Consider the following 278,403-nt stretch of genomic DNA (forward strand, 5'->3'; position numbering starts at 1 on the left):
GAACACAAAAAATATTTTATGTACAAACTTAGACTTCAGGGTGTTTGTGCACACATTCGTATTCAATTCGTATTTGTTTTCAATCAAAGAGTTCCCACGGGATTTCGAGTAGCCTAAATCCACGCAGACGAAGTCGCGGGCATCAGCTCGTAATTTGTACAAATTTTATATATCCTTTGAAGTCCGTAATGCCGATTTCCGCCAGTCGACATAATCCCTCCCTCATCCCGCGCCTGTGTCCCCACAGGAGTGCTCGGTCTAGACTCTGTCGACCGACTGTATGCAGCATATCTTTAAGCTGTGGTAACGACGCACAACCTTCATTAATCATTAACTATAGGTACTTCGCTATACGAATTTGATCCAGCCTCAGGCCCTTTTTAAAGGCAACATGTTGGTACTGATTTGACATTTAAAGGCATAATATTGCGTGCAAGGAGCTTGGAAATGTCTCTGACGTCAGCACTCTTAGCACGAGCTTACCAACATATCTCGTCAACGTTTATAGATTTCAAGTATCGAAATACATTAGGTTTACAGTAAAATGTATCCAGATCCTCCTGTTTTAAGGTGCATTTGTACTACGCCTAAGATTTCGATGCATACTTCCTATAAGTGGCTGTCGATTGCAGTAAAATGAAAGCTACACGGTGATTCTCGCAAATCACATATCAGGTCAAATAAAAAAATAATGAATGAAGTTACAGATGAGAATTGCATTACAAAAGAACTCTTGTATATTCAGCTACGGGTGCCCCAAAAATCAAAATTGTAACTACAAAGGTTACTTCAGAAATAATATTTTTGATATTAAAAACTCACCTCCTTCTGCGGGTAAAACAGGAGTCTCAGGAAAAATCGCTATGATTTTCAAAGAAGACGGTTTTAAACGAGCTCGAGTTTTTTACATATTATTATATACATCCTGAGAAGCAATTAAAATGCATTTTTACACGTACGAAACATTTAATTACGTCATAAAAAAATAACAAATGTTTGGCACAGAAAAAAAGTCATTACCTGCAACTGAGATGGCACCTCCAAAATATCCTTCTAGTATACATATTGCCTTCCGTTCTCCCCTGCCCTGTACTAAGCCATAATCAGTCTATCTAGGCATGTTGCGGAAAGTGGCCGTGCACTTGTAGAAAAAAAAAATTACGCTTTTGGTGCCAAAACTGGTATTTGGCACGACTTTTCACTCTTTACCTTCAACATCATTTTAGGACAAATAATTAGTTTTTCTTAATAATTTTATTTTCTTTCATGTACTAATAACAACATAAGTATGTAGTTTGATGTTCATATATATTGCATTTTAAAATACGACGTTAGAAAATTAAAACTGCCAAAACCTCCCTACCGTTACTATCATTACCGTAATTTACCTTCCGTTTTAAAATTGAAGATAATGATGTTGAATTGAAGGAGGTGATGATTTTTTCAGGAAATATTGTTATACCAAAATTGTGTAATTTTCTTCATATCCTTTGACATTAAATCACGTGACAAAATATTAATCTTCAGTAATTCTTTAACTAATCAGTTGAATTAGTAGCCCATATTGTTCCAAGCAATTTAGAAATAACTATTCAAAATTATTGCACCTCGTGGTATTTCAATATTAAAAATAACCATCATATATCGATTTTAGAAACTACCATAGTGAAAAGAAATAGTCAAAAACGCGCGAAAAAAATTTAGCGCAGGCTAAAAACACAAAAAACGAAGAACTAAAGAAAGATCCAGAAAAATATGCGAAACGTAAAGAAGAATGATGGAGTCCTTTCATTCCTTCTTGGATATTAGGGCTGCAGCAGTTATTTTCTATGTCTCCCTACCTTTGGTTGCTGCTTTGACATGGTTCCACGAGAATTCCACTCTTTTAAGGTCTGCTTCAATGGGCCATGACCAACCAACTCCTAGGAGTTGGTTGGTCGACCAGGTCTTATTTGACCACCAGGCTGTCAGGCAGACAGGTTTCAATAAACGCCGCTTGAGCAGCGTTTTCTTCCTCTCAATCGCATTCAAAGCTATTTCCTTATTAAATGGGAGTTGCTGGCATTTGTACCACAAGTCCTCATTTCTGATCGTGTTAGGCCAGAAAATGCGGGGAATAACACTGAAACACTTATTGTGGAAAACCTGAATTCTGTGGATTAGCGATATAGTTATTTCCACGTTTCACACCTGTATAAGAAGACTGAATTTACAAACGATTCAAACAGAAGAGAGCTTTAGCTTTTATAATCCAGTTATCCTCCTCTAGAGGAGGCCCATTGAAGCAGACCTCTAGACCAACCAACTCCTAGGAGTTGGTTGGTCGACCAGGTCTTATTTGACCGCCAGGCTGTCAGGCAGACAGGTTTCAATAAACGCCGCTTGAGCAGCGTTTTCTTCCTCTCTTCGCAAAATATGCCCGGCCAATCGCAATCGCATTCAAAGCTATTTCTTTGAGTTGCTGGCATTTGTACCACAAGTCCTCATTTCTGATCGTGTTAGGCCAGAAAATGCGGGGAATAACACTGAAACACTTATTGTGGAAAACCTGAATTCTGTGGATTAGCGATATAGTTATTTCCACGTTTCACACCTGTATAAGAAGACTGAATTTACAAACGATTCAAACAGAGAGAGCTTTAGCTTTTATAATCCAGTTATCGACATCAGCCTCGGCACCGCCGCGCCGCTAGGAGAAATGATGCTACTGAGGTTACAGAACTCCTCCACTCGGTTAATTGGTTTGTATTCTAAATAAAACGGTTCTGAAGCAGTAGAACTTATCCTCATCTCCACTGTTTTCTTTGTGGTAATCGGCAGACTAGAAATTAATTCTAGTATCGACTATTCTCACTAATTTGTGAGAATAGTCGATACTAGAATTAATTTCTTAAACTGGACCCTTTCAAGTAAAGATTTTTATATAAACCTGTGAGGATGTTACTGCTATTGTCACAATTAAAATATCATAAGCCTACGTTGTCGTATTAGTTTACAAATTGCGGAAAAACCAAATTAAATTTGAATTTCGCGGGCAGACCCGTCTCATGCCCCTTAATGTATTCAAGTCGATCTGATATGAGAACCAGGTCATCCACATAGTCAAGGTCTTCAAGTTGCCTACTGCTCCATGATATATCCCTCTCGGACTATTGGTGAAACGACGCATAACTTCGTCGATAAGCAAGATAAATAACAGTGGTGAGGAAGACATCCTTGCTTAATTCTACGGATTATTTTTGACTCCAAGACAACAAAGAGTACAGCGAAAAAAGTTACTTGAAAATTAAAAAAAAAACATATAGAAAAATAAAAAGAAGTAAGCTGATTGAGAAATACTGTTTAAGATAACAAGGGATTTAGAAGAAAATCATCCACAGGAAAAAGAATGTGCTCCTTGTGAACTTACTACTCCTATAGTAATAAAAGATGTTATGTATTCGTCAAAACCTCAACAATTGACGTCAAGGGCTAGCTTTGTATAATATACATTGTCAATGAAGTATGTCAATAATTATATTAGGCTTTTGTTTCGACGGTTTGACGTGTCTTCGAATAAAATGGCGTATCGAAATGACCATGGTTATTTACTTCTTGTATATTTCAGTGGCGACGAGGATGGGATTATATGAAGAACTCTTTTGTGCAAACGAGTTCAACATCCTGCAAACGACGAATAAGTACCACTTATTGGACACGGTCAAAGACTTTCTCATAATCAATGAAGGAAATTCATACATCAGTTTGCATGTCTCTATATTTTCGGACTAGTACGTTTATAGCAAATAATGCTTCTCATGTTCCAACACCAAATCTAAATCCAAACTGACTCTCATTGAAGTAGTTGTCACATTTATTTCTAATCCCTTAAGAGCTGATAAGTAGAAACATCTTTGGAACATGACTCATGAGGCTGATAGTGCGGTATTCATTGCATTTCTTAACATTCCCAAGATGTTGCAATGATTCCTTGACATGTGTCTGCGAACATATTGTTTTGTATATATAGTTTTACAAATTCTTTTTGACTTCAGTGTCCAAAATTGGTTTAACTTTATCATCAACTAAACTGTTTATATACGACACTCTTCGCAGGTCTGCCATTTCTATGCAAATTAAAATAATCATGTTTTCGCTCATACAAACATTTGTTTTCGTGATAATATGCTCTCGCAGCACGATTATTTTATACATTTCAAGTAAAATTTATAGGTGATGATATGTCTGGAATAATATTTTTGTTAAAGTTTGCAATATTTCCGTTATTAATTCTGTTTACTTGATTAATGAGATGAAGAAATACGTTCTTTTTTGAAAATGAAATATTGCTTCATTACCATCGCATAAACATCAACGCCTTCTCTACCAAAATCATTACCAGCACACTAGAACTCATTACCTTCAGTAACTGAAAACTTCAAATGCATATATCTCTGAAATTCATGGGTGCAATTTGATATTACTCGGTCATTCTTTGTGATTTCACCTATATTTTAGTTTAGTTCAGCAATTTTCACAATTTAAAAAATTCTCTTATTTTCTCCGATTTGCGCCAAATCAGAGAAGTACCCTACACCTTTACCACCTCTAATTGGCCATCACTATAAAAAACTATTAATAGCTAAAAGGCATTGTTTACGCAAAAATACAATAAAATTGACTGAATAGTCAATATTCTAGGCATCATTGATGTAGTAGTTCCGAACTGCAATGTCAATCACCCAGTCCTCTTATTTATTTATTGTGGTAGATAAGATAATATTTTGTTCAATTCAAAATAAGCATTTTGTATACTAGATTCCCTCTTTGAACTCAGTGACCATTTGTAATATCAGTGATGTCACTTGTCAGTCCGTGTGAGTGACATATTATTATTATTACATAAGACCAGATCAGTCCGATTGGTGTCGTCCTTTAACTTTAAAGCTTGAAATGCTTCCGTAAGCCGCGGTTGACAGTCGCAACTGATAGATGTGCAACTGTGCACAGTCGTTTGAGATGCGACTTGCAAGATATCTTTCGGACGTCCAAGCACTCAAGGTATCGTCGTCGTAAGTACGTCCGATAGTTTGCACAGTTCAGTGTGCATGTAATATCAGATATCTATGCGTGACTTCTAGGTATCGTGACTTAATATATGCGTGACCTATAAGTCGCGGCTGTCAGTCGCATCCGATTTTTTTCCAACTTTAGAGTTATCGTTTTTAGCGCTGGCTATGGATATACTAACGTCTTGTAGCAAACATGATCCTATTATTATTATAGGTTCATTTTCCACAAGATAATGTTTCGATACTCGAAATCTATCAACATTGTCGTGGTGTGCAAACTCATGCTAAGCCTACAGATCCTGCGGGCTGGGCGTCGGTACCTGAGGCGAAGGTGTTTATACATTCAGCCTAACGGTTGCTCCAAATATAAATCATGCAGTAGTTGCGACATTTTCATACAATATAGTAGTGTTAACATAGTAATAGAAAGGTAGGAATAGAAGGTAGACATAGCAATCGGGGTATGAGGCGGGGGACGCCCCGCACGCTTGCACACCACCCGCGCTCACCCGCAACGGGTTAGCACGGGGGCTGTGAGGGTGTGCGGGGCGTCCCCACCCTGGTTGCCATCTCAACCTGTCGCGCACTATACATGACACTCACTGGTTGATAAACTTCCAACAGTTAACTCTTACGATCGGTTAATGGAATGTACTTGCTCAGATGTATGGTTCGTGCTGGTGAAATTGAAAAATTAAAAGCTATTTTTTTAATCAAAAAAAACCAGCAAGTGCGAGGTTAGATTCGTACGACTCGACGGACAGATGGGCTGGGTGAAATTCTTCTTTTTCCCTGCCTTATACCACGCTACGTGGGGTCGGCACAATATTTCTTCTCCAACTCACTTCTGTCATCCGTCAACGCATTACCCACCACTTTTGCACGCATACCTATCCTCTTTCACGCAATCCATTCGCTTTTTCCTTGGTCTTCCTCTCCTCTTATGTTCTATTTAACATTCTTCTAGTGATATGATTTTCTTCCCTCCGCATTACATGCCCATACTATGCCAGCCCCCATCTTTTCTACCACTGGCGCTATATCACACTAATATTATAAAGGCGAAAGTTTGTGTGTATGTGTATGTGTGTGTGTGTGTTTGTTACTCCTTCACGCAAATTTTGAATGGAGATAGATAATATCCAGCATTAGCACATAGGCCACTTTTTATCCGGAAAATCAGAGTTCGGAGGGGATTTAGAAAAACCTAAATCCACGCGGACGAAGTCGCGGGCATTAGCTAGTTTAAACTAAAACACAACCAGAAGGACGGAGGATAGTAATTTTCGGAAGCCCAGCAAAGTATTTCAAAAGCCTAAATTAAATGAACTAACTTTTTCGTGTGACAGGAGTTCGTCAAGCAATATTATTCTGGTTCTGGCCCAATTCAGCGTTGATGTCACGACCCACGCTTGACCGTATAACAACATGTTTTATTTAAGTGTCCTATCAGACGAACCACAACACAAGTGACCCATATTTTTACTATTTTTATGGTAATGTTTTTACATACACTTCATTATCATAAAAATTATAAAAATATAGTAAAAAGCAATATGTCATTTCTCGTTCTCTTATTCCGTATCGTTCCAATTTTCTTATGAGAGTTTCGTGACAAACTACATCAAAAGCTTTTGTCATATCTAGGAACAAACTAACTACTGAAAATTTAGCGTTCAAAGCTTTTTAAGAAAATATTAAAAAGGTTAGTCGACATTACAGGAGACCGAAGAGCTGGCGGCTACCTCGGACAAAGAATTAGTCTAGCTATCCAAAGGGGGAACGCTGTCAGTATCTTTGGAACCTTGCCTAAAGGGACTTCTTTTAATAATTTATTTTAGTTATTGTATTATATTTTTTAAGGTTTTTAATTTTAAGGTTCATTGTTTTAATAATTTAGATTTTAGATGTTCTGAAATTAAATATTTATATTTTTCTTCCAAATTGGCACGATGTATCTGTGAAGTGTGCGGCGTCCGCACGTTTCTGCGTTCAAGCGAACTACGTTTGGAGGACCAGGACAGATGATTGGAGTAGTTACAGAACTGTTCTTTGTTGGTAGATGTTGTTACTATGAAACGTTTATATCGCTGTTAGTGACATTATGTGACTGTGGCGCGTCTGAAAGGTCTCTTAGCGCATAACAGCATGTATTATTTAAGAGTCGGTTACATATTTGAATGTTCGTATTTTCATTTCAGGTTCAATGTTCGTTGTCAAAATATGCCCTATTTGTCCCCATTCGGGGTCTATTCTTGTTTACCATAGCCGGGTTTGACTTGCAAAATGTGAAGGAAAATTTTGGAATTACTTTGTGATGGATGTTTGCACGGAGTTGAAGTTACTCTGCGTGGTCAAATATCAGAAATGAGGAGATCCGTAGGAGAACCTGAGTAACCGACATAGTTTAGCGGGTTGCGAAGCTGAACTGGCAATGGACAGGGCGTATACTTCGAAAAACCGATAGTCGTTGGGGTCCCAAGGTTGGGGTACTGGAATGGTGACCTCGCACCAGAAAGCGCAGTGTTGGAGGATCCCCACTAGGTGAACGGACGCATCAGGCGAGTCGCAGGGAGCCGCTGGATTCAGGCGGCACAAGACCGTGGCGTGTGGAAGCCCATATACAAGTGACCTATGTCCAGTTGTGTTAATCTATCGGTTGATGATGATGATGATGGATCTTTGCAATCGCATTGACAAACTAATACTATTCTCTATGCGTCGTATACCTCCTTGCTAAGAGGTTTTCTTGAGATAATAATACGGCATGCACCCAGATCCTTCTGCTATAATTATAATATAATCAATTCCTTCTGTAACCTGTAAATAAGTACCTACTGTTGATAAAAGACAGGAAGGTGAGATGCGTACTTATGCGTATAACAGCATTGTGACTGACAAAAAATATAGATAACTAGAGGATGCCCGCGACTTCGTCCGCGTGGATTTCAGTTTTTAAAGATCCCGTGGGACTCCTTTGATTTTCGGGATAAAAAGTAGCCTATGTCACTCTCCAGGTCTTTAACTATACCCAATACCGGTACTCCGTTGCGACGTGATTGAAGGACAAACCAATAAACCAACTAACAAACACACTTTCGCATTTATCATACGGGTAGTGATGTTAAGTAAATGTAGGTACGTAAATAGTAGTAATTATAAGCAGTCTGTGGTAGATACAAGTTCATATAAGCTAAAAGAAGTAAGAAATCGAAGCCATCTCAGCGGAAAATTGAAAAACTTCTGGAAGTTTCACAGTTCACACCGCCGCGCCCGCCCACGGTAAAAATGAGTTCGATATCGTCAACCCATAAAAAGTAATAAAAGTTGAGAGGTCTCTCGCAAAGTATCGTGTTTACATTACAAAATATTTCTCCGCGGCCATTGAGTCCGACAGTGGAGTAGCAAACTTTATTCAACCTCAGGAGTAAATAGAGCGGTTCAAAATGATTGCAAATACTAATACATAAATTTTAAAAAGACCTCAGCTGACGCATACGATGGCTTCCGTACCATCGAACAAGAAATCACAAAACAAGAAAACACTCTAGTATAATATTATGTTCGCTCCAGCAGCTGAACAAGTCAATGATGGACAGCGCCATCTATGTTGTGATTTACTAAACATATTGTTTGAATCTTGACACTTTGAATTTTTTAATAATGTAACGGTTTTCGGTTTTTCCCTTTACTTGTCCTTAAAGACATCTACCTGCCCAATTTGATGATTCTAGGTCAACGGGAAGTAAGGTATCCTATAGGTTTTGATTCCTTTGACGGGTCTTGACACACGACAGACGGACAGATAGAAAGACGACGAAGTGATCCTACAAAGGTTCCCTTTTGACCTCAAAAATGTACACACAAACATGACCCCATACATATGGTGGATCCACAAATGCTACGGGCATCAGATGCGAAAGAACTTGTGTGTGTCGAATACTTTTGGAGCGTGATTGTGAGGCGTGAAACACAATATTTGCTGCTCTAGAATCTAGATATATCTGACAACTCTCAGACCACCGCCTATTTATAACTTTTCTAGTTGGAAACTTGTTCAAAACAAATATTTTTGCAGGTAAAACAAATTAACTACCAACTCATACCTATACCGGCAAAGAGCTAAATGAAAATCCACATTTAGTAAAATTTTGCCAAAATTGGAAATGTATCATCGTCATCACCGGCTTGGCTCACTACTGAGCACAGGGCTCCTCTCAGAATGAGAAGGTTTTGTAATGCAGATTTCGTCACGATGTTTTCCTTCACCGTAAGAGCAAGTGATATTGAATTGCTTAAAACGCACATAACTTACTAAAGTTAGAGGTGCGTGCCCGGAATCAAATCCCAAAACCTATAGGAGGCTGACGTCTTAACCACTAAGCTATAAAAGAATAATTAAGTAGGTACACGAACAAGGTAAAGTTGAAAACTAAAACCCGACTGCGATCGTCTTAATAAACGCTAAAAAAAATTGGAGACCTCCACTTTTTTTCATGTAACATCCGTTAGGTTAATTTTCTTCGTATAAAATGTAGCCTGTGTCACCCGGACCTTTACGTCGAATCGATTGACACCTCATTCATCAAAATCGGCCCAGTAGTTTAGGCGCTGCGGTGCAACACACAGAATCTGGATACAAACATACTTATATACAAACATACATAGACTGCTAAAATCATAACCCTTCCTTTTGCCTTTGCCGCAGTCGGGTAAAAAAGAAAAAAGAATGTGTAAGTAAGAAGCTAGTTCTGATTGAAACCTATTTAAATTTCCATAATGTGAGTAAACTCATGTAATAACTACCACGGGCATAGGTTCAAGTTTCAGTCAATGCACTTTTATTTATTATTTTGTACATGCTCACGCGCTTACGTCTACGCATCTTGCACGTGTTTGCATCAACCATGACCCTTATTTCATACAGAATAGAGTTCAAATTGTATTCGTAAACAATATTTTTATCAGCATTGAGTGTTACTTTATTATTGTAAATAATCTATTGATTGTTTTTAGTCGAAAGGTCGATTAAAGCGTGCTATAAAATTAATATGCTATTATTAAACATGATTCCGCATGTTTACTGCTATTTTGTTAGTAAATCGGAAATCTTCGAAAATAGCTTGACAAATAGGATTGCCAGATGCCCCGTAACCTGTAAAATTACGGATACCCCGTATTTCAGGGTATGATAATACCTAGCGAGCTCGTAAACAAAATGAGTTACAAACCTGAAATTTCGGTATTCGGTGTAGAACTTTCAGGGTGTAGAGTTTTCAGAGGGGCTGAAAAAGGAGCCGAAAACCCTAGCACAGTATCTTACCCTAACATGTGGGGTATCATTGTTAAGAACTCATTGCGTAGAGTACCTACGAATATATATTTTTAATCTTAGTAAATAACGAAATGGAGGGCCGTCAAATTGGTCATTGTACACAATTTTTGTGACGGGGGCTATCTCAAAAGCTAAACTAATTAGGAACATGAAATTCTAGTACCTATTTTATGCACCATAATATCATGTAAACAATAAAAACTGAAAACAACGATTTGTAAAATAGTTTGTAAGCCGTGACCAAAACAAACGATCATTTTTTGAGTGTTTTTTTCACGGTTTATTGCGATGTTCTAGCTCGAAAAAGAAATAAGTGTTTCATACGCCCAAAATAATATGATGTTCATAATTATTTACGGAATCCTAAAAGAGCTAGGCGATAAAAAACATAAAGAAGTTCTCAACGGACAATGGAGTTCCAGTACCTACAAAAATCATCATAAGTTACAAATTGTTTTGAATTTTGAGCTAATATTTTTAAATGAATAATCTCGCAGGTTTGTGTACGTAAATTTTGGACGTGAACAGAAAAACAAAAGTGAAATATAACTATTATAACCTAAAAACTTAACAAACGGTCGAATAAATAATTCGTGAATAAGATTACCTCTGACGCCATCTACCCACAAAATATGCAGCAGGCAGTTCCAATGTATGACGTTCGAGGTTTATGATACGAAGCTATTGAAATTATCCAGGTACTTACCGAAATACCGATTTATGATTGCCTAGTTTTATACCTCTGCAGTTCTCGTAGTTTACAACGTTTTTTTATTAAAAATGGAAGAAATTACACAAATACTACGTGAAATACAAGTTCAAATGAACACACAAAAACAAGAATTACATAATATACAACAAAACATAAATGGCATAAATGATAACATCAATGAGAAATTTCTAAACATGGAACTTAAAACTAAAATGCTGGAAGAAAAATTAGAAAAACAGCAACAATCCATTAACTATTTCGAAAAATTCATAAGGAGAAAAAATTTAATATTTTTTGGAGTAGAAGAAAAAGAAAATGGCTACCATGATTTAGAAAACTATGTACTAAATATAATAAACAACAACATGAAAATGAACTACGGCAATGATAGTCTGGAGTATGTGGGAAGACTTGGTAAAAAGACAGGCACTGTAAGACCTGTAATTGTAACCTTAAAAACAGTAGGAATGAAAATCAACTTGTTAAAAAAGAAGAAAATGCTTGACAGTTCAAACTACTATATTATGGAAGATTTTCCAAAAGAGATTCTTAATAAGAGAAAACAACTTAGAGAAAAACTTACTGAAGAAAGAAAAAATGGAAAAAACGCAAAATTAATTTATGATAAAATTATAATATTAGACCAAATTAAAACTGGAATGGAAACAAAAATCACCAACAATAAGATGAATTTTCCCTTGTTTTCCCAAGAGGTAGTAAGTAACCATAATTTCAAAAACAACAATAAAAATAGGAAAACAAACAAAAATAAGACCAAGAATTAAATATTCTTGATATTATACAGATGCACTAACCTAGAATAATAAAACATGCTAGAAAACCATTGTATAGACCCTCTCCACCTCTCAATCCGGCTGGTCCCCGTGAGAGGTTAGACCACTACCCTTCAGTGCAAATAACAAGTTCATAGGTCACTTGACTACCGTCTGTTAAATGAACACAGCAAACATATGAAGGAGGCCTCACACCTTAAGGGTGTACTGAACAGCTAGACAGTTAACTAGGTATCTACTGGAAATTAATTAGCATTTAAGTAATTTGTTCACTGATTAGAGATTATAGTAGGAATTTCCATTTAAAAATATATTTATATAATATTATACTTGCAGTATGTTACTAAAAAGCTTACAATATTATACATTAGGATAAAATAATACAACTACTTAACATACAGTTTTATTGTTAAAAAAGTACTTTCTTGGATTACATATCAAAAATAATATAAGTAAGTAAACCAAATAATTTGTTTAACAGATTTTTCTAGGTGTAATCAATGTAATAAAAAAATAAAAACGAATTGTTTGTGTTGCTTTCCGTTTAGTAGACAAGTACATAAGAATGAATATTACTTATAACTTAACTTGCAATTTGTATATCTACTCATTGTAAAATATAAAAATAATATTTCAGTCAAAAAGAAAGAAAAATAACTTAAGAGTTTTAGCACCTACCTATTATCATATTTTGAGGTAAAACTTTGTTTGAAACAGTAAGCTAGGCCAAACTCTGGAATGTTATAAAGGAAAGCAGGTACTTATACTAAAATTAGAAAAACTGAAGATAAAATAAACAAAACAAAAAATAAAAATGTATATATAGAAAAAATATAATAATAAGTAATTAAGAAAATAAGTGCCTACATTTATGTTAAAATAATAAAATTAAAAAATGTACTAAGTACTTAGATTATACCTAGGTACTATAGTTGTATACAAAACTTCTGTAAAACTTCATTTTGTTGTTCAGTAATAAAGGGCTTTATTATTATTATTATTATTATTATTAAAAGAGCTAGGCCCGACTCGCACTTGACCGGTTTTTTGTAGTTGTAAAACTTACTACACTAGTATTAAGTTGTTATTAAATGTCTATTTGCATATATTTGGTTCGAGGACACAAAATGAGAACAGCTGTTTGTGAAAACGAGCGGCTTAACAGAAAGAAGGTTATCTTTATAATAGGAGAACCGGTCAAGTGCGTATCTGGGCACGCGCACTGTAGAGTTCCGTACCTAGGTATAGTACGCGACGCGACAGGTCGAGATGGCAGTAGGGGCATGAGGCGGGGGGGACGCACCGGGTTAGCGCGGGTGAGTGCGGGTGTGCGGGGCGTCCCCACCCCTATTGCCATCTCGACCTGTCGCGTACTATACATTTTGTAGGTAAGTTGTTCGACCAAGCTTTCCTTTCAACTTCGTTTTATTTTATTTTTTTATTAGAAGAACATACAGCTTAGCTGTTATATACAATAAAGCTAATACCCAAGGTCACTGTTTAGAGCAACGGTGAACAAATTCCAGTTAGCCTTAATGATTGCCAACCTCCGTTAGGAGATGGCACTAGAAGAAGAAGAAGAAGATGTATTTACGTATGTAGGTTTGTATTTATGTGTGTTCCATCGTAGCGCCTAAATTACTGGACCGATTTTAATGAATGAGATGTCAATCGATTCATTATTATAATCCGAGTAACATAGGCTACATTTTATACAAAAAAATCGACCTGACGGATATCACATCCAAAAAGTGGGGGTCTCCAAAAAAATTTTTTTTTGATAATTATATCAAGTGGGATATTAAAATGAAAAAGGAAAAAATACAAAGTTCATAAATAAAAATATAGTACAATGTTAAAATACACCGAGCGACAGAAAAACGATAATACTGTCTAGCGCTATGTACCTGCAGTTCGCGGGTAGTAGTCGGGTTTTAGTGCTGTTTATACTTGTTGACAGACATATCCAACGACACCCACACCATGATATATCTACGAGAAGAAAATCAACCCCATTTTACGAGTAGAGAAGGCAACCTTAAAAAATTTTTTTTCAAGAACTCTACCACTTTTTTCCTTTACATTACAGCTCTCTACAAGAGTGTCAGAGCCAAACCGCGGACGAACGGACGGACTTGACAAAACTATAAAGCGTAATTTACATCACGAAATTAGTTCAACGACATCAGTTTCACTATCAATTGCACATTACGAAATTGGACGTTTACACATGCAAATTTCGTAATGTAAATTCCGGCTTAGGGTTCCTTGTTGACTACGGAACCCTAAAAATAATAATTGCATTACTCTTGCTACATTGGAAACCATCTAAACATCTTGACCTTTGCCAGCGGACGGATTTCTTCACTTTCAAACTAGAGTTCAACTTTTAATTACTTCGGACTTATAAATTTCACAATTTGGACGATCTCCCGACGGAGCGGTGATAGCCTAGTGGTTAGGACGTTGGTTTTCTTTTCGGGAGGAAGGGGTTCGATATGGGCGTTTAAAGCAATCAAAGAACACTCGCTTTTAAAGGTGGAGGAAAACATCGTGAGGAAACCTGCATGCCTGAGAGTTCTCCATATAATGTTCTCAAAGGTGTGTGAAGTTGCCAATCCGCACTGGGTCAGCGTAGCAGATTATGGCTATTAAGTTTAGGCCTAGTTTAGGCCCTAAATCCGTGGTCTTATAATTGGAAAATCCCAAGATCGGAACAGAAGCTGTTTGGGAATTATAATTTCTAAATGTAAATAAATTTAAATGTAATGATAATAATAAACAAATCACAAATCACTTAGAAAAAAAAAATTGATTTTTTGATTTCATAATTTTTTTGCGTCTTTTGAAGTTTTTTATTTCAAAACTTGAACTGATATTTCATTAATATGTGCTTTTTGGCTTTTTGTTAAGTATTTTTGTTTTATTATGTGAATAACTACTATTTCCATTTTGCTCTGCTTATAATTCGATTTTTTGCTCTCATTGCTTTATATTGCCATCATTAAGTACACTACTGCGAAAACAAAATTATTCTATCGGTTTTTCTTATAAAGTTATATTAGGAAAACCATACAACTTAGCAACATCAAATCTACGGTTGCAAAAGGCATTATATTGTTTATATGCCATCTTAGTGCCAAAGAAGGAGACCGCGATAAAACAGATTAGGAGCATGGCGCAGATGGTGGGGCATAGGATTGCGCTCAGTCTGTTGACGCGGTGAGATCTCACGGAGCCTTGCTCGGAGTCCGTGTCGGTATGGTCCGACTTCTTGGTCATTGCTAGCTGGAGTCATGGAATTAAAAAAACATTGCTGCAATCAGACTTGATGATTAAAAACGTTGCTGTACGCAGCATAAAGATTAGGTAGGCCTACTTTATTATTCACTAGCTGATGCCCGTGACTTCGTTCGCGTGGATTTAGGTTTTTTAAAATTCCCGTGGGAACTCTTTGATTTTCCGGGATAAAAAGTACCCTATGTGCTAATCCAGGGCATAGTCTATCTCCAATCTAAACAGCCCAATCCGTCCAGTAGTTGAAGTGTGAAGGAGTAACAAACATACACACACACACACACACACACACACACACACACACACACACACACATACAAACTTTCTCCTTTATAATATTAGTGTGACATACAAATTAGTGAGTGCAGCGATCTAAGATCATGCAGTCGATGGAATCGGAAGGATTAAGTAGGTAAGTACAGCAGATTATATTAAACCCATATCCCAAAAACCTAATTGGTGCCTACGCAACACTAAAAAAAGAGCAAAGTGCTGAGTTTCTTGGCGACGGTAGAATGTGTTTTCCGCGGTAGTAAAATCTTGATAAGTACCTACCTATCATGTAAGTGGTCGGACTAATTTCATAATCTTCATCATGATCAACCTAACGAAGGCACTTTACTGTGAACGGGTCTCTACACAGAATGGCCTTAGACCATAGGCAGCCACGCACGTAGTCGACGCACGAGTGGTGTTGTGTCATACATGCGTACTCCGTGGTTACGTGGTGGTGACTGGTGGTATTGCTTGCTTGGTGGCTGGCTTTTCCTGCATGTTTAGCAGTGGTAGTGGAAGGAGTGCATGTTTCATGCTGCATGTTGCACCATACAGATTTGTCTGTTTCAGCGGATTATAGAAAATTAAGCTTTTGGCCATAGATATGTTTTTGGCTTCTCGTATATTGGACTTCCGCAAAGTAATGCCTGCTTCTATTCTTTAAACGTACATTGAAATGTAAACGAACCTATTTACCTTACCTGTTTTTAGGATTTTTAGTATAGCTTGTATAAATTGTTCAAAACTTCTTTAAAACTAAAATTATATGCAAAACATAATTTTTCTTCTCTTTAAATTGCACAAAAATTTTACATAAATTGACATAAATCATTATTGTATAGATAGATGAGTTCAGTTTAGAAAACATTCTTGTATTTTATACCTATAATTTGAATTAAATATTGAAATAAATACCTACTCGTACCTACCTTATACCGAGATGACCCGTGCCTGGATTTGTAACTAGTCCCTATCATTGATTTGATATATCTTATCAAAGGTTCCTATGGGTTCCTATACCTAATATCTTCTAGGTATTTATTACTGAACGTTACCTTCAGAAAGTTAATAAGACATACTCTTGGATGAATGATTATAGTATAGTACGGGAGGTAGCGTTGCATTTTTTCTAGGAATTTTATACCGAATGAATTTTATTTTAAACAGTTGTATCATGGTCAGAAATCAGAGTGAGCGTCAGTTGCCGCACTAGCGGTGGAGCTAAAGGAAACACCATGCAAAAGTCATTGGAAGAAAATCTGCTCCGATGATTTTTCGACCGATCAAAAATGAAATGAATGAATGAAATTATAGTTTCAATCACATTTTTAACTCACTAAAGCAAAAAGTTTCTTTGAAACGAAATATTTGATACGAACTTTCGAAAAACATACCTACGTAACAAATGTAAACAAATATGTTTTTTTTTAAATTCATATATATATATTTATATATACCTAGTTTTTTTGGTACCAGGAATCATCTCGGGCATCCACAGAACACCCTACCAAAGTTTCATCACAATCTGATCAGTGGTTCAACCGCCTATAGGGTACAAATATACAAACATACGGTACAGCTGTCTCCACCGTTATCGGAGCAGCTGACGTTCGGAGCTGTCATGTGTTGGGGGAAAACTATTATTATTGTGATTTTCAGCCAGTATATAAAATGACTCGCTCAACTATGGCGCTGCCTCCCGTACCATTACCATAAAAATGCCATTTTAAAAGTAAATTCTTATGAAATTCTTCGTGTAAAACTTTCTTCTTTGTTTTAGCTTTGAAAGCTTTGAACTGAAGTGTATTATTATCTACTTTACTGAGCTTGCTCAAAGTACCTAACCCTTAGGAATTTTTGAGCAAAAAATTTAATTACTTTTGTAAGGTTATTTTTAAAAAGTTGATTTGAGTTGTCAAAAATAATATAAAATTATTAATTTAGCTGATGAAGGTAGTTTGATAAAATCGATATTTGGCTCATTCGATGTCATACAATCTGTTGCTAGGAGGCCAACAAGATTGAACTTGCATAAATACGGGTGTTTGGAAGGTTTTAGTTTAGTCTCCTTCCGAGATTCGGGGCGATATCGCATATTTTCGGTATTTGGATTGTGAACTGGATAATTAGATATTGTGATAGCAATCACGCTCTAATTAAATTATTTATTTTGGCATTAGTTTGTTTAGATTAAAACTCTCGGATAACCTTACACATTAAACTTGTGTTTTTTTGTGTTGGTTTTGGAGAGGACATTCCAATAATTCGATAAAAATATTTAAATAATACCTGCTTTTCTGAGTGACGCCAATACTTTTCTACTCATGTCTTTGCTTTTCTATGAACAATAATAAAAACCCAGTAAAAAAAACTATATGGATTAGACCTCTAGTTTAAGGTTATTTGTTAATAATTTTGTCCAAATATTCAATAAACGCCGGGCGGTCACTTAGCCCTGGGACACATTGTATAATGCTCTTATGTGCTGGTAATCCACACAGCACTTGAACTCTGCTCAGTATTATACTAAGTATGGATTTCGTTTTTCCTTTTGAGGTACGGAACCCTAAAAAACATAACATTTCGATTTAAGACCCTTTTTGTGCCTCCTGAATTGTCTTTGACACGTTTTTCTTCTAGATTGACCGATTAAAGTTTTCCTCATAATGGTTGTCTAGGGATAGTAATGCAATGGGGCCCCAGATCCGATTTGCGTATGATTTTGCTATTGTGAGCAGCATTTCGACTGTAGGTTTAACGATTTACTTAGCTATCAGTTATGTAAGTAATAAGTCACATGTCGCGGACAAAGTCGCGAGTGAAACATATAATACATATTATTATATAATCTAAATAATATAACCTCCCGAACTCTACCACGACATTGGGAACCTCATGACTTTAAGAAATTCAAGTAAATACCTACCTAAGTAGTTATGTAAAGTGTTCATTCGTTCTAATTGCGTTTTTATGATAAAACTTTATTGTGCCCTTGTTATTAATTACTTGAATAAAAATAAAACTAGAGTACCTACGAGTACTTACGGAATTTTATTGCGGATATAATTTCAACGATTTAAATAATATAAGGCTACTCAGTATTAAAAGTTAGTACCTTTCTAAGAACCTAATATAAAATGTTTATTTCTTAAATGTTATAAAATAATATCGCTATTCGCCTATTCGCTGGTTACAAATTACACACGTCGTCCTCCAGTTCTGAAAGTAGATTCTACTGAGAGAATCGGAAAGAAACCCAGTGTAGGTGTGCAAACTCTTTGGATTCTTCTAAAACTAATCTGTAATAACGATCTGTAATAATTAAAAAATAGCACTTGATATTAAATGACTTTGACAGAAAAACAATGCTTTTTAAGTTTTTTTAAGCATTTTTGGATTATTTTAATTTTTATTACTACACTTTTGTGGTACTTAGCTTTTCTGATTCCCAACTATGACGAAAGCACGTCTGGTCATTTCGGTATTTTGTTTATGTCTAATAGCATTGTTTGCAACTTTAGTTTACTTGATCAGTAATATTAACCCTACAGCGATGTCGGAATTAAAATATGACGACGCAGTTAGTTTGAATTTCTTCTTTTTAGCTTCTTTTTTATTCGAATTTTAACGCTTAGGTTATACAAGGTGATGGGGAACTCGCAGCGAAAAGCAAAACCTTTCTTCCAGGAGGCCAGAAGACGTTAAACGAGTCGCTGGGTCGCTGTGCCGCACGACCACAATATAATACAAGAAAATGCAAGAGACGTATGTCCAGCTGTGGACAACCCCAACGCTTGACTGCATTCTCAGTTCTCACTTGACGATAAGTAATAATGCAGTCAAAGATGGATGCTATCCTGTAAGAGATCCTGTAATATATTTGCCATTCTACAGGCAAATAAATAGGTGGAAAGCAAGGCTGTCGACAACTTTACTTTCTTTAATTTACACAAGTAGCCATAGACGAAAGCTACCACTAGTCTTTAAACACTACACCATTTAAGGGTCCTGGCCTCCTCTGTAGTCATGATCATGATCTTAACAAGTCAGAAATGATCATATACGTACAGGTCTTCTGATCATTGCATCATATTAAATTGTAGCAAGACTAACAAAATCACAACTTTACAAAGTTAAATAATAATAATAAGTTAATAATAAATGTAAATTTTCAGGATTACTTATTGAGCCCAAATGAGGTAGGTTATGGACTTGAAAAAGTAACTGTTGATTATGATTATGACCAACCAAGCAAAAATATTACAAGAGTTAAAACTGTACCACAATTAAAGAATGAAATCCAAACAAATTATACTCGGAAACAAATGGGTTTTAAAATGATAACTAAACCAATCAAAGCTGTTAAAGTCTTCAGGAGATCGATTAACGAAGAAAATCATTACGAAGAACATAGTACAGAAACACCTTAATCCTTGCTTTTAGAAATAAAAGACTTAGCCGGACAACCGAGAATTGAAATCAAACTCGTTGCAGAAAAACTAAAGAGCAACACAAGTGGGCAGTATGCAAACCCTGGTACTAAAATAAAAAAGAAATCTAAGGTTAATTACGTAGGATTAGACAGCCATAATAGTAACAAAGAAGCATCTATAATTATAGCCAAAAATAGCACGTTTACTCTCAATGTTTTCGTAAATTCAATTGATGTTATTAGAGAAAACGATACTGATGATTATGAACTTGAAAACATCCATAAGGAAAACACCTCCGATATAACACATATTAGTCAAAATGTGGGGACAAGGTTGAATGAAGTCAATGACAATAGTAATCCCACCAAAAATGTAAAGGTTGCCAAGACTCACAAGTTAAACGGCCAAGCTGTACTTTTTTAGCCAAGATTTAGGGTTTGTAGACTCAGAGCTTGTAAGTAGAGTTCTTTGTTATTTATTGTTATAAATGTGATATAATCAAGAGCATTTAAAAGCTATATTATATACTTTGGACTTGGGATAAGTCCCATGGGCAGCACAAATCTAAGCTCAGCTAGGGGCTTGGCTCTACTAGAGATCTCATAACTTTTTAACAGTGAAAACATTATGACTTTGTGTGTCTTGGCAACCTTTACATGAAATGTTTTTGGTGGGATATTTGCTAAAACTCATGTATTTGTCCATTGTTGCCGCGCGACCCGCGGTCTGTTGCGTAGAGCGTCTCGTGCGGTTATCCTACGAGTATGAATGAGGGCCCCTGACGTCTGAAACTATTCACGTAAGAAAAGGTTTTTGAAAACTCAACCCTAAGGAGGTAAAATAGGGGTTAGAAATCCGTACTGTCCACGCAGACGAAGACGCGGGGCTAAGTTAGTTAATTAATATGCGTAAATTACCGTATTATTGCTTATGTGAAATGTCAAAAGTGACCTTTACGATATAGACACAATTGGATATTAATAATTTTCCAATAAAGTTTAGATCAACGAATCCCAAACATCAAATTGGAATGCACTCAGATTAGATAGGACCATACTCGTGCTTACTGCAAATCTCTAGTAGGTATGTACTATGTAATATGCATGTTACGTGTATGTATTTTTCTAGGGCTAATGTTTTATGAATGAAGCAGAAATAATTACGGAGTGGAGATTGTCTGTAACTTAGAATAAGTAATTTAACACACATAGAAAGAGTATATCCAAGTGCGAAGTGAAGCAAGAAAAATAGAACCAGATCTGAATGGTCCATCAATCACTACAGAAAGACTGTAACCAGATTTTTTTTTTCTCCATCGTAGGTAGGTACCTACGATGGAGAAAAAAAAAACTCTGTTTTCATTTTCTCTGTTTTCAGTTTCTGTTTTTGATTTTCTCCTTTATTATTTGACATCCCACTCGATACCTAGGTAGGTATCGAGTGGGATGTCAAATAATAAAGGAGAAAATTCCCTTTATTTCCAGTCTAGGTTCTGTTGATCGGTGCTTTAGAAGTTTAGACAGAACTACTGGATTTTTTTCTTATAAGTTCTGTGAATAATGAACCACACGCTTGCACAGACATTTTTTTGAGTCACTCAATATTTAAAATATACTTAATACTACATTATATAAGTACTAACTGTCAGGAAAAGGAGTAATCGGGTTTTAGGTTTGAACATTATGAGATTTCGATGGAACTATTCAAAATCCTTTGTTAAAGTTATGAAAGAAAAGGTACATGGCTCATATTTACAATATCTCATGTTTCTAGACCCAGCGGCGGCGGTTTAGGCTTTACGTTGATAAGTCAGGCAGTCAATTTCTCCTTTTTAACCTACTTCCTACGTTCTCAGTTTGGTGAGTTTTTCTTTTTTTTCTATGTATTTACACCGATTTCTCTGAGGTTTCTGGAGTCTGGGCCGATTTGAAAATCTTTTTTTAAATCAATAGAGGAAGCTCGCAAAAATATGGACTCATATTTTTTTTGGATCCAACTCCTGTTGCTGGACCCGCCGAATTAAGTAGGAACTACAACGAGTAGATACCTACCTACCTCCGCATTACTATATCTTGTAATATTATTAACAACAAGTGTAAATTAAAAATTTATAACACCCCCGACGATCCAAAGTATTTGAGTTTTCCAAAACATCATTTTCAAATAAATAATTATGTATTTAGGCAACGTCCATCTTGACAGCTTGACATTTGTCTATTGACATAATATTATGAACCTAACGGTTATCTAACCTTCTTTTCTACAAGAAAACTAGAAAAGAGCTGATAACTCTTAAACGGCTGAACCAATTTTTTTAGATTATAGCTAAGAACACTCTCGATCAAGCCACCTTTCAAACAAAAAAAACTAAATTAAAATCGGTTCATTCGTTTAGGCGCTACGATGCCACAGACAGATACACAGATACACAGATACACAGACACACAGATACACACGTTAAACTTATAACACCCCTCTTTTTGGGTCGGGGGTTAAAAAGGAGTCACACACACATACACACACACACAGAGTGAGAGAGATTGTAAAGTACTTAGTTCGATCATTCATATGTGTTTGTTAGTCTGAGGCACTAAGCTCTGAAATAGCGCTAAGGTTCGGCAGTAGAGCGGCTCCCACGTGCGAGCCCGCCTGCCTTGGACGGCCTTGCCGATTTACTTTTGCTCATTGCACTACGCTCGCTCGATACAGGTGCGCCTTATAGTCTGAGCTCTGAAATAGCGCTAAGGTTCGGCAGTAGAGCGGCTCCCACGTGCGAGCCCGCCTGCCTTGGACGGCCTTGCCGATTTACTTTTGCTCATTGCACTACGCTCGCTCGATACAGGTGCGCCTTATAGTCTGAGCTCTGAAATAGCGCTAAGGTTCGGCATTAAGTCGGCTGCCAAGTGCGAGCCCGCCTGCCTTGGCCGGTCCCGCCGATTTATATATGACATAGGCTAGATACTTTATACCCGGAAAATCAAACAGTTCTGACGGAATTTTCAAAATCCTAACTCTACATTGGACAAAGTAGGTTTATTGTAACTTTTTTATGATTTGAATAGAGCAACTGCTGGATTTCTTGCCGGTTTCTCTCAGTTAGAATCTGCTTTCGGAACCGGTGGTGACTACACAAGCGTAGCATAAGAGACAATGTAGTACGCGACAGGTCGAGATAGCAATCGGGGTATGAGGCGGAGGGACGCCCCTCACACCCGCACGTCACCCGCGCTATCCCGCACCGGTCACCACGCTATAGCCCGGTGCAGGTTGGCGCGGGTGACCTGTGCCACCGACCCAGATTGCCATTACGACCTGTCGCATACTATAGTTGTCTTACATGAAATAAATAAATTTTGATTTGGCACTCAGTGTGGTAGAACGTGGTGTAGTGTTGTGGCTAGCATTGGAAACGGCGTGTTGCGAGTTGGTTGGCGACCCCGTTTCTCTTGGTACCGCTTTTTAATCTTGTGCGGCTGTCATTGTTCGTTAAATGCCATTAAATATTATATCGACGCCCTTGCGGCTGTTTTCATTTAGGTACAGTTTCTTGGAAAAGTTTTATGACAATACCTATCTAATTAAGGGTACACGACAGGTTGAGATGACAATTTTGGTATTCCCCCCACACACAGCCCCAGCGCTCATCCGCAGCGGGTTATCGCGAGCGCTGTGTGCGTGTGCGGGGCTTCCCCACCCCGGTTGCCTTCTTAACCTGTCGCGCACTATACCTATTGAACTAGTTTGAAAAAAGTTTCACTAGTTCGACAGTTGAACTAATCAGAACTAATAGGAACGAGCGAGATGAATACCTACTAAAAGTACGTACTGCTGTCTTGAGGACTAGTTGAACATTATAAGCGATAATTGTCATGGGGCATAGCCCCAGGAGTGAAGGTGTGACTTCGTTGGGCGGTTGGTGATGAGTGTTTCATCACCTGTTTGGTGACGGGTGAGGGAGATGTTGAAGATGGAGAATTGCCCTCCCCTCGAACCCTAGCCCTCGAGATGTTGGACACGGGGCGGTCAGTCGTTACAGTGTGGTCCTCAGGTTGTTTGGTGTGCTGTGGTTCCGGAATGCCTTACGTGCCCCAGTGGCGGGTCTGCTGCGGCGGACATCCTTTGCCAGTGTAACGAGGTGTTGTCGGTCCCTTGTGCTCCGACATCAGCGGTGGGATGGAACTTCGTGAGGTTTTAGTCGGTAGGAGTCCGACATAACCACTGTGTCCTCTCTCTGTGTGTGTGGCTCTGGCTGGTGATATCCATGACGGATTTTCATCACCATAAAAAAAAAGAAGTTATGTGCGTTCTAAGCAATTACTGTGAATTTGTGATACTATAATTCATCAACAAAATGTATTTCGGAATTTATTAAAACAATGAACCTAAAACTAAAAACCTTAAAAAATATAAGTAATATTGGCCAGCGTGGTAGACATACACCCGTAGCCACAAACGTCGCGCTCGAACGCACAGTGTAGGTTCCACCAATCAAATTACTGTATCATGTCAATTTACAATGATTTGATTGGTGGAACCCACACTATGCGTTCGAGCGCACTGTGAGACCTCATAGTAATGATTGTGAATACGGGCGATAGTCTTCACATCCCGAAAGGAGAGCCGTGCTCAGTAGTGAGTCAGCGAGAGGTTGATCATGACTCCACCATGGGCGCCTGTCATCGAATAAAAAAGTCTTTGTGATCAAAATATATTGAATTTTGAAACACCTGCTTTATAATTAATAATTATGTAATCATTAAGAATACATTTTTAAAAGAACAAAAGGTATCAATATCTCAGCACTCAAGTTACATAGAGGTGGATATGTTACAGTTAAAACTCTTATTAGTCAAAACGCAAAACTACTTTTAACAGACAATTTTAATTCTTAAAATCTAATGTTAGTAATAACTTTGTGGAAAGAAGAAACAGATTATTACTGCCTCACCAACACTTGAACAAAGTGTTTCTGACCAAAGCTTGAACAATATGTTCAAGCATTGGTGAGTCCATTAATGTCATAAATGGATGGTCATTTAATGTTCTCAAAGGTGTGTAAAGTCTGCCAATTCGCCTTTGGCTAGCGTGATTGGCACTTGACTATGGCCGAATCCTTCTCACTCTGAGAGGAGAGCAGTGGTAGCTAGCCGGCGATGGGTTGATCTTGATGATGATGACAGGTAAGTATTTCACTGATCAGCTAGTAGAATATTTTTTCAGTTGAGACTACTTTTGACCAACGTCGTTTGTCAAAATTAGTTTTGACTGATTTATTCAGTTAATAGAACTGACTGTTAGAATAGACTGGATAAGAGTTTTGAGTAACGGATACACTGTAACGTGTTGCGTCATGCATCTGTAACAACATAAAGGTGAGGGCCGACCACTTGAGTCCTGACACTAGGTATTTAGTGCACAAAGTAGGTATTAGAAAGTCTTCATGCGCCTGCACCTTATACGCTCTAGGCTAGGTTTTAGATTGCTATCAGCATATACATTGTAGCGTTTGAGTTTTTGCAAAAAATACTTTTAGGGTTCCCTGCTTCAGAAATCAGTCAGTCAGTTAGAATCAGTCAGTCAGTCAGAGTCAGTGCTTGAGTCAGAATTAGAATGGAGTTGATATTGGAGATTGATATTGATGATTAGAATGGAGACTGATAAAATATTTTTTATTACTTATAAACTGTATAATTGTTATACTTTGGTACTACATTTTATAAAAGGAAACTAGAACCTGCGAAAGTTTATAAATGTATGTATGGATGGATGTTTGTTACTGTTTCACGCAAAATAGATTATGTAAGGTAGGTACATATATATCAAATAATGAGGGGATAGAGGTTCTATTCTGCCCGGCTAGCATGGGCAGTAGATAAAAATTATATCCCCGATTATATCCACTGTGATTTGTATGACATCAGTGGATATAATCGAGGGATATAATTTTTATCTACTGCCCATGCTAGCCGGGCTGTTCTGAAAATCTGAATTCAGACACATTCAAACATGCCACCTTGTGTCTATATGGTGAACTGCGTGAACAACACAAAGTAGCTCGTCATGTGAGCTGCCACCGATAGGTAGCGCTGACAATTAAATTACATACGTATTTAAGTTTAACAGAGTGTAATGTATTTGGCCACTCTATTAAATAAAGTTAAAATAATAAATATTCTGCCATCGAATACTTACAATGCCGCATGATACTATTCGAGGACAAGAAGCTTTCGACTATGATGCTGAAAGCTCTAAAATGCTCCTCGCCTCGAAAATTTTGAGCTGAGGAGCATTTAAAGCTTCATAGATGGCGCTGTTCATGCCTTTCCAAAGAAATTAAAATAAATTATTAATAATAATAATTATAATATTTAATTAGAAATAGGTAATTATGATTTAGCTACTAACATTATTTTAAATTAATTCAACTACATGATATATAATGCATATAATGTGTATCATTTTTTTTTTAATTTTTCTTTACTATGTTTACTACATTGTCTGCAATATAATGCTTTTTAGTTTTTGGCCTGTGCATGCAATTTTGACTCATGTCATCTAACGTTTTTTTTTCTCTCGTCTGGCTTTACAAAAATTAGCCAATGTCAAGTTTGTAGTTATTTGTAACAAGTTAGTTAAACTATACAAGTGTGGACCCCGTCTGTGCCGGCGCTCGCCGACATACGCACGGCACCCCCTTAAAACGCTTTCTAGTCAGTTTTAACAAAAAAAACACTCCAAAAAGGCAGAGCACGCCCGCCAGCTAACACCAATACAGACGAAGTCATCTAACTTAGTCACGAATGAGGAATAAAATGTCAATGTCAAACACATGTCAAATAAATAGCGGCCGCAAACGTGTGTGGCTCGCGTTTTTTCAATATTTTTCATTTATTTATAACTGTATAAAGTGCATTATAAAAACCAAAACTACCTCAGTGCTAGTGTAAGCTCCTGTTCTTCTTCTCCGTTCTTCTCTGTACCGTGAGTATCTGTTATGTTTTTGTAAAGTTGTATGTTACATTTCGTATTGATTGTGTTGGAATGAAGGCCAATGTCAGGCGGGTGTTAAGGAATCGGGTAAATAGAACAACTTTTGGGCTTTTTCTGTTGATACACATGTAGTTAGTATCTAGACTGCTAGAAATACTTACAGTTGATTGTAAAGATTCCAACAGTTTTAACAAGTCCTGCTTTTCCGTTGCCGGTCGATTTAAATACTTGTGCCATGCTTGTATCATGTAATAGAACTTTACAGTTTACGATGACCTAAATTCCAGAGTGATACACACTAGAATTACACATAACAGGCCAACATGTTACCAAGAGATATTAAGTTGGAAATATTTGCTGATAACTATGCACCTACCTGCTTACATAAGAATATTTTTCACTTCTTAAGAAAGTAAATAACTTGAGAAGAAAAGTTATTAGTATTTATATTTATCACTTAGCAAGGTATTAAGGATTGAGTGAATGTCTATGTCATAGTAGCTATCTGCATGCTAAATTTATCCTGGATCCGTCCAGTAGTTTGAGCAGTGCATTGATATATTAGTCAGTCACTTTTTCTTTCTTTTAGATTAGGTAAATAATGGTGTTGATTCTCATATTTTTCTCTAAATTTAGAATATCTGCATCTCTTCCTTTTTTACATTGCTAAAAACGGATGTAATATGAATTTCAAATTTAAAGACACACAATTTTAGTGTAGGCTAAAAAGACCAATAGGCTGGCAGACTGACTACAAACAACAATAGACTGACAGCTAAAGTTACAACTCACAAGGTTTGACAGTTCTTAATTAAATTTAAAACTGGCAAATTGTGTCTGTCCTTTTCATATTACATTGGTAGGAAGGGGGTGCAAATACTCTAAAATTTAGTTGTGATAAGAAGCCGTACCAATAGGCAATGAATGTTCTGAATGAAGCCCACTAAGTATTTTACCTCCAAATCTTGCACCAGGATGATGAGACTCACCGTATACTGGGCCTTTAATCACAGGGGAGTGGTGGCTGCCTCTTTGTTGGTACTCACAGAAGGAGATTGATTAAATGATAGGAATTGGTCTACAAAACTTTACTTAGCGTGATAGAAATTTTGCAAAATTACATTGTTCTACTCATTTATTTACATACAAGTTATAATATATTATATTATAATATAAATCTTTTACAAAAAAACATGTTGTATTTCTTCCTTACCATAGGGGAATTTATAGTATTTAAATAGTCAGTTTTATATCAAAAAAAAAAGAAAAGTTCTAATGGTTACCAGAGAAATCCACATCTCACTATCTCTGCAGAAAAAGCCCCCACAATAGGCCTTTCTCCAGCTCAAAACCAGGATGTAAGTGGTTTTCATGTGGAGACAACACTATACGGCTAGAAGCAAAGACGCCATGCGCGCGTCAAAACAAATCAATCTGGGGTCATCTGCCCTTAGATCTTAAAAAAAAATAGCCTTAATAAATCCATCACTTGGATTTTTTTTTGTAAAATTTTCCAAATTCCAAAAAATTACGTTTCAATTTCAAGACATGGTGGCGAAAAGTGAAGGCCAGGCCTGTCATCAGACCATGACGTTGACAGATCAAAAAAAAATGTCAGATGTCAATGCCAGGTTAGACACAGATTATGGCAATAGACCATAGAGAAACTACTTCGTGTCAAGGAACCAAAGTTACCTGTTACAACCCGTATTATAACACAGAACCCATACAACAACAAATACATTTTCATTTCTTCACTAGTAGTAACAGCCTTGATTCCAGTAAAAAAAATATTGGTACCTATGTGCCTTTCTTATTGTAATTCAATTCAAGTGTATTTTAACATTGCATATTTATATTTATGAATTTGACCCCCATTTTTTTAGATATACGAGTAACATCTGCATCAATATTTTTCGAGATAAAATATAGCCTATGTCACCCGACCATAATAATGAAACAATAGACTCAGAAGTTTAGGTGCTGCGGTGGAACACACATAAATACAAACCTACATACATACATATAGACTGCTAAACATATTTATTAAAGATTTAAAAAAATTCACAATTTAGGCTATGCACATCCAGCGATGTGACATCCCTTTAATATGAAGTATATTATATGCTGGCCAATCTTGTCCTCTTTAGGCGGAATGTGCTGTTGCTGGCATCCAGAAGTTGGACGGCTAAGCTGTTTTTATGACCCTCAAGTCTCTGTTTGTAGGCCTCAAGTGACCTGTCTATTTCCTCCTTTACTGTGGGGATTCCTATGTATTCATGTACTTCAGAGTTTTTTGTTAACTACTGTGTGTTGCATATGACCTTCAAAACAAAAATGAGTAAGTATCTCAATGTTCGGAAATGGATTTGGATGGATCTGGATTGGATGGATACAGGTTTGATGATACATGTGTATATGAGAAGCTTATTTTCAAAGCTTAGTGAGGAGTGTCTGCCTATCAGCCAATAAAGTTCTTGGAACTTCCATTTGGCCTGATCTCTTTTTGCCTTAATGTGATCTCTTCCTTTTGGCTTTGCTGTAGCCGGGTAAAAAGTGTACCTATTTTGAATAAATTATTTGACTTTGTCTTTGACTTTGTGGCCCTGTCGAGGTCCATTTATCAAGGCTTCCTTCTTTCCCCTCACTATTTGCGTCCTCGCGCTGCTCCACGCTCTACTAGAGGGTCAACAGGAAGTAATATAATAGTCACCTTCCAGACAAGGGCGGGTTATTTGAGACCACACGAGTTGGACACACCCTGCAAGACAAAGGTCTATAGAAAAATGACAAAAACTTAACGTCATCATACCACTTCTTTCGTTTTCTCCCAGGTGCCCTTTTTCTGGCTATCTTGCCTTCGAGGGTGAAACTCGTCGAGGGGTCGTAACTCGTAAGTGGTTGTAGGTGATCGAAAAAACCTTCCTCCCTACAACTCCTTATAGCGTACAACCGTAACCTTTTCAGGGCGCAACCGCTGGACCAATCTTTACTAAAAGCAGAAACAGCTTTGACTCTCGGACACGGACATAGGATAATTTTTTATATTTCGTAAAAAAAACTAAAACATAATTCCACTCGCGCGATATAAGTTGACCGGCCAGACATTAGTCACAAGTTGCTGCTTTACTGCAATCGGATAGGTGTTAAAAAAATTGTATTAATATGAAGTACCTGTTGCCTGGCAACTGCATTCGGCAGCTTCATAACACCTGAATGTAATCCTATAAACAGCGATCGTAAGGATTCATGACCCAGTTAGGTGGAATGCGTTGCTGACGTGAGCGCGACGTCAGCGTGACGTCACGGGCGGCACAGTGACCCATATGCCGGGGGCGGCTCCATTCAGCCCTCGCAACAGCCCCGGGCTATTTATAGATCCACAACTCCATTCATTGCAAGTGCAGCCATGGGGAATGGGTGGAGTGCGTTTTGATCGATTGCCCTTTTGAAACTGATTAGCTAAAAGTGTTCATAATAAATTAGATTTATCGAATGATTCCACTATCTGAATTCGGGAAATGATTCGAGTTAGGGAAAATGTTACGATAGTTCGCCATTTGACAAATCAACTGGCCATAGGTACATTGCAATCGTAGGAAAGGCATTCCCAACCAGTAATAGATGCATTTGACGATTCAAAACTAATTGTAAAAGTTAAATTGAATAAAAAAAATTGTTTGGCGAATTTTAATTAATATTTTACTTTAATAATATTTTTTTTCTTTTTTATCCACTTACTTTTTTACTATTACTTGATGTTTTTAATTTTTGTTGTAAGTATATAGGTACTTACTTGATTTTAGTTGAATAGTGTTTTAATTAATAATATAATTGTATGGAAGTTGTTGGTAATAAATATAAAAATCATTGTAAAATAAAAATAAAATAAAAGTATCCGCCTTGTAGGCGCGATATTCTGGGACAGCGAATTGTCCTTCCTGTGGTGTACAATGTACATCCCCGAAAAACAAATAGTTCCCACGGGATTAAAAAGAATTTATAACTATTCGCGCCAACCCAGCGGGTTAGCGCGAATGTGCGGAACGATACTATTGCCGCCGGCCACATAATTCGCAATATCACTTATCATTTTCCGAATCCCATAGTAAAGCCGTACCTTGAAGGTAACTTTTTTTTATCGTGAGGAAAATCCGTCAAGGACACCACTGGCTCCCCACAGTGGTTATGTCGGACTTCTACTGATTTAAATCCTCACGAAGTTCCATCCCACCGCTGACCACGGAGCACAAAGGACTGACATCGCCTCGTTACTCCGTCAGCGAATGTGCCGCAGCAGACCCACCACTGGGACACTACGCGCCCCCAAACACCGTTAGAGGCATGCCGAAACCACAGCACGCCAACCAACCCGAGACCCCAATCTGTGAACGACGGGCCGCCCCTTGTCCATCATCCACAGGACCTCCCGAGGGCTAGGGTTCGCGGGGAGGGCAATTCCCTCTCCACGTTCCCCATTCTCAACATTGTAAAATGTTGGGTTTTCAAGCCATTAATGCTTAAGCCATTTCAAAGCCTTAAGAGGGCTCTCTCCGTCACTCGTTTCCACTCGTTTCATACAATCGTAGTTCCAATTTCATTTGAATATTAAGCAACCTAAGTCCATGAAATTTTGCAGACATATTCTAGAAGCTAATATCTATGTCTGTGGTTTTCCAGATTTCTGTTAAAATATTCGGTTTCAAAGTTACGCGGTCTTAAAAATTTTCATACAAATCTTTGAGCCCCTGTAATTTTAAAACTACATATTTTTAGAAAAATCTAAAAAACCACAGACACAGATAATATTAGTTTCTAGAATTGGTCTGCAAAATTTCATGGACTTTGGTTGCTTAATATTCAAATGAATACTGGTGGAATTCCGTACGCGGAAAATCGCGCGAATAACATTCGCAATAAAAACCGGCCAAGTGCGAGTCAGACTTGCGATCTTACTTTGAAAAATTGAAAATTGAAAATTATGTTGGCAACAACTCGTTCTCACGTTCGGTGTTGCTTGGTGTTGGTGGTTATGCTGTGGTCGTGACGTCAGAGCCCCTCCATCGAGACGAAAAAGATGGCGCTAGGGCGAGGACGTGGCGTGGAACGACAAGCTTCAGTTGCTGTTTGCGCTCCAACCGATTCACATTGCATTATACGGGTTGATTTTACTATCTGAGACTTTAATTGTTTACATCAGAAGTGTGTAGTAACTTACGCTTTGAGGAAAAATCGGTCGAAACGCAAACGTACTTTTCCACCTAGAGGTCTTCAAGTGCCAGGACACCGTCGGCCGCGATGGAAACGTAATAAGGTATCTCGTAAAGATACCGAAACTGTGAGTACTTTGAATAATTATTAAAGATTAAGTGAATATGGTTTAAATTACTAAATCGTATTCTCAAACTTTTGTATAGTCAGGTGAGATAATTCGTTACTAAACTAAGTTGAAGGTATCAGCTAAAAGTCTGGCACGATTTAATATTGCGTACAGTCTATAAGTGGTCCTCGTGGGAATAGTGATCGGTAAACGAAATTGTCTTTTAGTTCCAAATTCAAAGGAATATGTTTTAAAATGGTTAATTTTTAGTTTGTTCGAATTTTATTTTGGAACTAAATGTTAAATTCACGTTTGTCTCAACTTTTTTTTCGAACAAAATATTATTTAAATTATAGTGGGTCAATTATTATAGTAGAATCAGTAATATACGTCCTTAGAAGATAATAATTTAAAACGTGTGACTATTGAGCTTGTTATTTACATAGAAGTTTTTATAATAAAAATATTAAACATGTGGGTAGTATACGTGACGAACAAGTTAAAATGTTATAGTGGTAGTGGTAAAAGTAATCGAAGAATGTCTTAGGTTAGTCAAACTTCACAAGCGAAATGTTAGCTCAGATATAAATCATGATAACCAATCCCGAACTCGTATACTGAAATGAAATGAAATTTATTTATTTGCTGAATATCAGTTGTTGAGTTCAAAATTATAACTAAGCAGCGACCTTCATATTCTACTTCATAAGCATGCAAATATTTAATACTCATCAGGAATAATCCGTACAAATAATCCTGATGAGACCAAAAAGTGAATTAATTTCTATGGTAACATGTCTCTTAATTAAATGTCAATATTAATATTATAATAATAAGTTATTATATTAATTGTAAGTAAATGTTACATAATATATGGGGTTAAAAGGTGTATATTTTTGATACATGTCACGAGGCGTTTAGAGATACCGGAAGTAGTTGTCCGCGCATATCAAAATCGTCAGTAAAGGGATTTCAGTTTAAAAACATTTATTTATCAATAAAGAGCATAACAGTCCTTTTAAATATCAGGAATTACAGCTATTTACATTTACAATGGTAGGTACTTACGCACATGATATCAAGTATCCATTTTAGTACTTCATATTATCTACATTGAATAATTGTGTGGGTAAGTAATAACATCCATACGTTTATAATACTAGTTTTTAAGGAAGTTTTCGTAATTGTTCTTCTTTTAAAGCATAATTGGGAGTGTATATATCCTGTTATTATTTTCCTGATAGGAATACAAGTTTGAAGCGCGTACGAGTGACTTATATTTAGAATTTTCGTATCTTTATAGAGGTAATTCTTTATTCTTTCTTTATTTGCATTCATGTCTTACATCATAAATAAAAAATATCATAATATTACAACATGAAACCCCGTTGGGGCGTTGCAAAGTAAAACATATGTAAATAATCAAAGGTAATATTACAATTCTTATGAAATATGAAATATGAATAGCAAAAATTATGAATTAATTATATGGTCATTAAATAAAAATAAAATAAAAAGGTCACATATAAATAAAGACTATGGGAGTTTTCAAATTATGTCCTATTATAATTAATCAGACTTTAAAAAAAAAAAAGTACTTACAAATAAAAAGTGGTTAACAAAGTTATTACAATCTTTTTATATCGTATTATCGTATAATTGAGGTATATTCATTCAATAGTTCATGCACACTGTAGTAACATTTTTGGATTAGCCATTTTTTTTTAGTTTTGTTTAAATATTATTTCTTTTGTTTCATCTATTATTATTGCTATACAGGTTATTTAAATCAGTAAATATTTAAAAAAAGAGCCTTTGTTGCAGTTTTAAATAAGTACTGTACAGGTTTACCTTAGTGCTACCTAAGTAAATAATTAATTAGATAGATAATAACTTTAAATTATTACAGTAAAGATTATTTACATATGAAGTTTTAGTTTTATTTTTTTTATATTCTGCGTGATCATCGACATAAGCATCCCCTTTTCGATATAATATTCAATATACAATAGAATAGAATAGAATAGACTAGACTAGAATAGAATATGATATAATATAAAAGAATAGAATATAATATAATAATTCAAGTAAACTTTTACAATATGATGTTTGACTAGAGCGTTATAATATTAGGGCGTACTTTTGGCATACAAGATGAATAATTTTACGTAAGGTTTCTATTTAAAGATAAAGCTGAATTTTTTTTGTTGATACAAGGGTTTTTAGCAAAATTACAAAAAGGTAATAAAAAAAAATGTGTTAACATTCCTTTTGATTCAATTGCGTTAAGCGAATTTATTTTTAGGTTATAGGTATGTACCTATTGGGTACTAGGGAGTAATAACTTGCTTGGACGGAATGTAACAGAGTGATCCGATTTGGTTTATCCCCGAGAAAAGTAATGTAATAGTAGTAGACTCGTATACACATTGACCTCTGAAAGCATTTTAGCTATTTTTTGTACATCCAAACAGAGAACCGTTTTGTATACATGTACAAGTCAATTAGATTGAACTAGAACGAAGGTAAAAGGATTGTACATTATATTTTAATAAAATAGACACAGACAGACTAGTAACGATGAAAGTAATATTTCTCTTCAGAGTTAGAACTAGTGCCTGTAGTTAGTCTGTTCAATTCAAAAGTTTTGTTGCATTTGTTGGGTACCTGCTTCAAAAACAAATAATAATTACGGATTGTGGTGTGTATAATATGATAATGAAGCTTTATTTAGTTTGTAAAGTTATAGTATATCATTAATAATGCAAATTAGAATAATATTTAAAAAATAACTATGATTTATGTTGGTAGTTAATACCTAATACTTATTACAAATTTGGGTAAAAGCTTCACATTTGCGTTGAACAAAAAAATATTCTTGTCCGGATAGCTAAGTGGGTATTATTAACTTGAGAAATTTTCATTAAAAAGATTACAATAAGAGGGTAGACAAATGCAACATTTTTATGCTCTCAGCTGCAATTCTGTGCTATAATCAGGACGGGCCGAAAATAATAAAGAGTGACAGTAAGAGTATATTGTGCGAATAGAAATATTAAATAGCATACAGTGGCAGTAGATGAATTCCCTGCGCGAATGGACAGATGAATGAGTTAAAAAGAAAGTCTTGGTTTTGGCAGTGGCATGCATCGGTGTCGCTCATAATCCATGACTCTCTGTTTATCATTTTTAATTAGCCTAATAATTATTTGAGATAGCGTAATTTGATATTTGCATATATGGAATATGAAATACCAATTATTATTATTGTTTGATACTAGAGTAATTCATGAATTAAAATAGTTTGTGGGTTATAAGATTATATTTGGTGACCAACCCTTGTAATTAATAATGCAGTGAACTAGTGAAATCATTAATATAACTGCAGTTAAGATATTGATTAGTTTAAAAAGTGATAGTTTTAGTATGATAATAATTATTTAAAGTTAACTTTGATAGCACCAGCTTTACAATCAAATGATCCGTTTATAATAATAAAGCATTGATAGTTAAAATAAAATGGATGAGATCAAATATGATTCTTATGAGATCAAATCACTTGTATTATGGTGAACTAGGCACCGGTGATCCCTTGCGTGGATGCGCGGTAGATAAAGATAGTGTGGTGATTGCATACGTGGATGAATAGTGTCGGAGCACTGTGTGGGTGCACGATGCTATGGCATTGAGTATGTGTTCAGAATTTAGTAAAGAATTTTGAGATTTAGTAAAGAGGTATGATCTGATTTTAATCGTGAGTGCTAATGCATTGCTTCCTTAAAGAATATTCATGGAGTATTAAAAACCGTGTTGGCAAGGCTACCCTGTGTATTATGTTGAGTAATCTATTTAAAATTAAGTATGTATAGCAACATAATTGATACAGCGAGCCGTGATAAAATTTTGGAAGATTAATTAATTGGGAATATTGTACCATGAATATAAAATATCACATTGGAATACGATGCTTAAACTTGAAGGCGAACTTGGTACGCTTAAGTGAGTGAAATGCTCTTTAAGTGCAAGTGGTCTTCAAGCGATCTTCTACGATGCTTGACCTTGATGGCGAACTTGGTACGCTTAAGTGAGCGAAATGCTCTTTAAGTGCAAGTGGTCTTCAAGTGGTCTTCTATGATGTTTGGAACTTGAAGGTGAACTTGGTACACTTAAGTGAGCGAAATGTTCTTTAAGTGCAAGTGGTCTTCAAGTGGTCTTCACCAACTTGGTACGCTTAAGTGAGCGAAATGCTCTTTAAGTGCAAGTGGTCTTCAAGTGGTCTTCTATGATGTTTGGAACTTGAAGGTGAACTTGGTACACTTAAGTGAGCGAAATGTTCTTTAAGTGCAAGTGGTCTTCAAGTGGTCTTCACCAACTTGGTACGCTTAAGTGAGCGAAATATTCTTTAAGTGCAAGTGGTCTTGACCAACTTGCTGCATTTAAGTGAGCGAAACGCTCTTTAAGTGCAGTTGGTTTTCAACTACGACAAATCTGGTCCCCTAAGTGTGGCAAAGTCCCTTTAGATGCGGTTGTTTTGTTCTTTAAATTGAAAGCTGTTGTTGTGATGAGTGATAACGAATGGACAATATTCCTGGATCTTACGAGTACATAGTGGAGGTATCTTGTTAAGTTGCGAGCTGTCGTATGATTGTTAAGTGATAAGTGACAATGAATGGGCAATATTCCTTAGGAAGTTAGGAAGGATCCTTACAAGTAGGTAATGTGAATCAGGTGTTAACGGTTGTTTATTTTGCAGTAATTTTATCCCGACTCGTGGGGTGCCCGGGGCGGGCACCATGCAGCATGGCCGTGTTGGCAACAACTCGTTCTCACGTTCGGTGTTGCTTGGTGTTGGTGGTTATGCTGTGGTCGTGACGTCAGAGCCCCTCCATCGAGACGAAAAAGATGGCGCTAGGGCGAGGACGTGGCGTGGAACGACAAGCTTCAGTTGCTGTTTGCGCTCCAACCGATTCACATTGCATTATACGGGTTGATTTTACTATCTGAGACTTTAATTGTTTACAATTATTTGTTCATGAACATATTTTAATTTTGTTTTGTGATGTAACCACAAATTCGCGGTTTCCGGATTTTCCTTTACTTTTGCTATAAGACCTACCTACCTGCCAAACATTATTCTAGATATACAGGAAGTACCCTATAAGGTGTTCTTGACAGACACGACAGACGGACAGATGTACAGACGGACAGATAGACAGACAACAAAGTGATCTTATAAGGGTTCCGTTTTTCCTTTTCAGGTACGGAACCCTAAAAATCCCTGTGCGGGCCTTGTAAACATGTCGATGGTATAATGTCATTGGCAAAGCTCGATATCGCATTTCCTCGTGTTTCGCTTATCTGTGTAAAATAACCGTTTGACGTAAGTCTTGGCTATTTACCTCTCACTCTATAGATAACATAGTGCCACCTATAACAAAAGACGTTACTTCCGGTCTGGAAAAGTTTTGATTGTAGAAGTTACTTCCGTTTACTTTAGAGTTCTTTGCCCTAAGGCCGCCTGGATCAAAGACCGCAAGTTGTATTCATGCCCAGTAATTAAGATTTCTGTATAATGTGCGTCTTTACCGAATAAGTCGCTAAGGGCTTCATAAGAAAGCTTAGGGTCAGTCAGCGGGCGATGTGGAGAACATATGCTTGGAGTTTCTCTACGTGATTAAATCAAGAGTGAGGAGATCCGTAGGAGAACCGGAGTAACCGACATAGCTCAACGGGTTGCGAAGCTGAAGTGGAAATGGATAGGGTACATAGTTCGAAAAATCAATAGACGTGGAGTCCCAAGTTGCTAGAATGGCGACCTCGCACCGGAAGGAGTAGCGTTGGAAGACCTACCGCTAGTCCAAACTTTGCTTCATATTTGCTGATAGCCATACACCGTGAAGTTAACTGAACGCCGCGCCGTCAGTCAAAGCAGCGGATTTGAAGCGGTCCGGTCAATTGATACCATACGCCGTCATGTGCATGACATCATGCCATATACCTACCGTCAACTGTCAATTTTACTGGACGCCGCGGCTTCTAATCCGGAAACTTGACCGGTAAAGTTGACCGTGTACGGCCAGCGTTTGTATGAATTCTACGGGTTAAAGACGAATACTTTGTTACCACAGATCCGGGAAAGAAAAGCCTTTTCCCTTATCTATGTTTCTTTACATACATTAATAATTTATAGTAATTTTATTTCTCTTTTGTTTCTGTTATTTTTTTTTTGTAAATATTTCTTAAAATTAAGGTATTGGCGTCGATTCTGGTATCCATACTTAATATTATAAATGCGAAAGTGTGTCCGTCTGTCTGTCCGGAAAATCAAAGAGTTCCCACGGGATTTCTAAAGACCCATCCGCTCAACCGATTTGTATGAAATGTGGTACCGAGGTAGCTTGCGTCCATGTTATTGATATAGACAACTTTTTATCCCGGAAAACCAAACAGTTCCCACGGGATCTTCAAAAACGTAAATCCACGCGGACGAAGTCGCGGGCATCCTCTAGTGATAAATAAATGAGAGAATAATAATTTATATTGACTTAACAGGGCTCTCTCCGTCACTCGTTTCCACTCGTTTCATACAATCGTAGTTCCAATTTCATTTGAATGTTAAGCAACCGAAGTCCGTGAAATTTTGCAGACATATTCTAGAAACTAATATCTGTGTCTGTGGTGTTTTAGATTTTTCTAAAAATATGTAGTTTTAAAATTACAGGGGCTCAAAGATTTGTATGAAAATTTTAAGACCGCGTAACTTTGAAACCGAATATTTTAACAGAAATCTGGAAAACCACAGACATAGATATTAGTTTCTAGAATATATGTGCAAAATTTCATGGACTTTGGTTGCTTAATATTCAAATGAAATTGGAACTACGATTGTATGAAACGAGTGGAAACGAGTGACGGAGACAGCCCTCTTAACCTGAGTTCAGATTCTGACTGTAGGTATGACTTTAACAGTGTTTTAATTAGTTCAGATTCCTACATTCGCTCGAATGAGCACAACTCGAATGCTTTGATCCATACACGCTTTTTCATTTTCCAACATTTTCCATACCTACATTGGTAGAATATTAATTAATAAATCGAAGTGCCTTTGCAGTATTGAAACCTGCACATGAAAGTAATTATAATTTCACACTTGAAGAAATTGTTTCTATATTTAAATTAAATGGTGTTTTAATTAATTAATTACTTGTACCACTGCAGTGCTAGCCTAGTAGTTAAGACGTCAGCCTTCAAACTCAAAACTCAAACTCAAAAATATTATTCAAAGTATTTTTACTGCTTTTGATGGTCAGAATTGTAAGATTTGTAAGATGATATACTTTGTGGTGATAATTAATTAAGTACGTAAACTTAAAACTAAAGCTACGAGGCTTCCAAACGCGCGCAGGTCTGAGGCCCACAACAAACTCAGCCCGCAGCTGGCTATTATTTTTATTATCACCACTTCACAAGATCACTTAACTTATTAGAACTATCAAAGGAATAAAGCAATTTAGTAGCTTCTATATTTTAGTCCTATAAGTATGCAAAATACGGCGTTTCGTGAACAAGATATTTTGTTTGTTAGGATTGATCCTTACGATCCAGGGAAGGAAGAAGTGAGGCCATTTAAATTTCTGATGTAAATTTTGGAAAAGCTCTCAGCCTGATCTTGATAGTTGATACTTGTTCACTACACGCCATATGTTTAAAGTGTCTTTCGGATGGCACTAATTCGGGAGATCGGGGATTCGATCCCGGGCACGGATGAAGTCGCGGGCATCATCTAAGTACTTATATTGTATTATATAAAACATGCACCTAGCGCATTTTCTAACTTTCTAAGAATAGTTGTCTTCGCTTTCAAGTAAACATGTACCTAACTACTTAAACGTGCGATAGAAGGTTGTATTGCGAATCAACCAAGCTACAAAGGCGTGGGCAGACCCTACAGGCTTACTGAATAACTGGAAATGTTGAGATAAACATACACTCACATACGATTGCAATCACTAAATCAATAGAAACAAAACACAAATTCCTGTAAACACCTTGCAGAAATACTTGGAATACTTGTTACTGATCATCATCAGATCACTATATAACTATATCCAGTAGCTATTCAACCGCGGCGTCGAGTGGACGTGTCGGACGAACGCGTTATAAAAAAAAAATAGTTTTATTTCTGTGTATTGTGTGTAAGTGATACATTTGAGGTTAATAGCTTTGTCTTAAAAGACAGCATACTTTTTCACACTGGATTTCAAATTTGATGGTAAATATCTTTTTAATTAAATGAAACATTTTCTTTGTCTGCACTATGAATGTCTGTTGAATTAACTATAACGGCTTAGTACACCTAGTAATATCTTTGTTTATATTTATTGCATAGAATATTATAGATGATTGATGTACATGTGACGAATACCTACTTCTTATTTATCTTTCAACTAGCAGTGCAGCTATATCTACGGAAAAGAGTTTTCGAACTCAGATGAGTAGTTTCGGAGATTACCACCTACATCGTAACTTACAAATTTTAAAATTCTCAATTCAAATAGGGTGCTATTGTACACTTTGTGATGGTCAATTGCTGAATTTGAAATAGGTACAATATAGGTACAATCATGTAGTAGTGATAATTAACTACGTAAACTTAAAACTAAAGCTACAAGGGTACCAAACGCGTCCTGCACGTCTGGGGTCTTTACTTCTTTATAATATTTGTGTAGATGTACAAAAATCGTCCAGTTACTGTTTTTATTACCCTAATGCGGTAAAGCCAAAAGAAGGGTTATGATTTTAGTAGTCTACTATGGATGTAGATATGTACGTATGTATGTATGTCTGTGTCCAGATTCTGTGTGTTCCACCGTAGTGTCTAAACTACTGGGCCGATTTTAATGAATAAGGTGCCAATGGATTCGTTGTAAAGGTCCGAGCGACATAGGGCAAAAAGACCCATAGCGTACTTTCCGTCTAAAATCATGATAATTGGCAGGTAGGTAGCACAAGTTAAGGAAAAATCCGAAAACCGTGAATTTGTGGTTACATCACAAAGAAATAGTTAAAATGTGTTCATCAACCAATATATAATTAGTATTTTCAATTTTCAAAGTAAGATAACTATACCAAGTGGGATATCATATGAAAGGGTATCATACAGTTGTACGATATACAGGGTATCATACAGGTATTGTACAGTTTTTGATTTATCATGCAAAATTTTGGAAAAACTTCCCGAGCACGGAACCCTCGGTGCGCGAGTCTGACTTGCACTTGGCTGGTTTTTATTATTTGTTACCTTCAATCAGTCTTCAATTTTTAACCCTCGACCCAAAAAGAGGGGTGGTATAAGTTTGACGTGTGTATCTGTGTATCTGTCTGTGGCATCGTAGCTCCTAAACTTATGAACCGATTTTAATTTAGTTTTTTCGTTTGAAAGGTGGCTTGATCGAGAGTGTTCTTAACTATAATCCAAGAAAATCGGTTCAGCCGTTTGAAAGATATCAGCTCTTTTCTAGTTACTGTAATCTTCACTTGTCGGGGGTGTTATAAATTTTTAATTTACACTTATAACTCAACGGGTGAGAAATGAATGACTTAAGTTGTGCCATTGAATACATAATACATACCTAGTAGGTACCATGGTAGTTCGTTTTGAAATGATTTATTCAAAACCTTCCCTTGATATCATCAAGAAATTATTTTTGTAATTTAGTTATTAATTCAATTATCAATGCTATTTCAGTCATGCGATTTGATCGATTACTGATTAAGATGGAATTAATCTGGATAATTAATTAAAATGGAATTAATATTAAGTATAATTAAAGTTACGCAATTAAATATCTCTTACTTTCTGAGAGTTCTGCATAATGTTCTTAAACATTTCTTCAACTTAAACCCTTCTCATTCTGAGAGTAGACCTGTGGGCCGTCGGTAGGTTGAAGTAAGGTAATGTCCGCAACATCCCGGCAAGCCGAGGTTTGGACGGATGTGTAGATGTTGTTAAAAAAACTAATAAACAGACACAAGAAAACAAGTTAATATTGCATTGTCATCCAGTTCCAACGTATGTATAAAATTTTGAGCCTCTGACTCGCCGGGAAGTTACTTTAAACCAATTGCAAGATTTGTGCCAGACGGACAAACAAACAAACAGGCCTACAAGAAAGCGAGTTATAACGTGATACTCGTGATAGGTATGATAATAATATGAGGTTGTAACGAATTTGTTTAAAACTCGAATCGACACCCCTGCAAACAGCTGATCGCGTAAATGAACTCGCAAAAACTTCTGTGATCTCGAAGGACTGTTTGAACGCTTGTCAAGCAGAGACAACAAAAGAATCTATGGCACTAACTATTTGGTACTACATAATTATTATACCGCGTTAAGTCATTAGTAATTAGTCATGGATTTATCAAATACGCTGTGGGATCATGTATAGATCTATCCTGGTCCCTCCAACTTTTTACCGCAAGGCATCGCACTCGTACGTAGTCGAAATTCCACGGATACGTGCGAAGCGATTTGCCTCCTGATTTCTAATTCAAACTGCTATGATATGGAACGCCCTTCCAGAATCAGTTTTTTCCTGCTGTTTTAATATGGATACCTTCAAGTCAAGACATCTTCTAGGCAAGCGCTCCCCGTCTTAGGCTGCATCATCACTTGCCACCAGGTCTGATTGCAGCCACGTGCTAGTCTATAAATTTTAGTCTATAAATTTAAAAAATGGATAGATTTTAAAGAAAAGAAATAGCATGAAAATATTTCCGTAAAACAGGAGAATTTTCAGTTTAATCTCTGTCCTTGACCTAGAGCTACGTTTAGCTAATCCGTCGCAAGGCCCCGCTCCGATCCACCAATAATGTGATTATAATTACCGATATGGGCCAATCGAATCAAAATGCACGGAGCGTTAAGCGGATGTGGGCAAACCGCTCCTCGGCAAATATCGCCTCCGATATATCTGCAGAATAATAAACGGCTGCCTTTTCTGGTACCTTCATGAATGACAAATTGTAAAGTAGCTAGTCTGGTTATAGAACTTTCATCATCATCAACTGATTAAAGTCCATTGAAGAAAGAAAGTATTTATTTGGAGCCAAAGAGAACATAAACAAAATAAAATAAAAAAATATTTTTGTAATAAGATGCGTGGTGTGTGCTACCTAAATGGACTCCACTCAGCATTTGCTGCGCCTAAGGCGGAAACCATCTGCACTGCGTTGCAATGCACCGAATCAAATCGCTTGTTATACAATCAGTCAACGCGTTTTGGCTCACGGCCGTCAGACATTATGGACTAAGAGGCCATGAAGATCAGAACTTCGTTATATTATAAAAGCTACAATTTTCTATGCGCATTGCCCCCAATACAGAAGGGAGCGATCAGTCACCTTTGAACATGTGTTGGCTGTCTGGCAGGGGATTGCCACGATACGTGTCTGGCAATGCATGACGTGATTTCTTAATATATATAAAAAAATTAGACTGTATACTTTGATGAAAGATTTTACATGTCTTTGTTACCTGTTTTCTGCCAAATCCACCATGATGCAAACTTCATAGTCGCTGATCGTTCCTCCCTGTGGTGGGCACAATGCGCAGAGAAACTTTCAGCTTTTACAAAATAACAAAGATCTGGCCCTCACAGGCTCTTAGTCTATTAGTTGTTACCTCACAAGATTGTTTAGATATAATATTTATACCATGGCTTACCTCGCCAATTGTTTCCGCAAAAGAAAAAAAATAACATTAACATAATTATGCAAGTGCGAATATTTCGATGTTTTGTTCAGTCGGTTGTTTCGTTATAGCATCATTCCCATTGTTTTGTCGTAATTACCCGCCACTTTTTCCACGCTTTGACGACTGCATTGTTAATTGACCTTTCACAACACATCCGCTTTGGTCAATACACTGTTGAAAGTTGGGACATGACTTTGTAGAAAATTTTATTGTATTATACAAAGCACATTGATATCCTGATTTTTCGAGAAAAACTACCGCTATTTTTTCATTCCGTTACAAGTCAGTCTTAGATGGAAGTGGGCTAACTGTTTTTATTCAAATACAAGTTAGCCCTTGAATGCAATCTCACCTGGTGCAATGAGATGATGCAGTCTAAGATGGAAGCGGGCTAACCTGGAAGGGGTATGGCGTTTTTATTAAACCCATACCTCTTTCGTTTCCACACGGCATCGGCATTTACCGGTACGCTAAATCGCTTTTAAATAGAGACAATTTAAAAACTATAAATTCCCAAATGCCCCTGCCGGGCGTCGATCCCGGGACCTCCTGCTTATGTACACAGTGCTGACCACTGCGCCAGCGAGGTTGACAAAAATTATATTTCTTGCTGGTTCTTACCGAAATTAATTCCGATTGCCTAACGATTTTTTTTCTGTCTCTCGTCTGGCTTTACAAAGATTAGCCAATGTCAAGTTTGTAGTTGTACAAGTTAGGGAAACTATATAAGTATGGACTTCGTTTGTGCTGGCGCTCGCCGAGACACGCGCGGCACCCCTCTAGAGCGCCTCCCAGCCAGTCCCACCACCAAAAACACCAGCAAAAGACAAAACCCGACCACTTTTAACATAAAAAAAAAACACTCCAAAAAGACAGCACGCGCGCCAGCAAACACCAACACAGACGAAGTCCCTAACGACTTTTATTGAAAAAAAAAACAGATTCCGTGTGTCAGATAAAAAGGCTGCCTCAGCATAATGCTGCAGTATTTGACTACGGCAACGCTGATTTTCAGGCAAAGCCTTATGAATGTTTCATCGTTCTGTTGAATTAAAATAACTCATGAAACAATATGTATTTCCTGTCTATAACTCTTTCTTAACCGTATTATAGAAGGTTATCGATAAGGTTATCGGGAACACGCTCTCTAGCGCTAGCGTTTTATTTTACTTTATGGAGTTAAGTTTCCGACTATCTTATTTTCTTACTATAGAGGATGCCGCGACTTCGTCTGCGTTGATTTAGGTTTTGAAAGATCCCGTGGGAACTCTTTAATTTTCCGGGATAAAAAGTGGCCGTACAATTACATGGACGCAAGCTACCTCGGTACCTTTCATACAAATCGGTTACACGGATTGGCCTTTAAGAATCCCTTGGGAACTCTTTGATTTTCCCAGATAAAAGGTAGCCTATGTCCTTCCCGGGATGTAAGCTAACTCAGTATCAAACATCAAAATCGGTCAAACTGTTGGACCGTGAAAAGGTAGCAGACAGACAGACAGATAGACTGACACACTTTCGCATTTATAACATTAGTATGGATTATTTTAATTTAAGAAGTGGTTTCATTTTACTTTATGGAGTTGAGTTTCCAATAATCTCATTATATTATTGTAATATAGAAAGTCAAAGAAATAGAGCATCTAATTTTAAGGAATCCGTACCCGAAGGGTGCTAACGGGACCCTATCACTATGTTTCCGCTGTCCGTCCATCTATCTGTCTGTCAGCGGGCTGTATCTCGTGAACCGTAGTAGGTTAGGAGTTGAAATTTTCACCGAATGTGTATTTCCATAGCGGCAACAGAACACATTCTGAGAAAATTTCAACTAAAAATATCAGTTACATATATCTTATACGATGGTACGGAACCCTTCGTGTGTGAGTCCGATTCTTACTTTGCCGATTTTTTTAGTGTTGAAACGTAGTTGTGTCACAGGAAACAGTTGTTCCCCTTGACAGGACATACAGAAATCGCTTATTTGTCTAACCGTTAACAGGGCTCTCTCCGTCACTCGTTTCCACTCGTTTCATACAATCGTAGTTCCAATTTCATTTGAATATTAAGCAACCAAAGTCCATGAGATTTTGCAGACATATTTTAGAAACTAATATCTGTGTCTGTGGTGTTTTAGATTTTTCTAAAAATATGTAGTTTTAAAATTACAGGGGCTCAAAGATTTATATGAAAATTTTTAAGACCGCGTAACTTTGAAACCGAATATTTTAACAGAAGTCTGGAAAACCACAGACATAGATATTAGTTTCTAGAATATGTCTGCAAAATTTCATTTACTTTGGTTACTTAATATTCAAATGAAATTGGAACTACGATTGTATGAAACGAGTGACGGAGAGAGCCCTCTTAAAGTCAGTTGGATATTCAATTGATTGATTGGGTATGATCGTTAGATAGACGACTCTTCCTGCTAAGTATAATATAAGCAATGAACAATTTATTCATGCTTCCGGTTGACCGCTTATGGCCGCAACTTCGCCGCGTGGACTACCCAAATTACAAACCCCAATTTTACCCCCTTAAGAGAGGAATTTCAAAAATCCTTACTCTGCAGATGTCTACGCTATCTGCATGACAAAATTCACCCTGATCCGTCCAGTAGTTTGAGCTGTGCGTTGATACGAGTAGATCATTCAGTCGGTCACTTTTTTCTTTCATATAATATAATACTAGATAGACTTCGTCCGCGCTTATTTAGATTTATTAAAAATCCCGTAGGAACTCTTTTATTTTCCGGGATTGCATATTATGTTAGTTTCCAAGATGCAAGCTACATAAAATCGGTTAAACCAATGATGGTCCTTTAAGAATCCCGCGGGAACTCTTTGATTTTCCTGGATAAGAATGTCCTCGTCGTTGGACCGTGAAAAGCTAGCAGATAGACGGATACACTTTCGCATTTTTTTATAATATATGGATAATGTGGATTTAGATAATTATGTCATCAATTCCCAAATAAATACATTAACTAAACAACTAGATAATGTTACTGATTGTAATCGCAACTTTAGAGTGGTTATGTAAATCTTTTCTACGTACATACTGTGCAGGCCGGAAATAAAGCAATTGTCGGCCGAGTAATATTGGAAAGACGAGGCAAAGCCGAACACTTCGGTATTTTTAAAAGTGAATTTAAAAGAGACAAGTGTTCGAGAAATAAGGCTAGAAGAAATCGTTTGGACTTCAGGGATTATCAAATAACAGTGTAGTAGACATATGTACATAAACCGGCATTTATTATTATCTCTGTACAAAGTTTACTGAACGGATTCAGATAAATTAAAGTCTGGCAGTAGTCTGGGTATTATGATAAACATATTCACGGTCTGGGCATAAGAAAAGCCATTTTGATATTTTTATTATTTGTTGTTATAGCGGCAAAAGAAAACCACACTAGGTATGAAAATCTCAACTCTCTACCTATCACGACTCATAAGATCATAAGATTCAGTCTGCTGACAGACAGACAGATAGACAGACAGACGGACGGACGGACGGACAGGAGAGACTCGTAATATAGGGCCCCATTGGCGCACTTCGGGTACAAAACCCTAAAAAGCAATATTTTTATTACTCCGTCTAGGAGTATAATATTGTCAACCTCAGTTTATTTATTTATTTGCTTTCACAATTGCTTGAGTCTTCAATAAACTGCAGGCTTTTATAGGTTTTCCGATGTTCAATAAACTGCAGCCTTTATAGGTTTCCCGTCGACTTTCACTCGATATCCGGTGCTGAACTATTTTTATAACTACCTACGCGGCCCTGTAAGCAAGGAGAAATTGAATATTATCGTGCTTTTAGAGGCGTAGGTGTGGTTGGTATGAAAAAAGGTAGAATACTTGAACTGCATAATAATTACTAGAGCTTCTTTGTAACTATACCAATCTAATGAGCAAATCAGGCAGTAGTAGTAATCCTGAAAGATTCAGACCAAGTGGCAAGTGGTGATGCAGCCTACGCCTCGCACAATTACACAGCCCTCTCGCTAACCTGGTGTGGGATAGCGGGGATGCCCCCCCCCCCCCCCCCCCCGCCGTATACCCGATTGCCATCTCAACTTGTCGCGAACTACACTTGTAAACATTTTGAATACAATTTTTTTAACGTTTACCAGTTAGGCCTTCCCTTGACTGTGGTCTCATCTGATAGTAAGTGACGATGCAGTCTAAAATGAAAGCGGGCTAACTTGGAAGAGGAATCGAAGTTTTTATTAAACCCATAGGCCTACGTTTTATTGGTTATTACACGACAACGTACCGGAACGTTAAACTGCTTGGAGGCACAGCTTTGCCGATAGAGTGACCGAAGCCTCCCACCAGACCACACCGGAGACAATTTTAAAAATTGATCTTCCCCTGTCGGGAATCGAACTCGGGATCTCCCGCTTATACAACGCTCACCACTGCGCCACAAAGACGTCAAAACGGCTTCTTAATATAATGTAAGTTGTGTACCTAACAGATTAACAAAATTAGGCTAAATAGTATCTAATGGCCGATGACTCACGTAAAGTCATTTCGGGCAATCTAATTGTGTCATCATACTGTTAACAACAGTGCGTATGCAAATGGACTCGCTACGAATTAGCTTTGAAAAACGAGACTTTATATTAACATAGTGTACATATAATAATATGTAGTACCTACGCGTCGTAAAACAAGTAGTCTGCGCCTGCGCATTGTACAAAAACATATCTATATTCCTTAGTACCTAATATTTGACAGATGTTCATTCAGGATCAAACCGAGAGCTCCCTCACTCTAGTTCACTCTGGCCATGTTGCACTTCTTCAGATTGTAGTATGTGTTTTGCGATCACTGTATAGGTACCTATTACCCTAAAAAAACCGGTCAAGTGCAAGTCTAATGATTTTATTTTCATAAGCAGATTTTGCCCATCCACATGTCATCTGGCATAAAACTGGTATTATGTCCGTTCGCAGATATAAAGTCATTTCATTGGTTTGACCTTGAAACATTTCGAGTCAAAGAAAAAACTGATAAATATTTGTTTCCTGCAGTAAAAAACTGGTTTACATTGAACAAAAATCGGTCAATTAATGCGAGTGGATTCGTAGACGAAAGATTCCGTCCTGCTCTGCGTGATCAAATCAGAAATGAGGAGATCCGTAAGAGAACCAGAGTAACCGACATAGCTCAGTGGGACAAATGTCGAGTCAGAATCAAACCGAGAGCTCTTTCACTCTAGTTCACTCTGGTCATGTTGCAGTTCTTCAGATTGTACTAAGTACGTATTTTGCGATCACTGCAGGTGCCTACTACCATTAAAAAACCGGTCAAGTGCGAGTCGGATTCGCACACAAGGGTGCAGTCCGTCATTACCTGCATAATGACGGACTGCACCATCTATTTGTGATTTAGTAAATTAATTTTTAGTGAACACATTTTTTTTTTGTTCACGGTTTTCGTTTTTTTTTTCTTTATTTGTGCTATAAGACCTAACTACCTGCCCAACATGATTCTAGGGCAACGGTAAGTACCCTATAGGTTTTCTTGACAGACTCGACAGATGGACAGACGGACACACAGAGAGACAGACAACAAAGTGATCCTCTAAGAGTTCCGTTTTTCCTTTTGAGGTTTAGAACTCTTAAAAACTTAGATAATACTTTCATGGAGTCCTGGCCCCTAAACTATACTAGGAAATGAAATTATATTTCTGCTTGGTGGCCTCAGATATAACGGAAGTTCGGTGGATTGGTGTTTCTGTTATTGACTAATAATAATAATAATTAATAACACATGCGTCGAGGCATTTTCGATTTCTGTATTAGGTACTGCGTGCCATGGTATTACAAATTAGTAAATTAGACACCCACGCGCAATCAAATCACGTAGGTATTTACGTCAAATCGTAGGATAGGAAAGTAGGTACCTACCACGTAATATTATTGATACAATAGTATTAGTGCGCAGTCAAGGGAAGTAGGGATCTAGGAAAAAAAGATTCATATCCCCGGAGCCATTTTTGAGCAAATTTGACCCCTTATATTTTGTTAATCCCTGCATTTACGTAAAAACCTATTTATGCTACATTAAAGGAAAATTTCTGTTTTATTAAATTGGAAGACAACATTTTCCAATTTATTGATGTTGATGGTTTGTTTCTTATTGCCTAAAATACCAAAGATGATTATTGAATTTTGGGTTTCGTGTAATTTTTGACGCTCACTACATCAAAAGTTACTTGTTCAATTTACAAAAAGAGATAAATATTTACTAAAGTAAAAGTCCTTAACTACTAAAATGGAAGACAAAAGTCTTTGATTTGTTATTTTTTTACATTATAAAAATGCAAACAAAGAAATCATAATTTCATAAAATTACTGAAATATAAAACTGTCATTTTAGTAGATTATTTTCCTTCATTTATAAATAAAATTAAGTATTCATAAAAAAAGAACATATTTGCAATATATAGAGAGAAAAAAATCTAAAATTAATTATTTGTATCAATAAAATAAGCTTGAAACACACTACAAAGACTACGCGAACATGTTACATTTCTTCTCTTCCCTTGGTGTTCTTCTTGAGCTTCGACATCATTTGGGGTCAGATCATCACCCAAAACCCGCTGTATGGACATTCTCAGTTTTCTCGACCTTCATAATCATGATCAACCAATCTCCGGCCCACTACTGACCACGAGTCTACTCTTGGATGAGAAAAGTTTTAGGACAGAGGCCACCGTGTTGGTCTAGCTAGTGCGAATTGGCGGACTTCCCACACCTTTGAGAACATTACGGAGAACTTTCAGAATACCACTGAATAGGTAAACCTATTCAGTGGTATTCTGAAAGTTCTCCGGCAGGAAAGTTCCCGAAAGGGCAGTGGGCTGTTTATCGCTTTGTGCCCTTACATAAGGATCGCTCACGCTTCGCATTGTATTCACGTTTATTCAAATGTACCTAGCTCACAATTGTATCGCTGCAGACATTCGTTCTATTAATAGTAGGTATTAGTAACTAGAACTTGCAAAGCTGCAAGGCACGCCAGATAGGATCTGCGACTGAGGCATATCTATGGCGTAGCAGAACTAATCCTGAACCTATTAATACTACGATATACTTACTCAGTGGAGAAATCTGCCAGGAATAAACCATTCCAAGACGCTAGTCTAATCTTTCAACAAGAAGGCTGCATCTGAGGCTATTTTGTTAACGGGGGAAAACTTTTTAAGATAGTTATTATACAGTGTGCCCCTCGATAAAGTGCAACCTCAAAAGGGGTTAAAACTAGAGCATAAAGGTGCCCACGCACTCGAACTGAACTGCAGCTGAACTGCGCGTCGCGGCAGCGCCCCGCACGATATTCTCTCCGGCCGCAACGCTGCTTTAGGAGCTACGATGCCACAGACAGATACACAGATACACACGTCAAACTTAAAACATCCCTCTTTTTTGATCGGGGGTTAAAAAGGAAAAGCCGACTACTGTACCGTACCGTTGCACCTATTTAAGTCTCATTGTACAAGTTAGAAACAAAAGATATAGCTGGAAATAGGATAGGTGCAAATCGCCTCGGCTTCGGGCAGCCGTCTGAAGCCTTACAAGTCGACAGGCGATCGGCCGCGCACACGTATATCAAATTAATAAGGCTTACTGGTGACGCAAATCGTGTAATTTCTTTGAATTGTTCCACACACAATGAAAAAGTTTTTTTTTAAATTTATTTAACATAATGCACAATAATTCCTTATAATTTACTTCTCGCCAAACTGCACAGCAGTTTGTTGGCGAGTTAGTGCTCATAAAAGATTAACCGTGCCTTTATCTATATTACATTATAACACTTTACTAATCTATCAATTACTTACATTAACCTACGTTCCTTATCCAATACTAAATATATACTTTAAACATTAAATTCACTGTAGTTATGTGTATAGTGCGCGTAAAACCGGTACTCCAATCTGAAGTTGCCACATGACAGTTAGCGCTGGTCAAAGACTAAGGCTTAAATATATTGTATAGCGTGCAAAACTCGGGGTCAAACCCTACCTTACTACGCACCGTTCGGTGATCTCTAGCGTCAGTCAGATGATTTAAAAACACTTTTTGTGGTACCTATCTTATCAGTAATCATCAGTACTATCACCTGTCTTCCATTTTGTTAGCGGCCTACATACACCTGTATATAAAGATGTTTATAATGTTCTACAACCTACTTTATGCATATTTAAAAAGGTAAGAAAATACTTACCTTTACCTAAATGCGCTGAGCCTTAACAATAGTAAACGTAAATGCCATTAAAATCGATATTTGTAATAATATAGTGAAACCTTGAAAAGGATTAGGCATTAGCATTGAAACATACTGAAGACTAGGTAACTACATTATGTACCGATGTCTGAAATAAAGGATTATTTATAATACATGATCTACAAACAGTACATTCTCAGCATTATCAAAACTTCGTTTTCCCACATTTTGCAGATGCTGGGAGAAATTTGTCCAGCAGATATAAGTTGTTCTTTGTCCCAAATCTTTCTTACTGTACCTATATGTATTATGTTACATATGTTCTTATTTTTAAGTTTGGTACACGAATAAATAAATAATGTAAAATAATCCTTCTATTGTGATACCAAGATAAAGTATCATCTTTGAATAATAATCTCCTTAGCCTTGTGTATCTTCAAACCAACGCGACAATGCCATTGTTGTGCTTATTCACTACTATAAAAATCCAATATCAAAGAAGAAAAACCACTAGGTACTAACTACTAATATTATAAATGCGAAAGTAGGTATGTTTATCCTGCAATCATGCCACAACGAGAAACTGATTAACGTGATTTTATGCATGGATTTAAGAGGATCATTGTCAACGATCCCCCGTCGATTTCCTACGTATGATATTATTGTTCTCATCTCTATCTGCCCTGGTTCGTGTATTCTCGGTTCCTAGATCGGTGCATTTGTGATAACCAATTCTAATTGCTGTGATTGGCTGAATTTACCATGTTCTTGCTGCGACAGTGAGTTTGAGCCACTAGCGGAACAATGTTAGCCGGTCAGAAATGATTGCAATTAGTCAACCTGTATGACGTCCGTGTTCTGTTTTTGATTACAAAAAAGAAAAAATTGTTGTTGCAATCATCAATTTTAGCAAATAGTGAAAGAGAGTCGACCAATCAGAGGTCACAACTACCGTCACACTTTCTGTGAAACTATGGCAGTAGGCTTACCGAGTAATGAAAACAATTTTTCATTCTGTAATGTCATGTGGCAAGTAGGGTTGCCACCTGCCTCTTTTTGATTTACAGGCTACCACCATCAAAAATACGGGGTTTAGATTTGAAGAAATTTAAAAATTTGAAGTATTTGAAGAAATAGGCGGTGGTTCTCTCTGAAATGCATGGAAAGCCTATTTAGATATTTCAGTTTATTTGTAAGTTTTGTATTTTTTCTCTGTATGTTGCCGTGTCTTGATTGGTGAACTGTGTTTGCAATGTGATTTTAAATAAAAGATTTATTTATTTAAATAGCTTTTAAAAACTCTAGTTTTGTAAAGCAAAATGTTATACATTTCATGCATACAATCTTTGCATTTTAACTTAAATTTACATTTAACTTGTAATTCCACCTTCACAGTATCAATACTATGGCCGTAGCCAGGAATCGATTTCGGGAGAGGTTTTATCAGGGCCGGAACTAAATCCTGTCATGAGGAAAATAACATTCGCTCAACTTTATGGGCTAATTACCTGGTTAGTGGAATTTCGCCTTTCAATTTGACAGTGAGATAAAATACAACAATAAAAAAGCGCGAGCGCAGTGAGCGTAAGTGTTTTTGGTTCAATTACAGAAAGAATTAAAGTGAAAGGGAAACGAGTTTAGCCATAGCAAGATTTTATTTTTAAAGCTCCCTATCCATACTAATATTACAAATACGACAGTATATCTATTTGCCTATCTATTTGTTACCCTTTCACGGCCCATCTTCTTTACCAAAATTTTGGTACTTACTATTCAGAGGTAACTTGCATCCCAGACATAAACTTTTTAGCCCGGAAAATCCCCCACGGAATTTTTAAAACTCTAAATTCATGCAAACGAAATTGCGGGGCTTACACCAAGTAATACAAATTCAAAGCGCGAGTGAAGTGAGCGCGAAATGTTTGATATATTTCCAAAAAAAAATTGGTAAGCAAATGCAAGAAATAGTGTAAGTATTATTTTAGGCTTAGGTTTTTGACGGCTTCCCAGGCGCAGTCGCCATTTCTAAATTTCTGGTCTGGTGGGAGGCTTCGGTCATGGCTAGTTATATGGTTAGTATGGCCCTAACGGCCAAGAAATTAGACTGCATCATCACTTACCACTAGAAAAGATTAAAGTCACGGGCTAACTTGTATAAAAAAAGGCTAACATCCTCAAACCAAGCCCCGCCGCCTTGGCTACGACCATGATCAATATCGAGTGGGTTTCGGCTACGCATTGCCGCAAAAGGAAAATATTCTTTCTACTGGACATAACGTCAGTGTTCGGTTTCGCCAGCCAAGTGCGAGTCAGACTCACGCACCGAGGGTTCCGATTCGGGTATTTTTTTCGACATTTTACACGAGAAATCAAAAACTGTTATGCATTAAAAAAAATATGCATAAAAATAAATAAAAATCTGTTTTAGAATGAACAGGTAAAGCCCTTTCATATGATAACCCACTTGATATATGTAGTTATCTTACTTTGAAAATTGAAAATACTAATATTTGTTCATGAACACATGACAGACGGATAGAAGGACAGATGGACAGACGGACAGACGGAAAGACAGACAGACTGATAGACAACGAAGTGATCCTATAAGAGTTCTTTTTGCTTTTGAGTTACGGAACCCTAAAAATATTTAGTTTTATTTGCCCCGTATTTTATTTTCATAATTACCGGTTTATCTATCCTGACATACGGGGTAACCAGTAAAATACGGGGCCTCTGGCAACCCTATTCGGAAAACACTGTCACATTCAAGTTAATGTCAAATATTTTGTTTTCAATTACAGAAAGCTGCATCAATCATTATTACAATATTTTCTTTGTTGTGATTGGCTGAATTTTTGAGTTTCAGCCAATAAACAGACTGTTTGCCAATTAAACGTCATAACAATATAAATGCCAGAAAGTTTAACCAAATAAAACAAACTTAATGAGAACCTAGTGAGAATGCAAACGGCACACAATTTATAATACATATTATGTTAGTCGTATATAATAGATATTATAGTAGTCGTTCACTTTGGTAATAGTCAGATTGTCATCAGTAAAATTGATATTGGTCGATGTATCGTAAATTATTGTTTCGGTGACAAATATTTTTATTATCTATTTATCTTTGAACAGAATGGAATAGAATGAAATGGAATGGAATACAATGATAAATTTTTATTCCTGTAAACTTTTAGGTAAACTTCAAAGTGTTTTTGGATGGTCAGAAAAATTTACCACTGGTTCGGAATGCCGTTCCTACGTTTTCTAGGGTTTCGTACCTCAAAATGAAAAACGGAACTCTTATAGGATCACTTTGTTGTCTATCTCTCTGTCTGTCGTGTGTGTCAAGAAAACCTCTAGGGTACTTCCCGTTGACTCAAAACCATGAAATTTGGCAGGTAACCTAACTGCGTAATTTTGGGTAGTTTTTTTAATCGATAAAGAAAGTTTGCGACATTGTTCAATAAAAAATTTGGATTCCAACTCCTCAATCCTGATGTTGCAGGGGACCTGACTACTAAAGCTAATGGGATTTAAAAATAAACACTTTGTCGTTGACCTCAACCCTGATGCTGTAAGAAATTGCATTCCTAAATCCTGGTGATCCCTCGGGATTTGAAAAGGATAATCCGTTTAAATATTCTTACGTGATACAGAAACAAGTTGCATCCCGGGGACGGGCTATTACGGAGAGGCAACTTTTGTTCTGGGAAATGAAAGGATCGGGATTTTTAAAAACCTAAATCCACGCGAGCGAAGCTGCGGGCATTAGCTAGTTGTAAATATATTTAGAAGCTACTATAAGATAATAGATAAGGTACTTATTTCCTTATATTTTTATTGTATGGCAGCGCGCGGTTTTAAATTATAAATTGCACGTCCTGTCCTTTTCTGTAATACATTTTTTTCTCAATATCTACCGCTTTATCTCATAGCAAGAGTCCGTAAGACATAATACAGTGAAAATAGGCAAAATATACAATTTTTGCAGTTTCCACGTCAGTACCTGTCGAATTTTTCTAACAGTGTAAGCAGCAGAGCTGAGTTTACCATCAAGTGTTGATATGTGGGTGTTCCATAGAAGCTTTGCATCTAACATTATACCGAGAAACACGGGGTTCTCCTTTATTTTCAACATATGATTATTTATCAATGAATTTATGTCATTTAAGGTCCTGGTATTGGGCAGTGTGAATTCAACACACTTAGATTTCTTTGCATTTGGAAGTAAATTGTTAGCAATAAATCAGAGAGTGACCTGTGATATGGCATAACATATAGTATACATTGTCAAAAATTATAATATTAAAGCTGTGCGTATTGCGTGAGGAATAGGTTGCAAGAGAGTTGCAACTTGCAGGGTTTGATGCATACGCTATTGCCAGCAAACATGAGACATATTTTTATCTACAGGCAACGTCTGAGTAGGTAACGCATACGTCTAACGCAAGTTGAAATGTATTTAGTTAGACCTATCGACAAGTTTGGAGTCGGGTGCAGTCTAAATGTGGCCCGTGTGTTTAGACTGTCCGTTTCTGTCAGTTTCACGTGTCGTCCCCCGCACTTCACCACCCCGCTTGCACAAATCGAGACAGCACGAAATTTTCAAGATTTCTGGGTGTAATTTCTGGTTTTCGTAGTTCCCACATAATTATAACAATATAAAATATATAACGATAATTTTTTTACTACATAATATTCATTAAATTTTCTAGGTCTGTGGTTTTTCCAAATTTCATTAAATTGCTTCGTTGTCTAGAAAAACGAGCACAAAGTTGGGCCTTTTTTTAAAGAAAAATACAAATCTTTGAGCCCCTGTAATTTTAAAACTACATATTTTTAGAAAAATCTAAAACACCACAGACACAGATATTAGTTTCTAGAATATGTCTGCAAAATTTCATGGACTTTGGTTGCTTAATATTCAAATGAAATGGGAACTACGATTGTATGGAGTAAGTGACGGAGAGAGCTCTGTTAAGATCACGGGAAATTCGTTAACCACTGACCACAAAACTGAATGAAAGCCAACCAACTCATTTGACATTTGTTATGAATCCATTTCAGGTTTTCTACGAAAAATTATTTTGATATTACTCAGTAAAGCAGCAATGTAAAACCAACCAATGTGAAATGAGTTTAATGACATTTTGGGCACAGTAACTGTGTCCCAAAACACACTCGACGCACGTTTCATTCCAACACCAGAGCATCATGCTGCACGATGCATATTGCACCATATAGATTTTCTGTTTCTGCAGATTATAACAAATTAAGCTTTGGCAAGGCTTTGGCTTCCTTGTATATCATGGACTTCTGCAAAGTAACGCTTGCTACGATCTACATACATAGGTACCTACTTCATTGGTTACTGTTCAAATGAGAACCAAAAGCGCTGAGGAGCGCGCTTGAAGAGTTGTTTTTCGACAGAGTTCAATTTTTTATTAACCTCCGACCCAAAAAGAAGGGGTGTTATAAGTTTGACGTGTGTATCTGTGTATCTGTGTATCGGTGTATCTGTGTATCTGTGTATCTGTCTGTGGCATTGTAGCGCCTAAACGAATGAACCGATTTTAATTTTCTTTTTTTTGTTTGAAAGGTAGCTTGATCGAGAGTGTTCTTAGCTATAATCCAAAAAAATTGGTTCAGCCGTTTAAAAGTTATCAGCTCTTTTCTAGTTTTCTTGTAGAAAAGAAGGTTAGATAACCCTTAGGTTAATAATATTCAAGTGTCAATTGACAAATGTCAAGCTGTCAAGATGGACGTTGCCTAGATATATAATTATTTATTTGAAAATGATGTTTTGGAAAACTCAGATACTTTGGATCGTAGGCGCGGAATAGTCCAAGAAAATCTGTTCAGCCGTTCGAAAGTTATCAGCTCTTTTCTAGTTACTGTAACCTTCACTTGTCGGGGGTGTTGAAAATTTTTAATTTACACTTGTGTCCTAATATAGAATTCATATTAGGGATAAAAACTTGAATCAACTTGAGCTTTTTAATCAAAACCGTATGTTAATTCTGTTACACTTCTACATAAGGTGAGCCGAGAGATGACATCACGATTACTAAATCCACCAAGGTCGTCCAACGATATTTGCTAAGTACCTATTGTAACAGCTAAGCCACCTTCTTAGCTTGTTTATCTGTCTTAGATATATATGTATTTGCGTTTTTTGGGTTTGGTACCTCAAAAGGAAAATGAAACAAGATGGATTATAAGGATCACTTTGCTGTCTGTCTGTCTGCCTGTCCATCGTATCTGTCAAGAAAACCTATAGTTTTGATGCTCAGCGTTCCAAGTCCAGAGCTCCGGAGTTTTGAAGCTTCATTTTTTGTAATTAAATAATGCGTTTGACTTCAATACTTCTTGCTCTTAAATAAATGTTCCAGTCTATTAAGCATGTAATGAAACAAATCATTTAGAAAAATAAGGGAGAAAACTTTATTTTACGACCTGGTAAAATTAATTTGCAAAATTATTCTTTTAGATTTTTTTATTATGTTTCCATCGATAAAAATTTGATAAAATACTATTTCTTATGTACAATTTATAAAGAATCTGTAGAGGATATGTTCAGGCTGTAAAAGCTCGACTTTTTTCTAAAAATATGAAAATCTAAACTCCGGTTATAGTGGAGTCAATAAAGCAGTAAAATAGCCAATCTTAGGAAGTCCTCAGAAACAGCTCCAATTTTGATGATATTTAAAAAAAAATTGTTTTTTATATATTATTTAAAATCAGAAACGTTTTGAAGCGGGGAAATCATTTTTAATATTTTTTAACCCATATATATGATATTTATACATGAAATCCAGTAAACCGTTACCTTCTCTTTGAGAGGTCGTAGAGGAGGTTTAATGCTATCAAATGACCTCTTAACACGTATGGGCAAAAAGGGCCCGTTTTTGAATTATTGAACGTTTTTAGAAAAAATACATAATTGTTTCTTTTAAAATTAATTAAAAAAAAAGTATTGTCAACTTTTTATTTAGTTTCGAAGTAGCAGACATCTCAATTAATAATTGTGAGTACTAAAATAAAAATAACCCTTATAGGTTCTCCAGTTAGGGCTCCGAAACTGTACCAGAGTCATTATTTCTATTTGGTTTCAAAATGGCCGCCATGTAAATTAAAAAAAAAGTCTTATTCCCGTCCCTGGGATGCAACTGTTACATCCCTCAACTGCTAGCTAAACAGCTGACCCAGCAGCTACTCTATCTCGACCAGGTGTCAGATCGGGTAAGATGCCGTCAGGCTGGTCCGACAACTCGTAAAGGTTGCACGTCTATTACTATTTCTTTGGAAACCCAAGTATTTTTCCCAGTGTACTAAAATTCATTATATTATTCTGTGTAAAAACAATTTTATTTTTTTTAAAAACCCTGTCGGATTTTCCGTCGTAACATTGGTGGCAGCGCAAAGGGATTCAAAATAAAAATCCCTGGACCCTCCACTGGTCCATATAGTGATTTGTGTATTACAGTGATATCAATAATAAGTGTTACTTGTGCTGTGCTATTCTGTGTTCTGTGTCCATACGTGTTCACTGTTCACCACGAAACCATTGGGGACATCTGCAGTTTCTCCGAAATGCAAACGCCAATAATCGCCATCATCGCCGCCCACGTACTAATGTGAGTCGAGCATTTCGCCTTATCTCAAAGTAAACAATCTCATCCGGTCTCACCTCTTAATATGCCTGTTGATAAAATAAGCCCAGAGTCTGTCGAGCAATCTCCGCTCTTACAAAAGGTAACAATAAGGAAAGAATCAAATATTGAAATGGAACTGAATGTCTTGTTCAAATTTGTGAAGCCATACGACGGGTGTCGCGAAACGTTAAATTCATTTCTAATAAACTGTGACAATGCCATTTCATTGGCCAGTGACGTTCAAAAACCGATTTTACTTAAGTTTATACTATGTCAACTAAAAGGTAAAGCGGAAATTGCTTGCTCCATAAAGGATTTTACCTGCTGGTTGCAATTAAAAAATTTCCTCAAAGAACAATTCTGTGAGAGGAAACATTACTCACATCTACTAGCAGACCTACAAGAGAGCAAGCAAAGCCCGCTCGAAAATGTCAGCCAATTCGCGCTTAAGGTGGAGACGTGCCTGTCACAACTCTTAACAGAGATTTCATTAACCAATGCCGAACCGGGTCAGTTAGCCGGTCGGACTGCAGCCATGGAGGATCTTGCCCTCCATCATTTCACAATGGGTCTACTCCCTCGCATATCCACGATAGTGAGATGCAGGTCTCCAAAAACCTTAAACGAAGCTATCAATATAGCTGTATCCGAGGAGCGTATTCAACAAACTCTGTATAGGAGGTCCCAGCCTGCTGAGAACAAAGGTAACAAATCCAGGAATTCATTTGCATCCTTTCAGAAACCGAGTTTTACGCAACGACCCGCTAACTCTCAACCCAATGACACGTCTTCCAAATCCCCAGTGATTTGCAGATACTGCAAATCCGAAGGTCACGTTTTAATGAATTGCAAAAAACGTGAATACAATAATAGCCGTTATCGTAACCCTCAGGCACAAGCACCGGCTCGTAATCCCAACTCATTCTCTAGACCGGGCCCCAGTCGCGTAAATTTCATGCAAGAAGAGAATATCGAGTCTCGTGATGAGGTAGACACTGGTTCTGAGAATGATTATTCCCCAAATCATTTAAACGAATAAAAGTCCCGTCTTGGTGTCGTACGGGACACCAAAAATTCAAAATCGATGCCAAACCCTCTGTATCCATGTCAAAATCCTATGCATCCGTGTTGGGACGTGCACCCGTGACAAATATCTCTGTATCCGAGTCGAAACCCTCTGTATCCGTGAAGAAAACCTCTGTATCCGACTCAAAACCCTCTGTATCTGTGAATAAAACCTCTGTATCTGTGAATAAAACCTCTGTATCCGAGTCGAAACCCTCTGTATCCGTGAAGAAAACCTCTGTATCCGACTCAAAACTCTCTGTATCTGTGAATAAAACCTCTGTATCCGAGTCGAAACCCTCTGTATCCGTGAAGAAAACCTCTGTATCCGACTCAAAACCCTCTGTATCTGTGAATAAAACCTCTGTATCTGTGAATAAAACCTCTGTATCCGAGTCGAAACCCTCTGTATCCGTGAAGAAAACCTCTGTATCCGACTCAAAACCCTCCGTATCTGTGAAAAAACCCTCCGTATCCGAGTCGAAACTCTCTGTATCTGTGAAAAAACCCTCCGTATCTGAGTCAAAACCCTCTGTATCCGTGAATAAACCCTCTGAATCCGTGAATACAACCTCTGCATCCGTGACAAAACCCTCCGTATCTGCAAAGAAATCCTCTGTATCCAAGTTGAAACCCTCTGTGTCTGTAAAGAAAACCTTTGCATCCGTGACAAAACCCTCCGTATCCACCTCGCAAGTGAAATTCCAGTCTGAAGTTCGCCGTGAAGAACTTAGATCTCCCAAATCCGATTCTAAATCCCAGAACTTCGATCCTGTAAAGGATTCAAAATCCGACGCCATTAAAGGTAATAAAGTCTTTGAAATTACTACTAATCCAGAAAAAATATTACTCCCGCATATCCTCATAAAGTCCTCTGTTTCTGATATACCCCTTTCATTACTTATTGATTCAGGTTCAGCAATTAGCCTCATTAAATATAACTCAATTCAAACATATCTCACTCTCGTCAGAGAGCAAATCAGCCTAAAAGGAATAGATCCTGGCCAAGAGTCAACAAAGACCATGGGCCACTTTAACTTAAAATTACAACCTCTAGATTCCAAACAAAAATCAATCAGCTACAAATTCCATGTCGTAAGAGAAATTGACATACCTTATGATGGCATAATCGGAACTGATATGCTAAACGCTTTTGGGTGTAACATTAATTACACTAAGAACACTCTAAGAATCAATGATGTAAATATAAAGTTACTATTCCACGAACCTGTATATAACATCCCTCCGAGATCTGAAATGGTCATCGAATGCTCTGTCTCAAATCCTGAAATAAAAGAAGGTATCATACAAGACCAAAAACTGGTCAAAGATCTCCTGGTAGCCAATTGCCTAGTCAAGGTCAAAAAGAATAATAGAATAAACTTGACTGTGGTTAATACATCCGAATCTTCTATATCCATAAACTCCAACTTAAATTTTACTCTGAATCCCGTAGAAGAAGTCCAATTATATCCTGAGCAGCAACCTCATTCGCATCCTGTTAATAATATCCAATATCAAGACTCTTATCGCCGTACCCAAGAAGTTCTGAACCAACTTAGAACGTCGCATTTAAATTCAGAAGAAGTGAATGCTCTATACAATCTCTGTTCCGAATACTCCGACATCTTCCACCTTCCAGGTGAAATATTAACACACACAAATGCACTAAAGCATTCCATAAAAACCACATCTCAGAATCCAATTCATGCCAAATCCTATCGATTTCCTGAAATCCATAAGGCTGAAGTAAAGAAACAAGTTGACCAAATGCTATCTCAGGGAATAATAGAGCCTTCCAAATCTCCATGGTCAGCCCCCATATGGGTGGTCCCTAAAAAGTTAGATTCATCTGGTCAAAGAAAATGGCGTATTGTCATTGACTATCGTCAACTTAATGACGTGACCATAGGAGATACTTACCCAATACCACAAATCAATGAAATTCTTGACCAACTTGGTTCCAGCAAATATTTCAGTACTCTAGATCTTGCCTCTGGTTTTCACCAAATCCTTGTAGAAGAAGAAGATAAAGAAAAAACTGCTTTTTCAGTTCCTGAAGGTCACTTTCAATTTGCTCGTATGCCATTTGGGCTCAAAAATGCCCCTTCAACATTCCAGAGACTAATGAACTCGACTCTATCCGGTCTCCAAGGGACACGATGTTTCGTGTACCTGGATGACATTGTCCTTTATGGTTATGACCTTGATCAAGCCATAAATAACTTGCGATGTGTTTTCCAACGTCTAAGGGAGTACAACCTTAAGTTACAACCTGACAAGTGCGAGTTCCTGAGGCGAGAGGTTGCCTACCTTGGCCATATAATTACAGAACAAGGCGTAAAACCTAATCCTGAAAAAATAGAAGCCGTAATTAATTTCCCAAGACCAGAAAATCCAAAACACATAAAATCCTTCCTTGGTCTAGTTTCATATTACCGTAGATTCATTCCAGACTTCTCGAAGATCGCCAAACCACTAACTCATTTATTAAAAAAGAATATTCCTTTTGATTGGCAAAACCAACAACAAGTAGCCTTTGATGAATTAAAAGCCAAACTCACCTCTGCTCCTGTCTTAATTTATCCCGATTTTACAAAGCCATTTATCCTAACATGTGATGCCTCAAACCATGCAATAGGCTCAGTACTCTCCCAAGGTCCCGTAGGCAGGGAAAGACCAATTGCCTACGCTTCTAGGACACTAAATAAAAGTGAATGCAATTACAGCACTACGGAGAAGGAACTCCTTGCTATAATATTCGGCTGTAAAACCTTCCGGCCTTATCTATATGGCCGCAAATTCCAAATTGTAACTGACCATCGCCCATTAAAATGGCTTTTTAATCACAAAGACCCATCCAGTAAACTCCAAAGATGGAGACTCAAACTCGAAGAATATGAGTATGAGATAGTTTACAGAAAAGGTAAACTCAATTCAGCAGCTGATGCCCTGTCTCGATATCCATCTGATTTTCTAAACCCTGTAAATGCAATCAATACTGACGATGCTCGTGGAGAAAATGAAGTACCTCCACTAAATCCAATTGCCAATGCTGATCCAACAGAACAACAGCTGGATGATGAACAGCTTATTCCAAGTCCATTGAGTGTTGATCTAGGCTCACTTTCTCCGATTCCTTTTGAACATATAGATTTCGACCTCCCTGGTACTTCTTCAAACCCTGAACCAGAAAGGGATGTCGTCAATAATCCAGAAATTATACTAAACCCATCTACTTCAACCGACTTACCCGTTCTAAATCCTTTAGACTTGGATCTCAGCCTCCCAAACTCTCCATTTAATCCTGAAACCCTACTAAATCCTACTAATTCCAATAGTGAAAATTTACCTGTTAACATACCAAATCCTGTTAATACATCCGGTGAATCCTATTCCGATTATCTGAAAGCAATGTCAAATAAAAATTATAAATATAATACCATTATCCACGAGTATGCCAATAAATTGCTATCCTCTGATTCCAAAACAATTATTGTTCCCACTTCAATTGATCTAGACGAGACAAATCCAAATGTCGAAGAAATCCTCGCCAACAACAACGACAACAGTGAATTCCTAAGTAGGGAAAGAACACTTCATTCATTCATGACTCTAGAATCAAACGATAAACACTACTATTTCCTTTTCACCAAAGCGCATTACTTCGATGATATAACTTATCCTGAATTGTATAAAACTTTGCAAAATCTCCGAAATGAATTGCTTTTACAACCTGAGACTCCTAACGAAATTTCAATCTCTGATTTCAAAGACCCTTTTGTAAAATTATCCTATACTAAGTTATATAACATCCTGGCCTATCTATTCCATAACACTAACATCACCATAAAAATCTATAGAAATACCCTGATATATCCAACCCCTAGTGAAATCCCAACTATACTTAGGGAAAATCACGATCTACCCATTGCAGGTCATGTGGGTTCCACAAGAATGTTAAATCGAATAAAAGAAAGATACAGCTGGAAGAACATGAGATCAGATATAGAGAACTATGTTAGAAAATGTACTCAATGCCAATCCAACAAAGCACTACGCCAGATTAACAGGGCTCCAATGCAAATTACATCAACATCCACTGCACCCTTCGAAAGAATTAGCCTGGACATTGTGGGTCCACTACCAGAAGCTGGTAGAATCTCCTTGAAATACATACTCACCTTGCAAGACGATTTAACCAAATTCTCTACAGCTTATCCCATTACCAACATAACTGCTGAAGAATGTCTAGAATGTCTTGTTCACTTCATCTCCCTTTTTGGGTTGCCCAAAATGATTTTGACAGATCAAGGGACGAATTTCACCGCCGAACTCTTTAAAGAAACCTGCAAATTCTTAAAAATCAAACAGATTTGGTCTGCACCCTATCATCCCCAGACTCAAGGCGCTCTTGAGCGAAGCCATTCAACCATCAAGGAATATCTTAAATCCTTCGTAAATGAAAACCAATCAGATTGGCATAAATATATTTATACCGCCATCCTAGCTTATAATACCAATATCCATTGCACTACCAAGTTTTCTCCACATGAATTATTATTCGGCCAAAAACCCTATTTCCCTGATTCTCTTTTTGAACCCAATCCATCGGGGACCTATCACGAATATATTAAAATGCTTCATCATCGATTAAAACTATCACGTGAAAAGGCCCTGGAATATATCGCGAAATCCAAAGAAAGATCCAAACAATATTATGACAGACATTCCCGTCCAGTTGAATACAAAGTAGGTGACATGGTTTATGTAAAGAACCATGCACGCCTACGTAAAGCTCTTTCACCAGTATGGAAAGGACCATATAAAGTAGTTAAGGTCCATGGTAACCATACACTTTCCGTTTTAATTAACCGGCGCGGCGTCATGTTAAACAACATTATGACGAAATAAAGTTGGCAACAACTTAATTTAGTTTAAGATCAGTTTAGTTTAAGTCTATATATTAAGTTTAGTTTAGTACTTACATATTTTAAATTTAAATAAAATATATATACATATATATATACATATTACAAATATATATTTATATTTCCAGTCCAGCAGTATTATGTCAAGGCGTAAAGCACGATGACTACATCGAACAGATTACAAGCAGTCCTGGAATTTATTTTAACCCAATAGGTTCAGTTAAATTAGTTAATGATTATTTACATGTAGTTATACCCATAGATTTAGAATACATAAAACCCCATATTGACAATATCAATAGTGTTTTACATACATCCCAACATCTCTGCACGAAAAGTAATGCATTAACCGGTCTTGAATGTCAAAATACATTCCAACCACTCATTCCCATGCTCGAAGATTTGACACGGGATTACCATTCTTTATCGCATCTGATTTCATCCAGAAGTAAAAGGTCAGCATGGATACCTGGTATTGGTATCATTTTTAAACACATCTTCGGTACCATGGATGAAGATGATGCCATCAAATATGGTAATGCTATACAACAATTAAAAAACAATGACAAAAGCTTATTAAATTTAGTTAAAGAAAACATTCTCATCTCCAGAACAGCTATAATTAATTTTAATGAAACCTTAATCGAAATTAACAGAAACGAAAAACGTCTTAACGACATTATCGAAAATTTGACGTCACATATTAACAATATGACAATTATCACGAATTCAATACTGGCCAAGACCGCTATGCAAGAACTGTTTAGTGCGCTCCAATCAAGTTTGTTAAGTTTATCTTACAGATTAGAGGACATTGTAAACTCTATTTTGTTTGCAAAAACCAATACATTACATCCATCCATCATAACACCGAAGGATCTTTATAATGAATTGGTTACCAATGTAAAACACTTACCTAAATTCTCAGAATTCCCTGTAAATTTAGAATTGTACAATATACATATAATAATCAAACTGTCAGAAATTATATCATGTATCTTAGACAATAAGCTAGTATATACAATTAAGATTCCTCTAGTTTTAATTTCTCCTTTCAATTTATACAAAGTTATTCCAATCCCTGTAGCTCATAATTTTGAAACACCTAGCTCATTTGCCCTAATTGTACCGTCGGCATCCTATATTGCTATGAGCAGGGACAAATCGGAATATTGTATCTTTAATGATTTGAATAGAAATTGTAACCTAATAGTTAAGAATTCATATATATGTCATGAAGTTGCTAAATTTAATATTATGAATGAGCCGATATGTGAAACGGAAATAATTACTAAAGTCATACATTCACTTCCAAATGAATGCAAAATTAATTTTATCTCAGGTATTGTTCATATTTGGCAAAACATTGGAAATAACCAATGGGTTTTTACACATTCTGAACCAACAAAGTTGCACATTAACTGTGAAAATGAAAACTTTGATACCATTCTACTTGGCACAGGGATAGTAACCCTAAAACCAAGATGTAATGGTTATTGTAAAAATACAAAGCTTATTGGCACAACCAATCTCACTATTAAAATAAATAAAATATTTTCAGACTTTAATTTAATTAATGACACTTGCTGTAACCTAACAACGTTTAATAAATTAAACTTTACCTTACCCTTAAGATCCCCTTACTCTCAAATCAATTCTGACAATTTTATGAAATTAAACATCAGAGCAAATGACGCTCTAACCCTAATAAAGGAATTAGATTCCCGAATTAACACCGAATCCATACCGACTCATTCTATTATTTCATATGTTTTTATAAGTTTTTGTATACTATTTATAATTTACTATTTTTGTAATAAGAGATGTTCAACCTTTTATTCAAAATACAGGGTAACCTCTACCCCTAATAATACAGATAACCCGGATAGTAATAATGATATTCCTCTTTCTCAACCACGCTTAAGAATTGTTTAAGTTAGTAAACTTCGCCTTTAAAACGCGTAAGTTTACACTTAACCGGGGGGCTGTTACATCCCTCAACTGCTAGCTAAACAGCTGACCCAGCAGCTACTCTATCTCGACCAGGTGTCAGATCGGGTAAGATGCCGTCAGGCTGGTCCGACAACTCGTAAAGGTTGCACGTCTATTACTATTTCTTTGGAAACCCAAGTATTTTTCCCAGTGTACTAAAATTCATTATATTATTCTGTGTAAAAACAATTTTATTTTTTTTAAAAACCCTGTCGGATTTTCCGTCGTAACACAACGCAACCTATCTCTGAATCTTTCATCCAAATCTCCAAATTGGTTTAACGGATGAGCTGTGAGAAGGTAGTAGACAGATAGACAAACATAAACATACGGATAGACGCACCTTCGGATTCGTAAAATTAGTATGGATTTTCTAACCAAGCGTTAATAAATACATAATAATAAATTCTGAAAAAGCGAATCGTAGTACTTCTTGCATCATCGATCTCTACAATCTGCATCGTGCAATACAAACATTCCTTGATCTTGTTTTACCTGTTTTGGCTCGTTATTGTAATCTTATGCAAACCTAATGTTGCTCACAGCATCAGGTCCTTACAAACTGTGTTATTTAGCTTGACTACGTAATCTTGTATATTCTACTAACTACGTCATTCCGAAGTATACCTGCGTAATTTGGCAATGTGGCTGTAAAAGAACCAAATCTTTAATAGAGTCATAAAGTCGTAACATGCTTTTAAACTGTGAGTTGGGACTCGATAAAATCCTACCCGTTTGGATTCAAAAAACTGTGACCCGATAAAATACTACCCATGTGGATCCAGATCTAAATTGCGACCCCATAAAATCGTACTCGTGTTTATCTAAATCTGTGACCCGATGAAACTCTACTCGTGTGGATCCAAATCTAAACTGACCCAATGAAATCCTACCCGTGTGGATCGTATAATTTACTAGCTGTCGCCCGCGACTTCGTCCGCGTGGATTTAGGTTTTTCGAAATTCCGTGGGAACTCTTTGGTTTTATGGGATAAAAAGTAGCCTATGTGCTAATCCAGGATATTATCTATCTCCATTCCGAATTTTAGCCAAATCCGTCCAGTAGTTTTTGCGTGAAGGAGTAACAAACATACACACACACACACACACACACACACACACATACAAACTTTCGACTTTATAATATTAGTGTGATGATTATAATTATATATAATATAAACGTCAATAGGTATAATTTCAATTTAAAATACTATTAATTTAAAACGCACATAACTCCGATTAGGAGGCGAACGTCTTAACCATTGGGCTATCACTGCTTGAGCAAGAGTGGTTACAAATGTATTATTTACCCGAATGAGATCAATATTCTATTAAAGTCTCCGGGAGCACGTGACCCAACTATCGTGTACGCCAAACGGCAAACGCTATTACTTTTCAATGCGGCACTCGAGGGGATTCGGAACGAATTAAATTCTGAACTCCTCAACTCTTGTTCAGGGGTAAAACTTTTCCTTTTAGCATTTTTATCTCCTATTTACATGTTACATCATAGCTACCTACATTTCACTGCGGAAGGACTCGGTGGTCGATTACGAAAATCGGTCAAGTGCGAGTCGGACTCGCACACGAAGCGAAGCGAAACATCGTACAAGAAATCTCAAACCAGTATTATAAAATTTCTTCTCTTCTTCTCTCTGGGCTGGTTTCCGCAATTAAACGTTTACGTTGTTGACGTTTGCAAGCTAAATGCAAGCTAATGACGGACAGCGACACCTTGATGAGATTTAGTAAACTAATTATTTCGGGAACACATTTTTTTTTGAGTTTTTGCATGAGTATGGTTAAAGCCCCGGAGAGTCTCATGGGCACTTTTCATCCCGGAAAATCAAAGAGGTCCCACGGGATTTATGAAAACTTAAATCCAAGCGAACAAAGTCGCTGGCATAGTAATTAATAAATATGTACGTTATAAACAAGTCTCAATAGCTCAACGGTTATAGGAGCGGACTAAAATGCGAAAGGTCGGCGGTTCAAACCCCACAAATTGTATCTACTATTGGCGTACCCACTCCTAGCACAAGCTTAACGCTTAGTTAGAGGGGAAAGAGGAATGTTAGTCATGATTAAAATGACTAATATTCTTAAAAAGTAACAATGCATCTAAGGATTTAAATGCTAAAATTGTGCACATACATCCTTTTGGAATAATCTAATGGATAGATACGCGGAGGCAGGGGCAGGCTGTGTCAGAGAGCGTTCAACTTCGACCTTTGAATCTAATGCATTTGTGAATAGAAAGCAGTCCTATGTAGTTAGTATATTGGCTCTACGTGAAAATGGGTCACCGGCTTAGGGGGGAGAATTGGTCATCAAAAATAGTTTACTTAGTCCTTTGAATGGATACTATACAGGGAGTGAGACGAAAATATAAACTACTTGCTTTTGTTGTAGGCATAGCCTATTAGTATGGATAACCACAGTTAACGACAGTTAGGGAACTTCTAAGAAAACATCGAGGCTTCGAGGTCACTGGCAGGCGCCAAATAGTACCTACATTGATGCATGTAGGGCTTTTGTTTGGTGGGAGGCTTCGGCCGTGGCTAGTTACCATTACCACCCTAGTTACCATAATCACCGCCAAGCGATTCAGCAGAAGAATTCGTACCATCATATACAAGAAATAACGCTTAATTTGAATGGCGGTTATTTTGAAATTCGCTATATTATTTGTTATTAAAGCGGCAATAGAAATAAACACTACTAAAATTTTATTAAGTATCTACCTATTACGTTTGACAGTCAGTTAGATGCGGATGGAAAAAAATCATCTCACCAGACGAATGTTAAATACGTATGTGGAAGTAAAAAAGAGGAGAGGAAGACCAAAAAAAAAGGTAGATGGATTGCGTGAAAGAGGATATTATGTGTGTAAAAGGGGTGGAAAATGCGTTGACGTAATACAGAAGTGAGTGGAAGAAAAAGACGTTGTGCTGAACCCACATAGCTTGGGATATAGGACAAGAAAGAGAGTCAGGTAGTAATAGGGACCCGTTGGCACCCTTTGGGTACGTAACCCTAAAAACTAATCTAAAATGTCTCAGTGGATGGCAAGCAATGGTGAGCTATCATTATGGTCGTTATCTTTAGAATCTGATGCAAGATAAGCACAAAGCCGCTCTTGTATGAATAGAACAGCACTTGAAGTTTTAAAACGAGCTCTTTTCACACAAGCGCTTAGGTAACCTATTTCGTAAAAAGGCATTGTCTCTTCTAAAACGTCGCCGCTTTGACTACATAGGAAGCCTATGTGCTTATAGTCTTACCATCTATTGTTTAGCTTTGCTGAATTACTTTTGTAATCAAATCTACACAAACAACATGTTTATGTTAATGCACGCTGTGACTGCCCGTAAGTGGAGTTGCATAAGAGCCCTAGAATTTAAGGAACAACATGTATAATTTAAATGTGTAACTCTGTGGGCGGTACTTTAGTAAATAAATAAATAAATAAACATCAAAATCATATGATCCTATCACCAGCCCACTGTTGAGAACGGGTCTTCTTTTAGAATGAGAGGGTTTAGGGTTTCAACCCTCTCATCTCACGTGGCGGACGATGAACTAAACTTTAGGTCATCGTCAACCACGCTGCCTGGCCCAATGCAGATCGGCTGACTTCACACACCTTTGAGTACATTATGGAGAACTCTCAGGCACGCAGGTTTCCTCACGTTATGTTTTCCTTCGCCTTTACATGCACGCAATACGTATTTAATTGTTACGCATATCCGAAAAGTTAGAGGTTCCTGGATCGAACCCTCGACCTCCCGCATCAGCCCTACGTCTTGCCTACTAGGCTTTCACCGCTCTCTCAGTCTAGGGTCAAATATTTAAACATTCGTCTTTTAACTTATTAATCGTCAAGCTACTTAATTTGCCATGCATATCGGTAGACGATGTGAATGACCTATGTTTGGATTTAACCGTCTAGGTTGTAACTGGCCAAGTAGAACGATCATAACCTGGCTCACGAGAAATTAATGGATTGGCTTTACCATGAACATTTAGCATCGCGTGAGTGCCTTCTATTTGGGGCAACATGTCTCCCGCTTACTTCGGAGATGGGTAATGCGATTTGTAATAGTCTTCGATCAATCTATAGTAAAATCTATCGATTTGTAACGGTCTCTATCCTTTTACTTTCGACTTTGTGGTTATCAAGTTCAATACCATAACCAATTTGACGTTTAACTTAGTGCTTACCTCTCCCAATTTATTGAGGGAGTGTGTTAGGTCTTATAAGTGAACTCTAAGGGCCTTTTCACATGCATACAGTTGCCCTCTAAACGGCTCGGCGCATGCTGTACCTCTTTTATCCGACAGCGATGGTCGCAGATTTAGCTTTGAGGTTGAGATCTATAGAGAGCACTTTTACTTTGCTCAGACTCAAGACACTGTTAAGGCACTGCTGTTGACATAAATCTGTCTCGTTTTAACTGAAATTTAAGTCTGAGCAAAGTCAAAGTACGCTCTATGGATCTCAGCGTGAGAGTCCTTTTTAGATTGTATGCGTAATAGTGATGTTGTGAGTAGGAGAAATCTATGCATTCTAGTGCGAGCTTTAACGGGTCACTGGGCTAAACAGACACAAGTACAAATTTAAGCTGTAGGGCATAACATCTGCAGACTATGCCACATAGTCTGCTATTGCCCCGCTCTAATGGATAAACGTAGCATCCACCTTAGGAAACACATCGAATACCCTGAGGATGCTACTTCAATTCCAGGCAGGAAAAGTCCTGCTGCAACTGGCGGCCAAAGGTTTTAACGAGGAAAAACGAAGCAGAGGAGATCGCAATGGATCGGAGAAGTGATACAGGCTGTACAAGAACTTGCCCCGAAGAAGAAGAAAGAAGAAGACGTGAGTGTATTTTGCCGGACAGCTCGTGAAACTCCATCGGAAAGAATAGAAATTAGAATTGATGAGGGTACAATGGTCTATGCACACAAAAGCAAACCTCGTGTACCTAAGTCGCGTGCCTTCTTTACATTAGGGTATCATGTCTACCTAAGAAGATGTTTAATGCATTTTATTGGCTTGTACCGAGGTTGTACATTTTCTATTAGACTTTATGCCCAATGATGTTCAATACGGATACCTACCGTTAGTAAAGTATTATTAAGGCCATTGCCAAAACTAGCGGAATTGTGCTCATGGCAATGTAACATACTCGTATTGGAATATACTAAGTGAAGCGATATTATAAGTATCTGTGACGAAATGCCAAGAATCTTGTAATATTAAAATGTAGCTAGAGTGGAGTAAGCATAGTGTGGGTCGCTCTCCAGCAAGATGGACCCACGATATAAAGAAGGTGGTAGGAAGTGGCTGGATGAAGAAGGCTGAAGACCGAGTTTGGTAGTGCTATTTGGGAAAGGCCTATGTTTAACAGTGGACGTGATGGATGCTGAAATGATGATGATGATGATGAAATCGTAGCGCCATAACATCGGCATAGTGAAGTAATATCAGCGTCGATAAGATGGTGAAGAAAAATCCCTCGACAAATCTAGACATCGTTAAGGTGCTTTGATTATGCGAGACGAAAGTATTTTCGCGCTTGTGGCCGTTTTCAAATACAAAAACCGGCCAAGTGCAAGTCAGACTCGCGCACCGAAGGTTCCGCACTCGGGTATTTTTTCCGAAATTTTGCACGATGAATCAAAAATTATTATACATAAAATAAATAAAAATCTGTTTTAGAATGTTCAAGTAAAGCCCTTTTATATTGATACCCCACTTGGTATAAATTGAAACACATTGGTTGAAAATTGAAACACATTTTTTTTTGGAATGTAATCACAAATTCACGGTTTCGGATTTTACTGCTGTGCCCCTGTGGGAACAGAGCAGGGGGACAGACTAGAATAGTTCGTGTTGGTTCACTTTTATAATACTAAACGAGAAACTACAAGCTTAATTTGCTATAATCTGCTAAAACAGACAAAGTACTACCGTAGGTACAATATTATATCGCTTACAACAAACGCTATACACGGCCCGCCCACCCACTATTAAAGAAGCAGGAAAAGCAAGCAAGCCCTTGTATATAACGCCTGCTTCTATCTAACAATATCGTTGTTGCTTTAAAAACCTCTATATTTATTTATCTAACTAATAACCCAATCCAAAAATCGGTTGAGTTTCACATTGGGTTATTTTAAGGACTCCTTCTTCCTAATTTGCACTAGTTTTGTCTGTACAAAAACGTGTTAAGAGGGGTCTCTCCGTCACTCGCTCCATACAAACGTCGTTCCAATTTCATTTGAATATTAAGCAATCAAAGTCCATGAAATTTTGCAGACATATTCTAGAAACTAATATCTATGCCTGTGGTTTTCCAGATTTCCGTTAAAATATTCGGTTTCAAAGTTACGCGGTCTTAAAAATTCACATACAAATCTTTGAGCCCCTGTAATTTTAAAACTACATATTTAAAAAAAATCTAAAACACCACAGGCACAGATATTAGTTAGTAATATTAGTTTCTAGAATATGTCTGCAAAATTTCATGAACTTTGGTTGCTTAATATTCAAATGAAATGGGAACTACGATTGTATGGAGTAAGTGACGGAGAGAGCCCTGTTAAAATTGACATAGATCTCTGACATTTTGCAATTTGTTTGGTACATATTGTTTGTATGGTCTCCCACCGGTATAACATTTTTTAATTAATATATTTTTAATCTAACGTGGAAACAATTTCAAAGTTTGTGATGTTATGTAATAAAAGGTTATGTCACGAATTTAATAAAATCTGTTGAAACTTTGGCATGCAAGCTTTTTAACCACAAGGCCGCATATCTGCAGAGGTAGTAATAATATTAATATTATAAATGCGAAAGTATATTTGTTTGGCCATCAATAACGCCGCGTCGCAACGGAGCAACGGATCGGCGTGATTTTTGCATGGGTATAGTTACGGACTTGAAGAGTGACTCAGGCTACTTTTTATCCCGTAACATCAAAGAATTCCCACGGGATTTTTAAAAGCTAAATGCACGCGGACGTTTTCGTGAGCTTTGGAAGTCGGTTTTATGAAAATAAAAAAAAAAACTAATTATTAAAAAAAAATAAAAAACTTTTCTACTAAAAATTTGAATTTTTAACCCCCGACCCAAAAAGAGGGGTGTTATAAGTTTGACGTGGGTATATGTGCATCTGTCTGTGGCATCGTAGCGCCTAAACGAATGAACCGATTGAATTTTTTTTTTTTTATTTGAAAGGTGGCTTGATCGAGAGTGTTCTTCGATGTAATCCAAAAAAATTGGTTCAGCCGTTTAAAAGTTATCAGCTCCTTTCTAGTTTTCTTGTAGAAAAGAAGGTAATAAGTACCTAAGGTAAGTAAGGTAAGGAAGTAAGGTAAAAAACTAACCGTTAGGTTCATAATACTTATTAGGTCAATTGACAAATGTCAAGCTGTCAAGATGGACGTTGCCTCGATGTTGGAAAACTCAGATACATTGGATCGTAGGCGCGAAATAGCTATGATCCAAGATAATCGGTTCAGCCGTTTGTTTATCAGCTCTATTCTAATTACTGTAACCTTCACTTGTCGGGGGTGTTATAAATTTTTAATTTACACTTGTCCTAAGATGAGTATCGCCACAGTTTACCGGTCTAGCAGTTGCGCAACGAATGTATTTGTACAAACAGAGCAACGCTAAGGGGGCTTGCGGAGCACGGGCGGCGCGGCCCGCGGCTTCCAGATTCGCATAGTTTGGAATAATGATGGATGAAGATTAACGTGAGCGGATTTTAAGTTCTGCTTAGTAAGTTCTGTCGTAAAATACAATTTTTTTTGTCTACGTATGTAATGCGAATTATAAAACACTAGAGGATGCCCGCGACTTCGTCCGCGTGGATTTAGGTTTTTATAAATCCCGTGTGAACTGTTTGATTTTCCGGGATAAGAAGTTCCTATTTTGATTACAGGGACGCAAGCTACTTCGGTACTAAAAATTTCATACAAATCGGTTAAGTCGATGGGTCTTTAGGAATCCCGCGGGAACTCTTTGATTTTCCGGGATAAAAAGTAGCCTATATCCGTCTCCGGGATATAAGCTAACCCTGTACCAAATTTCGACAGAATCAGTTACACTGTTGGGCCGTTGAAAGGTAGCAGACAGACAGACAGACAGACACAGACGCTTTCGCATTTATAATATTAGTATGGATAGTATGGATAAATATTAACCGATTTCGTCTATTAAGGAATACTAAATCCAACCCAAAATTATTTTGACCCCATTATGTGACAACCTTTACATATTTTGGTAGGACAGCGTAAATACCTATACCTTCGAGCGGCGGCATCGTTCGACCTCAAAGGCTTTGCGCAACTGTAAAGATCGTAAAACTGTGGTATCGTTTACTTCATTGCAATTGGCGTACAATTACTTGCATGACGTGGGGTGTGTAAATAAATTGAATGTCTCCCTAGCGATAAGTGTATCACTTTGGTCGACCTTCATTCGGTTGTTTATATACATAGTACCTTTAATAGTATATTTTTCACTATTCATCCTACGTTCGGACCCCTAGAATCCATACTAATATTATAAATGTGTATATGTGTCTGTTGATTCATTGTGTGTCTCTCTGTCCGTCAAAATCGGTTAGACGGCAGGAAGTTGAACCGATTTTGACCATTTGGTACAGAGATAGCCTGTATCCCGGAGGCGGAGGCTTAATTAGATCCAAGACAATTAAAGAATTCCCACCGGATTTTTGAAAAACCCTAAATACTTATGTAAAAAAACCGACCAAGTGCGGGACAGACTTGCGCACCGAGGGTTCCGTACTCGGGTATTTTTTCGAAATTTTGCACGATAAATCAAAAACTATTATGCATTATATAATAAGTAAAAATCTGTTGCAGAATGTACCGGAAAAGCTGCTGATTGACTGATCTATCAACGCACAGCTTAAACTATTATGAAATATGTTTTAATATATATGTTTTAATTATATGAATCTGATAAGAAAGGATTTTTGAAAATTCAACCCCAAAGAATTAAAATTAAGCTAGTTAATAAAAATTCAATGACTTTGCCAGACGAACGTTATTGTAGTTTCTATGGCTTCTTATAATATTCCAACTTGAAAAACAATCAGAAAGCTTATTCGGCAAAACGTGCTCTTTAGAATTATAAACTCCACCAAAGCTGGTCAAGTACGCAGAAGTGGCACTCCAGGTGAGGTCATTGGCCTCGCGACGAGTGTTTAGTTAGGCTGGGCCTTTGTTGCAAAGTTCCGTTTTGTTTTACATTTCTTCAAGGCGAGCACTTTATTATCTTTTTTACGAGTATTTACTTACTAATTACCTAGTTAACATTATTTTGTACATACCAGAATTATAGATCAATAAATTATGGATCAGGAGATACAGTCCGCTGACAGACAGGCGGACGGACAGCGGAGGCTTAGGAATGGGGTCCCATTAGCACTTTTCGAATACGGAACCCAAAAAAAGATCTCAGTCAGACTCGTCCTTTGGGTGTAATATATAGGTAATGTCACGAGGTTTGACAGTTCTAAATTAAATTAGGTTTGTCTATCCTTTTATTTTACATAGGTAAGAAAAAGATGCGAATACTCTAAAATGTAGGCATATGAGAAGATATTAGTCCCAATATACTTCTCAATCTCTACCTAATCCATGTTTAGACCAGGTACGTGATGCATCGCAATATAAACATATGCTAGGCTTTATAGGCGTCTTTAGTTATACTATTTGCAAACATTATTGTGTTCCCACTGTGAAAGGAGATTATCCATTAAATCCACCCATTGTCTCAATGTTTACGGCATCGCTTTATTGTTCGCTTGTTGTGTTTACTGCGCCGGCGCACATCTAGGCGCGAATGAGGTCATGCAAATTGTACTGAAGCGGCGGATTACACTTATCTTTGACGCTTGCTTTGGGTACTACCACCTTATAATAATATTTTATAGTCCTAGAAATCGATCGGTGTAAAACCACTAACCAAGTGCGTATTAAAACACGAAAGTCTATAGTTATGTTATACTACTGCAAACATTATTATGTCCCCATTGTGAAAGGAGATTATCCATTAAATCCACCTATTGTCACAATGTTTATAGCAATCGCTTTATTGGTCGCTTGTTTGTACTGCGCCGGCGCATAGCTAGGCGCGAATGAGGTCACGCAATTGTACTGAAGCGACGGATTACACTTGACCTTTGTTTTGGTTAAACCTAATAATAATAACAATTAAATTTAAATAATGAGGTAATATGAGAGTAATAAATAAATGAGAGAAAAAATAACAATTATGTAATAATCTTGACTATAGTCGATCCGCGAAAAGAAGTTAGTATAGCGCCAGTATAACGCTCTCTCTGTTAGGTGATCCCATACAAATGATCGAGACAAAAATCTTAATGGGCGAAGCGCTTGATTATTTTTTTGTTGCTTCATAACGATCAATCACAAGTGGCGTGCTTGTCATAAGTTTACATAAGTGACTTCTAAGTTCTATAGTCCGTCACAGCCAATTTGCTTTGAATCCATTTGACCCACAGACGTGTTGGACCGATTAGGTTGAAAGGTATAGAATAGAAATACAGTAGGTAGGTATTTCTATTCTAAACTACTCAAAACAAAATAGGGCCCACCACGAGTTAATCTCGAATTTTGTTTATAAATATGCGGTATGTCAATCATAAGCAAAGTTATGCATTCTAACATCAAGTAGGCTTGTTTATGAATCCTTAACGATATTTTAAGCAATAACTTACACGTTATCGTTAAGTGGACAGCCAAAAAAATGCAAGTGCTTGAAATTTACCCCTATGCATAGATTCAGTCGCTTGTGTTCCTAGTGTCATTTACAAGTTTGCTGTTGAATATCACTGTGTTTATTTGATTTCGTACTAGTCCTGATTACAATGCCTGGTTCTCGTCGTCATATGGATATGGAAACTGCAACCAGAGCGGTAGTTTTGCTTCAGGAGGGAATGTCTCAGAGGTCTGTAGCAATACGACTCGGTGTGTCACGACGCGCTATCAGAAAAGTATGGGAACATTTTCAAGAGACAGGCAGTGTATCAAGAAGACGTGGATCAGGAAGAGTTCGAGCCACAACTGCCCAGGAAGACCGTTATATCCATCTAACTGCACGTCGGGATCGCACGGTAACTGCCCGGACGTTACAAAATCGGTTACTGACGTCAACTGGAACCCGAGTTAGTGACCAAACTATCCGGAATCGACTCCACGAAGACGGACAATTTTCCCGAATGCGTTTGGTCCGCCTTAAACTAACAAGGGCTCATCGTGCAGCGCGGTTAAGATTTGCTCGTGAGTATGCGGCCTGGACCATGACTAACTGGAGGTCCATACTCTGTACTGACGAGAGTAAAGTTAAATTTCACAGTGATGATAGACGTGTACGCGTGTAGAGAAGAGAAGGCGAACGATTTTCCGATCCTTGCATCCACGCAACAGATCGTTGGGGGGGGTCCATGTGTGATGGTATGGGGCGGAATATGCTTGACTGGCAAAACAGAGCTGGTAATTCTGAATGAGGGTACAGTAACCGCTGCCAGTTATGTCGAACGTGTGATCCGACCCCATGTCATCCCCTTTTCACAAAGAGTGGGTGAAAGTTTTGTTTTAATGCAAGACAACGCACGCGCACATACGGCTCGTATCACACAAAGAGCACTCTCGGACGCCAATATAACGGTTTTGCCCTGGCCTGCGATGAGTCCCGACCTCAATCCAATTGAACATTTATGGGATCAATCGAAGAGAAGCCTCAAACAGAGATTTAGTGACATCAACAGTCAAGAAGAGCTCATAAGAGCTTTAAAAGTCTGTTGGGAGCAGGTACCCCTGCAAAATGTGGTTCACTTGATTGAAAGTGTGCCAAACAGGCTCCAAGAGTGTATACGGAGTAGAGGAGGCCCTACTCGCTATTAAACTTACAGCAGTTTTAGCAGTTAGTGGAAAACGTGACAAAAACCAGAACTAAGTTAAACTTTTACATTTTTTTTTTATGTGTTATTTTTGTTTGTGTGTTATTTAAGTAAACAAAATAAACTGTTTTTGCAATTAATTATGTTTACACAATTTAAGAATCTCTACGTCAACATACCTTATTAAAAAAAAGATCATAATTTTATGTATTTACAAGTTACAGTCAAAAAATGTGGTGGGCCCTAAATTTTCAAAATCGGTTCAATAGTTCCAGAGATTACTTCCTACAAACAAACTTACAAATCTTACTTCTTTAAAATATTAGTATAGATTGACAACAACGAGTCACAAGTGAATTCACAGACCTTGAACACAATAGAATAACTTGTCTAACAACAGTAGGTATCTAAGTAGAAGGAAATTCACAGGAATTATTTTGGAAAACTTGCTCAGTGTCAATGTTATTTTAGTATTACAGAATAACTTTGCCGTGAAACCTTCGACTGCATAGCGTCAGAAATCGGAATGGGAACTTTTATCTGTGGAATTTTGACGTATTGCTAGATTTCCTATACAAAATCTGTCCAACCCTCAAAATATTCCTCAGATAAAAGTTATTTGAGATTGAAAAAAAACCGGCCAAGTGCGAGTCAGACTCGCGCACTGAGGGTTCCGTACTCGGGTATTTTTTCCAACATTTTGCACGATAAATCAAAAACTAATATACATAAAAATAAATAAAAATCTTTTTTAGGATGTACAAGTAAAGCCCTTTCATATGATACCCCACTTGGTATAGTTATCTTATATTCACATATCCACAAATTCGCGGTTTTCAGATTTATTCCTGTACTTGTGCTATAAGATCTACCTACCTACCAAATATCATGATTCTAGGTCAACGGGAAGTACCCTATAGGCTTCTTGACAGACAGACAGACAACAAAGTGATCCTATAAGGGTTCCGTTTTTCCTTTTGAGGTCCGGAACCCTAAAAATCGGCCCTTAATCCGTTTAACTTGTTATTTGCATGATGAGCAGGTGATAACCTCCTATTCGAGGGGTCCAGGAGTTGATCTGATCCCGGGCACGCGCCTCTTACGTTCAGAGTGTGCGTTTTAAGCAATTGAATATTACTTGCTACAACGATAAAGGAAAACTAATGTACCTAGCAAAAATTTCGTAAAGTTCCTATTGGACTAAGAGCCAGTGAGAGCCAGACCTTCGTCATTTTATAAAAGCTGAAAGTTTCTCTGCGTATCGCTCCCAACATAGGAAGGAGGAACGATCAGCGCCTATGAAGTTTGACTTTGGGAGATTCAGATATCAGATAAAAAAGGTGTATTTATTTTATACCAAAGTATAAAGTGTAATTTTGTTATAGTGTCTTCGGAATAATATTAAAATCACGTCATGGGTTACTATTTGGCAGACACTTAGAGTCATGGCAAGGCAACGCTCTGCCAGACACCCTTTAAATTTAAAGTAGGAGGTCGCCAAGATACTGTGTGGCATGGCAATGCATCGTTGGCTCTCTCTCTCTATATATAGTAGGTAGTAGGTATCTATCTAGTAATTTCACAATGAAACAACGGAAGTTCTTCATTACGGTGCCCCGCGGATCGACCAGTGCGATCCCATGACCCACTTCCGGGGTTCATCGACCGTGTGACGTCACGGCCTTCATCCCTCCCACCACCCCAAGTCACCCCAAGTCAGCTGGGGCCTGGGGGTGTGCCACCCGTTCGAGGTCACATGTTTCTCGCATACCGACCGGGGTGGACGTGTTTCGTTCATACGGAGCGTTGTAATTTGACAAAAGTTTAATTCAGTGCGAATTGTGTGCCCTTTGTAATGACTGTTATAGGTATGATATTATATAATTAGTCAAAATATGCCTAGAGGTTTGAATTCTTATATAAGTATGACCTATTACTATTACATAACATCAATATTCTAATACTCTAGACATACACTTGATCACTTGAACATATTGATGTTCTTAGTAAATTGACCTTCCGTCACTACGTAAGAATTAAAAGTGGAATTGTTGGACACTTTCAAAAATATAATTAAGAATTACATAACTGTGGACAATCCATTATATAGAAAGTGTTAATTGAGTACAAGTGTATATTAGCAGGAATAGGAAACAAAGTGGTTCGAAACAGATTCATCAAGTAGTATTTACATTTTGACCTAGAATACAATAGAATATCAAGTAGTTTGACCTCCAAAACCTACATAAATCATAATCGCTCGACGTAATTAAAATAAGAATAAAAAAAAGCTACGCTGGATTCAAGTAAAAATAGAAAAACCGGCCAGGGTATTTTATCTTGCAGGATAAATCAAAAAAATTATACGTAAAAATAGATAAAATATGTTTTAGAATGTACAGGTAAAGCCCTTTCGTATGATACCCCACTTAGTATAGTTAATAGTTATCTTACTTTGAAAATTGAAACACATTTCTTCACAAACACTCGGTTTTCTGATTTTTTCCTTTACTTGTGCTCTCAGACCTACCCACCAGCATGATTCTAGGTCAATGGGAAGTATAAAGGATTTCTTGACAGACACGACCGATAGACTTGACAGACAGACAGACCGACAGTGAGACAGACAGACCGACAAACAGATAGACAGACGCACAGCCCTTGACTGCAATCTCACCTGGCGGTAAGTGATGATGTGGCTAAGATGGAAGCGGGCTAACCTGGAAGGGGTATGGCAGTTTTTACTAAACCCATACCCCTTTGGTTTCAACACGGCATCGTACCCGGAACGCTAAATCGCTTCGCGGCACGGCTTTGCCGTTAGGGTGGTAACTAGCCACGTCCGTAGCCTCCCACCAGACCAGACCAGAAGTTTAGAAATTATAAAATTCCAAACCTCCGCCGGGAATCGAACCCGGGACCTCCCAATAATAAGACCACAGCGCTTACATGTATTGCACCTAAAAGTTAGTGTTTCTTGCTTCAGTTAAAAATGTATCCACTACTCCATTGTTTTTTCAATCTGTCCTTATATTCCATCTATATTATTATATATGTAACTTGGTATTATTTTTTTCATATAAAACATGCCACTAATACTTATAATAATAAGTTCTTATTTGTTTTAGTAATATTCTGTATCTGTTACATATTTAACGGTATAGACAAGAAGATACATATTATCCTGGATTCTGGTATATAATATTTTAGTATGTATTTTTTAATACAGTTCCTCAAAAAGTGGCGTATTGCAGGGACGTATAGCGTTCGGGATGTGGGCTATTACATACTCGTGCTTTTTCTTTACCTTTCCCGCACTCGTGCTTTTTCTTTCCCAACTGTCAAAATATTAAAAAGAAAAACCAACCATGAAGTTTTTACTAAAAAAATTCATAGAAGTTTTTATGATTCATGCAAATACGTATTTCTAATAAGAAGCTACTAATTTGTTTCAATATCAGATTTAATGATTTGATTGAATGAGTTTGGTTAGGTTTCATTTCATTTCATCTCATTAAATTTCATTTTCATTTCATATCACTAAAAAACTTCTACTGAAGACTTGGCTGTATGGCATAGTTCCCTTTGCCTACCAGAATGGGTGAAGAAAAAAAAACTCTGCTTATATTCTACGGTTGGCGCCATTTTTCAGAAATTTTCTTTGCGAGTTTAGTTGTTGGTTGTCTAAAATGAGTAATTTCGACCCTAGTTTTTTATATCTATTAACAATAAAGTTGTTTTAAATTAAATTAAATTAAGTTAGTTGAGTTTATTGTGTTTTTATTATTTTATTAAATTGCTTCATTTTTTCGCAACTGTATTAAAAATAGTCGTTCAGTACACGTGCGGAACCGTCATTGCAACTCGTTCCGACTGTCAACCCTCGCCTTCAGCTACGCCTCGGCTCGGGTAGACATTTGTCGGAACTCTTTGCAATGACAGCCTTTCCGCACTTGTAATGAAATATACTATTTTGTCATTCTACTCAATCCAGTATTTAAAAAATATCTCTCTTTACGTCACAAAAGAAACAATCACTTTTAACGATAGTTATTTATATAGATAAAATTTTATGGCTCCACTATCGGCTTTCGGCAAATAATTCGAGTTTGGGGTATGATAGTTTGCGTTTGGCAAATCAACTGGCTACTCTATTCGGGATATGGCGATTGTTTTGTGCTCGGCGAATTTTTAAACAAGTTTGGCAGACGTGACATTCTGTGTCAACGAATATTCCTCCCTGTCACTGTGGTGTACAAGACATATTCCGGAAAGACCAAGAATTCACGTGGGATTTAAAAAACCTAAGTATATTCGCACCAACCATTCGTGACGGCGGCCGCACAATTTGCGATATACCGATAGTGGCGCCGTATCATTACAAATTCAGAAACATAAATTCTCATCAAATGTTACTTGCCAAAAGGAAAAATATCTGCAGTATTTGCTAAGTTGTATCCGATTTCCAATAATGCTTATCATTTCCATGGAATAATAAAACGGCAGGTAATATCTACGCCGTAACATGCATTTTCTACTTTCTATGATAGAGACCTTCGAGTTATTTTAATCTTTTGTTGACGTGAAAGCAAATTGCCTTTCGTTCAATCTATAATTCTATACAATGAAGTTGTCTTTGTCATATAATCTAACACACCTACTATTATTATAACGGCGAAAGTGTGTCTGCTGTTTTGTATCTTTTCACGGCCCATCCGTTTAACCGATTTTAACCTGCTACGGTGTCTGTCTGTCTGTCTGACAGGCAGACACACTATCGTACTTATTATAATATTAGTATGGGAATAGATTTAGATTATATTAGAATTACATTATACCTAATAGAATTTGTTGTTGAGGTGGTCAAATAATTTAAACCCCACCCGTTGAACTATTGTCGTACCTACTCCTAGCACAAGCTATACGCTTAGTTGGAGGGGAACGGGGAATGTTAGTCATGATTGACATGGCTTATATTCTTTTAAAATAAAATAAATTACAGGAACTTTACGTATCCTTAGTCTAGACAACGAGTTTTCAATGCTTTCTAATTTCACTTGAACTCTGTGAAATATGCAAATGAATCGAGCGCGCCGAACCCTGAAACAAGTTGTAATAGGTTGTAGTCATAGACCTAAGATTTTTCGCTTCGCTCAAAGACTGACAAAGCGAGGGAGCGAGAGTAGTTAGATAAGACCCACTGCCGCGAGCGAAAGCGAGATAGCGAAACAAGATGCCGATAAGTCATTATTTACGTGAGTGTCGGTCCTTATGAGTTCGGCCTGTTCCAAGTCGAGGTGATTTTTTGCATTTACTAAATAATTTTACGATTAAAACGTAAAATCTATGTTCTGCCACCATGGTGTCTTGTTCAGTGAGCGAATGTGACGTTACAAGACGTTATAATCCGCGTAAATACACGTTTCACAGGTAATTACTGATTATTTATACTTATTGTTTATAATCATTATTTCATCATTTGTTGTTTGAAAATTAGGCAAAATAGCTATTGGAAGCTTAGATAATAGGTTTCCCTTAAGACTTATCATCAAATTACATTGCTAAATGAAGAATTTTTGGATATTTTGTGTAAAATTTAAAAACGTTTGTTTACGACAGGGATTGACAAAGTAATGACGTCACAAGTATCGATAGTCGATAATCGTGTCTACCGGTAGGTTTGATGTGATAGGTTTCATGTGATGTATGTAAAATACAATATAAAACACTACTTTCCAATAAAAGAAAAGAACGAAATAAATATTTATACTAATTTTTATTTTATTTAGCGTGACTTAGATTTCATATACAGGGTTAAGGGTAACCCCATACATTACTTACTGTATTTAAGTGCTTATCGGGGAGGTCATTAGCTATGAATTGAGCGCCATATATACTATTTATTTTTATTAACTTGTCACTTAGACATTATATCACAGTGTTATTGTAATTAATCAAATTAAATTTACTTGCACCCTTTAAAAAAATAAAGGTGGAAAACCAACAAATTCCGGTAATTTATATGAAAATCCCAAAAATTGCTCTATTTCTCAAAAAAAGATTAGTAAAAATCATAGTAAAAATATAGCAAATAGTCCATCTCAAGGTGTTTAGAAAAATAAATACCTACACAGCGTGCTAAACACAACAGCGTGGCGACAAAGTGAGTCCCATAGGAGGTCTAGTGAGTCCGAGATTTGGTGTGTGCACGCGTACGTACGCGTCGCACACATACAAACCGCGTAGGCTCTTTAGTTTTAGGCGGACTACTTGCTATACTTTTACTATGGTTTAGCCGTTTAGGCGTGAAGAGGTAATAAAAACACAAACACACAGAAACATCCATACTTACGCATTTATATTCTTGACAACGTTATATACCTATACATATAGATTTATCAATCGTTTATTTCGTAGTAGCTGCACCAAGTCATTTCATTAATAAATAATAATCTGTTACCTAGCTTTAGCTTTGTTACTATTTGTGTATTTGAAATGTATTTGACTTTTTTAAAATTATAAGATGCTTTTTACTTCACTTCGTTAAACTAACTCATTAGTGTCCTATGATTTCGCCAGTAAGACTATCGATAATACAAATGCTAAAGTCAGGACAACTCTATTTCACGCACACATTTACGTTTCATTTTTTGTAACACCGGTAATCTGTCATTGTTGATCTAGTACATACTACATTTATGGTTGTAGTCTGATTTTTAATTCCGTGGAATTCTGACGTTTCTTAATGTTACCAGTGATAAAACAGTTCTCACAAATAAAGGTAACAAATTCAAATAAAATAGGTATAAAACAGGCTATGACTTCTAAGAATTTTGTTTTGTTGTACTCATTGTTTACTCGTTTCATTGCACAAGATGAATAAATTAATTTTCTTTCTTCTTCTTTCTTTCTAAATGTATAAAGGCGTAAGTTTGTTTTAACCCGTGCGGGCGTTTCCTCCCCGATTGCCATTTCAACCTGTCGCGTACTACAGGCGCTACAACTGTCGCGTACAACTAGCGCCTAAGCTCAGTTTAATTTTCAAGTGCATATCTTCAACAATGGTTTCTCCGTCCCTCTCGGACAGTACGCGAGTACAAAGGAGGGAAATTGCGCTGCTTACGTCACTGACCTGACCTAAATTGCCTCCTGACCCATTGTTATTGGTGATTGCACTGCTTTATCATGATATGCCCACGACTTCCGCGTGGATTTAGGGTTTTTAAAAATCCCGTGGGAACCCTTTGGTTTTCCGGGATAAAAAGAGCGTATGTTCGTTTTGGGGATGCAAGCTAGCTCTGTGCGTTACATCAAACATTGATTAATGAGATGGGCTGTAAAAAGTTAAACAACAAAATGATCTGATATATCATAAGGGTTCCGTTTTTCTCCGAAAACTGCGATCAGAATCAGTACCATTGTGTTATCAATTTATTAAATATAACTGCGTCCTAAATCCGTGTTCATAATTCCCTTTGAAGTAATGACGTTCCTTCATATCTAGCATGATTCAGTTGCATTTCTACATTTTCTTTAACCCATGGCGTAGTAATTAGAGCTTGCATAAATTATCTCAAATTACTTTACGGTCTATGTGCCTATATTAGTGTTCTTAGGACTGTGAATTATATATAACTCCGCCTTTCACGGAAATACGGTAAATATGTGTATTATTGCTATCGACCTCCATGGCATGCGACGTACGATTTCTGTGTAATCACTATCACCACACATACTTATTATAAATGCAAAAGTGTGTTTGCTTGCTGGTTTGTCCTTCAATCAGGTCGAAACGGAGCAACTGATAGGCTGTTTTTTTTTTGCATAGGTAGATATATAATATGTAAGTAGTTAAAGACCTGGAGAGTGACCAAGGCTACTTTTTATTCCGGAGAATCAAAGAATTCCCACAGGATTTTTATGCCCTAATGCGAACGAGGTCGCGGGCATTAGCTAATGCAAAATAAAAACTTAATAAACCACTGAAATACACACTAATCTAATATTAGAAATGGCAAAGAGTGTCAGTCTGTCTCCTAGCTTTTCACGGCCCATCTCCATTTAATTGCTTTGATGAAATTTGGTACAGAGATACAGCACGCGACAAGTTAAGATGGCAATTGCGGTATGAGACGGGGGGACCTATAATAAACCCGCACAGCGCCCCGCTGTGCGGGTTTATTATAGATGGAGTTTTGAGTAAGTAAAACGGTTACACCCTAGTTTCCTGACAGCTACTCACCTGTAGGCCTGAAAATACTGTAAATATGTATTTGATAAAGCAGGTTTGTTTCGTTTTTGTGACTTTGCTAGGCTGAAGGGTCACTGTCCTCAAGTCCGAACCGTACCGAACACATTGGCGCGCTTCAATCCCTTAGTGTAATTGGCTGCCAGTGAAGGATATCTTGCAATCGCTTCCGATTATTGTTGGTTTATTCAACCACTGTTGGCATTTCTATCTATTGGTGTATTGGTTTGTTGCGAGCAAACCACGGAGCGTTGTCAATGGTCCTGAACGTACTGTTCTGGGCTCGTTGTATGGCCTGTATGTATGATTTGCATCGTAAATAAATGATTTTTTGTTTGTTCCAGAGGGTAGCGTGATGCGTGCGCCGGCGCTGGCCGGCGGAGCGAGCGTGGAGCGCTGGTCGGAGTCCGCGCCCGCGCCGCTCACCGACTACGCGGGCAGGGCGCCGCCCGTGCACGCCTACCCCGTGTTCCCCTACGACGACCAGCTCAACCAGCGCCTGGCCATCTGGTGAGACCATCCTTAGTACTTGGGCTGAATGAGTCTAGCTCTGTTCTGTTCAGAACAGCTATCTAATAGAAACGGCAGCACAGGAGTTGATATACACTTGAATAGACCTACATCGCGCTACTCTCTGCAGCCCCGATGAAAACTGCCGTGTTCGTCTTCCCTTACGACGATCGAAATACCCAGCAACAGAGTTAGGTAAAATAAGGTATCTTTTGGACCAGAGTAATTTACATGTTCCACCGTAACATAGTAGGTATAATTTGATGACCTGCAGGGCTATTCAGTATCTTTGAAAGTTTTCGTTAGACACTGAGTCCAGTTAGAAATACATGAAATTTAGGTCACGTGTTTTTCTATTCCGTATCGAATGCGTGGCTAACTAATTACGAGTATCTAACACTTGGCAGTTGGCCAACATTAACATAGTAGCGTATTTTATCGACTTTATATGGCCAAATTAAATATCTCTGCCTGACAGGTAGCGTAGTAGAAATGTAAGACTTTTTAAATTGTACGACTTCGACTAGTTTTTAATTATTATCTATGGACATTTGACATTGACATTACATCAGTTTGAACTTTGACTTGAATTTAAACGGTTTTGTGTTTTGCATAGATTAGTGTTTTGTAGTACCTAACTTTGAATTATGACTATAGAATGACTATAGAATTACAGTATTCTTGAGTGCTTTTATTGTGTACCTACCTAATTATTCCTTCAGCACACAATTTGAACGAAATCATGAAGCATATTTTGTCTATTTAGATGCCTCCAAGAAGAAAAGTCTCTGTGCGCCAATTCGAACTCTTGGTCGAGTTTGCAGAGACCCATCGCGATATTGCGATGGGTCGATACGCTGGAGGGCCTCTAGGAAACCAGGCTGCACGATGTGATGTCCCCATTGGGCGCTGATATGTACCCGTGGCATAAAAATGCAGAGCTGCTAGGATCTGCAATAAATATAAAATCAATTTTTGTGTTAAATTAATCTCAATATTTTCTTCCTCAATATAAATATCAGAATTTTATTTTTATTTGTTATTTTATTTTGTACCAGAAAGTTGTAACAATTAAGAGACAAAGAAAGTAAAAGTGGACAGGGAAGCACTTATCTCTCTATAAGAGATCTCTACCAGTGACCCTTGGCAGTGCGAGAGGTTGTAAAGGGAGTAGAAAAGGTACAAAGATAGGAAATAGGTACTTTAGTTCGCATTGAACTTAAGGTAAGTCTCAGGTAGGTAGGTCATGAGACTTACATTAAGTTCAATGCGAACAGCTGTCCTTCGTCGAGCGGCTTGGAGGTGAGGCCCGAGTTCCTCTAACACCTGCTGGTAGCCAGCCTTGCTCAAACGAAAGTTCGCAATGAACTCTGTTTCTGGCAGCTCCATTGGGTTATACGAGTACATATCGCGCAGCCTGCGCCTGTGGACCCGTAGCGCCTTTTGTTGGCGCTGCTCTTCAGCATGCCCCATCAATACGGCACGAGCCATATTTTTTTTAAATTATTATCTTGCTTACAAAATAACAATAATTTAACTCCGACGAACCAACCTTACTTTATATTACTTACCTTTTTACAACTAATAGGTAAGTACCTAGGTACTAGGTATCAATTTTTTATTATAATATATTTTTCTGAAAAACCGAGCGGAATTCAGCCGATTTGTAATTAATAAAAATCCTTCGAAATTAAAACATCTCTACATTCGTTGAGATTGCTATAAAATTATTACCTCTATAAAACGGACGGATTATAGTGGCGAGTCGCAAAACACTGGTCCCGACTAGTTGTTAAAACGATCGTAGCCACCTAATAAAGTTTCTAACTACAAACTGTCATTTTTAACCCCGACCCAAAAAGAGGGGTGTTATAAGTTTGACGTGTGTATCTGTGTGTCTGTGTATCTGTGTATCTGTGTATCTGTCTGTGGCATCGTAGCGCCTAAACGAATGAACCGATTTTAATTTACTTTTTTTTGTTTGAAAGGTGGCTTAATCGAGAGTGTTCTTAGCTATAATCCAAAAAAATTGGTTCAGCCGTTTAAAAGTTATCAGCTCTTTTCTAGTTTTCTTGTAGAAAAGAAGGTTAGATAACCGTTAGGTTCATAATATTATGTCAATTGACAAATGTCAAGCTGTCAAGATCGACGTTACCTACATACATGATTATTTATTTAAAATGATGTTTTGGAAAACTCAGATACTTTGGACTAATTACTTGACTTGTCGGGGGTGTTATAAATTTTTAATTTACACTTGTTGCTTAGTGAATAGAGTTTTAAAAACTATCGATACGAAAACATACGTGAAAAAGCATTTCCGGTTTCTATTCCATCCCATTAATGGCTATGATCGAGAGTCATTGTCTATGACGTCATCTTGGTTAAAAACTGACGTTAGCGAATAGAAAATTTGAGTTTGACATTTAATTATTAGAAATTTTCACGAAATTAGTGTGCCACTGAGATACAGCATAACCCTGCTGGACGCATTGGTGCGTGCTGTGGGCCATATAATTGGGCCCGAGTCCCGGCACGGCCAGTTTCTGAATTGTCTTTGGCCTTGTGTGCTAGAAGACTGCGTTCATGGCAAGTTAGCAGCTCCGGTAAAAGCCGAGCTGTCAAGCGATTAGGGTTCGCGGTGCGATTTCGCGTAGAGTCTGTTTAGGAGTATGGGTCTAATGTTCTATCTCTTTCAGGTTACGCTTGATGTGCTGAAGTTGCAAGCCAACTTAACATTGAAAAAAATTGAAAGTTAAGAGTCAAATATTTATTTTCGTTCCAGGCAAGGCGACATAGCAACGCTAGAAGTTGACGCGATCACAAACACAAGCGATGAAACGCTCACGGAATGCAACGTGGTCAGCGAGCGGATCATGCAATGTGCAGGGCCTGATCTCAAAGAGGAGATCATCACACGAGGACTAGGTATGACCATCATTCAATACTTGCTAACATGTTACTGGTCTGAGCTTGAGCTCGTCACAAATACATGATCACAAGCGACGCAAGTCGAAACGCTCATAGAATGCAACGAGGTCTGCGAACGGATCATGCAGTCTGCATCTCAAAGATGCAGACTCATGTGATGTTCTCAAAGAAGTGATCATCACACGAGGACTAGGTATTACCATCACGCATTAGTTGCTACCACGTTCGTGGTAGCGAGCAGAGCTTTTAAGCTTCATTATAACTGAGGCCAGATGGCGTATCTGTACCTATTAAGTTTACGATGCCAACAACTTTGTCCATGTGGCTAATATAAATAGACTCGTAGACCTCTTGCTGATCGCTCAATAAGTATGATTCCGTCTTAAATCCACGTGGTTTGTCGTTTCCAGAATGTCGGACAGGCGAGGTGGTGGTGACGAGCGGCTTCGAGCTGCGCTGTCGACACATCATCCACACCGTCAGTCCCAAATACGTGGCCAAGTACCACACGGCCGCCGAGAGCTCTCTACACAATTGTTACAAGTAAGTTACATCCAGTGTAGACGAGAGATGTGCGTGGAGTTTCGCTACAGAAGTGAAGAGATTTGTAAGAGAATCAGAGTACAATAGTACCACTTTTATAAGTCGCATCGCCAAAATTAATTTGCGCAGAAAAGCGCCACCTAACGTCGACTAAAATCTAATGTATAAATATGTGTAATGTGTTAAAATGACAGTGCCACCACTGGTTTGGTGATTCAGTCTAAACGTTTTCTGTGGGAATGAGTATAATCTTTTATAAGAAAATTCTGCAATCAATTTTAGACTTGCCTTTAGGTACAACAAGTTTACGAAATTATAACAAGTGTAAATTAAAAATTTATAACACCCCCGACGATCCAAAGTATTTGAGTTTTCCAAAACATCATTTTCAAATAAATAATTATGTATTTAGGCAACGTCCATCTTGACAGCTTGACATTTGTCTATTGACATAATATTATGAACCTAACGGTAATCTAACCTTCTTTTCTACAAGAAAACTAGAAAAGAGCTGATAACTCTTAAACGGCTGAACCAATTTTTTTACATTATAGCTAAGAACACTCTCGATCAAGCCACCTTTCAAACAAAAAAAACTAAATTAAAATCGGTTCATTCGTTTAGGCGCTACGATGCCACAGACAGATACACAGATACACAGATACACAGATACACAGATACACAGATACACAGATACACAGATACACAGACACACAGATACACAGATACACACGTCAAACTTATAACACCCCTCTTTTTTGGTCGGGGGTTAAAAAGTGTGCTCCTGGAAAAAGCATATTACCTACACAATCGAAGATTATGTACTTAAATGGTAAAAGGCAGGAAAAGGAAAACGTAGGATAGGCATTCTGAACCAGTGGTACATAAAATTAACGATTCGAAAGTACCTACCTACCTTCCTACCTGGTAGTAAAAAAAAATCTGTTCTATTCTTTTGTACGAGTACTTTTGAATCAAGTGCATCTACCACTGGTTCGGAATGGTTTATAAAAACCGATGAACTCTGTTTCCAGGAATGTCCTCCACGCGGCGCGGGAAGCAGGCGCGCGCACACTCGCGCTCTGCGTCATCAGTGCGCCGCGGCGCAACTTCCCACCCGACATCGCCGCACACGTCGCTCTTCGTAAGTGCATTGAACGTACATTACATACGCATAGTGACACCTATGCTAGGAGTTTATCTACGTGATCAAATCAGAAATGAAGAGATCTCTAGGAGAACCAGAGTAACCGATATAGCTTAGCGGGTTGCGAAGTGGCAATGGGCAGGCGCATAATTTGAAAAACCGATAGACGTGGAGGTCCCGACTCCCAAGGTGCCGGAGTGCCGACCTCGGACCGAATAGCGCAGCGTAGACAAACCTCCCATTAGGTTAACAGATGACATTACACAAGTCGCAGGAAGCCGCACAAGACCGTGGCGTGTGGACTACTAGTCCCTACAAGAGACTAAGTTCAGCTATAGAAGTCTATCGGTTGACGATGATGATAACAATGAAATAAGGCTATTGGGAGTGAACCAGCGGTCGTGGTCGACATTACATGTTATGGCACGTTTAACTATCCGTCTCTCTTTAATGGCTGCCTTCATGAAAGGGAACGTCCATTGCGGCTTTCACTTGGTCTGTGCATCTTATGGACAATCTACGACGCGCTCTGGTGCCTATTCTTTGACTTACTAGACGTTCAATGAAGATATAGTTATATCTAAGGGTGAGATCTATAGAGCGCACTAGACTATGCTTAGACTTAAGACAGAGTTAAACCGAGACATGTTTATCTCACATAAATCTGTCTCGTTTTAACTCAATCTTAATCCTGAGCAAAGTAAAAGTACGCTCTATGATTCTCACGCTAAATATGAGAGCCCATATTTAGAGTTGATGCCGAGTTCTTCAAGAATGGACTTGTTGGCTCGAAACTCGGTCCAAGATAATCTCAGCATTCTTCTCCAGCACCATATCTCCATGTACATTTTCATGCTTTTATTATTTTCCAGGAACAGTTCGGCGATACCTCGAGCAACATTCCATCCCCCAGCTAGTGATCATAGCGAGCGCGTGCAGCGCGGAGCTGGGCCCTCTGCTGACCCTGGCCCCGCTCTACTTCCCTCGCAGCACTCGCGAGGCGGACGCGGCCAGGTGGCGCCTCCGCGAGGAGGGCGGGCCGGAGGGCGAGCCCGTGCACCCGGAGAGGCGGATACGCATCATACACAACCCGCATTCGCACACCACTGACGCCGGTAAGGAAACCGGCGAGGAAGGAAGGTTTTTGAAGCAAAGGGTCCTTCCGGACATTATAAAATGAAAAAAAAATCGTTATCGTCACCTTCATCGCTTCCGCAGCCGAGAAGAGATTCTCTCACTCTCTTACTTCCCTTTATTCAAAAAAAAAATGCTGGTCATTGCGTACGCTCTAGCGACACTTTTGACATAAGTTCGAGACGTAACTACTGGGCGATTACTCTCTATTCCCTCACTCTCATAGTTCCCTTCACCTCTACTGGTCACTGCTCTAGCCAGCACTGTTAACATAGACTTCAGAACGCGACCATTGAGTTAGCACTCTCTATTCCTTCATTCTCACAGTTTTTATACAAGACACCTTTACACAATAATTAGCAACATGAAAGTACCAGGCTAGCATAAAATGTAGGAAAACAATGTTGACGTCTTGTCTGCACTCGATCCTACTAACATCACTGATCACTGCCAAGGGCCGTCCTGCTCGTGGCACGCTAACATAATATACTACGTATTAAAATAAAATCGTTAGTTTTACTCTAAATCGTACTTTGACACTGGAATTCATAGTCAAGATAAATGCTTCTTTATGGGACCATTCAGTCGACATGTGTCATATTCGATCTTAATGCATCACACAAAGGTTAGTCGAGTCGTACCTATGCAGAAGGATCTGTGAGACCCGTCATCACGAACGTGGTTAAGACGTCCGTCTCCTATTCGGGAGCTCGGGGGTTCGACCTCTAACTTTTCGGAATTAAGTATGCGCGTTTAAAAAAAATATTTGCTTTAACGGAGCATCGTCGAGGAAACCTGTGAGACCCATCATATTGTAATCCCAAGAAAACCTTTACCATTATATTACTATGATTTTAACAGTTCGTGACCCTCAGTACTGAGGAATACGGATATCGGTAATAGAGATATCGATGACAAATCCTATGAAATTGCAATCGTAGTCAAAACAATTGCTCAGAGATTCGCTGCGTCATTTCTACTTCCTATAAGTAAGTAAGTAGCTGCGTACAAAAATAAAATCAGATCGTGTGATATCGATACGTGCGCCCTATTTCATTGTGTGGCCGATAATATCGCGTTATCTTATATTTGTTATACATAGTGTTAAAAACTACAGTGCAAGTCTGTCTATTGAGCCTTTTTAATATATTTATTCAGATACAAGTTAGTCCTTGACTGCCATCTTTTCTTCTTATTGCGTCGTTCCCACAATTTTGAGGATCGTGGCTTTCCTTAGATGCAAACTGTGCTACGATGGAGGAACCATTGCTCCCTATTTCTTGCCGTGTGGATAACATTGCAGATAGGTGTGACGACTGCTTCTTTTATTTGGTCTGACCAACGTCTCTGGCTACATCCGCGGGGTCTCTTTCCTTCGAGTCCATGTTTTTCAATATTGCTGGCGTTCCTCCTTCCAATGTGACTGAAATACTGCCATGTCACCTGGTGGTAAATGATGATGTAGTCTAAGATGAAAGCGGTTATAGCCTGGAAAGGGTATGGCAGTTTTTGTTAAACCCACGCATAACCATTTGGTTTCACCCGGCATCGTACTGGAACTCTAAATCACTTGGCGGCACGGTTTTGCCGGTAGGGTGGTAACTAGACACGTCACAGTGAATAAGGTAATATATAAATAAGGTTATAGCGCATAGGTTGACTAGGTTCCTCCCTAGTTCTTGCGGTAGTGGAGCGGTGCGGGAGGGTGACGGTTGTCACAAATGACGAATCACTGAGCTCTCGCTTCACGTCGTCACACCGCTCCCGCACCACTACACTACCGCAGGAACTCAGATATGCGTTATGCCTTTAGTTTGGAGTTAGAGGCGCCACGCTGGTTATGAATAAAAAGTGAGGGTAGTTTTTCTAGAAATAGAGGAAAATTTTCAATATCAAAGGGGCTTGAATATTTTAGTATGGAGCCTGGCCTATCTACATTTCCACCATTTTTTTTTTTTTCAAAATATTGGCCGCGCATAAAACCTGCATAGATCAATAGTTGGAATAAATACAAACAAGTATTGTATGAGACAAAATCTTCCAAAATGTTACGTTTCCGAGATAGAAACTATCAAAGTAGTAACAAAATAAGTCGATTTAAATTCTCTTTGCCGTTTTTGACTAAGAAATCTTGTATCTCAAGTAAAATTCATTCACCCGGCCTCTCTCGGGGTGAGGTGCGGTTAGAGGGAAAGGATGACATGCACAGGTAACGTTATTTTGTCCTTCATCTGGGGAAAATGCACTATACATACCAACGAGTTGTCGCTACCGTGAACGGGGCTCTAATGTGTATCGAGCTTTATCAAAGTATCTCATTAACTAATGGATAATAACTACACCTTTTTAATTTATTCCCCATTAAAGTTATTGAATAACAACCTGTTCGAAAGTCGTCGTATTTTCACTAGCCACGGCTCTTATCAGATACCTATAGCAATCGGTTTATCGCTTACTGTTGACGCATTCGAAGTTATCGATCAATTCAGTTCACACTATTTTGTTACAAAAATACCTTCTGATTTGTTTTGAATTCGATTAAGTGTGTACGAAAATCACTATTTAAAATGGATGTTGTACCATCTGTGCATATTGGGATTAAATCGCGTCCTGCTGGTAAGATCGCAAAATCCTCATCATCATGATTAACCCATCGCCGGCCCACTACTAACCACGGGTCTCCCCTTAGAATCTCCTCCTTAAAGAAGGGCTTAGACCAAATGCGGATTGGCAGGCTTCACACACCTTTGAGATCATTATAGAGAACTCTCGGGCATGCAGGTTTTCTCAGGATGTTTTCCTTCACCGTTAAAGCAAGACCTACGCATATTATAAATGCGAAAGTGTTTGTTTGTTGGTTTGTTGGGTTTTCCTTCAATCACGTCGCAACGGATTGACGTGATTTTTTGCATGGGTACTGTCCAAGACCTGGAGAGTGACATAGGCTTTTATCCCTCAAAATCGAAGAGTTCCCACGGTATTTTCAAAATCTAAATCTACGCGGATGAAAACGAGGGCATCAGCTAGTATTAAATAATACCCACGGCTTCGTCCGCATGGATTTAGGTTTTAAAATCCATTAGAAACTTACTTTTCTAGGATAAAAAGTAGCACATATTTTTTATCGTTTTATTTATCTAATAGAATGCACATGAAATATTAGTTTTATTTCATGCAGTGCCACAAAAGTCGATTTTATTGTGCACTGTGTTAATAGTTAGCATAAAACATTAAAAGGCCAGTGGGTATGATGATAAATAAGTACATAGGTACATAATTAACTTAAGCTAATGGATTTGTGATAAAAATTTGTAGCTCAACGTATAAAATGTATTCAGTCATAAAGTAAAACGAAACGCGGACACGTGTGACACGCGGACAGACAGGCAGACGGATAGCAGAATTACATTACCTCTTTGTTTTACCCTTTGGTTACAAAGCGGTGGTTTGGCTAAAAAGCGATGGAAACAATTAATTCGAGGTTAGGATCTCGACAGGACCACGATGACCTTCAGCAATAACGGGACGATTGGAGGGAGAAATTTTACCAATGAGGTTGACCTCTAGCGTCATCTGACTGACGCTAGAGGTCAACGAACGTTCCGTAAATAGGTCACTCAAAGCCAATGCTGCGTCGTAGGTGCGGTTTTGCACGCTACACAAAGCAGGATTAAAAAATGCAGAGCCACAACTGCAAGATAACGAAATAGCATTAGATTGTGTTAAGGTAGTATAATAATAACGCTAAGTTTTTGCTAGTTTTTTTTAGGTTACATCCTGTATTTATGCACATCACACACGTTACTATAATGATAATGAACTACATAGCACCAGTGGCGTGCAAAGGATCTATAGCTAGGGTATGCACAAGGTAGGCAGTTGCCTAATTCCTAGCGGTCACGATGAAAAATGAGCATTGAACTATTTCAGTCAGGGTAAGCAGCGCTTTTATGCCTCTATGATCTGCACGCCGCTGCATAGCACCTGTCTTCCATCCGTCTTCGTACCTACATAATTTGACAAATAGCCTAAATAACTACTTTCTTATCTATCTTACATATTCACTTTTTGCCGTTACTTATCTGTAATGTGGTTTTCGCTCCTCGTAAAACAATAAAGCTTGAAAATGTAGTCACTTCATCTTAGTAACCTGTTTTTTAACCATTTTATTATTTGTGGTGCGATTTGGCGCAATGGTTGAATATTCTGAACTCATTCAAAATTTTAAAAAGTTAAAAAAATGTTGTGTTTGTTATATTTTGTGATAATGTAAATAAACTTACAATTTTGGACTGTTTAATGGACTGAGTATATAGCAAATTTTTTTTTTTCGATAGTATTGGGCATTTGAGAAAAAAATAAATGTCATTTGGAATAGAGTTTTAGCTGTTGATATGCTCAATCCAGCTTTTGAGTATGATCGTGAGTATTTGTTGCTACTATAAGGTCAAAGCTTTTATAATAATAATAATTCAGAGCTAATATACGTATATTAAACTAAAAAAGCACGTCAAATAATTGTGACGTCACATGCCAGTATTTCATACATGGTCGCATACTAAGCGCGTTTGTTGACCTTTGATAAAAAGGTACTGATTTGAGTCGTTGTCAAACACTAGATTGTGAATATGCTGTCTTCTTCTTCGTCGTAATTCATAACACTCTTGGCAGAGCGATCGTGGTCATCACGAAATGACATTTTTCAGGGAAGATGTTATACGCCTCACGAGCATTCGCCACTTCTCCTTGCTGGCCGATAGTCTGGTACACTCGTGCACAGCACCGCCCACAGCGGACTTAATTTTTGCCGGTCCATCGCGTAAGCGACCTTCCTCACCCTCTGGTACCCTCCACCTTGCCCTACACTACAAGACACTCAATGGAGTCACTCTCACACTATGAACATGCTGCTCACGAATATGATGTCTTATCTATAGAGAATTTTTTGTATGTTTATAATGACTTTATTTGTTTTGACGTAAACTGCGTATAAGATAACAATTGTATTTCATCTCAGATATGAGCACTATCAACGCCGCAATGCAGGATTTTGGTCTTTCCGTCTTCCTTTGTTTTATTGTTTAATCATCATGTTTGCGATTGTTTGCCTCTGTCAAATAAATAGTTGCTTTCGATAAGCAATGTTTTATGTAAGAATCTGCACTGTGATAGATTCTCATAAAGAAAGAAATAAATATTTATTAATTGGAATTATGGGTTCCTTCAATACCGCGTGGAGCAAAGGGGGCGGTGGCAAGTGAAGCGAGCCGCTGACCTCTGTAGCGATACAAAGGTGGAGGAGGTGAAGCTGAATGAAGGGATCACGAAGCGAGTCTTTAGGCGTAGCACGTGTAAAAACATGTGTATGTGTAGGTACTTAAGTTTGAACTAGACACGACTTACATAAAAAATTAAATACTTAACTTTATTTTTTTTAAAAACAAAATATGTGCTGCGTGCACTGGAGAGTTATGTTATAGCTATTTATCAGTGAATCAATTTTCAGAACCGGATCATTTGTTCGGGAGATCATTCCCAACATGCAAACTAACAAATATCTTTCTTTTCTTTCTTATCTAAGGTAGTAACACGAAAAATTCGTGGCCGCCAAATTAGGATTCCCTGTGTTATGGGAAGTCAGTCTTACGGCCGAATATGAGTAGGTACAAGATAAAAAATATAATTAACCTAGAAGTACTTCAATAGATTAAAGTTAATTTTAGTACTGGTTATTCATCTGGTCTGGTTGAGTTTAAGAACAACGTGTGTCAACAGCGGATGACGACACGTCCCTCTGCGACGAGGAGGCGGCGATAGAAGCGGCGGCGGCGTTCGCGCGCGCCTGCTCGCCCGACACGCAGCTGCTGCTGCCTTCCAACGCGCCCGCGCCGCACGCGCCCCGCCGCCACTACGACACCGACCAGTGAGTGCCTAGCCTTATATTCCTACACTAGCTGACGCCCGCGACTTCGCCCGCGTGGATTTAGGTTTTTCGAAATCCCGTAGAAACTTTGATTCTCCGGGATAAAAAGTAGCCTATGTGCTAATCCAGGCTAAAATCTATCTCTATTCTAAATTTCAGCCCAATCCGTCCAGTAGTTTTTGTGCGTGAAGGAGTAACAAACATACACACACACACACATACAAACTTTCTTCTTTATAATATTAGTGTGATAAGATGTGATAAGCATTAGACATTCTTATACGGTCACAGTATAAAGAGAGACAGTAATCCGACGGCTTTGATTTCGTTGTAAGAGGGTGACGACTTCCCTGACGCAGTGGTAAGCTCTGTGGTCCGATTCCTGGCCGTGTTTGGAATTTCGTAATTTCTATATCACTGATCTGGTCTTGTGGGAGGCTTCGGCTGTGGCTAGTTACCTGACTATAATTAATAATATTGATAAATTTGTGTGAACGCAGGGCTGTCTCTTCGAAGTTTACGGAATACATGCAAGCAAACACATATATTCAATAATTGGCCCTAGCTCTGTTCTCTGGTAACTTTGACTCTCGTTGCCATGATCTTTTTAAATATATAAAAGGAAAAGCTGACTAACTGACTAATTGATCTATCAACGCACAGCTCAAACTACTTGACGGATCGGGCTGAAATTCGGAAAGCAGATAACTATTATAACGTAGACATCCGCTAAGAAAGTATTTTTGGTAATTCAACTCCTGAAGGGGTAAAATAGGGCTTTTAAATTTAGTGCACGCGGGAATATGCTAGTATAAAATAAAGGAAGTACATACTACTAAGCCATTATTTGAGATTCGTTCATCATTTCACTGGGGATCCACAGTCCACACTGCCAAATTTATTCCGCCAGGTGGTGCACAAGCGAACCGGCCAAACTAGCCACAGAGGTAGTATATCATCTATGGAACCAGCTATACAGAGCGGTAAAATACAAACTCCATAATTTTTACTGTACGAGTTTCCAGGTATCACACCAGGTTACATCTTTAAATAGTTCAAGAAACAATCGAATCATGAAATGGTATCCATATCAACAATTCCTAGCAAAGCTAGTAAACAAACAAAATAAACAATGTTGATTTTCATATTGAAATTGGCCGGTGGCGCCCTTTGAGCTCAGTTTTGCCTGTGGATCTCCATTCTGTTGGAATTGGGCCCATTTTGACCACCATTCTTCGGGGTCGAGTTGAGGTCAACCTTACGCGAGCGGCACAGTACCGCCCGGCGCAGTACTACGTCCGCCGATCCTCGTGACTGGCACAATTCTGCTCTGAAGTAGGTGTATTATTGCTTTTTTACTACGCACCTTCTAGGTTAGCCCGCTGCTACCTTAGCTGCATCATCACTTACCACCAGGTGAGATTGCAGCCAAGGGATAATTTGTATGATATGAAGATGCAATCGGGGGTCCTTCGTTCAATAAATAAAAAAAATATGATGATGCAGTCACAACCGCCAGGTAATTTTCTAATCAAGGGCTAAAAAAAAAATGTGCATGACGAGCCTTCTACTTAGGCCCTCTCTTAACTAAGTAGGCCAGTTCGGGTTGCTCCTTCGTCCCGCATTACCCACGATTGCTGTCTAAACGGCGGCGACCCTGAGTATGTAATATCCTCCTTACTCTGTAGCATTACAACATATTATACAGTGATACGATGCCCCTGGTGTTCACGTGCTAGCCGCTTTTATACAAGTTGCGCCTACATTATGCTGTATGCCCTTCTGTATCAAGGCACACAGCACAATGCTGAGCTGGAACTTTATTTCGGGTTGTGCCACACATGACATAGTTTGTTCTGGTGTATAAATACGACTTCAGTTTCAGTGCCAGCATGCCCCAAATGAGCGTATTTTCCCCACTCAATTTTCCACGCTATCAAAGCGTGTTTGCTTTGAGCGGTTAGTAGGCAAAGGCAAATATTTGCGCCGACCGCCGGAGATGTGACGTTCAATGACACAATCAGGACGAAGCGGGGTTCTTATCAACTATGTTTCACTCGGGTGCATATTTATATATTATGCTTTACTAGTAACCCGCTCCGGCTTCGGATACGTGCCTTGTAGTTAGTCATGTGGTGGCAGTGTGATTATTTTGTTACATGTTTTTCAAAAGAATGAGACAACATTTTCGATGAAAACTCTCAGTGCAGGCTTGATTTTTTCCGACATCTTGAACAATTTCACCGTCATATTTCAATAAATTAACCTAAAACAATATTGAACTATAGGTATATATAGGTATTGGTACTTTCCTCTTGAATCACTGTATTTATTGATGAAAACCGCATTAAAATTCGTTGCATAGTTTGAAAGTTTTGAGCGTACAGAGGGACAGACGGCGGGAAGTGACTTTGATTTATACTGTGTAGAGAATAGCTGATTCCTGCGTCTTAGTCCGCGTGGATTTGGGTTTATAAAAATCCCGTGGGACTTTTTGATTTTCAGGTATGAAAAGTACCTAATGTAACTCTTCAGCTCTGTAAATATGTATATCTAACCAAGAAATTATGCCAATCCGTTGCATTTCTAGTAGAATATACACCCAACCTTTTCGCAGAAGTCAGAACTATCCATTAGTGAAAACCAAGTGAAAATCCGTGCAGTAATTTCTAATGAGCTCGCACAGACAGGCAAATAGCCCGAAAGACTTTACAATATGTAGTGTTGGTGTTGTGGTAGCCTAGATGCGTCTGAACTGACATATCTGACGTGGTCTTAATTCAATGTTTGACATGAATATAATTGTGCTAATTCGGTTGAATACAAATCTCTAAATTTTTCGAGACAGGTCAGGTAAATACTGAGATGGCGCCATGCTTTTCACATGCTATTTTTATGTAAATAGACATCTAACAGTGCAGGTAAACATCGAGAGACAGCTTACATGCTTGTTCTCAAAGGCGAGTGAAGTAAAAGCCGTGCCGCCAAGCGAATCAACGTTCTGGTACGATGCTGTGTAGAAACCGAAGGGTTTAATTAAAACTGGCTTTAATTAGACTGCATCATCAGTTACTACCACGTGGATTGCAGTCAAGGGCTATCTTGTATGTAAATTAAAAAAACAAGTGCGAGTCAGATTCGCGCAGCGAGGGTTCCGTACTCAGGTATTTTTTCCAAAATTTTGCTCAATAAATCAAAAACTATTATGCATAAAAATAAATAAAAATCTGTTTTAGAATGTACAAGTAAAGCCCTTGCATATGATACCTCATTTGGTATAGTTATCTTACTTTGAAAATTGAAACACATTTTTTTTTTCCTCTGACGTACCTGCCTAATTCTTTGTCAACTGAAGTACCCTATAGGTTTCTTGACAGACACGACGGATGGACGGACGGACGGACGGACAGACAGACAGACAGACAGACAACAAACAAAGTGATCCTATAAGGGTTCCGTTTTTCCTTTTGAGGTACGGAACCCTAAAAAAGAAGTCTGCCAAACTGCATTTACCTAGCGCGACGGACTATGGCCAAACCCTTCTCACTCTGAGAAGTGTCTGGTAGCAAAAGTCCGTTAAAAATGAAAAGGTACGTCTTTCTTGATTTTTGGAAAATTAACCCCTTTACTGATTTTCAAAAATTTTACTCGAGCGAAGCCGGGGTGGATCAGCTAATCACACTAATATTATAAAGGCGAAAGTTTGTGTGTTACTCCTTTACGCTAAAACTACGAGACAGATTTGGCTGAAATTTGGAATGAAGATAGATAATATCCTGGATTAGCACATAGGCTACTTTTTATCCCGGAAAATCAAAGTATTCCCACGGGAATTCCAAAAACCCTTAATCCACACGGGCGAAGTCGCGGGCATCGGCTGGTGTTAAAATAAAAGCTTCATTATTAGCTCCAAAATATTGACAACAATGGGATTTAATCAAGTAATTGTTTTACTTATCAACATAATATGGGTCATCGACCTATTAATGTTATTTACAAATGCGAAACAAAAGGGCCCGATTCGATTAAATGAACTTGCGAATTCATACGAAAATACAATAAATACTTTAAATTTAAATTCAAATGCAGTAGAAAATTGAAATTGAAAATGATAATAATAATAATTTATAGAGTGGCGAATCAAACGTTCATGGATGGCGATCATATTTCACTTTATCAGGTGAACGCCTGCTTGTTTGCTCATTATTTACACTTAGGTATATATTTTTTTAAAGTTTGTAAATTAATTGTTAAGACATTAAACTAAAGACTAGGAAAAGTGTGATAAGCAACTATATAGGCTTGCGCATTACTGCAATCACACCAAACATTAGATGATACAGCCTAAAATGGAGCGCACTTGCCTAGAAGGTGCCTATTTTCTCTTCTTTTAAAGGTACCTACCAATATTATAATGGGAAAACGGACGTCGGAAGAACTTTCCATATTCTGTCAGTGCGTATTAGAAATGAGGAGAGGAAAAGCACTATTTACTCTAGTTCTAATAACTTAATGCTTATTATTCATTATGGCCTGCCAGTAAATAGTTCTTATCTCATTGCCTACCCACTACCCAGTCTTCAAACCCAGAGCACGCCTCAGATTTTAATCCCATAGTTTTGATGAAAAATGAAATCATCAATTAGGCGAATTTTCGTGTTTAGACATCACCTAAATTCCCAAACGGGAACATTAGGTATTATTTAGCCGAAATGAAACTGTTTCATCAACAAAAGCATTTTTGAAAGCAAAAGCAACCAAAATATCGACCTTATGAATAATTTGTTTGGACAATTTTCCCGAAACACGACACAAAAGAGAGGAAATTGGAAAAGCCATACGTACGCAATATACATAGGTACTGTCTTCGTGCGTAGTCATGAAAAATAAATTGATTAGGTAGTAGCCGGTTTACTTAATGAATGTGATAGTGTTTATTTAAAGAACAGCTTTTTTGGTCAGATCCTTTAGACAAAATGAATATTGTGAATTAAAAAAATGAAAATTATCAAAATCGGTTCATATTTGAGAACCTTCTCATTTTTGAAGTCGGTATGAATTCTTTTGACGCAGAGGAAGTCGCGACATCTGCCAGCAATGCCAGTCTTCACAACGCAACTAAATAGTCCTTGTCCCATATGAGCATTATACGCAGTTCCTGTACGTGTTTGTTTATATTAACGTCTATTTATATTGGGTTTATATTTTGCGCGTACGGTATGCGATATGAATGACGCCTACGCCGCCGGTGAGTAGTACTTACTATTCCGTGTTTTGAGTTCAAGGAATTGTTCTCTGAATTCTTTGGTCGGTTAGTAATGTATCCTCTGAAAATTCTATTGAACTCGCAGAAGGGCAAATTCTGGGATGCTTTCCGGAATTACTTTCAGAATGAGCGTTTCCTTTAACCGTTCTTTAATAATAATATGTCCTCATTGAATTATTATGTTCTTACTTATCTTCTGAATTTAGAATCCTTCATTGGAATCATCTAATGAACTCGCTGAATCTGCGGTACTCTGATGTTTTCGGGAACCAATTTCTTTCAGGAATGTATTTTATAATGAACTAGAATATGGAGAAAAAAAGGTAGCCTATATCACTCTTCAGGCCTTTAACTACTCGTATATCCATGCAAAAATCACGTCGATCCGTTGCTCCGTAGCGCGCGGCGTGACTGAAGGACAAATCAACAAACAAACACACTTTCGCATTTATAAAATGGATAGTGATTACCTACCAGCTCACCGCTAACGTCTCCTTATATTTGGCATTTTTTTGGCCAAACCTACATACAGTAATAAATATTTAAAATTATCTAGGATGTGTACGATTTAGGATATGAAAATGTCGGCCACCTGTTCAAACAGTAAGCTTCTGAGAACGCATCAAAGCAAATCAGTCATGGTTAATACAATATTAATTTTGCGTTGGAGTTAATTCAGCTTATTAAAAAACCGGCCAAGTGTGACTCAGACCCGTGCACCGAGGGTTCCGTACTCGGGTATTTTTCCGGAATTTTTCACAATAAATCAAAAACTATTATACATAATAATAAATATAAATCTGTTTTAGAATGTACATGTAAAGCCCTTTCTTATGATACCCCACTTGGTATAGTTATCTTACTTTGAAAATTGAAAATACTAATTGTTTGTTTAATTTTTTTTGTGAAGCAACCACAAATTCACGGTATTCGGATTTTTAAATATGCCATATTTTTTCAATTTTCATTATGGGTTCCAAGAATCAATGGTTAAAGAAGGTCCTTGGTCAGTCACCTAACATTAAAAAAGAGGAAGGTACATTGTAGGTCAAAATAATAAAAGCAGTGGTTTAATCAACGAAATTGATATCCACAGAAACAAAATATAGGTACAATACATAGGTCGGTAACCTATTGTGTCCTTCAGGTCGGTGACCTCTATATATTTTAGAAGTTCAATATAAGTTCATATAATTTTTAGAAGTTCAAGTATTTTGTTCATCACAGTCGAATAAAAATATTTTTTATTCAAATAAACTTTTACACGTACTTTTGTCAAATGCATCTACCACAGGTTCAGAATACCTTTCCTACCGAGAAGAACATGCAAGAAACTCGGCGGTTGCTCTTTTCAAAGATTTGATAAACAATCACTATTATAACCTGAATTTGATTTGATTGACTGCTGAATAAGTATATGGTATTTTTAATGCAACAATACATTTTAGCAAATAGCGAATGAGTGTCGCCAAAGAGGCGTAATTCATCTTATTTAGCTTTGGTTTTCTGTGCTTGCAGTGCGATAATCGTTGGTAAACCTTTCAATCATACATAAATATTTATTTATTTATTACACCTACCTACGAAAATATAAATATATATAATGAGGTTTCATTATATATATTTATTATTTCCTACCTATAATAATGTACAAAATTATATTATGTACGCAAAAGGAACTCTCCTAGTCATCTGTAAAACCTTATAGGAAGTCATATTATAGCATACAATAGCATATAATATGTATTTACAATCGAAGATTATGTAATTGATAAAAGAGCGTGAATTTGACTTGCAGCTCGCTCCAGCAATGCGCGGGACTTCAATTACTTTTATACTTACATGGCATAATATTGTATATCAATACTTTGAAAAGAGCATCCGCCGAGTTTCTTGCGGGTTCTTGGTAGGAAAGGCATTCTGAACCAGTGGTAAGTGGTAGATGCTCTTGACGATTCAAAAGTACTTGTTAAAGTCCAATTGAATAAAAATGTTTTGAATTTTTACCTACAGGTACCGGTTACCTAGTGCGGAGACCACAAGCAAACGACATAGTTATAACTTTTTGAAAATAAAGATATTTTATTTTTTATTTTTGATCTATCTGTATATGCCTTCACCGTGGAAGAACTACATACCTATACAAACGTGAAAGATCTATATTTATGAAGGTTGACATCGTTTATTACAGTTTCGCGTGTTCGCCTGATTTGAAGCTTAAAGATGCCTTTTATTACATACTGACTGTATTTTGATCACCAATGAATTTTTAAATCTAAGTATTTCATGACTTTACTTTTTATCGTTATTGCGTAAGAAAATAGGAATAGGAACTTTTGTACCCGACTGTGGCGAAGCCCATAAAGAGGGATATGTTTGACTTGTAAGTACAAGTATGTATGTCCGCTCCTATCGTAACTACTCAACGGTTCAACCGATTTTAGAAACGTCATTACATTCGTTTTGATGCCGTGAGTGTTACCGAGTAGGTATCTGACTAGTGACTAGGTACCTACTTAAATTCTTATGGCAGAAAAGCATGGAGCGCATAAAATGGCAGATTTTATGCGCTTTGCGATACAGTGCAAACTGCAAACCGCTGCCGGGCCTTTTTGAAAACCTTTAAAATTATGTAGATACTTGTTATTCAAGTAAATATTTACGAGTAATTTTGTTATAATTTTGTACTAGATGATGCCCGCGACTTCGTCCGCGTGGATTTAGGTTTTTTAAAAAACCCGTTTTCAAAAAAAGTTGCCTGTTTCAGTTTCCGGGATTCAAGCTATCACTGTACCTTTCATATAAATCGGTTCAACGGATGGACATTTAAGAACCCCGTGGGAACCCCCGATGTAAGCTAATTTTGTATCAAACATCAAGAACGGTTACCCTGTTGGGCCGTGAAAAGCTAACAGACAGACAGACAGACACACTTTCGCATTTATAATATTAGTATGGATTGATATGAAAGTATGGATTACTAGATGATGTCGATACTTCGTCAGCATGGATTTGTGTTTTTAAAAATTCCGTGAGAACGCTATTTTCCGGAATAAAAAGATGCAACTCTCCAGGCATGCAATTTTTTTTGACTATTTGTTGCTTCGTTACGGCGTGATAGAGGGACAAACAAACACACTTTTACATTTTATTATATTAGTAGAGACTAAAGATAATGAAACAGTAAACGTAACGTAAGCGGTTTGTATTACCTGCCTGCATAGTTTGATGAAAGAACTTCGTTACATTATGTATTCAACTCCAAAATAGCCTAAACAGAGCCGAAGTTTGTATGTAAATATTTAACGAACCCTTTAACTCTGCTTAAACTGTGTAAATCTACATAACAAATTACTTCACATACTTTGTTAGTACCTTTGAAAAGGATGCCTTCTCATTGCTTTGGGACCTACGAGCACATTTACATTTAAGGTGCCATTGACGTATTAAAACACGAAATTAAATCTTATTTTATTCTATTCTAAATTATTAACACGTTTTTTTCGAACTAGCGACCTACCCCGGCTTAGGGATCTCTAAGTTTTAACCCCCGACCAAAAAGAGGGGTGTTATAAGTTTGATGTGTGTATCTGTCTGTGGCATCGTAGCTCTTAAATTTATAAACCGATTTTAATTTAGTTTTTTTTTTTGTTTGAAAGGTGACTTGATCGAGAGTGTTCTTAGCTATAATCAAAGAAAGTCGGTTCAGCCGTTGAAAAGCTCTTTTCTAGTTACTGTAACCTTCACTTGTCGGGGATGTTATAAATTTTTAATTTACACTTGTTAATTGACTTACCGATGGAGCTAGAGGCTCCAAATTTCAGATAGATATAAGTAGTTAAGTAGATTGGATCTGGATGACATTGCAATATTAATCCCGTGGGAACGCTTTGATTTTCCAATAAATCCATTTTTCGAAAGGGGAATATTAGCCATGAAGAAGATTATCATGGCTAATATTCTTTAAAAAAAACACGATTTATGATATCACTCGTATATTTGTTTGCAATTCGGTTACAAACGCTGAAGCCGGCGAAAGCAACATAACTAATTAGTTGCGTCGAAGCCTTTTCAGTGAGGCCCCTGCGCTGCTATTTTCAATTACTATTCAGTAAAACCGAGGCCGCTTTGTTCCTGCGTCCTAGTATTTTATTATTTGCTTTTCCCTCCACGACACTTCGCCTTTTTAGGGTTCGGTATCTCAAAAGGAAAAAAGCTACCCTTATAGGATAACTTCGTTGTTTGTCTATCTGTCGTGTCTACCAATTCGGGGGACAATCTAATGCTCACATTTCTAGTCCCAGGCAGTGCTGAACATTGATTTATCAATTAATTGTTGATAAGAAGATAGGCAGACTCGGTTTCTTTTTTCAAAATTTTAACCGAAGGATAGACTAGTCTTTTATTTTGAATTTCTTAACATAACAATGCAATGGAGCAAACCACATTTTACTGTTATTGTCCTTGAAATAATGTAAAGCTATAGACGCTAGACGCCGGCGGTCTAGTGTTCAGAGGCATCGATTGAACTCATTACAGATTTTAAGAAAAGGCGCGGTGAGAGATTTAGGTTTCAAAGACTGGTTTCAAGTCAATCCTTATTATCGTTACCTGTGATAGAGAATTTTTAAAAAGAGAGGCCTGCTGAGTACTTGCCGGCTCTTCTCAGTAGAATCAGCTTAACCGGCTAAACTTAAACCTAAGCTTAACTTAAAGTTGTCTTAAATTAAATAAATACATTTCATTTAACAAACATGACGTGACTGTCCGGCTGAAAAATTAGGTAAAGATACATTGCCTGAAACAACTTTCCATTAGTACCTATTAAGAGGGCTAAGGCGTAGAGAGTAAGATATTTTTGTATTCGGTTTAGATTCTACAGGGGTGACATGTTATATAAATTAATAATTTGATTAAAAAAATACAAATAGGCAGAGGCAAGAGCTTATTCATTATCTATAACTGAATAATATAAGTACAACAGTTTATAGATTTGTATGCAATAACTGGAGAAATCTAATTTTATACCGATGTAGGCAAAGCTGATGTCATGATATCTGTTATCTGTTGACGAACATCATCTATACTAATAAATAAAATTGGAGTGTCTGTCTGTAATTTCGAAATGACTACCTCATATTAAGCTCATATGGTTATTTGAACGATACCATAACTGAATCACACGTTTTTAAAATTTTTGTCTGTCTGTCTGTCTGTCTGTCTGTCTGTCTGTCTGTTTGAAAGGCTAATCTTTGGAACGGCTGAACCGATTTTGACGGGACTTTCACAGGCAAGTAGAGGATTGACCAGGGCGTAAAATAGGCTACTTTTTTAACCGACTTTTAAAAAGGGAGTTGTGTTTTTCTACCTATGTACACCGAAATCTCCGAGATTTCTGAACCGATTTGCGTCATTTCTTTTTTAATCGATAGAGGAACTTTGCGACATTGTTTCATAAAAAATTTGGAGTCCAACTCCTCAATCCTGATGCTGCAGGGGATCTGACCAATCCACGCGGGCGAAGCTGCGGGCATCAGCTAGTCATCAATATTAAATAAACACCTACTGAGGTGTTTATTGTCGTGATAAGATGGCAATTCCTCGCCAGAATTATAGCATTTCCAAATATCTTGTCATAATCTTCACCTTTAAACAAGCATGTATAAAAAGAAGTAAAGACGGCTCAAATATAATATAGCACATACATATTAAGTCAAAATATAACTTGCAAACAAGTCTTAGGGAGTTGACCGTTAGTTGACCGTTGGAGCCGAAAAGTCCTAAGAGTTGAAACCAGCACGATGTACCGACGATATAAAGAGATTGGCGGGAATTGGCTGAGGAGCGGGTGTGGTGGCACTCTTTAGGGAAGGCTTCCACCAGTGGATGTCATCAGGCTGATGATGATGATGATAGCTGCCCACAACAATACAATTTTTCTTGTAGGGATTTCCACACAGGTTTTATGCCGCACGTGGAAACTGTATCAGCCTGAAGGTCTCAATAATTCATATCCAGTTTTACGAGTTTGCGTCACGTCTGGTGCTCGATTCGCTCCAGAAAGCTTGAACTAAAGAACACTGGGTGACACTGCGTTGAAAGGTCACGAGACGTATCAAGTAACCACCCAAGTTCCAGACAGTAATGTCACGGTTATCAACAATTAGGGAACTCCTAACAAAATGTCGTGGATGACGTGCGGGTGTGCGGGGCGTCCCCCCGCCTCATATTCCGATTGCCATCTCCACTTGTCGTGAACTATATTATGTACCTGCTTCTTGTATTTTCCTGGGTCTGTTTACGCACGTCGATTGGGACTTATAAAGTTAGATGATGCAGTCAACGTACATAACTTCGAAAAGTTAGAGCTGCGTGCTCGGGATCGAAATCCGGACCCTCCTATTAGAAGGCCAATGTCTTTACCACTAGGCTGACGGTAACTAGTTTGATTTATTCGGTATATTTCGCTCATTTAATATAGGATCTTTTACGCATTCGAATCTGTTATCGGATATTTATTGCTATTCCCGAAATGCTAATGCTTTGTTTATACGTACTTAGTTGTTTAAAACAAGTGCGATGCTCGCCGGGCAAATATTTACGTGGAGGATATACACGTGGGCATTGTATATCTACATGTCATTTCAATACAATGCAAGGATACACAGATTGCAATGATAGTGAAGCCTGCTACTCACACATTTGCAATAGGGGCAATCTAAGTCGCAAGGCGGAAGGGGCAATTTAGAATCTTTCTCTACCGTTCAGTGTGAGAGTAAACGTTCCGTGCAACATACGTGTGTTCAGAATGGTGCTAGTCAAAACCCCATAGGAAAAAAACCGGTCCCTACCATTCCCTACCATCGTACCCGATAGGTTTGATTCCCTTGACAGGTCTTGACAGACAACATATATACAGACAACGAAGTGATCCTATAAGGTTCCTTTTTTCATTTTGAGGTACGGAACCCTAAAAAAAGAAAAGATTGAGAAATTGCCCCAATCGCGCTCCCCACAATCAAGGCAGCAGGGACGATCTAGCGAGGTATGAAGGTCTTGCGCTTCTGCCACCCTGTCGCAGGGGCAATCTAAGGAGACTGCCCCTGCTTACTTGTATACATAAAAATTAAGGGGGTAATAAGGTCAAATTCCTAGATTGCCCCTGTGCCAGACGTGTGAGTAGCAGGCTTAAAACAACCTCCAAAAGAGATTTCAGAGCTTATAGGCGTTAGAAAATGTGTAAACATGACATGACAATGCACCCAAGTCTTTAAAGGTAATCGACCTAACATCACGAATGAAATGTATTAAATCGTGACTGATACACAACAGATATTCACGGTGTATATAAATAAAACATTTGTAAAAGTCTCAAAGATGGACGGTTTTCTCTTTTAAATGTGTTAAATAATTAAGTATAATACCTATTCTAGTCTTTTTTCGGTCGTTCTTTGTTCGCAATTAATGTTTTTATACTAATTTAAAAATAAGTAGGTATGTTCATTTCTTATCGTTTCAAATATTAATTCTTTTCAAAACAATTAGGTACCTACTTAGCGTAGAATCATAAATATTCATTTTGTGTTTAGGGTTCCGTACACAAAGATTGCTAACGGAGCAAGCCTCCGCTGTTCGTCCGTCTAGATCTGTCAACGGGCTGTATCTCATGCACTGTATTAGGTAGAGTTGAAATTTTCGCAGTGTCAAAAAAAATTTTATTCAATCAAACTTTTACAAGTATTTTTGAATCGTCAAATGCATCTACCAATGGTTCGGAATGCCTTTCTTACCGAGAAGAACCATTCCATTGCCGGTATAACAATAAATAATAAAAAAAGATCAAGTTGGCCACCATGCAAATTAAAATAATTTAAAAGTACTTAGATCCAAGATGGTGAACTTCAGATTGTCGCTATGCCAATTTCAAAAAAATTAAAAAGTAATATCTTGTTCAATGGTACGGAACCCATCTGTGCGAGTCCGACTCGCACTTGATTGGTTTTCGCTTGTATTTTTCCTAACTTGTTCGGGGATGGACTCGCCAAAGTTGAAGGTTAATTTTACAATACAAAACAAACCTTTGAATAGTTATCGTTAACACAACAATGTCATATAGAATAGTGGTAGGTATTGAGACTAGTGTAAAGATTTGTTGGGCGATCGATCTTTTCCGCCCTAAGCGAGGGCGGGCGGCCTGTGTTGGCTATATTTGTTATGGATCTTTAGACGGCAATTTCTTTGGAACCTGATAGTAATCTACGCAAAGATTATTGCTCTTTATTAAATCTATTTGCGTTTATGTATGCCTGTGTGGGTTTCATAGCCTCATTAATTCGATATTGAAAGATTACCATTTCCAACTAAATTTATCAAATCGCGTATGAGTATTGAGTATGACCTTTATCGTGGATGTGCCTTATTTCTACGTATAGAAAGAAGAAATAGTCAGACAGACAGATTTGCATCGAAAATATTTGTGGGGAAAATTTAACCCCGACTGGTACGCGCCGCGCATACCACTGCGCCCTTCTTATTTCTTTCAGTTAACTCGCGAGCGCCGTCGAGGACGCACGCTCGCACAATATTGATTTTCCAACTATAAACAGAAACCGTATAATTTCTATACGCTCTCAAGTACTGCCAGTGTTTGTGTTTCAGTGGTGTTTTTGGGTAGTTTTGATTCGATCAGCAATTAAGTCTTCGGAAAGCTATAGTAAATTCGAACAGACCTTTAGACTTGGCAAAGGTTAAACACGACGTGAAAAGTAAGTAGTGTCTGTGGGGGAACGAAATTGCCCTGAAAGTCCAACGACGAATTCATGATATTGTTCGATTTTTCCTTTTCACATACCGACTGTGCACGTATATCCTAATTCAATTTTTTTACGATTTCACTTTGTATGCTACTAGCTGATACCCGCAACTTTATAGTCCTCGTGGATTTAGGTTTTTAAAAATCCCGTGGGAACTCTTAGATTTTCCGGTATTAAAAGTAGCCTCTGCCACTGTCCAGGTCTTTAAACTATACCCATGTAAAAAATCACGTCGGTCCGTAGCTCTATTGCGGCGTGCTTGAAGGACAAACCAACAAACAAACACAATATATGTATAACAAACAAACGCATATTTACCTATAATATTATTACCTGAAAGGCCGGCAACGCATCGGCGGTACCTATGGTGCTGCAAATGTTCATGGGCGGCGGTAATCACTTAACGTCAGGTGACCCACCTGCTCGTTTGCTCGCTATTTTTTATTAAAAAAAAATTATATTATGGTCTCGTACTTCGCAGTTCAAGACATTTATCTAGTTTGGGACAAAAATTTGAAAAGCTCATATGAACACTAGCAATGCTACCTATGCTTGTAGCCGTTGATATACAATCACTATTTAATTGGAGGAGACAAGTTTTACCTTCATCCTAAAAACAGGTTAAAATTGAGATGATACCTAGACGTAAGCGGATGTTAGATGATTCGCCCTGTAGTAGTCACCCCAAGTGCTGATGAAATCGATGGCATGTTTTCTATGACAGCATATTGTGATGTGTTCTGTATTAAAAATGGTAAATTAGGTTTAAAAGAAAGGAAGAGTGCTTAGTACCGGTTGCCAGTTCAGTCTATATGGAACTATAATAATTATATCAGAACGAACCGCTACCATATCATTCAAATGACCATTACAATGAGAGTACAATAGGTATAAGGCTGTGAAAGTACTTATGCATTGTTGTGTATATACATATATTGTTATCATTTTATCATAATTTCACGCCTACTTTGACCGTTTAGTAAATGTCTCTATTAAAACTTATTGTTGAATACACCTACTGCAATTAAAATGGATCACTTTAAATTTTTATGATGATTACGTAGATCGCCTTGCTCATCAAAATATTTATCATTTGCCCTCATAAATAACTTATCCTCTTTTTAACCCCCGACCCAAAAACAGGGGTGTTAAAAGTTTGACGTGTTTATCTGTGTATCTGTCTGTGGCATCGTAGCTCCTAAACCTGAGTGCTTCTGAGTTTTCTTATGAGGCCTATAGTTAGCGGCCAAGTCTCGCATCCAGATGTCATCACTGGCAAGACGCAATTTTTGGTGTTGGTTGGTATTTATCTTATTTATACGCATATTCTCTAGCTCAAGTTTTTCTTCTTACATTTCAACGTTATCAGCGTCTGTAAATTTAAAATGATTACTTTCATAAAATGTATCAAGTCAACGTGATAAAATTTCTTAGTTTATGTCACGTAGCTACATACTGTCATTGATAAAAAAATTGTATCAATAATAATAATCATTTCATTTAAATTATTCATCTTTAGCAATATTGTAGTTCATATTATCTCAATTAAATCCGATTTTATTTTATCCTTAATATTTATCTTGTTGCAAACTTTTTTACAATTCTATAGTTCTTTAATCGTCCTCTGAATAAAATAGTATCTAAATTACATCTTAAGTGTAAAGATAATATCGTGAGAAAATCTGACCTCTATTATTGCAATTTTGTGATCATTATCGTTATACTGTGATTAGCCAAGTCCCTTAGTTTTATGATATCTTTATTCCTTGCCTTTCTTGTTTTTAGCCGACTTCTAAAACGTGATCTATTTTTCGAGTTTTCTGGATCGATTTGCAATTTTTTTAATCAATAGACGAAGTTCGTGAGATGGTCCCATAATTTCTGGATTATGTAAGAAGTTGCCTTAATTTTGATGCTGCAGGGTTGAAGTCCGGCGAGCATTAAAAAATACTAGAAATTAAAGCACAATGCTTGCCCGTCAACATATATTTATTAGGTACCTGAAGAATTCCTTCATTTGGTAACATTTTTGTCAACTAAGGGTCACTTGGTATTTAATAGAAATATATAACTTTTAAAACCAGAATTTGAAAAAATAAACAAGTACTTAATACCCTAAAAATTTACAAGAAAATATAAAATGTCTCAATAAATAGATACTTGTTATGAATGAATTTCTACCTGCGCTTAAGTTAGTACAAACTCTACTACACGTGGATAAAATCAAAGGCAAAAGCTACAAAAACAAATAAAACAATAAGATACATCTCACTTTTCCAGATGACCAAATTCGGTACGAGGGAGATCAGTTCAAATATCGAGCGAGCAAATGTCACTTGTATGGTATTGAGTTCAATGCCGGTAACCTCTCGTATTACACATGATTTTTTACTGAACAGAGAGAATTGTGTGCGTACTGTGCACACCTTGGACCATTTCACACGAAAATTTCTTTCAACTGTATACTCACCTCACTTCAATTCAGCATTCTACATCGGTAGAAATTGACACCTAAAGCCGATTAATTGGTTTCTGCTCTTATGGCCCGGAGGGCGCGGTTGGTCCAGTTTCCAGAATGTCCAATATGTCTACTGTTACGTCCAATTCCCGAAACGTTTGTCTAAACGTTTCAACGTTTTAAACGTGCCTGCTTGGTCCAATTAATTTATAGCCTCAATAGCTCAACGGTTAAGAAGCGGACTGTAATCCGAAAGGTCGGCGGTTCAAATCCCACCCGTTGCACTATTGTCGAACCCACTCCTAGCATAAGCTTTCTCAAGTTGGAGAGGAAAGCGGAATATTATTGATTTTATTTATTAGTATAGATGACTAATATGGCTAATATTCTTTATTAAAAAAAATATATTTCCTGAATGTACAATTCAATAGCAAGAGCTATTTTAACCGTTTTCACCAACAATCCCTAAAATTTAGGGAAATTAAGGGTGGTAAGTGATGACGTATAGACTACCATACAGATGGAAGCGGGCTAACCTGGAAGGGGTAGCTATGGCAGTTTTTATCTAATCCATACCGATATGGCTTCTACACGGCATCGTATCGGAACGCTAAATCGCTTTGCCAATAAGGTGGTAACTAGCCACGGCCGAAGCCTCCCATCAAACCAGACCAGAGATTTAGAAATTATAAAATTCCAAACCCCTGCCGGGAATCAAACCTGGGACCTCCTACTAATACAATAAGACAACAGCGCTTATCACTGCCGGGAGGTCGTTAAAAATGTATTGATTTTAATATCGCCAATTAAAGTGTCAATATCTGTCATGTCGACACAGACGTATATAGACGCTAGTATTTAAGTCTAAATACTATGATTTAGAGCAAATAAAGCAATTTGTCTGCAACATGTGGTGCAATTTACTTCAACATTAATAGCTACACTTTAATTACCCATATTACGTTGTTGTGTGACTTTCATTTTTATGCTGCGGTGGTTTAGATATTTCTCCAAGTAAACTACATCTAGCAATTCTCAATTAGTCAATTATTCTCAAATAGTCAATTTTTTAACTAAATCAAAAGCGTTTTTATATAGGTACTATAATATTATTAAATAATTATTTAATTTCTCGCTAATATAATTATCTTGAATCGACGGATTCCATTTAAAACCAAATTAATGCTATATAACTCATTTGCTCTAACTTACGTACACTCGGAAAAATAATTCGCTTGGCAGAGCATACTAATGCGCGCGTATGTATAACACACAAAGATACGACCCGATGCTATCCGATAATAGATACACTCACACTTACTACACTCACTCACACTTCTAGATAACCTTACCAGTCGTATAGGGTTGCAAATTTCACATTCGTCAACATAGTTCTGATGGCCGAGTGGTAATAGTGTTGAAGTTCTTAAATATGGCGTGAGTTCTAATCCTAGTGGGGGATTGCTTTTTTATTTTTGCAATTATTTATTTTGTCTTCTTTATACAGTCAAAATTATCATACTTTCAAACAATATAATTATAAGCAAGAAAAAACAAAAATAATAACACTTTTCTATTTTAGAAGTTATTTATTTGTCTTTTGTGCAGTTCATAAATTATTATAATAAGCAAGAAATAAATAAGACGCTTGTCAAAAAATTAACACATCAAGTTAACAGAAGGTATACAAAAGAGGAAAAAAAATTGACATACTTTATCTACTCCTATTACTCCTATAGTAATTTAAAACCAATATCGATGTGAAGTATGCTAAAAGTCGGTCAAGTATGAACGTAATGTTTTATTTACGTTTTGGGTTACTTTTAGGTTTGTGAGATGAATCAACATGTTAATTACTTAGTTAGAAATCAAAATCAATTATAACTTCTAACTGCAATAACAATAACATCACTCACAAATAGAATTAAATTAATTACCTATACTTTATTTAATAATGTATAAAGGTAGGCCACCCTCGTAAGCTATTACTTTTTGTAATCGACTCGTCATGTTAGTAACCATATTCCAGCAAGTCTATGCTGCCCCACAGAGACTCCCAGGTTGAAGTTACCACTTTATTCAAAGTATAATATATCGTTTACCTGTTGTTCTATTATTATAGTATTTTACGTCCATCCTTGTCCGACTCAAAAGATTTTTCATTATTAAAAATAACAACGTAATTACATCAGTCAAAGTTTATATATTTCATTGCAAAATGAAAGTCTATGGTCCTGGTGCAAACCATTCGTAATATTTTCTTCGTAATGTATTCCGGCCGCACGCAAATGCTTCCGCACAGTTTGTAGAACTACATTGTGCTTGGTCGCTGTCAACCAAATTTTTAAAAAGGAATCCACGCTATGCATTGCAACGATTTCTTGGTGGTGATGTGACTCCATCTTATAAGCTGATGGTTTGGGCCCAGGTCAACAATTGTCTACATGCCCCGTTTCTCCGTAGTGACAGACCCACAAGCGCACGGTATTCATCTGTAAATGATTATATCCTGGATTAATACATAGGTTACTTTTTATCCCGGAAAATTAATGAGTTCCACGGGATTTTTAATAACCTATATACACGGGAATGAAGTCGCGGGCATCAACTAGTATTTAGTATATTGGTTACATTGTTATATTATAATGCGTCTGATTAAAAGTATTAAATGGACTAAAAACATTACGCTAACATTTAGAAAATACTAAATGCACATAAGTAAAACCATAAACATAATTTCAATACGAGTAGGTTATATTTGTTTACTTACCGATATCATCGATTTCGGTTATCGAAATATTCCGCTCAAATAACAATCTCTGCTTTTTAAACAAAGATAAATAAATGTTCCATGGTGGTGAGAAGTTCAGTAGTTATTCAGTGTGAAAAATAACACAATACACCATAAATGAATTCACTACTAGGATCTATTAATCCGCGTGCTCAAGTTCTATTTGACAATAATTTATAAAATAGGTAGGGTAGATTTAAAAAATGGGACATCAACTTGATATTGCCATTCTGTAATCTATAGGTATACCTACACCGCATAATTTATCGTTTTGTGGGTTCGAAACATTTCAGTGATGAATAGACCTTAACTGTCTTGTTTTAAAGCTGAAATTCGTCCACATATCTACAGCCAGCACTGCAAGTGAAAACTGCTAATTAAAGTCGTGAATTTTAGACGTTATCTCAAGGTGGTTTAAGGCCATTTTACTCTGACATAATTGTGCTTCGACGATCGGATTCTATCAGCGTGGGTAAGCGGCAATACTACCTAGTGCCTGCTGTGGGGAAATCAGCGAAATATGTAATTTGTAATTATTGCAAGTAGGTATGGTGAAAAGAGACCGACAATTCATTAAAGAGAGATAGGTGTAAAATAATAAGTAAACGAGTTATGCACACACATAATGCTTCGTTGTGTTGCCTGCTTACCGATTTGTTTTGCTTTGTGTACAATATGGTCGCAGTAGCTACGGTCGAACTTATAAAACTTACCTCAATAATATATATAAGTTACAGTTAAGAATTTTAAAAACTATTGTCTCCAGTTCCATCAAATCGAAATACGACGGCAATGAACTAGGGCTATTTAAACACTGTAAAACATTACCCGTTCAGGAACAGTTTAAATGCTCATTGTTAAAGGAGGAGTTCTTCAACGAGAAGATACTCCGGAAAATAGAACATCCTGTACAGACGCGAGTGAGCGAACCACCGCGTACTTGGTTCCGCGATTCATAAATGAACTACCTCCAACGCTGATTAAAAAAATAGATATTAAAAACATTAAGTATAAATTAAAAGAATATTTTTTAGCAAAGTTAGATGGCTGAGTCTTTTATGTCTATGTAGATTATATTATAATTATTTATATTAGTGCTAATCCTACTGACCCTTATGTACCTTCGTTGCAGCTAGGCACCGAGGACAAACCTCTGTGGTTTTTTCGGTGTTTTAGTTAAGCTTTTATTTGTATATATTTTGTAAAAAAAAAATAAAAAAAAAAAAAAAATTTAATAGATTTTAAATATTATAGTAGGTACAATATTCACGGAATTGACTCATCTGAATGCTAAAATCTTTTATCCTTAAGAACTAAACTAAACGAATTTCTGACAGCAAATTTATTGGTAACACTGCAAGTTTGACACTTAACAATATTTCATTCCATGTACTAGATTAGTAAACATACCTAATAACTTTTAAGACAATCTTGATAGGTACCTACTAATTGCGTTTAAAATTTGCAATTTTGACATTTTGCGTAATTTGGCGTTATGCTTTGATATTTTACCTACCTAAGTAAGTAAGCGTAGTTGACTAAGAGCCTGTGAGTGCCAGACCTTAGTTATTTTATAGAAACTGAAAGTTTCTCTGCAAACTTCAAGTTTAGACTTCGGATCGTGGTAGCTTTTGCAGATAACAGGTAACAAAGACGTATATAAAATCTTTCGTCAAAGTATAAAGTCAATTTTGTAATATTTCCTTCGGAACAGTATTACAAATCCTTGACTGCCAGACACCCTTAAACTTTAATACGTTAAAGTACGAACAGTAACGGACTTTGTACTTTGACGAAAGATTTTATCTGCCAAAGTCACCATGATGATCCAAAGCCCAATCTTCACAGTCACTTATCGCCCTCCCTGTGTTGGGAGAGATGCGCAGAGAAAAGAGTTTTTATAAAATAACGAAGGTCTGGCCCTCACAGGTTCTTTCTCTATAGTGTTTCGTTAGCACAAAACGTCACACATTTCGATTTTGGCACTTTACGTTTTGGCGTTGTGCGTCGAAAGTCAAATTACACATAGGAAATTCGCAATAAGATCCGTTTTGCACTGAGTGAAGAGATGCGAACTGACGCAACAAACCGACGGCTTTCCGGAACAGTGCACGCGCGGTTTGAGGAGCCACATCGCATGTTACGAGTACTTTGCATGACACGGGCCACGGCATTGCGTCATGCATGCACCAATATTGTTGTATACAGACACTCTAGCTAAACTAAAGCTATGTAGTAAATTGCTCTCGTGCTTTTCAGCAGATGAAGTTGTGTCTAGTCCTGGCAATTTAGATCTTTTAAAATAGTCAAGTTCGTGTCAGTAGTCGGCACTCGCATACGGTAGTCACAGTGAACTAGTGGAGCGACTTATTCAAAGCTCTAAATATTTAGTAACAATTTTTACTTAAAGCTTAAGTTAAAAATATTTACTTATTTATCTAAGAAGTCTTATTCTCAATCAATCTCTCAATTCTTTGACAAACTGCCGGGTAAAATTTACAAAAGTCCTCTTTTAGTGGGTGGGGCTGCCTACGTTATTATTACTTACTTATAAAAAATTATTGCTAAAATGTCAAGTTTGCGACCCCAGCAGTTTAGAGTAGACTGTGCATTGATAGATCAGTCATATCAATCTTTTTAACCCCCGACCAAAAAAAGAGGGGTGTTATAAGTTTGACGTATGTATCTGTGTATCTGTGTATCTGTCTGTGGCATCGTAGCTCCTAAACTAATGAACCGATTTTAATTTAGTTTTTTTGTTTGAAAGGTGGCTTGATCGCGAGTGTTCTTAGCTATAATCCAAGAAAATCGGTTCAGCCGTTTAAAAGTTATCAGCTCTTTTCTAGTTATTACTATAACCTTCACTTGTCGGGGGTGTTATAAATTTTTAATTTACACTTGTTATATTTATAGAATAGTTACGACTTACGAGTAAAAACCCCGGCTTTGCTCGGGTGAAATTTCTGAAAATTCTTTTTTAGTGGAGTTCTACTTTCTAGAGGCAAAGTACCTACACAGAAAATCTGTTGCTTGAAGAATCAGTAGTTTAATCTGTACTTTTATAACCAAAAGTTGAAAATTCAGCTGATACTGTTTCTTAAATATTTAGGTACAATGGAATTATTCCAAGTTATCACACAATTCCGCATGCAAAACTGGATTATTTATCGGTAATATATTCAAACGTATAATACGATTAACGTATAAGGTTACTTTTTTACAGAAGGTTAAATTTATGTAAGTTAAAATTGTTTGAGGATTTTTTTAATACGTTCGCGGTCGTGAAAAATGTTACTGAACTAGTAAGATATTTATCTTGACTAATTAGTTAAGTATAGTCGTGAAAAATGAAATACGGCGGGCATAACAATGAGGAAAGGCTAAAAATTGCAAGGTTTTTAATGATTAATGTTCTCTTTAAACGTCTCCACACAGAAATGACTAAAATCTTGATTTTGGTTTTCGTTTTTTTGTTTGTCGTATAACTTTATGACTGAAAGACATGGCCACAATCAAGTATAAGCAATAACTTCGCAGCGATGTTTACCCCTTCCACTAGGTTCGGCCCTCGGCTTTTTTCATTGTGGCTCTAAGTAGAACTAACTAGACTTGACCTAATCAGACCAGTGGCTGGATGAAATGGTAAAAAAACCGGCCAAGTGCGAGTCAGCACCGAGGCTTCCGTACCTATTATAAGGGTTCCGTTTTTCCTTTTAAGGTACGGAACCCTAAAAGCCTTATATTATATAGGCAGGATTTTGCCGATAAGGAACTCATCATCTCTCATTTAATAAAAAGTCACGTCACTGGCAACAGGCATTGTTCTTCTGGTACTGTATCCTCATGAACGCTAGAATTGGAAATTCCTTGAAGGACTATATTATGTATCGGACTTATACCCGCTTTCAGGAGTTCCACAACGATTCCTTCATCACCTGATTCCGCGTTGTTTGTAACTGTACTGTTTCAAAGGACAGAAATTAATTATTTTGTTCGAATCACTTCCGAATACAAAACCAAGATGTTAGCTTCTGAAATGTAGGTCATGTTAGCCCGACCTCCGTTTAAATTTTACGGACTTGGATCTTACACTGCTTTGGCTTCATTGGATTAACGTACCTAAATCGTAAATTACCGAAGTGAGTAATCTATGTAAGTATCTGTAATAAAATTAGTGGTCGATCATTGAATTATTATGTAGGTACTGGTCGATTGACGGTTAAGTTTTCTACCGTTATGTTTGATATTTGTTCATGATGATTTCTTCGCAACAATGATAAACGCCCACTGCCATTTCAGCTTACTAATTTACCCATATCGATTACTTTGGTTCTTCAACGCATACGTAACTAATAAATAATGATAAAAATTACAATAGCTTTCCGAAGACTAACAAAATATTTTTTCAAATCGTCAGATCGCGAATTTGTAAATTAAACGTTTTGTGTGAAATCCATGAGTGCATTTGTTCGGACCCAGTGAAATTATCTTGTGTGAAAATGGCAATGGATACTATGGCAGTTGAACTGCCAGACCTCACCACGCATGCACCACAACCCCCAGCGGAAGAGACTGCAGAAGAAAAGTGAGTAGATATATTCAATTCTAGCGATGGCCTGTGGCTTCCCTACCTGACGGGAAATTTAGAAAAGTCCGGCGTTATTCCTGGTCTACATTATAAACGGAACCTCTATGTAAAATTGAAACTTTATATTTCTATTCGCTAGTATTTTATCGTTTTTACTATGCCCCTAATTCGTAGAAAAATCAACTGTTCCATACAGGAGTACCCCCGACGAGTGAAGGTTACAGGAACTAGAAAAGAGCTGATAACTTTCAAACGGCTGAACCGATTTTCTTGAATTATAGTTAAGAACAAGCCACCTTTCAAACAAAAAAAAAACTAAATTAAAATCGGTTCTTTAGTTTAGGAGCTACAATGCCACAGACAGATACACAGATACGCACGTCAAACTTATAACACCCCTCTTTTTGGGTCGGGGGTTAAAAAATGTCATTTTGACACTTTACAAAATGTATGCAATAATTAACAATAGATGAATTTTTATTTTTTCGCGATTCAAGGGCTCAGTCCAATAGTAAAAGTTGTTTAAAACAATGTAACCCTCTTTATGGGCTCCTCTTTCTTAATATGATCTTATATTATTTTATTAATCTCTTGATCAACGTCCAGACGAATACTTTATTACGTCTATAAATAATGTGCCATTTCCACCACACAAAATTATTAGGTTAGGCACACAAATGGCACGGAGTCGGGGGGAAGTAAGTAGCTATAGCTGACGTCAGGGCTATTAATGTAATATTACCCCTGGCCCCATGGTGCTAGAGAGCTATTCTCACGCCGGCATTGGGGTCAAGCGCGATATTGATTGTGACCACATTACTAACATCTTCTAGGCAAGCGCGCTTCAACCTAGACCCCCATCAGTCATCATTGCTTTTTTTGAAGCATGATTGACTTCAAGCGCAAGCCTATCACGCAATAAAAAAAATCTTCTAGCTTATCTAAATCTTGTATATAGATAGATACATTATAAAGAATATGCTATAAGTATTGTATATAGATATAATATGTACCTGATTATCAAGAATATGCTATAGATGTTCTATTTCACAAGCGTTAACGCATTTGTGTGCGTAACGTACGCGATCGAAAATGCTTACCCCCCGTCCACACACTGCTCTACTCGCGCAATTAATTGCGACGCCGCACTAGATCACTTGCCTTTGCATACTTACGGACAAAATAAGGAGCGATGGGCGTGAACGAGGAACACGCGAGTAACGCGGCCACACTACTTATCTGCCTCCGTTCCTCGCTCCTTCCCATGCCTCACGGGCATAGTGTGCACGGGGGGTTATAGTAAGCCACGCACACTATAACCACCTATATTTATTACGTGCACGCACACAAACAATCAAACCGTCTTCGTGAAATAGAACATCTGACACGGTCGTCACTTTGCAATTGTGCATTGTAAGGTCTACATCTTCTGATGATGCTCCGGTATCGGAGCGAAACGTGCGTCGAGTGTGTTCTGGTGGATTTATGTGGTCTTGCGTGGTGGTACTTGGAGCTTGCTTGGTGGCTGGCTTTTCCTGCGTGCTTAGCAGTGGGAGGGCGAGTGGAGCATGTCGTAGGCTGAATGTTGTACCAAACAGATTTGCCTTGTTTAGCGGATTATAGCAAATTAAGCTTTTCATTCTTTGTATATCATGGACTTCCGCAAAGTAACGTCTGCTTCTATACAAAATTCTATACCAATTATTTGACGTTATTTTCTCGTGGAGTAAAAAGTAAATAGGGAAAGCACTGTCGTGACTAACGTCCATGAGTCCGTGCCTGGCTCGTTTATTGTTTTCACTGACAATTGTCGCGAATTGGTGTCAATTTTAACATCCTCGCGGTACTGGGGTAATTATAGTTAAATGGATTTAGTTTTAACAAGAACGCAGCGGTTTCTTGGTAATGGCTATATCTCGCTCTTGAACTTTGTTAATTATTGTTTTACGAGCTAATCTCCGCTACTTGGTCTGTGTTTAGATTTTCCAAAATCTCGTGGGAACTCTGATTTTCCAGGATAAAAAGTAGCCATGTCACGCTAGGTCTTTACCCATGCAACAAATCACATCGATCCGTTGGTTGCTCCATTGCGAACACACTTTTGCATTGCTACTTAGGTATATGGTTAGTGAAGTAGTGTAATTTTTTAAATATATAAATAGTGAGCAGGCGGGTCTTACCTACTGTGAAGTGATTACCGCCGCCCATAAAAACTTGCAGTACCAAAGGAACCACCAATGCAGTTGCGCCAATAAGCGAATTGCAAAAAACCAATGCATTAACTTAGTAGACAGATTACCCCATAGCTCTATAAACTTTTTAATAAGTGGACAGTTTAAAGTAGACTTATACGAGTAAACATAACAAAGCTTTTAATCTGTAGATCAATACATACCGACATATCGCATCAAGTAGGCTTTCTCCATTATCTGACATGTTATTAACATGATCGACATTGCTTGAGTGTATTGAAAGTGTATTGACTAAGTACGAGTATATATTAACTTCCTATATGCATGGAACTGCGACTGTGAATCAGCTTAGCTTAATATCGGCGCCTATTTGTCGGAATCTAGATTTCACATTAAGACTAATAATATCTAGACCAATAAGGTCCATTTGTTGGTTTTGTGTTGATTAATTTGATATATAAGTACCTAACTCTAGTTTTACTGGATTCAGTCATTTTCTAAGACACTGAAAACTCAGGCTCAGATTCTCTTAAATGACTCATCCATAACTTTTTTTAGACTGGATTAAAAAGGTCAGAGATTATACACAAGCTGAAGTTCTGTTGCATATTTATTTGAGACGGAATACAGTGATGGACAACAATTTATTTTTAAAACACTAAGACGTATTTTCCAGTGGGGCTCTTAAAATAACTGCGACGTAGATTGGTAACTAACTGTTTGCATTCGTCCACTGCTGGACATAGGCCTTTCAACACGGTCATCCACCTTTATGGTCACTTTTTACCAGTCTGTTGCCCATCGTCATTTAGTAATTTTTTTTGATCGGGGATATATATTGAGTAGCACCAGAATACTTCGGCACAGTTCACGATAGAGAACGTCTAAAAAAACTTCGAGGCTTCGACATTAATCGCAGGCGTCTTTACTAACATTTGACGCTGTACAGGTAGTCCTGAAGCCCTATTTTTTTCTATGATTTTACGTCACCATAGCCTAATATTTGATATATGGTCGATTCAAAATCAAACTGAGAGTTCCCCCACTGTAGTTCACTGACTTCAGTCTTCGTTGAGTTATCAGGGCTACAGAAGAAGGAGGAGGAAGGAGGTATATTGGATATGAAACAGTTCAAAACTATAAACAGCTTAAATACGTATCAACTAAACGCAGTAGTGAGGCGAGGGTGAATGAGTAGTGGCGCCTGGCATGACGCCAGCGGCAGCGGGCGTGGCTGGTAAACATGCACGGCCATAAACTACTGAGGCGTATGTGCCAGTGACGCTCCTGAAACCCCTGCCACACGCCCTTAAAGTGTAACAATTTATTAAAATTACTAGCTGTGCCCGCGACTTCGTTCGCGTGGAATAGTGACTTTTCGAGCGAGGCGTGTAGTACGTACTTTGTACGTTAAAAATGTTTGCCGTGATTCTTTAAATTGACATAACTTTTTTATTTATGAACCGATTGACATGAAATAAGCAATTAAATGTTAAGTGAAGCTTACTACAATATATTAGTGAAAACCGTATCTAAATCGAATAAGCCGTTTCTGATATACAAACAGACAAAAAAAAATTTATTACAATTTCGGGTTCGACATCGATATAATAACAACCCCTGCTACTTTTTTTTATATATTTCCATTGTACAGACACCACTTTTCTACAATTTTATTATATGTAAGTATAGAAGATATAGATTTACTAAAGTAAAGTTATTAAAGAAACTAAAGACAATCGTCTAAGGACAAACCTACTAACAAAAACATTTATACATTTCACATTTATAATTATGGGTAGGTAGTACTAATGTGAATGCGTGTGTGTTTGTCCTTTAATCACACCGCAGCGGAGCAACGGATCGACGTGATTTTTTGCTTGGATATATTTAAAGACTTGCTATTTGTCTCGAAAAATCAAAGAATTCCCATGTGATTTGAAACATTAATCCAAGCGGATGTTTTTTTATAAACACAAAGTAAATATCGTCTAATAGATAAATAAATAAAATTATAAGTAACGCTAACCACACTTCTGATTCATCAATAATCCAAAACTCAATCAACTTCGGCTATCGTATTCTAGTTTCCAAACACACTTATACTTTATACATGTGCATTGATTGGGACCATTGAAATAGACTTATTACGCTGGAAGAGTTGTGACGTACAAAATGACAGTTATTTTTGTGCCGATTTGAAACGCCCCACCGAGCGTACCAGAATTAAAATAGATACTGTCTCAAATTGGTCTCCGTGTCGACATTATGTTGACAGATGTCTCATCACTACCATTTACGTTCACTGCTGCATCAGCACCAAAATCGCGAAAATCAAGTTGCTTCAAAAACAGTTCAGCAATCGTATGTCCAGCGTACTTGTTCCTATTAGTATCTAGAGGTCACTGGTTTTCTGACGTCACAACCCATGCCGTGACCTTACACGCTATTCGTTTTGGGTTCTCCCGAAATAGCCCAGCGGAAATACTTTGCGTGATCAAAGCGAATGTTTTTCCTAACGCACATGTTACGGATCGGTGACGCCATGTTTTCATACAAGATTTTGATTGTTTATTTTTCACTCACTGCATCAGCACCAAAGTGCCAAAATGCTGCTTCTAAAACAGGTCTTCAATCGCAGGTCCAGCGTACTTATATTATTAGATAGTTGAGGGCCACGATTTCTGATGTCACACTCACAACCCATGCCGTGACCTTACACGCTATTCATTTTAGGATCGCCCGAAATAGCCCAGTGGAAACACTTCGTGCGATCAAAGCGAATGTTTTCCCAAGCCCACATGTTATCGATCTGTGACGTCAAGTTTTCACACACGCTTTTGATCACGTTTCTTTTCTACTAACTTCATTTTCACACAAACAATAGATTGCCAATCATACACAAATTGTCGGAGATAATTTTCAATAAGTACAAGTATGTTTTTTTTTTTGGAATTTGACAAACATTAGATGTACTTAATTATAATTAAAATTCGTTTGTCGTACAGTTTGCAAACTTTCAATATAAATTGATACTTCATTGATAAGTTTAATACCTCTACCGAGTTATTTATTACCTAAAGAGTTATTTTTTTAATTCGATATCATAATAATTAGGCAAGTAGCTACTAAGTTCTTACTCGTGTAAGTCAGAACGTTAAAATTAGTTAGGCATCATTAAACAGCATTATATAGTACATATCAAGACAAAAGAGGAATTGGAAAAGTTGACAACTATTATTTCAATTATTAGTTCGCTCTGTTACTATCTTACTACTAATGGGCCTAATATTTAAGCCTTTTCAGAAATCTGATGTAATAAATTTAAAGTAAAAAAGCTTTTTTTAATGTTTAGCAAGCACATTATATAGGATTGAAAGTTGAAACTTAGTCACACATGAAAACAAAATATAGTATCTAATTCCACACAGTTCCAGCGTACCTTCCATCTCCATCCCCAATTGTCAGGCTCTTCTCATTGTATTTTTTTTTAAGTGTTTTTTTAAAAGTTTTATACCTACTCTTGAAATGAGTCCAAATTCGACTGTCTTGCCCATAAATCATTATAAAGTACACAAGGAATCAGAAACTCAGTTTGGTGTAATCCGCCGAAGCAGACAAATCTGTGTGGTGCAACACGCAGCATGCGACATGCGCAGCCCGCCCTCCCACTGTTAAATATGCAGGAAAAGTCACCCACCAAGCAAGCAATATGCAGCACCACACATATTCCCCAAAATTTCGTTCCGACATGACACGAAAGCTAAGCACGCTTGCTTCTATGCAATATTCATCACAAAGTTCCAATGTCCACTTTCATCCACTTAACGTTGCAAACAACATTCAATTTTCATCATCATAAACTTTTTTAAAAATACCTATTGAACTATTTTCTATCAGCTATGGTCTATAAATTCGCGGCGTAGTAAATAAAACTGAAACGTCACGGGAATATTTATGAGACGTAATCCGATTCCATTGATTCTCGCCCTTGACCCAAATGGCGCCCCCATAAAGCTTGGACAAAGAAAAAGTGTGACGACAACAGCGCGGCAGACGACCTTTGACGACCTCCCTGGCGTTGTGGGAAGCACTAGGGTTTAATTCCCGCTAGGAACGAACTAAGAAAAGAGTAATAAGAGAGAGTGGCATAGGCTACTTTTTATCCCGGAAAATCAAACTGTTCCCACGAAGTTTTTAGAAACCTAAATCCGTCGCGCTAAAAGACCTTCTGTTAAATATTAGGCTAGGGGCACGGTTCACAACGGCTAAGTACTTTGTAACAAAACGTCGAGACTTCGACGTCGTTGGCAGGCGTCAAATGTTCCTACATTTGACGCTAGGGTAGCCTATGAATAGTCTATTTTTCTTTGACTTCACTTCACCCATAGCCTAATATTTGACATGTCGTCGATTCAGGGTCAAACCGAGAGTTCCCTCACCCTAGTTTATCCTGCTAGGGGTGGCGTGAAATCCAAAATACCTATAGTCGTTTTATAGCCTACCTAGCATCAGGTGTTGGTAACATTACAAGTTTCCTAGCTGCCGTGAAATGTGCCCTTATCTTTTGTCTACAAATGACGTATCTGATAAGATGGCACTTGAATCACGTTAATTTGGCATTTTTCACCAGATTTTACTGCCTAGATCATTTTAGAGGACAAAACACAAGGTCGCCCCAGAACATACAAGTCATTACAACGCATTCACACTGCATATAATTAATGGCTTTATTGCTATGGAAATGAGACCTACATTCGCGTGCATGTAAGGCGTTCCCCATCCGGTATGTAGTGTTTGATCGTGATTGTAGTCATATAACACAACACTGAACAAACACTCATTAAAATGTTTAATACGACTCGGAGAGATTCGGTAAGCAAATATGCAATTTAGTTTCATTAACAGCCGTAATTGTAAACCATGTGTTTAACTTTTTGCAATATTTTAAAACAACTACTGGGATCAGCGAAAATATTAATTATTGTATGTATATAAAATTAGCAGATGGAAGACGATGCCTATCACTTCACTACTCATATTATAAATGCGAAAGTGTGTGTTTGTGGGTTTGTTGGTTTGTCGTTCAATCGAGCAACATATTGGCGTGATATTTTGCTTGGGTATATTTTGCTAGCAATAAGCATCGATAAAATGGCATTAGGTACACGTACTAATAAGTAGGTAGTTAATTTATTGCTTTACTCAGAGATTCAACCCAGCCACCTACTTTATAGATGAGAATGGAACTTGTCTTCTTGATTACGCGTAGAAATTCTTGTCACATATTCCATTGTCGTCATCCACGGTAATTTTCCTATTTAGGAATCCATTCCTTAAGATATTTGTAGATCTAGAAAACTAATTAAAAAAACATTCTTAATGAAAAACTGCCATACCCCTTCCAGGCTATCCCGCTTCCATCTTAAACTGCATCATCACTTACCACCAGGTGAGATAGCAGTCTAACCCAACTTGTATCTGAAAAAATCTGCCTTTCAACTGAGAGGAACAAAATCAGAATAGCGGTACTCTTCTCAGTTAAAACGCCGAAAAAAACCGAAAAAGATTTTTTTATTTAATTCAGATATACGTGTCAGCCCTTGACTGCAATCTCACCTGGTGGTAGGTAAGTGATGATGCAGGCTAAAAGGGCTAAAGGCTGGAAGGGATATGGCAGTTTTCATTAAACACATACTCTTTTGGTTTCCAGTAGTTTCTACACAGCATCGTACCAAAACGCTAAATCGCTTAGCGGAACGACTTTGCCGGTAGGGTTTGCCGAAGCATCCGACCAGACGGGACCACAAATTTTGAAATTATAAAATTCCAAAGAGGCTGTCAAAGTTGCATCTGTGACGAAAAAAAAACCCAAAATGTGATCACTTCAGCGTAATGCTGTATATGTATAGTGGTTAGGTGTACCACTACTAGGTACAGCGCTGTTTTTCAGTATAATTTCAACTTGGTATTTTTGTCAACAGATATGAGCGTCTGCTAAGACGCGCTCGCAGCGAGGACCTGAGCGAGGTGTCGGGCATCGGCTGCCTGTACCAGAGCGGGGTGGACCGCCTCGGCAGACCCGTCGTCGTGTTCATCGGCAAATGGTTCCCCATATCCGACATCGACTTGGATAAGGTGAGTTTACTGGGAAACAAACAGACGCGCTCGCAGCGAGGACCTGAGCGAGGTGTAACAGAGCGGGGTGGACCACCTCGGCAGACCTAAAACACATATAGCTCCTAAAAGTTAGATAGGCATGATCAAGATCGAATCCTGTGGAACTCATTGACTTTCAGGGATAAAAGTAGCCTATGTCCGTCCCGGGGATTAAGTTGACTCTGTACCTTTCATCAAAATCTGTTAAACTGTTGGGCCGTGAAAAGCTAGCAGACAGACAAACACTCTCGCATTTATAATATTGTTATGGGAGTATGGATACGGAGGAATGTAAGTTTGCACCCTTCCTACGGTACGCCAAAAGAGGCCTTGGGAGTACGGAAGTATGGATAGAGGGATGTAAGTTTGTCCCTAACGCCAAAACAAGCCTTGCATGACATATGGAGCAGTAACAGTAGAGAGGCGCAACAGTAATGCCATTACACGTAATCCATTACCTAACACGATCACACGGTGTATAGTTATTCAACCACTTGAAGATTTACCGCGCGCTATTATTCTTCATGTTTTAGGGTTCCGTACCCAAAGGGTAAAAACGGAGCCCTATTAATGTCACTCTGCTATCTGTCTGTCTGTTCGTCTTTCCGTCCGTCTGTCTCTCCGTTTGTCTGTCTGTCCGAGTGTCATAAGTCTCTAGCTCGTGGACTAAATAAGTTGCAAACCTATTTTAGAAATTCAATTATTTTTCAGAGGGCTCTCCTATATTACATGAAAAAGGAGCCGAAAAAAAATATTTTTCTTACCCTAGCATGTGGGGTATCATTGCTTAGAACTCATTATGTTGAGTATGATTTGTTTATTTTTATCTTAAAAAATAAGGGATGGGGACCGCCAAAGATGTCAGACCATTTTTGACCATTTGACCATTTTTGTGACGGGCGCTATCTCAAAGACTAAACTAGTTGGGAATTGAAATTTCGGTGTGTTATGTGCCATTCAGTATTTGTTGTTTATAATACTGAATACAACTACCTATTTATAAAATAGTTTGTAAGCTGTGACCAAAACAAACGAACATTTTTTGGAGTTTTCTTTCACGGTTTATTAGGATGTTCTAGCTCGGAAAAGAAATATTTTATACAGCAAAATATGATGTTAATAATTATCTACGGAACCCTAAAAGAGCAAAGCCCGACTCGCACTTGACCGGTTTTTTCTTTTTACCATCACCTACTATCGCTTAACCGTCCAGCCGATGTCTATGGCTTCTAGATCGCAGCCATAACAAGAAGAAACTCAAGATTTTAAACTGTGAACTTACAGGCATGCAGGTTTCCTCACGAGGTTTCTTCAATCGGGCGATTTACTGCACTTACTGTTCCTTCAATAAACATGAGAAACGCGCTCTAATCTACTTCGAGACTATTGCTATGGCCATCTAAACTTCAAAATAGCTACTTCGGCAGACCACATAAATTGTCAGGGTCTTAGTTATTATGTGTCAACATCATGATCAACTCATCTCAATACTAGCCGATGCCCGCGACTTCGCCCGCGTGGATTTAGGTTTTTCCAAATTCTCTCTAGAAAACCAAAGAACTCTTTGATTTTCCGGGATAAAAAGTAGCCTATGTGCTAATCCAGGATATTATCTATCTCCATTCCAAATTTCAGCCAAATCCGTCCAGTAGTTTTTGCGTGAAGGAGTAATAAACATACACACACACATACAAACTTTCGCTTTTATAATATTAGTGTGATTAAATACTGAGCACAGGTCTCCTCGGAATGAGAAAGGTTTAGACCAAAGTCTGCCACGTTGGCTAAGTGCAGATTGGACACTGGCAGACTTCATACACCGAAAACATTATGGATAACTCTCCTCACGATTTTTCCTTCACCATTAAACAAGCGATATTAAATTGCTTAAAACGCAAATAACTCTGGAAGGTAAGAGGTCCTGGTCCCGGTCCCGGGATCGAACCTCCAATTTCCCGAACAGCAGACGGACGTCTTAATAACTCGGCTATCGCGACTCTTATGTGTATGAGTGGAAAACTCGTCATATAAATATGGTCTCAATTTTTTTAAACGGTCCAGCGTTGGCTTCCTTGTTTACTTTGATGTTGTAAGCCAAGCCAAATGGGGTATCATATGAAAGGGCTTTACCTGTACATTCTAAAACAGATTTTTATTTATTTTAATGTATAATAGTTTTTGATTTATCGTGCAAAATGTTGGAAAAAATACCCGAGCACGGAACCCTCAGTGCGCGAGTCTGACTCGCACTTGGCCGTTTTTTTTTAATATTTCAAAAAATGGACGGAAATTAAATTTAAGTTCTCTATTTAGTGCGCTTTACTTTAAACGAATGACTCGCGACTGGCACCTAAAGTCGGTTTGACAGTTCTAAATTAAGTTAGATTTCTCTGTTCTTTTCATATTGAATTGGGAAGAAAAAGATGCAAATACTCTAAAATGTAGTTATCCTCAGAATCAGTAGCATTAACATACTATTCTTACTTAGTAATCTAACTAAGCTGTTTTCTTTCCAGGCGCTGTTGTATCTAATCAAGCTGCTGGACCCGATCGTGCGAGGGGACTACGTCATCGCATACTTCCACACTCTGGCCTCTTCAAACAACCACCCGCCCTTCTCCTGGCTCAAGGAGGTCTACACCGTGCTGCCTTACAAGTTAGACTCCTTTCATTTCTCTTTCGTCTCTTTCTCTCTTTCTACCGAGTGTCCACGAGAAAGACACTTCTTCCGCCACTCCTCCTCACACCACACACACACGCCTCCTCCTCTACACACACCTTTCACACACTGGACTCCTCGAATAACCGCCGCTTTTTTCCTGGCTTAAGGAGGTGCAGGTCGTGTTAATTCTTTCATTCCACACGCTGGCCGCCTCGAATAACCATCAGCCCTTCTCCTGGCTCAAGGACGTCTACACCGTGCTGCCTTACAAGTTAAAATCCTTTTATTTCCCTTGCTTCTCTTTGTCGCTAGTGCAACATCGTGCACTCTTTCTCTTTCCACACAAACCTGCCTAAAAGTAAGATTCTAAAACAACATCGCGTTCTCTCTTTCTCTTTCCCTTAACACCTATTTTTCGAAATAATTCCCACGGGAATTAAGAATAAAGGGGACTCCTCAGTAGCCTAAGAATAGTTTAAAATTATTAATTATCTCAATCATCTATAAATAGTACATACTAAGTAAGTAAATAGAATTAATTATACCAAAGCATAATCTGTTTGTATTATTACTCAATCTTTATACCTCGTACCTACTCAAAACAATGATTTTATACAAATTGCTCATATCTACGACAATGACGTCCGGTGGCTCCATGACTCACCTTTCGTTTCAATAACTAACTATTTGCAGCAACATATTAAGGCGTATTTAATATTATATTGCACTCTGAGAACTGAACTGAGTCATATTTCTAAATTTATATCTTGCCATTTCGTGGGTGTGTTATTGTTACAAAATACATCTACACTTAATAGTAATGTATTAAGTGTAAAGAGAAAAGATTTCTTTGTTTGTTTGTAATCGATAAACTCTGAAACTACTGAACCGATTTTCACCATTCGAAAGCTACTTTATCCAAAAGCAAAATAGGCCATGTACTATTACGTTTTATAGGTACATCAAAATTGTAATAGTCTAATAAGTCTCCGGCTTTCCTATTCGGAGACCCTGGGGTCGATTACTACGAACTAGGTAATAATAAAAGGTTTTTTTTTACCTTTTCAGATATAAGAAGAACCTGAAAGCATTCTACATCGTACATCCCACGTTTTGGACAAAAGTGAGTAATGCTGTGTCTTTTTACCCGTTTACAGCAAAGCCAAAAGAAAGGGTCATGATTTTAGCAGTCTATGTCCTATGTAGGTTTGTATTTATGTGTGTTCCACCGTAATGCCTAAACTACTGAGCCCATTTTGATGAATGCGGTATCAATCGATTCGTAATTATAGTCCGGGTGACATAGGCTATATTTTATACGATACGATAATTTTTCAAGATGTTGGATAAATCAGGTCGTCAGAGCTTTCATCGAAAATGCTGTCCTTTTCTTTTGAAAGGAGATCATTATTTTTGGGCCTTTTCTGAAAGTGCCGGCCAACGAAAAAAAATGGTACGGATCGTTAGAACTAGCCATTTGAAGTAATAGTTAATATGGCAGAAAAGTTGTAGGATTGCTCTGAACCAAGTTATACAAGGTCGAAGATTCGTCATTTTCATACATTTTATTGATTTCTAAAAGTGCTGGGAAACATAAAATAATGTTAGATATTGCTAGAACTAATGATTTGAAGCAATTGTTATTATGACCCGAAGGCTGTGGGGCCATTATATGTCGTGTTATACAAGTTATACAAAAAATTAATATACTTTGTATAATTAATTGTAACCGATTTTATGATTTTGTTACTGTTCTGATTGTTTTATACGAATTTGAATACACGTACAATTATTTTGACTCCCACGAAGTGCTGGATCAGCTGCAATGTGGACAAAATTCGTTTATACATACCTGGATTGTATGCGGCCTTGTAATACTAGGTGATCCCATCCAGCCATGTCCCAAACTTCTGCCACTGGGATATCTCCGGCGAGCTCTGTGATGAATGCACCATTTGGTTATAAGTACTGTTCACCATAGTAACTACGGGCTTGCTTCAGTCGATAGCTGCCCAAAGCAACCTGCGTCGATTCTTCTGTGAATCTAGGAAAGTCATTGAACGGAGGATGTCGGCTTCCATAGCCTGGAAATGAGCTCTTCTTCTATTATGATTATTGTGTGTGATAACCAAGCCAATAAATCTAGACTTTTTACCATTTGCTGCTGGATAATGTAAATGATTAACGACCGCTTTGGAAGAGATTTTTGTTTACTCAGGGTTATTCAGGATTTGTAACCGGACATTAAGTAACATGATCGATTATTTCAGGATTTTGTCAGCATTGCTGAACGGCTATCATGTTCTGATAGACAACAACGTGCATGCACGTGATTTCCTTGACAAAATCCATGAACTGGTCAATGCGCAAAACAGTTTAGCAGAACTTGTTATCACACACAATAATTATAATAGAAGAAGAGCTCATTTCCAGGCTATGGAAGCCGACATCCTCCGTTCAATGACTTTCCTAGATTCACAGAAGAATCGACACAGGTTGCTTTGGGCAGCTATCGACTGAAGCAAGCCCGTAGTTACTATGGTGAACAGTACTTATAACCAAATGGTGCATTCATCACAGAGCTCGCCGGAGATATCCCAGTGGCAGAAGTTTGGGACATGGCTGGATGGGATCACCTAGTATTACAAGGCCGCATACAATCCAGGTATGTATAAACGAATTTTGTCCACATTGCAGCTGATCCAGCACTTCGTGGGAGTCAAAATAATTGTACGTGTATTCAAATTCATATAAAACAATCAGAACAGTAACAAAATCATAAAATCGGTTGCAATTAATTATACAGAGTATATTAATTTTTTGTATAACTTGTATAACACGACATATAATGGCCCCACAGCCTTCGGGTCATAATAACAATTGCTTCAAATCATTAGTTCTAGCAATATCTAACATTATTTTATGTTTCCCAGCACTTTTAGAAATCAATAAAATGTATGAAAATGACGAATCTTCGACCTTGTATAACTTGGTTCAGAGCAATCCTACAACTTTTCTGCCATATTAACTATTACTCCAAATGGCTAGTTCTAACGATCCGTACCATTTTTTTTCGTTGGCCGGCACTTTCAGACAAGGCCCAAAAATGTATGGAGCTAGAATGATCTCCTTTAACAAAATAACCACACTGACACCACACATTAGTATCTACTATCTACATTGCACCCGTGAGAAGGCGGGCCGGCTAAGACATATAATAGCTATTTACATAACAATTTGATATGTTTACTCGTTCCTCAGATGATGACGTGGTGGTTTACGACATTCATGGCGCCGGCTATTAAGGCCAAAGTCCACACCCTGCCCGGCGTCGAATACCTCTACTCTGTGATGGCGCGCGACCAGCTAGAGGTGCCCGCCTTCGTCACCGAGTACGACATGACGGTGAGTGGTCACCACAGCCAGTATGACTAGTAAACTCACGGATGGACAATACATATCCACCCAAGTAGACCTCGCTTCGATCAATCAATAAATAAGCTGTTTCTCTTGCAGATAAACGGACTCCACTACTTCCAGCCTGACACCAGCAGCACGTAGACCGCAGCGCGCCGCCAACTCTATGCTCTATAGTTATTTTATACTTTATAGGTTATACCGTAAACACGCGTCACACTACTCTATGGATCTACATCCAATAACATTTTAAGTTGTTCACTGACATATTATAAAAAGTGTAGCCAGAACGATGACAAAAACGAAGACAGGTGATAGTACTGATGATTACTGATAAGGTACCAGGTTTAAATCATGTATTTTTCAAAAAGTTCACAATATGTTGCAAATAAAACAACATCTGTCTGACGCTAGAGATCAACAAAGTTACGTAAATAGGCCACTCGGGGTCAATACCCCACCTACGACGCGGCATTGACCGCAGTTTTGCACGCCATACTTTGCGGGTTTGAAAAATACTAAATCACTAATGGATTGTATTTAAGTAATATAATAAAAACGCTAGGGTTTTGCCAGCGTTCTGGTTACACCTTGTTTTATAAATAACGGGTAGCACGATCAAATTGGTGATTTTTATTTGCCGATACTCAGTCCCGTTGTGACCTCAACTCATGCAACTGAGTCAAAATATCGTCAAATAAAATCAACAAATTAATCGTGGTGTGTACCCGTTATCTAGAATTAATAATATGTGTATAGAGACATCAAAAAGTCTGGAATCCAGAGCCGTAAATTTTTAAAGTGTGCTGTAGCCGAATTTGTCATTAAAATTACTGGTTCATGCGTTCGATATAGAAGTGACCGACCGAGTTTGGCCTAATCTGAATTATTTAGCCGAAAACAAAATGGTGGAATATTCTTAAATTCTTAAACATACTATTTTTAACATTATACCAGAGATGGGTGGCTTTTCAGGTAGAAATCACTGCTACTTGAAAAATCATTGCTTGCTACCTTAACAAAGAAGCCTGTGAGACATCACGAAGCAAAATCTCATAGTTTGAAAATTATGTATTACATTTACACCACGTGGTATGGTCATCGCCCGAGCTAAAGAGCTTGCGAGCGAGAACACTTGCACCACTGCGTTCAAATCGGTTCCGTCATTGTGACGTGAAGAAGACAAACATCCATATTTTCACATTATCAATATTATTATCATTAGGACTGGACTAGGATTTTGTAGGATTATTGGGATACACCAAAATATCGCTCGGTCGGTTATAAATAACACGCGAGTTATGTTACTTGGTTAGGAATTATGAAGAAGGCAATAATAATTGAAAGCTCATTAAATTTTACGTTAAGTGAATCATTATTGTCGCGGCCTAGAAAACGGAATTGGTGCGTTTGACAGATTTAAGTCAAAGGATTAATCTAAGATTAAAATCTATAAAGCGCACTTTGACTTTGCTTAGACTTTAGTTAAAATGAGATAGATTTATGCCAGCCGTATTAAAGCTGTCTCGTTTTAATAGTTACTTAAGTCTAAGCTAAGTCAAAGTGCGCTCTGTAGATCTCAGCCTAAGATTGGGATCTACAGAGCGCATTTTAACTTTGCTCAGATTCAGTGTTAAAGTGAGACAGATTTATGAATGATGACATAATATTTATATTTATAAATATGTCTCCATTTGACTGCATCTTAAATCTGAGCAAAGTGTTCTACAGGTGTCAGTCTTAGGCAGTTTTTATTTCAATTTTTTTATCATGCAAAATCACTAACATTGTGGATACAAAATAAAATAGACAGTATACCTACCTACTGAATTATTAGAAAAAAACTACTTATTGCACTTAAAATAATCTTATGGAAATATGCAGAGACCAGCAAAAGTAACTCCAGCAAATGGGCAGTATCCGTTTTTAGGCCCTTTTGGCGGACCGACCGCGCGAAAGCACGCGATTGGTTGGTCAGTTTGCTTTCCCCCACTACGCTGCTATTTCCTCAAGTCGTTTGCGGCGACGACGGTAGTATTCATTTAAGATTTTTTTATATATAATTAAATAAGTAGATATTTTTTTTAAACAATCTTGTTTAAAAATCGGTCAAATGCACTACACAGTTAATGAGAAAAAATTGTAATTTAATCATTATATTATGCTTTATGTCAAAACGCAGAGTCATAGTATTTTAATGAAAGTGGCGGCGTATTAGGCCATTGTTATTAGATTACATTTCCTTGCGTGACTTGTATGGTAATTAATCGGCGAAAAGCGTAAACGCCGAGAAATAGCTCGTCGCTTAAGCCTTCATGCATTGTCATCTTTTAAGTCATTTAAGAAATTTATAGATCATAAAGTGGAATTTCTATACAACTTTGTTACACTGACGAATCAAAAAAACAACTCTGATAACAGGATGCCATTTTTCGAAACGTAGGTGTCAAAAGCTGCGTAAACCTTGCGCCAAAATCTATGTAGACAGTGTCGCTACGCGTGTGTCACACACAAACATACGAATTGATCTTCACTTTTTAAAATACAATTTTATAGCTTTGCCTATTGAGTGAGATTATTATCTTTGAAGAAAAAGAAGAAGTAAAATAAATATTTGTAATCTGTCGCTTTCACAGAGGTCTCAGGTAAAGTCTGTAGTGAATACTTATCTGTGGAAACTATGCATGCGGCACTCGCCACTTCAACGAAATGCAATACGTTTTTGTTTTTTTTTGGAAATCTGACACTTTATCAACCAATGAAAAAATTCTAAATAGTAGGTGGGAACAGTCACCATCTCAACCCATCGTCGGCGCACTACTGAGCACAGGTGTCTTAAAATGGAAAAAGTTTAGATCATACATAGTTATGTTGTAAGGTGATGTAAATTCTTGAACTTCAAAATTACAACAAAATAATCATAACGAGTTTTCACGTAGAAAGGCTGTATAGAAATTACACCACATATTATATTTTAAATAGTGTCAATTCTATTATACACAATCTCAAAACTGGCAGAACTGGAAGTATTGCTATCCTTTGCTTTTGAGAACAGTGTGAAAAAGACAGCACTAATAGATCTAGATAATATAGACTAGCAAATAGATCTATCAATTTAGTATTAAGAGATTGTGTACAATGAAATGGGCACCATTATTGGTTATAAATTGTAATTTTAATGTTAGTGGTGCATTTTGATATTATAAGTGAATGATGAGTGAATATCTGTGTTCTTAGCTTGTAAAATAAGTAATTAAGGCAGGCTTACATTAAGGCAGTGACTGATTCCAGCGCTGGCAATGGTTTGCAACTTCCAGCCGTAAACATATCACTGGCTTAATCTAAACCTGCATAATCGTTGTACTCTATATGTATACTTACAGTTCCCATCACGAAATTTGAAAACTTACATTCATTATGAGTTCGCACATTTCGACAACGTTAATATCGAATGTGCTAAAGGTTTAAGTAAAGTGGACCTAAACGTACTTGTTATAAGGGTCAAGCTCGTCTCTGAAGCTACAGCCTACAGCCCGCCAAGCGGAAACACTATAAAATCAAAATTAATACTACTGAAAAAACTATTTAAACCCATTAACTTTAGTGCCATTTTACTCTGACATCATAATATAAAATGTACAACTTTTTCAACTTTGGCAACTGTTTGTACAACTTTTTCTAAAGTGTGGCACATATAAAATCAAGTTATAAGTTTCTATTTTTTTTTTACTTGTGTCACCTTATTTTTTATAAAATACATCCAAAACATTAATTTTTTTCTTTAGTTTAAAAAAAATAAATAAAAAAATGCTTGCTTAAGCAAAATAAGAGCCATAAGGCTGTGGCTACACTAGCGATCAGGAACATTAGATGTCGTAACTATAATGTTAGCGTGGGAATTCACATAAATATATTATAGAAATTAAAATATTATAATATTGCCCGATAAAATAATTTTATATTATTCAGGAAAATTTGAATAGTAATTGCTAATTACTTATGTATTTTAACTGGTCATCAGCTGGTGCTAGTATTTTATTACATATTTTTTTCCGACTTTCAAAAAAGGTTCTCAAATCGGTGCATATTTTTTTAAAATCAAATGGATGTTATTATTGTAAAAAGTCAGTGTAAATAGTTCAATGTTAGAACAGAGATTTTTGGCGCTTTAGTGATACTTTGATAGGTATTATAATATAGGCAAATAGTTTAATAGGTAATAGCCTATGTTTTGTGTATTCAAGTAACAACTTATGAATATAGATTTTTAACATTAAGGTGCGTCCAGACTATAGCATTTTATTACATTTTTCGGAAGTTACACATGCTATATTATATTGAATCAATGTACAACAGTAGGTACAATATGATCTGAACGCACCTTAAAAATACGTTTGGCTATATTTTTTGGTGCATGCCAAACACCACTGCCAAGTATTTTTAAAGTGCTTTAAGCGTATTCAAACGAATATATGCACTGAGTAGAAATTTACTCGATAGAAGCATACTATGGTACTTTGCGGAATTCCATGACATACAAAGAGAGCTTCCTTTACCATATTCCGCATAAAAATAGTCAGTGCATAGTGATTCAGGTAGGTTCTCGAAATTTCGCAGGTATTTTTTTCAAATAATTGTAAATAACATTTATACACTTAATAACAAAAATTAAATGTGCCACAAAATGTTAACAAGAATTTCGTTATACACAATTTGAAAGTTAATATTGCAAGATAAAACTCGTGCTATCCTTTTCTACAGTAAACCGCGCGACAAGGATAAATTAATGTATAAAGCACTCTATAGTCTTTAACCGGAAAGTATGATTAGGAGTATAAAATATTCAACGAACCTGTAAACTTTCACAGCTTTGCGTTAAACGTTCATAATGAGAGTATTAAGTGTTAAACACTATGTTATGTAATTGTTAAGATTTTGAATACCAACGTTATTAAGATATCTTTCTAAAATAAAAACAATCAAATAATTAGGACCACAATGTAAACAAGAAACTTTCAAAAAAAAATTGATTGATGAGTTAATAAGTTAAAAAGAAAGAAAGTCATTTAAAAAGTGTGTACTTAAGTACCTATATTTAAACTGAAATATTGAAAAAAACATTCAACATTTTATAGGTACTAGGTACATATTAAAAATATTTCTAGATAACGGAATTTACTTTTACTATCCTTTCAAATTTTTGTGCAAAATATTAATGAAAAAAAAAGCATCAAAGAATTTAGCAAAAATTACTTTAGATTCACGAAATTTTTGAATCGTAAATGACCAGCCAACTTTTAATACAAAACTTTTAGAGAGAGAGCCAGCGTGTGCCAGACCTTCGGTATTTTATAAAAGCTGAAAGTGAAACTATGAAGTTTGGGTCATGGTGACTTTGGGAGATAACAGGTAATATAGGTGAACAAAATCTTACGCCAAAGTCTAATTTTTTTATATTTTTTGGTAATAGTATTTATGAATTTAATATTAGAAATCACGTCATGCATTGAAAGACACTTCCATCATTTCTTTCAGTTAGTGTCGTGGCAGCCTCCTCCAGGCTGACGCCCTCACAGAGAAACTTTCAGCTTTTATAAAATAACGAAGGTCTGGCATGAGCTGGCTCTTAGTCTATTTGTCTTGTTTTCATTGTCGGTACACACCAGTAGACTATATCCACAAAGCTTTAGGTGTGAACTTGTTACTTTATAAATGTCCATAAGTCTGTAAAGCTGCTATGGGTTTTGAATAACATTTTCGCTAGCATCCATCATCTTTATACCCCTCTTTTACCCATATTCAAGCAAACAATATTATAATGCCCCACCTTTGAATACTGAAAAATATTCGAAGGTTGGACACTCAAGACTATTAATTAAGTCTTAAGCTTTATTTGTCGTGTTCTTCGCCTAATTAAAGAGGGCCTTGATATAAAATATTAACTTGTCATAAAAATGAAGATAAATATGTAGATGCTAGCAAATATACGTTTGCAAAACTCATAATAGCTCTAAATTCTGTTGTTGAGTTTGTTGTAGAAGAGAGGATATTGCGTAAGTATTTTAATGCTAATATAGAAGTTACTTGAACAATGTGATGCGGTAAAAGTTGGTTAAGTTTCATATTTTATAATGAAATTGTATAAGCTATGTAAATATTTAACAAAAACACAAAATAAAGTTATTAATTTACTAAAAATGCTGTATTTTTATTTACACCTCAAGTTATGAATACAGTAGGTGTTATGTTCTAGTGGTTGGAATGGTTTTCTTAAAAGATAAATAAATAGCATAAACCTTCTCGGAGAAACTCGATAGCGGTGCGATTTGACCAGCACTTGGGGTTTTCATCATATCATGATTTCAATCTTCATTATCAACTCTTTCGCGGTAACAAGGTCGCATGGGCCGCGTACAGAACACCTCTGAGTTACCACACATTCTAGCATGAAGCTATTTAGCTTATAAATAAGGATTTTTGACGTGACAACGTCTTATAATACGATAGAGCCGGCTGCACGCACGAAAAATTTGACTCGTGCGGCGTTACCTCGCTCTGAGGCGTTCCATGTAAGGCTTGAAGTGCAAGCGAGAGCGCGGAACGAGCGACAAAGAAACACAATCGGCCTTTGTTGTCACGTTCAACTATCGTTAGTAAACCGACTTTACAGACAACCAATTTTTTTTTTTTCCATATCTCTTCCATCTGCGATCAGTCCTTGGAAAATTTATTTAATGTTATGGTAGTACTGGAGCCAATGGGATGCACAGGGTTCTAAGCCAGGGTAGGCATTTAGATCAAAACCTAATTACTAGCAGGTCATAATGAAAATTAGCGTAGATAGTGGATACCTACCTAGAGTTATAGAACTGGGTTCTCCGGGACATCTCTATATACTGCCCTTATAGAAGTGTAAAGGCTGCCATTAATCACGCTAATGCAACCCAGTGATAGTTCACTGCCAAGTGCCGAGTTATTGCAACTAGGGTAAGCAGTGCTTTTGTGCCTCTATGATCTGCACTAACTGCAGCTATGTATTTACTGATAAACCAATGCGCGAAACCCTTGTAACATTTATTAGTATCTTGAATCAATACATCGAAATCTCATTTATACATCCGTTGCAATGTACGCCAAGTTAATTAAGTACAATACTCACATACTTATCATTATTATCAATAATAATAATAATATGAACATTCATTAGGGAAATTAGTTTTTAATGTTTTAAAAACAAAATATACCTCATGTATCCATATTTTTTAAAATATCTCACCTTCACTTTGATGATGTTGAATCAAGCCTTTCTTTCGGTATTGTTCAAGACCAATTATACTGTTTACCAAGCCAGATAACAGATGGCGCTGTATGACCAATATGTCGCGGTCTTGGTCGACTATGTAAGAAATATATACTCATGTAAAGTATTTATCAACGTGTGTTCGTCCTTGGGTTCAATAAACCGGCCCGGCCTTTTTAGAACAAACCGTGGTTTTTTTTTGTTACGACCTGCGGTCCCTCAGAGCACGGCTGGGGAGGGAACATTTTGTTCCTCCAGAACCGGATATTTTTGAAGAACAAGTGGTCCACTGGTGGACCACTCAACGTACTCGCAGTGGATCGCTGCAGACACCAGAGTACGTGGTTCCGGCAGGCGCCGGCAGAGGGCGCCAGCAGCGCGGACCAGCGAGAGCGAGCGAGACGAGCGGTGCAGAGCAGGACAACCCTAGTACGCCAAGGATGGACTACCAAGGACCAGTTTGACAGGTGTCAAAGTCAAGCTGACAGGTGTCAAAGTCAAGTCTGACAGGTGCCAAAGTCAAGCTGACAGCTGTCATCGTGACGTGTGAGTGCAATAGTTCAAGTGAAGTGTCAAACCGTGAGTACAAACCTTCAAATTAACTTTCAAGCAAAATTAAACTTTAAGTCAGTGATTCATATTTCAAGCAAAATTGAACTTTATTTCATTGGTTTCAATAACTTAGAAAATTCAAGCTAATAAGAACATAGAATTTGAAACTTGTAGAAATATTAGTAAACTCTTAACCTTTAACTTAGAGTAAATTGCATGCTAGTTAGGACTTAGAATAATTTCACTAAAAACGAGGGAACGGGGAACCTATGCCCGATTTCCCCTAGAACTGTTTAAGTTTCAAACACTTGTAAAATTTTCAAGAAATATCTTAGGACATAGAATTTTTTCGATCAGTAAAACACTTGTAAATTTTTCAAGATAAAAGAACATTGAAATTATTTAGGACATAGAAATTTTAGATCAATCAAACACTCGTGATTTACATGATGGTATAGAACATAGAATTATTTTGATTGATAGAACACTTGTTAATTTAATCGAGAACTTTGCTTTCACTTGGTTATTTTCCAAGTAGCTTAACTTAAATTAGTACAAATGAATTATTTAGAACACTTTTAGTTTGAGTTCAAATGAGGACAATGATTATTTAATAGGTCAGTAAAGAGGTGAAGTTTTAGCTAAGTAGATCAATAATTAATTTAATTTGAGTACAAAATGGAAGGACTAATAAATGTGCAGTTAGATATACACAATTCAATTAAAAAGGATTTATCCAATTTTAAGAAAAGTGCAAAAGAAAGAATAAGCAAAGAGTACGTAGAAATTAGATCGGAAAGTTTAGAAACAGATTGGTTATCCTTTAGAGCAAATCATGCTAAATTGTTTGAAATTTCACAACCAGATATTTTAGCAAGTACACAGTATGTTGTAAAAGAAATTTATGAGATTACTAAAGATCACTATTTCAATTATAAATCTCTGTTAATAAGAACTTTAAATCAACTTAGGTCAACAGAAAGTCAGTCATGTCTTAGTACAAATAGTGATAAGGTCAGCCCGTTAGTAAAGCTTCCAAAAATTACTATTCCGACATTTTCGGGTAATTATTCAGAATGGACAACATTTCGTGATTTGTTCGTTTCTCTTGTTCACAATAATAATGAGTTAGACAATGTACAAAAGTTAAATTATTTGAAAGCTCACATAACGGGTGAGGCAGAGCAATTAATAAGGCATACACCAATTACTAGTGCAAATTACAGTCGATGCTGGTCTCTATTCGAACAAAGGTACAACAATAGAAAATACTTAGCGAAATGCATCTTCAAACGCTTGTTTAGCATTAAACAGATGAACACTGAGTCAGCATCTGGTTTAAAAGACCTTATAGACACCACCATAGACTGCTTAAATGCTTTAAAAAATATAGACATTGATGTTAGCACATGGGATATTATCATAATTCATATTGTTACTTTCAAACTTGATTCCGAAACACGGAAACAGTGGGAGCTACATATTTCTAGTTCAGTCGATTCGAATCAATTGCCAACCTTAGAACAATTTAAAACTTTTATGGAAAACCGTTTTCGCGCTTTAGAATTTGTAGATTCTAGAAAACCTTCAATACAGTACAACAGTGGTTCTAGTTCAAAACCAAAGTCTTTTATAGCTACAAATACCTCAGTTATGCGCTGTGAGTATTGTTCAGAGCAACACGAATTGTGTTTTTGTAAAAGGTTTGCTGGTGAAGATATCGCAACAAGGCGTGACTTTGTGGCCAAGAATTCAATTTGCGTGAACTGTTTAGGCAGCAATCACATATCTTCTCAGTGCAAAAATCCTGGATCCTGCAGGATTTGTAAATTGCGTCACCATTCCCTTTTGCATCAAGAGATCGAGAGCACAGCTTCCAGTTCAACGGCAGAAAAACCTGTTGAGAGTACTAGCACTTTAACTAATACTCCACCAATAGTTTCATGTCTTTCAACTCAAAGGATTTCCAGTTGCGGCCAGGTTTTACTTCCTACGGCATTAGTAAACACCGAGTCTGAAGCTGGTAAGGATCATATCCTCAGAGTTTTGTTAGATCAAGGATCGCAGGCCAGTTTTATAACTGAGGCTGCAGTCCAGCTGTTGCGTCTTAAGAAGACTCCTGTAAGCGGAATGATTACTGGACTAGGAGGAAACAAAGCCATAAGATCAAAATATGTAGTTACCATCAAATTAAGATCAAGGACAAACCAGGACAACAACATACAGGTCACAGCTTACGTGCTGAAGAACATAACTACGTTTTTACCGGAACGTCAAGTGTATAACATGGACTGGACAGAATTTAAGAACTTACAACTAGCAGATCCCCATTTCAACACTTCCAAGGCAATCGATTTGCTGTTGGGTGCTGATATTTATAGCCAAATAGTACAAGAAGGCATAAAGAAGAGCCGTAATGGGAAACTTATAGCACAAAGAACAACATTAGGGTTGATTTCTGGCTGGCACAGTTAACGAACGTTTTAACAAGAACAACGAGGACACTCCGAAAATATCGGTTATGCATGCTCAGGTCACTGAAACTGAAAATTCAAAACAGATAGAAAAAGAGCAAAAGTTCAAATCAAGTACACCAAATAGGAAAGATGAAGGTCGCAATCAGACACGACACCTGAACGTAACCAAAATCCAACCATCACACAAAAGGCTATCGAAGAATTTAGATCTGAAACAAACAGAACATGCAAAAGTACTCAACAGAAATTTACAATTAGGACACATAAAATCTGTAAACATAAACGACAGAGAAAATAATGAAACTGTGTACTTACCACATCATGCAGTCGTAAGAAACGATAAGACAACCTTAAAAGAGCAAGCTGAAAAATGGAATAACAATAAAGTAGATATATTAACAAGCATATATAAGAAAGAAGATCAAGAGAACTTACAAAACCACACACAAGAAAACGACAAGCAACAGCAAGACACCTTAAGCAAGGGTAAGCACAAACAGAACACAATGGAAAAGAACAAACAGAGCAAAATTAGTCTCAAGATCAAAAAGGATATAAAGAACAAAAATGAATATTAGAACAAACAGGACAACTAGAACAAAAAGGACAACTAGAACAAAAAGGACGACTAGAGCAAAAGAACAACAAAAATTAGAAGACAAAAAGTATTAAGGACAAAACAAAGATCAAGAGCAAAATAAAAATGGAAAAAGAGTACCATAGGATTTAGGACTTACCTTTATCCGAAGCGAAGATCAATCTAGATGCTCGGTGAATACTGAAGCCGACGTCTGGACCTGAAACAAAAAGATCAATATTATCAGTTAGTATACATCATATAGGCCATTAGAGTGGATAGCACTAAGTATAAAAGCAAAAAATATTTATTCAAAAGAAAAAAAAAAGCATATTCGGTGTAGCAAAATAGCAAAAGACAATTTTAGCATAATTTTAAAGAAAATAAAAGAATACTTACCTTGAAGAAGTAGAACAACTTACTACAGTACAAGTCTCACGATGGTGAAGCACGACGGAAGCTAGTATTAAATTTCACAAGTTCGGTGAATCATTTAAATAAGTATACACAGTGCAGATCACAAAATCCACATTAGGTATCCAGTTGCCAACAGAGTTAAAAGTTCATTCGGAAGGAGATCAAACTCTCATTTAGTTTTAAAATATTTACTGAAGAAGAAAGTACGAACCGAAGAATTTAAGAACAATATTTCAAGTACTTAGGAGGACAAAAGTTGCTTACAATTTAAAATATACATTAAAACAGCCCATATCTGGAGACAGTTCAGATCTCAGTGACTCTCTGCCGTTTACACCGGTATTTGTAAGATCCGTAGGGCCACTGATAGCTGTACCAAAGGTTAATAATACTTAACTATTTTGAGTCCAATGTAAGTATACTGAAAAGGTGGCAATTCATTCAAATGCGATTAGTCATCGTTGAGGTCAAACTGTTACTAGATCAACACTGTATGTATAGGTTAGTTAGATAATAAGAAATTGTTATAGTTTAAGTTTATGTATAGCTCAAGTTTGATAATATCTATAGTTCATAAGATCAAATTTGTAAATTTAGTAAGAGCAAACCATTGCATGGTTTAAAAGCGCAATTTAGTTCATTTATAATTGTTTAATTTAGTTCAAAAATTCAAGACCAGTGCATTTAACATTATGTAATTTCAAAGTTCAACCTAGTTCATTTATAGTTCATTTAGCACAAGTTTCAAACCATGTAAGACCACCCACCAAGAACATAGTCATATTTACGAGTACATAATATTAACACATTTAATTAAGGACATTTCTCACTTAATGTCCTTGGCGGGCGGTATGTTCAAGACCAATTATACTGTTTACCAAGCCAGATAACAGATGGCGCTGTATGACCAATATGTCGCGGTCTTGGTCGACTATGTAAGAAATATATACTCATGTAAAGTATTTATCAACGTGTGTTCGTCCTTGGGTTCAATAAACCGGCCCGGCCTTTTTAGAACAAACCGTGGTTTTTTTTGTTACGACCTGCGGTCCCTCAGAGCACGGCTGGGGAGGGAACAGGTATTTTGATTTAAGTTGGGATGATTATTAATAATAATATATTAAGAAGATATTAAGATCAAAATTCAAATACATAGGTCAAAAGAATAATAAAGATGAATAAAAACTATGCATATTTAAAAACATCTCATTTATTTCCCAATTATTTCAACAATAAATACTATAAGAACTTGAATGCTATAAAACTGAAACATTATTTAGAAATATGCAATCTATTTATAACATTAACAAAAAAGTTGAGCGCTGGATACTTATTAGATGCTGACATTAGAGTGACTTTGGTCACAGTTAACACATTTGATAACAAGTAACCACCAATAGCTCCTAAATAACATGGTATTGGCCATTGCTGCCACGGGGTGTTCCAGTCTAAAGGAATCACAACAGCGCCAAGCCAAGCTCCGCAGATTGTCATCAAAGCGTTATTTACCAACATAGCAATTATCGTGTCTCGAGAGAAGTTTTTAACACCAAACAAAAGTTGCATCGCTGATTCGACACCCGCATGAGCGATTAACGGAAATATAGTTAACAAAGTAAGTAGACAAGACAACATTAACGTCCCATCATGATTCTCTAACACCGGAGCGCCAAACAAGATTATAGCCACGAAAAAACAAAACACAACTCCAAAGAAAAACACTACAGATTTAATAACCTCGCTAGCACGGTTTTTATTCTTCTTCTTAACTTGAAATTCATTACTAGAGTTCAGGTAAAATGATTTCATCAACTCTGCCAGAAATATAAGAACCAGGATATAAATTGAGGAGGCATTCCCAACAGAGTACAGGAGACCCTTGTAAGATATCACAGTCACAATGCTCGGCAGGTAAATGCATGTTAACAGACTGGAAATAGTAACTCTTCGCAGTTCTAAATGATTGTTCAACGAAAACATCGTTACAATATCAAACTTACAACTTTATCTCATAATATTCCTTTGAATAAATTATTTTAAATTGAATATTAATCTTCTCTTCGTTTTTTATTTACCTTGGTACTTTTTTTGTGAAATTATTGTATGTGGTGCTGTCATGGTGCTGTGGTTAAATATGTCAAGTTGACAATGACAATAACCCAATAACCACAATTTAACTTTAATATCTGAATATTGGCTAAAATGGAACATCTATTTAATTTTTTTTAATAGTCGTATTATAACCGGATGCAGTGCACAAGAGCTTTAGTGCACCAAAGTTTAAAAATTCAACTTGCAACACAGTTGTGACATTGACAGCGCAACTTGTCTTGGTTATCGTCAGGCAACATTAACCAATTTGGCAAGATGACACAATGTTTTGACATTTCGGATTCAAAATAAAAATTTTACGTGGAGACTGGAGTCGAAAGTATAGGAAAACCATTTATCCAAACATAATCGATATGACGACACGTACTTTATAAATGAAGGCTGTTGTGTTTCGAACCACCAGTCGCTAACGTAACATCGGCGAGACGTTCGGCTACAGTGGGAGCCAACGTTGTACGTGCGCAGCATCCAAAAATCGTATAAACACTGTTCTATATACTTGTGTCGTAAGTGAGTGAGTGCCATCGATTACATAAAATGCCTTGCCCTTTCCTAGGATCAATGAATCAAGGATTCGTGAGGAATTACGGCAGCGTGCTGCTCAAACAATATGGAAACCTGTGCCCGATCCTCTCGCGGGGCTTCCGCTCCCTCGGGGTCGACGAAACCAAGTGCCCCTTCATTCAGGACAACTCGATCGTTTCCGAGGCTCCGAGAGAGATGACCGAGGACATCAAGGAGAGCGTGCCCACGTACCAGTACGACAAGTTCTTCAGTGAACAAATCAACGCCAAGAAGAAGGATTACTCGTACCGAGTGTTCAGGAAGGTGTCTCGTCTCGCGGCGGAGGGTATGTATCCGCAGGCGCTGGAGGGGCCCGAGCACCGGCGCGTGACGGTGTGGTGCGCCAACGACTACCTGGGAGCGTCGCGCCACCGCGCCGTGCAGGACGCGGCCGTCTCCGCCATCCGCGCCTACGGCACGGGCGCGGGCGGCACGCGCAACATCGCGGGCAACTCCCAGATGACCGAAAAACTCGAAGCCGAAATCGCCAAACTCCACAAGAAGCCCGCCGCCCTCATCTTCAGTTCCTGCTTTGTTGCAAATGATGCGACTTTATCGACTCTAGCTAAAATCATGCCAGGTTGTATTGTATACTCGGACGCGGGCAACCACGCTTCCATGATACAGGGGATCAGGAACAGCCGGGCACCCAAGCATATTTTTAGGCACAATGACCCCAACCACCTTAGAGAATTATTATCGGCGTCGCCGGCCGGTGTACCGAAGCTAGTCGTTTTTGAGACTGTTCACTCGATGAGTGGAGCTATTTGTCCTTTAGAAGAAATGTGTAATATTGCTCACGAGTATGGGGCGTTGACCTTCGTGGATGAGGTGCATGCTGTGGGGCTGTATGGAAAACATGGAGCTGGCATTGCAGAGGAGAGAGGTTTGGAGCACCACATAGACATAGTGTCTGGAACTTTGGGTAAAGCCTTTGGGAATGTGGGTGGATACATTGCTGGGTCTAGTCTGCTGGTGGACACCATCCGGTCGCTCGCTCCTGGGTTTATTTTCACGACAGCGCTTCCTCCTCCAACTTTAGCAGGTTCCTTGGCAGCTATACGCCTTTTGGCCAGCGAGGAAGGAAGAAGTATGAGAGCAAAACACCAAGGAATTGTGAGATACTTAAAACTATCTTTGCTCATCGCCGGCCTTCCTCAAATGCCATCTGTGAGTCACATAGTGCCCGTACCGATAACTGGAGCAGACAAGGTTGCCCTGGTGGCAGAATCCTTGATGAAGAGGGGTCATTACGTGCAAGCTATCAACTACCCGACGGTAGCTCGGGGGGAGGAGCGCTTGAGGTTCGCGCCGGGGCCTCACCACACGCCAGAAATGATAGACAGCCTGGTCACTGCCTTGATTGAATCATTCCATGAAAATAATATAAGGTTCGACCAGTTTATGGTGAACGGCGCTTGCCGAGAATGCAGTATGGAGTACAAGGTCGACATCGCGTATGAAGAACCATACAAGTACACCATGATTGCTGCATAATTAATTGCATATAAAATTGAATAACGCTTCTCTAAAGCCAGATTTACATTTTGTCAGTCACCAATTAAAACTTGTCAAACTCATTAATTGATATTTTAAATTAAAAATAATTTGCAAGCCTTGGCTAGCTTCTCAAAATTAACTGAAACACGTCAATGCTAATGAAGTAGGTACTAAACTAATAAAATTAAGTCAGTATACTGTATAGCATTCAATTTGATATAAACAATGCCAATCAGAAATACCATTATATACGGCAAGTAAACCCAAAGTTACTGATAAAGTTACTGATTCTATGTAAATCTGCCTTAAATCTATGTGCAGGCAAAATATGACAAAAAAATATGTTAAAATGTTGCAAATTTTATTTCAGTTGTTATTTTATGGTGTGGTTATATGGTAGGGATAAATAAAAATATGGTATCATTTACTTGTTTGTATCATTTATTTCCTGTACATCTGTACATTACATAGGTACATAATATATCTCCAAGTCTACTGCTCTCACTCCTGTTATACACATCATAATACCTCTTTATTATGAGATACTCAAATATAAGTTATCAAAATTGGTTCATTGGTTTTTGAGATAATCGCAGACGTACATACATACGTACGGATCGAATGGATACAAATCCTCATTTTTTTGAAGTTGTTAATAAATACAGAGTAAAAATCGGTACTAGGGGTGTAGGATTCGATATCCCGAATCTCGGTAAAGATGCGCTCTGACCAATACGCCTATCAGTTAACTTAGTCCCAGTACTTGATAACGCCGTCCCAGCCCGCGGTCAGCAGTCTGCTGGGCTCGTGCGGGTGCCACAGGGAGGTGATGCACACGCCGTCGTGCGCCTTCCATTTCTTGTAAAGTTTCGTCGTCTTCCAATCCCATATGTAGCACTTACCGTCTGCATCCCCCGACACGAGGTAACTGCAACAAACAAACACTTGAATCACATCTCTCCTCATCGCTGAAGATCGTGACCATTTTTAACCCCCGACACAAAAAGAGGGGTGTTATAAGTTTGACGTGTGTATCTGCAAGCTTACGCAAGTAAGTGGTTTTATAACGTGGCCTTATGGAGTGACATATTCCAAACGGAAAAAAACTTTTTAAAATAAAGAGTATAAAAAAAACATAATTATTCGCGAAAAAAAATCGCGTATATTCGCGCTTCTCCAGATTTTTATTTTGATTAATTCATTAAAACTGGCTTTCCATTTATTTAGAACGTGAATTAGATACTGGTGTTCGCAGAAAATCGATACGATCCTTCACACAAATCGGAAAAAACCTAGAAACTACCTACGTAGGTACGTCCTTAGAATAAATTATACGTTAGGTATTGTTAATTCATATTACTCAGTAGCGTGATGATATAGGCTTATTTATAGTAATATTATTATGAAGAGGAAATATTTGTTTGTAGGTAACTACCTACTTAATTCATAAACTCTGAAACTAATGGACCGGTTTTAATAATTCTTTTACTATTAGAAAGCTACTTTATTCAAAAGTAACGCAGGTTAGCACCCCAGCAAAGCCGGGCGGATCAGCTAGTAGTAAATAAAAACCCCGGTCAAGTGCGAGTTGGACTCGCACACAAAGGGTTTCGTACTATCGTACAAGATTATGTACTTTTTAATTTACATGGCTATCATTTTGAACGTTTTATTAACCCCCGACCCAAAAAGAGGGGTGTTATAAGTTTGACGTGTGTATCTGTGGCATCGTAGCGCCTAAACGAATGAACCGATTTTAATTTAGTTTTTTTTGTTTGAAAGGTGGCTTGATCGAGAGTGTTCTTAGCTATCATCCAAGAAAATCGGTTCAGCCGTTTGAAAGTTATCAGCTTTAGTGTAGTTACTGTAACCTTCACTTGTCGGGGGTGTTATAAATTTTTAATTTACACTTGTTATTTGTTAATTATAGCGGCGATAGAAATACAATCTCTCTTCCTAAGATTCGTGAGATACAGCCCGCTGCAGACGGACGGACGGACGGACATCGGAGGCTTAGTAAAAGGGCCCCGTTGGCACCCTTCGGTTACAGTACTACCCTAAAAAGATTCATGTATTGATGTAGAAAGAGCAGGGTAACAAAAATATTATAAAATAAAAAACAGTTTTAAACATGTTTTTAATCCTATTTTATAAACAAAAATGTTTTGTTTAAAAGAAACTGGTATTTTTCCAACGCTGAGGAAGGCAGACGTCTCCCATAACTAGATGCGAAAGTGTGCCCGTCTGTCGATCCGTTAGTTTTACATAGTTAAACTATAAGCATGTATAAAGTTATCATATTTTTCAGTTCATTTGCTTCAACTTTCAACACGATAAAAATTTCTCACAGTCATGCAGATAAAGCATAAAATAATTGATAATAATGAGAACGTGAGAAATTATATTTAAGGACCCCTATGAAAAATATCGAATTTATATAAAATAATACAATTTTGATATTTCTAATTATATTATTATTATATTATATGTTGTTATAATATGTTTTTTGGGTTTTTAATCTAAACTCGCCCACCACGATTTGATTGGTACCAAAAATTTTTTAAAGAAAAAAATCCAAAATGGACTCCAAAATACTTTCATCATTTTTTTTAGTTTTTATCAGAAACGGTAATTTAGTTTTGCATGCATACGTTACTACGTGGATAAAGGCAACTTTTAAAAACTTCATGAAATAGTCTTTCATTTAACTAACATAGGTTTTTTAAACGCTATTTTAATTTGAATTTTGCTCTCATCGCGGGGCCAAAATGCTGGGGCGAATCGCTAGTTAATAAAGTATGAAACAGAGTATAATGAAGTATGAAACAATGAGTGTCTGTAAATCATAAAATTATCCCAATCATTAATCAATGTCTTTAGATGCTTACCATTTTTTTTTTGTGAGTGAGTATAATGAATTGGTATTCACAATTTGGGCGCATTTTTGATTTTTTTAACGTCGACGTGTGGGTCCCACCTGTGGGGCTCACAGACCACGTGACTACTAAAAAACAATCTCACCAAAGCCGCCCTAGGCCGGGCCTACTCGGCCTATAGGGAAATCCGTCCCTGTTGTCATCTTTTTCTCCATACACTGTAGTGAATTTAATTTATCATTCTCACATTTTTGTTTCGTTACGGCATCTTAATAGATAATATATATAACTAGCTGATGCCCGCGACTTCGTTCGCGTGGATGTAGGTTTTTTAAAATTCCCGTGGGAACTCTTTGATTTTCCGGGATAAAAAGTAGCCTATGTGCTAATCCAGGGTATAATCTATTTCCATTTTAAATTTCAGCCCAATCCGTCCAGTAGTTTTTGCGTGAAGGAGTAACAAACACACACACACACACACACACACATACAAACTTTCGCCTTTATAATATAGGTGTGATGGTACTACATTGAGAATATCTGTATGACACATTCGTACTTGATTGAGTAATTAATTTACCATTCAATAAATGAAAGTGCAAAGTTGAACTACATAATTAATTGGGTGTTGTTAAAGCGTAAGTACATCAACTAGTAAATGGCAGCAATTTGTATAAAGTTTATCTACTTAGGTACTTAATTACATTCCTTGGAACGTTTTGGTTTTAATGAAATGAAATAATGAAAGTTATTAAGAAAATTAGGCTTTAGTTATGAATAAGAGCCAACAAATGTTTCACCCAAACTGAGTTGGAACGCTAAAAATTTCTACATAGCATAAAACAAAATCGCATCCCGCCGCCAGTCAGTGCCTCTGTAGGCACGCTTAGTTCTTTTAAACTACGCAACGGATTTTAATGTGGTTTTTATAGATAGACTAGCTCATGCCCCTGACTTCGTCCGCGTGGATTTAAGTTTTTCTAAATCCCGCGGAAACTGTTTCATTTTCCGGGATTAAAAGTAGTCTATGTGTCAATCCAGGGTATAATCTATCTCTATTCCAAACAGCCAAATCCGTCTAGTAGTTGATGCGTGATTGAGTATCAACATCCAAACATCCACAATTTCATATTTATAATATTACTAGCTGATGCCCGCGACTTCGTCCGCGTGGATTTACGTTTTTTAAAATCCCGCGGGAACTCTTTGATTTTCCGGAATAAAAAGTAGCCTATGTGTTTAATCCAGGGTATAATCTGTCTCCATTCCAAGCCAAATCTGTCCAGTAGTTTCTGCATAATTGAGTAACAAACATCCACACTTTCACATATTTTATAATATTATTAGGATAAGAGTCATACTGACACCATATTAGTATGAATGAATGAACGAATGAAGATACTTTTATTGTACACCACAAAATTAATACAGAAAAAACACATACAAAGCAAAACAAATTATTATTACTAGGTACCTACATTGCACCCGTGCGATCGCTAGTTAAATTAGTTTCCATGCTCAATGATTCGTAATAAATGGCTACACGAGGCCGATTGAGCAGTTGACAACGACTGATCGAGCAGATGTAGGTACCTACATTGTTCCAAGTTAACTGCTCAAGCTGTCCCCCGCCTGTCCCCTTGGTCGCACTTATTAGTATGTACAACTATAGGAACGGTCAGCGACAAAGCTAGATTTGCACCCGCGTCCATAGTCGCTTACAGTGGCGGGTGCAAACATAGCTTTGTTGCTGTTTTTAAACCCCGACCCAAAAAGGGGGGTGTTAAAAGTTTGACGTGTGTATCTGTGTATCTGTCTGTGGCATCGTAGCTCCTAAACTAATGAACCGATTTTAATTTAGTTTTTTTTTGTTTGAAAAGTGGCTTTAACGAGAGCGTTCTTAGTTATAATCGAAGAAAATTGGTTCAGCCGTTTGAAAGTAATCAGCTCTTTTCTAGTTACTTTCATTTGTCGGGCAACGTTATAAATTTTTAATTTACACTTCTTACCATTAAAAAAGCAAAAACTACTAGGTACCTACTTAATGTCTTGGAACACAAAAAATATTTGTGGCAAGCGATACAGTCTCGCAAATTGTATGTTTGGCCTTGCGGCGCGGCGCGGTGTTTAGTTAGGTGCAACACAAGGTTCTGTGTTAATAAGCACGTTGCACTAAATTATGGCATACGTACCTAAGTACCTACGTTCTAAAGAAACGGTTACGTCTATTTGATAAGGTTTAAATTAAACATTTAAATCGGCAATTTAATTGTAGAAAGATGGAACGTAGAATGGGAGGAGGTTTTTCGTCCGCAGCCCGCAGCATCCTCAATCGAGTCGGGCCCGAAACACTGAGGCATCCATGAGGATTTTCCTCCTCCCCAAGAAAAAAAATTAAACATTAACTAATAACATACTAACTTAAATAATAAATTCAGAATAGGATTTATAAAGTAAATAATTTAAATACATTTCAGCAATTTCAATATGTTGATTATGAAATATGAAACAACACAATGAAATTCGATAGTAGATTTTCTAGTACATTTTACGGTGACCGAAAATAGATAAGTAGATAACAGTCGAAATGATTTTTTGGAGTGCTGATGCTGGTTATGAAGATGGTATCTATTTTCAAATTCAAGTTTTAAATGGATTTGTATTATCACGCAGTAAAGCCGGTATGATAAGATCATCCACACAAGGGCGACTTGGCAACAGTCATTATTATGTAGATCGCGAGCTCAAGGGAGTTGGCAAAGGTCAACACAAACACGATCTGAAAACATAAGAGTTTTCTAACGAGCGACGTGCTTCCAAAGTCCAAATCTTTGTCGTCAGGGTTCTGATACTCTATGACATTGGAATTACAGCGTTAATCTAATCTAATGTAACCCAAGTGCGAAATAAGTTTTGTTTTTGTCTTTAAATTCGTACTAGAACTGACAAAAATTATGTAAAAAAAAATACCTGTCGATAAAATGAACTGCTTGGTTCATGGGAGCAAATTTTTTACATTAGTTGAATGTTCTTAGCCCACAATGGCAAAGTTTAACCACAAAAAGTAATTTGGTCACAACTAACAGACCTACATAATAATTGAAATACCTTATACATAGATAAGTTATAACACGAAAATGAAAACAGTTTTGTACGGAAAACTTAATACGAAAATTTCTAGATTTTAGAAAAAAAACCCCGACCAAGAGCGAGTCAGACTCGCGCACTGAGAGTTCCGGTACCTATACTCGGGTAGTTTTTCCGTCATTTTGCACGAAAAATCAAAAACCATTATGCATAAAAACAAATAAAAATCTGTTTTAGAATATACAGGTAAAGCCTTTTCATATGATACCCCAGTTGGTATAGTTATCTTACTTTGAAAATTGAAACACTTTTTTTTAAATGATGTAAACACAAAATCACGGTTTTCGAATTTTTTTTTTTTACTTGTGCTATAAGACCTGTCATACCTACCTACCTGTCATATTTCATGATTCTAGGTCCACGGGAAGTAGGTACCCTTGAAGTTTTCTTGACAGACACGACGGACGGACGGACGGATAGACAGACAGACGGACGAACGAACGGACAGACAGACAGACAACAAAGTGATCTTATAAGGGTTCCGTTTTTTTATAGGTACGAAACCCTAAAAAAATTATAAGTAGTACCTATCAAAAACACGATTTTATAAGAAACACGCAAAAGGTTAGAAAGGTTAAAATCTTTCCAGTTTCAAATTATTGATACTGCAATTAGAAGTTGATGAAAAATGAATTATTATATTTTTTTTATACTTATTCCTAAGTTGCAGACGAGGCTAATGTAAAGCATATTACATGATACAATAATAAACGCCTTTCACCAAAAGTCCTTGCCGTTAATATAAATTAACATAAATTTTAACAGGTAGGCTTTAATAAAGATCATCAGGGGGCATTTGTCTAAGCGTCACAAATCACAATAGTTGATAGACCGGTAGAAACGTTTGCACTTCAACAATAATAAGACAATTTAGCAGCATTGATCGTGTTCCGCCTTATAGGCCTGTCACGGATGTCGAACCAGAAATCCCAGCCAACTTTTATAGACAGCAAGCCTAATAACAATTTGATTTAGGAATTTTCCGTTTTAAAAATTTCCCATGTCCCCAAATACTTTACGTACTGCCTTCTTCGACGAACGACTGTCTTCATTAAAAAGGCGGAGTCGACAAACCTACAGCAAAATCTCAAATTTCTAAGGCCAGCGGTTTGAGCCGTAGGTAGGTACGTACGTTAGTAAACTCCTTTTATGAAAACTAAGTGTTTAGATATTTTAATCTTTGAAAAGGTCTGGGTTGTCCTTGCGATTTAAATTAGCATACTTTTCTTCCGCCCCATTTTTTGCAGTCGGAGATAACTCAAACGTCGAGGTTATCCACGAATAGTAAATATTTTGCATCTTCAACCAATAACCGAGTTGTATTCGTTTATCAGTAACAGTTTAATGAATTATGAACTGCTAGGGTCCAAGATTATCGCCCCGGCCTACACCTACTAAGTATAATAAGTAGGCTAAGCTTTGTGATCTTTATAATACGTTAGACCGCGATTAGAGTAAGTTTTACTCACGTAGTTTACATAACCTATTGTAACGCGCAAGTTACTCAATGTAAGCTACTTCTAGTGTATCCGCGGCCAGAGAGCGTTGCATTTTTAAGATGATTCTAAACTAGTGAATTGATTGATTGATAATAATTGCTCGTCAATGATCGCACCCGGCCGCGGTGGGTGCTACAGTAGGAGAGTATCGAACTGATAAAAATCAGATCGTAAGTCGTAACGCTATTTCATATCACATCGAACCCTTTTAAGTTTTTTGGGTTCCGTACTCGGAGGATGCCAACCGAACCCTATTACAAAGCCTCCGCTGTTTTTCCGTCTGTTGTCAGCGTGCTGTATTTGTCTCGTGAATGGTAATAGATAGAGTTGAAATTTTCACTGAAAGTACATTTCTATGGACGTTATAACAACAAATAATAAAAATTTCAAAATGGCTGCCATGAAAATTAAAAAGTATTGATCCTTATACTATGGTCGGTTTTTCTTTTATTTATATGATATATTGTAATGAAACAAACCGTTATATACTTGTGGCTCTACCATCGATTCGGAAAGCAAATTCTAGTTAAAAGAAGCCCACAAGGAACTGAGCAGCTGAATCCCAGAGCCGATAGCTTTCCTACAACTTTGTCACTATAGTAAGAGATTAATAAATCACTACGTCAAGACTTGGAGAGTGACAGCTAGCTGCTTTTCATCCCGCAGCTCGATTGCGGTAGAATGACAGCTACAATGTCACGATCGCAATCACCTCTAATTGGTTGACGCTCGCTCACTATTGGCTACAATGTAGTGTTGCAACAAGAATACCATAAAAGCCAATAACAATTGCGACTGTAATAATGATTGATGCAGGTTTTACGGAATTGAGCTAAGTACTGGACAATCAAAGAGTTAGCACGAGATTTTTCAAAAATCGAATCCACGTGGACGAAATCGCGTACATCAGCTAATTGACTATTAAGTTCGCTTCAAGCTTCATTAAATAATTGTGTTTTTATTGATTAAGTATAGTTATGCAACGGCAAATACCTACAATAGCTGTTTCATTAGAAAATTTCATCGTAGGTAATAGGTATTCATATTATAAGCTGACGTCATGTAGATAAGATTTTTAGTGATTTCCCATTTTACGCACGGTCGACTAGTCGCCCGACGACTCAGTCGACGATGACCGTTGGAATCTTTAATTTAAGTATATGAAAGTCGACGTGTCTAAGCTTTTTTTTTTATTCAGATATAGATAAGCCCTTGGCTGCAATCTCACCTGGTGGTAAATGATGATACAGTCTAAGATGGAAGCGGACTAACCTGGAAGGGATATGGCAGTTTTTATTAAACCCAAACCTCTCTGGTTTCTTCACGGCATCGTACCGGAACGCTAAATCGCTTGGCGGCACGGTTTTGCCAGAGGGGTGGTAACTAGCCACGGCCAAAGCCTCCCACCAGACCCGACCAGAAATTTAGAAATTATAATATTCTAAACCCCTGCCGGAAATCGAACCCGGGACCTCTTACTAATAAGACCACAGCGCCAGGGAGGTCGTCAGAAGCTGTGTCTATGCGCACGGAGTCGCGGCGACCGCGTCGACCGAGTCGCCAGGCGACTAGTCGACCGTACGCAATGGTAGGTACTCTAGTGAAGTGTGCCATTTATCGGTTATATAAAAGATAACGATACTCGTGTTAGCGATATACCTACCTACTTACATATCTAACAATTTCATTAACGTTTATGATTCAGAGGTATGATCGCTACGATACAATAAACTCGATTATTACGGTATGTATTTCCAATAGCAGTAGCGGTGACAGCCTAGCGGTTAAGTCGTCGGCCTCCTAGTCAGGGGCTCCGGGGTTCGATTCCGGGCGCGCACCCGCTTTTTGGTGTTATGTGCATTTTAAGCAATTAAATATCACTTGCTTTAACGGCGACGGAAAACATCGTGAGGAAACCTGCATGCCTGAGAGTTCTCCATAATGTTCTCAAAGGTGTGTGAAGTCCGCCAATCCGCACTGAGCCAGAGTGGTAGATAGGCAAACCTTCTCATTCGCAGAGAAGACCCGTGCTGGTATAACTACCCATAATGTTATAAAATACGAAAGTGTTTGTTTGTTGCTTTGTTTATCAATCACTTCGTAACGGAGTAATGGATTGACGTGATTTTTAGTTATATAAAGTATATATGTATATAGTTAAAAACCTGGACTGTGACATAATAACTAGGCTACTTTTTATTCCGGAAAATCAAAGAGTTCCTAAGGGGTTTTTAAAATTGATTTAATATTTAGTAGCTGTACAACCAGCGACCTCATGCACTCCTAAGCCGTGCGAATATAGGAAATGTTAGGAATAAAAAGTTTAAAACAAAAATTATTGAAAAAAACCGATTTCCAAAGCCGCTACAATGTTATAGCCGCTGTTATAGTACCTACTGTAAAATGTAGTAACTGTAGTAAATGTAGTATCTACTAAGTGTAACTGTAGTACGTTCCTAGGTACTCATATTCAGTGCTGGCGGACCACGATAACCTAAAAACCCGGATGCTAAGATATTTGGGAGATTGTTCCAAATCCAGTTTATTCCGATCAAATCGACAATAATAACTATATCTTTTACGCACGAATATAAAGGCGATAACTTAAAGTTTGGTCAATAAGTATAGTGCGCGACAGGTTGAGATGGCTACCGGGGTGGGGACGCCCCGCACACCCACCCGTCACACGCGCTCATTAGTTTTTCAATTTTCAAAGTAAGATAACTGCACCAAGTGGGGTAATATGAAAGGTTTTTACCTGTACATTCTAAAACAGGTTTTTATTTATTAACCGACTTCCAAAAAAGGAGGAGGTTCTCAACCCATATAAATTTGGTGAAGATCTGATGAATATCTTCGGAGATGGAGAACAGAACTCCTCAATGGATAGGAGCAAATTGCTCGCGATCAGTGTAATAGCTTAGTAAACAGTAGGGTTTTAACTGGGCACAGCATATTATAGTACAGTGGGGCCACTAAAAATTGTGAAATAAAAAATTTTCAAAAGAAAAATAAAACCGACTTCAAAAACGACAAACACTAAAAAGTAAAAAATAACTTTTGTTTAGCTACACGTGTAATGCACCTAGGTATGAAGTCGGGCGAGCTTCACTCTTGGATTTCTAATTTTGTTTTAATATGCTCGCTCGACTTCATACCTAGGTGCATTACACAGGTAGCTAAACAAAAGTTATTTTTTACTTTTTTATTTATTTTTATTTATTTTATTATTTATTTTTATTTATTTTTGGTATCATATGAAAGGTTTTTACCTGTACATTCTAAAACAGGTTTTTATTTATTTTATGCACAACAGTTTTTAATTTATAGTGCAAAATGTCTGAAAAATACCCAAGTACGGAACCCTCGGTATGCGAGTCTGACTCGCACTTGGCCGGGTTTTTTTAAGATTAGCTCACAGTACAAGTACATACTTATACAACCAAAAAATTATTTAATAAAACAAAACAAAAATCAGATCTGTAATCTTTTGTGCCACCCATGCGCAATCGGGGCGGATCGTTGATATAATTTAAACATGAATGAATAGGTAGTAGATATATATTATCATAATATCGTGCTTTTATGTACCTATCTAAAACCATGCGTTAACAATGGATCTACCACGAATAGCGAACGTGTTTAAAATACAAAAGACTGCTTTTGATTGTTCCAAATAGGTATATAACTAACTCAAGGGGTAGCTTGCTGGGAGCTGTGATTCAGCTTAGCTTGTTACTTATTACTAAGGACAGAGTGAACTAGATCGAGGAAACTCTGGGTTCGATTCTGAATCGACTCGATATGTCAAACAAGTGTAAATTAAAAATTTATAACACCCCCGACAAGTGAAGGTTACAGTAACTAGAAAACAGCTGATAACTATCAAACGGCTGAACCGATTTTCTTGGATTATAGCTAAGAACACTCTCGATCAAGCCACCTTTCAAACAAAAAAAACTAAATTAAAATCGGTTCATTAGTTTAGGAGCTACGACGCCACAGACAGATACACAGATACACACGTCAAACTTATAACACCCCTCTTTTTGGGTCGGGGGTTAATAAGGCTATGAGTGACATGAAATCAAATAAAAGAAATATAGGCGGTTCATAGGCTACCAAATGTAGGAACGTTAGAGGCCTACCGCAGTGACGTCGAAGCCTCGATGTTCTGTTACAAGTTCCCTAACTGTCGTGAACTGGTTCAGACTCTAAATGAATTTTAAATTGTAAGTACCTACATACCATACCTATCAATTGCGGAAGCGGCAGGATTCGAACTTGAGCTTAGTATTACGTATTGTTATTGTACTGTATAAAATTATTCATCAATGATTTGGCAAAGTGTGTTAGTTGCAAACATTAAAATATGCAGGTAGGTACTCGCACCTACATCATGGTTCAGACTTCAACAGCAACTGAGCAAACATACCTGATGACGATGGAGAACGATGGTAATTAACAACCAACTACTTAAACAAATTGTGATGAATTATATAATATTATTACGGTTTCCAGATAAGCTAAAGCAGCCAACTACGGTCAATGTCAGCTTTATCTCCTAGGCACCTAGTATCTAGGTACCAACTAGCCTGTGGGCTAATAAGTAATATTACTTTAGCTCGTAGTAATATACTCCTACTTCTACTTGTGATTAATTTCTAAATCTAATTTACAGTCCAGTAACTATCCTTAGTATTCTAATAGGTACCTACTTAGGAGTTCACTATGTTATTGTGACCTAAACCTTTGCGTAGACCTACTTAATAACACAAGCACTAGGTATGACTTAAGTATGGAAGTAGGTGTGTATGCAACGGAAGCATTATTGAACTAGTAAAGTAACAGGTTGTTTCTAAGTACCTACCTACCTACCTACTACCTAGGTATAAAATCTATTTCCAGCTTTCCTACTATAAGCAGTCAACCATTGCAACCGAGTTATATTCAGCCCTTTGTCATGAGACGGGAGACAGGGTTGCATAATACGGAGATTACAACTAAATATAGATCATTCAACATCATATTATTATCAGAACTGGCCTAGCAATCAAATTGGCATCACTCACTCACCGCCATCGGTTCAGTTATTTAGTTCAATGCCAAAGTGTGAAAGTCAAAGTCAAAGTCAAGTTATTTAAGCCTACCTCTAACATTTTTTTGTCTAGGTAGGTGCGTTCTATAGATCTCAACCAGTTTAGTCGTATGCGAAAGGATCTGGGTATTTTAATATGTGAAAATCATACGGCCAAGCCGTAGTTTTTTAACCAAGATTTAGAGTTCGTAGAATCAGAGCTTGTAAGTAGAGTTATTTGTTATTTATTGTTATAAATGTGATATAGTCAAGAGCATTTAAAAGCTATATACTTTGGACTTGGGATAGCTCCCATGGCCAGCACAAATCTAAGCTCAGCTAGGGGCTTGGCTCTACTAGAGATCTCATAACTTTTTAACAGTGAAAACATTATGGACTTGTGAGTCTAGGCAACCTTTACATGAAATGTTTTTGGTGGGATTTCATTTCTTTTTGGCAGGTGCTCTAGATTTTTTTGGATCTATTTCTTGTAGGTACATCATTTTCATGGCCCACTCTCTATCGTTACCTCCTTTTTTAGAAGCTTTTATTCAACTTGCAATGTATGTAACTATGTATGTTTGGCTGGAATCTTGCAACTCAATTTTGAAGCAGATATAGCAAATTTCAGTCTTTTAGGACTTCAAGAAACACATTTTTTTAATGTAAATACTGGGAAAAATTTATTTTCCTGTTGTTTGAATTCAATTCCTAGCCTACATACCAAATTTCAGTCTTCTAGGACTTCGGGAAGTACCTTAGAGGTTTTGATGATCATCAGTGAGGGACGAAATCGACGTATTTTAGCTTTATTATTATTATTCTAACTTCTAAAAGCTAGATATTTGATACTAGGTATATTTAATAAATTTGCTGAGGACACCTTATACTGAAAATTTCAGCTTTCTAGCTTCACCTAGACCGAAGTTATGACGGCTCGAAACGCTTCGAGGAAAGGTACGTAGTGCCCCGGCCGCCGTTTGGCTCGTCTTGGCGGGGGCACTGCCGAGTCCCCTGATTTTTGACATAGGCATCATCCCAATTCTATCTACATTGGTGAGATCTAAAATATCATACTAAGTAGGTAAGGTCAGCGGCAATATTAGGTTTGCAACTGTCCATAGTCGCTTACACTGGCATGGCGGTGCAAACAGCTTTGTTGCTGTTTGGACACTGGGCTTTCGTCGATTTCGAAAATAAAATCGATATAATATTGGCAACCCTATACCTATAATTATATAGGTCAAGTGTATCTACTAGTACTTAATTATAGTATGACAATCTATTAAATGATTATTTTATAGAAATTAATAATCATTTAAATATGGTGATATACCGAGCTGTCAACTGGTTCTGAATAACATTTGGCAAAAGTTGATAAACAATGAACTAAAACATTTCGAGCAGGAGTATGTTTCACGTGACTACAATCTGTTACTGTAATACAATCTTTATACAATTTGACATAAGGTTGTTATTTGCTTGAAAGTTGCCTTTCATCTTTTTAGGGTAATTACGCCACTAAACAGCCACTTAGATAAGTAAACATGTTGTTTTATCATATACATACTTAGTACAATAAATGCATTTTAAATTTTTCAGCAAACATTTACTTAATCCAAAATTAAAAAATTTAGGTGCGGATTGGTAGGCTTCACACACCTTTGAAACCATTGCGGAGAACTCTCAGGCATGCAGGTTTCTTCTCGACATTTTTCTTTGCCGTTAAAGCAAGTGATATTTAATTGCTTACATTACAACGTATATACTATCCGACCTTTCCAATAGGATGCGGATGTGTTAACCGCTAGGCTAGATACTGCTAATTCTTCCTATCGCAACCCTTGGAGCGGAAGTCTGCTTACAAATATAAATAATTCTCGATGAGTACTTTATTTGTTTGCCTCCTAAAAGGTTTCATTATTTTAGGTTAAGGAAGTGGCAATGAAAATGGAAAATTAAGATAAAAGCAAACCAACTGAATGCGAAGCGGCCTTGCTTTTGACAACTTGAGAAACTCTCTCTCATTATGCGCCATAATATTAGGAACCCTTCATCTGCGAGTCCCACTCGCACTTGACCGATTTTTATATTTTTATTTATTTATTTAATTACTGACTTAAAGAAAAGTGAACATTTAACTCCAAGCTCTGTAGACCAAAGCACTAGATAAAAACTGAGACTGGTGTTTGCAATTTGCAGCCCAAATAGACCGTAGTCTGTATATTCGATAGCTACTAGGTACATACCTACTACCTACCGACTTACCTATTGCTAGCTTTGGGTTCGATTTATACTAGCGGCGAATCGACGCGAATTTCTAAATTTATTTATTCACAGCATATTGACCTCTATCTCTAAATTGTATTTCAATTACCAATTTCAACCGAGAAATTATTAAAATTTTCCGCAAAAAGTTTATGTTTTACGTGGTGGAGAGGTCAATATGCTGTGCTAAATACAAGCGAAAGCTCCGATTCGCTGCTAGTATAAATCGACCTTAAAGCTAGCAATAGAAAAGTAGGTAGGTACCTACTCAAGAAGACGATTAGGTGCAGTCAACGGCCGTAAGTCGTTTAGCACCTTAATGATCATATTTGCGTGGCACGGTTATGCGTTAGGTGTGTGTGGTGTGTTTATAGGTCATAAGTGCGGAAGGTTTTTGATGCAATAGTTTCGCAGAATTGCTACTCGAATTCTGAGGCCGACCGTACATAATAAAGTAGCACAGTAACAATATCGCTATGTTAATAGTAATCACACTAATATTATAAAGGTGGAAGTTTGTATGTGTGTGTGTGTGTGTGTATGTTTGTTACTCCTTCTCGCAAAAACTACTGGACGGATTTGGCTGAAATTTGGAATGAAGATAGATAATATCCAGGATTAGCACATAGGCTACTTTTTATCCCGGAAAATCAAAGAGTTCCTACGGGATTTCAAAAAACCTAAATCCACGCGGACGAAGTCGCGTGCATCATCTAGTTAGTAATACATAAATAAATAGACGGAAACTTACTCTTTTGACGTAAATAATACATAATAATATGCTGAGTTAATATGACAAACCTTGCTCTAGTTCAAGGGCGGCCTTATCGAAGACAATTAAATAAGTAAATGATAATAAAAATGAACTCAGCAGATAATATTAATGAAAAATAACTTCCTAAAAAACTGATTATTATAAACAAGTACATTTAATATAAAAAAAAACTTTCAAAACATAGATAGGTACCTCTACCTACCTACTCATAAAATTATCGATTCATAATTTTATTTTATTTTACGGTTTTTTTAAATTTGCGTTACGGTTTCAACAGGTTTCATGGAATTTTTTGCTCGTGTAAAATTTTATTTCGTGCAATTACACCGTTTTGCTGGCCAGCTCCTCAATTATTCCTTAAGTATTTATCTGCCAGTTTTACTATTACAACGAAACCTTTGGGTGATTGAATCGAAACATTACTAACGTTCCCCTCCACATGCATAACGTAATCTCACCGGCGCGTCGTCGGTATAATAATAACGCATAATATACGAGAGTTTCGTTCAATGATATAATACATGTATTATTGGCTACTTCCAATCACTACGTCCGATTTGTCAAAACACGTAGCTAGAAGTAGGGCTGTCAAAAATACCTACACAATATCAACAATATAACGGAGAAGTAACCCTAACGCGTTCCTCAGATCTCAAAACATTCCGTACAAACGTAGTTTATATGTACAAATCTTTGCGCACATATTACATTAAAGGCCTATTCACACGAATTCCGTACACGTGACACGTGCGTAGTGACGCGCGTAAACCCCTAACACACCGGGTTACGCATACGTCCACGCTTTACGCAAGCGGTGTGCCATGTTTCATACAGTTCCATATGTTACAACGCAATGGTACGCGCTATATCTACGCTTACACAACGTTTACGCAGCCTGTGTGAACGAGCTATAAAACTACACATTTTCGTTTCTAATTATTTAGAATTTACCTTTATCTAGAATTTGCTTAATATAAGCACTGAAAAGCGCGCTAAGATTACTCCTCTTACCTCTTAAAGATATTATTAGATACCATTTCTAATTATCTTATTTAAGATTCTGTGAGTACAACCTTAACTTCGTCATAACCTGTTCGCATACTAAGAGCACATGAGTGTCCTTACTCTGTGCTAAGAGAGACGCAAGTGTGCCGCACCGCACACAACGCGCTCTTTGCGTTAATTGCATTAGAACTGGAAAATACAAGACGTCAGGTCCGTACATGCGGATAATGTAAGCAGAGATGCTTATTACGTCTATTACTCAGTATTCAGTACCTACGGTGATTAACACAAAAAGTTGATAGCTACACTGTGACGGTCGCTATCACTTCTGATTGGCTGACACTTTCTTACAATCCATATCCATACTAATACTATAAATGCGAAAGTTTGTCTCTCTGTCTGTCTGCTAGCTTTTCATGGGCCAACAGTTTAACCGAATTTAATGAAATTTTGTACAGAGTTAGCTTGCATCTCGGGAAGGACATAGGATAGGATACTTTTCATCCGACTTTTGAAACTATGCGGCAGTGTGCGATCACCCTAATATACCTTCATGACCCGCTACAAAATCAAACCGTCTAATTTTTCTAGAGGTCACAGTCATGGCGACACCCGGAAAACCTTCACACCGAAAATAATTTGGTAAACATTGACAGATAGGTCCTACCTACCAATAGTTTCGTAGAATTAGTAGATACTCTGCCGGATTTCAATACGGATTGCGTAAATTAAAACATTTGCACACAATCAATGGGCGATTGGCCAATAGTTGAAACCGATTCGAACTGGATTTGGAATAGATGAATAAGTTGTTTACGTCATTAGTATTAGTTAATTATAACGTAGGTATAGTATGCGACAGGTCGTGATGTCAATCGCGGTATGAGGCGGGGGGACGCCCCGCTCACCCGCACGTCACCCGTGCTTTCCTGCAACGGGTTAGCGCGGGGGCTGTGCGGGTGTGCGAGGCGTCCCCACCTCGATTGCCATCTCGACCTGTCACGTAATTATTGTGTTCCAAATGTAGTGATAGCCTAGAACTGAAGACGTCAGCCAGAAGGCTTGATCGTAGCTCCTACCTTCCGACTAGAAAGTCGGAAGGTAGGGGCTACGATCCCGGGTACATTGCTCTAAATTGTTCGGAGATATGTGCGTTTTAAACGCAATTAAATATCACTTGCTTTAACAGTGAAGGAAAACATCGTGAGGAAACCTGGATGCCTGAGAGTCATAATGTTCTCAAAGGTATGTGAGTTGAGGTCTGCAAATCCGCATTGGACTATGGCCTAAACCCTTGTTATTCTAAGAGGAGACCCATTCTCTGTATTGGGAACGCAATGGTTTGATGATGGAGAAGTTGTCATTTTGGTAATTATAATGTAGGTATGGTTTCTTCGGGTAAGTTAGCTCTGACTGTAGCCGAAACTGGGTGTAAGCGGGTCCAAACTTGGTAGGTTCTGTATATATCTCACTAAGAGAGGATTTTCACATTCCACCCGAGCGAAACCGGGGTGGCTCAACTAGTATTCGACGAGACGATTCGGCCTCAGTTGTGCCTATTTTTAAGTAATTTAAATGAAAAGAATAGTAAGAGAAAGTAAAATGTCAACATGCGTGGAAATCGCGTAATATGATGAACGGTACCTTTGCGAAGACAATCATGGAAAGTATGCCATATTTTGACTTTAATAATACAATAATACAATTCTACTATATGCGTGAGTCAAAGTCGCACACTCAGTAGGTCTAACTCCGTATCTTAGTGGCTGTCGGCTGAATGCTGAATCAAAAATCAAATCATTTATTTAAAGTACTAAATGTATAATTGTACCTTTTGATAGTCAGAATTGTTAGATGTGTAAGATGATATTATAGTGTAAATAATTAATTACGTAAACTTAAAACTAAAGCGACAAGGGTTCCAAACGCGCCCGAGTCTGAGAATCAAAAGAATCGTATTTTACTTTTCAATACAAAAATAAGTACACTGCAATAGGAACTGCTTTTAACTCCAAACACTAGCGACTCTATCTATCTATTGATATATCTATCTATTGGTGAATTGCGTAGTTTAAAAAATCTAAGCGTACATACAGACAGCGGGAAGCGATTTCATTTTATACTGATGTAGAGAATTCCTCGTTCTGTATGTTGTTGAAATCTATATATGAAAATCCGCTTAGTTTCTGAGATTAGCCCGAACAAGCACGAACTTAAGGCGGGGGAATTTAATTTATAATAATATATACTTAGCGATAATGTTATGTAATTATTCAATAAGGATGCATTCTATGCGCATTTTAATATAAATTATAAAAAGGTTCAATAGAAAACCAGTTTATGAGCCGAGTGCAAACAGTCAAAGAGATTAAAATGATTTAATCGTGCATATAACTATTTAACTACGAATACCTATTCTCTTTAAGGGGCATGAGACGGGCCTACCCGCGAAATTCAAATTCAATTTGGTTTTTCGCAATTTGTAAACTAATACGACAACTTAGACTTATGGTATTTTAATTGCGACAGTGGCAATATCATCCTCACAGGATTATATAAAAATCTTTACTTGAAAGAGTCCAGTTTGAGAAATTAATTCTAGTATCGACTAATACTAGAATTAATTTCTTAAACTGGACGGAGTAATAGCGTAACAAACATACAAAATAAAATAAAAAAACATATACCTACCGTCGAATTGAGAACCCCCTCCTTTTTTGAAGTCGATTAAAAAAAGGAGTTGTCAGTTTATTTTTGGACACTTTCCGTCCCATCTAGTCGAATCGCAGAGGGTGCCAAGCATAACGTTTGAATAAAATATATCGTCGTAGCCTACGAATAAGGACACTATTACAAAAGGCCTACTTTTCAGGAGGAGCATTTTAGTGTTTTATTTTAATACTAATGAACGTGCATGCAATCTTAAAGTTTACAATGTTGGTAAAGGGGTTTATAGGGCTTTTGTTTAATAAGCAAGCACTAAAATTTCCCCTTAGGTCTTTATTTCAGGGAACCGAATCGTTTCTATCCGGACATAAATGCGATTATGTCTTCTTAGATCGAAAAATACAGTTGAAAGAGTATTAAAAGATTATATTAAAACAGTCACAAATACAATAGTGGACAATAATAGTGAATCCATGTAGATTAAGTCACGGGTATAATAATCTATTTGAGACAGATATAACTAGCATCCCATATATGGATATAAATTACTTTGTAGTTGTACCTACTAGAAAGTCGCGGGCATTATCTAGTGTATTTTTATTAGTTACTTAGGTATTGTTTATTTGTATTTTTAATAAGGGGCACAGAACCAAGGCCAGCTATTTACACTCTCATTAAAACAGAGTTGGAATTTTATATTTATAACTAGCTGATGCCCGCAGCTTCGCCCGCGTGAATTTAGGTTTTTAAAATCCCGTGGGAACTTTTGATTTTCCAGACCAAAAGTAGCCTATCCGTAACAGCCCGCCCCCGGAATGCAAGGTATTTCTGTACCGAATTTCGTTAAAAAAAACATTCAAACGAATGATCCTTTAAAAATCCCGTGGGATCACCAGGATTTAGGAATGCAATTTCTTACAGCATCTGGGTTGAGGAGTTGGGTCCTCTAGGTCAACGATAGTCTTTACTTGGTATAGATACTTACCTTCAATATCAATTTATAACCGACAGTTTCTAAATCCCATCAGCTTTGGTGGTTAGATCCCCTGCAGAATCACGATTGAGGAGTTGGAATCCAAATTTTTTATGGGATATTGTCGCAAATTTTCTCTATCGATTAAAAAAAAATTACGCAAATCGGTTCAGAAATCTCGGAGATTTCGGTGTAGGTAGGTACTACATCGGTAGAAAAACACAACTTCTTTTTTGAAGCTCGGTTGAAAAAGAAGTCTATGTTCCTCCCTGGTCAATCCTCTACTTGTCTATGAAAATCCCGTCAAACGCCTTATTTTTTTGGGTCAAGCAAGATTATACAGGTAACCGTAGCAAACGAATTGGCATTCAGCATTCAGATGTTTATAACATTCAGGCTTAAATATTTATAGAGTTCGGCTGTTGTTACATAAACATATCTTTCCTCTCGACTCTGGCAGTATGTACCTTACCTACCTACCTAGTCAAATATAAATGTATTTTACATACAGCCCACTTATTATTGCTACAATACCTATACCTTGTTGCGATTGGCCGAATTTATATTATTCGTACTGCAACAATGAATTTGGTGTGAATAGTGAAATAATGTCAGCCAAACACTCTGCCCAAAAAAGGTGTGTAATGTTTTCCGTGTTCATATATGTATGTGCGTCTCTCTATTCAATCATAACTTCGAAATATGAGGTGTCATTAGAACCATCATTCCGATTTCAGAGTGGCTGGCTATAATTTTTTTGTATCAAATTCAATATGTGGTAGGACTGTCGTGTTTTTGAAACAAAATGAAATAGGGATCTGAGATTTCATGCAAGCAACTACACCGCTGTGTCCGAAAAACTACATAATAATATCATCTTTATTTTGCTATGACCACAAGTTCGGAACCCTTGCCCCCATTTGCGAAAAATTAACATAACAATTGTATTATAATATAGGCAGCAGGTAGATACTTAATTGCATAGTAGGTACGTAATACAATTATTACCTACTGTCGGTAATTATGTATAACCACTCAAAACAGAAAATTGCGCCTTATTATTTAATAAAAATAAAATCGAGTTAATTGCAAATGAATTTAAATTAAAAATATTGTTTTTTTTTAAATTGCGGATGCACAATTGATTTTAGATATTATTTCTATGAGGACAATATCGATAATACATATTTTGACTGTGAAAATGCTCTGCGCTATGCTCCGCCATATTATGTGCGCCGGCCCGCTTGGCGGCACGGCTTTGCCGGTAGAGTGGTAACGAGCTGCGGCAGAAGCCTCAAACCGGACCAAACCAGTGATTTGGAAATTACAAAAATTGAAATCCGTCCGGGAATCGAACCCGGTACCTCCCACTAATAAGACCACAGTGCCAGTCCTCATACATTGCTCAGTAAGTGAACTATGGTAGGTGAGTATATCATTGAAATCGCGAGGTCGTGAAGAGAAAGTCACGCGTGACCTACGTACCGCGGTCAGTGGTCACATGACCCTCAGCCGCTAAGTAGCTACTATGTATAATATTATGTCATAGGATTATTCTACAGTTACAGCCGTTTCCTGCTCGTATTACAGTTCCGTGGCCTAGTTTTTTCTATGTTTTCCGTCTGTTACCCACTACAACATAATAGCCGTAAACCGGCCCTTTTTAAGGTTTCGTACCTCAAAAGCAAAAAGGAACCCTTATGGGATCACTTTACCGTCAGTCTGTCTGTCTGTCCGTCTGTCGAGCCTGTCAAGAAAACCTAAAGGGTACTTCCCGTTGACCTAGAATCTTTAGCAGGTAGGTAGCACAAATTAAGAGGAAAATCCGTGAATTTGTGGTCACATCACAAATAATAATCAAAATGTGTTCATGAACAAATAATTTAGTATTTTCAATTTTCAAAGTAAGATAAAGATACCAAGGAGAGTATCATATACAAGGGCTTTAACTGTACATTCTAAAATTGATTTTTATTTATTTTTATCCATAACAGTTTTTGATTTATCGTGCAAAATGTCGAAAAAATACCTGAGCACGGTTTTTTTTATTCAGATACAAATTAGCCTTTGACTGCAATCTCACCTGGTGGTAAGTGATGATGCAGTCTAAGATGGAAGCGGGCTTACCTGGAAGGGGTATGGCAGTTTTTATTAAACCCATACAGTTTCTACACGGCATCATACCGGAACGCTAAATCCCTTGGCGGTCCATTCAAAAACGCAATAAAATTAATTACCTTCAGATTTTATCTGTGTGCTAAAGTAAAAGATTATGCCCGCACTGCAAATTTTCACCGCATTTTCCCGTAGAGTTCTGTGACATATGGAAATTGTATGGAGCCGCATGCGTTCGCGAAGAAAATACACGCGAACCGTCTTCATAGAATTTCCACGTTACAGAATTCTGCGGAAAACATCACGCGGTGAAATGTCGTAGTGCGGGCTTACCCTAATCCTCTCTCTCCCTACTCCTAATGCGCTCTCTCGCACTCTCGCATAATTTGGACATAGCGACACCTATCAACGGTGGTAGAGATTAGAAATAGAGAATAATATACCTAACAAAAATAATACGATTTTATTTTGTTGGCAACGAGAAATTCTAAACACTTTTTTTTATGAAATCATTATGTAATAACGTGATCATAATACCTTCAATCGCGTGTATTATATTATGAAACAGATACCATAATATTAGTACAAAAAAATGAAGATAATATTATATCGATACTCGAAGTCCCCTCTAAGTCCATGGACCCAGACCTGGGAGACCCCAGATAACAAAATTACCGATTTCTAAGAAAAATAACAATTTTCAGGGTTCCTTATCTGAAGAATGCCAACAGTATACTATTACTAAGACCTACATATATATTCCGGGCATTTCCACAGATAGTGCCTTGCTACCTGGATCTTTTTATTTTCGGGTTGAAGACCAAAGTCCTATCTTTATAACGGGAGCCTATTACTAAGCCTCCGCTACCCTTCCGTCGGTCTGTATGCCTTTCTGCAGCACGCTGTATCTCATGAACTGTAGAGAGCTAAAATTAACACAGTGTGTATTTTTATTGCCGTTAAAACAACAAATAATAAAAATATCCATGTTAATTAAAAAAAAAAGTACAATGGTACGGAACCCTTAGTGTACGAGGCCGGCTCGCACTTGACGGGTTTTTTTGCATAATTATATTCAAAATTTTATAAAATCATAATGAGAATAACAAATCCGCATGGCGACACGGCACGGAGATGACCCGTGTAAACTTCTAACTTTATTTTTGTTATAGGCCTAGGTGTTTTCAAATGTAAATCAGTCGTGTTTGTAAAAGTAACAATAAAAGAGTTGATTAGCTCTCCGATGGAAACCAAAACATCTTATCGGCCGTAACAATGAGATAGTGAAATTGGTAGGTTCAATTTATTCCAGTAGGTAGTTACCAGTTTTTGACCAAATCCATCCTCCATCCTTTTGTATTTAATTCTATAGGTCGATGATTAAATAGAGTTAACGAATTCTGGGTTCGATTCCGGGTAGGTACCTCTATAATTTTTCGGAGTTATGTGCGGTGATATCGACGTCAAACGAAAATTAGTCATAAACGCAAGCTAAAATTTATTTTCATTTAAGCTCCTATAATATGGGTATCAATCGAATGATGCCTGTAGAGTGCCCGGCAAACATCTTGAGCATTGACGTAACCGGCCACCATATTGTGTCCCGCGAACGTCTTTTTGCGGTTGGGCTTGAATTTGTGCTAAACCCCACCATTTTGTTGTCCATGGTCTGGCACGCTAACTATTTACCATTGAGTGTCTTTTATGAGCTTTAAATTCTTAATTTCTATCTTACCTTATCTTATCTTATGGCGAATAAATTATGAATAGAGCGTATAATAGAGCGTGTCTTATCATTGAATTGTTGTCATATTATATTGAATTGTAACAAATATTTATGCTTGAACTATCCATAAAATGAATTATTGTATTTATTAAATTAACAATTGGAAATAAAGGCTTTATTTATTTTATTTATTTATTTTAGAGCGTATAAAAGGCAGAAATACGACGTTGCTCTGTGGTATGACGTTCCAACATATTATGCAATTCTGATAAAAACTTTGAGCAAAAAGCGCACTTTGATCTTCATTATCTCACTCATTTTAAAAGATATAGAAAAATAAAAACACAGTTTTTCTTGTAATTTCCTCTAGAGCATTTTGATACAGTAACTAAAATTTATGACTATGCCCATAGACAAATTATGGCAATGTTCAAACGGTTCTTACCTCATGTCCGGTGAGAAGTCGACGGCACAGGCGTAGCCGGCCACCATATGTCCCGCGAAGGTCTTCTTGCGGTTGAGCTTGAACCGGTTGAGCGCACTGAACACCACCACCTTGTTGTCCATGGACTGGCACGCCAACCACTTGCCATTGGGTGCTGCGGTCACCGCGGGCAGCGAGTGCATGGACGGATCGGCTATATACTTCATATCTACGGGGATGTCCCTACGAAAAAATTGAGTAAATCTTTATTTTTGAAGTAAATATTCTTTAGGCGCGATTTGAAAGTAATTCAGATCTTTTTTGGACAGAAGTAATGTTCTCGTCACTTTCGAATAAGGGCTTATTTAAAATTGGCCGCCAAACAGAACAGCTTTTTCTTATTTTTGCCAATATTTCAGCCAATCATAGCGCGCGTCCGTCCGCTATTGCTTGTTGGCTACGCGGCCATGTTATGAACACGCGATATACCATAAGTCTCTGTTGTTTTTGTGTTTAAAATCTTAACGTCAAGCAATAAGGTCTGTATTTCGTTGGTGTATATTCCGTTTCAGTCGCCATTAAATTGCGCTTTTCTGCGCAAACGAATTTTGCCGATGCGACTTATACTGATTTTACACGACTTTTACAGACTGACTGTACACGATTTTCTTCGCCAGCTCTCATTGTAGTGGTGTACTCACCACTCCCAGACCCGCAAGCTCTTGTCGTCGGAGGTGGAGACGAAGCGGCGGTTGTCGTCCACGAACGTGATGGTGTTGACTGCACCCAGGTGGCGGTCGTACTCCTGCACGATCTCGCCACTGCGGATGTCCCACTGTACTCACCACTCCCAGACCCGCAAGCTCTTGTCGTCGGAGGTGGAGACGAAGCGGCGGTTGTCGTCCACGAACGTGATGGTGTTGACTGCACCCAGGTGGCGGTCGTACTCCTGCACGATCTCGCCACTGCGGATGTCCCACTGTCAACAGACAAATCAAGTATTTTAACCGACATCCGAAAAAAACAGTTGGTACTCAATTCGGGCCACTTTTAGGGTTTCATACCTTAAAAGGAAAAAAGGAACCCTTATAGAGTCACTTCGTAATCTGTCTGCCTATCGTGTTTATCAAGAAAAGGGGAATCAGAACCTATACGGTACTTCTCGTTGACCTAGGTCCTAGAATCTTGAAAGGCAGGTAGCAATGTCTTATAGCACAAGTAAAGGAATAAATCCGAAAACCTGGAATTTGTGGCTACATCACAAAAAAATAAAGTGTTATTTCTTGTATAATGGTACGGAATCATTCGTGTGGGAGTTCACTTTACCACAGATTTGCACTTGACCGTTTCTTTAATGTATTTATACCAATTTGAACTGGTTTGTTTTTTGTTCAAGAGAGGAAGTTTGCGAGGTGGTCCGCCGGTGGACTGAGCTCATCTTTCCTCTCCGCTTAGGTAGAGGCCGGGCCTTACTGGGTCTGGGAGTGGATCTAGGCTAAGCTAACTACGCCTTACGCATATGATCTTCTTGTCCGAGGTGCCGGCGACGAACAGATGCTGCTTGTCCTCGTCCGGGTTGAACTTGGCGCAGTAGGGCACCTTGCGCGACGTGAAGCGCGATATGCACTCGCCCGTCTCCGTGTCCCATAGCTTTATGTAGCGGTCGTAGGCTGCAACCACACATGCTCATTACACAAAATGAACAAAGAAAATGCATTTATTTGTTGTTGGTACAGTACAGTTGGTAAAGCATACAAATGTACATTTTCATCTGTGCACCACCCTAAATGGGTGTACAGATCGGCATAATGTCTTGCATCATACGCGTCAACACGCATAACATGCAGGACGCTGAAGTTCTCGTATATCTTCTTGGCTGTTGAATGAACAATATACACGGTGAAATTTTAGTGGTTTTAGAGCCGTGGCTAAGTGAATCGCCTTAACACGTTCCGGCGGGGTACTTTATTAGAATAGGCAGTAGAATTTTTTCATACAAAATCACAATACTGTCTCAGCCATATTGAAAATATAACGGAATATCAAATCGTTTGCCTACCGAGTTAGACTGTTATAACCGTAGCCGTAGGTATATAGCTATACTAATGTTTGCCGTAGTTTTTCAGTAGTGAGCCGGCGGTAGGTGTTTGATGGTGATGATGATGTTACCTGCAGAGAGAAACTGTTTCCCGCAGTTGTTGAAGTTGACGTCTCGCACGGCTTGTCGATGGCCAAAGTACGTGCGCACGCAGCGCCGCGACCCGTACACCTCCCAGATCTATTGTACAAATCAATATTTCTTTTAATTTTATTTGACTAACTTATAACCTAAAAATAAGTACATATACAAATAATTTAGCAAATTAAAATTCTGATAACCTAATTGGTTCCCTTTCGTAGGGGGCAATGACATCACGGCCAAAGCAGGACGTCGTAGAATAAAAAATATTGAATTGTCGACACTTTCGATGAAGCATATTAAATTGAGGACATTAATTTCATGTACGTCTACGTCATAATATAAGCCATTTTTAGAAAAAAAATCAAATTTCCAAACATGCCGCTAGATGGCGCTGATCACAAAACAGAAAAAACAACATTGCGCTATAATCTCTAGGTAAAGAATAACACATAGGGCGACGGACGAGGGTACATTTTCGTGCCTCAATCTATTGAGTAAGGAAATTATTGGGCCTTGGTAACGCTTGGCTATGTCCGCTAAGGGCGAATGTATTTTTGAAAGGTACAGGTCGTCCCCTTGAGTCGCGCGCCTACTTTGCACGCGATTCGGGTGAAGCGATCTGCCTTGATTTCTTTAATTCTTTCTATAACAGAGGTAATTCTCGGTTACAGACAAGTTGTACTAAAATAGGTAAATTTTATAGTAGGTGGTAGGTGCACCTAGTCCCCAATTCCGTACAAATACCTGTTCAGAGTCGGCGCACCACCCATAGTCTGCCTAGTATTAATTGGTGGTGAAGTGCGTTTCTCGAGTATTTACAGACGAAAGATGGAAAGATTGCGGAATAGTGTAGTTAAAAAACTGGTAGTGTGAGTTGGGCCTCGCTCCTTTAGGGTTCCGTACATAATAATTATGAACATCAGATTTTGTGTATGAAATATTATCTCTTTTCAGAGCTAGAACATCGCAATAAACCAAGGCTATCTGCGTCAAATGTTAAGTAACGTCGACGCCTTGACGTTTTACAGTCGTGAACTGTGACAATAGTTTATACTATACAGTACTTTTTTTTGTTTAGGGGAAAATCTCAAGATACCCAATCTCTTTGAGGAGAGATCGGGTTATGTGGGATTTCTACCCACTAAACCCCCTCGGTGGCAACCCTCAGCGCATATTAAGAGGCTCCGGGAAGGCTTACGAACGTGCGCCAGTGCCTCTCTTGCGCGACGCCCAGTGGGTTCATCCTGGAGGATGTACTTCCCTGGCCTCATGCACTTGTCATGTAGGCACGACAGCTTGCGCCACAAGCTTTCGTCCTTCCAGGGTCGTCGGCCAGAGCTCCGCTCCAGCTACAGTACTACCAGTTTCATAGGCTTCGCCGATGTACGGCCGGCCTCAGAATTCGAGAAGCAATTTCCCGAATCTATTGTATCAAAAACCTGTCTCACTTATGAGCTTTTTCTATAAACACGCCACACACACCTAACGCATGTGCGCCGAACTCGACTATGATCACTAAGGTGCTAAGTGATTTACGGCCTATGACTGTACCTGCACAGAAGGAACAGAGTATTGAGAAGGAACAAATAACGGTATCAATTACGCGCGGCCGCAAAATGCGTATTCGTTGCATAATTACGGCTGACTTCTTTGACTCTAATGACTGACGTCACTGGTGCGGCCTATGATCCCGCGTTCTACGAACGATTTTACGAGGTATAGTAAGATATATGAATGGTGTATACCTTAACTCTACAGTCCATGCCAGCGGAGAGCATGAGGTGTGCAGTTCCCGGGTACCAGCGCACTGCAGCCACTCCTTTTGTGTGACCTTTCCACGTGAAGATGTGTGCCTGCAATGCAGATTTTATTTCATTTCATTTATTTACATAGATTGATCTTGCTGAGTTTAGATTTATTCCTAAAAAATGTAGTTCCTTTGTAACAATAATAATTTCCAATTTCCATTTATTGTCATTCATGTAATCAATATAATTATGAATTATGTTGCCTATTGCACACCACTATAATGGTAAATACACTGTAACCTTAAACTTTTGTACCACCTATTGTAAAACGTGTATTTGCAATAAATTAATTATGATTATGAGTACAATAGATGTTATGTTTATGGGTAAGTAACTACAATCTGCCACAGAGTGGCATGCATAACTTATTCTAATTTTACAATACATATTTCATTCTAGGCATCGACATCACTACAGTCCATACAATAAACTTCTCACGCGCCACTTTAACTCTATGGGTCAACTGTCACATCAAAAGTACGGTTCAGTTTTAAAATAAGGACTAAAATCGTATTTTTGACATGATACATTTATTTTATAGATATTTATTTTTGATTGATGATTTTATGTGATGAACACATAAATTTGAAATGGCGCTTGAGACTGAGAACTCATTTTTTACGCATTATACCCATATTATTATAAATGCAAACGTGTTTTTGTTGGTTTGTCCTTCAATCACGCCGCAACAGAGCAACAGATTGACCTGACTTTTTACACGGATATAGTTGAAGTCCTGGAGAGTGACGTAGGCTACTTTTTATCTCCCAAAATTAAAGAGTTCCCATTTCGAAAAAAGAAGAAAAATCTTAGCGCAAGCGCGAAGACAGCTTGCTACATTTTTAGGGTTCCGTGCCTCAAAATGAAAAACGGAACCGTTATAGGATCATTTTGTTGTCTGTGTCTGTCTATCTGTCTGTCTGTCCGACCGTCGTCCGTCCGTCGTGTCTGTCAAGAAAACCTACCGTGACCTAGAATCATGGGCAGGTAGGTAGGTCTTATAGCACAAGTAAAGGAATTAATCTGAAAACCATGAATTTGAGGTTATGTCACTAAAAAAAAAATATTAAAATGCGTTTAAATTTTCAAAGTAAGATAAATATACCAAGTGGGGTATCATATGAAAGGGCTTTTCCTGTATATGCTAAAACAGATTTTTATTTATTTTTATGCATAATAGTTTTTGATTTACCGTGCAAAATGTCGAAAAAATACCCGAGTATGGAACCCCGGTGCGCGAGTCCGACTCGCACTTGGCCGGTTTTTTTTAAATTCAGATAAAAGTTATTGACTACAATCTTACTTAGTGGTAAACGATGATGCAGTCGCTTACCACCAAGTGAATCGCTTGGCGGTACGGCTTTTCCGGAAGGGTGGTAACTAGCTACGGCCCAAGCCTCGCACCCTGCGCCACCACTGCGACATGGAGGTCGTCAAAAATACATACCTTTGGCAAGAAACACTTGTCGGGGGGTGTGTCACTCCGTAGTTGTGTTTCACTTCTAGGAGCCTCGATCCACGACCGACCCAAGTAGTCAGTGGCTTTGTCGACTGCAAAAAAATACAGCACAATATAGTCATAGAGTTTTTTTTTCTGGTTTTACACAGATTAGCCAATGTCAGGTTTGTAGTTATTTATAAGTTAGGGAAAAATCGCAATTATTGTCGTTATTGGCTTATTTTATTCTTGTTGCAACAATGCATTATAGCCAATTGTTGTAGAGTTTATACTTTCAGATGTACCAGAGTGAACTAAAGTGATCCTGAAACGATATCTGTCAAATATTAGGCTAGAGGTGACGTGAAATCAAACAGACCTAGTCGTTTCATAGACCTAGCGTGAAACGGGAGGTAACATTTAACGCCATTTAAACACAGTTCACGACAGTTAAACGTTGAGCCTATGACGTCACTAGCAGGGGTGAAATGTTAGTACACTTGACACAGGTAGCCCTAAAGTAGCCCTATTTTTCTATGATTTTACGATACCATAGCCTAATATTTGACATATCGCATCGACCGAGAGCTCCCTCGCTCCAGTTCACTCTGGTGTAGGTCGGTAGGTGCAATGTGGCTTGGTACATTGTTGTTGACATCAGACTTATATTAAACTGATAAAAATTTATTCCAAAGTGTGTGATGTCATGTGACATTAATTTGAAAAGTTACGCTAGCCTCGGATGTTACAAAGAAATGGCATTTGCAAGAGATTCAACTTACTGTGTAGTATAGACTTCTCTTCCAGTGGTTTGTCGTCATCAACTTTGCCTTTTTTCTGTCGCTTTGCCAGTATTTCCTCTAATTCCTTGGCTTCGTCACCCTCTGGTTTCATTACTCTGTAATTTACATAATATTAAGTATAAGCTATTGCAGTCCTGTGTCACGCTATTTCATCATTAACATAATCCTTGATTATCAATTTTCAAAATATGTAGAGATATTTAAGGCCCCTGAATGTAACCATAAAGGGGGTTTCAGGAGAGAAAAAAACCAGCCGGTTGGAGGGACAAAATATGTAAATTCACCAATGTAGACTCAGATGACAGCATGCTCTAAAATGACAGTTATAAAGATGTAAAAGCAACAACAATATGGGACTCTCCCTAATCTTTGAATGTTCTACTATAGGTGCATGCGCTTACGTCTCAAGTACTACTGTAGTTTAAGATAAAGCGAAATGTTAAAGTACCTCCTTTCGCCCTCATAGCCGCCCCAAGGCCCCAGGAAGCCCGTGACGTCCTCCGGGTTGTCATTCCGATTCCTCTTCTTCTTGTCCAGGGGCCTCTTCTTTATGCTTTCAAACACAGTCTTACCCTCGGCTTCCACTGGCGGTGCTATCATTGCTGACACTAGAAAATATCTCAATGTTAATATACAAAACACAAAAAATGTTTCCATCTATGTCCGTTATAGACTTTGAAACCATCCAACCCATGTGCCCCATACCAGTTTCATTAGAAAGGCGATAATGCGAAGTGTTCTTTTTTTTGGCTAGTAGCACACACCTGTTATGCACTAGTCCATAATATAAAAGGTACAAATGGACTGGATAATACCCGGCATGTTTTGCAAACCTCTTTAATGTACAACTTGATCGCCACATGTTGTAAATTGATGATACTATGTCAGAAACATTTTCGCAAGTACTTACAACAACTGTACAAAGTTTCAACTGGTTTCAAAATACATATTTTTTTTTTGAGGGGTTGCCTTATCATGCGATCAGTCGGTGGACTATGAGCAGATTGGTTGGAGGAAGTTGGCGTTCATTAGGAGAAAACTTCCCCAGCGGGAAAACTCCATAAGTCTCAGCTAAATGTCTAGTATATGCTTTCTCTTTAGTCGACGGATTGCCTGTGGCATTGTCAGCTGCACTGCCAGGCGATTTGGGTGGTTAGTAAGCCTTGTTTTGTAGTTGCAACTATAAGTTAGAATTTCTTCCTTTACTGTGTTAATGTTTAAGTGCTCATGAATTTCCGATATTTGTGAGAACCATGGCGCGTTGGACAGTTGTTTCAAAATATAATTTTGAGCTCTTTGTATAATTTGAATATTGGAGTTGCATGCTGATCCCCAAAGTTGTATGCCATATGACCATATTGGCTTTATTATTGCTTTGTATATCAGTATCTTGTTGTCTAGAGAGAAATACATATACAAACATACATATATAATAATAAATAATTTTTATATGTACCTAAGACTAGATGATACCCACAACATTGTCTACATGTATTTAAGTTTTTTATAAATCCTGTTGTCCTTTGATTTTCTGGGATAAAAGTAGCATTATGTCTGTTTCTGGGATGCAAGCTATTGCTGCACATTATCATAAAAATTGGCAAACCAGATGAGATGAAACAGACACACTTTCGCATTTATAAAATTGCTCAATATGAAGTTTTGTAAAAAAAGATAAGATTAAAGTACTTAAAACACTACAAACCAACAATAGCATCCCCTTTTTCATCCACTATAGGTTCAGTAGAAGGATCTATAGCGTAACCGTAACTAGTAAATGTTCGTCTCTGGTTCTCAAACTGGAATTCACTGATATGAGCCTTTTCCACATAGCCTGCGAGCATGTTTCTGCTGGCTTTCATCTGTTGTGTTTGAAAAGGGTTCTCAGGGCCATATGTTGGAGCAAAGAGCTCTTCATATTTTGGATTGTGCATTAATTCCTGGGTATTGCTTACTAGGACTCTTGAGTCTTCATTATTCTGGAAAGATAAAAGATTAATAGATATTGTTATGTGAAAAGGATTCAACCCACATTGATATTTTTTAATCCCAGAGACCAACATGACAACTAGAAACGTCAAATAATCATAAAATAATGATACCAGCTTAACAAAAATATTTTGTGTTGTCTCATGGTTCTGGTTTAGGTTAAAATCGTTAATAAAATAATATTTCGTGCAAAAAGAGTAAAATAAGCATAAGAAATGTGTAATTACGAGATCAAAAAGTAACACTAATCAAATATTATTTGATAGACTTAAAGAAATTAGTGACAACAAATACAAAAAAAAATTCACCTCAGGAATTTTTCAATCACACTAATATTATAAAGGCGAAAGTTTGTGTGCATGTGTGTGTGTGTGTGTATGTATGTTTGTTACTCCTTCACGCTAAAACTACTGGACGGATTTGGCTGAAGTTTGGTTTGGTTGATAATATCCTGGATTAACACATAGGCTACTTTTTATCCCGGAAAATCAACAAGTCATTTTATTCATTTAACAAAACATTAGAAGAGTTCTTGCCTACAGCTGGACAGTAATATAATCCATACCAATATTGCAAATTCCAAAATTGTATCTGTCTGTTACTATTTCACTCCCATCCACTTACATAACTAATTTTGATCAAAGGTATAGTTATAGCCTGCATCTCGGAAACGTCAATGTAGTTTAATTAAGATACAAACAAGTGTAAATTAAAAATTTATAACATCCCAGACAAGTGAAGTTTACATTAACTAGAAAAGAGCTGATAACTTTCAAACGGCTGAACCGATTTTCTTGGATTATCCCTAAGAACACTTTCGATCAAGCCACCTTTCAAACAAAAAAACTAAATTAAAATTGGTGCATTAATTAAGGAGCTACAATGCCAGACAGATCCACAGATACACATGTCAAACTTATAACACCCCTCTTTTTGGGTTGGGGGTTAAAAATAGAACTAACCTCAAAATCGTTTAGTCAAAATTGTCAAAATTTGAAACAACAGGTGCTAGTAGTATGTTAACAAGGAGATGAGAGTCTAGTAATTAAGACTTCAGACTCCTATTCAACGGGTCCAGGTTTTGATTAGGGCATTCGCCTCTAATTTTTCAGAGTTATTGCATTGCAAGTTTTTAATAAATAAATATCACTTGCTTTTAATGGTAAAAGAAACCATCATGGGGAATTCTGAATACCTGTGAAATTCCATAGTGGTCTCAAAGGTGTGCAAACTGCAAAGCCTGCAAATCCACACTGAGCCAGTATGGTGGACTACAGACTAAGCCCATCTCATTCTAAGAGGAGACTCGTGTTCAGTATTGGGTTGGCGATGAGTTGATGATTATGACCAGTATATTAACATGCTAAGGTTTAAGGTATTACACCCTACAGCTCTTCAAAGGTCTATTAAGGCTACACTAAGCTTTTGCTCCAAATAAATGGACTTTTTTATACTTACAGTGGGTGTTACGAGTGGTGCAGCGCATATTTCCATTTTCTTAGCGAGTGATATACTGGGATCAACAGGTTTCAAATGTGTAAGCAACGTTTCATTGCTGGTGCCTTCTGGCGTGTTTGTTTCCTCGTTATCTGAGTCGTCCTCGGAACTGCTACCGTAATTTTTTATATTTAACATTTTGATTTCGGTATAATTTACTTAATCCTCAAGTATTTGCTTTTTTATAGCATCCTAATTTAATATTGAAATAACCTACATGAAACTTTGCAATTATAAAAAAATCAAAACAAACCAGTCAACAGTCAACACCACAGTTTTTGACACTGACATGAGAGTTGAGCTTGAGACCAGAGACGTGATTTTTTTTTTCTCTCGTCTGGCTTTACACTGATTAGCCAATGTCAAGTGTGTAGTTATTTACAAGTTAGGGAAACTATATGTATAAGTATAGACTTCGTCTGTGCCGGCGCCCACCGACATACACGCGGCGCCCCTTTAGAGCGCTTCTCAGTCAGTTCCACCACCAATAAACACCAGCAGAACACAAAAACCGGCCACTTCTAACAAAAAACACTCCAAAAAGTCACAACACGCGCGCCAGTAAACGCCACCACAGACGAAGTCCGGAGACGTGATAGTATAATAGGTCCATGGGCGGAGCCTCCATATAATAATCATGGAGGTTAGAGAGAAGGAGAACGATCGCTGTAGAAAATAGTGTCCCCGAAATACGGACAAAATAAGTGAGGCGCTGCGATCGCTAAGTTGTCTCAATAAAAGCGGGCTGTTGTGCGCTAATTTGAAATGATATATCAACGTTTAATATACGTGTATATAATATTTAAAAAAAACCATTATTAATTAAGCAAATAATAATTTTACACATTCAATATTTCAATGTGCTACTATGAAGATAGGTATTACCTTTGGTACTTTAAATAATGATGATTGACGTAAATTGTTTTTCACTCTATTTTTCCGATCAGATGCTAAACCACTTGTACATCCACGCACAATACAATATTTCACCATTTTTTAATGATTCTTTTCGTCAAAAATTAAAAAATTACGGAGCACGATTATTTTCTCACCGATGCCGCGAAGAAAATTTATACATTATGCAACTAACTTCATCTACTTGTACTCATAAACTGCTAACTTCACAGATACTCCTTACCGACGACAGCGCGGTTATAAATTCTACCAATTTTCAGGGACAGGCGCGCTAATGCTTTAGCGCGTAGCGATCGTTCTCCTTCTCTCTAACCTCCATGGGCGAAATCCTCAAAAGTGGTAACACTGCTTGGAATTTCAAGGATACCAACTTAACAAAATTGACTACCATAGATAAAATGGGTTTACTTGTCTTTGATTATAGACTGATTGTGCACTGCAACCGATCTGGATACGATGTTTTTTATTTTATGATTTTTGATAATGTGGATTTAGCCTTATAATCAATTTGACCAACATTTTTGACAAAAATCTTTAGTCAGGTGACGAATTCTTGTGACAGTTTTAAATTTTTGCGATTTTCGCAAAAATTCAATAAAAACACATAAAAAATGGCCCTCCAAGCTGCTGTAAAAGGAAAACTAATCAGCGTCATCGGCGATGAAGTAAGTACAATAAATATTTTTGATAGTCAACCTAGTTTTCACCATTATTTTTCAGTGTAGCTAAAGAAATTTTTGAAAACAAAAATATATTTAATTTGTATTCAAATGTATTAGTTCTTCGCAGTTATAATAGTATTTCATACTAAGTTTTTGTCTTAATGCTTTCAGGACACCTGTGTAGGTTTCCTGCTCGGGGGAATAGGTGAAATCAACAAAAACAGACACCCCAACTTCATGGTTGTTGATAAAAGTAAGCACTCCTCCTTGTTTATTAATAAATAAAAGATAGGTACATATTCCAAGCAAGTAAAAACTTTTGCATAGGCTTGTTCTCTTCACATTTTTTTTTTGTAAAGGTTTTGCTAACCACCATTCTTTGATTGTTTTTTTGTTTGTTGTAAAGTTTCATTAAACTCTTACAACAAGCCTAGTTGGGATTACACCTAAAGCTTTTGAAAAATTATCATTATCAACCAAGAGAAACCCACTTCTGGATATAGCTACACCACAGGTCTTGTGCCACCTGAATCCAACTGCACCCTAAGACCCTTGAGTAATTCCAATGAAGTATTTTTTTTTGAAAAGCAACTGGACCCTGTTTTACCAAAATGTACCAACACCCCAGCATTTAAGTGCATAACGTGTGATAAGGAAAAATATTGCAGAAATGGCAGGTCTTGAACCAACATCCCTCTGCTATGGTGGCCTTGGAGTGGCTGTCGTTTGGACCTCGGCCCCTCATTAGTTCCCTCTCTGCCAACTGCACTATGATGTTTGTTGTGTTTTTAACCAGCTAAGCAACTGGAAGTGACATGTACTACAGTTCGTGATACAGTTGTTGGACTTTTTTTAAAGGTCCATGTTACTATGGAATTCCTTGAACTATAGGTACTCTACTCTCCACGGGAAGAAGTTAGTATATGGCTCTTTCAGTTATGTAATACCTTACAAATACCTCAGTGAGCATTAATCATTTTGAGTCACCAACCACACAAGCAAAATTATGTTTTCAAATTGAATTTTGATTGTTTTTTGAAAAAAATTTAAATCTTTTTGAAAACATGTTTGTACTTCAAAATGGTTAACACCCACTGAGATTGTTGTCTCTGTCATTTGTATGGGATTGCATGACATACTAACTTCTTTCCATGCATAGAATATAGAGATTGTCTATTCTATTGGTCAGTGATTTTTCACTTCCAGACACCCCAGTGAGTGAGATAGAGGAGTGCTTCAAGCGGTTTGTGAAGCGCGACGACATAGACATCATCCTCATCAACCAGAATGTAGCTGAAATGATCCGCCATGTGATTGATTCACATACCTCGCCCGTGCCCGCCGTGCTTGAGATTCCTTCCAAGGACCATCCATATGATGCTAGCAAAGACTCCATTCTACGTCGCGCTAAGGTAGTATACTATCAGTCATCTGAACATCTCTCTTTTTGCATTATAGTTTTCATTGCAGAGGGTTGTGAGTTGTGACCCCTTTCCATTATTTATACAATGGTAGAAGGTTTAATAAATTATGTGGTGGGTTCCCAAATCCTCCCTCATATCTACATTATACATCAAAATCTTTTTGGGTTCTATATCTTCACAGAAAAAAGGGAACCCTTATGTCTGTCTGTCTGTCACACCCCAATAAGGAAATCTAAACCCTTTTTATATTTGATTTGATAATATGTTCACTGAATGATAAATTTTCTGTCAGAGAAACAAATGTTTTACATCACACTATCACACTAATATTATAAAGGCGAAAGTTTGTGTATGTGTGTGTGTATGTTTGTGACTCCCTCACGCAAAAACCATGAGACAGATTTGGCTGAAATTCGCAATGGAGATAGATAATATCCTGGATTAACACATAGGCTACTTTTTATCCCAGAAAATCAATAAGTTCCCACGGGATTTCGAAAAACCTAAATCCACGCGGACGAAGTTGCGGGCGTCAGCTAGTTTTGTCAATAAAATAAATTTTCTACATAAAAATGTTTACGGTTTACCTGTCTTGTACGATGATACGGAAGCCCTGTGTGCGAGTCCGACTCACACTTGACCGGTTTTTTTTTAGTATACGCTCTTGACTACACATCAATAAAACAAATAATAGGTACTTTTTTTTTGTTTCAGGGCATGTTCAACCCAGATGACTTGGTACGCTAATGTAAAACTATTGCATGTTTTTTTATGTAATACCAAAATACTGCTAAATATTGACTGGCACAACATACTATAAATATGTCATCGACAGTGAAAACAAACTAATGTGTTTCTCCATTTTATCCTAACTAAAACTAAATATGCATTTAATAAGTTTGTTTTTTGTGTGCAATAGCAAAAAACTAAAATGTTTTCTATTTACATTCCACTCAATCAATATGGTTAACTCTGCATATTTAATGGTATGGAAAAATTATCATTATTTAATGAATTATCATCCGAAAAAGTTATTAATTAATTAGTTATATTTATAGAACAATTACTATTATATAGATTGTTGAAGTTGTATTATAATATATCACTATATCTACCTCGCGTGTTTTATTTGACCGAAAATAATATTTTTGTGCATGGTTTTTTTGTTCTTTTTTGTCTAATCTATTCCAGGGTAAGTTTCATTTTTTATTATTTTACCTTATTACTTAAATATTTTTTCTACAACTACTTAATAATTATATTTATTTATCACTGCTTATTAGAATTCTTCTTTTTTTCAGTCAATGTTTGGTGCTGATAACTATGCAAATTAATCTTAGTTTCTTCAATTTTTCTTTAATTTATTGTATTCTTTTCAAAATACACATAAGTACCTACAATTTGTAAATAATTACATCTGTTTATGTAATAAAACGATTTTAAATTATTCTTTTTATATTTATTTATTTACATCATAAAATTAATAACTTACACAAATAATACTTATTTGCACACATAATATACAATATGATACTGTGCACACAACTATTTAAACAAATATAATATAATACTCACATTCATTTGTACACGAAACTAAAACTAAACATTGACTAAACTAAAATTAGTCTGTACTAAAAATCAATGCACTGTCAACCTAGAAAAGGATACATAATAGTACCTATTTAATCTAGGATTTGAGTTTCGTGTACAACAGAGATAGTACTTAGTCTAATTTCTTACTAAATCACAATCATTATGACTAAAAATAGGTAAAAAAAATTGGTCATGTCAGTTAATAATTATAGATGTCGATTGGTAACTTTGATTGTCCAATGTTATGTATTTGTAGTGCATTCGCAAACAAACGTAGTTTGTCTCATTTGAATACTAACCAAACTTCATGAAAGTAAATAAATTAATATCTAAGTTAGTTTGGTCTTCTAGATTTCTGTTTAAGCCTGTGTGTTAAAACTAGTTATTTTTATGGAAAACTGGCTAACCACAGACATAATCTACAAAATTACATTGAGATTGATTGGTTAGTCACACTTCACACTAATATTATAAAGGCGAAAGTTTGTGTGTATGTGAGTGTGTGTGTGTGCATGTTGTTACTCCTTCACGCAAAAACTACTGGACGGATTTGGCTGAAATTTGGAATGCAGATAGATATTATCCTGGATTAGCACATAAGCTACTTTTATCCCAGAAAATCAAAGAGTTCCCACAGGATTTCGAAACTAAATCCACGCGGGCGAAGTCGGTAGAATCGGCTAGTATTCAAATAAGAACCAACTAGGCTTGTATAGATTGAGTGAGTTATATGGAGAGTCCTCTGTTAAACATAATAATAATAATTAATAATACCCGTAGAGTGCTAAGTTTAGTTACAAGATTAGTTTTTTTTTTTTGGAAATTTAGTTGAATTTTAGTCGTCGAATTCCGCGATGTCGTTTTCAGTCTTCTTGTGTCCGACCCAGTCCCATTTGGAATAGTGTAGTTTAGTTTTCTTGAACTTTGGGTTCTTGGAGGTTATTCTGACGAAGATTCGCCGCCCGAACAGAGGCTGTAGCTGCCTGAAGTTGTCCACCAGAGGGAGGTTCAGGTTGGAGAGCAGACCGCGGAAGTTGTCCATCTGTAAGTAAATATTTATTTATACAAATAGGTACCTACTCTGCTTACTTACCTTACTCCAGGTTTGGTACACTTTGGTAGGTATTAAAATTTAGGGTAGGTAACTAGGTATATCTAGTGCACCTTTCCGAAAAATTACATTTCGAAATAGGTTTTTTTTAAAAATTTATTTATTATAATGCACATGAATTTTTTTTTTTTTTAATAAAGAATATTAGCCATGTTAAATGACTAATATTCCCCTTTCCTCTCCAACTAAGCGTCAGGCTTGTGCTAGGAGTAGGTACGAGAATAGTGCAACGGGCGGGGTTTGAACCGTCGACCTTTCGGTTTTCAGTCCACTCCTTTACCGGTTGAGCTATTGAGGCTCTATATAATTATAACTTAGGTACATCTAAACGACGCTGTCTTGAAAATTAGATAAGTATATAGGAAGTTAGCTTTAATAATTTACGTATGATAGGACTAAAACTTAAGACCCATTATAGGTTCCATAATCTTAGCCTTTAACTGATGAAAAAAATAATTATGGCGTCTAACTACCCCAAGTAGTTACTACCCCAAGAGCCGGTGGACTATTTGTTCAGTACCATTACTGACTGGTTCTATTATTTTACTTAAACTATTCAGAGCTAATGTTTAGAGCGGAGTGAACCCACGTGGACATCATGTGTGCAGCAGTGGATTACACGTAAAAGAAAGGCGTAAGCAACGAAATATGATGGCGCTCATGACGTTCTTAAAAAGAAAAAAGCAACCTTTATATCGATTTTGAAGCTTACCTGGAACACAGAGATGGGAAGGTAGTCGGAGAAAACGACCCACGTGACCGCCTCAGCGCAGGGCGGCGTGGTCAGCGAGCCTTTGTACGTGTAGAAGCGCTCCGCATCCAGCCCCGACAGGATGGACGACAGAGAGAAGGTGTGCGGCAGCTGCATGCTCGAGTTGAAGTTCTCAATCGCTGACAGGTTCTTTACTATGGGAGTCAGCAGCTTGGCTTCGAATTCCACCACCTGCGGAAACGTTTAACAGGGCTCTCTCCGTCACTTACTCCATACAATCGTAGTTCCAATTTCATTTGAATAATAAGCAACCAAAGTCCATGAAATTTTGCAGACATATTTAAGAAACTAATATCTAGGTACCTATGCCTGTGGCGTTTTAGATTTTTCTAAAAATATGTAGTTTTAAAATTATAGGGGCTCAAAGATTTGTATGTAAATTTTTAAGACCGCGTAACTTTGAAACCGAATATTTTAACAGAAATCTGGAAAACCACAGGCATAGATATTAGTTTCTAGAATATGTCTGCAAAATTTCATGGACTTTGGTTGCTTAATATTCAAATGAAATTGGAACTACGTTTGTATAGAGCGAGTGACGGAGAGACCCCTCTTAAAGATAATTTTTAAGGAAAGTTGGTATTTGGTAAAAAAATCTCTGTGAATCTGAACGACAGTGAAGGGATTATGTTTGCGTAGGGATGCTGTACCTACGTCCTACATAGCGAGAAACGAAGGGTCAACTAACGAAGCAATAGCGTGGCGGCACAGATACACTTTGTCTACATAACAATTATTTCATGGATCAGTAATAATTCGCCCACTGCGCAGGTTCACGATGGTGCAAAATGTATGCAGCAAATTCTTCCGACGAGTGACGAGTGCCCGCAGTATGGGAGGCGTCAAATGACTAGGATTTCATTGGATAAGTAATTTGAGTCTAGTGATCTATTTTATTATATTAGGTTATTCAGCAAGTTTTACTCTGGATAACTGCTGCAAATTGGTTGCAAATTAAGTATTCACGTAATAACAATAAAAAAAAACTTATGAAAGTGAAGTGTTAATAAAGTATTTCATAAATATTTCTTTACCTGGTAGAAGAAAGCAAGCACACAAAGACCATCTGGATGCTGCAGGGCTTCGGCCAAACTCCTGTACTTCTTATTTCTATGGATGATGTGCATTTCCAGGGGAAGTCGCATATCATTGAGAGTGTGCTCAGACCCCCGGTTGTTCTTATCACCCCAGTGGAAATGCAGGCCTTCTATTTCATACTCGTTGTCAAGAGGACCACCAAAGATGTAGGGCAGGCGGAAACCTTTCTTTTCCTCTTCAGAGGAATATTTTGGGATGTTGAGTGCCACTGTAAAGATGATCACGTAGATTCAAGAACTTATTTTATTTATTTTTAAACAACTTTATTGTACAAAACAACTTATAAGGGTTATATTATAACTTAACTTACTTATAAGGGTTGTCGTAAGAATCAAGTTTACACTTTGGTTGCCAATTTAACCAAATACTTAAGTACCTACGTGCAAGTGTCCCGGAATCATAGAGGCATGGGTTTATAAATCCCTTTCCAGCCTATCGATTCGCTAACTCAGTGTCTAACACTGAATGATGGCCACCGATGTCATGTGATGTCAAAAATTATTTTAATAATAAGTATCAAATATATTAAATTATCTTAATATCATATTATATTCAAAAAATACTTTAATATCACTCAGTGAAGCAGCAATGTAGAACCAACTTATGTCAAATCAGCTCGGTGGCTATCATTCAGTGTTAGACACTGAGTACTGACTGACTGAGACTGAGAGAATCAGCTTGCAGTTTAACGTGTCCGCATCTTTCTGCGTCGTTACAATCGTCAAGCGCTAATTCGTCTGCTTATATTTGAAAAAAACTTGTGCATTTCCCAAAACTCATGTAAAGTTAGTAGAAGCTATTAAGTTAGAAGAAGTTATTAAATTACTGTGTAGCTTATTGGTATAAGTCGTGATCCTAATAACCTGCCAGAATTAATCACGCAAGGCCAAATATAGAGCTGAAGGGACTTGGGTGGATGGATATTCTGGTTTGTGAACCTACAACTGTGCTTCACTTCTGTAATTATTCAGAGCTGCAGTTTCCAAAGTTCACGTTTCTGCAATGATCACCAACCTTCCTAAGAGGCACCATAAGAAGAAAAAGATTGGCAGGTACCTACATCGTTAAGACAAAAATAAAAATTATGTCGTTGCAGTCGTCTGCAGAAGTTGTTCTGAAAAGGATGTCACTAAATGAAGCCCTTATTTACCTGAATGTCCATTATTGGTGGTAGTTAATGGTCCAGGCAAGGGGTTCTGGTAGCCGATAAGCTCCATGGCAGGTATAGAGATGGGGATGGCTTGTCGTGCTGCAATGGCTATGGGCGATTGCTGGCGTCCGCCACAAGCTGGGTGGAGGACAGCCCATCGACGCTGGTCCGATGCTCGGTAGCCCCATCCGAGGGCTGTTGCAACTGTAAAACAAACAAACATCATAAAACCTAACTCTACACGAACATATACAGTACCCGGCAGAAAATATTGTATACTAGAGGATGCCCGCGACTTCGTCCGCGCGGATTTAGGTTTTTAAAGATCCCGTGGGAACTGTTTCATTTTCCGGGATAAAATGCCTATGTCAACTACAGGGACGCAAGCTACTCGAACCTTGGTACTTTTCATACAAATCGGTTAAGCGGATGGGTTTTTAGGAATTCCGTGGGAACTCTTTGATTTTCCGGGATAAAAAGTAGCCTGTCTCCGTCCCCGGGATATAAGCTAACCCCGTACCATATTTCGTCAGAATCGGTTTAACAGTAAACTGTTGGGCCGCGAAAAGGTAGCAGACAGACAGACAGACACACTTTCGCATTCATAATATTAATTAGTATGGATCAAACTTATGAATGAGATAACCACGGTTTCTTAGAGCGTTGTCTTCGTTGTTGAGACAACCGAAAAAAAACCGGTAGGTAGAGCTTGTCCATTTTGAAATGACGCGCCCCACCACCGCAATTTACACACTTAGATATGTCTAAATTGTGGGGCGCGTTATTTCAAAATAGACAAGCTCTACAAGCATTTTGAACAAACTGGTGACCGGCTCCGAGTCTATAATTAGTGAGACGATTTGTTTATTATCTTCCCGACAAGTTTTATTAGTAAGTATTATTGTCAAATAAGTAGTAGGGGATTCGCCGGTTCTGCCCCAGGCCCTGGCCCCCTCCCATGCCTCGCTGCCTCAGCCCCCTCCGTGACTCGGTCAAGATCGAAACCTAAAAAAAAAAAAAAAAAAAAAAAAAAAAAAAAAAAAAAAAAAAAAAAAAAAAAAAAAAAAGGTTTTGGGGTACGCTGAATCGATTGCGCTCACTCCCGACGTCGTATCTCTAACGGTTGCAAAGTTAGCTTTTCGAAAAATTAATCCCTAGTTCGTTATCTAATTGCTTAATCACCTACTAATGACGCTCTATTGTTCGCTGGCTCGTTGCTTCATTCTATGGGTTTTAAAGGAAACGCATGAATCATAACTACTCTTTATTAGCCTTCAAATATTGATTTAAATAACTCACATAAAAATATATCATTCTCTACTGTATTTCCATTGAATAAATCTAAAAAATCTGAACTTGTATAGTAACCCGTAAACATGAAATACAAATACATTATACAATATTCTCCACAAACTGATGTGTAATCGTTCTGTATCCGCCTTGTATTGAATTGCCATATTCGTGTATTTCTTTCCAAGAACTGCTTATGATATTTTGGTGGTGCTCGTCCAAATGAATCAAAATATTGTCCAACACCATTTGTATCTATATATATGGCTATCCAATGCGATCCTGGTTTATAATCGGGGTCTAGATTGCTTATTAAATAGGCTGGTGTTTCAACATAAATCGGTAACCGGTTTGCGGCATACACATTGTCTTGCAGACTTGGGTGTATTCTTCTTAAATATGTCTTTATCCCTATTGTATTCATATTACTTCAATACTACTGATCTTATCGCTGCCGAGGATCATACATGAATGGGACGTAAGACCATGTTATTTCAGATATATTATAAATCATCAACCCATCGCCGGCTCACTACAGAGCACGGGTCTCCTCTCAGAATGAGAAGGGTTTTTTGGCCATAGTCTACCACGCTGGCTGAGTGTGGATTGGCAGACTTCGCACACCTTTAAGAACACTATGGAGAACTCTCAAGCATGCAGGTTCCCTCATGATGTTTTCCTTCACCATTAAAACAGTGTTATTTAATTAAGTACTTGAAACGCACAAGACTTCGAAAAGTTAGAGGTGCGTGCCTGGAATTGAACCCCGACCTCCGATTAGAAGGTGGACGTCTTAACCACTAGGCTATCACAGCATAGTCTTATTAAAAATAATGGTCCATAACTTAAATAAAAACAAAAAATATTTCTTGTATCAGTGTTTTATTACAAACCTTAATAATAATGTAGGTACAAATTATAACTTAATCTATTTACAGAAATTAGGTTTCTTAGCTGCTATAGTCCACGCTTACATTCCGATTTTTATCAATTTCAATAACATTGTCAAACTCTGCATATACGATGCAGTTTATCGTTTCAGGAATAGCTGAATCAAAGCGAACTTCTAGCCTCACACTACCGTGCTTTATAAGATTCCAATGACTAGAGTGAGCTGATAAATCAGGAGTTAAATCGAATGCTAAGAGACAATAGCCTTTTGCATATTGTTCCCTAGATATTCCGTTCCCTTCATTTAAAAAATGGATTCCCGTGCCTGAGAATAACGTATGATAGGCTGAACTGAAAGTATTATCATCGAATGATGGTTGCAAAGCTTTTGAAGGTATTTGTTGGCCATCAATATATAAACTAAATGTATTCATATGATAATTTTCAAAGTTGAATGGATTTTTCGTAAGAGTTCCATTAAATGCTGCGTTGTTAACAAATCCGACAATACATCTTTTAGGAACTTGACCAAGAAAAATATTATCGAGTGTTTTACCCTGAACCCCTGAAGGAATTGTTAAAACTTTAACTTCCGCTCGAGTTATTGGATATTTTGCAGTAGTAGATGCTAAAACTTTTTGATGTGCAAGTAATACAGTCGGATTGATCCGCGCGCGTCGAACTATAAGGGTTGCATCCGTGATACACACTTTAAGTTTTAAATCATTTGAAGAAGCCATAAGACTGAAAGTTTCCCTTGAGCGAATTAATTTAACACACATCTCAACACCATTAATCAAAAATTTTTCCTGGTTGAATATATCACCATGTAAGTGTCCAATCATTTCTATTTCTTTACTTTCGGCTGCAAGACTCTGTCTTTTAGTAAAACCTGTATTTTTTTCATCTACTGAATCCATATTCCCCGCAGTATCTTCATACCAAAGACCGCAAGTCAGGTGAGATTCTTTTGCTGCTGGCGCATAGTTTAATAATGTCTCAATGTAAGCACGGTAAGCGTATGTATTGTTTGGAGGTGAAATGAGTTTTTGATTCAAGTATACATCCAGCTGACTGAAGACTGAATGTAACCAATTGTTAATTGGAGCTACAACTGCAGATGAACTAAGTTTTGATAAGTCTTGATTCACTATCTTAGCTTTTAAATGGATCAACGTATGAGACAAATCTATGTAGTCTTCGCTCGTTCCAGGTATTTGAAATTCTATCGGTCCATCATCAGCAAGGGATGAAATGGGTTTGTAATGAATCCATAATCCATTTTCTATACTTGTTTGCGTTGATGGCAAAGCAAACAAATCTAACTCTGATTTAATACACTCACATGAATGATTATGTAAAAAAGACATAATTAATTAGAAAATATATCTTTTATTTTATTTTGACTGAGCCTTGATTTTTTAATAGCTTTCACTTTAGCTGTCAGCGGTTGAATGAATGAAGATTGTCGTTTTCTTTTAGTTATATATCCTGAGCCAGACATATTAATTCTGTCTATCTTGTCATGAACTTTCCTTTTTAAGTTTGAACTAGCTTCCTTAAGACGAGTTTTGATAGAATCTTCCAAAGGTCGTGCGCTAACCATATCCGATAGAAGACCAACACCTGCATTTAAGGCTATCGTTGTCAACGATCCCCCGTCGATTTCCTACGTATGATATTATTGTTCTTATCTCTATCTGCCCTGGTTTGTGCATTCTCGGTTCCTAGATCGGTACATTTGTGATAACCAAATTTCAAATTGCTGTGATTGGCTGAATTTACCATGTTCTTGCTGCGACAGTGAGTTTGAGCCACTAGCGGAACAATGTTAGCCGGTCAGAAATGATTGCAATTAGTCAACCTGTTTGACGTCCGTGTTCTGTTTTCGATTACAAAAAAGAAAAAATTGTTGTTGCAATCATCAATTTTAGCAAATAGTGAAAGAGAGTCGGCCAATCAGAGGTCACAACTACCGTCACACTTTCTGTCACACTATGGCAGTAGGCATACCGAGTAATGAAAACAATTTTTCATTCTGTCTAGGTCGAAGTAGGGTTGCCACCTGGCTCTTTTTGATTTACAGGCTACACCATCAAAAATACGGGGTTTAGATTTGAAGAAATTTGAAAATTTGAAGTATTTGAAGAAATAGGCGTTGGTTCTCTCTGAAATGCATGGAAAGCCTATTTAGATATTTCAGTTTATTTGTAAGTTTTGTATTTTTTCTCTGTATGTTGCCGTGTCTTGATTGGTGAACTGTGTTTGCAATGTGGTTTTAAATAAAAGATTTATTTATTTAAATAGCTTTTAAAAACTCTTAGTGTTGTAAAGCAAAATGTTATACATTTCATGCATACAATCTTCTCATTTCAACTTAAAATTACATTTAATTCGTAATTCCACCTTCACAGTATCAATACTATGGCCGTAGCCAGGAATCGATTGCGGGAGAGGTTTTATTAGGGCCGGAACTGAATCCTGTCATGAGGAAAAAAACATTCGCTCAACTTTATGGGCTAATTACCTGGTTAGTGGAATTTCGCCTTTCAATTTGACAGTGAGATAAAATACAACAATAAAAAAGCGCGAGCGCAGTGAGCGTAAGTGTTTTTGGTTCAATACAGAAAAAATTAAAGTGAAAGGGAAACGAGTTTAGCCATAGCAAGATTTTATTTTTAAAGCTTCCTATCCATACTAATATTACGAATACGACAGTATATCTATTTGCCTATCTATTTGTTACCCTTTCACGGCCCATCTTCTTTACCAAAATTTTGGTACTTACTATTCAGAGGTAACTTGCATCCCAGACATTTTTTTTTAGGCGGCTTTTTAGCCCGGAAAATCCCCCACGGAATTTTTAAAAATCTAAATTCATGCAAACGAAATTGCGGGGTTTACACCAAGTAATAGAAATTCAAAGCGCGAGTGAAGTGACCGCGAAATGTTTGATATATTTCCAAAAAAAAAAATTGGTAAGCAAATGCAAGAAATAGTGTAAGTATTATTTTAGGCTTAGGTTTTTGACGGCTTCCCAGGCGCAGTCGCCATTTCAAAATTTCTGGTCTGGTGGGAGGCTTCGGTCATGGCTAGTTATATGGTTAGTATGGCCCTAACGGCCAAGAAATTAGACTGCATCATCACTTACCACTAGAAAAGATTAAAGTCACGGGCTAGCTTGTATAAAAAAAGGCTTACATCCTCAAACCAAGCCCCGCCGCCTTGGCTACGACCATGATCAATATCGAGTGGGTTTCGGCTACGCATTGCCGCAAAAGGAAAATATTCTTTCTACTGGAAATAACGTCAGTGTTTGATTTCGCCAGCCAGCTCCTGCTGAATTTGTAAAAAACCGGCCAAGTGCGAGTCAGACCCACGCACCGAGGGTTCCGTATTCGGGTATTTTTTCCGACATTTTACTCGAGAAATCAAAAACTGTTATGCATTAAAAAAATATGCATAAAAATAAATAAAAATCTGTTTTAGAATGAACAGGTAAAGCCCTTTCATATGATAACCCACTTGATATATGTAGTTATCTTACTTTGAAAATTGAAAATACTAATATTTGTTCATGAACACATGACAGACGGATAGAAGGACAAATGGACAGACGGACAGACGGAAAGACTGACAGACTGACAGACAACGAAGTGATCCTATAAGAGTTCTTTTTTGCTTTTGAGTTACGGAACCCTAAAAATATTTAGTTTTATTTGCCCCGTATTTTATTTTCATAATTACAGGTTTCTGTATCCTGAAATACGGGGTAACCAGTAAAATACGGGGCCTCTGGCAACCCTATTCGGAAAACACTGTCACATTCAAGTTAATGTCAAATATTTTGTTTTCAATTACAGAAAGCTGCATCAATCATTATTACAATATTTTCTTTGTTGTGATTGGCTGAATTTTTGAGTTTCAGCCAATAAACAGACTGTTTGCCAATTAAACGTCATAACAATATAAATGCCAGAAAGTTTAACCAAATAAAACAAACTTAATGAGAACCTAGTGAGAATGCAAACGGCACACAATTTATAATACATATTATGTTAGTCGTATATAATAGATATTATAGTAGTCGTTCACTTTGGTAATAGTCAGATTGTCATCAGTAAAATTGATATTGGTCGATGTATCGTAAATTATTGTTTCGGTGACAAATATTTTTATTATCTATTTATCTTTGAACAGAATGGAATAGAATGAAATGGAATCGAATACAATGATAAATTTTTATTCCTGTAAACTTTTAGGTAAACTTCAAAGTGTTTTTGGATGGTCAGAAAAATTTACCACTGGTTCGGAATGCCGTTCCTACGTTTTCTAGGGTTTCGTACCTCAAAATGAAAAACGGAACTCTTATAGGATCACTTTGTTGTCTATCTCTCTGTCTGTCGTGTGTGTCAAGAAAACCTCTAGGGTACTTCCCGTTGACTCAAAACCATGAAATTTGGCAGGTAACCTAACTGCGTAATTTTGGGTAGTTTTTTTAATCGATAAAGAAAGTTTGCGACATTGTTCAATAAAAAATTTGGATTCCAACTCCTCAACCCTGATGTTGCAGGGGACCTGACTACTAAAGCTAATGGGATTTAAAAAGTGTCGATTATTAATTGATATTGAAGGTATCTATACCAAGTAAACACTTTGTCGTTGATCTCAACCCTGATGCTGTAAGAAATTGCATTCCTAAATCATGGTGATCCCTCGGGATTTGAAAAGGATCATCCGTTTAAATATTCTTACGTGATACAGAAACAAGTTGCATCCCGGGGACGGGCTATTACGGAGAGGCAACTTTTGTTCTGGGAAATGAAAGGATCGGGATTTTTAAAATCCTAAATCCACGCGAGCGAAGCTGCGGGCATTAGTTAGTTGTAAATATATTTAGAAGCTACTATAAGATAATAGATAAGGTACTTATTTCCTTATATTTTTATTGTATGGCAGCGCGCGGTTTTAAATTATAAATTGCACGTCCTGTCCTTTTCTGTAATACATTTTTTTCTCAATATCTACCGCTTTATCTCATAGCAAGAGTCCGTAAGACATAATACAGTGAAAATAGGCAAAATATACAATTTTTGCAGTTTCCACGTCAGTACCTGTCGAATTTTTCTAACAGTGTAAGCAGCAGAGCTGAGTTTACCATCAAGTGTTGATATGTGGGTGTTCCATAGAAGCTTTGCATCTAACATTATACCGAGAAACACGGGGTTCTCCTTTATTTTCAACATATGATTATTTATCAATGAATTTATATCATTTAAGGTCCTGGTATTGGGCAGTGTGAATTCAACACACTTAGATTTCTTTGCATTTGGAAGTAAATTGTTAGCAATAAATCAGAGAGTGACCTGTGATATGGCATTACATATAGTATACATTGTCAAAAATTATAATATTAAAGCTGTGCGTATTGCGTGAGGAATAGGTTGCAAGAGAGTTGCAACTTGCAGGGTTTGATGCATGCGCTATTGCCAGCAAACATGAGACATATTTTTATCTACAGGCAACGTCTGAGTAGGTAACGCATACGTCTAACGCAAGTTGAAATGTACCAGTGTATTTAGTTAGACCTATTGACAAGTTTGGAGTTGGGTGCAGTCTAAATGTGGCCCATGTGTTTAGACTGTCAGTTTCTGTCAGTTTCACGTGTCGTCCCCCGCACTTCACCACCCCGCTTGCACAAATCGAGACAGCACGAAATTTTCAAGATTTCTGGGTGTAATTTCTGGTTTTCGTAGTTCCCACATAATTATAACAATATAAAATATATAACGATAATTTTTTTACTACATAATATTCATTAAATTTTCTAGGTCTGTGGTTTTTCCAAATTTCATTAAATTGCTTCGTTGTCTAGAAAAACGAGCACAAAGTTGGGCCTTTTTTTAAAGAAAAATACAAATCTTTGAGCCCCTGTAATTTTAAAACTACATATTTTTAGAAAAATCTAAAACACCACAGACACAGATATTAGTTTCTAGACTATGTCTGCAAAATTTCATGGACTTTGGTTGCTTAATATTCAAATGAAATGGGAACTACGATTGTATGGAGTAAGTGACGGAGACAGCCCTGTTAATGCTTCTTTTCCTACAGCTCGAGCACCACTAGAGAGTAGTGGTAAAATAGACCTAAACAATCCTCCAAGAAAACTCCCAATACCATGACCACGTTGATATGGTACACCTTTATAAATTACTCCAATACCTGACCCAGCCTGATGTGAATAATATTGCTCGTAAGGACAAGTTATCTTTTGATAAGGATCCATTATAATTTTCTAAAGTGAAGTTTAATACACACAGTTCCAAACTGGAATGGGATTTTATTGCCTGTGCTTGACCTTATATCTATTTCAATAGTATCAAACTCCCGCCGCATAACAGGTAAATAGTGAGGTGGTGAGAAAATATGCATTTTATTTGCTCCATATACATATGTTGCCGTATCTAAAGGTACAATTCTGAGAAGAGGAGCCATTACATCCCCCACAATTTGCGGTTCTATTATATCACAATAAACAAACAATTGAGATGGCAACCCTAATTTTAAATTAGAAGGATAGCTCCCAATTTTATTTACTGCAAGATTTTTGTTTGGTTCAAATCCAAGTTGTAAACATAATTTGGTTGACAACTTAAGTGTGTCAATTGAGTTATCCAAAATTGATACTGATACGTGTTTGGTTATTTCATCATAATGAAATACTATTTCTTCAAAAGTATATCTATTTAAAGTTTCTATAACATGTTGAATGCTGTCATAGTTCATGGCCGGAATCCGTCCTTTATAGTGCACTAATGAATGTGTGTCATCATCAGGCATCAAAACCCATTTAGATGTGTTAATAACATTTTCATGTTCTTGAACAGTAAATACCGTACAAGGATATTGAATTTCTACAACTCCAACAAACCATTCACCTTCTAATATAAGGGATTTTGGTAACTTCGTTGAAAACACAGTTGTTTTGTTTTCCGGGAAGTATTCCATTGAACTATTACTAAGTAAAGTCAAATAAAAGTTTTCCTTTATCATATTTGATTTAAATTAGACTCTAAAACCCAACTGTTAAATTTATCAGGATAACCTTTCCACTTCACTAACACTTCTTTTCTGTTGCCGGAGTATCGAGAACTAATGATTTTATCTATTTTATAATTTGAGGAGGGGTCATAAAATACTTTTTGTAATTCTTTTTCATAAAAAGTTCCAACTATAGGTTCGTTTTGTAAATCTTTCAATGTGTAAACTACATGTGGGGATCTATCTATTATTGAAGATATAACAAATATTTCATCACTCCAGTTAGATTCATAACCTTTTTGAAAAATGTGTTTATATTTTGAAATTCTAACATTATCACCAACATGAAATGTAGGTAGTGAATTTTGTGATGATGGTTTGTTAGTTGCTTTTCTATCATATAAATTTCTCCAAACAGTCATTATATTGTTAGAACTAACATCACAAGGACACATCTTAATACTAGAATGAAAACTATGGTTATACGAATATACCAAGTCTTGTAAAATATCTATGTATTTATATGTATTTTTGTATGTAAAATAGCGCCACATTTTAGATTTCAGAGTTCTTTGAAACCTTTCTACAATACTTGCTTTTATATCAGGATTATTTGTAGTGTAATAATTTATATTTTTGCTTTTAAAATACTTTTTAACATCTTTAGAAACAAACTCAGTTCCTTTATCCGATTGTATGTGTGTAGGAGTCGCATTAGATTCATTAAATATACTTTCAAAACATTCTATTATTGTTTCAGAGTTTTTCTTTTTCATCGACCTAGCATAAGCATATTTACTAAAGACATCAATAACACACAATATATAGTTAAAACCATCATTATATTTCGAATAAGTTCTCATATCACTAAGATCAGCCTGCCATAATTCATTGAGATTTGATAATATGTATTTGTTTCGAGAAAACTTTCTGTGAACAGGTTTATGAAGAGTATAGGTTTCTTGTGATTGTAACCATTTCTTTACATCCGTTTTACTCATTTTACCTTTCATGGTCTTTGATAATTTATCAATGCTACTAAAACCAGCTGGGTGTTTTGGATTATAATATATATTATTAATTTCTAATAAGGGGTCCATTTTTCCCAATCAATTTTCTTCCTAATTTTTTTAATATATTTATCGCCACTACCTTGTGGAGTATTTAAAGTTCTTTCATCAGATGTAGAGTTCCCTTCGAGTGATTTCATCTGAAGTTGATGAATAAAATCCGACCTCTTAGAATTTCCGATGTAAGTCAATGGTACTTTGATTGCATTTAATGCCTTGGCAAACTTTTCCCAACCTATTGGATCACTTTTTTTTAGTGGTCTCAACGAATCATTAATTAGATCAACAATATTACTTCCAGGGACTTTTTCATTATTAATTATCACTGTACCATCATCATCATCCCAATAAATTGTATTTTTACTCAAAGAAATCAAGTTTAATAACAGCTCACCTTTTTTCAAATATGATTTTGGTATAAGACTTAGTATTTGAGTTGTTGAGTAACGTGGTTGACTATGTTCATTCGAATTTTTATTTTCCTTCACTTCAGCTGTTGGTGACTCGAACGATACTAAGTCTTTATTTTCCATGTTGTTATTTTTATAACTCTTAGTTTCATTTATATTGTCAGTAATGATTGGCAACTCGATAGGTTGTCGTTCTCCTTCGGTAAAATGTAGGTATCTTTGTAGAATTTGTAGATATAAAATACATTTTTTCCGATCTTCGATATTACTATTTAAAATCTTTTGCATTTCTGCATCTAATCGGGACATAGGATTTTCAGTATTGGTATGCTGCTTTAGTTTTTCTATAAAACTAGGCTCAACAAGCAACATTTTTTTAGCATTTTCCATTTTAAACTATAGATGATACTAATCCACTCAAAATAGAACCCAAAATTAAAGGTAAAAATGCTCCTCCTTTTTGAATCAATATCTTTTTTCTTAGTTTATTTTTTCCCTTGCGAACCAAAGTGCGAAGTATACTTTTAAATTTTTTTAACTTTTTCTTTCGTCTATCTTCTAGTGGAACTTTACCTTGTAATACGTTGTGAATGCACTCACAAATGCAATTTATCTCTTCTTCTTCACAGGATTTTAATAATGCTTTTTGATATTTAGGTTTAAGTGTATGCAACGCTTGTAGCAGCTCTTTATGTGTCTTTAGGCTTCGATGCATTATTTGTAAATGATAGGAATTTGATGATTCTTTAAATATTTATAATCTTTTGGTGGGATATATACGACGCAACATTCATCAGAGGGAAATATTTTTGACTTAATTCGACACATGTCATTTGTATCTTGTTTCAGATCAATCATCAAATATCCATGTGCTTCTTTTGTCGCATCCTTATAGGCATCCTCAATGAATTTTGAATTTTCTGGTGACACTTGTCTTGATAGGTATCGTATTTGTGTTTTATCACGAGGATTTTTAAAATAAATAATGTAACTTGAATTCAAAGATATATCTCTTTGTCCTTTTCCCTGATGAAATAAATTTTGAGTAATATAAAAAACACTTAAGTTTCTGTGATGACTACCTTTAGTGAAAATATCTACAATACGACCATCAGATTCTCTCATAAGATCATCAATTATAACAAGGTAATATTTACGGCTATCCAAAAATAAATAAAAAAAAGTTAGGATTCTTTAAAGATGAAAATAATGGGAAAATTTTAAGAGAATTCGTAGGATTAAGATCAAAAATGTATGCACTGGATGTGGACCATAAAACTTTTGCAAAAGCAAAAGGAGTAAATAAAAGTGTCACAAAAAATATGACCATGGAAAATTACAGATCGTGTCTACTTGATAAAAAAATTCAGTATTGTAATATGCTAAGATTTCGATCCATCAAACATGCGATTTTCACACAAAACATTAATAAAACTTGTCTGTCGTATAATGACACCAAGCGGTATATTTTACAAAATGATATTGACACATTAGCTTGGGGTCATTATAAAATTAGTAATAATGAGGTATTTTAAGAAATGTAGTGTAAGGAATTTTTAATGTAATTTGATGTGTCTTTAATTTATTTATTTTTTACTTGTAAATATTTTAAGGAATTTTTATTGTAATTTGATGTGTCTTTTATTTTATTTTTTTACTTGTAAATACTATATAGTTTTAAGAAATTGATTTTAACTTTCGTCTTTATATGTATTTTATTACAACTTTCCTCTAGTTCATTTTTGTAAATAGATTAAAAAAAAAATTAATGTTTAATGTGATTTATTTCTTTTTGATTTTTATTTTGTTTCATAGAACTTTTATTCCATTGTATATAATGTATATTAAGTAAAATAAAATGTTATACTGTCACTGAAATGTCTCAGTCTTTTTTTAAACCTTTCAAGTAACACACGTTACAATGTTGTGTTTTATTCATCCATTTACTGCAATCGTAGCTGGTCCAAGTGGTTGTGGAAAATCAAATTTTGTTACAAATTTCATAAAATATGTGAAAGAAATTTGCAGTAGAGACTTTGCTCAAATTACTTGGTGTTATGATGAAATGCAACCACTATATAATTTATCAAATGTTAACTATCATCAAGGAATTCCTGATCTTACAATGTTTGATGGCAAAGATGCTCACCTTGTTATAATTGATGATCTTATGAGAGAATCTGATGGTCGTATTGTAGATATTTTCACTAAAGGTAGTCATCACAGAAACTTAAGTGTTTTTTATATTACTCAAAATTTATTTCATCAGGGAAAAGGACAAAGAGATATATCTTTGAATTCAAGTTACATTATTTATTTTAAAAATCCTCGTGATAAAACACAAATACGATACCTATCAAGACAAGTGTCACCAGAAAATTCAAAATTCATTGAGGATGCCTATAAGGATGCGACAAAAGAAGCACATGGATATTTGATGATTGATCTGAAACAAGATACAAATGACATGTGTCGAATTAAGTCAAAAATATTTCCCTCTGATGAATGTTGCGTCGTATATATCCCACCAAAAGATTATAAATATTTAAAGAATCATCAAATTCCTATCATTTACAAATAATGCATCGAAGCCTAAAGACACATAAAGAGCTGCTACAAGCGTTGCATACACTTAAACCTAAATATCAAAAAGCATTATTAAAATCCTGTGAAGAAGAAGAGATAAATTGCATTTGTGAGTGCATTCACAACGTATTACAAGGTAAAGTTCCACTAGAAGATAGACGAAAGAAAAAGTTAAAAAAATTTAAAAGTATACTTCGCACTTTGGTTCGCAAGGGAAAAAATAAACTAAGAAAAAAGATATTGATTCAAAAAGGAGGAGCATTTTTACCTTTAATTTTGGGTTCTATTTTGAGTGGATTAGTATCATCTATAGTTTAAAATGGAAAATGCTAAAAAAATGTTGCTTGTTGAGCCTAGTTTTATAGAAAAACTAAAGCAGCATACCAATACTGAAAATCCTATGTCCCGATTAGATGCAGAAATGCAAAAGATTTTAAATAGTAATATCGAAGATCGGAAAAAATGTATTTTATATCTACAAATTCTACAAAGATACCTACATTTTACCGAAGGAGAACGACAACCTATCGAGTTGCCAATCATTACTGACAATATAAATGAAACTAAGAGTTATAAAAATAACAACATGGAAAATAAAGACTTAGTATCGTTCGAGTCACCAACAGCTGAAGTGAAGGAAAATAAAAATTCGAATGAACATAGTCAACCACGTTACTCAACAACTCAAATACTAAGTCTTATACCAAAATCATATTTGAAAAAAGGTGAGCTGTTATTAAACTTGATTTCTTTGAGTAAAAATACAATTTATTGGGATGATGATGATGGTACAGTGATAATTAATAATGAAAAAGTCCCTGGAAGTAATATTGTTGATCTAATTAATGATTCGTTGAGACCACTAAAAAAAAGTGATCCAATAGGTTGGGAAAAGTTTGCCAAGGCATTAAATGCAATCAAAGTACCATTGACTTACATCGGAAATTCTAAGAGGTCGGATTTTATTCATCAACTTCAGATGAAATCACTCGAAGGGAACTCTACATCTGATGAAAGAACTTTAAATACTCCACAAGGTAGTGGCGATAAATATATTAAAAAAATTAGGAAGAAAATTGATTGGGAAAAATGGACCCCTTATTAGAAATTAATAATATATATTATAATCCAAAACACCCAGCTGGTTTTAGTAGCATTGATAAATTATCAAAGACCATGAAAGGTAAAATGAGTAAAACGGATGTAAAGAAATGGTTACAATCACAAGAAACCTATACTCTTCATAAACCTGTTCACAGAAAGTTTTCTCGAAACAAATACATATTATCAAATCTCAATGAATTATGGCAGGCTGATCTTAGTGATATGAGAACTTATTCGAAATATAATGATGGTTTTAACTATATATTGTGTGTTATTGATGTCTTTAGTAAATATGCTTATGCTAGGTCGATGAAAAAGAAAAACTCTGAAACAATAATAGAATGTTTTGAAAGTATATTTAATGAATCTAATGCGACTCCTACACACATACAATCGGATAAAGGAACTGAGTTTGTTTCTAAAGATGTTAAAAAGTATTTTAAAAGCAAAAATATAAATTATTACACTACAAATAATCCTGATATAAAAGCAAGTATTGTAGAAAGGTTTCAAAGAACTCTGAAATCTAAAATGTGGCGCTATTTTACATACAAAAATACATATAAATACATAGATATTTTACAAGACTTGGTATATTCGTATAACCATAGTTTTCATTCTAGTATTAAGATGTGTCCTTGTGATGTTAGTTCTAACAATATAATGACTGTTTGGAGAAATTTATATGATAGAAAAGCAACTAACAAACCATCATCACAAAATTCACTACCTACATTTCATGTTGGTGATAATGTTAGAATTTCAAAATATAAACACATTTTTCAAAAAGGTTATGAATCTAACTGGAGTGATGAAATATTTGTTATATCTTCAATAATAGATAGATCCCCACATGTAGTTTACACATTGAAAGATTTACAAAACGAACCTATAGTTGGAACTTTTTATGAAAAAGAATTACAAAAAGTATTTTATGACCCCTCCTCAAATTATAAAATAGATAAAATCATTAGTTCTCGATACTCCGGCAACAGAAAAGAAGTGTTAGTGAAGTGGAAAGGTTATCCTGATAAATTTAACAGTTGGGTTTTAGAGTCTAATTTAAATCAAATATGATAAAGGAAAACTTTTATTTGACTTTACTTAGTAATAGTTCAATGGAATACTTCCCGGAAAACAAAACAACTGTGTTTTCAACGAAGTTACCAAAATCCCTTATATTAGAAGGTGAATGGTTTGTTGGAGTTGTAGAAATTCAATATCCTTGTACGGTATTTACTGTTCAAGAACATGAAAATGTTATTAACACATCTAAATGGGTTTTGATGCCTGATGATGACACACATTCATTAGTGCACTATAAAGGACGGATTCCGGCCATGAACTATGACAGCATTCAACATGTTATAGAAACTTTAAATAGATATACTTTTGAAGAAATAGTATTTCATTATGATGAAATAACCAAACACGTATCAGTATCAATTTTGGATAACTCAATTGACACACTTAAGTTGTCAACCAAATTATGTTTACAACTTGGATTTGAACCAAACAAAAATCTTGCAGTAAATAAAATTGGGAGCTATCCTTCTAATTTAAAATTAGGGTTGCCATCTCAATTGTTTGTTTATTGTGATATAATAGAACCGCAAATTGTGGGGGATGTAATGGCTCCTCTTCTCAGAATTGTACCTTTAGATACGGCAACATATGTATATGGAGCAAATAAAATGCATATTTTCTCACCACCTCACTATTTACCTGTTATGCGGCGGGAGTTTGATACTATTGAAATAGATATAAGGTCAAGCACAGGCAATAAAATCCCATTCCAGTTTGGAACTGTGTGTATTAAACTTCACTTTAGAAAATTATAATGGATCCTTATCAAAAGATAACTTGTCCTTACGAGCAATATTATTCACATCAGGCTGGGTCAGGTATTGGAGTAATTTATAAAGGTGTACCATATCAACGTGGTCATGGTATTGGGAGTTTTCTTGGAGGATTGTTTAGGTCTATTTTACCACTACTCTCTAGTGGTGCTCGAGCTGTAGGAAAAGAAGCATTAAATGCAGGTGTTGGTCTTCTATCGGATATGGTTAGCGCACGACCTTTGGAAGATTCTATCAAAACTCGTCTTAAGGAAGCTAGTTCAAACTTAAAAAGGAAAGTTCATGACAAGATAGACAGAATTAATATGTCTGGCTCAGGATATATAACTAAAAGAAAACGACAATCTTCATTCATTCAACCGCTGACAGCTAAAGTGAAAGCTATTAAAAAATCAAGGCTCAGTCAAAATAAAATAAAAGATATATTTTCTAATTAATTATGTCTTTTTTACATAATCATTCATGTGAGTGTATTAAATCAGAGTTAGATTTGTTTGCTTTGCCATCAACGCAAACAAGTATAGAAAATGGATTATGGATTCATTACAAACCCATTTCATCCCTTGCTGATGATGGACCGATAGAATTTCAAATACCTGGAACGAGCGAAGACTACATAGATTTGTCTCATACGTTGATCCATTTAAAAGCTAAGATAGTGAATCAAGACTTATCAAAACTTAGTTCATCTGCAGTTGTAGCTCCAATTAACAATTGGTTACATTCAGTCTTCAGTCAGCTGGATGTATACTTGAATCAAAAACTCATTTCACCTCCAAACAATACATACGCTTACCGTGCTTACATTGAGACATTATTAAACTATGCGCCAGCAGCAAAAGAATCTCACCTGACTTGCGGTCTTTGGTATGAAGATACTGCGGGGAATATGGATTCAGTAGATGAAAAAAATACAGGTTTTACTAAAAGACAGAGTCTTGCAGCCGAAAGTAAAGAAATAGAAATGATTGGACACTTACATGGTGATATATTCAACCAGGAAAAATTTTTGATTAATGGTGTTGAGATGTGTGTTAAATTAATTCGCTCAAGGGAAACTTTCAGTCTTATGGCTTCTTCAAATGATTTAAAACTTAAAGTGTGTATCACGGATGCAACCCTTATAGTTCGACGCGCGCGGATCAATCCGACTGTATTACTTGCACATCAAAAAGTTTTAGCATCTACTACTGCAAAATATCCAATAACTCGAGCGGAAGTTAAAGTTTTAACAATTCCTTCAGGGGTTCAGGGTAAAACACTCGATAATATTTTTCTTGGTCAAGTTCCTAAAAGATGTATTGTCGGATTTGTTAACAACGCAGCATTTAATGGAACTCTTACGAAAAATCCATTCAACTTTGAAAATTATCATATGAATACATTTAGTTTATATATTGATGGCCAACAAATACCTTCAAAAGCTTTGCAACCATCATTCGATGATAATACTTTCAGTTCAGCCTATCATACGTTATTCTCAGGCACGGGAATCCATTTTTTAAATGAAGGGAACGGAATATCTAGGGAACAATATGCAAAAGGCTATTGTCTCTTAGCATTCGATTTAACTCCTGATTTATCAGCTCACTCTAGTCATTGGAATCTTATAAAGCACGGTAGTGTGAGGCTAGAAGTTCGCTTTGATTCAGCTATTCCTGAAACGATAAACTGCATCGTATATGCAGAGTTTGACAATGTTATTGAAATTGATAAAAATCGGAATGTAAGCGTGGACTATAGCAGCTAAGAAACCTAATTTCTGTAAATAGATTAAGTTATAATTTGTACCTACATTATTATTAAGGTTTGTAATAAAACACTGATACAAGAAATATTTTTTGTTTTTATTTAAGTTATGGACCATTATTTTTAATAAGACTATGCTGTGATAGCCTAGTGGTTAAGACGTCCACCTTCTAATCGGAGGTCGGGGTTCAATTCCAGGCACGCACCTCTAACTTTTCGAAGTCTTGTGCGTTTCAAGTACTTAATTAAATAACACTGTTTTAATGGTGAAGGAAAACATCATGAGGGAACCTGCATGCTTGAGAGTTCTCCATAGTGTTCTTAAAGGTGTGCGAAGTCTGCCAATCCACACTCAGCCAGCGTGGTAGACTATGGCCAAAAAACCCTTCTCATTCTGAGAGGAGACCCGTGCTCTGTAGTGAGCCGGCGATGGGTTGATGATTTATAATATATCTGAAATAACATGGTCTTACGTCCCATTCATGTATGATCCTCGGCAGCGATAAGATCAGTAGTATTGAAGTAATATGAATACAATAGGGATAAAGACATATTTAAGAAGAATACACCCAAGTCTGCAAGACAATGTGTATGCCGCAAACCGGTTACCGATTTATGTTGAAACACCAGCCTATTTAATAAGCAATCTAGACCCCGATTATAAACCAGGATCGCATTGGATAGCCATATATATAGATACAAATGGTGTTGGACAATATTTTGATTCATTTGGACGAGCACCACCAAAATATCATAAGCAGTTCTTGGAAAGAAATACACGAATATGGCAATTCAATACAAGGCGGATACAGAACGATTACACATCAGTTTGTGGAGAATATTGTATAATGTATTTGTATTTCATGTTTACGGGTTACTATACAAGTTCAGATTTTTTAGATTTATTCAATGGAAATACAGTAGAGAATGATATATTTTTATGTGAGTTATTTAAATCAATATTTGAAGGCTAATAAAGAGTAGTTATGATTCATGCGTTTCCTTTAAAACCCATAGAATGAAGCAACGAGCCAGCGAACAATAGAGCGTCATTAGTAGGTGATTAAGCAATTAGATAACGAACTAGGGATTAATTTTTCGAAAAGCTAACTTTGCAACCGTTAGAGATACGACGTCGGGAGTGAGCGCAATCGATTCAGCGTACCCCAAAACCTTTTTTTTTTTTTTTTTTTTTTTTTTTTTTTTTTTTTTTTTTTTTTTTTTTTTTTTTTAGGTTTCGATCTTGACCGAGTCACGGAGGGGGCTGAGGCAGCGAGGCATGGGAGGCATGGGAGGGGGCCAGGGCCTGGGGCAGAACCGGCGAATCCCCTACTACTCAAATAATTAATTCTACCGTTTCATACAGTAAGACAATGATGAATATTATCAAAACAAGAAGCGTCTGATCATTAACAAACAATAGGGTTACTATATTTGACTGGTTTTTAAAAACTGTTCTACGTTAATCACTGATATAACTAGGTAGGTATATTATGGACTCTTTGAAAATGTATAAGTATTTTACGTGCCATTACTTAAAGTGCAAGAAAAAACGAAAACAAACAGTTAAAACAAGATAAAATTGAAAACTAAAACCCGACTGTGATCGTCTAAACGCGATTGCCATCCCATTAGATATTATAGCAAAAAAAATTTTTTGGGCATCTCTACTTTTTTTTGATGTAACATCCGTTAGGTCAATTTTTTTCGTATAAAATATAGCCTATGTCACCCGGACCTTTACAACAACTCAATTAACACGTCATTCATCAAAATCGGCCCAGAGGTTTAGGCGCTAGTGGTTAGGCGCGAACACACATAATCTGGATACAAACATAACCAAATAGGCTGTTAAAATCATAAACCCTTCCTTTTGGCTTTGCCGCAGTCGGGTAAAAATATTTTTTAATTAAATACTTATCCCGTGAATAGTTAATAAAAAACCGGCCAAGTGCGAGTCAGACTCGCGCACCGAGGGTTCCGTACTCAGGTATTTTTTCCGACATTTGGCACAATAAATCAAAAACTATCATACATAAAAATAAATAAAAATCTGTTTTAGAATGTACAGGTAAAGCCCTTTCATTTGATAATCCCACTTAGTATAGTTATCTTACTTTGAAAATTGAAACACATTAAAAAAAAAATTTAATGATGTAACCACAAATTCACGGTTTTCGGATTTATTCCTTTACTTGTGCTATAAGACCTACCTACCTGCCAAAAACGGGAAGTACCATATAGGTTTTCTTGACAGACACGACGGACGGACGGACGAACGGACGGACAGACAGACAGACAGATAGACAACAAAGTGATCGTATAAAGATTTATGATTTTCCTTTTGAGGTACGGAACCGTAAAAACCACGCGGACAAAGTCGCGGGCATCATCTAGTTACCTATATTTGACGACCTCCCTGGCGCAGTGGTGAGCGCTGTGGTCTTATAAGTGCGCGGTCCCGGGTTCGATCACCGGCAGGGGTCATTTGGGATTAAAACTGCAGTACACCGAGTACACCTTCCAAATTAGCGGCTTTCAGACTGCGTCATACTTAAGTACCAGGTGAGATGTTAGTAAATAGTAAATACCTCAGTACTTACCTATGATGTTACTACTTACTACATCTTTCATTGAGGTTTAAAAATATCTCCATAAAATACTTGATATCATGAAGAAATAATAAAATAGCTTAGTAAGTACTTAATTCATTCATTTCCTTGTTTAGTTTTATAATTAGGTACTTACGTTATAATGCCTAAGTGATTATTTACTTTTACCTCAATTGATTTGTAAGCATTAAAATACGAGGAATAATGAGCTTATTTCTTTGCAATGGTCCTCGAGAAAATTGTAGGGAGTGTGGGGTGAAATGGTACAGTGGGAACATGTTTATTATCGCACTTGTAATATAATAACTAATTATCTATTATATCTATTATGACATAGGTACGTATTTATTTATTTTCAAAATCTATGTCTATGTGTATTTATTTTCAAAATCTATATAAATGCTAAACATAAACATACATAGTGGCCGGCAAACAACTTGGACCTGAAGCAGCGTAGTGGGAGAAAGTTGGCCAATCCGGGAAGCGACAGTTGACGTATCAACCAATCGCGTGCACCCGCTATTCGCCAGCCAATCGCGTCAGCACTCAAGTTGTTTACCGGCATTGCCGGGCAAACTGTACAATAACTTAATGCCCTTCTTACACGCTTCTTTATGCAAACGTTATACGTTGTAAAATATATTTTTTTGTTGTTCTAGACTTAAAACTAAGCCAGATGTCGATTAAACTCTTAATTATCTTTGCAAAATAACAATAAATAATATAGTGAAATGATATTTATTTTGAAAGTTATGACCATTAAAAAATCTCTATTTTAGGGTAAATTTTAAGGCAAATTCGTGCAAAACTTAACTATATAAGAAACTAGAAAATTGAAAAATTAACACTTTCATGTCACAATTTACTTCATGATAATTTCAAATATGTTTAGTTTGTGTAAGAAATGGTTTTTTTTTGCCAAAAATAGGCGTAATTCCAAACTTAATTCCAATTCCATTTTTTTTTGCCATTTTTTACGAAAAAAACTTGTATCTCAAGCGAAATTCATTCGCCCGGCCTCTCTTGGGGTAAGGGGCGGTTAGAGGAGAAGGATGACATTCACATATATGCAACGTTGTTTCCGTTATCTGTTGAAACAGCACTATTTTAGGCTCCACTCGCCAACTAGCTATCGCTTCGATGAAACTGGCTCTTAAGAGATTCCCACCAAAAGACCTAGACTGTCAATTAGCTAATACTTAGATTTTTGGATAATGATTTCGATGCTTTTATTTACTCAGATTTAGTCTTCAATTGCTTATTATACTTTTGTTGAGTGATAAGTAAGTATTTTTTATTGTTTCATTGTTTTTATTTATTGTTTGTTTTTATTCTTTTATTGAAACAAAACTTAATCTACTTAATATTTATCTATTTATTCAGACATCCTTGGTAGGTATCATGCAGTGAACATTTGAACACTTACATTAATTACTGTAAAATCTATTATGATTACAGTAGTACATGAAGATTACAACTCATTTTAATTCGCTGTAGTGCCTTAAAGCGGCGGCATGTATTATCGCGTAATATATTAGGTAAAACTAATACATTTTATGATAATTACATTAATTCAGTATTCGTATACTTGTCACAGTTCATTTTATGGATGTCCAATTGACGGATTGCCCACAAATCAATGCCTCGTTAGATACAATAAAAATATTCAAATCTACGTGTCATGATTACGAATCGGTAATTGACTTTGCTCAAAAACGAGAACCAAAAAAAAATCTATGCGCCACTTACACAGGCCACTTATCAAAGATTCCAGCCACGGGCCAAGGGTATCGTGGAAGACAATCCTATTATACATCATTATGCAAAGCTTCAACAAATTATGCATGTTACGAGTTATGGCACTTTTTACGGGCGTCGCAAAGCTGTTAATCAATCTGCCTTTTTATACGAGTTCTTAAATATACGTATTGTCTTATATTTTTATTCATTATTTAATTTAGGTAAGAGATTTCTTTCTGTTGTCTAAGACTACGGTACAAGTTACAACGAATAATATCTATTTAAGTATTAAAAAGTTTGGATATGATGCGGTGATCACCTAATGGTTAAGACTTTGGATTCCTGTTTCGGGGCCCCGGAGTTCGATCCTTGGCATGCACATCTAACTTTCGTTATAGGCGTTACATTGTTCTTAACTTAACTTTTTATCACACGTAGGTATATCGCGTAACATAAAATCGATTACTGCTCGGTTTCAACTTTCGTAATAGTAACATTATGATTAACTTTGGGCTTGCCGCTTGTAGAATGTCGGTCACAATAGCTAAGAGGATTGTAGGCTTAAAAGATTGTTATGATCAAGATTAGAATAATAATTTCTTGTTATTTTGTTTGCAAAGGCATAAATCCGATCAGAATGGGCTGTTTTTAGGGTTCCGTTATACCTACCTCAAAAGGAAACACGGGACTCTTATAGGAATAGGATCACTTTGTTGTCTGTCTGGACAGACAGACGTCTGTCTGTCGTGTCTGTCAAGAAAACCAATAGGGTACTTCCCGTTGACCAAGAATCATGAAGGCAGGTAGACAGGTTTTATAGCACAAGTAAAGGAATAAATCTGAAAATCGTGAATTTGTGGTTACATCATTAAAAAAATGTGTTTAGATTTTCAATGTAAGGTAACTATACCAAGTGGGGTATCATATGAAAAGACTTTACCTGCACCTTTTAAAACAGATTTTTATTTATTTTTATGCTGTAGAGGAGTTGGACTGGCCCCACGTTGGGCGCCAATTTATAGAAGAGTCGGGCCGGCCCCACGTTGGGCGCCAATTTGTAGAGGAGGTTACGCAAGCGATGAAGGAAACACGAGGTCGGACTTGACGGAGACTATATATTTTGCTTCACAACTAAGTTATAGGTACAATCTTATGGTTTGACACTTCGTAGGCTTCCAGAACGTCCCATCCCAGCAGTCCCAGCAACTGACGCGCGGTTCGAGATAACGCGAATTAACGAATACTAGCGCCATCTAGTTTTCAGGATGTAAACTATTGTTGCTGTTATAATGCATAATAGTTTTTCATTTATCGTGCAAAATGTTGAAAAACATACCCGAGCACGGAACCCTTGGTGCGCGAATCCGACTCGCACTTGGCCGGTTTTTCGAAAATAATAAAAGCTGCATGAAACCCCTAATTACGATCATTTACTACGGAAGCTCGTTGAATACCAGTTACGTATTTAAGGAGCGTAAAATGACAGCAGCTGTCCTACGTATAAGTATGAAGTATGTAATTATGCTGATAAGGTGTTGTAAATATATAATGAGTATTAAGTAAGTAGGTATAATCAATAAGTATAAAGCGATAGCATGACTGATAGATAAATAACGTGATTTCAGATTAAACGCATGCACCTAAATATTCGAAATTTGGAGGAAAATATATTCCTTGAATAAGTAGGTATCCTTGAAATAATGTTTATAGTCCACGCGGATAAAGTCACGGGTATAAGTATTCAACAAAATACAAAAATGTACCTATACCTGCCATTCTTTAGAAATGTTCAGTTATAGTATAACTTTTTATCTAACGATGAAAGTGGTGAAAAGTATAAAATGTGTGTACGTTCAATAGTGTTTTAATATTATTTTTACTAATCTCTGTTAATGCATATTAAGTCATACGCGCATACTATTACGTCGTTAATTCATTTATTACATAATTTTACTTTATTTTAAAAAGCACTAATGGTAGGCAAATTCCCATGAAAATGAAAATTCCAGTCCGATCCATCGGCAGTAGTTTGAGCTGTGTGTTGACAGATCGGTCATGAATTTTGAGTCCTCAGTTTAAAAGTTATTTGACGATTGAAAAATCGGCCCTTAATCGTTAGTTATTAATCAAGCAACTTACGTTTTGTCAATTCAGTTTAATACCTACTCGTATTTTGTTAATCGTAATGAGGACTGTCTCACAGAATTAAGTATATTTCCAAACATTTAAAACAAATCATTTTATGCAAAACGTTCAGAATGGCCCATCCCAAAATGTCACCCTGAGTACTGACATCGATATTTATGTAGTAAATTATCTCATTTACTATTAGGATACCTAAGTGCATGCAGATGAAAATTGCAAACAATTTCGACCTCTCTCGATTATCTGGCCTAGATTTGAGGTCGTCTATTTGTCCATTCAGCTAATTTTCACGCTTACTGTAATTCATTATCCTTAGCAAATATTAAATACCTAGGTCTGAATAGAAATGCATGCATGTTGCATGCATCATCATTTCAACCTTAAACCTCTGTGCTACTACTGAGTACATGCTGCTCGATTGCGGCAGAATGACAGCTACAATTTCAATCACCTCTGCTTAGTTGACGCTCGCTCACTATTGGCTACAATGTATTGTTGCAACAAGGATACCATAAATTCAGCCAATCACAACGATTGCGAATGTAATAATGATTGATGCAGGTTTTACGGAATCGAGCTACAGGTCCGGTGGCCAGGTACTGAGACAGCTCTCAGGAGTAGGCTGGATTTCGGAACGCTAAATCGCTTGGCAAGTGGCAACACATTTTTGCCGGTAGCTCCGAAGCTAGCCACAGCCGAAGCCTCCCACCAGACCACAGGTGAGTTCTGCCCTCGGATAACAAAACGCCATACCCCAAAAGTAATGAAATTGTAAAAAACTGGTTCTAAAGTTTTGTCGTAAGATTTTTTATTTAATTAGTATTACAATATATTATTGTAGTATTATGGGAAGACACTGGCTCCTGAAACACAGTTTTCACTTCAAACTTTAGTGTGAATAGAATAGGTAGAATAGAATTTTATTCAAATAGACTTTTACAAGTGCTTTTGAATCATCAAATAATTTACCACTGGTTCGGAATGAAGTTCCTACCGAGAAGAACTAGCAAGAAACTCGGCGGTTGCTCTTTTCAATTCTTCTTCAAACTTTAGTGTGAGGCCCCACACTAAAGTTTGTAAATACTATTTTAAAAAGTTAATAAAGATTTCTTTATTTATTTACAGTTAAAATCTTGGCTTAATTTCAAAAATGAAAATTTCCAGACTACCTCAATCGGGAATCGAACCCGGATCACAGCGCTTACCGCTGCGCCAACGAGGTCGCTAATATTCTAATTACATACTTCGATTCTTTTATATTTTTTTGCGAATGCAAACCAATCCATAGACTTTGAGTAGTTAGGTTCCTTTTGCGGTTAGACAGAGTGACAACGATATGATCCTATAAGCGTTCCTTTTTTTCCGTACCCAAAGGATGCCAACGGAACTGAACCTGCGCTATCTGTCCGTCGTCGGTTCATCCGTCCGTCTGTCTGTCAGTGGATTTTATATCGTGAACCGTAATAGGTAGAGAGTCAAAATTTTCACAGAATGTGTATTTCTCTTGCCGCTATAACAAAAAATAATGAAAAAACAAAATAAAGTATTATTTCTTACTCGGTGGTAAGTTCGGATTTCGGAACCCTTCGCGTGCGACTTCGACTCGCACTCGACCGTTTTTTTTTCTTTTGAGGTAGGGAACCCGTAAAAGTGGTTGGTGGTACCTAGTAGGTTGATAGTAACATCTAAGTAGGTAGGCATATACGTTGTTTTTACGGATGTTTTTGCGAACTGATATGTACGAAAGGAAGAGCCCACGTGCATGGCATGTCTCGCCGATTGTACGTGATTTCGATCGCCTTACACGCAACCGCATATTAACATACATCTTAGCGTCTGATTAAGTATGATTCAACCTTCGATCTTATCTGATTCTTGTAGTTTAAACGCTCCGAATCAGATTCTTTTGTTGTAAATTAGAAAAATTATGCTCTATTTCAGCTACCGTTCTATTTATTGTTTGTTATTAAAATATACTTATACCATAATTAATTACAAAGATTTAAATAATTAACAATTTAATAAATAATTAATTTTGAAAAGGGTTATCGAGTCAACCGGGGACCCGAGAGCTGGCAGCTACTTTGAGCAAAGAATTAGTTTGGCCATCCAAAGGGGTAATGCTGCCAACATCTTGGGTGTAATGCTTCGCTGCGATGGTCTCGATGAGGTTTCAGATTTAATTTAATTTATTTTAGTTTTTATTTTAATATTTTTTTAATTTTAATTTAGATTTAAGTTTATTTTATAGAATTGTCAATTATATTATACTTAATTCTAATAAAAAATAATTTATTAACAATGAATTATTCAAACATTGCAAGTTTGCTGAATCAGCAAAATATCTACCTACTTACTTTTTATAATTTGTATGATAGTGTTTTTAGTTAAACTTCAAGGATCTCCACTCCAGCCGCGATTTCCAGGGAAACGCACAGGTTCGAATCCTACCGGTTCCGCAATTTTTGCATGTGTTATTTAAAAATTACTTGAAATACTCATTATTTATTCTAAATAATTAAAAAGGATGTTCTCGATGTGCTGTTCTTAAAATTCGCTAAATAAAAAAAAACTTGGTTTTAACGGTTTGGATAGGTATATGGCTCCGGCTATGGTCCATAAAACCATAATATTAATTTTAAAAATTCTCATATATTCACCATGACATTTTAAAATGATTAGATTCTGATAAAATTACAAATTTAAATAATACAGAATAATTTTTATTTTCTTAAACAATCAAGCGGTAATGCACCGTTAGAGTCAAATTAAAACTTTAATTGCAATGCTTGTGCAATGCAGTAATTATTAAAACTCTTGATACTTAATTATGCAATTTTAAGCTGAAATTATAAAAATATTACTTTAATTAATATTTTTATTATTATTAAACATTATTAATAATTTTTTCACCACTACAGATTTCCTGATTTCTAACTTAAATATTATATATTTTGAATCGTTAAAATTAAATAACTCACCGTTTACCGCCAAAATGGCGATGACACTCGAGAAGATGGAATTCATTTTTTGCACTTTTTTTTTTGAGACCTATTTTAAAACTGGGTTCTATCAATACAGGATGCTTCCTTCCTCACAGCCCGCGGTTTATATACTACAACATCAACATCTTATGCACAACGATTTCAATGGCCTAACGCGTCGCTTACGTGAGAACCAACCCTTTATTGCCCGTAATGTGCCTCTGTGGCCTGCACTGCACCATCTTTTAAAATTTTAATATTTTATATTATGTTCAACTTATTTATTATTTATTTTAATGTGTAGATTTTGTTAGTTTTAATTTTTTATTTAGTTAGGTACGGAGCATAGTAATGAAATAAAATAAAAATTAAATATTTAGATGAAGTAGGTAGCTGACTTTACAAATTAACGAACTAAATTTTAATGATTTAATTAATCAAAAATATCACCTACTAAACAACTGTAACAAGGCAAGGTGCCCCAAACGCTGAGGCTACGTTACCTCGTTTTGTAAGTTGACTGATTTTTTAGATTTTAGTTAGTAGGTAGGTAGGTATAGTATCTATTAAACTTGTTGTGTTTCCAATGTGTGCTATGTAGGTTTTTAAAACCAGATCCTAAGACAAGTTTGATTTTATAGATCCTAAGCTTGTCTTTTTAGGCTTCCGTAACCGAAGGATAAAAACAGAGTCCTATTAAGGTGGATGCGACGGGTCTGCCCGTTAAAAATTAAGAAATTAGCTCTAGTATCGACTAGCCTAGTCCGTCCCCGGGATATAAGTTAACTCTGTACCAAATTTCATCTAAGTCGGTTCATCAAAATTGTGTGAAAAGTTAGCAGATAGACAGACAGAGACTTTCGCATTCATAATGGTTAAATGATTTGACTTTGACTTTGTTTATATCACCCGGGTCATGTCGAAGGGTTAAGAAGCAAGCCCAATGGGCTATCCGAACAAAAGATGTTAGCATAACACCTAGGGATGAATGGATGATATAAATCATTAGGCCATCAGACAAAACAGACGATTGATTAGAATCATAATAAATAATAGATCGACGACATTAAAATCACGCCTAATTGTTTTACTACTTTATGAGGGCTTCTGTAAGTAGGTTGATATCAAGTTGGGAGGCGTAGGGTAGGCTGGGTATGGTTGGAACAATTCTGCTTTGACTGGTCACAGCACAGCCACTATGGCTGTACAGGACGACTCATTTGGGATGAAAGCCTAGTCATATTTTGTCTACTTTGTCACTTTAATATCCTTCAAGGCAATATCCTTCAATAAGAGGGAATAGACATCTTCTATTCGCTCCAACTGAGACCTGATCATTGCTCTATTATTTCTCAGGCATGCTTGTCGTCGAGCGCAAGCCTCAATCTCGCAATAATATGTCTATCTGAAACAACTTGGCAGAAATAAGTCGTTTTTAGGGTTGCGTACCTTAAGAGGAAAAACTGAACCCTCATAGGATCACTTTGTTGTCTGCCTGTCTGTCCGTCCGTCTTTCGTTGTGTGTCGAGAAAACCTATAGGGTACCTAGTAGTCCCCATAGACCTAGAATCATGAAATTTGGCAGGTAGGTAGGTAGGTCTTATAGCACAAGTAAAGGAAAAAATCCGAAAACCGTGAATTTGTGGTTGCATGACAAAAAAAATTAAAATATGTTCATGAACAAATAATAATTACTATTTTTAATTTACAAAATAAGTTAACTATACGAAAGGGTATATACTATACTATAACTATAAGAAACCATATGAAAGGGATTTACCTGTACATTCTGAAACCAATTTTTATTTATTTTTGTCTATAAGTTTTAGATTTATCGTGCAAAATGTCGGAAAAAATACCCAAGTGCGGAACCCTCGGTGCGCGAGTCTGACTCGCACTTGGCCGGTTTTATTGAAAGTGTGGGACTGTTACAAACGACCCCTTACCAGGGGCGGGTCGTAACAGTGATGGGGTCCGAACGTGCGCGACGCTCCAGAGGGTGATTCGATAACTAAGTGTCTAAAGCAAAGAATGATAGCCACCGAGCTCATTTGACATTGGTTGGTTCTACATTACTGCTTCATTGAGTGATATTTAAATAATTTTACAAAAACCTTCAATGAAGTAATAATAAAGGCAGGAGGTGTATAGCACCTGTGATGGTGTGTACTGTGTACTACACAGTGTGTAGGTAATAGGTATAGCAACACACTCATTGGTACCCGAAGAGGGTTCTCCTCGGGAGACGCCGCTGGTAGGGTCGCGTAAACGTGTCTGGTCCCGTAGCGCCCAACCACCAGGCCATGCGTGAAACACCATGGGGGTTAGATACTCCCTTGCCTCCTCTGGCGCGGTGGTAACCATGACGAAATTTGCAGTAGAAAAGAGTCAGATTTGCACACTGCGGATTCCGTTCCATCATACTGACTACAAGAAATAAGACTTTTTAATTTTTTTTTATTTCCTTGGCGATCATTTTGAAATTCTTATTATTTTTTGCTATAGTGGCCATAGAAATAAATACCAACTTACACACCGTGAAAATTTCAACTCTACTTTTTTAACCGACTTCCAAAAAAGGAGCAGGTTCTCAATTCGTCGGGATCTTTTTTTTTTTATGTATGTTCCCCGATTACTCAAAGACCCCTGGACCGATTTGGAAAATTTTTTTTTGTTTGAAAGGGTATACTGTGCAGGTGGTCCCATATAAATTTGGTGAAGATCTGATGAATATCTTCGGAGATGGAGAACAGAACTCCTCAATGGATAAGAGCAAATTGCTCGCGATCACTGTAATAGCTTAGTAAACAGTAGGGTTTTAACTGGGCATAGCATATTATAGTACAGTGGGGCCACTAAAAATTGTGAAATAAAAAATTTTCAAAAGAAAAATAAAACCGACTTCAAAAACCAAAAACACTAAAAAGTAGAAAATAATTTTTGTTTAGCTACACATGTAATGTACCTAGGTATGAAGTCGGGCGAGCTTCACTCTTGGATTTCTAATTTTGTTTTAATATGCTCGCTCGACTTCATACCTAGGTACATTACATGTGTAGCTAAACAAAAATTATTTTCTACTTTTTAGTTTTTTGGTTTTTGAAGTCGGTTTTATTTTTCTTTTTTACTTCACGAAAAACATCCCGCTGACAGACATGAACGGACGGACAGCGAAGGCTTAGTAATAAGGTCCCTTTGCCACTCTTCGGGTACGGCACCCTTAAAAAGTGGCTGAGTATTCAATACTCATAATATCTAGTTACCTATCTCTCCATTTGATATCAGAAGCACGAAGCAAAATATGCCATTTTTGTGGACGACAGCTGTTGACAACACCCAGTGACGGATTAAGACTACATGATGCCCTAAGCAATCCATGCCTGTGGGCCCCCCTATCCGTATTTCAATTAGAATCGGTCTTTAAACCTTTACCGCCTAAAAACATTAGCTTTTTGTAAAATTAGATGAGATGAAACGTACTTTAAAAGTGGAGTAGGTGCGGTGCGACAACCAAGCGACAACAATAAAAACCAAAGCATAATTTATTTATCTATCGAAATGAGCCTTGCGGCTTTCGGAGGCATTCGAATTTCGAATGCACCAGCGGGCAGCGAGTGGGCAAGCTGGAGTTGGGTTATGACTCTAGGTCGGACTCTATGTCAACTTAAAACGCATGAATTTTTAAATTAGTCCTAGAAACTTTTTTGGTGTGGTTTTTGGTGACGTGAGAGTGGTGCCCCCTCAGACGTGATGCCCTAGGCAATTGCTTAATTTGATTAAGGGTTAATCCGTCACTGACAACACCCATTTGAACTTGCGCAGTGTGTAATTAATAGATCCACTAGCAACCGCCCGTGGCTTCGCTCGGCAAAATTATAAATTCTCTTCATTCCCTATCCTGTGGGAATTTCTAAAATCCAATCGAACCACGGTGCGTGTCAAGTACGTGGTCAACTTGCAATCTCTTCGTCCACGACCACGCTTGCTTTTGTAAGGTCGGCGAGCTGTTGTAAACGTACACGGCGTCGCATCGCGTCGTCGTCGTCGCCTAGCCGTAGCCGCTGATGCACTTTTATAATATTAGGTTGACGTATGCTGTAAGTAAACTCTTGATTTATTTATTTTTCATTTTATTTTATTTGGCTAACCAACAACTTTTATACATACAAATATTTACAAAAAACTAATAATAATTAATAACTAAAAGACACATCGTATTTGAGCATTGATCGGTATTCTGCACAGATCAATAACTCGCACGCCGCAGCCAATTCGGTTGGCGAATAATGTACATGTTAATAATAATTATCTTAATTTTGACACGCCGCGTAGACATTTTCATACAATGCAATAAAATGTATGGATCGAAGATGGCGCAAGTCTTGGGAAAAGGCGATTGTGATAGGTGCCTATTTTTGTGATAAAACTGTAACTGGATGATTTCTATACATATTGGATAGAATCAGGCGTTACTTTGCGGAAGTTCATGTTTAGCAAGAAACAGTTAAAAATTATTTTGCTATAATCCGCCAACAGGATAAATCTGTATGGTCAAACATGCAGTTACAAGCTAAGCACCGCTTACCTCCCCAACCAAGCAATAAAGCCAAGTTCCCAAGCAAGCACTGCCACCACCATTCACATGCAACACCACACAAGACTTTTCCACTACTCTCGACGCACGTTTCGCCCCGACACCGGAGCATCCTCAGGAGATTTCGACTTTACAATGCTGTATTGTCAAGTCACTTGACAATGCTCCGGTGTCGGGGCGAAACGTGCGTCGAGAGTAGTGGAAAAGTCTTGTGTGGTGTTGCATGTGAATGGTGGTGGCAGTGCTTGCTTGGGAACTTGGCTTTATTGCTTGGTTGGGGAGGTAAGCGGTGCTTAGCTTGTAACTGCATGTTTGACCATACAGATTTATCCTGTTGGCGGATTATAGCAAAATAATTTTTAACTGTTTCTTGATTTCTATACATTAAATAAATCTAGGTATCTTTATTTATATAAAAGGTAAAGCTGACTGACTGACTGATGTATCGACACACAGCTCAAACTACTGGACTATTAGGCTTAAATTTGGTATGCAGATAGCTATTGTGACATAGATATCTCCTAAAAAAGGATTTTTGAAAATTCAACCCCTAAACCCGTAAAATAGGGGTTTGAAATTTTTGCAGGCGTGAGTCACCGTTAGGACGAAGTCGCAAGATATAAGCTAGTTAAATATATACCTATTTTGAAAATTTTAATCGGAGGAATCTTTTTTTATTCATTATAGGCAAGCGCTTTACCACAATTACACCTGATGGAAAGTGATGATGTGGCCTGAGATGCGTTTACCTAGATTCTAGAAGATGCCTACCTATTCACTCTTGTTTTAAAGACACCCGGATTGTAATAGGCAGGAAACACAGATTCCAAACCTTAGTCAAATCATTGTTATTAAAAAATTTAAAAATGTTTTGCGATCTACCATACATTTATGCACCACGAATAACAGTCATTACATAACAGTCTACTCCGCATCAACATAATATTATACCTAACTAGTTACTTAGGATAGTTTTCATCCCGAAAAACAACAGAAATCGTTCGGGAATCTATCATGAAATTATGATTAAGGTTACCTGGAAGAGATCACTTTAGTGATAAGATCGCCCTCTGTTTTTAAAGTGTATCCTGTATTCTTACTCTTTTTAATTTTGTTAACAATAAAGTTGTTTAATTTTTAAATAAATAAATAAAATAAATGATTTTTTTGCCCATACCAAAACTTCGTCAATAAAGCGATTTTGACAATTCTTTTTCACAGGTTGTACCACCAGGTAAGTTTCACGTAAAATATGATCTAAGACAGTTTGGGAGCTGGAGGGTAGACAACAAGGAATAACAGCAAATGTTGAAATAAAAATAGTGTTAAATTAATATCTAAGTAGTTACCTATTTAAATCTGGGCACTATGCAGTAGATTCCGAATTACTTAGACCTCAAACACAAAGAATAAAAATTATAGAAATCTCTATTTTTCGTTCTTGACCTTCAATTTTCGGCCAATGGACAGTATTGTTCCATCATAATGGGAATAATCGATGAATATGTCAGAACAATAGTAAAAATGATTAACATAACAACAAATCTGGGTCAAGTTGCTGTCTTTTTGTCTGAAATGACATTCGTAAAGTGTAAAATTATTTATTAATCAGTTGCAATGGAGAGAGCTATGCTCGGAAAACAGAAATAAGGGGATCCGTAGAAGTTCCAGAGTAATCGACATAGACAGAGTAACGAAATAAAATACTTACGTGGTATATTAGATATACCTACATGCTTAATATTATAAATGCGAAAGTGTGTCTGTCTGCTACAGCTCAACCGCTGAACTGATTCTAATGAAATTTGGTATTTATAGAGTTAGCTTACATCCAGGGGACGGACATAGACTACTTACTTTTTATCCCGGAAAAGTAAAGAGTTCCCACGGGATTTTTAAAAACCTAAATCCACGAAGATGGAGTCGCGGGCATCGTCTAGTACTTAATATCTCGGAAAAAAGAGTCGCTGTGGAATTTAAAAAAGTCTAGGTATACAATTTTTCGGGTTATATTGCGGAGCGACAAGATTGCCACCGGCCACACAATTTGCGATGTCTCGGTACATTTTAGTGAATTTGACGTATTTTGGAATGAGAAGTAATTTATTTATGACAACATGAACCATCCCTACTTATATAAGAAGTTGTAGACAACTAACTGACCTGCCCTAGTTTCGTTCGGGTGCGATTGAATCCTTCAAATCCCTACAATGGACCTCTGTATAACAGTGGGCGTCTATCAGTTGATAATGATGAAGTAGATTAACTGATCTTCGTCTCAATCGATAGACTTCCGCTGCTTGAACCCAAAAACCGGCCAAGTGCGAGTCAGACTCGCGCACTGAAGGTTCCGTACTCGGGTATTTTTTCCGACATTTTGCACGATAAATCAAAAACTATTATGCATAAAAAAATCTGTTTTAGAATGTACAGGTAAAGCCCTTTCATATGATAACCCACTTGGTATAAGTACCTAGTTATTTTACTTTGAAAATTTTAACACATTTTACTTTTTATTTACATGTTGTAACCACAAATTCCCGGTTTTCGGATTTATTCCTTTACTTGTACTATAAGACCTACCTACCTGCCAAATTTCATGATTCTAGGTCAACGGGAAGCACCCTATAGGTTTCTTGACAGACAGACAGACTGACAGACAACAAAGTGATCCTATAAGGGTTCCGTTTTTCCTTTGAAGGTACGGAACCCTAAAAACTCCGGTAAAAATAACTGCACCCATATCCTTTCCTCGGGGAGAAATTGTCTCCGCTTATGCTACCCTGGGAGAACTAGGTATATTCACTGTCACAGAATGTCGCATCGGTCAGTCGACTGATTTGCCAAACTTATTTAAATTCGCCAAACACAAAGCATTCGCCGTATCCCGATTCCCAAATATTGTGTCCAGTGGATTTGCCTATTTGCCCGAACTCGAATCGTTTGCCGAATACCAATACTCTCAGAGCTTGTATTTTGACGTGTAGATAATAAAAAGTTGCTGTTTTGACTAGTTTGACCAATTATAGCGATTACGAGCTAACGATCACATCGATATACTTACATAGAATCTGGCCAGATAATAAATAAATAAATAAAAATATAAAATGTAAAAAAATGAATCGAATACGAAGTCTTATGCCTTAGACCATCCAACCTATCAGAATGCAGGTCGCGCGTCTACAAATTGTATATAAATCACGGAGACAGGCGGAGCTTGGCTAGCGTGAATGAAGAACTGGCCCAACTTAATTGATAATATCATTTTAAAGGTAGATACGGTCGGCCTCAGAATTCGAGTAGCAATTCCGTGAAACCATTGTATCAATAATAAGTATAACTTAAAATTTAAAAAACCCCCGACACAAAAACCTCTAAGAAAACTAGAAAAGAGCTGATAACTTTCAAACGGCAGAACCGATTTTCTTCGATTATAGCTTAGAACACTCTCGATCAAGCCACCTTTCAAACAAAAAAAAACTAAATTAAAATGGATTCATTCGTTTAGGAGCTACGATGCCACAGACACACGTCAAACTTATAATACCCCTCTTTTTGGGTCGGGGGTTAAAAACCTGTCGCACTTATGACCGTTTTTTATAAACACGCCACGCACACCTAACTCATGTGCATAGGTATAACTATGCCACGCGAATAATCATTAAGAGGAAAGTGAGGGTAGTGTCGCCACATAAACAACGATCCCCCTATAAAAGTGATAAAATAAAATAAAACCAGTAATGTTTAGTCGATAAAAAGTTTAAAATAGTTAGATAAGGACATAAACTACCAGCAAAACTGTTATCCAAGCAACAGCAGTGTAAACAAAGTGAATATTCAACTTAAACTACTCCAAAGTGATCACTCTTAAAATTCAACAATTTTACAGTGTTGTGTCGTCTAACAGTGCTTTACTAATTATAAAAACACTTGCGAATGAGAAGATAAACTAATTTGTGTAAAAATAAGGATACTAAGAAGTTTACACAAAACGAATATTGTGATATTACATTGTTTACGAGTTACATTGTTTACGATTTAACGGCCAGTGGAAAAAAATAAATTTAGCCATCGCCATCTGTCACATAAATCTTGCACTATTTGATGAGCCCCGACTACTTACTCAACCTCAAGGATTGGAAATAAAAACGCTATAATACAGACTACCGTTAGATGGCATTAGACGAAATAAATAATTAAGGACGTAAGTTGTCATACTTGGAAAATAGTCTTACACTTGACTCAGAGGAAAAAATAAATACTTATTTGTTTCACATTTACTAAATCAAATAAATCTACTACGTATGTTGTGCATGGATTTAATTATGATGATTTGACAATTGCCGTTTATCAAGTTATGAAGCTAAAATACACTATCAGCGTAATGTACTCAATAGCGCAGTTGTCTCAGTATTTGAATTAACTACGCCAATAAAAAGATTGCATCGAGTTCAAAACCTACTTCTATATTTTTTTTTTTTGATCGTTGTTATTATCTTTTATTTTTTATTGGCTTCTAGTAATTGATATAATTAACTTACTATAAGCATGGATGACACATCGAACATTACTTTACGGAAAAAACCGATATGGAGATCATACAACAACTTGTCAGACATCCTACTTAAAGACACAAATATCCTGAACTCTACTTTGTTGGATGACTCGGCGAAAAGCCTACCTAATATATCAGCTGGGGATAACTCCTATTTACAAGATTTAAAACAGCAAATCCAAGAACTTACATTGCAACTGGACAGCGCAAATGAAGAAATTGAGAAACTTAGCATGACAATTTATCTCTTAAAAAATCCATTGAAAATTATGAACGCAAAATTATTATTTTTAAAAAAATTGGCATATCTGATAACTTAGTCATGCATATAACTTCACCTACTGTGAGAAAAATAAAGAAGATAGTCTCATCAGAATGTGACAACATTGGAAATAACGATCTTACCTTCGCCAACTGTCCAGATAATAAGGAAACTCAATCAGGCCTTGGTGAAGCATGCAAAAGGACAGAGGATCAAAATGGCTCTGAAAAACATCCCCTGGAAACACCAAAGATTAGCAAAAATCTAAACAAAAGCACAGAAATGACAAAGGATCCTCAGAAGACACCTCGGCTCTGCAGAAACTTGAACAACAGCCCAAATAGTCAGAATAAAGCCCAAATCAAAACTACCACTAAATATAAGAAAGACGTTTGCTTAAATGCTACCAAAGACTCTACATATTTGCAGAAAATTAAACTCACTACTAGAAACTTACTGAAGTCTATTTCTAATAACAGGGATATCTGTAAGCGAAAAATTGTAATATTAGGGGATCAGCAAGCTTGTGGACTTGCTGTTGCTCTTTTAGAATCACGTAGAACATCATGGAACAACTACTATAAAATTTCAGCTACTGTCAAACCGAATGCTTTGTCTTCCGAAGTTCTTTCAGGCTGCAATAATTTAGACAAGCTTGGTAAAGAAGATAGGGTAGTGTTAGCCGTTGGTGCAAATGATACAAATCCGTTTTGTGTGATTGATGCACTTTCGCTGAACTTAAGTAAATTGCGTAACACAAATGTATTGATTTTACCAGTACTAAACAATCCATTTCTTAACACAGACGTACTAAACAACTACATTGGTTCGATTGCTAAACTACACTCAAACGTCACCTATTTAAAACTAAATGATGCAAAATTACACTATAAAGATAACACTCCAAAATTATACAGCGACCTGATAAATTATTCAATCGATTATGATGACTATAAAAGCAAATACCTAGTTGGGAAAAATGATGGGATAAAAAATCTACTTAAGATAAACGAAAAAATTACACGTAAGGAATGTAAAATTGAATATAAAAAAGGGACTATACCATACTATTTCATTAAACAGAAAAATAGTAGTAGCTCACCTAAAGAGTATAAAAAGGGAACCATACCTTACTATTTTAATAAACAGGTAAATAGTGTCAAGGTTCAAAATCCCATTATTTCACCTATAAAAACAAATCCGACCTACGTTAAAAAAATTACAACAAAGCAACTAGACAGTAAGTTTTTTCGTGGCCAATAAAACAGATAGTAAAAATATAACCATATTACATCAAAATATTGCATCAGTACTTAGTAAGATGAACTGTCTTGAGATTGCATTACAAGACCTAAGGAAACAAAAAATAAATATAGATATAATCTGCCTCAGCGAAACTTTCATAAAAAAGGGATATGAAAACTATCTTAAATTAAACAACTACAAACTTGCTGCTTGTTACTCGAGAGAGAAAGAAAAAAGAGGTGGCACGTGCATATTAGTCGAAAAAAGTCTAGAATTTAAATCTGTTAAAATCAGTCAAGGGTTGGCCTGCGACTATCTTTTTGAATGTTGTGCTATAGAAATTTTACCGTTTAATCTTATAATCTGCTGCATATATAGAATACCAAAATATGATAATATAGTAGATTTTTTTGGAAAACTTAAGTCGCTCTTAGAAAAAATTTCAATTAATAAAGACTATCAAATAGTTATATGTGGTGATTGGAATATTGATACACTAAAGGATGACAAATTCACTAAACAACTAAAAGAAATACTACATAACTACAACCTAGAAATTCATATAAATGCTCCTACAAGACGAAATGCATGTATTGATTTATTTGCGAGTAATATAAAACCAGTTGAAAGCAATATACATATGCTAGGCTTATCCGATCATGAAACTGCTCAAACACTTTCGTTCGCTGTCAAAACTAATATTAATTCGGAATGGTATGAATTTAAGCGAGACTACTCTAAAGATAATAGACGTAAGTTTGTTGACGCCATATCAGCATTATCTTTTGTGGAGGTTATTTCTGAATCTAGGCTTGAAATGGCTTTTGATTCATTTACTGATTTAATAACATTATTCTATAATTTATGCTTCCCTCCAATACGTATCAAATATATAAGTAAAAAAACAAAACTGTTTTGGTTAACCAAAGGCCTAAAAAGATCAAGCGTAACAAAGAGACGACTTTATCTGAAATATATAAAATCAGCAAGTGATAAAGCGCTAAATAAAAAACGATACTTTGGGTATAACAAACTTTTGAAGAAATGCATAAATACATCACAGAAAATCCAAAACGCAACATTGATCTCTCGTGGACGTAATAAATGCAAATCAACATGGATGGTTATAAAAAATACAACTACTAATAACATCGAGAAACCTAACATTGAATATATTAAAAAAGATAATGAAAAAATTTCTGATTCACAAAAAATTGCTGAAGAATTTAACAAATACTTCATAGAAATTACGAATAAAACACAACACATAACTAAAAATAAATCTTATAACCTGATTGATCACAAAAGCGTGAGCCTATTTGTCTCGCCAACCAATCCATTCGAGGTATATAAACTAATCATGTCACTCAACAATTCAAAATCTGTAGGTTATGATAACATAAGAACTGATATTGTTAAAGAAGTAGCGGTGCATATCTGTCACCCACTAAGTCATTTAATCAACTTATCTTTTGAATGTGGTACGTTTCCGCATCAGTTAAAGATATCAGTTGTCAATCCTATATTTAAGAAAGGCGACAAAACTGAAATGTCTAACTATAGACCCATTACCTTAATAACTATATTTTCGAAGATATTCGAGAAGGCTATGTACACTAGGCTAAATAACTTTATAACTAAAACTAATATTCTAAAAGAACAGCAATTTGGATTTCGGAAAAATAGTTCAACTACGAAAGCTTGTTTTAATTTAATTAAATTGATAACTGAAAGCATTAACCAACGTATTCCCATAGTAGCAATTTTCTTTGACATGAGCAAAGCGTTTGACTTTGTGTGCCATGATATACTTCTATCGAAGCTCGAACGATATGGAGTTCGTGGAATTGCACAAGACTGGTTTAAAAGCTATTTGACGGAAAGAGTGCAGTGCACACAGATAACAAAAGTTGTAGACGGCGTAAAACGTACGTACCAATCCACATTTAAGCCTAACAAAACCGGTGTACCTCAGGGAAGCATTTTAGGACCAATTTTATTCTTACTATATATAAACGATCTTCCTGAGGTAACACAACACCAAACCATCCTATTCGCTGACGATACCACTGTTTTAATCAAATGTACTAACGAAAAAACATTTAATTCAGACATCAACCTAACTATCAATCAGATCATAGACTGGCTAGATAAAAATAACTTAAAACTTAATGTAGATAAAACAAAAATTGTGGCATTCAAAAGCGTTCAAGCTAAAGATATTCCTCTTCATATTCATTACAATAACAGTGTCATATGTGAAGTGGAATCAACCAAATTTCTAGGGATTGAACTTGATAAACACTGCAACTGGAAAAATCACATTGACATTGTATGTAGTAGAATCAATAAGTTTGTGTTCGCTTTAAAAAAATTAAGGAAGATAGCCACTAGAGACGCTGTTTTGAGTGCGTATCACGGTTACGTATCATCTGTACTTAATTACGGTCTGATAATTTGGGGTAACTCAGTTGACATAGACAGAGCATTCAAAGTACAAAAAAAATGTATACGGGCAATATGCGGAGCTCACTATTTGGATAGTTGCAAACCTCTTTTTAAATCCCTTAATATACTCCCTCTACCTTGTATGTATATAAAAGAAATGTGCATATTTGTAAAAAATAACCCTGATCTCTTCACCAGACATGGAGATGCACTTGGAAAAGCAACGAGACACAAAGACAGATTGATATACCCTGATATAAAATTATGCTTATTCCAAAATAATTCGTATTGCATGGCAATAAGCATATTTAATCAGCTTCCTTCCCACGTCAAAGTTATGCCATTAACTACATTAAAATCATTTTTAAATAAGTGGCTATTAGAGAAATGCTTCTATTCGATTAAGGAATACTTGAATCCTTATAAATAATAGCACCTATGATTTTTCGATATCTCTAGTTTTTATTTTTATTTTGTTTGTCTAATTATTTTTAAAATATGTGTAAAAAACAAAATATATTCTGACATTAAGCACTACCTAACAGACAAGCATATTTTGAGTTGTTAATAATAATTGATATGTTATTTATGGTTTTTATAATGTTGACATTTTTTGATCTTTATTTAACTATTATTTTATACTTTGCTTGTGTAAAGTCTATGTATGTCTTTCTTTACTTAATATTTTAGTCTTGACTTTATTTGTATTTAATTTAATTGAATTTAAGATAATATTCAAACACCAGTTATAGTGGTAAAATGTATAAGGCTCATCAGACATTATTCCAACATATTGTACCTACATTTTATTGAATAAATCATTGAATTTGAATTTGAATTTGAAGGTGCTAAGCGACTTAAGGCCTTTGACTGTACCTAAGCTTTAGCCACCTGCGCGGGAGACATTATAGTAAGTGCACAAGTGTGTGCGCTCACAGGTGCACACTCCCTCAATCTCATAGCCCGATGGGACGGAAATCCGACACGACCAGAGAGAAATCAGTCGCAGAATCCACGGTTTTACGTGCTCTCGGAGGTTCGGGGATGACACAGCGCCAAATTTACTAACCCTTTTTGATTCGACCCGGGGATTGAACCCAGGACCTCATGGTCCGCAGTCGAACTTGCTAGAACCACTAGGCCACAGAATATAATAATAGTACCTTTTTTATTCATATAGATAGATTTCGATTTTTCAAAACTAGGTACTACCAAAGTTTCATCACTATCTGATCAGTGCAAGGTGTTTAGCTGCGCATAGAATATAAACATAGAAACATTGATTTTTATTTATATAGATTAGGATAATAGTTATAGGTAGGTATCTAAAAACTATATTATTAGTTATAATAATTTTATTCAAGTGACATAATGTTGGCGCCTAGGTGGCCTTTTATGGGTGTGGGCGGAGCGAAGATGGCATTCTTATCTAATTTGAGATGCGACAATTTTTTGTCACATCATAAATTATGTAGTTGGCAGGCCAATAACGTAATGTTTCATTAATGTGATGTAGAGGTAGTCACTGACCTGTACTGATACAAGTAGGTGCTAGGATATACGATCGCCGACCTTAAAGCAATTTTTAAAGATTTTTTGACATTTTGATGCTGATAAATAGTGTGTAAATAGCGATGAAACATCTGTCAACACCAAGACCATGTGACGTAAATTTGATTACCGGTACGCTCGGTGGAGCGCTTCGAATGGGCACAAAAAGTAGGTAACAACTTATCATTTTGTATGACACAGTGGCTCTCTTCTATTGTCAAGGGCACACTTCCAGCGTACATGTATGTCTATTTCAGTGGATAGAGTCCATTCAAAGCATAGATTATGTAATTCAAAGTCAATGAAATTCGACGTAGAGCCAAACCAAACCTTTAACAATCCTTTAATAATGTATATTTTAATAGTCAGCTTAACCATAAGGGTGTAACCGAACGCTAGCAAAAACTTATGCCAATAAACATTTGCTTTATTTTGTAGTTTTAGTCATTTAGTATTTTTCAAACCCGCATTGTATAGCGTGCAAAACTCGGGTTAATGCCCGCATACGACCGGCATTGACTTCGAGTGACCTATTCTAGTAAACGTTCGTCGGTTACCTCTAGCGTCAGTCACATGTTTATTTGTTAACTCTCTAGCGTCAGTTAGTTGCATGTTATTTGTTCTTTTAAATGAAAAAATTATAGTGTCTTATCATTAATCATCAGTAGTGATGGAAAGCATCGTGAGGAAGGCCGCATGCCTGGGAGATCTCCATAATTTTCTCAAAGGTGTGTGAACTCTGCAAATCCGCACTTGACCAGCGATGTGGACAATGGCCTAAAACATTCTCATTCCGACGATCCCGGCCGACGATCTCAAACTCATCTATCATAAGACAGGTGTCTCCTCAGTCATAATCCACCACGCTGGCCAAGTGCAGATTGGGAGACTTCATATTCTTTCCAAACAAAAAAAAAACAATACAAAACAATCATGTTTTTATTAACTTTATTACAAAATCATTCACATATCTACTTTATTATAAAACTACTAATACTAACTAAGTAAATAATTATGACAGGGTTGCCTTCAAAGCCGCAATGCGCAAGGCGAAGGCGCCCTAAAATATCTATATATATTTATATTTTGTACTTAATTTTGCCGTCAACGAAAATGAAGTTTAAACTTGAACCTAAGCGATTTTACTACTGCCGGCCACCGATCTGTCCGCACCGATTTGTTTCCAGGTAACCATAGAGCCGAGGTCTGAGCGAAGCTAATCGAGCGGGACAAGGACAACGCTATGCGTAAATAGCGTCGGTGCTTCTCGCTCGCGTGACAAGGTAAGAACCGAGTGACGCCAGCGTGGCAGTAGCCGTGCTATATGACGCTGGGCGATCATTTTAAGCAGAATTTATATTACGAAATTAGTGGCACGACATTAATTTCACTATCAAATTACATGTGTAAACGTCTAATTTCGTAATGAGTTCGAGTTTTATGGAGTTTTCGGTCCAGTTAAGGGCCGAAATATTGACAATTTAACAAACGTCGTTTTTAACATGGCAGATACTTAATATTGACGTGACGTCTTATAATTCGATAGAGCCGGCTGCACGCACGAAAAAACATGACTCATGCGGCGTTACCTCGCTCTGAGGCGTTCCATGTAAGGCTTGAAGTGCAAGCGAGAGCGCGGAACGAGCGACAAAGAAGCACAATCGGCCTTTGTTGTCACGTTCAACTATCGTCAGTAAACCGACTTTACAGACAACCAATTTTTTTTATACCGGTAGGTAAACCACGAAATAAGTTTTAAATTAAATATTGTCAGAAAGATGTTACATTACAAACGAATGCTGGTTCTTAGTCATTGCCCTTAAAATAATGAAAAAAAAAAATTGTTTTATATTTTCTATAAAAATCTAGTGTTTATTATTTAAATCTAGAATTTGAGTTTGCTGGTTAAGCAGTCCTAATTATACTCTATGGTCACGGAAAGATAAAGCTATTATTATAGCACTCTCTCTGTCACCTACATAATGCCATACAAATGACAGTCAAAAATGTCTGTGGGCGTTAACTATTTTGAGACACCAACCGTCAAATTACCGATTCAAATATGTACAAATATTACGCGACAGGTTGACATGACAATCGTGTCGGGGACGCCCCGCACACCCGCACAACCCCCGCGCTAGCCCGGTGCGGGATAGCGCGAGTGATGCGGGTGTGCGGGGCGTCCCCCGACCTCACACCCCGATTGCTATCTGGACCTGACGCGAACTATACCTATAGAAGGGCTATTTAATATTTTAACAAAAAAGTGTGTTCTATGAAGCTGTCGAAATTAGTATTAAGTATACTGGACATGGAGTTTCTTTACAGGATGGAATCAGAAATAAGGATATCCAAAGGAGAACCAGAGTAACTAGCATAAGTCAACGGATTGCAAAGCTAAAGTGGCAATGGGCAAGGCACAAAATTACAAAACCAATAGATGTAAGGGCTTCAAGGTTCTAGAATGGAGATCTTGTACCGGTAAGCGCGGCCTTGGTTGGCACATGACATCAAACGAGTTACAGGAAGCTACTGGATTTCTGCGGCGCAAGACTGTGGAAGTCCCTACAAGACAACTATGTCAGTAGTGGTTTATAATGATGAATGATGACAATACTGGACATCAAATATACTTAATACTAATAATAATTAAAGACATATTAAAATTTGGTTCCGAATGACCCGTCTAGTAGGTAGTGTTACACAGAAGTTGTTGTACCATAAGCATTGAAGCACGGAAAACAACAACTGTCAGTTGATAGATATTGGCGGCTGTTATAGAGTGGCCTGAAAACAGGTCTCTAATGTACAATTAAATTATATACACATTGAAACATGACAGAGGCATGCTGTAGTAAAAACTATAGCCAAAAAGTAGTTGGTTCCTTAATTAAAAAGACTATCATCAAGGTTCTGTAATTGTTTTTCCAACAATTTCTTTAGTTTTTCTGGCATAGGCACCCCTGAGTGGGCAGGCTTTGGTCTATACTTTCTGGTTTTCTTAATGCTGGCAGGGGTAGGAGCTGTTTTGTTAGGAGTAGCAGGAACTTTTGCCTTACTTGGTGTTGCTGGGATTGTTTCTGCAAAAAAGGACAGTTATACTTTAACATACACTACTTATAAAACAAAAATAGCCTTTATTCTCTGGAATATAAAAGTAGCCATAAACTACATAAGTATACACACACACACACACCAAACTACTTATACTTTTTATTAATGTATCTTTTTATGGCTAATAATAAAGTATTTCACTTTGACTTTTCTTTTTGTTTTAGCATATCCTTCCTATTTAATACTATGACTGGCTGATAGCCTAGTGCAGCAGAATTTATAATATTAAATACTAGTGGTTAAGATGTCAGTTTTCTAAGGGGTTCTTTTACTTTTCAGAATTATGCACATTTTAAGCATTTAAATATTACTTGCTGTAATGGTGAAGGAAAATATTGCGCTAGCTTATAGCTTTACTGAAGAATCGTGAGACAAAAATATTCTTAGTGAATTTCTTAGTCTGACGACAATCAGGCTCATATTAAGAAAATTAGAAACTAGAACTGAGAACTGTAGAAATAGTTATTTAGCTAGAAAATAACACCATGTTCCTTCATTTTGACCTAAAGTTTTTAAGTTATCAAAAGTTTAGTTTAGATGCAATGAAATCGTTACCTTTGGTCCCTTCAGGTTTAGTACGAGGTTTTCGTGTAATTTTCTCTTTAACCACTGTGCTGGCTTGTGGTGCCATTATATTAGTCTCTTTTAAATTCACAAATCACTTTTAAACTAGTCCTCTAGACTTAGTATGCCACTGAAAGAGAATACAATTGTAGAGGAGTAATTTATAATTATTGAGGTACCTTAATTTTATTTATAATAAATATGAAAGGAATCTACGAAACTTACCAATGTCACCAATGTAATGTAATGGATTCTGATCTCTTTTTGTGCAATTAGACTGCAATGTGCAGTAGAACAAGCTAAAACCACAAAACGATTGAAATCAGAACACAAGCACCAGCCAGAAAAAATCCTTCTGAAAATGTTCTGAAACAAGTAACAACCGTAAAACACCACGAAAAAACGAAAGCAATCAAAATATCAACTAAAGTTTAACTGCTAAATCAAAATTTAAATTAATAAACAAAAATGATTTTTAACCGCTACCCAACGCCACTCCGCTAGTCTATAGTCTATGCTAATTTAAAGGCAATGGTACACGCGCGATAGAAATCATGGTCCCACCCATCGACCACGCTTGTGACAAATGTTTGCCACAAGCGTGAAGCAATGGAAGCACTTGTATTTTAATGTTTCTGTCTATACTTGTGACAAACCATCGATATAATAGATCTTTATCGTACGTCCATGTGACAAAACAGCCTTCAAAGTTCAAACCATACAGCAATAAGCAAACAACAAGCACTGGCAAGCGTGTGGACAAGGGTTTGCGTTACATGCTTGCCAACGCTTCGATCATTGGCTGATCCAAACACTGTGGTGTTTGCCGATACGCATGCTATAGTGCGTTTCATCGAATAGTACAATAGTACCTATGGCGTTATGTTGGCTCCCCTGTCTGTCACAGTCATTGGCACATGATTGGCACCATATTTGCATAAGAAGACGCAGATTTTGTTTATTTTCATTTGATTTTCCTGAATGAATGAAATGAAAATCAAATGAAAATAAACAAAATCTGCGTCTTCTCATGCCAATATGGTGCCAATGACTTGGACAGACAGGGGAGTCAACACAGAGACGTGCTACCTAAACATGATTGTGCACTTCAGCTTTAATTCCCTGCAAAAATGAATTCTGTTGCATTAGCATAAAGTCCAATTTCTAATACAATTATGCTAAGCGGAAAAACGAGCCGAGCGAGAGGTCTATAAATTGGAGTGTGTCACTGTCTAATGGATTGCAAGCATAAAAAAATATTTTCTATGGTACGAATTATGATGTAGCTCACAAAGTTCTTATTCATTGTTTATTTAATTTCAAACAACAAGATTACTTTCTTTTGTTTTCGCAGTATTTTTCATACTGTTATCTTTATTTTATAATGTCATTAAAATATCATTTAGTTTAAAAAGTATTATAAATATTTTTTTAAATTAATAGGATGACAACACTGGGTGTCAAGCAAAACAATATGGCGAACATTCTGTACTATACTATACAGAAGTAGTAAGGTAACCATAATTTGATTGTTTAATGGAAGTGTTTTTTTCTGTTCATCGATTGATTTCCCAAAAATGAAGACTTAAGGCAAAAATGGATCGCTGTCGTTCCAGGAAATATCACCAAATATTCGGCAGTTTGCGGAATGCATTTTAAAGCGGAAGATTTTGCTACGGCTTCGTGTGCACTGAATTTTTTTTTAAAAAGAAACGCTGTACCATCAATTTTCCCAAAAGTATGCCTTGCTTACGAACTTCCTAAAACTGTTTAGGATCTAAACACATGCACCAGATTATACAAAATAATTTTACTTACCTATATTATAGGTACCCATACTTAACATGACTGGTACTTTTTCGCAGAAATTTAACAAAAAAAAATTGAATTTCTCTACTTTTACAACTATAGCGCGGCAGACTATGGCCTAAGCCTTTATCATTCTGAGAAGAGACCCGTGCTCAGTAGTGAGCGGCGATGGGTTATCATGATGATTCATCCTCTCCTGTTCTCATATAATCCGTCAAATGTCTTACATTATCAAATCGTGTTGTCACCCTAATAGAAAGGGACACACTCCAATTTAGCGCTATCTCAATAGGCTTGTTTTTGGTGTCACAGTGCACAATCTTGTTTAGGTAGCATGTCTCTGAGTCAACATAACTCCATAAGTACTATTCGATAAAACCATAGACCTACCATTTTTCGCTACGGATAAAACGCACTATAGCTGTTTGTTTGTTACAAGCATTTGGCGGCTCCGTTGTTGTTTACTGTTTATCGCTGTCTAATGGCACCATTACGTCCATGTTCGAATCTTGTTCGATTGGCATAATTTTTTTTTAAACGAAAAAAAACTATTAAAGATAAAAAAGCTTTGCGATATTGTTCCATAAAAAATTGGATTCTAACTCTTCAATCCTGATGCTGCAGAGGACCTGACTACCAAAGCTGATGAGATTTAGAAACTGTTAATTATATACCTATTGATATTGAAGGTCTATACCAAGTAGAAACTTTGTCGTTGACTTCGAAGAGCCAACTTCTCAATCCTGCTGCTGTAAGGAATTGCATTCCTACATTCTGGTGATCCTTCGGGATTTATAAAGAATCATCCGTTTAAATGTTTTTACGTGGTACCGAAACACGTTGCATCCCGGGGGTGGGCTATTACGGATCTTAAGGCTGCCTACTTTTGTCCTGGGAAATCAAAAGTTTCCACGGGATTTTTAGAAACCTAAATCCACGCGGGCGAAGCTGCGAGCATCAGCTAGTTGCTAAATATAGCTATAAGATGCAGACACATTTATGCTGTATCTATTATCGTACAGGATACATCGTTAGGTTAGGTGATGTTATGATTTGGAATGGCTTGAATATTAAAAAAATAGAAATGGTGAATTTCAGATATTTTTACTTAGCAACACCATGGAGCACTCATGGAGCAACACACACAGAAGATTGCACAGAAGATGGCAGTAGTGTTGAATTGGGGATTCTGTATCAAAATTGGTGGGGATTTTGGATCACTCTCGCTACGCTCGCTCGCTTCGCTCGCCGTGATCCAAAATCGCCACCAATTTTGATACAGAATTCCCCAATTCTAAACTACTGTCCTCAACAACACATTAAATAAATGGAGTGTAGCTAAATCCAAGCAAAAATTAATCAACTATCCGTATTTTGAACAAACTATTCACATGGTTTAAGAACGAAATATTCATTCTATTTGCACGAGCAAATATGTTGATAAAACTAGATAGGTACTAAGAAACCTTGAATTTTAAAATTACTCTTCAAATGTAATATTTTTACAACATGAAAAACAACTATTTGGCTATAACAACCTACACCAAATATTGTGTTTTCAATACGAGTATAATCAGTAAATTAAATAAAAGAAGCAGGTATATGGAAATTAAACAAGCATATTTAATCATCTAAAACTTTATTATTCATACACCACTTTTTTAAACAAGTTACATTTTTCAGCGCACAGATGGTCGGATGATAAACACAACTATATATGTCAGAATGTGAATTATACAACTCATACAATGTTAATAAACGAGGACATCCTTTATCTTCTAAATTATGTACGTTAGGATTACTTAATATATCTTTTAACCATAACTGCTTTTCAAGGCCTTTACAATAAATATCATTATTTTTTAAAATATCTATTAGATGGTATTTATAGGTCTCGTAAGGCACGATTCCCTCGCTCCATAATATTTTTCTATTCTTTTCAATCCATTTAACTTGTTTCTTTTCTGTGTCTGTTAGCCATTCATAGGGATATGGTGGTTTTATTAACAAAACTTGAACTCGATCACTATACACTATAGCAATCTCTTTAGGCAGAAAGTAATTTTGATCATTTTTAAAACCTTGAACGTCCACAATAATTTTCATGATAGTTTTCGAACAATGTTACTCAGCGGCCTATACTCCACAAGACGATCGTTTATGATTAAACAGTAAGCGCTGGTATTGCTTGGAATTTCCTGAGACGTTTCTATTTCCAGACGAACATCAACTGGACCAGTTTTTAAATTTTCATTTTGTCTGGAACAATCTATGACAAATAAAGGCGCTATTTCTTTAAATGTATGAAGATCAAGCAGTGGATCAATAGGAAGGTTGTAAAACGACTGACGAAACTTGGTGTACATGTCGTATAATATACTGTATTTATTTTCCTCAAACTTGAGATTTAAAGCATCATACGGATAATAGTGGGAATTCAGGAATAATGTGACATTGGTTAATGTACAATGATCGAATATTGTGCTGTCTCTGTTTTTAACATTTTTTCTATTAGTTTGCAAACCAAATATAACATATCGAGGTTTTTCTAATTGAGAAGCAGTCTTTAACGCCCATGAATGTTTGGTAGTTTTTGGCAATAATGGATATTCATACAAATCCCAATTTCTAAATGCTATTTGTACGGGATTATCTTTTTCTAATTTCCTTAAAAGTATTAATCTTTGCTGATCTGATACTTTAATATGTGGTACTCGCCATTGGATTCTCTGTATATCAATGTCTACAATATCATCGCTACCCATGACAACACTATTTATGTTAGTACTACCTCTGTTAAGTATGAGTTCATGTTTACAGTTTATTATTATTTTATTGTAGTCTTCAGCAAAACCTAAAATCTTATTTAAGGGTATCAAAGCATTAAAATTTCCATTTTGATTTTTAAATCCGTCTATATTCCAACCCCAAGCAGCAGCCGCTTTACTGTCACCGCTATTCATTGAAATGAAAGATTTTATGGTTGTAGTTATTCCAGCATTTCTAATACGATCGATTTCAACACCATTCATTTCGTATCGGATATCTTGAAAAAGAAATGCAATTGCATTATTACTGAAGTCAACACTTTTCTTTTGAACTTTGCCAGCTTGATCTTTATGAGTCACCGAAACTTTTCCTTCAATGTAAATGGAACTGGCTGATGGTAACACGTAAATATCTTGCTGGTGAATAGGTATCCGAATTTCATCATTTTCATTGAAACTGTTATTGTATGGATTATATGTATGAACCTCATAACTCTCGATAGAGTTATCGAATTCAGGTAATTCGTTGATCTGAAGGAGGCTCATACTTTGAAGCCGAGGGCTTTAAGAAATTGTTTATTACTCTGATGAATTTTTTTATATACTCTAACACGTCTTCTTTGTTTTACACTTTCCTTGGTAATAACTTTCTTAATAGTTGGGTTATACTCTTTATAATAATTACTTTTGTTAAATACGATCATTTTGACTTTTTCAAATGAAGACACAAAACAATAGTTTCGCCCTTAAAATTTATATTATTGCCTTCCAAATCCAAAATTTTTATTGTTATTGATGAAATTATCTTTCTTTTGACCGGAAAATATATCACATTACTTGGAGATTCTATAAATCTATGACCTGGAGGAATGTTTGGCACAAACTCATAAATAATATGTGAAGGAGAACCGTTAGTGTACGAACTCTGTACAAGATCACATTCGATCCTTATGACAGACAGTGGTAGAATGTTAACGGATTCTGTAGATTCATGCCATTTATTTGCTTTTAGTTTTTCGTTAGAAAAACCTAGCATAGGTCCAATACTATTTTCTGAATTAAAGTTTATAGTTTCAGTACAGTACAAAGAGCATGTCATTGTATTGATGTTAGATTTTATTTGTAATTCACAATTTTCAACTCTTTCTTTTAGGTATTCATACAAATCTTGTAAATCGTAAGCACCTGGTTGAATAAGAATTCTTTTTTTCTCTTCTCCATATTCAAACACATTATTATTATAGTCTACATTTGGAATTGAATTAAATGCAGAAAAATATACTAAGCCACACTCATATTCGTCTTCCAAAATAAGAGGAGGGGCGTAAAATGATTCTAGAATAGATTTTTCACCCACGATCGTGAGTGTAATAGACATGATGGTTAAATGAGCTTACATATTTTTGTATCATCTATTTATTTTCAATTTTTATTCCAAAAATTAATAAGAAATTTGATACATAGATGGCCACAGTTATAAGAATTAGATCCTTGATAATTGTCATAATTATAATTAATATTCGCTCCCACATATTTTACAAATTCTTTAGGCGGTTTCAAATTACCATAACTATCAAAGTATTCAATGTAATTATTTATTTTTGCATAGGCTACCCAATGAGTTCCAGGATTTTGAGAGCTATCTAAGTTGATGATACCACACTCTTTTTTAAAAGGATATTTTGGAAGTTCATTTCTCATAAATACACCTCTGAAATAAGGAATATTTTTTGAAATTTTTAGAATATCCAAGTTACTTAGAGCACGATTAGGTAGCCGCCGAATCAGTTTTTTTCCTTTGCTGTGTATATTCCCAAACCATTACCATAGGGCTTTATAAATAATCCTTTTCCGATACACAATGTTTCCATCTTCTCGTTATGTCTCTTTAGTTCTTGAAATTTTTTTTTCATTAAATTAATAGCATTGACTGCTTTCACTATACTAGCAGTACCACCCGCTAAGCTGCCCGCGGCAGACAATCCTGCAAATATGGGGACTAGTGGCAAAACCCCACCTGTCTTTGGTATGGGTATTATACGCGGTACATTAACTGAAGATGTCGCTGCTAATTCCTTAGCAGCAGCAAGAGCTAATTCGATTGCAGCTTTTTTGCATTTAGGTTTCAATTTATGGATATGTTTTTTCGCGCGAGATACAATATCCTTAAAGCTTTTCTTAAAACCAGCACCAGAATTACTTGTTTTCAAATTGTTAGATTTTCTTCTCAAAGTCATTTTACGCTTGGATGGTTGTTTCTCCATTTTTAATAAAAGAGAACTCTGCTCAGTATCGTAGATAATAAGAGACTGAAAGTTGTTAACATAAAATGTGTTTATAAAAGATTTAGTTTATCTATCCAACTGTTTTCACTAGGCGGCAGACCTAACCATTTGACATATAATTTATTTCCTTTTGTTTTTAAAACCTTTTCAATAAGATATATATCAGGATGTTTTGTTTTTTGTAATTCTTCAGTATAGAATGATCCTAAAATAGGTCGCTGTCTTGCATCTTTTAGAAGGTAAGTAATTGGATGAGTGTTTTGAACTTGAGCTATATTAAAAATTTCAGTTGACCAGTTGGGAGTATATCCTTTGTCAAAAGTTCCTTTGTATTTGCTTATTCTTACATAATCTCCAATTTTGAATTTTGAACGTTTCTGCGATGGTGCTGATAATTGTAGTAGTCTGTATCTTTTTAGTATATTTTGTTTATTCTTTTCATTAACTTTATCTGGAGCTGTACCAATTGTTCTGTGAAATGTGGAGTTATATTTTTTCATGATGTGCTCGAGGGTTCCATCATTCCATTTGTAATTCCCTTGCAAGCTAAATTGCTTGTACATTTTAGTTTTCAACGTTCTTATAAATCTTTCTACTATTGACGCCTTTTTAGTGGAATAAGTGGAATAATGATTTATACCGTATTTTTGTAATAATTTTTTGAAACAACTATTATAAAATTCTGTTCCTAAATCAGTTTGTAGATTTTTGGGAACACGACCTTTTTCTAGTAACTTACTAAATGCTTCAGTCACAGTTTCTTTATTTTTAAGTTTAAGCGGATATGCCCATGCATACTTTGAAAAAGCATCGATGACTGTTAAAATATATTTATATTGTGAATTATCTTTTGAGAATGATTGCATATCAACTAAATCGGCCTGCCATACATCATCAATGTCTTTAAGTATAACATGTCTTCGAGGAAAATTTTTCCTAACATTTTTATGTATTTCATTTACTACACTATCTTTGCTCATTTTTTGAATTTACGACTTACACCTTCTATATTCCTTTTTAGACTATTTATTTCTGATTTTAACTGCAACAATGTTTCCTCTACTGTTTTTAATCGTATATAGAGCCCATCTAAGAATTTGTCAACATATAGTTTAGTAGCACAGTCGTTTGGGTCAATGGGTGTACCAACATGTTTGATGATTTTATGTTGAGCATCAAAGATATTTTCTAAGGCAGAGCTATCCATTTTCAGTTTCTTGTGTACATGATGACCAAACTTGTTGACATTCATGTTCAACAGTGTTTATAGAACTAAGCAAAAATGTAACCAGGTTTTATTTTTATATACTTATTTTATTATACCAGCTTCTTTAAGTTCTTCAATTATTGATATAATCTCATTGTCATGACTAGTGTTGCCAGCATCTTTTGAAGCAATTAAAATTTTCAATCTATCTACTAACTCATTCGGATCATCCCAGTATATGAAATCTGTATTTTTTTTCAAAGTTTTAAGAGTTGGCATAAAACCACCTTGTTTTTTTTCTTTTAATTCACTATCAGTAAAGAGAGGTTTCACAATTTTAGTATATTTTGTCCCTTTATCGCCTTTAATCTGATTCGTAGGGTTATAATCTCTCCTATGTGCACTAGTATTGCATAAAATATCTTTATATACTAATTTATCTTGATCAGATACAATCTTTACATCTGGTTTACTCTGAAATAATAATTCTGCCAAACCTGGGGTTACTTCATAGGATCTATTTCCTATTTTAGCCATCATATTTTTGCTATGAGCATCACCATCTGAAAATGTTACTTTTGTATTTCCAATCATTAAATTACTATTTTCATTACGTACACCAAAAGGTACATTCAAATTATAGATTTCATTGCTTTTTTCAGGCGTTGGAGATGGAGTATAGAATTCTTCGATTTCTTCAAAATTTTGGGTAGAAGTTATTGGTTTTGGTGTTACATAATTTTTATCATCATTTTCTATGTTTTTAATTTTATCAGAAGTTGAAGGTGAACATGTATCTGGTAAATCATGGTGACTATTGTTTTTATTTTCTTTTTTTTGCAATACTATGGATTCTAATGGATCCGTTATGGATTTAAAAAGTTTGCGCCTTTTTAGTTCTAAATCATCTTCTTCTTCACGCATTTGTTTTGCTTTCTTTTTGATGGTTTCAATTGATTTAATTAATTGTTTCTTTACAACGGCTTCCATTTTTAAATTAAATATGGGTAGGTATTCTTACCAGTGCTCTCATTTGACTGACTAAATTTGTGTCTCGTATGTGGTATATAATTGTAAAATTGTTAGTCGAATTTCACGAATATGTCAAATGTTTTTCTGTACCGACCGTTATTTAGTTCGCAATCTTTGTTGATTGATAAAAACATAAACGGATCTTTCCAAATACTTGCACACAATTGTTTAAAGACATGCCAGCTCATATCAGAATTAACATGTTCCTTATATATATGTTTTAAGTTTATATCATCTTGCTTGAAAATAATTAAAAAGTTAACATTGTCACGTATTAATTGCTTAGGAATTTTTGAATATGTTTGGGTCAAGTAAAAGCAATCAATTTGTTTGTGTCTGCCCATCGAAAAATAATTTCGAATATTAACTTGATTTTCACAAGTCACGTCGTCAAAAATGAAAATAGAATTTCTTAAGGCTTCAGTTGGCGAAATAACTTCTTCACTATTTTTGAACATAATAAATTTAACATCTGGAGTATTTTGAAAAACTTTTTGTAGGAAACAATATTTAGATTGAAAAGTGGACTTTGAGTAAATATAAACATTTTGGAATTTAAGTCCATTTTCGTGCAATAATAAGTTTATCATAATATTTGTTTTCCCACAGTTGGAGGGTCCGCAAATTATGCATCGAATTATGTTTGGTAGAAGTTTACTATGTCGGCTAAAGCATAGTGGTGGTGTTTCAACATCTATATAATTTATTTTTAATGATTCAGCCTGTTTTATCAACTTCATATTACTGATTGATGATAATTTTAAAAATGCAACTTATTAAATAACTTCATATTATTGCTAGTTGATTTAAATTTTAAGGTATTGCTTGTAGGTATCACATTCGTGTTTCACTTCGCACTTGTCTAGCGCACTATTATTTGTCGATGATTATATTAAAATGTAGGTATACATTTTAATTTAAACCTTGTGATAATAGTATGAAATTGAAATTCGTAAGAACTTAATACTAAACAGGTTCTAACATGTCGCTAGAGATTGCATAATGCGGACGAATGTCATACAAGTATATACAATTGTTTTGAAAACTTGACTCCATAGATTTGTTACTAAACAATTTTCATTCCCAGATCTTCTCACGCAAGGAACTCACTCGCTTCTGGTTAGTGAAAAAAATTACTTATATAATATTTTGACTGTATTCTTTTCTATTTTAGAATTTGTTTATTGATATTTTTATAAATGTTGTTTTATTGTTATATTTATAAAATTTTGTATTTTGTTACAGCATCATGTCGGACTTTTATTTCACGGATGACGAAAGAAACACAAGTATGAATAATCCATTTTATGGAGCTCAAGACTTGGATGCTATTTTAGAAAGAGAAGAAGAGAATAGATTGAAAGCTTTACGTGAGCAAAAAAATAATGAAACACTTGAAAATAACACCAGTTTGAAAACCATAAAAAAGAAAAATAAATTGTCTTTAAAAAAGAAGCTTCCAAAAATAGATCATGTGATTTCACCAGCTCCAGATTCATCTTTTGTTATACGGAAAAATAAAGCAAAGGGAAGCCACATTATAAAAATTGAAATACTTGAAATTGATAGTAAAGAACAGGAGAACAGTGCAAAGACTAATTTGAGTGTACAGTACATAGTGAGTGATAATTATGACAATATGATGGATGCTACAGAAGATTTAATTAATAGGATTATACAAAAGCTAAGTGTGCCTGAATAGTTAAATTTAATATTATTTTATTGTTATTTTGCGATTGTAAAAATAAAAAGCATAAATGAGTTCTAATTAAAGTATAAAGTATATTTTATATTTTCATATCATGCAAGTAAGTTGTAGTCCGAATATTTTCCATTAAGTAGTAAGTTTTTATAATACGTTAATCTTATGTTAAGTACTAAGTTTATGAAGTAATGTAAATAATTGGTTGAATTAATAAAGGGAATATAAAATATGTTGTGATTTTATTTGAAATAAAACACTGTGGTAAACTTAATCAAATTTATTAAATGCTAAATTACCATTAAAACTAATATTAAAATTAGACACATAAAAATTTGTAAAATACATAGGTACTTAGCATAATATTTTTACTAAAGAATCGTGCTGTAATGCCCCCAAGGCAAAGTTTTAAAATCATTTTCCATTATTTGCCTTTTATTATCATCACTATTTAATACTAATTTATTAATTTTCTGAGTAAAAACCTGATGATTTTTTGATCGTATGACAAACATATCATCTCTTATATTTTCATTGCAAAATAAGGCTTTCTTATATTTCTCAAAGTTTAATTTTTTTGTCACAGGCTTCGTGATACCCTTTGCTTTACTGATAGTTTTTTTCTCAGAAAGTAAACAATATAATTTTGCGCGTAAACCAACAAATTTAGAAATGATTTCTCCTCCCATTTCGTCTTTAAAATATCCAGGTATTTTCATATTAGCTTTCGGCATATTAAAAATATTATCATCTTCAAAATTGCTAGTATCAAAATAATGAATGTTATCTTTCATATCTTCATAAAAATCATCAGTTTTTACAAGATATAGTAAACTATCAGTATCCGTATAACATAACTGAACATTATTTCCATAGATTCTTTTTATGACCGAATAATGAAAATGATACAAATGCGTTTTCGACAGTTCAAGAATCGTGAATCCAATATATATTGGTCGATCTAAGACAATTTTTGTTTTTTTCAATTGAATAGCTACTAAGTTTTCAGAAAAAATTGATAAACTGTGAAAATGTGGTGCACTAATATATTTTTCCGCTCCATTCAATTTATTAGTATTATTTGTAGTATCTCTCCAAACGTTTACTAGTTTTACGTCAACCTGCTTCCTTTTGTTTTCTATCGTTTTTCCAAAAATAGAATTATTCTGCTTTTTAAAAAAGTCTTTCTCAAAATCAGACTTGGCATTTTGTCTGAGACTTGTGTTTAAAAAAATATAAGGCTCTAAAAAGTTGTCCTGATAAAAAGATAGCACTCTGTATATTTTTAAAAGCAATAAACCATTCTTTAAGCATTCTTGCAAGTGCATATAATGAATAACAAAACGATGTTTATTATATAAATTTGCCACCAATTTTTTGCTTTGATTTTGAGCAGGAGAATATTTTTCCGCAGCAAATGGTAGGTCTGAATGAGCATCATGAATATTATCCGGATAACATAAATCTACCTCGAGAATATATCCACACTGACTTTTTTTAGAAATGTTCCTTACATCAAAATTTTTAATTTCATTTTCATTTAAAAATTTAAAGTCACGCATTGGCATTTTTTGCATCATAGCAAAACCGTAAAGGTTGACACAGTCTAAATAAATTAAGTACGTACTTGACTCATTTTTATTGTAGGATGGTAAATATTTATTGTTTGCTTCAGCATATCTCAATGAACACTGGGCTAAACCACCTCGAATACCTTTTTCTAACATCTGATACATATCCACATCAGAAATCAAATCAAGCTCAACTTTAGTATATAACAACATTGCGTCCCAACTTAAAGATGGAGATGATACATAATAGCAGGGGTCTAAATTATAATAGTCTAAACTCATATTTCTGAACTTTTCAAAAACGTCGCATAGTAATAAGACATCGCATTGTAAGTATAAATCTGTATACTCTCCTAAGTTTTTTATACCAAAAGTTTTCCATATTTTTAAAGCGTGTTCGTAATCCTCAATGGAAATATTTTCACCTGTGAGTTTATTAAAAAAAATCGAATGTTTTGGTAACTTTGTTTCATTATATTTCTCCCATGCATCCATATAATCATAACAATAGACACCCTTTTTACAGGCCAAATTTAATAAGTGTTCATCCTTAATAAATACACGCATATGCTGAAAATCATTCGGATGAAGACTCTTTGCCAGTTTATCCAAACCCGAACTCAAAAAATTAAATGAATCGATAAACTTCAGTTGAGCAGCATTTGTTTTATCAATAGGTAAAAATTTTGTGAATGATATATATTTTTCTTTAGATTTTGGTATCAAGCTCGTTTTTCCGGTAATTTCTGATAATTCTTTAATAAATAAGTGGCAATCATAACCACTCAAGTTATGAAAAATGATCGGTATAAACGTACATTTTTTTGCATTTATGTTACAAGTGTTGTGAGCAGGGCCTCGGTATTTACCTGTAAAATGGTCATGATCCTTTACTATTATATCATATTTTTTAAACATTGTTTTACAGATGCAGCAAATTTTTGCTTCATTATATGAAGTCAACTCTTCGGTAGTAAGAGGAAACATTGGATTATTTGTATTTAAAATACCGTGCAATCTTTTTACATCTCGCGTAATGCTTTCAACAAATTTTTTACCACAGTTTGGTCCGCGATAGCTTACAAAGTCATTAAGCTCAGGTTTAGAATGGCAACATATGTAATAAGCGAAACAAGATGGTTCATGTGTTTGTATATCTTCAGTATAAAGAGATTTATTTTCGTTTGAATATTTACAAAGCAAGCTCTCAAAATCGCCATATATCACGATAGGAATTCTTTGAGTTCTCTCATAGTTTGAAAAATGCAACTTACTACCATCTTCTGGAAGTACAGTTTGTCTTTTAGCACAATCGTGATTGTGTAGTTTTTGTTCATTTGCGAAATATAAAAAACATTCATCACATAAAAATATTTTAGACTTGTGTTTTGTTAATTGCCTTCGCACAAGTCGGCCAAAGTCTTTAATCAAACAGTAATGGGCTTTGTCATTTTTAGTAATATATAATAAATTAACATGGGTAAGTTTTCGAGCTAAAGTCACATACAAAGGACCTGTAACTGTATTATTGGCTTCTAACCCATAAACATTTACACTAATAGTTGGATTGTTCTTCTCAAAGGTTTTAATATCTTCAATTCCCGGAGGAAATGTCATATTTCTTATGTCAAAAAGCAATGAATAATGAGGATATGATGAAACTCTATTGGAATTAAGTTTTGTAGGATACATTTTAGCAGCAATGCACCATAAAAAGCAACAATCATCGAAATTATGAATATTTAGACATGATTTTGTATTTCTTATATGTGATGGTAATGCCAAATATGATCCACCTTTCAGAGGATTATATTTATTAATATTTATCTCCAAATGACTGATAGAATCAATTGTCCAACCAGATTCTGACTGTTCGAATTCTGCGCATTTGCAAGTTAACTTTTGAGCACATTGTAATAAAAAATTATCAATATCAGTACTTTGGACTATAATACCATATTTAGTACTGAAAGATTTAATAGACTTTTCAAAATTTTTTGGTAAAATATACGAAACAAATAACTCGAAATTTACTTTAATGGCAGTGTGTTTCTTTAGAGATATATTTATGATCTCGCGTGTGGTTTTAAATATTTGTGAAAAAAAACTCTCTGGAACTAAAGTTGTAGAGGTCGGATTTACTTTGTAACTGATTATTCTGTTTCTAAAAGCCGTTTTTATAATTTGCACATTCTCATATCTAGATTGAAATAAACTATTAGATTTATGAGTATTTGTTCTGTTATGTGACGATATAGATGTTTTAACATAAAGGTTACACTCTTTGCAGAAAAACATTTTCAATTTCATAGAATTGCTTATCTTGTTTATCTATTTAGTATCTAGTTTCTCAGTTCTGGTTTTAATATTCTGCGTATAAAAAATCGGTAAGGAAATACAGCTAAATAATAAATCAAGCTATTGGCTAATAAACAGTAAACAGTTATTAATAGAATGGAAGTAATGCGATGTTTCGATATCAACATTCAAACATGTCAAGTATCTAGTTTGTATGGTTCTAGTTTCTCAGTTCTAGATTTTAAATTTTGGATAGTTATGAGATGACTGTATTAAAATAAAGTAATCTAGTTATTTTCAGACAATGTGCAGACTTAGTAAGAGTATAAGGGCTGTAAGTATCACGTTATTAATATCCCAACTTCAAATCTTTCGATATGAACATTTAGACATTTTTATTTAATTTTATATGGTTCTAGTTTCATATGGTTCTAGTTTTTATGTTTCTAGTTTCATATGGTCTAGGCTTTGTATGGTCTAGGCTTTGTATGATCTAGGCTTTGTATGGTCTAGGCTTTGTATGGTTTAGGCTTTGTAATTTCTGTAAAAAAAACACGTTAATTTAATTTTATATGGTTCTAGTTTCATATGGTTCTAGTTTTTATATTTCTAGTTTCATATGGTCTAGGCTTTGTATGGTCTAGGTTTTGTATGGTCTAGGCTTTGTATGATCTAGGCTTTGTATGGTCTAGGCTTTGTATGGTTTAGGCTTTGTAATTTCTGTAAAAAAAACACGTTAAAAAATATTTACAGGCACAAACATAAAGATAGTAATTTAATTGTCATACTTATTATATACAATATGTTGCAGATGAAATATTTTTTGAATTTATTTATGAAAATAATTTCTAAGATTTACAAAATTTAATTTACAAAATTTATCTTAGAAATTATTTTCATTTGCAGGGTATAAAATGGGCTGAATATTTTTTAGTTCAGCCTTACTATCATCAATTAATTTGGTGAGGGACTTCCATACCACCGAATTTAAATCAGTTGCAAGTTTTAGTGTGCAGATGGCATGCTTCCAACGCTCATTGTTCGCGAGTTTCTCCACTTCTTCAGAGTTGTAGACGCGCAGCTCGAAGTAGTAGCTGCCTTTCTTCGATGGGTCTGATTGGGATGTATACCCCGACGCAACGCGCCGACTGAGAAAACTTCTCAATTTCGCAGCGCGCACTGGCTTGCTAGTAGATTCATCCTGAAATTGAAAAATATTCAATTTAGTATCATCTGCGATAATTTCAACTCTCTACCTATTATGGTTCATGAGATAAAGCCCGCTGACAGACAGACGTCCGGGCGGACAGCGGTAGCTTAGTAATAGGATCCCACTGGTACCCTTCGGATATGATCCCTAACAAAATAATAACTTTAACAAACTATATTCATAAATTTATATACAGACCAATTGCCTAACAACATTCTTATTGGGAAGTCTTTTAAAAGCTTTAATCCAATAAAATATAAATAAGACAACTCACCTCAGATTCGGTAATAAACCTCCTCCGCTTAACAGATGGACTCGTAGGTGTATTTGGAGACGTTTCGGGTTCAGATTCCGATCCGCTCGATTCGAACGGATTCTTCGGAGCAGAAGAAGTCACCTCCTTTTTCTTGATCGTCTTCTTCCGCTTCACCTCACGTTTCTTCTTAAGAGACTTCGATGTTGATGGGGGCTGCACCAAAGCGATGGGGTCTTCGTCTTCGTCAAATGGATTGATGAAAGATGAAGAGGCCCTGAAAAACAATTTAAGTAACTATCAACATGAAAACTCCAAATAAAAATTCAATAGGTACCTAGTTGCTTAATTCAAAAATAAACATATAAAATAAAAATACTTACATACTTTATTTCGACTGTTGTTGTCGTCGTATCCAAAACTCGGAAAGAAAGGAATGGTGACGCTTAGGATCGACCTATTTATACGCTCGAATTCTAAAACCTCTTTCATAATAAACGAAATGGATTGAAATAAATTAGATTTAAACATTTGCGCATGTAACTTTAAACACTAAATCATCACAACATAAAACTTATATTTGCGAAAGTAATCAGACTAGATTTATACATTCGTATGAACACTGTCTTACGTATAAATTATTGCCGCATCAGCTATAGGTGTTCGATTTTGAAGCATGGAAGACGCTGTTGTTTATAGTTACGCAGTGAATTGAGATCTAACCGTAAAAGGAATGGTATGCGTATGCGTCGGACTCGCGATAGTTAAAATGTTAAAAGGTTATACATTTTACTACTTTCCATAGGTAGGTATAAAATTTGTGAAAGGTCTAATAATATTTGCTCCTATTTGATGCTTCAATCTTCTTCCTTGCGAATTTGATTTAAAACTTGAGTGGAAATCCTTTAATTTTCGACGTCAAAAAATATCCTGGATCCGTCTCCAAGATGTGAATTGTCTGTGTATCAAATTTCGGCAAGATTCAGCCGTTAGTCTTTAGTTTAGACAGACGCCTTTTTGCATCACTAATCATACTTATTATAAATGCTAAAGTGTGTCTGTTTGTTTGTTTATTGGTTCGTCCTTCAATCACGTCGCAACGGAGCAACGAATCGACATGATTTTTCGTGGGTATAGTAAAAGAACTGGAGAGATATAGACAACTTTTTATCTCGGAAAATCATAGAGTTCCCGCAGGATTTAAAAACCTAAATCCATGCAGATGAAGTCGTGGGGGCATCAGTGAATTTATTATATTAGTACGCATTGTACGTATTTTTTTCGTCCATTAATCTCTATTTATCAAAGTATTTATAACAATCGAAATATATTTAAATAGCGGGAAATGTGTCTAAATTCATCATTAAAGAATTAATTTTCGATAAATAATAATGTATGATAAGCTTGCACACCTTACTAGAAATCTGCTATAATATATTTTTACTAATAAATCTTTATCCAAAATTCATTGTTTGTAGATCAGAATGGAGTTAATATATCCTAAATATCCTCGCTATGCAACTCAAATCGCAAGATTGCGAAGTTTTGATACCTGGCCTCAAGATTTAAATCAAAAACCTCAAGAAATGGCTGATGCTGGTTTTTTTTATACAGGAGATAGTGATCGCGTGATTTGTTACTTTTGTGATGGCAGGCTCAAAGACTGGGGCATCGAAGATCATCCATGGTCGGAGCACGCACGCTGGTTTCCGTCCTGTCCCTATGTTTTACTTGTGAAGGGTGAAACATACCTACAAAGTGATAGCAAAGATGTTTGTGGTGCATCAAAAGTATCTGAACAATTTGTAAATAACAATATAATAAGTTCTTTTGCAGACAGAAACATATTATGTGTTGAAAATATTAAAGAAACACTTTGCTGCAAAATTTGTCTTGTAGAAGAAGTAGCTGCGTGTTATATACCATGTGGTCATGCTATAACGTGTACTAAATGTGCTTTATCGTTGGATAAAATGTTATGTCCGATATGTGGAAAAGCAATCGTTAATGTAATACGAATATATTTCTGATGAGCTATAAACATTTAAAGAGTCTACCTTTATCCAACCTATTATAAGTATGCGCAAGCCTCGAATCAATCGATCGAAATTCATACTAATGAATACAGCAATGCCGGATCAAGCAGAAACACGATCAATATACAAAAATAATTTGAGCGCAACAAATCAAATGGTTAACTATGCGAGAGCAAACTTTTAGACGTAAAATTATCATGCATATGGGCTCGTTCGCATTTCTTATGAATGCCGCAGTCTCGTCGAACTCATCGTATTATATCATCCACTGTGCGGTGCGGGCGTATGATATAGGATCCGCAATAACTAGTCATTGAGGATTTTGTCTCACTGTTGATAGTGATTAATTGTTGCTTGGATTTAGGAATACTCCATTTATTTAATGTGTTGTTGTGGACAGTAGCCTACATTGGGGATCCTGTATCAAAATTCATGGGGATTTTGTATCACGGTGAGCGTAGCGAACGAGCGTTAGCGAGAGTGATCCAAAATCCCCATGGATTTTGATACAGGATCCCCAATTCAACACTACTGATGGCGCGGTTTTAACCACGCGCCAAAAGATCCTTGTCGCACTGTATATTTTAATCTAAAAAGGAGTGCCGTTTATGGCAACATCGTTATCTATTTTTCGCGACGTCCATCTTTAATATTTGATGTGTTGTTTTGTTAGAGAAAATTATCGTAAAAATAATGTTCAAACACTAAAGAGCACAGGTTATTGACATTGTTACATTAATTACGTATGCCGTAAATTATTTTAACAACCTGCGCAACTTAACAAAGCTGAGCAATTGATATTTTATTAAAAGTGTCACAATTTCGTTATCGTTTGTTCCAGTAAAAAGTTTCACTCGTAAATCGCTGCTATTGACCTAAGTGCTAATTGGCCAACCTTCAAATGATTTCTTTAGCTTTCGTCTTAACACCAAAATTAACATAAACAGTGTGATTAACTGTGTTCGTGAAGTTCGCTGGACCGTTTATATCGTTGTCAAAACAGATGAATTGTGAAAATGGATAGACTAAATCAGTTACGTGGGGAAGCCGGGGACTCGACGCTGGACACGTCGTCTCCGCCGAGCGAGGCCTTCATGTCCGCGAATGAGAACTCGTCCAAGTACTTCTCGCTCTCCGACGTGGACTCGACTTTCAGCGTGTCCCCCTCGAAGGACGCGCCGCCGGGCTCCGCCGACGCTGAGCGCACGATCCCCGAGGAAACTGGTATCGTTCCCAACTTGTCACCTATCCCTAAGACAGATAATGATACGTTTAAAATTGGTAAACACATCGAAGCTGCTAACATTCTCTCCGGTGGTGTCAACATTTTCGATGACAATGAAAACTCTTACGATGGCGATGAACTCGTCATTGACGACAATGTGGTTTTAGAGGATGAGAAAGTCGAGTTGAAATTGAGTGAGGGAGCTGCAGTTCCTTCTGAAAAGGATGTCACTGAGGATACGTTAATGGAGGGCTCGGACGAGGCAGAGGCCATTCAGAGCAAGGACACAGAGGTGGTACTTCAGATTGATGGCAAGAATGTAGATGCGATAGATATTGGTAATGGGTTGTACTTGTACAGAAAGTCGGGTGAGAAGGAACTCTCCGCTGTTCAGATTATTGATGATGACCAGCAGCAGCCAAGCTTCAAGTTTCTGAAAGTTCGGTGAGTTGATCCTTAATTGAAAAGCTGGTGAACCAAACCAGACCATTCCTCTTTTAGCTCAAATATAATTCCTGTTATTTATCATTTTCAATGAAAACAGGCTTAAAATAGGGTAAAAATAAAAGTGCATTTTTGACATTAGGTTAGAAGGTAGGTTAGTCCAGTACAGTATAGATCTTAAAAATGCAATATGTCAGTTTTTTCATATCCTGTACAATTAAGTTTCATAGACTAGTCCTGCTTTATTTACCAGCTCCTAAATCAAGGTATATATTTTAAAGCCAAATAAAATTCAATGAAAATAATATAAAGACTCTCTGACACTTTTATTTGTCTGACAGAATATTGTTACAGACCCGACTTGGGTCCTTATTAATGGAACTATTCACATGACACTGCATTCAGCCTGCTGTGACATGCAAGATACACCATAAGGGGCAGGTGGGGGCTCCTTAGGTTGGAGGTCTTTATGTTACAGTGGACCCCTAATCTGGCCCCTGTCTAATCCGGCATCCCCTGTAATCCGACATGTCTATTACATTGCGACATGTATTATTATTGAATATTTTTGTCAATCTTCTTATTTTAATATGTACATTTGTTTGTACATAATTATTTCCTAATGTAAAGTTATTATTTTTTGTAAATTCTATAGCATTAATGATGTTAATTTAGCTCTATGTCAACTTTTTTTTTATCATAAAGTGCTGACGGCAGTACTTTACTAACATTACAATCTAGCCTTAAAAGTGGCTCAGCTTTAAATTAAGGACTAAAATTGTACTTTTGACATGATAGTTGACACATAGAACTGATTGATGAGCAAAATCTCAAAATGTATGCATTTTTTATAAGTCATTTTGGCAGTTTTGTTGATGCAATTTGCTAGAGAATCGAGAAATGCGTTGTTTCTGCCCATCAGGAACAAGACAATGTTCAATAGAAATCCTTCAAGGAATAAAAAGTAACAGTACAGTAAAAGTAAAGTAAAAGTAAAATATTCTTTACTGTACACCAAGATAAAATTATAAATATATGAAATTATAACAAAATGGATTCCTGTACAAAAGGCGGCCTTATCGCTAAAATTGTGATATCCATCAAACAATCCAAATCTCTGGAAATGCAAGTTTTTTCAACTTTCTCAAGAGGTGTTAGAACTTGAGCGACAATGTCATTGATTCTGTTGTCTTTCTCTAAACTAAATTCAGAGTAAGTATTTGCATCTTTTTCTTTTTAATGGCGCTAAAAAAGGATGGAACATGAATATTACATTTAAAGATGCTAATTTTTTTTTAAATTTAATAGGATCGCGATTGGCACCTAAAGTCACAAGGTTTGACAGGTCAAAACTTAATAAGATTTGTCTATCCTTTCTTATTACATTGCTAAGAAAAAGTTGCTAATACTCTAAAACTTAGTTGCACTCAGAATCAATATCATACAAAATTGGGAAAAAACGGCCAAGTGCGAGTCAGGCTCGCACACCAAGGGTTCCGTGCTTGGGTATTTTTTCCGATATTTTGCATGATACATCAAAAACTATTATGCATAAAAATAAATAAAAATTCGTTTTAGTATGTACAGATTATCCTTTTATATGATACCCCATTTGGTATAGTTATCTTACTTTGAATATTGAAAATACTAATTAGTATTATTTGTCCATGACACATTTTAATTCTTTTTTTTTTTGTGGTGTAACCACAAATTCACAGTTTTCAGACATTTTTCTTTAAAGCTTGTCTATTTTGAAATGACACGCCCCACCACCGCAATTTAGACATCACTACTACACAAAACACACGACGTGGGGCGCGTCATTTCAAAATACTACTTATGCTATAAAACGTACCTACCTGCCAAATTTCATGATTCTCTAGGTCAACGGGAAGTACCCTATAGGTTTTCTTGACAGAAATACAAGTTTTAAATCATTACTTAAAGAGTAATGATTTGAAACTTGTAATTATTTCATTATGTTTCATTTTCTGTTTTTCTTTCGCCATATGAAAAAAGTATATTTTGTCGTACTAAATGTAATTTTACAGGGAGAATGTAGAGGGAAATTTAGAGGTGTATGAAGAAATACAAATAGAAATCCCAAAAGAAGTGGTAAGTAGTCTTTATACATTTATTTAAATGCTAACAGGAAGGCATTTCTTATTGTATCTTTTATTTCATTTCAGCCCCTTAATGATGGTGGTGGATCAACTGAGAAAATTACTAATGTGCCTCTCAAGGACTTAGAAAACAAAATCATAAATGAGCCTTGTGATCAAATTATTGAAAAAATAAACAATACACCAGATCTTAAATCTTCTGACCAACCTGATTCTGAACCCTTAGAAACACAATCCGAAGTAAATCTAAAGGGAAAAATTATGAAATTAAAAGAATCGCGAAAATCACCATTAACTTTCACACCGATGACATATCATTCAACACCAAATAAAGAAGGTATTCCACTTACGAAGACCATGGTTGATCAACAGTTGCAGCCAAGTAGGCATTCAGAGAACATAAAGAAAACGATTGAGGTACATACAGAGAGTAAGCCAAAAAATCAAGAATCCAAAAGAAAAGAAATAAATGAAAATGCTAAGACACAAGAATTTGAGACATCTTTTATAACAACGGAAGTAGGTAATACCCAAAAAACCATTGTAGAACACAGTAAGGAAGAAGATAAGGAAAAAGGAACAGTAAATGTAGATGTAAAAGAAAATGAAAATACTGGAACCAAGCCCACAGAAAATCTGTTAGTAAACTTAAGTAATGAAACAATAAGTGATGGCAAACTTGATGAAGGTCAGTCACAGTCAAATAATAAAGATGAGACACAATTGACAGACCCTATTATTGAACAAACATACACTGATAAATCAAAGTTATCTTCTATATCCATAGTAAAAACAAATACTGAGATTGCAGTAGAAAATAAAATTGTAGATGAAACTAAAAAAGATGATGTGGTAGAAAGCAGCAGCTCACAAAGCAAGCCAATCATTGACCCAAATACAAACACCATTGCTGATGAAGGCGTCAAAAGCGATAAAATTAGCGAAAGTGCTAAAGATGAGTTAGATAATAATATTAGCTCAATAAAGAGAAATAAAGATACAAGTAATGAATCTGATAATTTAGAAAAAACATTAGATAAAAATGAAAAAGGTGTTCTTAAAGTTCATGATCTTCAAATTTCAATACATGCTAGTAAGAATAGTATAGAGTCTCAAATTGAAAATGTTGACAATTCCGTTAAAGGTAAAGCAAAGCAAGGTGCATTAAGTTTAAATCTTACAAAAAGGGATACTATTGAATCCCAAAACTTATCTAAAGATGTTTTCGAATCTTCCAAGGTACCAAGTAAAGACACAAACATAAAAACAATGTTGTCTAAACAAATTAAACAGGTTGAGGCAAGAAAAGAAATTCCAAAAGCAAAAGTCATAGCAAAACCAAATACTTGTAACAGTGCAGTTCCTTTTGGTAAATGGACTGAAGCTAACAGACAAGAATTTTTGAATAAAATAAAAGAAACTAAGATACCTTCAACCAATTCCAACACAAACCAAATTAAGCAGACCAATGATTTAAATAGACGAGACGTGCTTAAAAAATTTGACAGTCAAAGACAATCGACTGCTTCTCTACCTACAAAAAATCCTGATTCTAGCTCTGTGCCTAAGTTTAGTAGTAAAATGGAAACCGCGGCATTTGTTAATAAATCTGCTGCCATTCAGCAACCGAATCTTGTTAAACATGTGATTGCTCCTTTGAAAACACAGGCTGCACCTGTAAATATTAAAACAGACATTAAAAAAGCTACTAAAGAGGAACCGTTAAATTCAGAAGAACAAATAATAAATAGTCAAGAGTTGATCGACAAAACTGTTGAAGGTATTATTACCAGAGCATTAAAGATGAAAACTACCACACCAATTCACATGAAACAACAAATGACAATTCATACTGTTGAAAATCCAAAAAATGCAATGCCATTGCCTGGTTCTCTAGACTACATTGAGATGAAAATGAATGAGTTACATGGATTTTCGTTTACAGAAAAACCAGTTCAAGAGCTTTCTGAAATAGCTAACCATAAGACCAAAGCATGTAATAAGTTCGAAGACAATATTAATAACACTAGCAAACTACCTACCCTAGTTCCATTCAAATCCACAGAGCAACAAATAAAAGTAAAAGAATCTGTGCAAGATGATACTTCAGATGAGGAAATAATAGAGCATGAACCTATCACAGGCGACATTGACGTCAGTAAACAGAATTTAATATCTTTATTATCTTGCAAAGAAAAATTTGTTGAACCTAAAAAGGACGCAATAATCACAGAAACAGATTTCGATAAATTTGCCGGAAGAAATTCAATAACTTACGAAAACTGTTTAACTGTTAATTTTGATGGTAAAGAGAAACATAACGTTGTACAAACGGTTGTGGAAAAAGATACATCTGTTAAGAAATTATCTCGAAATGAATTATTGCTTGCTGAATCGAAGGCTAAATCTTCCAATAAGCAAAATATTGCGGCTCGGCACAATAATCAAGCAAGCAAAATATCTACACTAAAATCAACGAGCGAGGATGACGCGTATAATAAAAATTATCAGTCTAAAGTGCAAATAGCATATCAATCTGCGCTGACAGCTAAACGCAACTTGGAATGTCCCATTTCGATGATCGAAGACAAGCCTGTGAAAGTCGTATTTTTGGACACTAACACGGAGTACACTCCAACACAGCTTAATGTGCAAAGTCAAGAGTTATCGCCATGTAAGGATCACAAAGCTGATACTAAAGTACACAGTGCTTCAGAGTCCTTGGATTCAGATATTCCAGCGTCCACCCAAGATCCTAAACCTATAGATGAAAAGTCTAAGAGCAAACATCAAAGAAAACAGGTTCTTACACCAGTAGAACAAGAACCTGAAATCCAGTTAATTGAACCATCTGACCTTGGAATAAAAGTTTCACCCACTAAAAAACGTAAAATAGAGGAAAAATCTGATAAACATACAAAAAATCTCGTGCCAAAAAAATCGTACTTACTGAATCGAGTAGACGAACATAAGTCAAAATCAGACCAGCCCAAAACTGAAGCTTTTACAGGTCATAACATGAACACAGCATTAGACAGTTTAGTAAAAGCCGCGGAATTGATTGAAAATCAATCTGAGAGTAATGATACAAGTGTAGTAAGTAAGACTACCGATACTCCTCAGAACACCCCTGTGAAAAGAGGTCGAGGTCGGCCGAGGAAATATCCTTTACCTGAACCAGGATCTGATACCAGTAAAACTCCTAGCTCGCAAAAGAAACCGCGGTTAATCGATGCAAAACCCGCGAAAACATATACCGATACAGATGAAAGCAGTGACGGAGAAATCGTTAAAGAAAATTGGACAATGGGTAAAATTAATGAAAACATTGTATGCCCCATTTGCAGTAAGCTGTTTAGATCGGAAGATGTCCTATTTAAACACGTGAAACATTGTACTGGCCCTTCTCCGAACCGATCTGATTCAGATAAAAGAAGTCCAAGAAGACTGAGAAACTCCCAGGAGTCTGAAAGAAAACTACGTGACAGCAGCAGATCCGATATAGAAGACAATGAGGGAGAAAACGATAACGAGGATGAAAACATAGAAAATGGTGACAAGACATCAAAACCGAGTAGCGATATTGAAGATGTCATTGTCATTGAAGACACGCCGGCTAAACAAAACACTACTGATGAAAAAACAAATCACCCAGAAACGACAAAACTTGTGCGCAAATCTAAATATCTACCCAATACGAATCTCGTCTGTGAATTATGTGGGAAAACCTTTAGGCAATTGTCGTATTTGGTTAACCACAAACTACAACACAAAAACGAAGATATGAAGAAGGCCAAAAAGCTTGCAAGTAACACTACAAACAAGTCAGTGTTCAGCTGTGAAGTTTGTAGAAAAGAATTTAGAAAGTTGCACCATTTAGTGCAACATCGAATTATTCATAATCCAAGCTCCATGGCTTCCAGGTCGCTCAGGAAGACTTCGTCCGAAGTACACGAAAGCAAACATTCAAAAACTGATGACGCTAGTGCCGGCTTCCGATGCGAACCCTGTGACAAATCATTCCGAAAACTACATCATCTCGTCGAACATAGAGAAACTCACGACGGCATCAATAAAAAAGGCAATACGAGCACTTCGCAAGCTACGACCGAAACTTCCAAGTCAGTGCTGGCGCACCATTGCGATATATGCAAAAAGGTCTTTAAAAAATTACAAGATTTATTGGAACATAAAGAACAACATTACGAGACTAGTTCTGAAAAGTCGGACGATAAAAGTGTAAAAAGCTCGCTGTCAACAAAGGACATAATACATGAATGTTCCCTGTGTTACATGGTTTTCCCCAATGAGCATTCCTTGACTAAGCACACAGTGATTTGTTTAAGAAAGAAAAAGCAATCCGCAGCAAAACAAGCTGCCAAGCAAGCCAAAATCGATGAAGGCGAGGAAACACCCGATGCGGATAACGTTGAATCTGAAGATGTGTCACAAGATATCCAAGCCAAAGAAAATATTCATACAACTGATGACTCTGAAGCGCCTAAAGAAACACCGGCCACTAATGTGGCCGAGGAAATGGATCAAGGAAAACAGCAACTTAACGATACAGCAGATAAAGACATTGAAGAACTACTAGAAGATACAAAACACAACGTAGATGTAAAGCCAAGCAATGATGTTATGCCCAAGAAGAGACACAGTAATGCAACAAGTGAGAAAACGAAGATCGATAATAATGAGACACCGACTAAAATTAAAAAAGTAGAAGTCAAAGAGCGTGTTAAAATCATAGATACGCCAACGCCTAAAAAGAAGGCGAATAAGGACAAAGGAACCTCAACAATCATAAAAAAACACAAAACTGATAATACTCCTTTACCTGTCATTGACAATGTTAATATAATTAAACCTATGGAATCTAGCGATGAGGATGAGATAAGATACATGCTAAATCCGAACTTCAAGGAGGAAGAAAATATTGAAAGCAAAATGTTCATGAAAATTAGGGCCTTAAAACGCAATTCCTTGCAAATTGAACGACCTAACTCCAAAGATTTGGTGAACAGGAGGATTTCACTGCAACATCCGCCAAAAATGCCACGTCTGAAGGCTAAACCCGTAGAGGGCAAACCAAGACAAGATCGATCGATCGAAGCGCGAGCCAAAGTTCCGGCTGAGAAGAAGTTAACCCCCGTCACCGAACTAACCACAGACTCAGATGACAGTGATGTCAAATATTCTTTCCCAGAACAAGAAACTAAACATGTAGAGAGGAAAGTTAAAAGGCAGTCACCAGCCGCCAAACGAAAAACACTCGTCGGCATTGCGAAGAGGAAATCTCTCGGGAAATTAGTCATGCCTAAAGCAAAACCAAAAAAACGTAAGTAATTCAAGGACGTAAACGTAATGGATTAAGAGCCCGGTAGGGCCAAACCATCGTTATTTTTTAAAAGCTGAACGTTTCTCAGCGCATTGCCCCCAAAACAGGTAGGAATAATCAGGGACCATGTTAAGTTTGGAGCACCGTGGCTTTGGCAGATAACAGGTAACAAAAGTGTATAAAATTACTCCCCGCTAAAGTATAATTTTTATTGTATTTTCTCCAGGATAGTATTGGAAATCACGTCATGCATTGCCAGAAACTTAGTTTCGTGGCAACCGCCTGCCAGGCGCCCTTCAACTTTAACAATTAGTAACTATACTTACGTTATAGTATAAGTAGGCAGTATATGCGCAGATGAACTTTCAGCATTTATAAAATAACGAAGGTCTGGCCTTCACGGGCTCTTGCTCTTATAACTATAGTGCGTTTCATCGAATAGTACCTATGGCGTTATGTTGGCTCCCCTGTCTGTCCAAGTCTTTGGCACGATATTTGCATAAGAAGACGCAGATTTTGTTTATTTTCATTTGATTTTCCTGAATGAATGAAATGAAAATCAAATGAAAATAACGGTTCATACGGTAGACGGTAGATGGCGCTAACAGAAGCCTGTCTCTGTACGTAACTCAATTCTGACCTATCTATTAATGGGGCAGTTTGCCGTTAAGCATGCGATATTAGGGTTTAGGTTTTTAGGGTTCCATGCCTCAAAAGGAAATTTACTAAATGACAGACTGCGCTATCTACCTATAATCTATATTATGTATAGATTAACTTTATTATTAATTAACTTGCAGTGTAATACATAAGTGTTAGGTAAACTCTGTACGATGGTACGGAGCCCTTCGAGTGCGAGTCTGACTCGCACTTGACCGGTTCTTCTTTTAGGAGTTTGGTTTCTGAACTCCATCTTGTTATTGTTGGACAGGCACATCAGAAGTGGAGCACAGATGCGACTGTGGGAAGCTGTTCAGCAGCGCGGCACTGCTGTCCCGCCACACCACACTCGACCACACGCCGCCCAGGATACGGCGCCGCCGCTCGCCCCCGCCCGAAGCCCGCGCCAAGCACGCCGGCACCAAGCATACCAGCACCAAACACACTGGCACCAAACCCACCAGCACCAAACCCACTAACACTAAACCAATCAACAAGAAACCCAAACCAGATGTTACCAACTCAAATAAAACCTTAGGCGTAGCAACCAGAAAATCTAGTGTAAGCAATGAAATGAAACAATCTGATACCGGTAAGTCAGTCAAGAGTGATAGTTTTAAGTCTTTGAGAAGTGCTAAATCTGTGCCCGTGATGAAAAAACTTGAAAAGAAAAAGTAACTTTATTATTATATCGGTTTTAATGAAGGACTGAGTAGGATGCCTCGTAATACAGTTTAAACTCTAAGAGTTTACAGTGAAAATGTCCCAGGGTCTGTGTAAAATATTTTCAAAAATTTATTGACTAAAGAAAAAGTAGACTTAGCGATTGTGAACAAACGTAAGTGAAGCCGGTTGCGCGTGGCAATACACATATAGTTTTGCATTGTGCGAACATTCAAATGGTAAATATGCTAAACACCAAACTTGTGACTATTTATATTGTTTGTGATCATCTCAAATGCTATTGGTCAAAATCAGAAATAGTGCGATGGTCTCAGTCATTATTGATATGATTGAGTCAAAAGATTGCAATTATAATATTGATTGTATGTAGGTTTGGTGCTATGAGTGATGCGTGGGTAACTACAATTTGTTATTCAATTATTTAACACAGACGCTGGTTGGTCATTACACTCATAGTATCTGAAAATGCTAAAGCTAGGCTATAGAGGACGCTAGTATGTAGATAAAATCACGCATCACGAAGCGCTCACAAAATGTAACAGACGGACCACTGTTCATAGATAATATATATTTTTCCTATTTCGGCGTGTTAAGAGTCAAATATGTCACATCAAAATGACAAAATATTTTTATCGCGGTTTCGGGCGTTGGTCTTGTCTATAATAATAAAAACTAAATAAGAATATTATGTAAATTACTTATTGAACTTAAAAATTTATATTATAATGGTGCCAATTTGGTTATACACAACTTAGAAACTAACCTGACAGAACTTCTAAATCATGCTCTCCTTTTTTCATGAAATATAAGATAGCTTGTTTTTGTCAGTTTAATATTATTTTGAGCTTTGTGTATAGTCAAATTAACACCAATATAGGTTTATATTTTGTCAATTTGTTCTAGATATTAGATATAATATTATTATTGATGTAAAAGAGTAATTATTTATATATTTTTTATTAATTTTAGGGATTTAATTTCATTTTTACGTCTAATCAATCAATCATCGACGCAGCACAGTGCAATTTCAGTAAAACTGTTTCTATCAAACACTGCTTCTTTTTATATGACAACCATTCATATTAATATACTTAATAATACATATATAAACTACGAAATATGTATGTTTTTTTTTATAAATTAGAGCTTGTAAGTTGCAAATATTATAGATATATTTTATGTGTTATTCAGAAAAAAATCGATAAAGTCCTTGCCAACAAACAACATGCTCATAAAATTGAAGCCAGTTTGTAATATGGCGTAGTAGCACCTTTTAAGCTTTTAGATTTGACGGTAATTGACTTTCCGGTATTAAGTTTTTTTTAAATCTACAGATAAATAAATTATGAAATATATGACAATTTAACTTGTGTGTGACATTGATAACTTTTATGCTACATAACTTTCATTTATAAGGCTGACCACAGTAAGGTGACAAAATATGGTATAATGCATAAATTTTCAGATCTCACTCGCCATTTTAGCTCTATGTCAAGTGTCATGTCAAATGTACGGTTCACCTTTTATACAAGCACTAAAATCGTACTTTCGACATGAAAGTTGACACATCTCAAGTGAGATCTCAAAATGTACGCACTATACTTAACTGCGATGGTTGATAAAAATATGTCGAGCACAATTTTATATTACTTAATTGTTATTAATATATCACAAAATGTTAAATGGACAAAATTATCTTTTAATGTGTTGTCTCTTTTGGATGTATTAATGTGTAATTGACTCGTCTGCTATTGTCGTTGAATTTGCTTGCTGATTAATAACATAATTGTATTATTGGCGTATTTAATGACCCTGAAAGATTGACAAAAAAAAAAATTCTACAACTTTCGTCTCGACTTCTGTTTAAATTGTAAATATTTTACTATCTTCAATTGTTTCATATAATATGTATTTAACATACTTGCGTCTTTTACTCATAGTTTACTTTTAAAACTCATTCTGACATGATTATTTTACAATTTCAGGAATTGATACTCAAAAAGTGAACAATGTTACCAACTTTGAATAAATAAATGATTTGAATTTGACATTTCAGTAATAAACGTTACTAGAATATGAGGTCTCACAGTGCGCCGCGCTCGAACGCACAGTGTCCGCTCCGCCAATCAGATGACTGTATCACGTCAATTTACAATGATCTGATTGGTGGAACCTACACTATGCGTTCGAGCTTACTGTGAGACCTCATAGTAACGTTTGTGAATACGGCCGTTAGTCTATTTTATTCCTTAGATCTGTGACTCTGTGATTACATCGCATAGGTGGATGCGATAGGCCTGCCCGCGAAATTCAAATTTAATTTGGTTTTTCGCAATTTGTAAACTAATACAACTTAGGCTTATGGTATTTTAATTGCGACAATGGCAGTATCATCCTCACAGGTTTATATAAAAATCTTTACTTGGAAGGGTCCAGTTTAAGAAATTAGCTCTAGTATCGACTATAACTCACAAATTAGTCGATACTAGAGCTAATTTCTTAAACTGGACCCTTTCAAGTAAAGATTTAATATAAACACGTGGATACTGCCATTGGCGCAATTAGAATGCCATAAACCTACTTTGTCGTATTAGTTTACAAATTGCGAAAAACCAAATAAAATTTGAATTTCGCGGGCAGACCCGTCGCTTGCCCCTTAAGTTCATTTGTCGTTTTTTCTGTTCTTTCAGGGTCGTTTTTCTCATTGTGTTAAAAATCTGTATTGGTGTTATGTCTGTGTATCTTACAAATAGTTCCCAAAAATAATACAATGTAGGTAGGTACTCAATTCAATTGAAATATTGATTTTTTCATTAGAATAACCAGGCAGTAGTCGTGTGTGTTTGGTCTTGTTCAAATACTGCATTCAAATAACTAATGCTAAATGTTCACTAGCAATAAAACTTGAAGTCAGTTGTTATTGTCGTGTCAGTGTTAATTTCTACAAGTTTTAGCATACACCTTGTAGAATTTGACTGTCTGTGTTACACACTGCAAGTGACATGCTAGAGCTAACTTCTGCAAGTTTTATGGCTAGAGTAGTCTCGACCACACGTTCGATATCCGTTGCGCAACGTGTGTTTGTTGTACGTCATATAGGACCCTAAACCACTAACCATGAGCTTAAAAGAGCATGTTGTATAATTTTATTATTATTCATTGAGAATTTGTAAAGCTATGCAATACTTACAACGAAACTACCAATTGGATCGTTCCAACACTTCGTAGGAATGTTTTTATAAATGTAATGTTAGTTTAGTATATTAGTACCTACACACAAACTAAAATCAGAATTGTTCTGATTAACAGTAATTGTAGATTCGGTTGTAAATAGACTAAACTAAATTTAAGTTTAGTGCACCTGCCTCTTATTAGGTCTATTAGATTATAATAAATACTAGTTCTGCTTTTGTCATATACCTACGTTATAATCTCTAATTTGTTCTTTTCAAGTTCACCCCCTACCTACTTACTAATGCCTACATGTCGCCATAAATAAATTTTTAGTGTACTTTATACTGAGCCTGAGATCTATAGAACGAACCTAGACTTTACTCAAACTTAAGTTTCAGTTAAAACAAGATAGATTTATGCCAGTGATATTACGCTGTCTCTTTTTAACAGTGTTTTAAGTCTGAGCTAAGTTCGCTATAGAACTCAATCTTTGACTAAACTTGCAGGGCATAACTACCCCTACCGTTACGTACTTATATCGTCCAATTTGCATGAGTCTTGATCGTGTGGAAAAGACTAAGTAAGTACTTACTCTTTTTTTTTGTTTTTTTTTTCTTTGGGGGAGGAAAAAATACCAACGGACTTCTGCCGGCTGGCAGGGTGTGTCCGACTTGCACGGACTAAAATAACCTCCCCATGTCATCCAAGGTGAGCACGGAACTGCGTGGCATTACTTCATGCTGACCTCCCAAATCTCGGTCTTCCTCTTTTCTTCTTTTTCCCTCTCTTCTCTTCTAATCACTATAGCCCTCAGCATTTACTTACTAGGTCTCTGTAATTCTGAAGGTGAAGGTAGGCATTTATCGAAATTCTGTCTTTCTTTATAGAACAACATGCAGGTGGATGAAATGATAATAATTTGTGTGAGTAAACTTAAATTTAGTTTAGTTTTTGAGTCTGAACCAAAGGCAATGCATGATTCACCTAAACCTCCATTTAAGAATTTGGATGAATTTAAATACTTACATATTACCTGTCATTTTATAGCAAAAAGTGTATTTTGAGATATATTTCATGATAGGTACCACGGTTTTGAATTTAAATACTCAATGAGTAAATATACCTATAAGGAAAGAGTATACCAACATAGTAAACCGTTATGTCTACACTCTACGCCCCTCTAATTTTTTGTAAACTAGGACCAAATTATATGAAAATTCGTTTGTAACTATGTATAGGTAACTAATATATAATGTACCGTTTTTATTTTAATTGATGTTTATTCTGCCCTTGTGACTAACATTGGAAAATATAGGATGTTGATGATGCCAATCATGTTGTATAAAAAACTAAAATTAATTATCGAAACTAATTTTAGTGTCACCCTTTAAAGAGAAGGTTTAACTTAGTTTTCTTTGGATTAGTTTTGTGATACAACAAAATTGGTTTCATTATTAGAATAAAGAGTAGATATCTCGTAAAATAGCATTTAACATACATTTTTTATATAAATGTAGACGATAATATAATAGTTATTTTTAATATGACACAATTTTCGTGAACATGGGTTAATATTAATGTCTTACAGTGCTGTTTAGTTTCATAGCTGTTAAAAGGTGTTTATTAAAAAAAAAATTGTGTTTTGTATTTTCTAAGAATTTTAATTTGTAGCAAATGACAATAAAATTACGTACAGAAAAAAACGTTTTATGTTAACTTTTTTTGATTGGTGAAATAACGGTAGCAAAATATAATAACAACTTAAGTTGATAATAAAATTATTAACTTTGGTAATAATTAATAAAGTTCGCGTTTAGACACTCAACGCAAAATGCCAAAAGATTTAAAACGGCATAAATCTGATATCTAGAGCGCACTTTGGATTTGCTCTTGCTACTTAGAATTGCCTCATTTTAACTCCCTCATATTATGTCTGAGCAAAATCGAAGTCGCTCTATAGGTATATCTCAGCCTAAGATGGAAATGAGCTAACTTCAAACATGGCACTCTCTTTTCTACCTATAGCGCTCATTGGTTTCTACTTACTATGCGGCGCCGGCATCGTACCAGTGCAGTGCACTAAACCGCTTGGCGTCACGGCTTTGCCGGTAGGGTGGCTGCAAGACCACAAGACAAGACGCTAAGTGGATGTTTTAAAATCCCGAACTGCCACAGCTGCCGGGAATCGAACCTGAGACCTCCCACTTGTAAGACTACAGCGCTCACCACTGCGCCAGGACGTCCTCAACACTCACATTGCTCATCAGTCATCACCGCCATGAGCGAGTTCTGTTTATTTACTCACTCAAATTCAAATTCAAATTCAAATTCAAATTATTTTTATTCAATTAAACTTTTACAAGTGCTTTTGAATCGTCAAAATAATCTACCACTGGTTCGGAATGCTGTTCCTACCGAGAAGAACCAGCAAGAAACTCGGCGGTTGCTCTTTTCAAATGTACAATTTACAATAATATGCCATACTGTATACAAGCAATTGCAGCGCCGTATATTGCTGGAGCGAATCAAATCCAAGCTTTTTTGTCATTTACATAATCTTCGATTGTATAATAAGCTTTTTCCAGGAGCATACTTTTAATAGATTTTTTAAACTTGTGTAAAGGCAAGTCTAAAATTGATTGTGGAACTTTATTATAAAATATTACACTCATTCCCACAAACGATTTTCCCACTTTCCTGAGGCGGAGCGTAGGATATGCGAGCCTATTACGGTTTCTAGTTTGCCGGTCGTGGAAATCATCGATTTTTTTGTAACTATGAATGTTTTGTCGTACAAAAATTATATTAGCGTAAATATATTGAGAAGCTACTGTAAGAATACCTATTTCTTTAAATTTCTCTCGTAGGGAATCGCGCGGTTTTAAATTATAGATTGCGCGTATTGCCCTTTTTTGTAATACGAAAATTTTTCCAATATCTGCCGCTTTACCCCATAGTAAGATTCCGTAAGACATAATACTGTGAAAATAGGCAAAATATACAATTTTTGCAGTTTCCACATCAGTTATCTGTCGAATCTTTCTAACAGCGTAAGCAGCAGAGCTGAGTTTACCAGCAAGTGTTGATATATGGGCGTTCCATTGAAGCTTTGCATCTAAAGTTATCCCTAGGAACACGGTAGTTTCTTCTACTTTCAACATATCATTATTTACCATTAAATTAAAATCATTTGCCGTCTTAGTATTGGGCAATGCGAATTCGACACACTTAGTTTTCTTTGCATTTAAAAGCAAATTATTAACAGTAAACCAATGAGTAACCTGCGATATGGTTCTATTTACATTTAAATGCAATCTGCATTCTACATAGAGGAAGAGCAACCGCCGAGTTTCTTGCAGGTTCTTCTCGAAAGGAACGGCATTCCGAACCAGTGGTAAATTATTTTGTCGATTCAAAAGCACTTGTAAAAATCTACTTGAATAAAAATCTATTCTATTGCAGTCGTGACGAACTCGTTGCGCAGCCCTACTTCCGACACCGCGCCGCAGGGAGAGATGCTCCTACCTATACCTGGGCGCGAGAGTAATATGTTGGCACCATTGTTTGCTCTATTCCTTAGAACTTAGGGGGCATGAGACGGGCCTGCCCGCGAAATTCAAATTTAATTTGGTTTTTCGGAATTTGTAAACTAATACGACAACG

The 278,403-nt window shown here is 36.6% G+C and overlaps 7 protein-coding genes, 3 long non-coding RNA genes and 1 other non-coding gene across 16 annotated transcripts; 6 read left to right on the forward strand and 5 right to left on the reverse strand.

Annotated features, from left to right (window-relative positions):
- Nucleotides 1-18,828: 18,828 nt before the first annotated feature.
- Nucleotides 18,829-19,982, forward strand: LOC123867477. The gene is made up of 2 exons (XR_006796428.1): nt 18,829-19,045; nt 19,641-19,982. It is a non-coding gene; the product is annotated as an uncharacterized LOC123867477 (long non-coding RNA).
- Nucleotides 19,983-26,740: 6,758 nt separating this feature from the next.
- On the forward strand, nt 26,741-139,006 carry LOC123867654 (protein GDAP2 homolog). Of its 2 annotated transcripts, none has more exons than XM_045909817.1 (12): nt 26,741-26,879; nt 88,419-88,584; nt 91,370-91,512; nt 91,926-92,058; nt 93,093-93,202; nt 94,078-94,320; nt 100,115-100,262; nt 132,355-132,508; nt 135,046-135,185; nt 136,260-136,314; nt 138,453-138,596; nt 138,708-139,006. In XM_045909817.1, exons 2-12 carry the CDS (start codon nt 88,430-88,432, stop codon nt 138,750-138,752), a joined length of 1,470 nt encoding a protein of 489 aa, XP_045765773.1. In that variant the 5' UTR covers nt 26,741-26,879; nt 88,419-88,429; the 3' UTR covers nt 138,753-139,006. The 2 variants fall into 2 exon arrangements, with proteins under 2 accessions (XP_045765773.1, XP_045765772.1); XM_045909816.1 differs by lacking the exon at nt 26,741-26,879 and adding an exon at nt 40,324-40,480.
- On the reverse strand, nt 79,005-93,935 carry LOC123867658. Its single transcript, XR_006796474.1, has 3 exons — nt 93,864-93,935; nt 81,506-81,508; nt 79,005-79,016 (listed from the first exon to the last, which is right to left on the reverse strand). It is a non-coding gene; the product is annotated as an uncharacterized LOC123867658 (long non-coding RNA).
- LOC123867659 lies at nt 93,975-110,422 on the reverse strand. Its single transcript, XR_006796475.1, has 4 exons — nt 110,350-110,422; nt 108,877-108,882; nt 103,589-103,592; nt 93,975-93,984 (listed from the first exon to the last, which is right to left on the reverse strand). It is a non-coding gene; the product is annotated as an uncharacterized LOC123867659 (long non-coding RNA).
- LOC123867652 (pre-mRNA-processing factor 17) lies at nt 133,679-188,664 on the reverse strand. 3 transcript variants are annotated; one of them, XR_006796472.1, is made up of 13 exons: nt 188,338-188,664; nt 186,596-186,869; nt 185,339-185,498; nt 184,870-184,985; nt 184,097-184,200; nt 182,587-182,694; nt 180,829-180,937; nt 180,175-180,329; nt 179,505-179,638; nt 178,681-178,902; nt 154,758-155,035; nt 146,530-146,537; nt 133,679-133,706 (listed from the first exon to the last, which is right to left on the reverse strand). XR_006796472.1 is itself a non-coding variant. In XM_045909812.1 (11 exons), exons 1-11 carry the CDS (start codon nt 188,512-188,514, stop codon nt 154,858-154,860), a joined length of 1,737 nt encoding a protein of 578 aa, XP_045765768.1. In that variant the 5' UTR covers nt 188,515-188,664; the 3' UTR covers nt 154,528-154,857. The 3 variants fall into 3 exon arrangements, 1 of the variants encoding a protein (XP_045765768.1); XR_006796473.1 differs by lacking the exons at nt 133,679-133,706; nt 146,530-146,537 and adding an exon at nt 140,151-140,158 and having other exon boundaries at nt 154,759-155,035; XM_045909812.1 differs by lacking the exons at nt 133,679-133,706; nt 146,530-146,537 and having other exon boundaries at nt 154,528-155,035.
- LOC123867656 (glycosylphosphatidylinositol anchor biosynthesis protein 11) lies at nt 151,124-152,021 on the reverse strand. Its single transcript, XM_045909820.1, has one exon. It carries the CDS (start codon nt 151,909-151,911, stop codon nt 151,204-151,206), a length of 708 nt encoding a protein of 235 aa, XP_045765776.1. The 5' UTR covers nt 151,912-152,021; the 3' UTR covers nt 151,124-151,203.
- Nucleotides 152,292-154,534, forward strand: LOC123867653 (5-aminolevulinate synthase, nonspecific, mitochondrial). 2 transcript variants are annotated; one of them, XM_045909815.1, is made up of 2 exons: nt 152,292-152,520; nt 152,600-154,534. In XM_045909815.1, the coding sequence occupies exon 2, from the start codon at nt 152,605-152,607 to the stop codon at nt 154,102-154,104; it is 1,500 nt and encodes a 499-aa protein (XP_045765771.1). In that variant the 5' UTR covers nt 152,292-152,520; nt 152,600-152,604; the 3' UTR covers nt 154,105-154,534. The 2 variants fall into 2 exon arrangements, with proteins under 2 accessions (XP_045765771.1, XP_045765770.1); XM_045909814.1 differs by having other exon boundaries at nt 152,292-154,534.
- On the forward strand, nt 181,319-181,467 carry LOC123867918. The gene has a single exon (XR_006796538.1). It is a non-coding gene; the product is annotated as a U12 minor spliceosomal RNA (small nuclear RNA).
- Nucleotides 188,665-189,797: 1,133 nt separating the features above from the next.
- LOC123867657 (V-type proton ATPase subunit F) lies at nt 189,798-192,792 on the forward strand. Its single transcript, XM_045909821.1, has 5 exons — nt 189,798-189,956; nt 190,125-190,206; nt 191,160-191,365; nt 192,092-192,115; nt 192,679-192,792. Exons 1-5 carry the CDS (start codon nt 189,903-189,905, stop codon nt 192,709-192,711), a joined length of 399 nt encoding a protein of 132 aa, XP_045765777.1. The 5' UTR covers nt 189,798-189,902; the 3' UTR covers nt 192,712-192,792.
- A 783-nt stretch (nt 192,793-193,575) lies between these two features.
- Nucleotides 193,576-224,731, reverse strand: LOC123867655 (carbonic anhydrase 7). Of its 2 annotated transcripts, XM_045909818.1 has the most exons (6): nt 224,583-224,731; nt 223,955-223,957; nt 197,102-197,305; nt 195,888-196,159; nt 194,794-195,024; nt 193,576-194,012 (listed from the first exon to the last, which is right to left on the reverse strand). In XM_045909818.1, the coding sequence occupies exons 1-6, from the start codon at nt 224,626-224,628 to the stop codon at nt 193,806-193,808; spliced, it is 963 nt and encodes a 320-aa protein (XP_045765774.1). In that variant the 5' UTR covers nt 224,629-224,731; the 3' UTR covers nt 193,576-193,805. The 2 variants fall into 2 exon arrangements, with proteins under 2 accessions (XP_045765774.1, XP_045765775.1); XM_045909819.1 differs by lacking the exon at nt 223,955-223,957 and having other exon boundaries at nt 193,577-194,012; nt 224,583-224,729.
- Nucleotides 224,732-261,710: 36,979 nt separating this feature from the next.
- On the forward strand, nt 261,711-273,009 carry LOC123867674 (titin homolog). Its single transcript, XM_045909854.1, has 4 exons — nt 261,711-262,758; nt 264,810-264,873; nt 264,948-270,222; nt 271,154-273,009. The coding sequence occupies exons 1-4, from the start codon at nt 262,106-262,108 to the stop codon at nt 271,558-271,560; spliced, it is 6,399 nt and encodes a 2,132-aa protein (XP_045765810.1). The 5' UTR covers nt 261,711-262,105; the 3' UTR covers nt 271,561-273,009.
- The last annotated feature ends 5,394 nt before the right edge of the window (nt 273,010-278,403 follow it).

This window comes from Maniola jurtina, chromosome 8 (genome assembly GCF_905333055.1).
Source record: "Maniola jurtina chromosome 8, ilManJurt1.1, whole genome shotgun sequence".
Taxonomy (NCBI): domain Eukaryota; kingdom Metazoa; phylum Arthropoda; class Insecta; order Lepidoptera; family Nymphalidae; genus Maniola; species Maniola jurtina.

What these genes read in the sequence shown, in the direction of transcription:
- LOC123867654 (XM_045909817.1), top strand. Translation starts at nt 88,430, where the DNA reads ATGCGTGCGCCGGCGCTGGCCGGCGGAGCGAGCGTGGAGCGCTGGTCG. An exon ending in CGCCGCACACGTCGCTCTTC is followed by an intron (nt 93,203 to 94,077) that starts GTAAGTGCATTG and finishes ATTATTTTCCAG; the next exon opens with GAACAGTTCGGCGATACCTC. An exon ending in TTCGCACACCACTGACGCCG is followed by an intron (nt 94,321 to 100,114) that starts GTAAGGAAACCG and finishes GTGTGTCAACAG; the next exon opens with CGGATGACGACACGTCCCTC.
- LOC123867656 (XM_045909820.1), bottom strand. Translation starts at nt 151,911, where the DNA reads ATGTTTTCGTTGAACAATCATTTAGAACTGCGAAGAGTTACTATTTCC.
- LOC123867653 (XM_045909814.1), top strand. Translation starts at nt 152,581, where the DNA reads ATGCCTTGCCCTTTCCTAGGATCAATGAATCAAGGATTCGTGAGGAAT.
- LOC123867652 (XM_045909812.1), bottom strand. Translation starts at nt 188,514, where the DNA reads ATGTTAAATATAAAAAATTACGGTAGCAGTTCCGAGGACGACTCAGAT. An exon ending in AAAAGGGGATGCTATTGTTG is followed by an intron (nt 185,499 to 186,595) that starts GTTTGTAGTGTT and finishes GATATTTTCTAG; the next exon opens with TGTCAGCAATGATAGCACCG. An exon ending in AGAGAAGTCTATACTACACA is followed by an intron (nt 184,201 to 184,869) that starts GTAAGTTGAATC and finishes ATTTTTTTGCAG; the next exon opens with TCGACAAAGCCACTGACTAC.
- LOC123867657 (XM_045909821.1), top strand. Translation starts at nt 189,903, where the DNA reads ATGGCCCTCCAAGCTGCTGTAAAAGGAAAACTAATCAGCGTCATCGGC. An exon ending in CTTCATGGTTGTTGATAAAA is followed by an intron (nt 190,207 to 191,159) that starts GTAAGCACTCCT and finishes TTTCACTTCCAG; the next exon opens with ACACCCCAGTGAGTGAGATA. An exon ending in TGTTCAACCCAGATGACTTG is followed by an intron (nt 192,116 to 192,678) that starts GTACGCTAATGT and finishes TCTTTTTTTCAG; the next exon opens with TCAATGTTTGGTGCTGATAA.
- LOC123867655 (XM_045909818.1), bottom strand. Translation starts at nt 224,628, where the DNA reads ATGAATTCCATCTTCTCGAGTGTCATCGCCATTTTGGCGGTAAACG. An exon ending in CACCAATAATGGACATTCAG is followed by an intron (nt 196,160 to 197,101) that starts GTAAATAAGGGC and finishes TCATCTTTACAG; the next exon opens with TGGCACTCAACATCCCAAAA. An exon ending in TTCCCATCTCTGTGTTCCAG is followed by an intron (nt 194,013 to 194,793) that starts GTAAGCTTCAAA and finishes ATTTACTTACAG; the next exon opens with ATGGACAACTTCCGCGGTCT.
- LOC123867674 (XM_045909854.1), top strand. Translation starts at nt 262,106, where the DNA reads ATGGATAGACTAAATCAGTTACGTGGGGAAGCCGGGGACTCGACGCTG. An exon ending in TAGAAATCCCAAAAGAAGTG is followed by an intron (nt 264,874 to 264,947) that starts GTAAGTAGTCTT and finishes ATTTCATTTCAG; the next exon opens with CCCCTTAATGATGGTGGTGG. An exon ending in TAAAGCAAAACCAAAAAAAC is followed by an intron (nt 270,223 to 271,153) that starts GTAAGTAATTCA and finishes ATTGTTGGACAG; the next exon opens with GCACATCAGAAGTGGAGCAC.